We start from the raw sequence: 288358 nt of genomic DNA on the forward strand, positions 1-288358 counted from the left end.
ACAGAAAATAAAAAGACAGCATGATGCATAGAAATCGTAAAGAAACTCATAGCTGGAGCATAAAAGATGAAGTGGGAAAAGAGCAAATAGCACATATTTTGAAATAAAGATGCCAATATGACCTATAAAATGAATTTATATGTGCACTTACTGTTTCCTAAAACATTAATGCAAAATTACATTCTGTAATGACACATATAGCTCAGTACTGCACAATACAATTGTATCTGGCCATAGAATCTTCAACAAACTAATAATAATCAAATCAGTTATTTCAATTATAATAATGATCATATGATGGACATTTCCAAATAATCCTGATGCAGTCCAATTACATTGGTGATTTTAGAGACAGCACTAGGTTAGTTTGCTGGCAAGATAATCTGTTCTTTCATACTTTGTGTGCAAATAGGCAAATGAGCATGACATACAATATAAGCCTGTATTTCAACTGAATCAGTTATTGTGATAATTTTTTGGTACAACATTGAAGAGTCTAGCTTCTAAGTCTCTAGTTATTGAAATTAACAAGATAGTCACATCTACAAAACAGATTCCCTCCAATATAAATAAATGTAAACTCATCGTTTGGCAAATATTTAAGTGATACTGGTCACCTATGCTGAAACCTGAAATACTCACCAAACTGAACATATTAAATGGAATGTGTTGTTTCAGAAAAAAAGCATGCTTTCCAGTGATTACCTCATTCCCTAGTATAAATCGAGTGAAGAGTTTTTAGAGAACATAGAGCATAGCATGTCACTATGAAAACATAAATCAGGTAAGATAACCTTTGTGGTAAGAACACAGTATGAGGAAGTGATTGAGATAAAGATATTTTCAAAGACATGTTGATTGACAGCTACTAAATATAGATCTTATCTATCAAAATATGGATAACAGAGAGAGGTACAATGAAAAGAAATTATATCGCATGTGTCTGAAGCCAACAAAATTTTAATAATGACTGTTAGATAATCACTAACAAATTCTGATCCTTTGTCCACAGACTCTAATAAGAAATATGTTTATTGGCATGTTTCTTTCATAACATCATGAAATCTGTCATTTAAAAATCCTTTCTTCCTAGAATGAGTCATAGAAATCCATTTAAGTATTGCTTTATCCATTTTTTAAAATTAGCAGTAAGCAAAATATCAGCCAATAAAGAACTAAACAAAGGTGAAGACCCATCCTTAATTATGCACAAGAATTCTTTACACTAGAGGAGTGGGATCAAATATAATGGGAGAGTAAATCCATCCCATCTTTGGAAGGAAAAATTAGGTCCAAGGCATAAATTAATCGTGGTATTAAAATAACTGTTTTAATAAGATAGTATTTTCTTTTTAATAGGTGAAGAAAATAATCATTTTTATTTCACCAGCAAAATAACCTGTATAAAAGAGCATATCATAAAAGGGGTATGAGGCATAGGCTACATCTCTCTTATTCTTAGTATCATTTATTAATTTGTGCAGGACCTTTTTTTTTTTTATCCTTTAGACATTTACTCAACAGAGCTGCTGTGCTCAGAATTGATTTTGCTTCCTCAGCCAAATTAGGCTGAGATGCTTTTTGGCTTTCATCTGAATGAACAATTTCCTAGTTAGACACACTGGGTTTGGACTTGGGTCAATAAAAGCTTTACTGTGTCTTTTCTCTTTCCTCTTTTCACTTGCCACAGTGGAATCTTTAGCAATGCAATTATGGCTTGAATGAAGAAACATGGCAAGAAACTGGCAGAGAAACAAACAGGAATTCTCTGTGTCCCATACTTGTACCCCTGAAGATCAGTTACCTCTGGGTATGCATGTAAATTTGTCTAACTTTAACTGTTTGTCTTTGCTATCTATACTTTGGGAGCATAAATCCTTATCAAAGGTTTAATGTAATCCTACTGAATCTCATGTGGCTAACTCTTAAGTTATTTGCAGTAAAGCCAATTTGATTGGATCCTGGTGTTTAAATTTAAAAGATTTTGAATGGATTGAGTCAAGGAGTTCTTCTTGCAGCTTTCAATGGTGTCATTAATAGTATTAAAAAGTTTTAAAGTATGACCAAGTATTAAAAAGGTCAGATTTTTAAAATATTCATATGCATTTATAAAAATTATTTTTGAGATGTCTACCCTATTTTATAGACTTTGATATAAGAACCATGAAATACTGCATCATTTTATCTGGCACATTTGAACTGAAAGTTACCAGTCCTAAACTATCAACAGTGAATAAAATGCATGTTGTGAACCAAATATAACTACAGAAAGAATGCTACATAGTTCCTAAGGAGAAAGCATGGGCATTGTGTTAATAGGTCCAGTGGTGGTTCCATAGCTTGAATACCAACTGATGCTCTACTCCATTCTATTCCACTTAACTCTGAGGTTAGACCGTCTCAGTTCTGAGATGGGCAACACTTTTTGGCTCACATATTTATTGAATCTTATCAGATGCTTTCTCTGCACAAGACATGAATAAAATATTGACTTCTCTGTTCCAAGTTCCTTTTAAAATGCCTTTCTAGTGACATGAATATTCCATAGCTTTTTTATTATTTAATAGAGAAAGAGGAAAGAACCAACTAGAAGGAAGCAGGGAAGTATGCAAGCAGGTATAAAAAAATTGATGCATCCATGGGGAAAATACTACATTTAATGATTGATACAAGGCATGTTCAGGAATAAATAGAAATAACAAAAAACTAAATGAATTCATTTATTCAACGCATGTCTATTGTAGAACTATTCTCCATCAAGTTTTGTTCTAGGTTCTAGAATATAATAATTTAACAATCAATGAACAAACCAGTCTCATGTTTCTGCCTACATGCTACAACGGCCCTTACGTTCCAGTAAGGGAAGACAGACAATAAAAAAAAAATAAGCAAACTATTTAGTATGCCAGATATTGATGTGTACCATAGGGGAAAAAAAAAACCCAGAAAAAGAGGAATATGAAGGGGATGGGCTGGTATAGATTAGTATTGAACTGGCTGCCTTGGTCTTTATTGAGGAAGACATGTTGAGGAAGACATCTGACAGATATTTATTCCTAAATTTTATTAGACATTGAAAAAATACACCCCAGTGTAAAATTCACCATACCTATAAGCATAATTTCCTAGAATGAGATTATATCTGTGAAAAAGTTTGAAAAATGTAAAGATGAAAATATGGAACTATTGCCTGAGAAATGAAATTTATTATTCCATTTCTACCTCATTTTAGAACTGTTGGGTTACTCGTGTGAATCAAATCCAAATAAAAGATCATAAATAGTAGGTTGAGAATTATAGACCAATGAGTATCAATTTCTTACTTGACAAACATGTGGAGGTTATATTAATGTATGGGCCAATGAAAGAAACATTATAGGTTAAAAAAAAAAAAGACAAAAGGTTTCTGTAAGAAAAGAGAAATCATGCTTAAGCATGTGGATTCTTTCAGAAATAACTAAACATATGACTGGCAAGAAATCAGTGAAGATGACTCATTTAAACTTTCAGAAGACATGTAATACGATTCCACATGAAAGATCATTTTAAAACGAGAATATGTAAAAGGGAAATGTTTTCATAGATTCAGAATTGACATAGGATACTGAGGTGAGAGAAAATAACTTTTCGTAAGATATAAACAACTGAACAGTGAGAGTCCCTAGAGCTTATGCAAATAATAAGGAAAGTGTGCAACACAATCTCCCATGCAATCAGTGGCATGTAGCTGATCTAGGTAGTGAGATGTCAAGCTGATGGAAATAAAGCAATCAATTCTTATTCAGTAACAGTTACTGAGCACCTGCCATGTGCAGGGCAATATACTACGTGTTATATTACAAAGATATTTTTAAAATATGGTTCCTGCATTGATATAATCACCAGCCAGGTAGGACTGTGAAAGACTTATAATGTCAAGTGCTAAGCACATGATATATTTATGCATAGGCTGTCTTGAAAGCATGTAACTCAGGCTGGGATTGAAGTGGTGGTGGTCCTCAAACCAAAGACTGCTTCAATTCAAAGCCACGCATACTCTCACTACTAACAGCTGAAAGCACATCTGGAGGGGGAGTCAAGGAACATTCTAGGAGAGCAGTTGGCTTCAAAAATGGTACAAAGATGAAGAAACACACTTCAAGAAATAAGAAATATTCATGCAGTCAACATTAACTTCTGAGAACCTACTGTGCCAGGAACTCTGCTTAGACCTTGAGATTTACAAAGATGAACAGAAGAGTATGTTAGCCCTCAATTAGCTCTCCTGTCTAGGAAGGGAAAAAGAGAAGAGTGAACCAATTATCCTCACATACTGCCGTAAGTATGTTTTTAAAGAAATGCACTGAATATAAGGATGGCCAATAGGATGAAATGATCATCTCTGCTTGTAGTATGGATAGGCTTCTCAGGGTGTTCTTGATTTAGGTTTTGAGAGATGACTAGGAATTCAAACATACAAGGGAAAGGGGACATTTTGAGGGAGCAACAGTTTTCAAAAGCACAAACACATGAATTATCTGGAAGCATTAGAGAGAGATTAGATGTTTTTTTATGGTTGAAATAGAAGATACATGTGATACGACTGGACAGATGGGCTTGTGAAGGGCTTTTGCTGCCATGTTAAATATTCCAGTTTGCCTGGAACATGAATTTTATGTGAAGGAAGTATAGAAGATACCATTGGAAAATTGATGGGTAAAAAATTTGGAAGAACCTTGAATACTAAAATAAATACTTTGTACATTATTTGGAAATCAAGGAGAATTCATCAAAGGATTTTCAGCCAGAAAGTTTAGAGAGTGTTGCTTTAACAAAATTTAGTTGATGACAATGTCCAGAATTGTTTGGAGGAGGAAAAATGGTTGCACCTGTGAGAATAGAATCAAAGGAAACTTGCAAGGGCGATAAAGAATCAAAATTAAAATGCTAGAAGAAAGTGTCAAAGATGAGTCCAAGATTTTGATCAATGTGTAAGCTGTAGAGAAAAGTAAATAACTGCAAAACCTTATAAATACTCAGGATAAAATCCTCTTTATAGAGTATTTGGTAAACACTTAGAAAAGTAGAAGTGGAATAATGTTACCTTTTATCTTTATTACAATGTAGTTTTTACTTCTATTAGATTTCATAATTTTTTTTCTACTTCGATGATTCTTCCAAAGAAAACTTCGGAAATTCAAATCTCCATACAGCTCTTACATGCCCAATATCCTACATTTGATAATAAAAATCTTGAAAAGAGGCTCCTAGCAGCTGGCGCTGGTACCTTCCCAGCTGTTCTTTCTCAGCACCTCAGGATGTGGTATTGGGCAACAGACTAGTCTAGGAAATAGCCTTTACTTCCCATGATATTAGCTCTTCTGATTCTAAGACTAGAACAGATGTTCATCCAGGAAAAAAAAATTTAAGGCATGGAGGTGTATTTCCTCACGTGCTTCCACTTGCACTGACCTTCATCATAGACAGATTTTGCCTGCTCCAGACAGAATCACTGGCTCCAAGCCTTTAAGAGAATAAGCTGATGAGTCAAGAACTGAGACCTTGGACAAGGACTCCTTCACTGAAGGGCATATTCCAGCAAACATTGTAGCTTTTCCTCCCACTGCTTTCCTCTTTGCCTTGCCCTTCAGCGCCGTACAGACTGTTTGTTCTCAGTAGAAAATTCACTCTTGCTCCAAATTCATACAAAACAGACTTTACAATGGGTGTTACTGGTGGAAGATATGTTTTCATTTCTATTATTTCTATTTACCCTTCTTGTCTGCCCAAGGGTAGGTTTTATACAATTTATCATCCATTCTAATGATATTTTGATAGTAAAAGAAATGCTATTAATAATTATCTTGGACCGTCATGTGTAGAGGAGGACTTGGGACACAGGATTACACAGCTGAATGAGATTTTCTACCAATTACTTCTCTGGGCTCTCTCAAGAGTGGTTATAGGATGTGAGATCAGGGAAAATGCTATGTAGATTTTAAAAACACTGAATTTGGTATGATTCAAGGACTTTGCTGGATTAAGTAGAGCCTTATGTTTCCCCAACAAAAATATTGTGTTCCCTTTCTCTTCTATTTCTTATTGTTACTTGAAATAATTTTCATGTGTGCTGTCTACTTTACTATTCTCTTTCTTTTGGTCATCCAGAAACTTGGAGACCTCATTTTAGTTTTTATTACCACACTATAAGTGTTCACAAACCTTGACCCCACTAAAAATTTTATTTTATCATTTTAGCAGTATGTATCATTTAGGAAGTTATTTTAAGAGTTCTGTTTACTTAATCACCATGCAATATGCTCTAGTTCTTTCTGTAACATTCAGGGTAAGGAAAAACCTAACAATACCATTTAATCACCACCGTGCCCAACTTGGCAGGTAATTATTAGTCATTCTTTGTATACCTTGGAGGCAATGAAGTGTCATCAGAAAATATTCACTAAACTGAAATTTTAAACGCATTCGATCAAAAATACAAAATGAATGTCACTGTACACAAAATACTATACTAAAGCTGTAAGTAGTAAGAAGGAAATAAAGGCATAATCCCTGCCAAAAAGAACTTACAACTTACGTCTAAATTTAAAAATACAAGCCTAAAAATTACTTAAGAATTCCCATCAATAAATCTGAACCACTATCTTACACGATATACAAAAATAAACTAAAAATGCATTAAGACTTGAATGTAAGACCTGAAACCATAAAACTCCTAGAAGAAAGCACTGGCAGCCAGCAGTTTTACATAAGTCTTAGCAATATTTTTTGGATCTGTCTCCTCAGGCAAGGGCAACAAAAACAAAAATTAACAAATGCGACTACATCAAACTAAACAGCTTTTGCACAGCAAAGGAAGTCAGCAACAAAACAAAAGGGCAACCTACTGAAAAAGAGAAAATATTTGCAAATCATATATAAAGAGGCACAGACTTCCAGTTATATAATAAATAAGTCATGGGGATGTAATATACAGACTAGGGAATATAGTCAATAATATTGTAGTAACTTTAAATAGTGACACATGGTAACTAGACTAATAGTGGTGATCATCTCATCATGTATATAAATGTCGAATCACTATGTTGTTCACCTGGAACTAATACAACATTGCAAGTCTATTATACTTCAATAAAAATAAAGAATATACATCAATTTAGGAGGAAATATATAAAATCTAAATAATGGTTTTTAGCACTAGGGGTTATATAGGAAATGTCTTAAATGTTCTGTTTGTTGTTTCCTGCATTAAGAGATGAGAAAAGGAGAACAAGCATCCAGTCAGTTTACAAAAAGGAAGTACTTTAATCAGAAAACAGGTAATACTTTTAAGCTGGTCGGCAAAGTATGACCACAAATATTTTAAGGTAATGGAAAGCTATGACACTCAGCAAGGTGAAGCTTCTGGGCCAACAGGAAGTAAGACACTTGCCCTTAGGAGAAGCCCTTAGAGGTGAGAAGTTAACAGGCAGTCAAGTTCCTGCTTCAGTGTAACCACTTGAGGGAGAAGAACGTGGAGATACAGGTGCTTCCTTCTGACAACAGTGTGGTGATGTGAGACCACAGTGCGCATTCTGCCTTCTCCCGTGACGCACTTGGCCTCCTTTTTAATTCTTGGCTGATTCCCTTTGGGGTAGTGGTACAACTATAAAGGGAGCCTCATTGAAATCAAACTCTGGCCCCAAAAACACCACTAATGTTACTCCGTCACCAGCCACATCTAACCTGTGAGATTATCTTGCCCCATGTACAGAAGAGAGACATTGGGGGGGGATGAGGAATTGGAGTCACTGCTGCTGACCAGCTCTGTGTGTACTATTAAGGGCTTCATTTAATTGCTGTGTGTGGTTGGCTTAAAGGGAATTATGATACATTTATTTTTGCTACTCAAACTGTGTCCCATAGACTAATACCATCATGACCTGGCTGCTTGTTAGAAATCAGATTATCAGGCTATATCCCAAATGTACAAATCAGAATCAGCATTTTAAAAGGATACAGAGATACTCAGTGCATGTCCTTGTGCCCTGGTCCAGGCTGTAGTTTTCTTCATCTCTTGTTGCTAAACTTGTGGAGATCGTTCTGCTTTTCATGCCTGTCTTGCTTGGGCTCACTGGTGAAACCCCAAACAGACAATTGTCAGAACAGTTCTTTTGAGAGGTGTTTTCCCAACCTTATAGTTTGTCAAGGTTGGAGGGAAAAAGGAGGGAGGGTGTAGTTGGGGGAATAGTGGGAAGAAGAGAAAACATAAAAAAAGAAAAAGAGGGAGATTGGGACTGACATACACACTACCGTATATAGAATAGATAACTAATAAGGACCTACTGTATGGCACAGGGAACTCTACTCAGTACTCTGTAGTGGCCTATATGGGAAAACAGTCTAAAAAAGAGTGGATATATGTATATGTATAACTGATTCACTTTGCTATACACCTGAAACTAACACAACATTGTAAATCAACCATACTCCAATAAAAATTTAAAATAAAAATGAAAACAAAATAGATAACCAACAAGGACCTACTGTATAGCACAGGGAACTCTGCTCAATACTCTATAATAACCTAACTGGGAAAAGAATTTGAAAAATAATAGATACATATATACGTATAACTGAATCACTTTGCCATACAACTGAAACTACCACAACATTGTTCATCAACTATACTCCAATATAAAATTAAAAATTTTAAAAAAAAGAAAAAGAAAAAAGCAAAAGGAGGCAAGAGTTAAAGCAAGGGACATTTGCATCTTTTTAAATTATTTTAAATACAACATATCATAAAGAGATTTTAAAATATAATCTATGAATTGTGCGATTGGGATTGACATGTATACACTGATGTGTATAAAATTGATGACTGATTAAAAATATATGTATATATATAATCTATGAGGTCATCTAGACAAATGCTGGAAACATATTACATGCATAAAATTTAACACCAATTCGTTACCTTGTTAAAATACATCTACCAGAAAACTACAGAATTTATCACGTATCGTACTTCCTAGATGAACATTTTTTAATTCAATCCCATTAAAGGTACTAACAAGATTAGGAAGCCCACTGTCCTGGACATCTTTTGTTTGTCTGCTTAGCACTATTCCTGTGCTCTGGGAAAGATAACCCCCTTCCCTGGGGAACTGCTCCCCACAGCAAGATAACTATATGATGGGGAAGAAGGCTCACCAACTCCCAGTCCATTGTTGAAGGTTAAACATATGAGCCGAGCCAAGCCAATCATCATTCTTTCCCACGTGTTCTTATGTTTCCACGTGTTCTTATGTTTCCACGTGTTCTTATGTTTTTGTTTTTGTTTTTCAAACTGAAGCTGAAGAAAGGGATTCAATTCCAACTAGTGGCAGAAGTTTTGAGATAGGAAACATGAAACTCTGTATCTATGGTTCTGTCAATAAGAGGGTGATCAGTAACTGTAGAACATGAGACCCAAATGGAGAGAAAATTAAAAATGAGCTAACAAGGGAATGAGCCCTGGCTGCATGTCAGTGAGTGGTCTAGAGTGTCCTCAGGTCAAGCTGCAAGCTGTGTAAATCTCCTAATGACTTCCTCTTTTTACCTAAGTTTATTCAAGTTAAATGTATCTTATCTGCAACCAAAAAAATCTTAATGGAAATACCATTGCTACTTCTCAGCCTTATTCTCAGGACTCAAGAAGTGCAATGAGAGAAAGAAAATGAATAGAAAGAATAAACATTGAAAATAAAGAAAATGTAGTTAGGTGTCGATGGCATAACTATCTAGAACATAGAAAGACTCAGTTTAGAAATATTGGAAAAATATGAACAGATGGTAATGTTGCTAAAAGTTAAAATATAAAAATCAAAAATAACTTTTCTATGAATTAGCAACAAGAAATCAGAAAACATAATAGAAAAAGATTTAAACGCAGCCCAAACCCCCTCTTCCTGGATAGGAAAACACACATTGAGATGTTTATTCTTTTAAATAAATCTTGCAAATGATACATCTTAAACAGTTAATAGTTTCTGCCTTTGGGCAAGGACCTTGGAAAGAGAGGGAAGGAAAATGAGAGGCAAGCTCTTTCGTCCTTTAGTCTGTATATTTTTGTATTATTTGAATTATTTATAATCATGTATTCATGCAGAACATTTGTAATTCAAGGAAGCAATGGCACAAAAATAGTTTTGGGCTCTAACATTACAAATAATTCTTTTACAATTTGAGGGGTCAGAAGTGGTCTGGCATGAATCCTCAAAGAATATTAATTGGTTTTTATAATATAATTTGCTATGTGCTTTTTCTCCTTCCCCAAACTGGAGGTCAACCAGATGGTAAGTTCCTTGAGAGCAAAAAAATTTTCAGCTTTGTACCCAAGTACTTATTAACACAATGCTGATATTTGGTGGTGTTCAATAAGTGCTACTATATTTTGTTAAGTGAATGTGTGATAAAGAATATAGCCATTCTGGGGACAATCATAAGGCCATCTACAAAGAATTACCTAAATGTACATGGAAAACTCTTTTCTAAGTAAAAACTTAAAGTCTTTAAGGATTTCCTGTTGTCACTTCTCAGATGACTTTTGCTGCCCTAGAAATATAGTGATTGGGAGAAAGATAATGATTTTGGCAGATGATACAATTGATTTGACAGGTAGGGCTGTGGGCTAAATGTAGGAGGATACATTCAACGTACCAAAAATAAGAAGAACACAGCCCATTCAACAGATTCCAAAAATATATCTGTAGTTTTACAAATCCAGTAGATAAACTGATTATTAAAGAAAAAAGTTCTTCCCACATTAAACAGAATCTGCCACAATGTTCCTAAGAAAAGAATGTATTTCTGGGTAATTAGACATGCCAAGCCAAGGCAATTCTCATACACTGCATGTCATGATGGTGAATGCAGTACAAGCTCAGATGTAGAAAAGATACAAATATTTCATCAGTTCCTTACTGTTGAATTAAAAATAATATTATCTTTTCAGCAATATGTACATTTTGTTATATGTACATAACTGTTGAAAAAATGTTAATAATAGTTCATTCATTTTCTTTTGTTTATCTAAATCTGAGGCTCAATTTTTTGTGAAAATTTGTAACAATTTTTTTCCTAGCAAACACATTTTTAAATCACATTAAATGCTTTACACTTAAACTGAAAATGATTTACAAAGATTATTTTTTCTTTTAGATACATTCATTAATTTTTATAAGAGGGACAATAGTGAAAGAGGATAAAAGAGTGTAATCCCAAGATTTTCTGGGAGCAGAGAACCTGATCTCTTTGAAATGAATGAGCTGTCCCTAACATCAATATTGTAAATGACATCTTCCCCTTTCTTCCCTTTCCAACAGAAAGATTCTAACTATGAAATGCTAGGTTAGGTCTTGGTGATCCTGATGCTGGTGATTTATGTACAACCAAAGCTGCTCTATTTCGGTCTACTTTTGGTAGAGCCAGTCCAAAAACAGTGTTATGAGTTTGTGGAAAATACAAAGAGACCTCTATCAAGACTCTATTATTTAGATGGTTAAAGGGAATATTTCCTTTTTCCAGAAAGTTTGTCTTCTTAATTATGAGTCAGATAAGAATAATGATAACACAGTAATAATAATAAATGCTGATATTGCTTAATTAAGCACTTGGTACCAAGCACTATTTTAAGTACTCTATATGTGAGACTTAGTTCTCACTACTACCATATACAGTATTTGCAATATTACCTCCATTTTACTGACTGTTAGCTTGGCCATTTTCATCAGTCAGGAACTGGCAGAGCTGGGGTTGAAACTGAAGCATGACAAACACTGGAATCCCCCTTCACATCTTTTTTTTTCCTTTTTTTCTATTTCCCTCATAGACCTACCATTCATTGATTCATTTTTGTTCCTCATACTTTCTTGGACTCCATTTTTTCCTGGCTGTGTCTTAAGAGAACCTCAGACACAGAGAGCATAATAATCCTAAATTTACAATACTAGCTCATAGACTGTTACATTACATTTTACTTTTTAACAACTAAAATCTTTTGAAAGCAAGTTTTCCCTTGAGGTTCATGCCACCTCAAAGATTTGGCATCTACCTTATCATTTTCCTCCCTGCCATAATTTGGAGAGACTCCTAAGTCAGCAGATGGCTCTTCTAAGACCTAATGGCCTTACAGTTTGTTGATTACCTCAACAGGGATGACTTGACTTTCACTTAACTTCTGCAACGACACCATCATCAACAAACAGAAGTACTGACATCCTTTTCCTACAACAATAATTTTCTATTGTCACTAAGATTTTTAACCCTCTTAGTTTGCCAAATAAATCTTCTGATATCACCCATTTCTCTCTATTTTTAGTCCATTTTCATCCTGTATGTGATGAGCCATTGCCCTGCATCCTTCTATCCTGCTCTTCTTCCAAAGTGTCCCTCTGCAAAACAACTACTGCTGCAATCTAGGCACAGCTCAAAATAGAGAACAAATGGTTCATGTACAACTATGTAGACTATCAGATCTTTCCAACAAAACTATATTATATGTTTTCATCTGTGCTTTCAAAACTATTTAGCCATTCAGTTGTATGTTCTGAATAAGCTCCCTCTCCGAGTCCCTTCAGTGGTCAATCATTCCCAACTTTCACCCTTACCCTCAGGGCCCCTGTCTCAACATGCTCTCACCTCACAGCAGATTACTACACTTTCATCATCACAGAAAAAGTCAGAGATTGTGAACACAGTCCCGCATTTCTGCTTCCTTACCCATAGCTGCGCCTCCCCTTATCTTGTTTACTCGGTGGCAGAGGAAACAGTTTCCAGGCCATTCATGTATCTGCACCTGAAACTCCTCCCCTCCAAATCTTGATCCATGGATTATCCGTCATTCCTGTGCACTTAATCTTGTTTACTAATGACTCTTCTCCATCAGCATATAAATATTCTCTAGTTACTCCCATTAAATAAAAACCCTTCCAGGCTTTACATGCCTCTCTAGATTTTGCCTCAGAACTTTCTTTCCTTTCATAACCAAGTATCTTAAAAAGCAGCTTTCTTCATTGTTTCTAACTCAGTTCCCTAAAATCCAGTGTCTGACTCCACTTCTTAACAATGACATTTAAGTGACTAAATTTGATGCCTTCTCACCCTTGGCCTTCCCTGATGCCCGTGAATTTGATTAAGGTTCCCTATCCTGAACTGCCATAATGCCCTGTGTTTATTTGTATCATTGCATTTAATACACCCCCTCATAGTTATCCTTTCATATATTTATCTCACTCCCTTTACTCCTTGCTTCCAGCCCATCATTAATATCTGCTGTTATTTTCTTCTAAATATTATCTCTGTCCATTGCCTCATGTTCATCCTGGTCCAATTCAGGACTTCAGAATTCCTTTTCAAAAGAATCTGACATATCAAAATAGATTGTTTATCCTTCTACCCTTACAGAACTTCCAGAAAAAACTTGCTACCAAGTCAACTAATCACACTGAGTGATGGTACATATTCATTTGAATTTACTCCAAGTTCCCCAATTTTCTCAGGAAACCAATGAAAAGAATGAAAGGTAAACTAGGACATAATGGGTAGGTCCCAGAAACTAGAGCAAGGAGGATTCAATGAAGGAATAGAGAAACATCCCAGGGAAAGTGACAGGAAACTTGCTGTCCCATCACCCAGGGAGGGTACTGACAGGCTCCCAGCTCCTTTCTCAGTGAGCCAGGGCAGTCTGACAGCACAAGATCCAGCACAAAGAGAGAAGGTGCCATCATCCAAAGTTTCCTAGACTTGTCAGGGATGTAAGAAAATGGCTAAAAAAAAAAAAAAATCCCTGATATAAAAACAAGAAAGTCCTAAAAAATATTTTGATGCTTTTTTGTTGTTCTTCTGCAAGAAGAAGAATTAGAAGGGGCGGGGGGGAGGAGGAATTAAAAAGCAACCACAATATAGCATTGTTTGGTGAATCCTGAGTGTAGCAAGCATATGCCAAGTGAATTAGTTTGTGGTGAAAGGTATGACCATCTCCCCTCCAACAAACAGCTGCACCAAGTCTTAGGAAGCCAATTCCTTTAGCCCTTCACTTTACTTGTGCTCAGAATTAGGACATAAAGACTGTATTACAGCAGTTATAATATCCTTGTGTAATGCATTACTTCTTAGATTCAATTTATTTTTAAATTTGTGAGCTTAGATTAAGAAGAAATGGTCTTACAAGATTGATTTTTAAATGAGATTTTATTGTGTAAAAGATTAAATATAATAAATGCCCCAAATTATAAAGATGATGATTTTTATTTTAGATTCCACAAATGTTTTTTCAAAGTCTGTATTTTGAGCCTGAAACCTCAGTACAGAAAAGTCTGTATTTTGAGATTATTTTAAAGTGATTACCACATAAAATGGCAGAATTTTTCTTTAAGGGGGAAAAATACTTAATTGTGGCAGAGGAAATTGTGTTGTTGTTGGACCAACCATTTGACTATGAGAAGGAAACTCCCATTGTGCAACTCAAATTTTCAACCACACGTGCAGGGAATAGGGAATTTTCTGCACAAACAGAATATTTACAGCACAGAATTAAGAGGTAGAAGAATCATAGTTGGCTCTAGCACTGACTGCTGAGATGGCTAAAATGCAGCTCCACTAACTATAGGGACCACCTTCACTGCATGACACTCTCATGACAAAATCACAGCTGGCCGGGACCTTAGGGACACGGAGGCCAGGCTGTGACCCCGTGTAAGAATGTCTTACCCTGTGTCCCTGACAGATGGCCTGCTCAGCTCCAGCTGGAACTCAGCACCTCAGAAAAATAGCCCTGCTCACTTCTGGATGTTTCGAGAGGTTAAAAGGTTTCACTTAACATTGTATCAAAATTTCTGTCATTGGGTCTTTATCTGTTTGTCACATATCAGAGACCTGAAAAATCTATTCCTTTGATAGGATAACATTTCACGTATTTTGTTACATCTATTATCAAGCCTTTCTGTCTTGAGGGCTGAAACATCCCCAATTTTTTTAAACTATTTTATGCTTGGCATGATTTCCAGAATCTTCACCATCTTTATCTTCCTCTGCTGGGCAAGTTCACCTTTCCAAAACTTGTCTTAAAGTGTAGCATCTGTAGCTAGACATAGTATTCGGATGTAGTTTGACCATTAAAAATGTGATGAAACTACTAATTCCTATATTTTTAAAGTGTATCGCTAAAAATAGAGCAAATGGGCCTTTTATGTTTTTAGTCATAGTTGGTTCATATTAACTTATTTTGAAAAAGCAGAATCTTTTGCACAGAAAATGATTCCAAATACAATTGATTTTTAAAACATACATTTTCTCTATAAGCTTAAATCTCATGCATTCCATTCATATTGCAATACAAATATTAATAGCTAGACTGAAGTGTGGATGAGTCCATGAAGAAAAGAACAAATTTTTATTAAGATAGATTAACAAAGCAAACATAAAAGTATCTTTCTGGTTGGAAAGTAAATACTGTAAATACATTGAATTACCTAAAAATATTTATTAAATGAAGGCATCTCATATAATATTCCCTATGGAGCTTTTTAAGGATCTTAACAAAGTGTTTCTGAAGTTCATCAAAAGAACATAGCAAGAAACCAACAAGCATTTGAGAAAAAGAAATATGTGAGAGTTCATAATACCAAATATTAAGACATATGATAAAACTAAAAATTTAAACAGCATCTAGAGTACACAGAAATCAGAATTCATAGCCCTGAAGCAGACAATGTATTAAATACACACACACACACACACACACACACACACAAGATTTTTCATCATGAATCAGTGGAAAGAGAAAATATTAGTCTAGGAAATTTTGACTCATTCATTTCTGGTGAGATTACAAAATTGGCACAATATTTCTAGGGAGAATTTTGGAACTATTTATCAAATCTTTACAAATATTCTACATTTTTATACAGAAAATTCCTGTCTAGAAACCCTAAGAAAATAATCAGATATTTGGACCAAGAACAGTACATGTTATTTATATAGGAAAGAAAAGGAAAAATGTATGATTCTAATAATAGTGGAAGAAATGAAAAAGTGTGTTCCATCTATTGATAAGCAAACACTAGTTTCTGTAAGAAGCAACCTCCAGATATAATGCTTCAAATATAAAAGAATGTACTTTATATAAGTATAGACCACGTTTCTGATTAGTGATGGCTCTTCTCTAATCCATGATTCAGGGACCCAGGTTCCTTTCAGCTTATGGCTTTGCCTTTTTCGATCCATAGCTTCCAGTGAAGCCAGTCTCATTCTGACAAAAGGCAAAAGCTCTTGAAGTAACACATGTATGAGATGTTGCTTTCTGTTCACAGTCTGTTTGCAGGAACTCAGTTCACAAGCCGCATCCAGCTTCCAGGGAGGCTGGGAAAGATAGCTGAGCCATAGGCACTGGATGAAAGGAAGCTATATTTAGTGAGCAACTAAGCTGTAGCACCATAGCCTCCCCTCGGGTCTTCAAATTGTACCTTTCTTTCCAGAGTATACCCACCCCTCCTCCAGGGAAACAATCAAGTTACCCATCTTAAAGGCCAGGGATCGCTAAATGAGGGGCGTTCTCTCCATCAGATCTGCAATAAAGTTTCTTTTGGGTCCAGGACCAATTATTTCTTGCTCCACAGATAAAATAACTTCAGGGGGAAAAAAAAAGAAACACTATTTGGAAAAACCTTAGGAGAGAAATAGATCGATTCTTAGTCCATAGCAATTATGAAATCTGAGCAGACATTTGGGGGACCCAAAGATGACTTTAAGGTTTAAGCAGTGAAAGATTATTTTTGTTTTGTCCAGGTTTGTGTTCTTCCATCAAATGATTTCTAGGCTCCTGTTCTTTTGCTTTCCTACCTCCTGTTCTTTTGTTTTGTTACATTAAATTCTCAGAACGTGTTCATCTTTTAGTGCTTTTTAAATTTTGTTTTTCTTATTCTTTTTTTTAATCTCCTATCACCAGTGCTTAATTAATTTAATTCCATTTTTTTTGTAATTCAGTGTTGATTGCTTACTGCTGTGAATTTTATCTCTGTAGAGCTGAATCTGTGTCACATATTTTTGACATGTAGCGTATTATCATTTTTCTTGTTGTTCTGAAATTTGTTTTGATTTTTTTGGAGCCAAAAGGAAATCAAAGATAGAAAACATTTCAGTATGTCCAAGTGGCTAGATATTTGTGTTTGTTTCTAATGTTGCTTATTTTCTAGCTTTATCAGAGTGTACTCAACTTATTTTTATTATTTCAATTTTTAAATGTATTTGTGCTTTTATATTTGGTCTGTTATAAGTTCATTATTTTTGCAAATGTTACAAGAGCTTGCAGAGAAGCTCCATTCTCTGTTGGATACAATGCTTATTACCTGTCTTTATATAAAGATGTTTCATTCACAAGTTTTTTTTACCCCCCTTTGGATTAATATTTCAGTTGATTGGATTCTGTCTCAAAGTAATTTTTTTCAGAAAAATCTGTAAATACTATAATTATAAGCTATTGCATAAGTGTATTTCCATTTCCTTTACATGTATATGATTTGTGCTTGGTTAAAAATTTTATGGTCATACAATTTCCCCTTGATAGACTATAGATATTACTTCATTTAATTCTGCATATGATATGAGAAGTGCTGGCATTAGTGACCAGCTTCTTCTGATTGGATATTTATGCAATTATTTCTTCACTATAGATATCAAGAGACGTCATCATGATTAACCCATTGTTTGCCTTCTTCTATATCTATCATTTTCTATCCAATTGTATTTATCTTATTTTTATTATATAAAGTTACAGTTTTTCTCTCTCAGAACTTCTGTATCTCTGAACATGATTTCAAAAGTACTTTTTCTACATCCATCTGCTTTTAATATGGATTGTCATTTCCGTAATAGTTTTCTTATTTTCTATTATTCCCTTCTTTATTTTAGCTTATTTGTTGTTGTTGTTGTTGTTTTTAATTCCCCAAAACAGCAATCGTACGATCATGGGATGCCTTCATTTAATAATCTGGTACAGGCATCTGAACATCAATGAACGTATATGCTAACTTCTTGAAAAACAGGCTTTCCCATAAGACATCAAGAGGAGTCTAGTGTCATTTACTGGTTTACCTAGGAAAACTTTTCTCCTCCACTAGGCTAGTCACTTCGTGGCTGGGTATTTGATCTCTTTTTCTTTTTCTTTTTTTTTCTTAACATCTTTATTGGAGTATAATTGCCTCACAATGTTGTGTTAGTTTCTGCTTTATAACACAGTGAGTCAGCTATACGTATACATATATCCCCATATCCCCTCCCTCTTGTGTCTCCCTCCCACCCTCCCTCTCCCACCCTCCCTCTCCCACCCCTCTAGGTGGTCACAAAGCACCAAGCTGATCTCCCTGTGCTATGCAGCTGCTTCCCACTAGCTGTCTGTTTTGTTTTTTGTTTTTTTGTTTTTTTTAACAACTTTATTGGAGTATAATTGCTTTACATGGTGTGTTAGTTTCTGCTTTATAACAAAGTGAATCAGTTATACATATACATATGTTCCCATATCTCTTCCTTCTTGCGTCTACCTCCCTCCCACCCTCCCTATCCCACCCCTCTAGGTGGTCACAAACCACCGAGCTGATCTCCCTGTGCTATGTGGCTGCTTCCCACTAGCTATCTATTTTACGTTTGGTAGTGTATATATGTCCTTGCCACTCTCTCACTTTGTCACAGCTCACCCTTCCCCGTCCCCATATCCTCAAGTCCATTCTCTAGTAGGTCTGAGTCTTTATTCCCGTCTTGCCCCTAGGTTCTTCATGACCTTTTTTTTTTTTCCTTAGATTCCATATATATGTGTTAGCATATGGTATTTGTTTTCCTCCTTCTGACTTACTTCACTCTGTATGACAGACTCTAGGTCCATCCACCTCACTACAAATAACTCAATTTCATTCCTTTTTATGGCTGAGTAATATTCCATTGTATATATGTGTCACATCTTCTTTATCCATTCATCTGTCGATGGACACTTAGGTTGCTTCCATGTCCTGGCTATTGTAAATAGAGCTGCAATGAACATGTGGTACCTGTCTCTTTTTGAATTATAGCTTTCTCAGGGTATATGCCCAGTAGTGGGATTGCTGGATCATATGGTAGTTCTATTTTTAGGTTTTTAAGGAACCTCCATACTGTTCTCCATAGTGGCTGTATAAATTTACATTCCAACCAACAGTGCAAGAGAGTTACCTTTTCTCCACACCCTATTCAGCATTTATTGTTTGTACATATTTTGATGATGGCCATTCTGACTGGTGTGAGGTGATACCTCACTGTGGTTTTGATTTGCATTTCTCTGATGATTAGTTGAGCATCCTTTCATGTGTTTGTTGGTAATCTGTGTATCTTCTTTGGAGAAATGTCTATTTAGATCTTCTGCCCATTTTTGGATTGGGTTGTTTGGTTTTTTGATATTGAGCTGCATGAGCTGCTTGTATATTTTGGAGATTAATCCTTTGTCAGTTGCTTCATTTGCAAATATTTTCTCCCATTCTGAGGGTTGTCTTTTCATCTTGTTTATGGTTCCTTTGCTGTGAAAAAACTTTTAAGTTTCATTAGGTCCCATTTGTTTATTTTTGTTTTTATTTCCATTTCTCTAGGAGGTGGGTCAAAAAGGATCTTGCTGTGATTTATATCATAGAGTGTTCTGCCTATGTTTTCCTGTAAGAGTTTTATAGTGTCTGGCCTTACATTTAGGTCTTTAATCCATTTTGAGTTTATTTTTGTGTATGGTGTTAGGAAGTGTTCTAGTTTCATCCTTTTACATGTAGCTGTCCAGTTTTCCCAGCACCACTTATTGAAGAGGCTGTCTTTTCTCCATTGTATATTCTTGCCTCCTTTATTAAAGTAAGGTGGCCATATGTGTATGGGTTTATCTCTGGGCTTTCTATCCTGTTCCGTTGAGCTATATTTCTGTTTTTGTGCCAGTACCATACTGTCTTGATTACTGTAGCTTTGTAGTATAGTCGGAAGTCAGGGAGCCTGATTCCTCCAGCTCCATTTTTCTTTCTCAAGATTGCTTTGGCTATTCGGGGTCTTTTGTGTTTCCATACAAATTGTAAAATTTTTTGTTCTAGTTCTGTGAAAAATGCCATTGGTAGTTTGATAGGGATTGCACCGAATCTGTAGATTGCTTTGGGTAGTAGAGTCATTTTCACATTGTTGATTCTTCCAATCCAAGAACATGGTATATCTCTCCATCTGTTTGTATTGTCTTTAATTTCTTTCATCAGTGTCTTATAGTTTTCTGCATACAGGTCTTTTGTCTCCTTAGGTAAGTTTATTCCTACGTATTTTATTCTTTTTGTTGCAATGGTAAATGGGAGTGTTTCCTTAATTTCTCTTTCAGATTTTTCATTGTTAGTGTATAGGAATGCAAGATATTTCTGTGTATTAATTTTTAATTAATTAACTTTACCAGATTCATTGATTAGCTCTAGTAGTTTTCTGGTAACATCTTTAGGATTCTCTATGTATAGTATCATGTCATATTCAAACAGTGACAGATTTACTTCTTCTTTTCCGATTTGGATTCCTTTTATTTCTTTTTCTTCTCTGATTGCCATGGCTAAAACTTCCAGAACTATGTTCAGTAATAGTGGTGAGAGTGGGCAACCTTGTCTTATCCCCGATCTTAGAGGAAATGTAGCTTATTTGTTTTAAAAAAAATTTAATTCTATTTTATCCCATTATCATTTTATATTTATTCTTTAATAATTTTATTTAAATAACTCAGTTATTTAATTTTTTAATCATGTTTTTAGAAGTGTCTTATCCAAAACACTTATCTAAAAGTGTTTCCTGGGCTTCCCTGGTGGCGCAGTGGTTAAGAATCCGCCTGCCAGTGCAGGGGACACGGGTTTGAGCCCTGGTCTGGGAAGATCACACATACTGTGGCGCCACTAGGCCCGTGTGCCACAGCTACTGAGCCTGCGCTCTAGAGCCCGTGAGCCACAACTACTGAGCCCATGTGCTACATCTACCAAATCCTGCACACCTAGAGCCCGTGCTCCGCAACAAGAGAAGCCACCACAATGAGAAGCCCGCGCACCTCAACAAAGAGTAGACTCTGCTCACCGCAACTAGAGAAAGCCCACACGCAGCAAAGAGGACCCAACGCAACCAAAAATACATAAATAAAATAGAAGTGTTTCCTGGTATCACCCCACTTGTTTTGAACTGTCTCTCCTTTTTACTTTCTGTTTTTTGCTTTTTTAGTTTCAAGTATCTGTGCACAGATCTCTTGTTGTATTTATTCTATCTATAGTTCATCATCAAATGGCCACAGATCTTACTAAACTTACTTCTTGCGTCAGAGTAGTAGGGTAGACTCTCTTTGTCTCAGCTCTTATTTTTTCATTTATAAACTGGTTTAATTATTTCCTTCTAACTTAATTTGGAGGCTAGACTACTGATACTTTGAAACATCTTTTCAGTTTTTAGCTCCTTGGAGACAGGTGGGGCCAGTGGGCTACAGAAGAGCTGAGGAGCCTCCATTCAATTTTTCTATGTAAGAAAATATGTTCTGTCAAATTTGATAAATTCAACCTCAGATTGCAGCCATTGCCCCCTACCAAGTAGCCCTTGCTGATAGAAAGCCATGTCTCTGTCCAGACCCAGGACTCGTGGTGAAGACATGGAGCACACTCATTTCTGCTTTTGTTTGATACTTGAATGTTAACTTATCTCTTCTTAGGAACATCATTCGAAATCTATAAAGCTGAATTCCAGGTGGTTGCTTCCCCTAAAACTTTGCATCACCACAGGCCTTGTTATTTTTTTCCCAGCTCAAAGCAACTACAAACGGCACTTCCTTCATTGAGCTTTCTTTTCTCTGTTTTCCTTTGATGAGGAAGTGGACCCGATACAATGCCCATTTCCCAGTCTTCATTTTCCCAAATAAAGAATTCTTGATTAGGACCCTTCAGGATCCCCTTACTTATGTTTAAAGAAATTTGCCATCTTTGTTGTTTCCGGAGAGAGATGTATTAGTTCTTGACGTCCTATTTCATTTAGGCTAAGGTTGTCACTGTTTCTAAAAGATATTACATAGATTGATAATGTGGCTGTTCCTTAGCTTATTATAGTTAAGGCTAAATTTCATTGCTTTTGATCATTTCAGTAATTTTAAGCAGAAATTTCTGCAAAAACAACTTCATTCTCTTCTTCTACCAGAATCACATGATGTGCTACCCAAGACTTTGTCTATCTAAAAATATCTTTTTTGTTGCTTTCAGGCATGAAGGATTACTTAGATTAATACATATTCTCAAATCACAATATTTTTCTTTTGTACTTTTTATTGCTCATTGCCCTCTGGTACCTAATTTTGCAAAATCCGAAGGGAGTCTTACTTTTGCTTTCTTTATAAGTAACACATTACTTTTTTGTGCTTGAGTACTTGAACTTCAAGACTTTCTTCAGGATAATAGAGGGAAATATATCAGCGTCACTCGTCATATTTCTGCAAGTTTCTGTAAAAGAGGAACATAACCATCACTGTTATCATCACAGTGAAGCATTTTTAAATAGTTTCTGACGTTCTGTCTCCCACTTCTTACTCCTCCTCATTGAAAGGGAAGCTTCAAAGACCAGTGAGAGCCAGGCATCCTTTGTTTCCTCTACAGAGTGGCTGGAATATATGGAAGGTCACTGCTCACCTGTGGTCATATATCTTGCTGCTTTCCTTCTCTTGTAGGTATCTGCCCATAAAAGTGAAATTTGTTCTATTTCCAATGCTTGGTAATGTCTCCAAGCCCAGCCCTGCCCCTTCGGGGGAAGGTCTGCTGTCCCCAGCTATTTATTCATAACTGAGTAGGTGAATTCATTTTGAGAAGAAGCTGTAAAACACCCCATGTAAAATGAAGCTGCTTCCTCCAATCAAGAAATAGCTTGATGTTATATTTCAGTGTCCAGTTGGCCCTTGCATCTACTTCATTTAGCTAAGAAATCAAGGGTAGGCAGAGAGATGATTAATAAGCCCCAACAAAACCCCTACAATGTAATTCTATGATTTTAACTACTTTATTAGTTTTGTTTTCCTGATTCCTGATAGACTCTTTTTATAATGTAGATGTGAACCTTTAATTGATATTTTTATATAATTTTTTGAGAGAAAAGAAGATGTAAATATGGAGAATTGCATTCATGGCCTCGTTTCTCTTTAGTTTTTATGTGTGCATTTGTTTGTTGAATTTGTGAAATATAATGCCAGATTCCAGACTCTGCATTGATAGTTCCCTTTCCTGGTATAGAAATAGCACTGACCTCTAAGATCAAATTTATCCTGTGAGAGAAGTTCACTGGAGCCGCTCTCTTGACAGTTTTCTCTAATATCTACGCCATCTCTTGTAATAGCTCCTTAAACTCTCAGCCCAATTTATTGGGCCACCACTTGCCAGTTTGGTAAACCGTCCCTCCTGACATATGAACATGACTGCTGGATGATTCCACTTGTTACTATCACTAGAGATATATCTAACTAGCATGTTGGTCTCAAGTACTTTTCCTTAGCCTGACCTTACATATTCTGTGTCTGTCTGAAATTCTCAACGGGACTGGCAATTTAGTGACTTCTGTGGTTTTCCTCATAAATGCAAGTTCTCTCTTCTATATTTCAGAGGCAAGGAAGAGATGATAAACCACACGTGTGTCCTTATGCCCCTATTTTCCCTCACAATTCTTGAATTACAAACCTTGAAAGTAGTAAATATTTGAATCTCTGGAACTTTAGAAAGAGAAAAAAATAAATAAGAAAAAAGCAAGCAAGGTCTTTCACATAGCAAACACATGCATGGATTTCTCTGTCCATATTCAAATATGGAAGAATGATTATAAAGCTACAGGAAGCTAAACTGTGCTTTCCCACCCAATGTTCAACTGAATCTATTTGTGTTTCTATAACACATAGTTCAATTAAATGTGAATTCATCTACATATCAAATACTTGGGAGGAAAGAAAGCAAGAACAAATAGATTGTTTTATTATCAGTAAATATTATATTTGACCAGTTTGCTTTCACAAAGAGAAGGGAGATAAGATCATTTAGGCCTGGATGATATTCTGACTTTCAAAAAGACATGGCAAACTTCTGTGAATTTCCCTATTTCATGTATTATGCTTTTGTCAAGTTGAATGTCAACTAACATTTATTTTACTAATTTACAAATTTTACTAATTTGCAAAGAACTAAGTTCAATTCTTTGCACTTGAACAGCATCCACATTGCCAGTCACTGTTACGGTTATATAGTTTTTATTCTAAGAGAGCCCATTGGTTCTGAAGAACAGAGACGTAATGAGTCATTTAATTCAAAGATACTGGACACTATATTGAGGGAATAAGTAGTTCCAAAAACACTGACAGTATCTGAAATAGGCTTTGGATTAGTGATTTGTGCTAAGCAGTCCTAAGTACTCACAAATGGAGTGTGAATACACAGCAGAAGAGGAAGAAAAGCTAAACAAACGTCACTTTTTTCAGGAACCCATAGTACATGGCTAAGAATGCATTTTTCATATTTACAGATGAAAGTAAATCAGCTATAATAAGCTTCTGTGTTTTATCTGAAGGTTGGAAGTGGTGTTAATATTTGGAAATGCAAAGGTATTTAAGTGGATACTACTAAATCTACCACAGCAGCTCACAGCCCGAAAGCAATTTGTATTTTGTTGTTGTACATGTTGATATAAAAGAAAAGAACATAATGAACTGAAGTTTTTCCCCCAAAGGATCTTGACCTCGTTAGTGGGAAAAGAAGAATCAAAGTAAAATTAAAAACAGCTGTTTGGCCTAAAGGAAGAAAAGGATTCCCCAGTGACAAATTTACAATCAAGAGAAAATTGGGTCCAAAGAAATGAAATGAAGACAGCCAACGTGATTGTCTCTAAATTTATATAAAATAGTTTAAGTATCAAAGGACAGGAAGGAGAAATGTCTCCAAAGAACCAAACTTTACAGTTACTCTCCAAAAGGAACAAGGAGGAAAGAAGAAACAAACTGCAGTATTTGTATATATTACACGTTTCAGAATTTTCTTTAAAGCTGCCACAAAGTTTCAAGATATCTTTAGCATATACTTAACACAGCTACATCAAAGATGAGCTGAGGGAGGGTGGGAGGGAGGCGCAAGAGGGAGGGGATATGGGGCTATATGTATATGTATAGCTGATTCACTTGGTTATACAGCAGAAACTAACACAACGTTGTAAAGCAATTATACTCCAATAAAGATGTTAAAAAAAAAAATAAAATGAGCGGATGCTAAGCCCTAACTCTAACCACATCACAGCCTGCATCTTGGATGCAGAGACATCACATATGTCCTATAACAACAAATAAACACTTCTGAAATGATGGTTGCATGGGATAAAAAATATAAATTCAAAATACACATCTTATTTCTTTAGCAATTAAATTAAAACCAAGCATGCAAAGGAATTAGAATCAGAAGTGGTAGTGAACTCTGGGCCTGCATTGATCAACTCAATCCATCCAGAAACTGCAAACTGACTTTCATTCTTCATATGAAAAAAAATTCATTATTACATATAAATGCACAGATATTTTCAATGGGCTACTCTTTGCTCTCACAAGGAACAGCCTAAAATCCTTAACATGTGCCAGGTGCCTGCTCTATGCTTGCAACCTATGTTATTACATCGATAGGCATAAATACCAAATGCCTCACAAACTTGTTGATTTGAAGATGACTTAAGAGTCTCAAAATATAATCCCAAGGCCTTTTTTAATAAATGTGTTTCATTTTAGTCTGCTTTAGTGTCATATCCCAAAAGATATGGTTCATTTTTCAATCAGTTGATTTAGTTCAGTTCTTTCTGTTTGGTGGGAGGGCAGAGATTAAATCTTCATCGTGTTAAGATCTCATGGAATCCTAAGGACTCGAACTTCAGTTATCACTTTGTGTGCCGGCGCTCAATTCCTGTCATTTACTTTTCCCTTCACCTGTCACAACATGAAATGGTTATGAGCTTTATGCTTCCTTCTGAACCAAAATGAAATTTTGCCCAACTATCCTGTCAGAGGAGTAGCTTGAAGGCATACAAAAGTCATAGGATAAAAACTTTTGAGCTTATTTTCTCTAATAAACATATTCAATTTTTTTTTTAGTTAGAAAAGAACTCCAACTTGTTAAGATAAGATTTCCTTTAGTTACCTCTTGATGCTTTAAATAGTATACCCATTGCTTGGTGCTCCATAAAGATATTCACAAATATAAATAAAAAGTCCATTTATAGGATCTTTTGAATTGACATAATATTAAAAATGGGGATGCAGGTAATTAATGATACCAGAAAAAATACTTTCAAATGTCCATGCTGTTCCTAATGGCAACAAATGATTTCTGTGTGACTACAATGTACACAAAATGAATAATAGTTGGGCCATTTTTTTCAGCATATCATGCTAATATCAAAAGGAAAAGAATAATGATAACTGACGACATCCCAATTCAATAGAAAAACAGAATTACAGATGTTGTGGCTTTTAACCAGAAGAGGCTAGACCCCTAACAAGAAAACTCTCTGGTGGCCAGAACTACTGAGCACACATCTGGAAACGAAGAGACACTAAAACTTGATGAGAGCTCTGGAGTGCCCAGAGACGCAAAGCAAGCTTCCAAGTTGAAAACTCACAGAATTTTCTCCAGTTGCTTTGCCTGAAATTTAAATTATATGTTACAGAATTTGGGGGTCTTCCTAACTAGATGGGGGGGAAATAGATAATTTTTGAGACAACTGAAAGAAAATTGCTTTCCTTTCGAAGTATTGACTACAGTATTTGTGCATAAATGTGAAAATCCCACTGAAAGAGCTTCCTGCGAGCTGTTACAGATGGTGCTTACAGAAGAGGCGTTATCTCTGTGAGGATCTCAAAGGCAAACTTGACCACACTCATAACAAAAGAGCCACAAAAAGAATAAATGTATAGATGGTTCTTCCAGCCCAGATTCTGTCAGCCACAGTGGATGAGGAACACCTTTTGAAATGTAAGGACCAGGGTTGTAATCTACAACTAGGAGCTAGGAACTAAATGTTCTTAAATGTATTCAGATTTTCTGCCTTTTGAAGACACTGGTTCCAAAATGTTTCCAAGTGAATTTATGCAGCAGATATGTTGCATTTTTCAAGAATAATTCATTTATTTTCCTGTGTCTGTTAAACAAATATATGTTGCAGATATATACTTATATGTGTGTGTGTATATAGACACATACAACCTCAGAATTGCATAAAATGAGCAGCGTTTTAAAGGAGTCCAGCTAAAAGTGAAAACGCTTGATTTGACATTTTAGTTTTTCCCTTCCTTATTATCCATAGGCACTAAGTGCTCCTTATGTATTTTTCAATCCTGAAAATAGCTTGCAAGGCTGCCCTCTCCCTGATTGTTTCCTTTCACATCACCTCAAACTCTGGGAATGCACGTTTGGATATAATTATAACAAATTTTTAGCAGATTCAAAAGGATTTCATTACATTTTGCACTGAACTGATTTTAAGAGGAATCCAATTTGTTTCCCATCCCCGAGGTAATGAAAGTAGATCTTATAAAGGCTTTAGTATTTTGTTTTAACAAAGTCAAATAGTGGTTTCTGAAGAAGCTAATATAATCTTGAGCTTTATCAATCTAGTATGACATCTGAAATGAGGAAGCTGAGAATCCCTCTCTCTGCTCTGCTTAGATCATTGTTGAAATATATGTCCATTCTGGGGACTTTGCTTTCAGAGAAACATTGTTGAATTTGAATTTTTCCAGAAAAGGGTGATATATTTGATAAGGGAATTCAAAACCATACTCAAGGGGAACCACTGGATGAACCACCCCAAAGAACGTGGTAGGCCCCTCTATTTTATATTTCTATCAAGAAATTCAAGTTAGATTATATATAATATTCTTATAGGATGTATGTTAAGTACATTGAAGAGAGAACTTTATTACTTCTCGTTCAAGTTTATAAGTCAAAATCCATTGACTTAGTAAATCAAGTTTGAATTTGTGATCTAATTATATCACACATAAATAAAATGCACATTTTATATCACAAATATATAAAGTGCACATGCCTCACTTATTTTGGGTAGGAATTATGATTTTTTCTTTTATCTATATAAAATTGAATTTTGGCACTCATAGAAAATTGAATTTTTTATAGGAGCTAGACTTTCTTTATTCTATGGGTGCCTAAATTTTACAAAGCAAATATATTTTTAGAATATAATTAGAATAAAGGAATTTGATTACTTTTTACAGGTGCTCAGATTTTCTATAGTCTATGGGCGCCTAGATTTTACAAACCAAAATTTATGTTTATAATATAATTAAAATGAAGGAGTTTATCATAAATGATAAAAATATTTAAACATTTCAAATAAGGAGTATGACAGTTAGAGTTAGAGTAATGATGGAGTTGAGGGATCTTATCCAGAAAAAAGCAGACAGGGCTCAGATATGTATGTTTGAGGAAAACGAAGGATGTCGATGAAGACACTCTCTTCTATTTTTTTAAACTAAGGTGAATGAACTGATGTTCTCAGAATTACAGCATTCCTAGAACCACTTAATACGTAAGAGCTGAAAACGTCCCCTAAAGTTTCTCAGGGAGGACTTGCCATTCCCAGAAAACACATTTTTTTTCTCTATGCCGCAACACTTCCCATGCTTTTTTCCAAGCAGAACATCTAGCCTCTTTCCTCAAAAATTGACCCTTTCCTCCCAGATGGAGTTCTACCGTCTCCAGAAAGACACAGCCTGGCCATCTAGGGAAGGACATATTGTCATGTTAATCCACTTCAAATTCTTGTAACACAGACCCACTGCCTTCTCCTCATCCTGCTATGGCTGCCGTCACTTAAGAGGTCTTCATTGATCTGCCCTTTCCTTTGTCCCATGTTTCTATCACGATGCTCAATTATCTTCATTTCATTTAGTTACCTGAGCTTTAGGCACTTTTTTCACATCCGTTTAATTAGATATTTTTGTTTTCACTTTATTTTCCTATTATTCTTTTCCTTTAATTCTTTATTTTCCTATTATTCTTAGTTATTCACCACAATAAGTGAATAATAGAATGAATATTGTCTCAGAAAATGTTTTAATGCCTGTTGAAAAATAAACCGTAGTCTATAAGGATACATCCTGAGTTTTTACCTAAAACAGTCCACATCCCTGTGCAAATATAAAACCAGTAGTGGGTAACTTTCTGTACTCATTAGATTCCTCATGGGTTGTATTTAATTTTTTCTGTAATGCCTAAATTTATTCCACAGCAATTCCAAACAAAAACAAATATTTCATATATAACATACAGCAGTGTGAATTATATTTATCATGTTGCACCTTTCATCCTGGTACTTATTTATCTTATAACTGGAAGTTTGTACCTATTGAAAGTTGATAAGAGAGTAAATCCTGAGTTCTCATCATAAGGAAAACTTTTTTTTTATTTCTTTAATGTTGTATCTTATGAGATGCTGGGTGCTCACCAAACTTCTTGTAATAATCATATCATGATGTATAAAAATTTTGTAAACAAATATTTCAAAACAACCTAATAGAATATATAGCATAAAACAAATGAAACAAAACAACTTTCTTCAAAAGTAAAGAAGAGCAAAACGAATCAGGAATGTTTTAGGGATACATCTGTATTCATTTCTTTAGAAATTTCTCTCACTTACACCTGAATGCTCACATTGATTGACAGAGTTTTTTTTGTTTTTAATTTCTCATTCGAATCTCTGTGATGGGAGTTTGGGAGTTTACCAGTTGTCCTGCATGACAAACTGAGTGAGGAGTTAGCACGAGTAGGCTTTTGGAGGTCAAGTGACCTCTGCTGAGTCATGGGCCAAGGAATGGCATATCAACTGACTTGTCAAAGCAATTTTTTTTTGTCCCTAAACAAAAGAAAGAAGAAAGACACAATATGATTACCCATTCTGTGCTTTACCATTTCCCTCCAGTTTTATCTTTACCTGTCCCAGAACTGATGAGAAGCTTATTTTTTCTTCTAAAAGAAAAAGTAGAAAAAGAGAAAGGGACTACTCCATTGAGAGATCAGAAATGTTATATTACAAAAACAAAAAGAACAAAAAGATTATAAAAGAGGATTATAAGGGAGGCTTTCAAAAGACCTGCACTTCAATATAGGCCAAACCCTGTTGGCTGTCCTCATCCTGGCTTGATTGGCAGAATACATCTTCCCTGTTGGTAAAACAATTCACTCAGAACTGATTGCCTAAGGTCTTGAGTGCAGCAAAAATCTTTCTCTGGTAACATTTGCTGATGTCTACATGGAAGCTATTTCTGTTACTTCTTTAAAGTAAAATATATAAATTACACTCTCTTAATGCATTCACTATAAAGGCAGAACTCAGTGATCATTTGTATGAAATATGCTCTATTGTCATTGCAAACATTAATTGAGTGTTTATAGATTTATTTCCTAAAAATGAGAGGCCTACAGGCTTCTCAAAAACCACAGGGTAATCGGTTTTCTATAAACTGGCAAGCTCTTGCAAAAGGAGAAAGAATGTTCTGAAATTGAAAAACAATGCAAGTATTTGTAAATATTTCAATCTATAATGAAACATGCCAAATTATCTTTAAAATGGTAGAAAAAAATGAATGAATGAATGAGTGAATACTTTAGGAAATGAATCCTTCAGGAAATTCTACAGATGACTTAGACTGCCTAGAAGTTATAAATGAAACTGTAGCAAACCCTAAAACATTGTCTTTAGGACAGAGGCCAATTACCAGTTCCAGAACACTTCTAATTGTGTCTCTGGCAGAGACATAGAATTAATTATTCCTTCATACGTATACCACTATTTAAAGGAACAGGATGCTGATCAAGTCCTCATTAGAAAAATTATCTCAAATCATTCCATTGTTAGGTATGTAGACCAGGTCCTTGTCTTCTGATATAACTTCACAACAGTATTCTCTGTTTTCTTCTAAGTAACTTAAAGCATTATATGTTTGTTGTTTTGTGAATCTTCCCATCATCCACAGAGGAGAGGAGTACGATAAAAGAGTAAGGTGAGTCGCTAAGAGAGGAAACTGATGTCCCTGCCCTAAACTGTCACTTCTTCTCACTCCATATGATCTGCCCTCCAGACCCTCCCAACACTCCTATGGCTTTGATAATCATCTATGTGCTGATAACATAAATCTACATCTACAGCCCCAATTTTTTTCCTACGCTTCAAACCCTATCTTTAACTGCACACACCCATCTATTCCACAGGCATCTCAAAATCTAATATGTACCTATAATCTTCTCCCATTAGTCTATTCCCCTACGGTAATCCCTAAACCAGAAAATAGCACCAGCTTCAACCCCATTAGGCAATCTGGTGACCTGTGTACATTATTAACCAACCCCCGTTCCCGTATGTACACACATCCACTTATCTTCACCTCTACCATCACTTCCCTAATCCAGACTACTATCATCATTTGCCTAAACCCACATTTTCTCCCAGTTTCCTAAATATGCACCCTGTTTCCTTCCAGTCTGTCATCCACATTACAGTTAAATCTTTCTATAGCTACTTTCTCAATAGTTTACAGTGCTTCAAAAGCATCATTTGGCCATTTGAAAATTTTCAAACTCCTTGACCTGGTTTAGCAGTGGGTATATGATCAGAGCCCAGCTTTCCTTTGTCACCTGATCTCTATAACATTCTCCCTACTAATTCTCCCCCCAACCACATAGATCTTTCTCTAGTTGCTTGGAATTACCACACACCCTCCAGGTCTCTTCGTTCACATTGTCCCTGATGAAATATTCATCCTCCATGTTCAGGCGACTAATTCCGATTCATCCTTCAGGTTTCACCTTAGAGGTTTTCCTGCCAGAAGCCTTGCCTGATCCCTTAACTTGGACTTTCATATCACCATACGAAAAACACAATGTTAGAGTTGGTTTTATTTATCCAAATGTGGCCTATACCCTCAGAAAAACACAATGTTAGAATGGGTTTTATTTATCCAAATGTGGCCTATACCCTCAGGAAGGACAGAGAATGTGTCTGCCTTGGGGATCACGGCAGCCCCTGCACCCAGCTGCCAGAGTTCTCAGCACTTACTAGTTACTCAATACATTTGGGTCAAACAGATGAAATTTTTAGGGCAGATGAAGTCCAGAACTTGAGTTTTAGTCATGACTGTTACTAGGTTAGTCAATTAGGTCAAGGATAAAATAAAGCAGATATCAAAATCAGAGGCTGTTTTTAAAGATTTGGGAAACAGATTTTCAAAATGGGCTTATACGGTTTTCAACTGTCCTCCCTCTGCGACTTAAAAAGGCCAGATACTAGTTGGTAGAAGGCTTTTCCACATCAGAATTGAGTAAAAGCCAAACTATCTACAAAAAAAGTCCTCCGTCTCCTTATTTGTCATTATCCCCAATCTTAAGTGATATTAAATTAAATTTTTATTAAATTCTCATTTCTTTCTGTTAATTAACAGATTGGTTTGCTATTGTTATTCCTGCTCAGACTCTTTGCCTAATAAAGACTGATTGATTCAGCCTCCCACCTCTGGAGATCTGGAAGCAGTTTACTGGCAGTTTACTGGAACAGAGCCTGAGTTATCCTTATTCACATGACATGAATAGCAGTAACTCTGTGATTTACAGCTGTGGTAGTGCTAATTTACTAATGGGATCAGATGGGTAGATTTAACTTTCCCAAGAAAATATTGAGTCTGGTCTAAGAGTCAAGCCCACTGTAATCTCATATCACCAAGCTGTATTTCAAATCCCTCCTTTCACTAACATCACAGTTTGGATAAATGCTCTTGAAAGCAACGCATTAAAGTGAATGACTAGGAAAAAAGATTTTTAGTTAAAAAAAAAAAGTCTATATATCTCGTAAAATAAATAAATAAAGTAAATGACTTAACATTGGCTCTGTGGTGATAAGGGGACTTTATTTTTTCTATCTAGTTATTTCATATTCATTTCCAGGGTGTTTATAACTGATGATACACTGATTTTCATGGCTTCTTTCTTTTTAGACAGATAGATATGGATATAAAGATACTGGTGTGGAGATAGAGAGATGGATATAGATGTAGATGTAAATATAGATACAGATACAGAGAGAAATAGATATAGATAAGATATAGATATAATGTTGGTTTTTTTTTTCTTTTCATCAATTTCTCTAAACTGTCATAGTGTTTAATGGTATGCTTTCCTTATATTTACAGATATACTTAAACTTTGTAAAGTTAATATCAATATTTTAAAACATTACTCCTTTGGGAATTCATTTCTTTAATTCATCATATTGATAAAAATAAGAAGATGGTTTAGAAAAATCTCAGTGGAAAACCTTATGTAAAATTCTTGCTTTTGAGGTAATTGTTTCTAAAAATAATATTTTTTAATGTGGCTTACACCTGAAATGTGTAGTACTAAGGTTGCTTGGCTTTTCCTTCAGAAAGAGTAAGGAGAACTACAGTTCCTTTTTGTAATGTTCGCTTACACAGAAAGAGAAGTAAATATATATTCTAGTGACCTGGACGTTGAGCACAGCTCATTAGCACCAGTTAGCATGTAATAGATATTTTGGCTAAAGAGGTTTATGGGTTTTACAAATAATTTCTTCTTCCCACACACCAAATTTAACAGTTTTATAGTCCTTTACAAATTGCACCCCCATTCAGGCACCTCGTCATTATACCAAGAGCCAAATTTTAATGATTTTTGTTGCCTCCAGCGCTGTATACATGTTCAGAAATGATGCACCCCAGACTCTGATTAAATGCCAAACTTTACTGATGAAAAACAGGTCCACTGAGTAAGTAATAATGATGAGTGAGATTTCATGCTGTTTTACTGCCAACAGACCATCAGAAACAGAATGCAGTTCATATAGAAACAGTCCTAGAGGGGTGGGATAGGGAGGGTGGGAGGGAGGGAGACGCAAGAGGGAAGAGATATGGGGATATATGTATATGTATAACTGATTCACTTTGTTATAAAGCAGAAACTAACACACCATTGTAAAGCAATTATACTCCAATAAAGATGTTAAAAAAAAAAAAAACAGTCCTCTCAACAGTCAGGATGGCTGGCAGCCTCGGTAAACATGTAAATGAACTTGATAACCCTCTCTGTTTGGAGAATTCATGTAGAATACTCTCCTACTTGCTTTATTTCATTTGGTTTAAAATGTCAAGGGGTTTGCAACGAGGCCATTAGCTTCTAAACTCCTAAATTAACTAAATGTGTACTACGATGGCTGACAAGTACCTGAAGTATGATGTGTAATGACTCTTGAGAAAACTGAGAAACATACAAGAGAATCTAATATTTTACCAAGAATAATGTGTAAGGTAGCTAAAAGGAAGTATTATTAGGTTTCTACAACTACTGGGTGCTACCATCCTAAAAGCAAAGAATTGGCACCAGGAAGAATTATTTTATCTTGTTATAATTAACAAGGTATAATAATGTGATATTAATAATAAACAATATTTACTGACCACCTAATATTTGCTAGACCCAGTACCATATGCTTTACATATATGAATTCATATAACCTTTACGGTATTTTAGTGTAAAGAATATTACTCACATTTTACAGATATGAACACTGAAGATCAGGGAGATTAAATACCTTGGTCAAGGTCACATATAAACTTTGGATATAGAGCCAGAGTTCACACCCTGGTATATTAGATCCAAACTCTCCTCACTACATAATATATAAGACACATGCACGTGCACACACACACACACACACACAATTTATATTTCACTCATTCATTTTTAAACCGTTACTTATATTATGCACTCCATTGTAAATGAAATAAGAAGGGGCAAAACTAAGTGATCTATAAGCCAATTAATGAAAAATGACCATGCCATACACATTTAGTTGTCCCCTTCAAGGCTGAGTTGGTTCTAGACAAAATGAGAAGTTTTGAATTTGAGCCCTTCTAAACTTTATTTTGTACCTAGATTCCCACTACTTATCCTCCAGAAGCTGTTTGTCCTTCTTTAGTCTTCTGAGTGTCAAGACGTCCCTCATGGCCACCCAACTCCACTGGGTTGGACAATAGCCCAAACTTGCCGATGGGAGAGAACTAGATAGACACTATATGTGCACAAAGGGGGGTTCTTATACCACAGACAAGGAAGCCCGAAACTATGAATCTGGAAGCTTGTATAGGCCACCTACTGCCCCCTCTCCCTCCTAAGAGAGGGAAAGAAACCTTTGCTCCCTAACATTTCACAACTGTTGGAATCTGAGCAGGTGACTCCATAACTCCAGATTTTATCCCGCTTTGGAAAACAAACACATGTAGAAATAAATCCCTACCTTTCTCTGAAGTTGTCTCATTACCTCTTCAGTCATCTTTTACTTCCTTTAACCCAAGCTTGTCCTTTACCCCGGTTCAGTTTTCTTTGCTCAGAAATCCCTAGACATGCAGAAATGGGAAAATACGTCCTTCCTATCATCAGGCAGGCCTGAGTTTGAATCACAGATCCATGATTTACCAACTGATTGCTTTTGCACAGTGTTTTAATATCTTTAAGGTTCAGTTTCCTCAATTATAAAATTAAAAAAAATTAAAGGATGTAACTTAAAAGTTGTTTTGCAGTATAAGTTGGATGATGCATGTAAAGAACTGAAAACATTGCCTGGCTCCGTAGTAGAGACTTAATTCATGTTAGCTACAATGACTTATATTTTGAAATCCAGGAAGAAGCCTCTAAATTTTCTGTAACTAAAATATGAGGGTATTTTTAAATTGTTAAGCCTGAGGTTGAAAATGGTGTTTAAGCACAGTCACTAAGAGCAAAGTCTCTGAAATGAGCCGTTCCTGGGTTTGGGTTTGAATCCTGGCTCTACCATTTATGGGCCATGTAACTTGGACATATGACTTAGAGGCATCTCTCAACCTTCAAAACCTTCTTTTCCTCATGTTTGAAAGGTTGATAATGAAACTTAACCCATTGGATTGTTACAAGAATTAAATGAGATAGTGTACACAAAACATAAAACTAGGTATACAATAAGCTCTCAGTATATGTTAATCATCTCATTGTCGTCGTTTTAATTGTTATTGTTATTGCCATAGGAATTCTAGGGAGGTGGATTCAGAAGTAAAATATTGTCAAGGGAACAGCTAGTGCACTCTTGGAGTGGAGTAAGGGTTCCTGAACTTCCATGGAAGCAGAGGACACTAAGCCTGTCCAGAGCTGTGAGGGAACGTTCGTATGTCTCTACTTGCATTTACTCCAGGAAAGAGCCTCAGGCTTTGTAAAGAACATGCTCAATTGTGTTTTCCCAAATGGGAGTGGTCTGCACTTAGACATGGTAGAGGGTTGACTAGTATTCTACTGTATTTCTAACGTAATGGAAGAGATGGCAGAGAAGAGGATAGCATGTTTACCTTGAGTGGACCAGACTAATCAAAGAAAGAGCTGTGATCATATATTTCGCTATTTTTTGAACACAAAGAAATGAATCAAGCATCTTGAATGTTGACAAAATATGAATAACCTGTAAATGCTTTATAATAATGCAGACAGTAAACAGAGCACATGACTTTTAAAAAGAACAATGGATATCATAAGTTCAACTGTTTATTTATGAATATGAGTCTCAAAATCCACACAAGTGAAGGATTAAAGATATTTATATTTATATTATATTTAAAGATAATGAAAATGCAAAGAACAGAAAAAAAATCCTCAAAGCTGTGGGAGGGAAGCAAGAGAGAATTTCAAGGTAGCAATGGAAAGACAGTATGTCTTATAATGATTACTTTCATGTATTATCAAAGATATCACTTCAAAAACCTTTTTTTCTAGTTGAGCATACTTTATCTGGGTTAAGTACAGGCTTTGGTAAACACAGGAACACACAAATGGATGATTTAAAATGGTACTCTCCTGCAAGTCTCCTGGAGAATTGTTTTCTAACAAATAGAGTACTTCTTTTGTCTTAGAGCCTTTTATTTTAAATTAAATTAAGAACAAATTGCACATTACCTCTTCATAGTATTACTGCACTTAAGGCAGCAGGAAATCCTATAATATGATTCCTTTTCAAGGAAGTCAAATAGATCCCTTATTTCAACAATCATATCATTTTCTGCACCATTTGGAAAATTGATTCTGACTTTATCAGCCTTAATCATCTTCTTCAGATTTGGATCAGAAAATTCAATTCTTAATGCTGTTGAAGAGTTTAAATCAAACTTCCATAAACCCAGCCATTCACTTGCCTTGTGTTCTTGTTAACCTATCTGGATTTTCAACCCCAGACTGTTCTATGAATTTCTGTTTCTACAAATTCCTACTTTGAGGTCGTTATACATTTGGGGTTCTATTTGTTACCACAGCCCAGTCTAGCATACCTATCAAATATGACTATCAAAACATGTCCTGATTCTGACCAAGCCTCACTTTCTCCATCTCTACTGTTTTAGTCCAATACACTATCATCTCTTGCCTGGACTTCTACAATAGCTTTCTAGATGATGTCTTTCTTCTATTTCTTCCATTGCCCTAGTGTATTCTTCTGATATTTTAAATCAGTAAATCATATCGTGTCACACATATCCCTTGCCCATTAAAACCCTCTGCTGGCTTTTCATAACACATAGAGGCTTAAATCCTCACTGTCAGGGATGACATTGAAAACATTCAATAAGTAATGCAGTAGCACTGACCACTCCACCCCTTACTGATGAATCAATCCTGAGGGAAGGATCAGGGCACCTGCCAAGGCAAGGAGATAATAAAGGGCTCTGAGTAGCAGCTATTTTCTCAGTAGTATTCTTAGAAGTATTTCGATATTCAAATAATGAGTTTGGTTGTACCAGTGCAAATAGGCTGCACTTACCATGGCTTACTAGGTCCTGTATGTTTTGGTCCCAGATTTCCTCTTCGACCTCATATGCTACCTACCCCTTCTCTTTCTCTCCCTATGCTTAACTATACTGGTCTTCTCAGGAGACATGTAAAGCACACAAACCTTAGGGCTTTTGCACTCGCTGTTTCCTCTTCTGGGAAGCTTACATTGTACACTGTCTCATTTCATAAGTTTTATATTCAAAGGTCACCTCAGAGAAAATGCCTTTGACCATCCAGTCTACAGGGGCATCTCCTTCACTTTCCATCCCCTTATCCTGCTTTATTTTTCTTCATAGCCCTTACCACTTCCTGATATTATTTAATGCTCTTATTTGATTTTTGCTACCTCTCCCACTAAATTGTCAAGTCGGAGACTTCGTGTGTCTTGCTTACCACGGAATCCCTAGTATCTATAATAGTTCCAACAGGTGATCAGAAGTACTTGTGTACAATGGATATAAACACTAGAAATGGTTCAAGAATGATTTTATGGCTAACATGTTACACTGGCAATAGGCATAATGCTTTATCAATGCAGGAGAGGGAGATTCCTTAGAGACAAAGTTTTGTCCAAGGCGTAGTGAAAAAATTCAGAGCCACAAAGACTAGTTGAAACATCAGCAACCAAGACCAAAGCCAAGGCAGTTATGCAGAAACTGGGTCCACAAACATACTAAATTTTTAAAAAATTCAATAGGAAGCATTTGGAAACTCCTAGGTACTCTTCTGAAATAATCTTTTAAAAATTTGTGTTGAGGTTGACAGCATAAAAGATATTTATAACTGGTGGAGAACATATAGTGTATAGGGTGGCAAAACAATAGATTTAGAATGAAATTTCATAGCCTATATCCAACTTAAACATTTTCTTATGTGCCTTTTTAAAATTTCTTACTCTGGTATTAATTTTAGGAAAAGGTAAAACTGGGGCTCAGTATATAAAGTAGGAGGCATCTAAACATAATATGGTGTAGCCTTGTAAATTTGCTAAACAATTTCCCCAGCCTGCTAATATATACTCCCACTTCCCCAAGAAAACATTATACAAGTTTAAAATGAAATGACCTTTTTACAACTCATTGAGCATGAACTAGTATTAAAAATTAACAAATGTATGCCCAGTTTAGATACATCTTATTGAAGGCTGCTAGTAAAACAACATAGATATCATGTGGGCAGTATCAATTATCAAAATACAATTTTTCAGTTCTTATCCATTATATATCTGCATGCTTAAATCAGTTTAAGAAGATTAATCATTAAGATTAATAGTAAAGTTGATTCACTTAAAAGTGTAGATTTTTCTGTTATCACTACTTAAATTTATGATCAATTCACCCGAAGCTATATACAATTTTTTTTAAAAATCCAAGTTACTAGAGTGTTAAGGAGTATGTTTTTCCTGTTACAGTTTCAAAAATAATGTTAAATTTTGTACTTTCAATTCTGTGATTATTTGAGAAAATATGATAGGAAAAATACAGTATGAATAGAGCAAACTGCTAAAATTTATGGAAAAGTATTTCCCCATTTCAGAAACATCTCCTAATATTGAAATTTTGGCAGAAACAAAGAACAAAGAGCGTCTGCAATTTAGCTCAGGCCATGGAGAAAACAGGTGTGAAATTTTGGTTTGGGAATGCAATGGCCAAGGAAGATTATCCTAGTCTTCATGTTGAGTAAAAGATGGAGTACAAGGTTCTTTTAAGGACTAGATCCCCCCGCAAAGAATGCCAGTTCGATAAGAGACATCCCACAACTACTAGTATTCAGAAAACTATTTCTCAGAGAAAAATGGAGGATCTTACCCACACAAATATCTCATTTTTTATGCATAAACATTTATGAAAAGGAAAAGTGAAATGACTAGAAAGATATACAACAAAATCATTGAGATTACTTCTGCTTTATCTGTGTGTATATACTTCGTTATACTTTTCTAATATTTTCCAAATACTTTATAGTAAAATGAATGTTATTTCAAGCAAGTGTTATATTGAAGACCCACGATACTAAGACAAATCTAATGCTTTTGAAAAGACTGGCTACTCGCTTAAATAATTTTAAGTCAGAGGAATCTTTCATTCTCCTCTGACTTGAACTTTGGGGGAAGTAGCTTGGAAACTTGGGAAAAAATATATTATTTTATGTATATTTTCAAATATAAATATATTTTCTAAGAAACTCTCTTTACTTTTCCCTCATGGCCCTCTGTTTTGTTTTCTTTAAATCTTCTGAGTCATACTGCTTTGCTTAGTGAAGAACACTGTGCAGGTTCCTGGAAATAACTGACATATTTGTCCCATAAAACATGGTGTTTTCCTTCGTGCAGCATTGTGCTTGCACCAGGCATCCCTGGGTGGCCACCTTGCCTATTTAAATGTAAATTATGTGTGATTGTAGGAGAATAGAACTCCAGACACTATTATAACAACTCACATTAAATAATGCACTGATATCTAGAAACTGAGTACAGAAATTTGGGGATTAAAGTAAGCATTAGCACAGGCAGAAACTCATTAATGGGGGGCCATTAACCGGCCTGCCATCCAGGCAAAGCATATCAACATACTGAGGATAAATTCAGGTGGTTGGCGTGATTACAGCCAGAGCTCCAAAGCACCAGTGGAGAAATTAACCGATCCACCGTGGATAGTGGTCTCCTGTTGTGCCTTTCCTTCTCCAGTTCATATCCTATAATGTGTCAATGAAATAACTTCACTTTTGCTTCAGTTGGGTTAAAGCTCTATAGTGTTTTGATTTTTTAAAAAGTTTACCAAACCACTATTGCCATTCTCCTGCTCAATTTTATTGCCTCTCCTGTCCTTGACCTTACAATTTCCTGGAGGAGCCTGAAGCCATTTGAGCTGCAAGTGGGATCTCCTCTTGAATAAACCAAAAAGTTTTGTTACTTCCTCAGACTTCTTTTGGTTCTTTTCCTGAGCATCACTAAATCCCTGCTCACTAGCCTTCTCCTTGACTTACTGTATATCTGCTTGTTCAATTTAGTGGTCAGTATATTTCCCACCGGGTAATAGTAAAACCAAAAGGTTATATGGAAGCTAAGATTTCATTTATTTTTATAATAATATCCTTTTGAGAGAGCAGAAAGAAAACATGGAGAGACATTGAAGGAATGATAAATATACATGTCTTTATACACTGCATGTTGGGAATTAAATCCCAAATGCAATTTGTTAAACGTTAATGATAAATTAGATGAAGATGGAGATTAAAATAAAGTTATTTTAAATACATTGTTAAATAGAAAGAAATATCTTTTTATTATAAAATCTATTTTGCTACAGAGAACTAGATTTACTTGATCCAGTTTTGTAGCTTTCATGAACGCCTGTGAACTACTGACATTAATGGTAAAACAGCCGATGATTTTTCTCCTGAGAAAGTGGTGTTACGAACTGATTAGCTTTTACACTGTGTCTGTGCTTTCTTTCCTTACAATTTTTTTTTTTTTGCATTGTTTCTAAAAGATTCGTAGTTTCTAAATGTGAAACTTAACATGGACCAGGTATTGCGATTTCGTGGTGTGTAAAAATTTCCACCTTCTTCTCATATTTCAATGATCTAGTCAAAGTGTACGTAGCTCCTTTAACAAAATAATAGGATGGTTTTTGGACATGAAAGCTAACTGGATAAATAGAAGATAGCACAAAATTATGAGAAATCTAAATCTCAAATCACTTAAACTTCAGTGGCAATGGTACCACCAAAAAAAAAAGTATGAAGACAAGTAGTTAAAACTGATGTTTTATATGTAGAACACTTTTTCTCAGTTGGAAGACTCTGAAACAATCATGCTGATTCTTGTATGCTATATTATGACACATAGGGTTTAGGGAAAATTATTTAATCACTTTTGTCTCAATGCCATAGAAATCCTCACACTTTGATCTTAGTTATGAACTAAATGCATGTGCTTCATACTCTAGTTACACACTATACTAACAATGATTTTAAAGATTTTTCTAACTTTCTGTAGGCTTCATAAGAATCTTTATCTAAAAACCTACTGCTAATGCTTCATTTAATTTGAACTTTGGAAAACAGACAATGGTTTTATCCAAAACAGTTTCCCCAGACTAAGAAGGTTAATCTTCTTTTTTTTAAACCAACCTCTTCCACCCTATAAACTAAAGATAAATGTGTAAGTGCTAAGAATGTCTGGTTGCTGGGTTTTTTGGTTTTGTTTTTTTTTTTTTTACATATACAGTATATACAGAGAACATTTGAAAGTTTGAAACATCAGTTATACATATGACCGATCACTCCATTCAGAAAACAGATTAAACCAATTTTGTATGTGTACTTTAGGCAATCAGGGTAGTTACATAGAATTAAATGAAAACCTCTGGGATTCATGTAAATGAAATATAATGAACATCTGCATTTAGGTGTTTTGTGGAATAGTCACTGCAAATGCACCATCATGCCCAGATGGTTGGCATCTCTAACCATGTTACTTACAAGCAGTTTCTGATTCCTGGACCTGATTTGTACCAACATGATAATGTATATGCCCCTTGAGCCTCACTCTCTGAAATCTGCCCCCTAGACACCAATTCCCCCACCCCACCTATTTCAATTTCAACATCTAGCACATTTCCCTGAAGGCAGCATGAACCGTGGTCATGACTAGTTGCTAAAGCTATTATGTGGTGGCAACAAAAAGTCACTAAGCTGGTGCAGATTCGCCTGGGGATCAGCAGTGTTGCTTATAATCCACATACTGATTATGACTTGGATTCTGTTAAGAATAAGAGGAGCCAAAAATCATCAACTGGAGTGGCTCATCCCATCAGCAAAAGGTACGTAGATGTGACTGATGCAAAGCACCCTTCCCATCCTAACCTCATACCTATTTAGAAAGCCCATTGTTCAATCTGGAGTGCCCAAGGCTACAGGCAGTAGGTCAAGTTTAATACGGAGCCCACTTCCAATTTGCAGTGCCCTCTTTATATAGCAAAATAGTGCCATGGCAAGAGCTCTAGGCAGAAGGTCAGAAGACGTAGAACCAATCCCGGGCATTTCAAGCCCACACTTTTTTATTGAGCACTGACTGCATAAAGATACACATGTTCAGGAAGGCAGGCTAAAATAAAACATAACCTTTGACCTGAAGGAGCTTCCAACCTGTCACTTGGAACTGACGTAGCTTTCCTCAACCACTCAGTGCCTCAGTTTCCAACTTGAAAATGGAAATAATTATATCTACTTCAACGTACTTCACATATGTATTGTAATGCTCATCAGACTTACAAATGAAAATTTTTAAATCTAATCTAGAGAGATCACATACCACAACAATAAAACTCAAGCTGATGTCAATATAAAATTGAGTCCACACATTTTTTTTTTTTTTTTTGGTCCTCAAATGTTGCTGGAGTGACAACAGCTAAGATAAATGGGTTACTGACTGAGGCTTAGTGCATATTATTTTTCTGTAAATGATTTCTTGGCCACTTATATTTGTTTCCAATAATTTTGTTCCCATAAAAATATATTAGAATATTAGACACTTACTATTTATAAGAATAGTAAGGAGAAATGGAAGGATTATATGAAAGCTAAAATGAAGAATCCTTTACTGAGAAGTCAAGGTCACTTTAGGATACACATAAGTAGTAATCAAGGCATATTATTTAGGAAATTAATGTTATAAAATGAAAACAAAATTTCAGGAAAATTAGGAATAATGAAGAAAATGAGACAAAAATTTTTAAAAAAAAAGAAATGTATTAAGATGACAATTGTTTCTGTTACTTCCCTCCTTCAGTCCCTTTCCCCAAAACTTCTCAGGAAAGAGATAAACTGTGGGCAAAATAAGCAGCTGCCTCCATGGTGTGATTTAAGACATTAAAAAAAAAATACCACAACCAAAAATCTCTCTCTGCTATGGTCTACCGTAGGGTCTTTATGTCGGCATCAAATAATAATAATTATTATGATTAGAATAATAATAATGTTGGGATAAAGGCACTTTTAGGGACTTTATTAAAATAATTACTGTACTCTGTGAGGCATAGTACATAAGCCTTTATCAAACACTGGTATCAGCCTGTATAAGGTTGGGGAGGTAGCCTTTTAAAGTGGCTAAAAGGGAGACTTCCCTGGTGGTCCAGTGGGTAGGACTCCACACTCCCAATGCAGGGGGCCCGGGTTCAATCCCTGGTCGGGAGCTAGATCCCGCATGCATGCCATAACTAAGAAGCCCGCATGCTGCAACTAAGATGCAGCGCAGCCAAAATAAATAAATAAATAAATATTTTTAAAAAATAAAGTGGCTAAAAGGAAGTAGACAGCAGACTTTGATAGTGTAGGGGGACTTGGGGAGGTGGCATCTGAATAGGAAAAACCTTCATAGAGTTACTCAATAAGGGAATTAGACCATCAAGGAGCACCAGGAGGGAACTGAGCCCATGGGCTATAAGATGCCAGAATGAAAGAGGAATTAGGAGCAAATGGATGAGAAAACTTGTCAATACGTTACTAATTCACAAATTTCTCAAAGCCAACCCTCCTGTTAATGTCTACTTTGAGGAAAATAGCTGCAAAAATAGTCCATCTTGGAGACGGTAAATAGACAGGAGGTGAAACAGTTAAAGGAAGCTACTTATGCAAGAATTGAGGGAGTAAAAGAAAATGAAAAAATGAGTGAGATTAATGGGCTTCAAGTGGTAGGTGTGTGTGTTACAAACAATAGGAAAAAGTCAACATTTCTAGGCTGAAAATAAGACTCCAGAATCATGATCAGGAGAAAAGAGAGGGGAGACTCTTGAATAGGACAAAGAAAATCCCTTCCTCTAAGATTTGTCAAAAATAATGTCGGATTGGTGAGGATACAGGTTATGATGGAAAGGAGGGACTGGGTGATGGGACTGTGCACTTTCATGACTTCTATTTTTTCTAGGAAGTAAAAGACAAAGTCACCAATTAAAAGTAAAAGGTCTGGGGCTTCCCTGGTGGCACAGTGGTTGAGAATCTGCCTGCCGGTGCAGGGCACATGGGTTCGAGCCCTGGTCCAGGAAGATCCCACATGCCTCAGAGCAACTGGGCCCATGCGCCACAATTACTGAAGCCTGAGTGCCTAGAGCCTGTGCTCAACGAGAGAAGCCACCGCAATGAGAGGCCTGCGCACCGCAACGAAGAGTAGCCCCTGCTCGCCGCAACTAGAGAAAGCCCACGCCCAGCAACGAAGACCCAATGCAGCCCAAAATAAATAAGTTAATTAGTTTTTAAAAATCAATTAAAAAAAAAAAAGAGGCCTAGAGTGAAGCAGTTTGAGAAAAGTGGTAGGATTTTCAGTATCACTTTGGAAAAACAACGTTGACTGGAGTAGAGAAGAAAGGTATGGCCAAGGAGAACTGTGCGTTCAGTTAGGCTTGGAAACCATTGTCTAACTCTGGATCCTCTGAGGAAAGAACAAATTCTAAAAACACCTACCTTTCGGAGGCTATCCATGGGGAAAGTTCATAAAACATAGTCCTGGGACCAAGCCAGGGTGTTCAGAATATTGGATAATCAGTTTGAACATGGCAGCCCATGGAGATGAGATTGAGGCCAGCAGATGCAGCAGGGAAGGATGAGGCTAGATGTCAATATGGAAATGGGGCAAATACAAAATGGAATGAGGAGGCGAAAGGTGAGCGCCTGAGCGGTGTGGAAGAGAGCAAAGCCTGAGAGCAGTAGAGGCTTGGGTCAGGAGAATGCATTTTGCAAACACAGTTATTTGGCTGCTCTGTTCATTTTGTCTGTGGTTAGGTGAGCTCCGACTGGGTCCAGACAGTACAATTACAAGTGTGCATGGATACAGGAGACATGACTTTCTCCAGCAACCTCCACAGCCCTGGAGGAGGAACAAAGAAAACAGAGTTGGAATAACTGAGGGTTTGATATTAGCTGGACAAGAATGCTGGGAAACCAATAAACACAATGATTCAGGCAAGATTATTTTTAAAAAGTAGCATTGCCAGAAATCTGCTGATAGGACTTCCCTGGTGGCGCAGTGGTTAAGAATCCGCCTGCCAATGCAGGGGACACGGGTTCGAGCCCTGGTCCGGGAAGATCCCACATGCCGCGGAGCAACTAAGCCCGTGAGCCACAGCTACTGAGCCCGCGTGCCACAACTACTGAAGCCCGTGCACCTAGCGCCCGTGCTCCGCAACAAGAGAAGCCACCGCAGTGAGAAGCCCGCGCACCGCAACGAAGAGTAGCCCCTGCTCGCCGCAACTAGAGAAAGCCCGCGTGCAGCAACAAAGACCCGACGCGGCCAATAAATAAATAAATAAATAAATGTTCCTTTTTTAAAAACAAAACAAAACAGAAATCTGCTGATAGATGAGAGGATAGGGGACTGGATGGCTATGGGACCGGTGAGTAGAAGAAAGGGAGTGAAAAAGATGGTTATATCTACTGAAAGGGCAACCCCGTATCCAAACTCAGTTTTTCAAATCAGCTCTGGAAATAGATAACATGTGACCCACAGTGGAAGTGTCTGCTGTACCTGAAGAGTTAGAATAAGGAAGAGGACAGAAAAAGAAAGGATGATGCTATTTCCCATATTTTCCAATTCATTGAAAAGGAAAAGAATGTCAGGCTATGAGAAAGATCAAATTTTGTGTGCTTTCAGGGAGCATCAGGAAGAGTATGTCTAGGGAAGAAACAGAGAATTTCACAACTAAAACAGAGACGTCTCATTTTAGGTCCTTTTACATGAATGATAGTCCTTTTCCACTAGCCCCTGAGGTACTACAGACCTGAGATACCAAGCAGAAATTGACTGTTATTTTCATAGTCCCTTACTGTTTACAACTCACTTTTCTTTCTGCTGCGTTCAGTGATTCTCAGGGTAACACTGAGAGAGGGGAGTAATGACGCCCCCTCCCTCGTTATACAGAATCAGAAACTAGTACAAAGCAAATCCTTTAAGCAGATGTTTCTCTGGCTCTAAAGTCCAATCTTCTTCCATAATACCGCACGGTGTAAGACAAGCTTTATGCCTCCATAGCAAGATGGAGAAAAACATGGAGACCCCCTGCAAAGCAGAAATATCAGCTGCTAAATTCAGATCCCATAAGAATAAGTGGTGAGAATAATACCTTTGGTATCTGGGTGTCATACATGAATAAATTCTAGTATTTAATAAGTTATGAAACTACATTGCTATTATAAGAAAATGTTATCTTTCATCACTCGGTAATTTATGTAAGCATAAATCTATAGACTTGGCAGAATTTATAATGACTGCATATGCCCACAACTAAGGCGCAACTGCTGTTTATCAAAAGGGAGAGATTCCTTGCTGCTTTTCTATTACATCATTTAAAATATTGATCTTAAGTTATTACCTACACGATCACGAATCAAGTCCTGTGTGTTTAGATGCTGCAGCTGAAGACAACAGTATCATGATAAGGAATTTAAAGTATTGCAACTCCCTAAGGAAATTTGCTGAAACCAGTTGTACATACTTTGAATTATTTGTTTGGTTAATTATCAATGGCTCCAAAGTGGGCTCCTGTAAAAGCTCTCTCAGTAAATTGCTTTCAAAGCCTCGGGCAGTCTGTAAGCATTACGCTTTTTGTACACACCACACAAAGTTCTCTTTGTTTATTGCCCTGTGTTACATGTATCCTTGCACTTTTCACTAATGGTTTGTAGGCAGCCCTGGTTCACTAATGGGCTGCCTGACAACTTCAATAGTCTTCCAATCCTCTCAGTTTGAATTTGAACATAAGATCTTTACCATCACGCTAAAGACATCCATCAGGTCACTGTGGATGAAGTTCAACGTGCAAGTCTCCAAATCCTTATTACCCAATATCTTTCTTACAGCTTTCAGGTCCCAGACTGACAATTACCACATCTAATGGCGGTTGCTTCCCTTATTATCTTATTATCTTCTCTTAATATGCTTGGCAATTAAGATGATATCCAGTGTGTCTGGAGGAAAGGTGACCTGAATGAGACTTCCTAAGATGTTATCTGATGCAGGCACTGAAGCTATGATGAGAATCCTGATGAAAACATAACATTGACCAAAAAGATAGTAAGTCTTTGTTCCAGGGAGAAAATGAGATTGTTTGCATTTTTATTTCATTTTTGTTTTTAACTTGTACAAGGTGATTCGCTAGCATGCAAGGTGTGTTAGCTCATCCTTGGAGCTGTGATTCTCAGAATTCCTTTCCCTGCATAGTTTCAAGTTCCTGTGGGCCACAAAAGATATTTGGGGTGACATCTAAAAGGTGGAAAGAGGGAGTAGCCATATGTTTTTACACTGGGAAGTTCCATGCGAGGCATCATTACCACTGACCTGATGGCTCCCCTGTCTAAGTGGATCTCAGCCAGCCCTCATCAACGCCACCGCTCTCCTCCTGCGGGATCCCCTGAACCCCGGGCTAGTGTGTGCAGCTCCCACGGCAGCAAGAGCATTTGCTCTTCCAACTCACGTCAGGTCTCCTCCTTCAGTTTCTCTGACTCTTGGACCAGCTCCATGAGTTTGGCTCCAGGGTGATGAACATCAGCCTCACGCTCAAGTCACCAGCAATAATGATGCTGAGCCTCGGTGGTGGGTCCCAGCTTGCCCTGCCCCTCACCAGCTTTACCATCTTTCCTTCCCAATGGCCTGCCCTACTGACTTCAGGCCCAGCATCCAATGTAGATAAACAGGTTTGTATCAACTATTTCTCCAGCTTTTACAAATGTGTAAAGTCAAATCCCTTTGATTAAATCCCCAGTTTTTATCACTCCTAGTGGCTCTGTTTTTCTGATCCAAACTTGGCTAATAAAATATGCATATCTGTTATACTCAGAGGGATAATGTCTAGTAAAATATGCTTCAACAACCTATTAAAATTTGAAGCGGTAAAGGAGAAAATTCCACATTTATTGTTTTGGGCTGATATTTTGAAGCTTCTACTCTTTCAAATCATTTTATTTTTAATTAGTTTTCCATAGGTAAGATATAATAATATAAAATTATTGAAAACATAATATGACCTCCAAGAGACCGTTCTGAATGCTGCATTCATGCAGAAATTAATTCAGTCAGATGAAAACAATGTTCTTAATTAGGACATGGATGGTTGTTGCAATCCAAACTACTGAAACAATTTCCTAATTTTGACCTCATGCAGAATTAAGTCTTCTCACACTTGGGAAAATAAGAGAATTCATTAAATTCATTTCAAGGCATGGAAAATATCTTGTAGTGAAGACACTTACTCTAGGTAAGTGGAACCAGGAACCAAGCCTATAAAATTATTTATGAATATGAATGTTCTCTCCTAATATATTTCTCCATACAAGCTATTAATCTAATTTATATCACATACATAGTTCCCTTCTACTTCTCCCTACCCCACAGAGGAAGGAATGTGCTGGTATAAATTCACAGAGGGGGATGTTTATAATTGCTAGAACCCTTACAAGTTTAAAAGGCAGAACTAAAAGTTTGATATGCGTTCCATAATTCTCTAGTTTTGTTTCTGTCTCTGTATTACTTACATGTGTCGAAGCAATGAGACACTAAACATGAGTCACTCAATGCCACTTAGCAATTCAAGAGAGCATGAGGCATGGTTGTGGGTACTGCAGAAGATACAAGGATGACAAAGACCCAGCCCCTGCCTGCAATTCAGTAAAACGTATAAGAAGGGTGTGGCCTGTACCATGCCTTCAGAGGAGGAAGTTTAAAGAAGAAAATGGGAGGGGTGTAGGATGTTGCTGTTTTACTCCTGTAGAACAGCCAAAGGAGTGCAAGAGAAATGGACGTTAAAGGAAAGAGTCCACAAGATGGAGAAAGGGTGCTATAGTGAGAACATACTACAGTACCTATGTGTGCATTTTTATGTAAACCCCTCAATTAAAGCCCATATGCAAACGCAGCAAAGTCTATCTTCGAAGCAAATATTGTGTGCCAGTGAATTCTACTAGAGACAATTTGCAAAGGTATTTATTTCTCATGGGATTACAAAGTCTATGCAAGTCTATTCCAAATAAGCCTAATATTTTAAGGCAAAGAAGGTTCTATATAATATCTGGGTTAAAAATTTAGATTAATATACAGACTAGTACAAGTACCCCAGTGACCATAATATAAGACAGAGTACAAAATACATAAACTTTGTAAAAAATGAGATTATTTTGGTAGAGAGATGAAGAAGAGCATTTCAAAAGAGGTGGTTTACTTGTGAGTCTTGAAAGGTGGATGAAATTTCAAAACATAAAAACAGAATTATTTTATGCAATAAAAGGATAAGGGCACTGAAGTGGGAAAACTCAGTCTGTTTAAGAAATCAATGAAAGCATCTGAAGTATAATACATACATATAGGGAATAAAACATAAACCTGAGGAAGTAGGTTGTAGCATACTGTGGACTAGAGACTAAAAAGCCCTGAATGCCAAACTAAATAGGTTTTTTACTTTATTTTGTTGAAATAAGGATCTCTAGAATGTACCTTCATAAGAAAGCATTATGGAGAGAACTACTGATTCAGGAGTTTTATCTGGCAATAGTTGTGTAGGTTGAACCAGAGAATGTAAAGGCAAGAGTTGTAGGAACAGTTCAAAGACAATATAAATGACCATAAATAATGAGGACCTAGAAATTCACCATAAGTATGAGGTGCAACTATTTTATTATAAAAATGGGGGGTCTGGACTTCCCTGGTGGCGCAGTGGTTAAGAACCCGCCTGCCAATGCAGGGGACACGGGTTCGAGACCTGGTCCGGGAAGATCCCACATGCTGTGGAGCAACTAAGCCCTTGGGCCACAGCTCCGGAAGCCCACGCGCCTAGAGCCCCTGCTCCACAACAGGAGAAGCCACCACAATGAGAAGCCCACACACCGCAACGAAGAGTAGCACCGCTCGCTGCAACTAGAGAAAGCCCGCGCACAGCAACGAAGACCCAACACAGCAAAAAATATATAAATAAAATAAAGATTTATTTTAAAAAAGGTGGGGGGGAGAGATAGAAGAAACAACAAGTGAAGTTTTAGGTACATGTTCACATTATTTTCATGAAATAGAAAGAAAGGTCATTTTTGAGAAGAATGGAAGGATGGTGAGGTTACAATTTAAGGAAAGAAGAAAAGGTTAATAAATCAATTATCTATGGTGGTATTTGCTCAACCCTACTCATGGTTCCAATAACTGTCCTGTCCACTCTGCTTCATCCATGTTGTTCGCACTGGAACTGCCCAACTATTCAGTTATAAATACTCCTTGACCACAGTTGATTAGCCCAGAACTGGGCACCAGACTCTAGTGTAACCATTCAGAGTGTTCTCCTAGAATTTCTGGAACTTAAATGTAGAAGTCACTGTCTTTCTAGTAATCTGGGTTTTACCATGGAAACCTGAATACCATATCCTATTGTCCTCTCATTGTGTTTCCCACATGTTTCCTACTATTGGGAACACAGAACAGATGTGACCTGCACAGAAAAAATAAAATAAAATAAAATAGATAATAAACAAAGAAGATAATAAACACAAGATGGAGAGAGATGGAATTTAATCTCCTGGTTCCAGTTGTTACTAAGAACCAGTCCTATTCCCATTCTTTGATTCTGTAAGACATCCCAGAAAGATTTTGGTAAATATCCCCAATTGCTTAAGCTAGTTTAAATTGGTTTTCTAATACTTTCAATAAGAAGGTTGTACTGAATAAAAATCATTTTTCTCTGTAGAGAATTAGCAATAGAGCTGAGTAGGGAGACATCTAAGCATCACTGGACACTGTTATGGGGTCCAAATGAAGTTGGAAACAGTAAACGGTAATGGTACTCATCTGCTTGGTGTGTGACTTTCTGCAGAAACATTCTGTAGCCCAGGGATAGATAAAGAGAAAACAGGCTAGTAAACTGATCAAAAAATGTGGTTTTAATTGTAAAGAAACTCAATGGAAGGACAATAGGATATGAGGGTTGGTGATATTGACAAATGTGTGATTGAAGTTCAGGGTGAAATGTCTCTCAAAGGGAATGATGTAACCCATTAGTGATATCTGCCCTGACCAGAGGAATAAGAGGCACAAGTATGATTTCTAATATGTTCCCTTTCTTTCTCCCTTTCAGGATCTAAATTTACACCCCATTATTCTTTTAGCAAAACCAAATTAAAGTAACTGTCCAAATCAAGATTATGGTAAAGGAACTGATATAAAAGTCACTGATATAAAAAGGAACTGATAAAGAAAAGTTTCGACAAAACGGAAACTTTTTTTTTTTGACAGAAAACCAGATGTCCAGGAGATCAAACCATACGGTATATCTTAGGGATAAGAAATAGTCTTATCTTACTAGAAATAGTCTTACTAGAAGAAATAGTCACACAGAAGAAATGAAAATTCTGGTTTTGATGTTATGGGAGTAAAAAATTAGGTTAAAAAGAGAATTATGGATCAAGATGGTGGAAGAGTAAGACGCGGAGATCACCTTCCTCCCCACAAATACATCAGAAATACATCTACATGTGGAACAACTCCTACAGAACACCTACTGAACGCTGGCATAAGACCTCAGACCTCCCAAAAGGCGACCTACACGCAAAGGCGGGTCCAAATCGAAGGCTGAACCCCAGGAGCTGTGCGAAGAAAGAAGAGAAAGGGAAATTTCTCCCAGCAGCATCAGGAGCAGCAGATTAAATCTCCACAATCAACTTGATGTACCCTGCATCTGTGGAATTCCTGAATAGACAACAAATCATCCCAAACTGAGGAGGTGGACTTTGGGAGCAATGATATACATATATATTTTTCCCTTTTTCTCTTTTTGTGAGTGTGTATGTGTATGCTTCTGTGTGTGATTTTGTCTGTATAGCTTTGCTTTAACCATTTGTGTCCTAGGGTTCTGTCTGTCCGTTTTTTGTTGTTTTTATTACTTAAAAAAAATTTTTTTCTTAATAATTATTTTTTATTTTAATAACTTTATATTATTTTATTTTATTTTATCTTCTTCTTTCTTTCTTTCTTTCTTTTCTGCCTTTTATTCTGAGACGTGTGGAGGACAGGCTCTTGGTGCTCCACCCAGGCGTCAGGGCTGTGCCACTGAGGTGGGAGAGCCAAGTTCAGGACACTGGTCCACAAGAGACCTCCCAGCTCCACATAATATCAAACGGCGAAAATCTCCCAGAGATCTCCATCTCAATGCCAAGACCCAGCTCCACTCAACGACCAGCAAGCTACAGTGCAGGACACCCTATGCCAAACAACTAGCAAGACAGGAACACAGCCCCATCCATTAGCACAGAGGCTGCCTAAAATCATAATAAGGCCACAGACACCCCAAAACACACCACCAGACGTGGACCTGCCCACCAGAAAGACAAGATCCAGCCTCATCCACCAGAACACAGGCAGTAGTCCCCTCCACCAGGAAGCCTACACAACCCACTGAACCAACCTTAGACACTGGGGACAGATACCAAAAACAACGGGAACTACGAACCTGCAGCCTGCGAAAAGGAGACCCCAAACACAGTAAGTTAAGCAAAATGAGAAGACTTAGAAACACAGCAGATGAAGGAGCAAAGCAAAAACGCACCAGACCTAACAAATGAAGAGGAAATAGGCAGTCTACCTGAAAAAGAATTCAGAATAATGATAGTAAAGATGATCCAAAATCCTGGAAATAGAATGGAGAAAATAAAAGAAACGTTTAACAAGGACGTAGAAGAACTAAAGAGCAAACAAACAGTGATAAACAACACAATAAATGAAATTAAAAATTCTCTAGAAGGGACCAATAGCAGAATAACTGAGGCAGAAAAACGGATAAGTGACCTGGAAGATAAAATAGTGGAAATAAATACTGCAGAGCAGAATAAAGAAAAAAGAATGAAAAGAATTGAGGACAGTCTTAGAGACCTCTGGGACAACATTAAACGCACCAACATTCAAATTATAGGGGTCCCAGAAGAAGAGAAAAAGAAAGGGACTGAGAACATATTTGAAGAGATTATAGTTGAAAACTTCCCTAATATGGGAAAAAAAATAGTTAATCAAGTCCAGGAAGCACAGAGAGTCCCATACAGGATAAATCCAAGGAGAAACACGCCAAGACACATATTAATCAAACTATCAAAAATTAAATATAAAGAAAACATATTAAAAGCAGCAAGGGAAAAACAACAAATAACACACAAGAGCATCCCCATAAGGTTAACAGCTGATCTTTCAGCAGAAACTCTGCAAGCCAGAAGGGAGTGGCAGGATATACTTAAAGTGATGAAGGAGAAAAACCTACAACCAAGATTACTCTACCCAGCAAGGATCTCATTCAGATTTGATGGAGAAATTAAAACCTTTACAGACAAGCAAAAGCTGAGAGAGTTCAGCACCACCAAACCAGCTTTACAACAAATGCTAAAGGAACTTCTCTAGGCAAGAAACACAAGAGAAGGAAAACACCTACAATAACAAACCTAAAACATTTAAGAAAATGGGAATAGGAACATACATATCGATAATTACCTTAAATGTAAATGGATTAAATGCTCCCACCAAAAAACACAGACTGGCTGAATGGATACAAAAACAAGACCCATATATATGCTGTCTACAAGAGACCCACTTCAGACCTAGAGACACATACAGACTGAAAGTGAGGGGATGGAAAAAGATATTCCATGCAAATGGAAATCAAAAGAAAGCTGGAGTAGCAATTCTCATATCAGACAAAATAGACTTTAAAATAAAGACTATTCCAAGAGACAAAGACGGACACTATATAATGATCAAGGGATCGATCCAAGAGGAAGGTATAACAATTGTAAATATTTATGCACCCAACATAGGAGCACCTCAATACATAAGGCAAATACTAACAGCCATAAAAGGGGAAATCGACAGTAACACAATCATAGTAGGGGACTTTAACACCCCACTTTCACCAATGGACAGATCATCCAAAATGAAAATAAATAAGGAAACACAAGCTTTAAATGATACATTAAACAAGATGGACTTAATTGATATTTATAGGACATTCCACCCAAAAACAACAGAATACACATTTTTCTCAAGTGCTCATGGAACATTCTCCAGGATAGATCATACCTTGGGTCACAAATCAAGCCTTGGTAAATTTTAAAAAATTGAAATCGTATCAAGTATCTTTTCTGATCACAACGCTATGAGACTAGATATCAATTACAGGAAAAGATCTGTAAAAAATACAAACACATGGAGGCTACACAATACACTACTTAATAACGAAGTGATCACTGAAGAAATCAAAGGGGAAATCAAAAAATACCTAGAAACAAATGACAATGGAGACACGACGACCCAAAACCTATGGGATGCAGCAAAAGCAGTTCTAAGAGGGAAGTTTATAGCAATACAAGCCTACATCAAGAAACAGGAAACAGCTCGAATAAACAACCTAACCTTGCACCTAAAGCAATTAGAGAAAGAAGAACAAAAAAACCCCAAAGCTAGCAGAAGGAAAGAAATCATAAAGATCAGATCAGAAATAAATGAAAAAGAAATGAAGGAAACAATAGCAAAAATCAATGAAACTAAAAGCTGGTTCTTTGAGAAGATAAACAAAATTGATAAACCATTAGCCAGACTCATCAAGAGAAAAAGGGAGAAGACTCAAATCAATAGAATTAGAAATGAAAAAGGAGAAGTAACCACTGACACTGCAGAAATACAAACAATCATGAGAGATTACTACATGCAACTCTATGCCAATAAAATGGACAACCTGGAAGAAATGGACAGATTCTTAGAAATGCACAACCTGCCGAGACTGAACCAGGAAGAAATAGAAAATATAAACAGACCAATCACAAGCACTGAAATTGAAACTGTGATTAAAAATCTTCCAACACACAAAAGCCCAGGACCAGATGGCTTCACAGGCGAATTCTATCAAACATTTAGAGAAGAGCTAACGCCTTTCCTTCCCAAACTCTTCCAAAATATTGCAGAGGGAGGAACACTCCCCAACTCATTCTATGAGGCCACCATCACCCTGATACCAAAACCAGACAAAGATGTCACAAAGAAAGAAAACTACAGGCCAATATCACTGATGAACATAGATGCAAAAATCCTCAACAAAATACTAGCAAACAGAATCCAGCAGCACATTAAAAAGATTATACACCATGATCAAGTGGGGTTTATTCCAGAAATGCAAGGATTCTTCAATATACGCAAATCAATCAACGTGATACATCATATTAACAAATTGAAGGAGAAAAACCATATGATCATCTCAATAGATGCAGAGAAAGCTTTCGACAAAATTCAACACCCATTTATGATAAAAGCCCTGCAGAAAGTAGGCATAGAGGGAACTTTCCTCAACATAATAAAGGCCATATATGACAAACCCACAGCCAACATTGTCCTCAATGGTGAAAAACTGAAACCATTTCCACTAAGATCAGGAACAAGACAAGGTTGCCCACTCTCACCACTATTATTCAACATACTTTTGGAAGTGTTAGCCACAGCAATCAGAGAAGAAAAAGAAATAAAAGGAATCCAAATCGGAAAAGAAGTAAAGTTGTCACTGTTTGCAGATGACATGATACTATACATAGAGAATCCTAAAGATGCTACTAGAAAACTACTAGAGCTAATCAATGAATTTGGTAAAGTAGCAGGATACAAAATTAATGCACAGAAATCTCTTGCATTCCTATATACTAATGATGAAAAATCTGAAAGTGAAATTAAGAAAACACTCCCATTTACCATTGCAACAAAAAGAATAAAATATCTAGGAATAAACCTACCTAAGGAGACAAAAGACCTGTATGCAGAAAATTATAGGACACTGATGAAAGAAATTAAAGATGATACAAATAGATGGAGAGATATACCATGTTCTTGGATTGGAAGAATCAACATTGTGAAAATGACTCTGCTATCCAAAGCAATCTACAGATTCAATGCAATCCCTATCAAACTACCACTGGCATTTTTCACAGAACTAGAACAAAAAATTTCACAATTTGTATGGAAACACAAAAGACCCCGAATAGCCAAAGCAATCTTGAGAACGAAAAATGGAGCTGGAGGAATCAGGCTCCCTGACTTCAGACTATATTACAAAGCTACAGTAATCAAGACAGTTTGGTACTGGCACAAAAACAGAAATATAGATCAATGGAACAGGATAGAAAGCCCAGAGATAAGCCCACGCACATATGGTCACCTTATCTTTGATAAAGGAGGCAAGCATATACAGTGGAGAAAAGACAGCCTTTTCAATAAGTGGTGCTGGGAAAATTGGACAGGTACATCTAAAAGTATGAAATTAGAACACTCCCTGACACCATACACAAAAATAAACTCAAAATGGATTAAAGACCTAAGTGTAAGGCCAGACACTATCAAACTCTTAGAGGAAAACATAGGCAGAACACTCTATGACAGAAATCACAGCATTTCCTTTTTGACCCAGGTCCTAGAGAAATGGAAATAAAAACAAAAATAAACAAATGGGACCTAATGAGACTTAAAAGCTTTTGCACAGCAAAGGAAACCACAAACAAGTTGAAAAGACAACCCTCAGAATGGGAGAAAATATTTGAAAATGAAGCAACTGACAAAGGATTAATCTCCACAACATACAAGCAACTCATGCAGCACAATATCAAAAACCAAACAACCCAATCCAAAAATGGGCAGAAGTCCTAAATAGACATTTCTCCAAAGAAGATATACAGATTGCCAACAAACACATGAAAGGATGCTCAACATCACTAATCATTAGAGAAATGCAAATCAAAACTACAATGAGGTATCACCTCACACCGGTCAGAATGGCCATCATCAAAAAATCTACAAACAATAAATGCTGGAGAGGGTGTGGAGAAAAGGGAACCCTCTTGCACTGTTGGTGGGAATGTAAATTGATACAGCCACTATGGAGAACAGTATGGAGGTTCCTTAAACTAAAAATAGAACTACCATATGACCCAGAAATCCCACTACTGGGGATATACCCTGAGAAAACCATAATTCAAAAAGAGTCATGTACCAAAATGTTCATTGCAGCTCTATTTACAATAGCCAGGGCATGGAAGCAACCTAAGTGTCCATCGACAGATGAATGGATAAAGAAGATGTGGCACATATATACAATGGAATATTATTCAGCCATAAAAAGGAACGAAACTGAGTTATTTGTAGTGAGGTGGATGGACCTAGAGTCTGTCGTACAGAGTGAATTAAGTCAGAAAAAGAAAAACAAATACCGTATGCTAACACATATATATGGAATCTAACAAAAAAGAAAAAAAAATGGTTGGAAGAACCTAGGGGCAAGATGGGAGTAAAGATGCAGACCTATTAGAGAATGGACTTGAGGATATGGGGAGGGGGAAGGGTAAGCTGGGATAAAGTGAGAGAGTGGCATGGACATATATACACTGCCAAATGTAAAATAGCTAGTGGGAAGCAGCCGCATAGCAGAGGGAGATCAGCTCGGTGCTTTTTGACCACCTAGAGGGGTGGGATAGGGAGGGTGGGAGGGAGGGAGATGCAGGAGGGAAGAGATATGAGGACATATGTATATGTATAACTGATTCACTTTGTTATAAAGCGGAAACTAACACACCATTGTAAAGCAATTATACTCTAATAAAGATGTTAAAAAAAAGAGAATTATGTACATATCGTTGTAAAATAAACAGGTGATTGCAAATGCCAAAATTTCATAGTTTCCATTTCTATGCTTCCTGTTCTGTAAGATTTTGAAGTGGGAAACGATCACTCTTGTTGCCCCCCTCAAACCCCCTCACACTTATCATTCTAATACCTACTGTTCATATTGCCAGCTGTCTACACCTATGTTTCATTGCCTGTGAATTTTATCTGGCCAAAGCCACCATGGCCTAAGAATTAACACCCCCTACGAACATCCCTTCACCAATAATGGAAGGGATTTTGGTGCATAAATATTTCAGCTTGCCCTCCCCACTTGGCGCTAATTGTGAAACGCACCCAGATTTTCTCAGTGAGGGCAAAACCTGGTTATGCCCAGTAATAATAACCTGCTTGCTAATGCATTTGTTACTGGCTGTCTTTCCTTCCCTGTTTTACTTTCTTGCTCTCTACTGACATTTCCTGCAGTGATCTCTCAAATAACTTAAACTGGAATACGTGCTTCAGGATTTGCTTCTGGGGACGTGAGAACTACCAAAAAGATCTGGGGTAGAGTCAGGAGAATAGTGTTGAATCATCATTCTGGGACCTCTTTTCTGAGAGTTCAAGATGTAGAGAGTTTTCTTTTTTCCCCTGAACTAAACGAAGTGTCAGTTCTTTAATTTTAGGTAATACAGAGGTGTGTGAGATCTTTGAGGTATTAATTAATGGTTATATAAAATTAAATAGGATGTGAGAAAAGGGGCTACAAGTTAAAATTTTTATTAAGAATTTTTTTGGTCTATAAATACAGGTTCCTGATAATTAAAGTGAGACTACCTATATGTTAAATTAAAGGCTATTATGGTATGTTGAGGCTAAAACACTGCATAAGAGCTTTAAACAGTATAATATCATAACTTTAGGCTGTATTTGTAAAAATTCAGGAAGCAGCTGAGAAAATGTACTAATGTAAGGTGCTGCAATAATTCCCGCAATTGAATGGTTTCACACAATTAGAATGTAATTTTACACTCTTAATATTCAGCATAGGTGTTCCAAGTCCAGGATGGCAGGAGAGACTCTCCCACTCAGTCAACCAGGAAACCAGCTTCTGAGGCTTCTGAGGTCACCCCTGGGGTCTTCTCCAATCCAGCCAGCCAGAAACAGAAAAGGGCAGGAGGAGTGAATCATGAGAGAGCTTTAAGGGGAAGGCCTGGAGGAGGAGTTCATTTTTCTCTCACTCCATTGGCTACAATGCAATCACGTGACTACGCTGAACTGCAAGGGAGGGGCTGGGAGGCATTCTCATTGGGAAACTGGGCAGGCTTCTCCCAGTGACACCTCTCCTTTGGAAGAGAGGATACCCATTTTTGGCAAATAAATAGCCATCTCTCCCACCACCACATCTCTTTTCCTTATGTAAAATGAATATGCTAAATGAATTAATAATATAAACAAATTAGAATTGAATGGTAAGTAAGTCAAACCATTTTCAAGAATTGGAGAAAGATGTATGATTATGTCAGCAATTCATATACATATTAAAATAATCCTTACTTAGTCATTAAAACTTGTCTCCTTAATACTTCTGCCAATAGCATATTTAAAAGTTCAGTTCTCTGAAATGGAAAGCACTAATATTTCAATCACTTAAAAAAATCCATTATTGAAACATTTCATTTAGTCATATTAATCTTCTCCCATGCCACTTAACTAAAACTCATTACCTTATGTACAAATGAAATCTGAGGAATTCTTACCTCATCTTTGCCACATATTTGTATATTCTTCAAGGGAAATATTAAGACCATTTCACAGTTACCTTTTTTTTTCTCCATAAAACTGGATCGATTTTCTCTGACTTGAGGAGATAAATGCAAGGAGGCAGGGATTATAGAAAATTTTTAAATCAAAATTTAGGGACTTCTCTGGTGGTCCAGTGGGTAAGACTCTGCGCTCCCAGTGCAGGGGGCCCAGGTTCGATTTCTGGTCAGGGAACTAGATCCCACATGCATACCACAACTAAGAGTCTGCATGCTGCAACTAAAGATCCCGCGTGCTGCAACTAAGATCTGGTGCAACCTAAATAAATAAACAAACAAACAAATAAATATTAAAAGAAAAAAAAGGCATCCTTCCTGGAACCCTCTGTCCAAAAAAAAAAAGATCAAAATTTAGAGTCAGATAAGTATTTGGTCACAGTGCTACAGGCTGGAATATATGAATTACAAATTGAGATTTCTGTTATGAATTCACTGCTCTTTCCAGTACAGCAGGCTGCCCTCTTAATTATTGATTTAGCAACAATCATTTGCATTAGGATGGTATCTTCATTACAACTATCTACCTGTGGTCTGTTAAAAGGGAAAAATAAATACAAAATATATTAATATTTTCATTTATTTAAACAAAACCTAACATTTATACTTTGAACTAATTCAGGAAATATACTAATTTTATTTTGTAAAGTGGGATTATGCTGCATACATAAGTGATTCTAGGACATTATGTTGTATGGATTTTAAAGGAAAGAAAATAGCTGCAACAATAGTGTTCCTGACTGCTGTTGTGATGTTTCTTAATGGAACTGTTAACTTGTAGCAGTCAGGGTGATGGCGGTTTTTGTGATCACTAACATTGATTGAATACTTATAAACTATATGTCAATTGCTGTGCTAAGTGCTTTATATGCTGTCTCATACTATTATTATTTCAAATTTACAGAAAAGGGAGCTGAGATTTAAAGAAGTTAAGCATCTTGTCCAAGATCACACCAGTAGGAAGCAGGAGAGCCGAGATATAACACAAATCTGTTTGACTATATTCTGTGCTCTTAACCATTATGCTGTGTGACCTTCACCAAAGGTACATCACTTCCTGCTACTCCATGGTAAGTACAGGTTTAAAAACAAAGAACTAATTTAATGAAAATGAGCACAGACGAACTACAGTGGTCCCCTCTTATCCACAAGGGATATGTTCCAAGACCCCCAGTGGATGCCTGAAACTGCAGATAGTACCAAACCTTACACATACAAGTTTTTTTTCCTGTAACTACATGCCTATGATAAAGTTTAATTTATAAATTAGGCACAGTAAGAGATTAACAACAAAAACTAATAATAAAATAGAACAATTACAACAATATACTGTAATAATGGCTATGTAAATGTGGTCTCTCTCTTTCTCTCTCAAAATATCTTATTGTACAAATATAATACCTTTTCCATCTTAACTAAGCACTTACCACGTACTGTGGCCGTAACTTTTGCAGCTTGAGGTGCAGCAGCAAAACTGGCATGAATTTCTTTGCCCTTCTTGACAACTTTCTAGATAGGAGATTGGTTCTTACTGTAGATCTTAGCAACTGCAGCATATTTTTTTTTTCTTACCCTATTAAGTTGAGAACTGTCACCCTTTCACTTAAAGAAGGCACCTTGTGGCTTCTCTTTGGCATACCCAAATTGCCAGCATCACTACTCTTGCCCTTCCTAGCAAAGACTGAAGATGCTCATCAAAATCCAAGTCTGTGTCTTTGGGGTGATGGCTTTTATTAACAAGATCCCAAAAAAGGGAGGGTGAAGGAGGCCTGTACAACCCTGAAGGTTCATTTCTACCACTCTGACATATGATAGAAATTGTCATCTTGTTTTTCGAAGAGAATATGAAAAATGAAACTTTAAACGGGAAACAAACACAATGATTGCAAACCAGTAACAAGGTCAGAGTTATGTAATTGGGATTAAAGCAGTTATATGCACAAGTGCTTCAAGAAAATTGTGCACTCAAACTGTAATCTGGGGTGCATTGCAAAGAAACCAAACAGTCCAATAATGTGAAAGTCTGAGGAAAGAGTGGGATGTAGTATGAATTGCCCAATAGTAACAAGAATAATATCAAGAAGTATAATATTTAGGATGGGAGAAGTGATGGAGGAGAATCTCGCTTTGAGAAGAATTTTCAGAGGAGGTAGAACCCCAAATGACAGAAAACAGTAGCAGAATGAAAAACCTTCTTCACCTAATTGAAGAGAGAGCTTAAAAGCTGAGAATAAACATGATCACTGCAAGGAAATTTGCAAGAGAACTAACAAGAAAAAAAAAATAGATTCAATTTTTATAAGAATGATGAAAAATCTCAATACAGGAAATAATAACCCATAAAAAAAGTAAATGAGATGGAAGGGCAGTTTTAGAAACTTTAATTTTTATTCTGATATTCTAATTTAAAATTAGACATCTAAGAAAAACGATTTAATATAGAAGTATTGTTAAAAAAGAAACTGTATAATACAAACACATTTTTATCTTCTCAGTTACATCACTGTTTAGCGTGATAACCAAATATAGAACCAGTAATGGACTCACACTGTGGCAAAAGAGAGAAAAATCAGATAACAAGAGTGATGCTACAGAAGACTACCTTTTGAAGGCTGCATATAACATTTTCTAGCAATGTACAAACATAAAGCTTGTAAAAATGTATCTCTAGTAATACCTCCTTTGTTGTTCTTCCAGACAACTGGGCAACAGAAATGTCATTTGATCCAAGCTTAAGTTCTTGAGAGAACCAGAAACATAATGGGCTCCAAAACACCTTAAACCACTGGCATCATGAACACTTCCTGCCTAATTCTGTTGGACAACAGAGACAAAGTAAGCCCTGTAATTACATCCCAGCCTGATCTATGCTTGCAGTCATGTAATTAATACTTCCTCTGTAAAGCAATGGAATAATTTAAAGAGCAGATATTTTTCAACCATGATCTGAAAAAAAAACTCTAAGAGAATACATGTGCATTTTAGCTATGTGCAGACACTTCTGGGATTCCATTTGCTAAAAGAAATTGTAACTAGATTCTCAGAGCTTTCATTGTACCAAGAGATGAAAATGATACTTCCTTCCTGCTAAGGGCTATAGTAGGGGGTAGAATAAAGGGTGACTGGAGCCTATATTTATTCCATGAGGTTTTATGAAAATGGTAAACATAATCTCAGTTCCTGGCTACCTGAGCCACCCTAGCATGGTGCCAACCACATTTGCAGAGCCTCAGCCAGGAAATCGGTGCAGAAATCTGGCTCCAGAGGTTAGACCTTAACATACACGATAGAAATAAAACACTGCACTCCAGCAAATCTGTAGTAACTTCCCAAGTCCCTGCACAGTTTCTAGTGTCCATTTGTAGAGAGGCATTCACAAACATGAATGTAAATCCTATAGAACTCAGAGACACATAAATCTGGGTTGTAACACAACAGTAGAGGACAGAGTAAGAGTGAGAATGTAAGCTAACAATGTAGGTTTTACCAAGAAAGCCGCATTTTCAACAATTGTTCAAATTTTAAATACTTTTACATTATTTTCTTTTAAATAGATCATACACATGCCCAGAAAAATTCTATATTTTCAAAGTCCCTCTCCATCCCCAACCAAATCCAAAACAATTTTCATCTTTGTCATCTTGTCAACTGTCCTTATTTAATATCTAGAATCACAAAGAGTGGTGCTAGGGTACACACAGGGCCAATGACATGGCTATTACCTCTTCCTGAAACTCTCTCCCCACTTACTCTTGACAATGCCAAACAACCTTATTTTCAACAACAATGAAGTCTTCCCTGATCACTTTTCTACTGCTCTGTCACATCGCCCTGTTTATATCCTATGCAGTACCTCACAATCGCTGAACATTTTATTGATTTGTCCATATTTGAAATATGAAAGATGAAATAAAATTCTGAAAATGAGGAAACAAGGAAACAGCTAAGGGAATATCATAGTTATCTTGGTCTGCTTGGGCTTCCATAACAAAATACCATAGACTGGGTGACTTAAATAACAGAAATTCCTTTCCTCACAATTCTCAAGGCTGGGAAGTGCAAGTGCAGGGTGCAGGCCAATTCCATTTCTTGTGGGCATTCTCTACCTGGCTTGACACATTCTGACTGTATTCTCACTTTCTCTTCTTGTAAGATCACTAATTCCATGATGAGGGCCCTACCCTCATGACCTAATCTAACCCTAATTACCTCCAAAGGCCCCATCTCCAAAAACCATCATATTGGAGTTAGGGTTTCAACCTCCAACAAATTTTGGTGGAGACACAAATATTCAGTTCATAAGTATGCCAGATTTGGGTCCCCTCAACAGAATAGAAAAAAACAGTAAAAAAAATTTGCTTGATTATTTTACTGAATTACCTTATATCCATCATAGAAATAATCCGTTTTGTTCTGGCAGGAGAATATAGTTCTCAATTATTAGTAACTAATATTCATTCTCAGAGCAACTTGACTTAGGCATCTCTACTCTGGTGGCTTGATGGGTTCCATTTTATATTCATAAACTCATTTGGCTCATAAACTTTTGAAGGTCTTAATTTTAATATAAGAATTATGCCAAGAAAAACATAAAAATTTTAAGGTAATATATGGCTCTGCATGAATATTTAAAGGTAATAAGCCAGATTTATACTCTGTGAAACACAAAATAAAAATCTTAACAAAAGAACAAAATGATTGGTAGGACACATCAAAACAACCATCTTTTTGGCACAATGATTCTGAGCTCACATATAAGTAGTCGCCTGTTCTTCAGACAAGCCCACAGAAGAGGGAGTCCCTCTCCACTGGAGATCACTTCATTTTTTTACATTAGAAAAGAGCAATTGGTGATGTTTAATATATTTTTGTCTGAGGAACTCTGAAATTTAATATATATTCCAATTTGCAAAAACTGGAAATACGAAATAGGCCAATGGCCCAAGTCCAAGCAGACTCAGTTTTTCAGAGTCAAACACTAAAGCAAAGAAACAATAAGAAAACGCTCACAAAAATTACCTAGAGCAAGGGATGTCTGAATTGAACATTTTATTCATTGAACTCAATATTTTTTACTTCCTTTAATTATTAGTCTTATCCCACAGAGTGAATTCACTTTGAAATGATTAAAAATGGTTTTTGGAAAATGTGTTAGATTGACTGTGATTGTGCCCACATGCATATTGTAAAAAAATATTCATTGTCATTAGCCTCATGTGGGCCATGTTAACAGATTAATAAACATATGAGTCAATAGCTACATCATTCACTTGCTTGACATTTTCTGGATGGATACAAGCTATGTTCAAACACTGTACTACAAACTATATTCAAATACTATTTTGGAAACAAATAATTGCGTGTTAAAGTGGGAATGTTTGCCCAGAGATTATTTTAAGGACTCAGAAATTCTTCAGTCTTCTCAAGTGTACAAGCAAATGTTCTCCAATTAGAGAAAGGAAGTGTGAAAGCTTCATCCACATCACAGAAGAAGACAGATGCACGCACTGCAGTTGCACAGAAAGAAGAAAGCTATTAACACAGCCTGCCCTGTGCAGTCTTCAGTAAACTCTGCGGCCAACCCTGCAGAGGCATATTTGGCTTGCAGGGCAGTCCCAGGGTGGTAGGATTCTCTACCAATGCTTTTATAAATCATCTTGTTCCTCATCTGCCATTGAATAGGTTCTGCAACTCCCATAGGGCTACTGCATGAAATATACTTATGCAATCTCATAACATTCAATATTTTTTCTTCTCCAAATTTCCATGGCATTGGTCTTGTGTTTACCTTTCTAGTTCTAGGATAGATTTTTTTCTGTTTCCTCTATAGCATATTCTTGCAGTTCACTTTGTAAATACTGAGGTTCCCCTCTCAAAGAATCACATAATCTAGCCCGGATCTCCAGCCTCTATCTCTCCTCTGAGTTCCAGGTCCAAATATCTAACTCCTTACTGGATAGCTCCTTTGAGATGTCCAAAGGGTACCAAAAATTAAAGGTAAGAAAAACCAAAGTCAAAATCTTTACCTTCAGAAGCTGCTAGCTCCTCTATTTTTCCTGCTTTGTCAATACCATCAACCACTCAGAAAAACACTAACCTGAAATCTGAGAGAGTCTGGATTTCTCCCTTCATTCTTCTTCCAAAGAGAGGTCAGGTATTGTTGATTATAACTTCTCCTGCATCCTTCAGAGGCCTTGGTTTAAACTCTCACTATTATTTTTCATTTATATATTGAAACAATATTTATGTGCTATCAATTACTTGTCAGATGTTTCGCAAATTGAAAAATAAAAAACTCAATAGTGTCTATACTGGGAGAAACAGACAAGCAAATGTGGAATCATATAACCTTACTTTTAAGTGACATTTCTTTCTTAAACTCTCCCTAGCCTTCTGTTCTATCCTTGACATTGTCAGTTTTCTCATCAGGACCTTCTCCAGTCTACTCAAAATCTTCCAATCATTTCTAATAATCTATAAATCAGCAACAGAGTTCTTAAAGGGATTTAAGTAAATTTAAATGAAATGAATTTAAATTCTAGGAAATGAATTTGAATTTTTCTAAGAACACTAAGGGACATGTGAATTGCAGTCCCTATGAGACTTAAGGTCTGAAAACAGAAGAGCCGGGATACCAAAGCTGTGTGTGAACCAATGTCAGAAAATGGGGAGAATGAGTGTGTCATCACCTGGAAACCATGAACATAAGTCAAAAGAAGGAAAGTGTAAGCAAGCAAAGCAGCAAAGCAGCAAAACAGAGCCCTGGGGGCAATTAGAGACTCAAAAGCTGTAGCGTTTGATAAAGAAATAAGTCAAGGAAACTGGGAAATGATTATGAGGGTAATCTGCCCAATATACATGACCCTCAGGCTGCCTTCAAGAGGCAGAGCTCTGCCCTGACTCACACTCCTTAGGAAATATTCTGCACAGCCATTATCCTAAAAAAAAAGAAGTCTTGAACCGTAGAATTATAAACAGAGGTTGCTGGGCTATCTGATAGGTTGTATTTCCCAGTTTTCTGGACGGTGGCTATAGCCAAGAGAATAGTGATGATCTCCAAGAAGGCAGACACAGATCCCTGACATTCGAAGTATCCTTAAATCCTTATAGTATCTGTATCTTCTATATGTTATTCAGTATTATGGCGACATATGTTATTTACCTCCTTTATTAAAAAAAAAAGTTGCAGTATGTCTGAGACTATGTCTTCATATCAGCACAGAACTGAGAACACTGCTTTTAATAATGAAGGCCCCGGGCTTCCCTGGTGGCGCAGTGGTTGAGAATCTGCCTGCCAATGCAGGGGACACAGGTTCGAGCCCTGGTCTGGGAAGATCCCACATGCCGCGGAGCGACTTGTCCCGTGAGCCACAATTGCTGAGCCTGCACGTCTGGAGCCTGTGCTCCGCAACAAGCGAGGCCGCGATAGTGAGAGGCCCGCGCACCGCAATGAAGAGTGGCCCCCACTTGCCGCAACTAGAGAGAGCCCTCACACAGAAACGAAGACCCAACACAGCCATAAATAAATAAATAAATAAAAATAGTGAAGGCCCTTAAAAAATGTGTTAAAATGACAGGAAGTTTGGATTATAAGAGCTTATTTTACAGATAATAGTGAACTGGATTTATTTAGGGAAATGGACAAAATTCATTTGACAACTTGGTGATTCTATTAAGACATTCAAAATCATTGGGATTGCTTAGGTCTGCATGAGGTAAAGTAGGTGAACTTGTTTCATCCTAGATGAACTTGTTTCATCAACTGCCTTTCTAACTCATTAAAGAAAACCTAAGTCTCAAAGCCTGGAAGGCTTCTAAGTACCACTTAACAGATTGAACAGTTTTACTTCAACTGTTTGCTTTCTTTAAAAGTTAACCAAATTGATTTTAAATATCGTTATGAGGATCTTTGCATTTGGACATAGACCATATTTACAAGTTTGCCTTTCTTCAAACTTACATCTCTCTAAATGAAACCTGTAGAATAAGATATAATTTGCATTTATCAGAAAGTTTGGTGGCAATGACAGATACTCAGTAAGAACAGATTTTAAAGGGGCATGTTATTGGAAAAATACTGGAGTATCTTGCAAAACAACCAGACTACAGGCGAAGCAGAGAACCAAGAATTCAAATAATTCAAAATAATTCAAATGACATCGGGAGCATCCATCTCTCTTCTAAGTTGACTTTCTAGGTCAATTTAATCTCTCTCTCTCTCTCCCCACCACCCACTGCCCTCTCTCCCTCTCATTCTTCTGCTCTCATTCTCTCTCTCATTCTTTCTACTGTCCCTCTCCTACCCTCCCCCCTCCCCACCAAAGAATCCACCTTTGCTCTTCTAGCCAATAAGGCATGACAACTGTTGATCTTTTTACACATTAAAACTTTAGCCACAGTAAGTGCACATAGTAACAAGAAAATACTAGAGAAGGAATGCACTAGCAAACTATGACCATGTACCTATAACTAGACCAGTCAATCTGAGGCCAAGAGAATGGGGTACCATAACTTTTCCAGTATGAAATTAATCAACTGTTGTGTAGTAAAATGACATCTCTAGGACTATGAAGTGTGGTAAGGCACAGTTTCCAGCTGAAAAGACAGGGCTTCTGGGCACACAAATAAAAGTCCTATATTTTCAGGAAGAAAATATTTATCAGGTATTTACTCAATTAGTGTTTTTTTAAAAGCAGATTTTTTAAAAGAATTAAATGTGACACCCACATATTCAGATGTCGTATACATTGGTACATAGTAACTTGAGCATAAATTTCAACAGTCTTTCACGTGAATGAAGTCCAGGCTGCTAACAGACCTTCTCTTCTGTTTTATTTCCATTGTTATTTATTTAATGTCCCCAGTACTGTACTAAAACATCAAACAGTATTTGACTTCTTTGTGTGAAGTAATTTTTTTGTCTAAATGTTTTCAATAAGTAGTGGTTTTCCTTAAAGTAGATGGGATGGTCACACTATTAAAATTTAAATTGATGTTTATGAATGAGAATGATTTTCTCCATTCACTGTCTAGAACAGTGCTTCGAAAAAGTGATAATATAGTAGCTATGCACTTAATAGTGGTAAGGGCCTCATTTAAGAATAATTTTAAAAATACAGTCATGTTAAAATCCCATCCAAATTCTGTAGAATTTGTACTAGCCATTTCATAAGAATTTTAAATAAAAGTTTATACTGGAATAAGATTTTTTAACCCATACAAAGGAATATTACATTTCTCTATCATATTAACATGAGTTTTAGTATAATTATTATGATCCCCAAATAGTCAAAAATTAAATAAATCATCACAATAAATACAAAGACTACAAACAAATTAAATTTGGAGTCCAAAGTAATACAGTTAACCCTTGAACAACACGGGTTTGAACTGCATAGGTCCACTTATACGCTGATTTTTTCAATAGTACATACTTTGGTACTACGGAATCTAAGGTTGGTTGAATCCAAGAATGCAAAACCTGGGATACGGAGGGCCAACGTAGTTACACTCTTATTTTCAACTGCTCAGAGGTTCAGCTCCCCTGGTCCCTGTGTTGTTCAAGGATCAACTGTATTATCTATTGTGTTCATAAGGCTCATATTCAAAGAATATAGTGCTTTCAATCATTTTCCTTAACTACCCTGAATAAGGGAGAAGAGGCTATTTGGTTCCACTCCATAGGCCCCTATGTGGACGTCCACTCTACCCCAGATTCCAACCCAAGCTGGTCTACCTAAGAAAAAAGGGGACTCCGAATGGGGCAGAAATTTCCTGGCTAAGTCTGTCTGACTATCTTTTAGACAGAGTCCAGTTCCAGGGCTATTGACTGATGATACCTGATAGAATACAGCAAGTAAAGACCTCCTTGCAAGCTGTGCACCACGCCCTCTGCAGGCTGTGGGGCGCCTTTGCTTAACAGACTTGTACCTCCCAATCTTGTTTCTCAAACTTTATAAGGAATAGGAGGTAGGAGGAAATGGAAAAAAATGTGCAAAAGAAAACCTCATCTCCACCATCAAAACTATGTCAGAGGATTTTGTTGAAATACTTGAGATAGAGGCAGAAAAGAAAGATAGATAGATAATAGATAGATAGATAATAGATAGATGATAGCTAGATGATAGATAGATAATTGAAAGCAAAAAAAAAAATAGCAGGGGCAGACAAAACAGGGAAGAAAAGGAGTGAAAGTGATAAAGCCCTTTCATCAAGGGGAATGTGCAAATAAAGGAGGAGGCCGAGTGTAGATTAAGGCAAAGTGATATTTACTCACAAGCCTGTGCACGGCATACCCATCCAGGTCATACATGCCGTGAGGAAAGAACAGGAGTAAATGGTGCGTAAGTTAGCTTGTTATTGGTTAAGCATTAAGAGTATTGGCTTTTTAAAATAAATCATATCGTCTATCTGTTGTGGGGTGTTTTTGACATTTCTCTATTTTTAAAAAATTTGCTTTCAGTTTAATTTTTAGTATCTAATGAGCCCTCTTTAGCTAGATCAACTCTTAAAGTTTAATCCATTATCTTGTCAGTTATAGTCTCTGTCATTGTAATGCACACAGAACTATGGAATAAAAAGAAAGACTAAAAGGAATTAAGTTTAAAGTGTGAACAGGAATTATCATTTTCTTTTTCAAGTAAAATCTTGATGAGTAACTCTCTGTCAAAACAATGCATTGAAACATGAGGAAAACTGTCAAATTAAAAGCAAATTAGTATAATAAATGGAGAAAAATAGACTATGGCATGAATAATTCTGGGGAGAATAAAAAGCAATGAGGATAAGTTTCAATACGGCATCCACTTAATTTTAACAGCAGAAAGAAAAACAGATCAGGAAATGTATATGAGCATAAGGAAATTCCTTTTAAAGCTTCCATAATAGCTCTCCTGAAAAATGGTTTTAAATTCATATATACAATTTTCTAAAAAGGGTATTGACCAAAATTCTCATCCACAAAGACAAGTTATTTTTACTAGTCAATTAAATCTTGCCTTTATCACAAAAGACTATTTTCTAAATCCTTGTACTTGTGTTAATCAATTCACCATATATAATTGCAGATTTGAACCTAAGAGAGTATATTTTATTGGCAAATGTATCTTAAGGGTGAGGTAAAGTGTCCATTAGTTTTCAATTTTAAAATATTTCTCCCTTTTGATATTCATTTTGCCCCCTTTGATTAAAAAAAAGTGAAATAATAATGGAATAGAAAGGAATAGGATAGTTTGTTTTTTAATTGTTTTATAACTTAATATATGGTCTTGAGATTTATAAATTGTTATTGTTAAAAAGTAACAGAAATAATTTAATTTGATGATGGTTCTCCACTTACTAGGTCCCTGGATGTGCCTGACAATAAACATCTCCAGTGAAGAAACAGTTGGTGGTGAGTTTTAAAGGCGAGTTTGGACTGAGATAGCAGTGAAAAATTCTGGGTAAGCACAATTATCTAAATTAAGCCTAACAAAAGTATTGATTTCATTCAGAGTGTCAGCTTGAGCAATGTCAAATCCCTCCAGATGAGAGAAAATATACTTAAATGAATAAACATATAGCCATGTACAAAAATAAAATGAGAAATCTCCGTAGATCAGAAACCCCATAGAATTCCTAAGTGATGACAGAATGATAAGAATAAAAGAAAGAGGGGGAAATGTAACACAGGAAATACAAGGTAGAACACAGACTAAAGACTAGGTGCTCCAGGCCTGAGAGCAGGGGGGACTGAGCATGGGAGGACATGCCAGGGACAGCAGAGAGGTTCACCTTTGTGCAGCTGCCCTCTCTCCGGGGAGCAAGGGATCAACCTCAAAGATAGAAGACAAGTGTGGGAGCGGGGCTTGTGTTAGAGAGGCAACAGCCCTAGGTGGTCAATGCTTAAGGGCAACAGAACAAGAAGACCAGACCCTAAGGAAATGTATGTGTCTCTTTAAATTTAATTGAAAACACAATAGAATACAAGTCTTAGCGGAAGCTCAGGACACTCCCACCAAGCACTTTGCACAAATGGATGCAGACGAATAAAAACACACAAGAATCACATAACCAAAGAATTAAATAAAGCCACACAGTGAAAGAGATACAAAACTCAACCAACAGAATAATTTACACCTGAGGAAACAGAGTTGCTAAAACGGTCAGAACAAGACTCTAAAATCAGTATATTCCTAGAAAGATAAATTATTTTACTTATAAAATGAGAATAAGCTGTTATAAAAATAAAACAAGAAAGGAATCAATCAACCTCCCTTTCCAGAGGGAACCAATTCAAGAGCTGACTCCAAATCAACTACTGATGGATTCCTTAAAAGTTACCCCTTATTTCTACTGCAGAAAGTTTCCCAAGTTTTCATGAGCTTAAGGCCTTCCACATTGTTTTGTTTTGTTTTCATTCAGCAGCCTTCCTCCCCCCGCCAAAAACGGGGTAGAACCAAAAAAGCAGACCACAGACTTTCCCACCATCATCCCCAATAATATCAGGCTTATATCCCTGGGGTGGTACCCACTTCTTTATTACCAGAGGACAAACGCTTAAAAATTCACCTTTACATATTATGTTTGATCAAATGAGTCACTTATTTGTGAAAGTCAAAAGCATGTACGTATAATGCTATGTCTTGAGTGCCCATCCTAGGCTGAATTTTATTTCATTTTTATAGATGAGAGACTCACAAAATCCCTTTCAATAATTATTTCCTGAGAAAACCAGCCTTGCATATCCATGATTTAAATGCTTCATCAAATCATTTCCTCTAACTAATACGAAGAACTGCTGAAGGCAATGCAATTCAGCTCAGCAATTCTGCCTTTCAGAGGAGTCAACGTTCTGAATGCATTTGTGACATTAAGAAAAGAAATAGAGACTATCAATCAGACTTTCAGGTCCTGTTTTAATCAGAACACATTCAGGAAACAGTCTGAAAAGCCAGAACTTTGAATGCCCCTGTTCAAGAAGGTTTTTTTCTTAACTGATTTGCAGCCCACAGAGGAAGAACAAATACTGGCGATGCTTTCTATTTAATTTGGTATAAGTTCATAAAACAAATTGCCTGGATAATTGGATATGTCTTCAATTCTGCACTACATTTTCCATAGATGTAAACCAGATTTATAACTTAGAAGTGCAGCAATAAATGAGCATAGCTTGTAATAGACTCGTGCCAAGTCTTATATCAAAGTGAAATAAAAAATGAGACTGACCACTTTGAGTAATCAAATCTGTCAGCTCAGTTAACTCCTTCTAAAGTATGGATGGGAACACTAAGATCTGCAAAAAAAAAAAAAAAGTTTAATGATTTCTACTAGTACAAATATACACAAGCAAGAAATAGCTGTTTAAGTAGATTCCCTAAAAATAAACTTAGCATCCTAAATCCTGTAAATGATTTTTTTCTGTTATTCCTTTTCTTCCCCCCTTTGGAGAATTTAAAACCCACTCACACATGGAAGCTACTATCCTGAAGCTAAGTTCCCATTTTCCTCTGAGGAGTTTTTCCACTCCCGCTTAAATCAGAGTTGGCAATTATGCTTTTCTAGACTGAACCGTCTGGTCACCATTTGTCTAGTCTCTCGTCCAAAACAAACAAACAAACAAACAAACAAAAGAGATCAACAATATTATGTTGGAAAATACAAGGTGGTTTTTAGGCCCATCTGTTGGTCCTGCAATAACTAAATAAATCTAGTTATTACAAGGCAAAGCTCAAACCTAAAGGTGTTCTCTAATTGAATTCTTCCTCTTCCTGGTCAAGAAAAGGGAAGGACATTAATGGTAATAAAACAGGGAAAGCAGAATTCCCATCTGCAAAGACTTTCCTAAGTCTATATACTTCTTTGGGCTATTTGCCAAAGGCAATGTTCCAGAGAAAGTAAGTTTAAATACCCTATTCCAGGAATGGAAAAGGATACATGCAGATCAGTTGGTATTAGTAACACATTTCCAGGATTTAAAAAAAGAAAGGCTTACTTATTTTGCAAGAAATAACTATTTTTTCCCCAAAATCCCTGTTTGTATTTGTATTTAAGTAAATTGTTTTACTCTCCATTTTTGAAGTATCCAATTTACTCCAAACAAATTTATTACCTTCCCTCTGCTTCTTCTCTTCCTCTCCTTAGCGAGTAATAGAAACATCATTCACCATTTAGCCAAACTGGAAACCAGGTACTCACTCTTCCATCTGAATCTAATTAATGATAAAGACTTGACAGCTCCAACTATTAAATATCTCCCTGTTCTTTCCTCTCTTATTACATTTGCTACTCACTTTTCTCTCTGCCTAAATTCTCAGTCCTTTCCAGTTCACCCTTTGAGGTGCTACCAGAGATCTTTCCAAAAGCAAGTCCAATCACATTGGTCTCCCTCATAAAATCTTTAAGTGACTCCCCAATCACTATACTAAAATACAAATCCCTTGGCCTAGCATACATAAGACCCTTCAAACACCTTTCTTTTATCTCATCTCCTACCACTTCCTGAAAGTCTGCAATGCTTATGCTGTAGTTTCCAAAACAATCCATGCCCTTTCATGATCTGTGCTGTTGCACATTTTCTTCTAACTGAAATAATTCCTCCACTGATTTATTGCTGAGAACTTAGTCATATTCTTAGATTGAAAGCAAGCATACTTCAGAAACCTTCCTTTACACTCCCCACCACAGCACTTAACGTCCCATCCCTGTGAAAAGTGATCACATGTCAGTGCCGTTGTTATATGTTCTTATATCTCCAACTGTCTGAGCTCCTGAAGAAGCAGGACCATGTATTTTTCCTTTTCAATATCTTGACCCCCAACTGAAAATAAACACTAATTGTCCCTAAGGTGAATAAATAAAGCAATGAATGAATGACAGATATATAACTGACCTAGGTAGTGAAATCTCTTTTCCAACTGAGGTCAACACTATGCAATCTTCACCTTCTTAGGTTAAATGGAATTGAATAACTGGGCCAATTTTGAATTACTACAGTGCATCTCTTGAAGTTGAGTTCATGAGTCCACACAATGAAATAGTCCCACTGATTTTTTAATTAGCATAGTTTATTTTTCCTCAGAATTGATTCTGCATTGCACTGTTTCCTTAGATTATTTTGTGTAATGCTTTTATATTCTATTTTTAATTTGTTTACTTTGCTTTCTCTCTTGGCTTTAAAATGCGAGATTGGATGTAATTGTCAATATATCTTTCAACTTATTTATAATTTATCTAATGCAATTACATGCTATTAAGGAGTTAATAAATATCTTTCTACGCTAATTTGAGAGTGCATATTTGAAAATAGAATCAAAGGAAAAGAAACATAAATATTCTCTTTCTATTCTGATTTACTTAATTTCAGAACATCTCACTAACCGCCTTCTCGTCCCACCAGTCTTTTTGCTGTGCTTTCATTTTTAATTCTATGCAATAGGGACAATATTTTTTCTCTATATGGAGGGCCAAGTGGCATAAAATTACATAAACTTCCTGGGGAAAAAAGAATTCATGTAAAATTTTAAAGGAAATTAATGTAATCTGAAGTGCTCGTTAGGAGGAACACTCTTTAGAAAAGTGGTACTTTTTTTTTTTTCTAACCTCGTATTTTGTTTGTTTGTTTTATAATGACTGACTGAAGCCTTATTTGGGCACATATCCCATTAACTTGAATATGGGTGGTTAGCCCTCAGGCAAACTTTGTTACTTCTTCAATTTCTTTTGCCATATAGAGGTTTCCTATGAGACCCACTCAATGTATAGACAATTTAAACTCATACAGGAAGTACTCAAACCTCCGAATTGCATCCTACAAGAATGGAGGCAGTTCTTCGATCCCAATTTACATGTCATTTATTCTCTTCTACTAGCATATTGGCTGAAGCCATACTGACATCACTAGATACAGATATTTTCATCTTCTTTGCCTTGGTTTCAACATTTACTGTTACGTCTACTTCTTTGACACAACAGTTGTTTATTCTTTGAAATTATTAAATATTTAACCAAGTTCTTGAAAATCAGGGGCAGTCATATTTTTCCAAAGATTTTTACTTTAATTTACTTTTATTATTTTTAAATATATGTTTAGCGTGTCTGCTCTAGAATGAGAAACTCCAACTAATTCTCCTCACAGCTAGCACACTGTTTCTAATCTGAATTCACATTAGAACTCTGAATCTACTCTTATCTGTGGCAAGCTTGATTTTTTCACTCCCTCACCTCACATATGAAGGTCGTTACAAAGTTGATGAGGATAATCAAGTCATACTGGAAAGAATGTTTTGGACCGTGAATATGCAGCTGCACTGAGGAGATATTTTGGCACTTCCAGCATTATAAAAGTTAGAATGATTAATAAGAAGAAGTATGGAATCGATCTACTGAGAATACTGTAATCCCTTCATGGTTATTAAGAGATGTGTGAAGCACATAAAAATAGATATAGATTATTTATTACTAAAGGGATTCATGATTCAATTTTATCACCTTTAGAAACCTATGTAGCTTTTTTTGCACTTTATAAAACATTTAGAAGTTGTGACTTCCATGCTTAGATCAGTGTTTTTAAATAATGCTATATCTTAAGAGGTTGTCTCAAAAAACTACATATTCCAAGTTGTCTAAATTATACAACAAAACCAACACATGCTTACCTGTGTTTCCTTATGACACCCTACTAACATAACAGTGGATTCTTAAGGCAGTAAGTGACAAATACAAATGTCTTGCAAAAAAAGGCAACAGCTGCACATTTTTGGAAGCTAGAAAGCAAATAGACAATAACTGCCTTAGCCTGGAGAAAGATGAATTAATTCCAAGACATTCATAGAGAAAGTCCAGAAGCAAAATGATGTGTACTGCAAAACTCATAAATCCTCCACAACTGACAGTCCCAGCTATACCCGAACCTGAAGATAAAGGTGGATTAAATCCAGGAGAATGTTTGTTGAATGCAATAGAGAAACAGTTCCCTAACTACATTACAGGCGGCTAGGCCACTTTCTCTTCTCCTGTAGAAGGATGACGCTTAACTTTCTACAGAAGAGGAGTCAGAGGGATGCTGGAGTAGAGAACACGGGCCCAGCTAGGACACTTCAATTGTAATGGTTCATGTACACCCTGAACCACGAGATCTCCCTGATCTCTCCCCTTACCTGACTCTAAGAATGCTAGCAGCCAGTATTAGACCCTCCTGATAGGAGGGTGGATAATTCTTCTCCAGGGAATCCAACCAGACTAAGAGAAAAGACCTGAAAATCGCTAATAGTCAGGAGTTCACTGACCAAACGGCAGGGCCAGATCACCCACCAAGAAGGCACACCAGTTGACAAGCCCATAAGTTTCTAATCAGGTATTTCGTGACTCATTTCTAAATATTTATGGGCAGCCAAGTATCCCCAGATATTTGAAGAAAGCCTCTAACATGAAAGACAGAGACCAAACAAACTGAAGTAACAAATTTGGAGAAAGCAGAGTGATGGAAGCAGAAGAAAACTCTGTGTCTGTGTGTCCACATTTAACATCTAGCCTCTCAGAGATAGGAAATCTTACTTCCATGAAAAAAAACAGCATGATGCTAAAAAAAATAATAAACATCCATACAAAGAAAGGAAGACTTGTAGAAATTAGAACTGTGATAGCAGAAATGAAGAAAAACTCAGCTAGAAAATGTTGAATTTAACTTAAGGAAATCTCTAAGAAATTAGAATAAAAAGACTACATGTAGAAAATTAAACAGAAAGGAAAAAAAAGTAGAGCACCCACCTCAAAGGTTCATTATATGAATAAAAGGAAAATGAGAAAGAGAACAGAAGAAACTATGGTAAGGAGATTATCAAGGAACTAATTCAACATAATGTTTCAAAACTGAAATTCAGAGTGAAAAGTCTATGGAATGCCTAACACAAGTGGGGGGAAAAAAAAATCACATCAGTGCATATCACTTTAAAAAGTAGAACATGGGAGCAAAACTTCCAGAGAGAAAAAAATCAGAATGGCATCAAACTTGTCAGCAGCAACACAAGACAAACAAACACATAAATAAATAAAACAATAACTTCAAACTTATGAATGAATATTATTGCTATCCTATACTTTTACAGTGGCCAAACTGGGAAAAAACCATGAGAGTGGAATAAAGATATTCCATATTTACAAGGTATCTCAAACTTGATCTCCCATGAGCTCTTCCTCAGGAAATTAGTAGAAAACATGTCACCAAAATGAGGGTGTAAACCAAGAAAAAGGAAGACATAAACCTACACACAGGGGATCCAATGGAGGTGAAATACTATGAGAATTCCTAGGATGATGGTAAAGGGAGATCCCAAAACAACAATAGCTATGCAAAACACCAGGAGAGCAGTAAGCCCAAAGGAGACCAAGAGGAGAAAGCTCTCCTGGAAAGATATCTCCAAGAAGATAAAATGAATAGAAACACTTAAATGTTTAAAATATTAAGACATTTCCACTTTGGCAGAGTTTGGGGATGAATCAGTAATAGGTATGTAGCAAATAAAGCAACCAAAACAAATACATACACACACACACACAAACACACACACACACACACAATTTTTAACTCAAAGGCAAAACCCCCCAAAAAAAAGTATCCAAGGAAGAAAATATAAGCATAATAACTTATAAGGGTTACCTGTGAAAAATATTTATACTCACAATAATGTAAGAACTGATTATTGATCAGATAAACAAAATTAAACATATTGGAAAATGGGGGAAGAAAGTGAAGGAGATTGAGAATATAAAAGAATTAAATATTCATCTTTCACTGTAGTATGTGAAATACATAATGTCTAAGCTGGAAAAACATAACTATATTATTAAAGTAGTTTAAGATTTTTTTTAAGAAATATACAGGTAAATACCAAAGAAATAGATAAAAGATTTGAAATTGATTGGGAGAGGTAGAAAAGAGGAGAGGATAATAGATATTGTTTTCATTCAAAACAAACAAAGAAACAAAAAACTGTAGAAATACTGGAATGTAAGTTTTTATAAAAAGTATGCATTCACTTATTTTATTTTCTCACTTATTACTATATTTATTTATAAAGTAATTTTAGGAAATAATTTTATTGGTCTTTAAGCATTGAGTTGTTTTAAGAAATGGAGTGCCATATTAGAACAAGCTTGGAACAAGTTTTGAGCTTAGAGAAAGAAGCTCCAACTTAAAATTAACCAGCTCTGTGGCTGTTGAGTGTGGAGGTTGCTGAAGTAATGGGCAATGGTAGTAACTGAAACCAGAATCCATACTGATGTTTTTTTCAGAGGAAGTTTTTCTAGTGCCAGTAAAAATTGGGGGGTAAATCACAGATACAAGTATTGAAAACAGAAAATTGTGATGTTTGGAGCAAATAGATAAAGTCAGCGATAATCACATGATGTGTGTCGAGCACTCTTGCACGTATCTTATGAAATGTTCTCAGAAACTGCTACCTGAAAGAGATTCAGTTTGCATTGATCATCTAACCTGTCTTAAGTATTATAGGATGTTGCCCTTTTTTCCTCCTCAAAGCTAATTTTACCCCTGGTATGAACTTGGTCCTACAGTTATATCCTCTTTCTGTATAATTGTTCTCTCCCTCCTTTGCCTCTCAATTTATAGGCTTTAAACATGCTCAGAATGGCTCTCCTATTTTATAGATTAAATAATCCAAAAAGTCAGACCCTCCCTTATCAGCTCCAGTAATTCTTTCTGCACATGTTATACTAGCTCTCCCCTTGACAACCAAGTCTTTGAAAGAATGATCTGAAATTGCTGTCTCCTCTCTCTCATATTTATTCTTCAAATGATTTAAAACAATGTTCTATCCTCCCCACAGCCCAGGAAATGTTCCAGTAGATGTCACTATTTTCTACTGGGTTGTTTCAGTCCTTGTTCCATTTGACCTATTTTACTCCTTGTCATTGCTAACCTGTATGCTACTATCTCCTGGTTCTCTACCCCACCTCTCTAAATATCCCTCAGTCTCTTCTGCTCACCCACTTCTTAACGCTTGGAAGCCCTACAGCTTAGTCTTTGGTCATCTCCTCTTCTCTCTAGACATTCCCTGACATTCTCATCCATAACTTTAGCTAAAATAGGTGCCCAAACACCTACCACACCTCCTTGATTGGAGCTCTTGGAATGACAGGAATTGTACACAGAATTTTCCCCAAATCTCTTTGTCCTTCTGGGTTCCCTTTTTTTTTCTTGAAAACCACCAGGATTCACGTGGATATAGAGGACCAAACCTGGGAATAATCTTAGTCTCCTGCTTCAACCTTAGCCCCATGTCAGTCACTTATAATTATATATTGCTAATCCTTATCCTTTTACTTCTTTGAACCCTTCTTCCATTCGTTGCTGCCTTTTTTCAAAGCCTCATCTCACCAGCGCTTTCATGGACAGTGGCAATACCCCCCTCCCAGTATCACTCCTCAGGTCACCCCCTTTTTTAATTCCTCCCCTACACTGCTATCAGGGTTATCTAACTTAAAATACCAATCTTGTTATTTTAGTCAGTGGCTTGAAACCTTTCAGTAGCTTCCCATTACTTGTAGAACAAAGTCCAAACCCATTAGCACATGGCCTTCCATAATCTGGACACTAGCTACTTATCCCATCTTCTCTCTTGTTGCGCCACCCTTGCAGTCTACGCTTTAACCCTAATACATTTCATCCAGCTTCTGGATTACACATCTGTACTTCCATTCAGATTGTGTCATGTCTGAAATTGCATTCCCTTTTCCTTCCCTATCTCCACACCCTACTGAGAACATCTACAATTAAGATGCTTCTTCAAAATCAGCTTTTCTATGAAGCCTTCTTATTCTCTCCAACTAAAGTTAATCACTTCTTCATCACACCTCTGCTTATCTCTCTGCATAACTATATTTTTAGCAAAAAAAAAAAAAAGTTTGCATTTCTGCGTTGGACTGTGAGCTCCTTTCAGACAGAATCTATGTCTTATTTGTTTATAACACAAGTGTTTAAAAAGTTCCTAGAGGATAGTAGGTGCTTACCGTAGAAACTCATAAAACTGTAAAGTATCCTCTACATAACCAAAAATGTATTGGGAAAAGCTGCTTCAGACAGTTCTTTGCATGGAAATTACTATGCTTTGAGTTATGTGACATTGAAACCTCTACCACGGTTGAAGGGACCAATGATAAGCCATCTCTAGTTTAGACATAAATGAACCTGTCTCCCAACGTGGCAGTCTGGAGAACACCAAGTAGGAAAATTGCTTTATATTGGATACGAAATATATAATCTGATTATCTTTGGATGTTAAATATAAAACAAAAGCAGCAGAAGCAGACATAGTTAAAGTAGTTAACAGTGGAATCAGTAGAGAGCAATGAATCACAGGTGTCATGGAGTGGCTAGAAGAGGAAAGACCTTCTAAGGAATGACAAGATGATGCGATGCTCTTGGATGACAAGTAATGTTGGTTGATCCTGAAAGGGCTGCTATGCACTATATACTGATCAGGATAAATGATGTTCAGATTCTTCATGGAGCCTGGCTGTGCTGCAGTGGAGTTGGCATGGGATGGCATATTTTGAATATATTCCATGATCACAGATGGCTATAGAAATTTCACAGGCTGGACTTATGTAATAAATTACAAAATTCAAACCTTATAGCATTTAAACTACTTTATTATCAGAGTTCCATAATTTGTACCTTAGAGGTACAACATTTATTTGATGGGAAAAAAAATACATCAAATGCCTAACTCACATATTTCTGTAGTAGCTCTACCTTCTACGCTATAAGGTCATCTAAATCAGGCCAACATTTACTGCTCACCTTCAAACTGATTTTAAATTTCAGTCTTGAACTTGGGACTTTAATTCCCCAATTTCTAGTTCATATTCCCTTTCATATACACATTCAGGGCTTCTCTTGTTTTTCTACCTCCCTAAATATGTAGTCAAAGTTAGAGATGATGATAAATCCAACAAACTTAAACAAACACTAGAGAGAGACAATGTGAAGAATGGATAACACCTACAAATATTCTGGGCTTCCCTGGTGGCGCAGTGGTTGAGAATCTGCCTGCCAATGCAGGGGACACGGGTTCGAGCCCTGGTCTGGGAGGATCCCACATGCTGCGGAGCAACTGGGCCCGTGAGCCACAACTACTGAGCCTGCGCGTCTGGAGCCTGTGCTCCGCAACAAGAGAGGCCGCGATAGTGAGAGGCCCGCGCACCGCGATGAAGAGTGGCCCCCGCTCGCCGCAACTAGAGAAAGCCCTCGCACAGAAACAAAGACCCAACACAGCTAAAAATAAATTAAAAAAAAAAAAAAATTCTGGAGAGTTGATTGGGGTCTAGATGCAGGTGATACATGATGAAGGAAGAACTGATGGAATACATTAGATCAAAGAGAGAGTCTTTGCTTAGAATATTCAGTGTGTATAGAAATAGCCCCTATAATGGGGAAACTGGACATTGAGGGAAACAGCCACTTTCGTAATGTTGAGCCTGAGTTAATATAAAGAACCCTAGAATCATGTTATAGTAAATGTACAGGGGACCTTTGAAATCATCTAGTTAACACTCCCTTGTTTTACAAATTTTAAAACCAAGGCTTAAAGGCTTTGATTTACAAAATGTCAAATAGGAAGCTAAGAGAAATAAATTGTGATGGACACTAGAAATAAATGGAGCAAATGTGTGAATTATCTGCACACAGAGAGTTGCTGGGTTCCTGAGTGAATACTGGATAGCTGGCACATCAAGAGGTAATAAAGAAGTAAGGAAGATTCATAAAAATAGCTCATGAAAACTCCCACAGGGAGGGGAAGGCACCTTATGTGTCTCCCCCAAAGTAGACATAGAAAAAATCACCCGAAAAACCAAAAAGTTGAAGACATGGTCCTAGAAGCTAACATCAGGAAAAGAAATGTGGAGAACTGAATAAAGAAAACAGGCTGTGCCATCTGGTATAGGAACCACTAGACACATGTAGTTATTGAGCACTTGAAAGGTGACTAGTCTAAATTGGGATATACTTTATGTAAAATCTGTACATAATGGTTTTGAAGACTCTGTTCTGAAAAAAAGAATATAAAATATCTCATTAATAATATATATTTATTACATCCTGAAATGGTATTATTTGGATATATTGGGTTAAATAAAATATATTATTAAAACTAATTTGCCAGATTCTCTTTTTTAATGCACCTACTAGAAAATTTAAAATTACATTGATAAATTAGGAGTATGGAAAAAATAAAATAAGAATAAAATTACACAGGTGTTCTCATATTTGTGGTTCACATTATACTTTTTGTTGATTCAATCAATCATGTTATTTTATTTTACTGAATGAAAGATTCTTTAAATTCTATAGTGCTTTACAATTTTCAAAAGTTTCACACACATGATTTCATATAATTCCATAATAACCCTTTTTTTTCTCCTCTACCCCTATCTTGCCCCTCCCCTCTTCCCTCTCCCCACTGGTAACCACTAGTTTGTTCTCTGTATCTCACATTATATTTTTATATATTTTATGTATATTTATTATATATTATATTTTATATACATTATGTTTTATATATTATATTTTATATATTATACTTTATATTTTTTTTATATATTAGATATGTATTTTTTAATTTGGAGTATAAGCTTTATAATGTTGTGTTAGTTTCTGCTGTACAACAAAGTGAATCAGCTATATGTATGCATATATCCCCTCCCTCTTGGACCTCGCTCCCACCCCCCCATCCCACCCATCTGGGTCATCACAGAGCACTGAGTTGAGCTCCCTGTGCTATAGAGCAGGTTCCCACTAGCTATCGATTTTACACATGGTAATGTATATATGTCAATTCTAACCTCCCAATTCATCCCACCCTCCCCTCTCCCTGCTCCGTGTCCACCCACCTGTTCTCTATGTCGGCATCTCTATTCCTGCCCTGCAAAATAGGCTCATCTGTACCATTTTTCTAGATTCCACATATATGCGTTAATATACGATATTTGTTTTTCTCTTTCTGACTTCATTCTGTATGACAGTTTCTAGGTCCATCCACATCTCTACAAATGACCCAATTTTGTTCCTTTTTATGGCTGAGTAATATTCCACTGTATATATGTACCACATCTTCTTTATCCATTCATCTGTTGATGGACATTTAGGTTGTTTCCATAATCTGACTATTGTAAATAATGCTGCAGTGAACATTGGGGTGCATGTGTCTTTTGAATTATGGTTTTCTCTGGGTATATGCCCAGTAGTGGATTGCTGGGTCATATGGTCCTGGTACAGAGGATATGCGGGAAAAGGTAGACAACAAATATGAATTGAATAGCCTGTGTGGGCTGGGCATTTTTTATTTATGTTGTTTTATCTTAGATTCACAACAAGTAAAGATAATTTCAATAGCTATTATTCTTTTGTCTGCTTGTCCAAGGAACCTCCATGTTTTCTTTCTCTTAAACAAAATTCTAAAGGCCAGGATAAAGTAAGTTAAATAGAAATTTTTTTTCCAGTATTATAACTCTTATTCTGAGAATTTATAGTCTAAGACAGGGAAACAATATTTAAGACCTTTTAAGTGATAAATATTGTGCTATCAGTTGCTCTGGTATAGAAAATATGTCCAAGAAAAACCTATCTTAAAAGTTGAATTATTTAAGTCGTAAAGGAGAACACTGGTATTGTTACCCTGCTCTGCTAATTTACATTGAAATAACATGTGGACAGACTGTGTCCCGCCCTTTCTAGAGAGTTTTAATTGGTATGCCCTCTGCCTTTCACTAATGTATCTTATTTCTTCCATTATCTATAAAAGAAGCAAGTGTTCTTTCACCTTGAAAACTGAAATACCTCTTCCCGATATAATCAGATGCTTTCCAACCCCTTTTAAAGGAACGGAAATTGCTTCTCTGGCTGCCAGCCATCATGAAGCTGAGAACATGTCTGTTGGTAAAGGTAAGGCCCCCTAAGGAATGACTTTCTTTTCAAAGAAGCAGAGACAATCCCTGCAGTAATTCAGTACAAGCTGCAGTTATTTAGATGCTAATGGAAGAAATAAAAATAGATAAATAAAGACACAACTTCCCATGTGTCAGAAGTGACAGCAAGAGAGCAGGTCATTTCCAACCAAGCAAAATGTGGAATTTAGTTACTTAAAGAAACATGACCAAAACTCTATTTTGATACTTTGAATTCTTTTCTTTTATATGTGATTAGCTCATCCACTAGAAGGACGAAGAAAGGAAGGAGGGTAAGAAGGAAGGGAGGGAGGGAGGAATCAAAACAGTAAAACCTTTAACAATGCACACGTCTGCTTTGAAATACTATATTTTACTCAGAGGTTAACTTTTATTTTGTCTTTATGATAAGACCATGGATTTTGCGTAATATTGATATATTGGTGTCACATTTTGCTATAACTGTCATTTAATAGTTGTTTCCTCAATTTGTGGTATTTTTCTTAGTTACAGAAAATATGGAGTTGTGTGGGAGACACGTTGTCCCTCCTATACTATTCAGTTTTGCTTTATTTGACATTATTTATTTTACTCTAAAATAGAAGGCCAAAATACACAACTCAGAACAAATAAATTAAACTGCCTTAAAATTTGGCATGGTTAAATTTACATTCTCTTCTTCTCTCCATTGCTTTATACCTACATATTTTTATTCTCTATTTTATCAGTGGTTCTAGCTGGAGCTGGTCACAGGATTGCGGTTTCACAAAATTTCAGGGTGGTGGTACTCGGAGACCTTGATTAATAGCACCAAGGCCTCATGCAATCCACTGACTTATACAAGGTCATGCTTTACAATAGCAAATTATAACAAAGCTGCTTTTCCAAAAGACAGGCACATTCAATGAAATTCATCAACTTAATCCTGAGAAATTTTCTCCAGACATTTGAAGTGGAATTAACACTCAGTTACAGCGATTGTGCAATCAGTACATTGCTTTGTGGAGAGACATCAAAAAAATGCATTGGACATGGTTCCTGTCCTGAAAAACAATGTAATGACAAGAGGAAGAAAAGACAGTTCCAGTAATCCTTTGCTGCATCACAATCCACTCCAAAACTTAGTAGCTGAAATCAGCAACCATTTTGTTGCTCACCATTCTGTGGGTCAGGAACTTGAGTAAGAGTCACAGGAGACAGCTTGCTTCTTGCTCCATACCGTGCTGGCTGGGGTGGCTTGACTGGGGCTGGAGGATCCAAGATGGCACACACATATTTGGGGCTCTCATGCTGAAAGCAGTCCTCCATGTAACCTTTATCTGCACTTGGTTATCTTGGTCTGCTCGTATCAGTTGGTAGTCTAGGTTGAACATCTTTCCAAGGGTGAAAATGGAAACCTCAAGACCTCTTAAAACTTAGAGCCAGAAGTCACACAATGTCACATCTGTTGCACGCCGTTGGTCACAGCAGATCTCAGGACCAGCACAGACCAAGGGGAGGGGAAAGAGACTTCATCTCTTAATAATAAGAGTGATAAAGTCATATCACTATGGGGCTGGTGGGATGGGAGAAATTGTAGCTATCTTTGAAAACAATGTGCCAAGTACTTGTGAAGCAAATGAGAATAAAAAACAAAGGAATGGTTACAAAAGGTTCACATGTATATAGACAATTATGGCATAGAAGAATTTTTATTTATTTATTTATTTATTTTTGGCTGCGTGGGGTCTTCGTTGTGGTGCGCGGGCTTCTCATTGCGGTGGCTTCTCTTGTTGCAGAGCACGGGCTCTAGGCGCGCGGGCTTCAGTAATTGTAGCACGTGAGCTCAGTAGTTGTGGCTCGCGGGCTCTAGAGCGCAGGCTCAGTAGTTGTGGCGCACGGGCTTAGTTGCTCCACTGCATGTGGGATCTTCCCGGACCAGGGCTCGAACCTGTGTACCCTGCAATGGCAGGCGGATTCTTAACCACTGTGCCACCAGGGAAGCACTATGGCATAGACGAATTTTAAGAAGCTGCTGCAGTAATTAGAATGACCTAAGATGAGCTACTTAATTTTTTTTTTAAAGAGAATATTATCCATTTCCTTACAGACTTGAAATCATCAGGATATGTTACTGTTGATAAAAAAGTCCCCAAAAAACTAACTTGGAGGTGAAGTAAGTAGGTATGTGTGTGCTATGAGCAAAAAGATTTATCACATCCAGCCAAAAGTGAGGAGGCACTTTAACAACTTTCTCCACCGTTGTACCGCTGTTGCCTAAAAAGAAAACTTAAGGTCACTAAATTCATTAAAATCAGAACTTTACAACAAAAGTCTAATTTTTAAAAAAATATTTGTTCACTCACAAAATAAATTTTTTTTAATTAAAAACTCCCAATAACTCCAAATCAAAGAAAAAATAAATTCTGAATACTGCAACTAAGCTGGGACAAAGTGGTAGAGTGGCATGGACTAATATATACTACCAAATGTAAAATAGATAGTTAGTGGGAAGCAGCCGCATAGCACAGGGAGATCAGCTCGGTGCTTTGTGACCACCTCGAGGGGTGGGATAGGGAGGGTGGGAGGGAGACGCAAGAGGGAGGAGATATGGGGATATATGTATATGTATAACTGATTCACTTTGTTTTACAGCAGAAACTAACACACCAGTGTAAAGCAATTATACTCTAATAAAGATGTTTAAAAAAAAAAAAAGCATCACTACTCAAAAAAATAAATAAAGTATGAAAGCTACCTGCCTATCAGAATTTTTTACAAATGTAATCCTGGATTAGATACTGGGCTATATTGTGTTTATGATTTCTTTAGAGAAAACTTCTGTTTTCCTCCCAAAGAAATAACTCAAATGCTTTTGGAAATGAAATGACGTGTAACTGGGAATCTACATAATTTGTTACTCTATTTTCTGAGTGTTAACTCTATGCAAATAATTTAGTTATATGAACTTTGTGGACTTTGTGAGGTTTAAATAAGTTCGTATAACTAAATTATTTGCATAGAGTTAACACTCAGAAAATAGAGTAGGTTTGGCAGAAAACTAAATGACCTTATGAGCCATTCTTCTCACTTCCCCAGCCTTGAAGCTGGGCACGTGGTTTCTCACCCAAAGAACATATTTTGCAACATCCCTGAAAACTAAGGGTGACCTTTCAGCAACAAGTAAGGAAGTAATGTATGTTCAATTCCCAGGTATTCCTGTAAAACAGCTGTCATAGGATCCTTTCATCCTTTTCACCTTTCTGCTAACTGGAGATAATGAAAATTATAGTAGCCACCTTGAACCCACAAGGAGTAGCTATATATGAGAATTATAGGGCCACTTTCCTGCTCTAAATGTTCCCCTGCCTTTGGACTATTGTGTGAGTTGGAAATAAATTCCTATATTTACAAATCCACTGTAGTTGGAGGTTTTGTTATTATAGTAGATTACCCTACACCCTAGCAATTACACATAGGCACTATCATTGTCACCATTTTAAATATGCAGATCAGAGAAATTAAGGCACTTAACCAAAGCAACAACTAATAAGTTGTAAAGACTAAGGTCAAACCAAATATGACGCCAGATGCATGGTGCTGGCCACCGCACAATACTACTTCAGTAGCTAGAGTTTGTAAAGGTCATTGTGCTATTGTAACTGCATGATTCCAAGAAACTCCTAAAAGATTTTCCACAGTGTTTTTCAAAGGGATTAGCATTTCCAAAGGGGGCAGGTAGTCAGCATTTGAATGAAGCAACTGTCCCAATTCCATTAAAAACTCAAATTTATCTTTTCCTCTAAAAGGAAAAATTGAAGAGCTTTAAATATTTAATTGAACCATGGTGCTTTTGAATGGGTCACACAGAATTGGTGGGCTACACTGACTATAGCTACCAATGCCTAGTGGTATAGTGGGTACAGATCACTACTAGCTTGACCGTAAGATGCAAAGGCCATCTAGGAAGAGGGATGGCATACACAAAGCCAATAATTTAATAAAAAGCTACAAAAATAACAAGAAAATTCCCATGTTATTGTAGCTCATACATAATGACTATAAAGTGGTTTAACAGAAATAATTCTGACCTGCTACTCCCAAAGAGGAGAATTATTGATGTTACATAGGAAGTGTTATAATATCTGCTTTAATCAGGAAACTGTGGCTTCACAAATCATAGGAAAAACATGACAGGATATAATATTTGAAGGATATATAAAGATCCCATAAATTTGAGAGAGGTAGTACTATACAGCTAGCCTCACAGGAACTAGACCAGGAAAGCCAGCAGAAACCAAACCTGTTTCCCCCTCAGAGATCACATTTTCATGCATTTCTGCTTTTTTCTGCAAGACCGCTTCATTCATCTGCCTCTCTTTCAGGGGTCCTTTCCTGCTTCAGCTTGTACATGTCTCCAAGTGAGTATTTCAGCCCCCCGTATACACTAGCAACTCTTCATCCATCATTTTGATGTATGTCCCTAAGGTTAACTGCTTTAGGCAGGTCTGTTTCTGCTGTAGCTGTAGCTGTAGCTGTTTCCCTGTAACTGCTTTAGGCAGGTCTGTTTCCTAATTCTAAATTCTTAAGAGATGGATCTGCTTGGCTTTCTTCACATTTTTTTGAGCCAGAGTATGCAAGTCATAAGTTTCTGCCTTGCTGAAACATGGACTTGCTGCCTTGGGGTACATGCACATCCATGGCCCAGTAAGTATCAGCCAGATGGTGTGGTCACATGATACATGAGTGTAACACACGCATTCATTAGTGAACAAGGACCTCAGCAGGTTGCTTTGGAAGGGCTGAGGAAATAGCAGGCCATTAAAACAAGTCTAGTACAGCTCTGGTAATTTTGCTCAACTGAGAAACCATTTTCAACTCAGATACTAATCAAGAAATGATTCTTTCTACCAAATGCAGTAGAATGAAATATGCTTGCAATGGCTGCAGTGGGAAAGAACACAGTAGCAGCTGGCTGGAGTACACAGAATACAACAGAGCAAAACACTGGGGTGGGCACAGAACACGTGGGTGGAAAGCAGGGTTGCGGCACTAACACAGAGAGAAGGAATCTGTATCAGAGAGGAGAGTCATCAGCTTTGTGTAAAAGAAATTTACTCTGGCCAGCTTAAGTATATAAAAAGATAATGTATCAGATGGATGTAGGGGGCACTCTCAGGACTAACAGAAAAACTTGGGTAGCAATCAGATATCTTTTAGAGAGTCTAAGTTAGAAGGAGTTACTTGAGAAGTTCATCCAGGTGCGCTACAGCTGGAGTGAATAGGTTCAACCATTTTTAGTTCATTTGTCACTCTGCCCACTACTTAAATTCTCAGAATTCCAGGAGTGCCCAATTAGGTTTGAGGGGCAGAAGTAAGCACCTTCAAGACTGACAAACTACCTAAAGGTGGTGAGAGAATTCCCCAAAAGGAAACCAGATGCCATTTAAAAGTTAAGAGGGAAGAGTTGTTGAACAGAAAATAATAATAAAACAACAACAATAATGTCCATTATACAAACTGTTTCTTGAGCAATAAACAATTAGTACAGGCAGTTGGCAGAATATAATGCTAAAAACAGCCTCTTCAAGAATACTGTCGAGAACTTCCCTGGTGGTGTAGTGGTTAAGAATCTGCCTGCCAATGCAGGGGACACAGGTTCAAGCCCTGGTCCAGGAAGACCCCATATGCTGTGGAGCAACTAAGCCCGTGCGCCACAACTACTGAAGCCCGTGCACCTAGAGCCCGTGCTCCACAACAAGAGAAGCCACCGCAATGAGAGGGCTGCGCACCACAACAAAGAGTAGCCCCTGTTCACCGCACCTAGAGAAAGCCCCCGCACAGCAACGAAGACCCAACGCAGCCAAAAATTAATTAATTAATTAAATTTAAAAAAGAATACTGTTGACCCAGAGAAAACCATAATTCAAAAAGACACATGCACCCCAATGTTCATAGCAGCACTATTCACAATAGCCAGGACATGGAAGCAACCTAAATGTCCATCAACAGAAGAATGCAAAAAGAAGATGTGGAATATTACTCAGCCATAAAAAGGAATGAAATTGGGTCATTTGCAGAGACGTGTTTGGACCTAGAGAGTGTCATACAGAGTGAAGTAAGTCAGAAAGAGAAAAACAAATTTCATATATTAATGCATATATGTGGAATCTAGAAAAATGGTATAGATGACCTTAACTGCCAAGCAGAAATAGAGACACAGACGTAGAGAACAAATATATGGATACCAAGGGGAAAAGGGGTGGGGTAGGAGGAATTGAGAGATTGGGATTCACACATATACACTACTGATACTATGTATAAAATAGACAACTGATGGGAACATACTGTATAGCACAGGGAACACTACTTAATGCACTGTAGTGTCCTACATGAAGGGGATATATGTATATGTATGGCTGATTCATTTTGCTGTGCAGTAGAAGCTAACACACATTGTAAAGCAACTGTACTCCAATAAAAATTAATAAAAAAAGAATACTGTTGAAATCAAACTAGTGAATATAACAAAAAAGAAGCAGACCCACTGGGGAGGGGGAGAGGGGCAACATAGGGGTGGGGGAGTGGGAGATACAAACTACTGGGTGTGAGATAGGCTCAAGGATGTATTGTACAACATGGGGAATATGGCCAACATTTTGTAATAACTGTAAATGAAAAGTAACCCTTAAAAATTGTATTAAAATGAAAAAAAATTTTTTTAATTAAAATAAATAAAATTTTTTAAAAACAATGTGGAAGTTATTGATGACCTTGACAAGGATAATTACAGTGTAATGGAGGGAGTGAAAGCTTAACGAGAGTGCTGCAGATGCTGGCTGATATCTCCGGAAAGACAGATGTTACCATTGGAGCAATGTTCACAATTAGGCAACGAAGAGGGGATCCAGAGTTCAAGTGGAGATAGTGGTCGTAGGCGGAAGATCAGACATTTTATCCATTGCAGTTGGAGGAAGGGCACAAGGGTCCATTTTAAGTAGGTTGGCGGATGTAGCCAGAGGTGTGGAAGCTCATTTTTCATTGAAATAGAAAGCAAGGTCATTGTCAGCTGAGAAATGGAGAGTGGAGAGGTACTGCAGGTTAAAGGAGAGAGAAGAAGATACAAAATAGTTACCTAGGAGAGCAGGAAGGTGAATTACCTAGGAAATTATAGTAGGATTGCATGGCAGGACAAAGGTGCACTTGAAGTTTGAGGTCCTAAAGTGAGATCAGTCAGCTTATGTGTGTGCTTTTTTCTCCATCATGTTTCATTGCACAGGGGCAGATGAAGAGTCAGTGGCGATTTATATTGGACCAGGTTTGAGATTTTGCCAGGCAAGTTTGATGGAGAGGTGCAAGGGGGCTGAAGGTGTGGCAGTGTGGTGATTATACAGTGATGGGTCATCTCAGCAAATGCACTCTGTCATCACTTGGTTGCTCCACTCAAAGACCTAGGAATCAACTTTGATTCTTCCCTTTTTTCATTCCCCACATCCATTCCATCAGCAGATCCTATTGTTACTTCCAAAGTATATCTGGCATCTATCACTTTTTCTCAATCCCCATGGCCACCACTTGGCTTAGCCACTTGCCTTTTCTTGTGCCAGCGTCTTGCCTGTCTAACTGGCCTCCCTGCCTCAATTCTTACTACCCAGCAATCCATCCTCCACACAGCAGCCAGTCACCTTCTAACATCTTCATCAGATTACATAGTCCCTTATTTCATCCTTTAGTGGCTTCCCACTGGACTTCTGTTTTAATCCAAATGGTGGCCACCAAGGTCCTTGCTCCTCTGCCCAGTTCTCCGACCTTTAGCCCTGCTTTCTCTGATGACCACTCCACTCCAGTCCCACTGGCCCCATTCATCTCTGGCTCTCAAACATGCACACCTTTTTTGTCTCAGATTAATGTAATTCTTTCTCCTTCTACCTGAAATGCTCTTCCTCTGGCTCTTTAGTTGGTCACTTTTACTCATTCTTTAAGTCTCAGGCCAAATGATAACTTTCTCAGAGAAGACTTCCCTGAGCTTAGTATTGAAAGCACTTTTACCGATGATGTATCACATCACCTCATTTGTTTTAGAGCCTTGTCCAATCTGAAGTCACGTTTATCCATTTGTTCACCAGCATACTCCAACTAGCATGAGGGCAAGGACTCTTCTCTTTCATTCTCCTGACTAGTCTTAGAGCAGTGGTTCTCAAACTTATTCATCTCAGGGACTTTACACTCTTAAAAAGTATTCAGGACCCTGAGGAGCTTTGGTATATGTGAGTTATATCTATTATTATCTACTACATATCAGAAATTAAAACTGATAAATTTAGAAAATATTTATGTATTTCTTTGTATAAAAAGAATAATAAATCTATTGCCTGTTAACACAAATAACATTTTTATGAAAAATAATTCTGTTTTCTAAAACAGAAAAATAGTGAGAAAAGTGATATTATTCTTCATTTTTGCAAATGTCTTTAATGTCTGATTTAATAAAAGACATCTGTATCCTCAAAAAAAAAAAAGAATGCCATTGAAAAAACTTGTTAAAGAAACTGAAATCTGAACAAATGCAGATGAAACTAAACCAAATCTTCCACTAGAAATAAAGATAACAGCTAAACTATACATCAACCCCATGAAATTGCCAGATAAGTCTCATTTAGAAGGAGAAAAGCAAGGCACTGTGAGGTTACATGACTTATATGAAAATCCACACAGGAAGCAGCATGGCTGGGATCAGATCCTGTGCATCTGGCTCCACTCCAGACTCTACCTAAGAACCCATGGCAAGGTGCTTATGAAAGGAAAGGAAAGGAAATGTGCCACTGAAAGGCCGAGGCACCCAGAGAAGGGAATCAGCAGAGCTTAGACAAAGCAAGAGGAGAAATCTAAAATTAGATAAAAGCAGCAAATCCCCTGATGATAGGTCAAGCTAAGGATTTCACTGACTCTTTAGTTAAGAGAAAAATAAGAATTAACAGGAGAATCTACTGCATGTTGCTTATGGTTTCTCGAATCTGGAGGTGCTATAGTTCATTATATAGTAGATTTCTTTTTCCGAATTGTAAGGTCAAACATTCCCAGCTAATCTTGTCCTTATAACTTCCCAGATTAAAGGGTTGTTCCTGACAGCTGAAGTGGGTTGTTCCTGACAGCTGAAGTGGGAACTGAGACTTGGATATTTTCAGTTTATGCCTTTACCCAAGGAAAACATTTTGTATCGTTCCCCATCCTTGTTTGAAATAATCTTTAAACAAGAGAAATTCCTGCTAACCAGATCAGTGTCATTCTGGTTTAATTCCAAGAAAATAAGAGAATGAAAGGGTGAGAGGGCCGGGGAGAACCTGGCTAGAATAGTCTGTGTCCCTTCATGGGTCAATTGTTTATATTGCCGAGTCTTAAGAATTTCACTTCTTCCCCTTCCTGTTTGTCTTCATGAGCAAATTAAGTGGGACTCCAAATTGCAATTGTTTGTAAACAACAGAGGACTATTTGGCTGGTAGGAAAGGCTTGTCTATAATTTCAGATAAACTTAAATCCTGTGTACTAGAAATAGGCAAACATTAGTCCTGAACTAACAAACTGACCATCTTTTTGTCTCCATCGCAGGTTTGCTGCTTATAATATGGCTAATTGCCCACTGAGGGTAGACTAAACTGTGTAGAGTTAGTGAATTCCACTAACAGTACACATTTAACCATGTGGTTAATAAAAGAGGGAATTTTAGTGTGTTCTCTTTCCTGATCCTCCTCCTATATTCATACTTGAATTGCTTCAAAAAAGTGCAAGAGATATAGAGCAAGCACTATAGAACTTAAAGACTCTTTCATCAATTTTTTTAAAAAGTGCAGGAGAGGAGGTAGATCCATCCACGGGCAAGGGGAGATGGGTTTCCAATGTATCAATAGTTTATCTTTGCCTTCCTACCCTATCACATTTCTTAAATTAAAAAAAAAAAGAAAACAACAACCACAATAAAACCAGCTCTTTTTTTTTTTTTTTCCTCCCTAGGAAGAAACACCCAGTTAGAACAGTAAAGAAAAAAATGAGAGGTCTCAAATATCACTTAGGAGTTGACACCAAATTTTAGCTGTCATTTTCTTCCCAGGTTTATAGAGATATAATTGACATATAACATTGTTTAAGTTTAAGGTCTACAATGTGTTGACTTCATACACTTCTGTATTGTGAAATGACTACCACAGTAGGGTTAGTTAATACTTCCATTACCTCACATAATGACCATTGCTTTTCTGTGGTGAAAACATTTAAGATCTACTCTCTTAGCAACTTTCAAGTATATAATACATTATTGTTAACTATTTTCACCATGGAATACATTAGATCTCCAAAACATATTCTTCATATAACTGGAAGTTTATACCCTTTGACCACTATCTCCCCATTTCCTCCACTGCCAGCCCCTGGCAATCACTATTCTACCCTCAGTTTCTATGAGTTTAGTTTTTTTTAGATTCCACAAATAAGTGATACCATGCAGTATTTGTCTTCCTCTGTCTCACTTATTTCACTTAGCATAGTGGCCTCAAGGTCCATCCATGTTGTCACAAATGGTTGAATAATATTCCATTGTGTATATATACCACTTCTTCTTTATTCATTCATCTACAGGCATATACTTAGGTTATTTCCATATCTTGGCTGTTGTGAATAATATTGCAATGAACCTGGAGTACAGATATCTCTTCAGTTTCTTATAACCTTTCCTTGGAAAATATACCCAGAAGTAAGATTGCTGAATAATATGGTAATTCTATTTTTAATTTTTTGAAAAACCTCCGTACTTTTTTCCATAATGGCTGTACCAATTTATATTCCCACCAAAAGTGAACAAGGGCTCTTGCTTTTCCACAGTCTCACCTACACTTGTTATCGCTTGTATTTTTGATGATAGCCATTGTAACAGGTGTTATCTCATTGTGGTTTTAATTTGCATTTCCCTGATGATTAGTAAATTTGAGCATTTTTTCATGTAGCTCTTGGCCATTTGGAGGTCTTCTTTGGAAAAATGTCTGTTTAGTCCCTCTATCCATTTTTTAATAAGACTATTTGTTTGTGGTTTGCTATTGAGTTGTATTAGTTCCTTATATATTTTGGATATTAACTCATCAGATATATGATTTGTCATTATTTTCTTCCATTTTGTAGGTTGCCTTTTCATTTTGTTGATTGCTTCTTTTGCTGTGCAGAAGCTTTTTAGTTTGATTTAGTCCCACTTATTTATTTTTGCTTTTGTCACTTGTGCTTTTCGTGTTATATCCAGGAAGTTGTTCCTAAGACCAAAGTCAAGGATTTTTTTCTCTGTGCTTTCTTCTAGGAGTGTTATGGTTTCAGGTCTCTTATTTAATTCATTTGAGTTTATTTTTGTGATTGGTGTTAAGATAGGAGTTCATTTTTATTCTTCTACATATAATAATCCAGTTTTTCCTACACCATTTATTGAAGAAACTAGACTTTCCCCATTGAGTATTCTTGTTTCCATTGAGTATTCTTGTTTCCCAATATTAGTTAACCTTATATGGGAAGGTTTCTACCTGGGCTCTCAATTCTGTTCCATTGATCTACGTGTCTGTTTTTATGCCAGTACCATACTACTTTGATTAATATAGCTTGAGAGTATAGTTTGAAATCAGGAAGTGTGATGTCTCCAGCTTTGTTCTTCTTTCTCAGGATTCCTTTGGCTATGTGGGGTCTTTTATGGTTCCATTCAAAATTTAAGATTGTTTATTCTATTTCTGTGAAAAATGCCATTGGAATTTTGAAGGGCATTGCACTGAATTTATAGATCGCTTTGGGAAGTATGAACATTTTAATAGTATTAATTCTTCCTATTCATGAACACAGGATATTTTTCCATTTGTTTGTGTCTTTTCAACTTCTTTCATCAAAATCTTATAGTTTTCAGTGTAGAGGTCTTTCACTTCCTTAGTTAAATTTCTTCCTAAGTATTTTACTGTTTTTGATACTATATTTGAATGGGATTATGTTCTTTATTTCTTTATCAGAGATTTTGTTGTTAGTGCATAGAAATGCAACTGATTCTGCATGTTGATTTTGTATCCTGAATCTTTACTGAGTTTGTTGATGAGTTCTAACAGTTTTTTGGTGGAGTTTTTAGGATTTTCTATGTGTATGATCATATCTGGAAAGACAGTTATACTTCTTCCTTTCAAATTTGGATGGCTTTTATTTCTTTTTCCTGCCTAGCTAGGACTTCTAGTAACATGTTGAATAGTAGTGGTGGGAGTGGGCACCCTTATCTTTTCCTGATCTTAGAGGAAAAGATTTCAAACATTCACTGTTGAGTGAGATGTTAGCTGTGGGCTTACTGTAATGGTCTTTATTATGTTGAGGTACATTCCTTCTATACCCAATTTGTTCAGAGCTTTTGTCATAGAAAGATGTTGTGTTTTGTCAGATGCTTTTTCTGCATCTATTGAGATGATCATATGACTTTTATCTTTCATTCTATTAATGTGGTGAATCACATTTATTGATTTGCATATGTTGAACCATCCTTATGTTCCAGGGATAAATCCCACTTGATCATAGTGTGTGATGCTTTTAATGTACTGTTGAATTCTGTTTGCTGATATTTTATTGAGAATTTTTCTATCTATATTCATCAGAGATATTGGTCTGTAGTTTTCTTTCCTCATAGTGTCCTTATCTGGCTTTGTCTTGGAGTAATGCTGGCCTCATAAAATGAGTTTGGAAGTGTTCCCTCCTCTTCAATTTTTGGAAGAGTCTGAGAAGTTATTGGCATTAATTTTTCTTTAAATATTTCATAGAATTTACCAGGAAAGCCATCTGGTCCCGAAGCTTTTATTTGCTGGGATATTTTTGATTACTGATTCAACTTTCTTACTAGTAATTAATCTGTTCAGATTTTCTATTTCTTTATGATTCAGTCTTGGTGGTCGTATATTTCTAGGAAATTATCCATTTCTTCTAGGTTATCCCATTTGTTTGTGTATAATTGCTCCTAGTATCCTCTTACAATGCTTTGTATTTCTGTGATTATCAATTGTAATAGTTTCTCTTTCATTCCTGACTTTATTTATTAGGGCCAAAACGATTTCTCTTTGCCCTAAGCCATGCCACCTCGAGACAGAAATGACATGGATAAAGCCAAACTGTTCCTCTTACCCTCTCCACTTCACCTAAACTCCTATATTTTGCTCCAGTATTGTGCTGGAAATTCTCTGCTTTAAAGCTGGACTTCCACGAAGGCTTTCTCATCCGTGAGTGATTGGCTACGACAGTGTTCTCCAGGGGCTTCAAGACCACAGCCAAGAAGGGCTGGAGCCAGTTCACAGGCCACTGCAGTGTCCACAGCTGGGACTGAGGTCTATATGCCTATCATCTGACACATGGGTGGCTGAGACTCCTGCCAGGTCGCTTTGTGTTTGGTGCTGAATCCCACAGCTCTCACCAAGGCACTTTTTTTTTTCCATGGATAGATGCCAAATTGTTGCTGGGGTTGGGAGCGGGGCACAAAAGAGGGACATATTTTTCAGCCACGATGCTAACGTCACTCCCCTTTTAAAAAAAAAAAAAAAAAGAATTAAATACCTCATTTTATTTTATTTTTTTTAACATCTTTATTGGAGTATAATTGCTTTACAGTGGTGTGTTAGTTTCTGCTTTATAACAAAGTGAATCAGTTATACATATACCTATGTCCCCCGTCACTCCCCTTTTAATGACCACTGAGCACATACTATATGCCAGGTACAAGGCCGGTCACTTTGCTCGCATTATCCCAGTTAATAGTCTGACGACAACTTGACGAAGCAGATTCTATTATCATCATAAGTATTGTAAACGTGAGAATACTCAAAAGAAGTTAAGTAACTTACTCGTTACCCACAACTATAAATAGAACTTGCACCTCCATCGTGGTACGAATCATGACGTGACAGGACTTTCTTTGCTTTCTAGTCCTCATTGCTCAACAATCAGTTATTATGTGTCAAGTGCCATTGTAGGTGCAGGAGATATAAATAGATGAACAAGCCAAAGACCCTGCCCTCATGAAGCTTATATTCTAGTACAGAAAGTACATAACAATCACGGTTTGTTTTGTCTGTCTCCATTATAAAATTCTGAGTAGTAGTAAGTGCTGTGAATACTCAAACGGAATAGTTAGCTCGAGAGTACCTAGCAGGAGACAAAATGACCAGAATAGCCTCTGAGAAAAGACTTCTCTTAGGAAACGGTATTTGAGCCGAGATTTGAATGATGAGGCAGTACTAGCCATGTAAATGTTGGGTGTGGACTCTTCCAGGTAAAGAAAAGTGCTCAGGAACATACTGTAAGGGAGGAACATGCAGGGTATTAACAAGACAGAATGTATTAAAGAGATGGAATGATCCAATGTTCTTGGACCTTGGTAAAGAAATGGGATAGTGTAGGAAATGAGTTAGAGAAGCAAGCAAGGATCAGATCGCGAAGGGCCGTGGAGGCCAGGGTGAGGTACACGGTAAAATAAGGTATGAAGTAAAATAAGAAGCTCCTGGAGAGTTTTAAGCAAAAGAGTAATTTGATTTAGGTCATGATATATTTTTATGATAAATTTAACCTATGTATTAGCATATATATATGTATGAAATGAATTTTAAAGTTTAACAAACACACATATCGAACATTTAGTCATGGTCACTGTTGGGAAAGGGAATGGGATTAGGAGATTGACATGGGGTTACCAAGAGGGACTTTTACTTTATCTGTATTGTTTACATCTTGTGCAATGAGAACATATTTATGTATGACTTGAAGAATTAAATTAAAAATAAATAACTGAAGGAAAATGTTTTAGGTGTAAGCCAGAGAAATAAGTCATTATAGGACTTCGCCCAAAGATCACCTTTTTTCAAGAAGAGGCACAAAATCTATGCCCAAGCACAGTTTTCAACATTCATAGGTTTAGAGGCTGAAAATTAAATGAAATCTAGAATAAAAAAATCATAAGATGTGTTTATCTTTATATCATTCTAAATTAGGACATATATGCTAATACATAAAGAAATTATTCTCATTATTAACCTTTGTTAATTTGAAACCTCTGAAAGATGATAAGAAGAAAAGAGAAGCAAAACATATTCCTGAATTTCTGCTGTATCATACAGTCCAGAAAGAAACACAGGAGCAATTCAGTTAGCAGTAACTGTTTATAAAAATCCAGTCTGGTATGTGGGTCCAAACATGAGTATCTTGCTATCAGTATAATCACATACAGGTAGTAAATATTACTTAAATCAGGTGTAAGAGCAGATGTGATTCCTGTGGTTTTTCTTTCATCATAAACAGATGCCCTTTCAGACTATATGACACCGTTTTAAAAATTACATATATTCCAAACCCAAAGAGAGGTTATAAAAATATTGCCATTTAGTAAGTAGGTAAAACTTTCACCCTAGATAAGAAAGAACTACAAACATCGTTTTCCATCTGTGTATATTTTTTATCACTCATATTTAATTTGGATAACATCAATATTATACTCATTAAAGACAATCCAATTCTGAATTTTAATTGCATGGGACCTAGTGAGCTCTGTGGCAGGAAGAATGACTAGGTACTTTGGGTCTGAAAGGCAGCTTTTGACTTGATGAGCATGGTCACCAATACCCTTCTAGACAATGTAGCAGCTTGAGAAGTAAATCACCCTATAGACGAGGATAAATGGTCAAGAGGGAAAGGGGAATAGTTGTGAGTAGAACATGGTGATGTGTCATTTAAAGTATCCTCCAGTCCAGATCTTTAGGACACTTGTACCAGGTTCCTAGAATTCAGAGGTTAATATTAAACCAAGAGAACAACCAAACTAAAAATAGCTAAATCACTAGAGATGCTAAAGAAGACAAAGAATTAGGGCAGTGGAAAGCCTTCTTAAGCATTTATTAAGAATTCACCAAACATTCATCTACATATTGTACAGGCATCACATGAGATTAAAAGAAAAAGACATAATTTCCCAGGGACAAGCTATTAACATGAGCAGTTTTGTCCAAACCAAAAAATAAGAGAAAAATTGGATTTTTTATATGCTCCGAAGTCTTAATAGTATAATCAGAAACTGGGGCTTCCCTGGTGGTGCAGTGGTTGAGAATCCGCCTGCCAATGCAGGGGACACGGGTTCAAGCCCTGGTCTGGGAAGATGCCACATGCCGCGGAGCAACTGGGCCCGTGAGCCACAACTACTGAGCCTGCGCATCTGGAGCCTGTGCTCCGCAACAAGAGAGGCCGCGACAGTGAGAGGCCTGTGCACCACGATGAAGAGTGGCCCCCACTTGCCGCAACTAGAGAAAGCCCTCGCACAGAAATGAAGACCCAACACAGCCATAAATAAATAAAATTAAAAAAAAAAAAAAAGTATAATCAGAAACTATTAGAGTTGTTCAAGTTTACCTTATTGAGCCAAAGGCTATGCATGCACTTCCAGAGACACTTAGCAAGTGACAGATAAATATATATTGAGCACCTACTGGTTGCAATGCTCCAAGCTAGGCGTAGGGAAAACAGTGGTGTAAACATTATAAACAAGAACAAGATACAGTCTATGCTCATTTGGAGCTTAAAGTCTAAAGGAGAAAATAAGCATAAAACAATTAATGTCAGTGACAGTTGGTTAATAAAGTTCACTGTGCTGAGAGTGTATAATTAGTGACCTTACCTATTCAGAAGGTGTGAACCAGAGTCAATGAAGGATTCCCTGAAGAAAGGATATTTAAGTTAAAAAGTGAAGAACTAGTAGGAGTTAGCTGAGTAAAGGAGTGGATGGAGGGTGCAGAAAAGTATTTCCAAAAGAGGGAAGAGCATGTGTAAAGGTCCTGAGGCAGACAGGAGGGAAATCTCGGAAGATGGCCAGAGATCACAGCTCAAGAGAGAGCCTTACAAAAGATGAGGCCTTTGCGGTAGACAGGTCTCAGACCAGATAGGGCCTTAGCCACCACATTAAGGATTCGGATTTATTTTAAGAACAATCAGGAGTCATTGGGAGGGTTTAAACTAGGAAAAGAATATAATAAGGTCTGTACTATTATAAAGTTACCTCGGCTATTGTATGAAGAATGATCAGAAGGGATTAGGGGTACATGTGGGGAAATAAAAGAGATTTTTACAGCAGGTGGCTCAGCTATGGTAAAGGTGCTTGGGATAAAGAGAAGATTCAAGAGATTGCTAAATAGGTGGAATGAACAGGACTGGATATGTGGATAAAAGAGAGAAAGAAGACAAAGTCCATAACCCCTCACAGATTTATGGCAGGGACATATGAAAAATCCATCAGGATTCTTACTACGTATGGGTACCAGAGTTTTGACACTTCCAGTCTGAATAGCTTTGCAGTGCAGTACCTGTGAAGATATTTTAAGGGATCATTTGGATAGTATTCTGCAGTCATCAGGAAAATGTATACCTTCTAGACAGTCTCCAAGGATTCCGAGAAACTTTACTGCAATAAATTAGCCCTTGAAAAAAGCTTGTGATTCTGTACCTAAGAGCATGGATATTAGCTACCCTCTAGAGAGAAGGTAGCCAGAGGAAGTAGGGAAGCATCATTGTCTCTGGGAAATGAGCAAGAATGATGGGAAGATCAGAGAATGCCACTAAGCTCAGGGCAAGAATATTAAATCACAATTTTTGCCAAGTATTTCCGGGGAAGAAGAAGCTGTTCTCTATAAAAGTTCCCTAAAGATGCTGCTGATTATCTACCTAGAGTTGAAATCCCAGAAATCCTGAATCAAGATTTGAGCCTGTGACAAACAATGTCATGTAGTCTCCTAATTATTAGTAACAGAAAATCTCAAGAAAGAAAGTAAGTAAAAGTGGAATACGATGCAGGCGTCTATTTGATTTAGCCCATGTAAATAATTATATGTATACATGGAACACTTACTAGGATGCACATCTATGTAGTATGTCTGAGCCCCTTTGTTATACAGTGTCTACCCCCAACACTGCCTCCTAAATATCTTGTTAGCTGGATGATAATTCTTTTTTCTAGGCTCCTCCTTAAGGATACATTTTTAAAGGGAATTCTTAAGCCTCTAGGAGTTATCTTTTGTCCTATAGTTAATCTCTTAATAAGACCAATTTAGCTGTAGTATAAATGGTAATGCATAGTGTACTATTTACTGCACAATTCTGAACTTGCTCAGAGATTGCTTATAAGCAGGCTGGCATTACCCGTGGGCAGAGTTGGTTAGGAGAAACATGGAATGTTTTCAGAACCATAGAGAAGGTTCAGGTTTTTAACCCTTGTTCTGGGAAGAGTTATTTCAGACCTTGTCAGCCCTTCAGAGAGCCTACTGTATATAAGGACTGCATTGGGCATAGTGTCTGTTCTTAAAATCTGAGGGATACAGACTCAGACTTGGGTTAAATGCGTAACAGTACCTGGGCTGTATTTGCAAAAGGGCCTATCAGCATAGAACAGGACAAACAGTATGACTAACAATCACGCAAGTAAATTAGAACATGACCTGTGAGTGAGGTGTATTACTAGATGTGAAACACAGTAGTAATATTCCATTTGAATTTCTTGGGTTGTATGTCTACTTCCTTTTTTCACAGATTCATACTACCATTATTGGTTTAATTTCATTTGCCACTGTTGAGTTGTCTGCCATTTGGAATGAGCTTGCATTCCATCTGTTGTAAGTGAAGGATTTGCAAGTGGCATTATTCCATATTTTCTTAAGGATTTAACGTGTCACTAGCTTTCAACTGACTCTACTAAAGGGCTTTTTGCCAGAACCCTACCTGATGCCAATTTTCATTCAATCTCCATAAATGTTTATTAATACAATAGTGCACAAAATCTTCTTTAACTACTGAACATGCCAAAAGAGGTATTTGTTTTTCTCCTTCTCTATGCCCATATTTAAACATGTTACATAAATATGTCCACACCTAAATCTGTCCCATCTTGTTGATCCACTTTTAAAATTCACACCCTGCCTTGTATAAACACAACCCAGCCATGAAAGTAATTTGTTCATGAGTCATAACCATACAAACATTGAAGTAATTGTAAAAGCAGCTCTTGTTAGTTTGCAATTAGGGGTATTAAGTTCTATATCATGCTGCATTAGATTTTAGGAAAAAAGTCATAAAGGGTTTTATTTGTTAATACTCAATAACATTTAATCATAGACACCTACAAAGACAAAGCTAAATAGATATCCATTTCAACACCTACAAAAATAACTAGCTGTCCTGGGTGTATCATGGCAGATGGTGCTGTTTTTTTAAAGAGTATATACAGAATTCATAAACTGAACAGGTACTTATAGACATGCCACAATATGCTGGAATGGTCTGTTTATTTAACATCATATTTTCAAGTCCTCATATTCAGCATCAGAAAAAAATACCTGTTGTATAACTATAAATTTGAACCAAATATGCTTTAGAGCTCAACAACACTCTATATGTGACAGTGATTCAGAGAAGGTGCAATTCAAAGGTAATCTACTCTCACTATTAAATAAGATCTGAGTGTATCCCTATACTTCACAAGGTAGGAATGCCATGAATGGATTCCTCCTAGAAATCTTTGTAGTAGCCTAAGTTCTGGCAAGGTGCACATTACCTGCCAAAACTCTCCTGATAAAGCAGGGCCCTCAAGCCAACTGGAGAATCTCTTGGTAGCAGAAGTCACTCCTCCTGTATTAAGTATCTCATTTATCGACTCCTCCCTCTCCCTCACTTACCTACACTGAACGTGCTTAATATCTATCAAAGTTATCCCCTGCTCTCCAACATCACAAACATTTCCTACATTGGACTTCTTGACATTTCTTATCATTTATTAAAATATTTCTTAATTGATCTACTAGTTTCCAGCTGAATTCCCTTCCAATTCATTCATTACGTGTTCAAACACAAATCTCATCATGTCACTCCTGCTTCACATCTTCTAATGATCTCCTCAATAACTCCAGGACTCCCGAGTAACATTTCCACTTCGCTCAGGGACCTCAAATTGTAGTTTTTTTTTTTTAAAGCTCCTGCTCCATTTTCACGTCTGCTTTGCGCCTATACTCGAACACTCTCTGCTCTAACTTTTCTAAACTTGCCGAGCTCTCCCATTCAGGGCCCTTTGTTGAGAATGCCTTTCAAAAGCTAGCTCAAGTAGCTGCTCTTTCCTGAAGATTTCTCAGAAAACACGTGTTAGAGGAATGTGGGATGTGGTGAAAAGCTCGCTCTGCAGAGCAGCTGGTGTTCGAAAGTGCTGGGATCAAATTCTAATTCTCTGGCTGGCCGTGTGATCCAGAAAAAGCTGGTTGGTCCCCACAGATAACCTTCAGCCACATCCATCCTCGTTAAGTGGGTGCTGCCACCACGGGAGAGGGCAAGTCGTCAATGCCTGAGCACCCGTGGTCCTTCCCACTCTGGCTGTAGCGATTTTTTGGTTTTAATTGAGGTATCATTGACATATAACATTGGTATGTTTAAGGTGTACAATGTGTTGAGTTGATACATTTATATTTTGCAGTGATTACCACCATGGCATTAGCTAACACCTCTGTCATGTCACATAAAAGATTTTGTGTGGTGAGAACATTTAAAATCTAGTCTTTTTGCAAGCTTGCCAGCCTGTCATCTTTTAGGACTTTTCCCGTGTTATATACTCCTGTCATTCCTGGACTACAATCCTCTCTGCTTCCTTCTAGACTTTCTGGGTCCCTACAAACCATCTCCAGTACTTCTTCTCTCCTGCTGCCTCTATTTGGCCAGACAGCTTAATCTTTGACCTTGGTTTGGTCTTTAAGTATATATAATATACTTAAAGTATAGTGAATATATAATATTTAATATATATATAATATACGTAAAGTATATATAAAAATATATACTATTTATCTATATATACTACTAATATATATACTACTACTAATATATTACTAATAATACATACTACTATATATACTAATATAGATATAGATTGATATATATTAAAATATATAATATATGCTACTAATATGTATATACTTAGACAATACACATTTTTAACATACAAAAGTAACTTCAACTATAGTTTTTTGCCCACATTAATTTGATAAGGTTGCATTGCCCTCCATCTTTCTGGCCTAATCTCCCCCTCTGTATCCTCACTCTGGAACTCATAACCTATTCTAACTGAGTCACATAATAGCATTGATTACAATTTATGGTATACTTACTGTGTCCTAGGCAGGATACAAGACAGTTTGTATACATTGTGTTATTTAATTTTCCCCCAAATCCCAGGAGTAAGTGTTACTAGCACCACTTTAGAGTCAAAGAAATGAAAGAAGAGGGGTACTTACCCAAACACCACTCGTAAGGGCAATATTGCTGCACATACACACAGAGCAAGGCAAGTCAGAGAAAGGTGGTAGAATAGAAAATAGTGTATGTGTATCTGGAGGGTTAAGGGAGTAGTGGTCAGGGACTGGGAAAAAAGGAAAAGTCAGGGAGAAAAAGAGCTTACCTCAGAAGGATTTGTAGAGGAAACACTACACTGAGTATTTGACGTGACTCATCTGACCCCAAGCCCCCCATCCCAATACCTCTTCCAACTACACTCCTAGACCCTGACTTTAAGCGTGAAAGGCCCACATTCTCACGACATCTTCTTTTGCTGTCCAGGCCTAAGGAATGTGTGTCACCCAGAGGTAAAGCCAGATGCCTCAATCTTAAGTGATAGGGTCAAAAGCAGTTGGAGGCTGGGGAGCCAGAAAATGAGAATCAAAAGTATTACCAATGGGGGCTTCCCTGGTGGCACAGTGGTTAAGAATCCGCCTGCCAATGCAGGGGACACCGGTTCAAGCCCTGGTCTGGGAAGATGCTACATGCTGCAGAGCAACTAAGCCCATGAAACACAACTACTGAGCCTGCGCTCCAGAGCCCGCGAGCCACAACTACTGAGCCCCCTTGCCACAACTACTGAAGTCTGCACACCTAGAGCGCGTGCTCTGCAACAAGAGACGCCACCACAATGAGAAGCCCGCGCACTGCAACTAAAGTAGCCCCTGCTCGCCGCAACTAGAGAAAGCCCATGCACAGCAACGAAGACCCAATGCAGCCAAAAATAATTAATTAATTAATTTTTTTTAAAAAAGAGTATTACCAATGGATCATGGGCTGCTTTGCTGAGTTAAAGAATTTTATAAGAAAAAAATTCAACCAGGAATTTTGAAAGAGATGGCATCAGAACATAAACAGCACTGAGTCAGAAATCAAAAGGAAGTTAACTGCAGGTGGAAGAAAAAGTTAGAAAGAAGAAAAAAATTGGACTAACTATAACTGTATTTTTTAAGATTAGAAAGAATCTGTGCTCTGAAAAATAATCATTATAATAACAACAGTTACTGTTTTATAAACACCTATTTTGTGCAACATGCTTTGCCCTCCTGATCTCATAAACCTTACAACAACCTTGTAAAATGGGTGTTATTATCCCTATTTCACATGTGATGAAATCACTCATTGCAAAAGAATGAGTAACCTGCTATATTAGTCAGAGTTCTCCAGAGAAACAGAGCCAATAGGATATATATATCCTATATAAATTATATATGGAAGGAGATTTATTATAAGGAATTAGCTCACATGATTATGCAGGCTGACGAGTCCCAAGATCTGTAGTCAGTCAGCTGGAGACCCAAGAGAGCCAACAGTATAGTTCTAGTTCAAAGGCTGGCAGGCTGGAGATCCAGGAAGAGCCAATGTTTCTATTCAAGTCTGAAAGCAGAAAAAAAAAAAAAAAGTCTCAGCTCCAAGGTAATCAGGCAGGAGAAATTCCTTCTTATTCAGGGGAAGGTCAGCCTTTTTGTTCTATTCATGCCTTCAACTGATTGGATGAGGCCCACCCACACTAGAGAAGGCAATCTGCTTTACTCAGTCTATTAAATTGAATGTTAAACTCATCCAAAAACACTCTCCCAGAAACATCCAGAATAGTATTTAACCAAATATATGGGTGCCCCATGACCCAGTTAAGTTGACATAAAATTAACCGTCACACTTGCCTAAAGCTACCTAATTTGTAAGTACTGGAAATGGGATTTAAACCCAGATCTGTCCTTTGAAAAAGTCCACTGCTATTCATCTATGCTAGAAACATGGGACCACAAGAATGACCTAGAATGTATGATTCTCTTACTTGAAATTTTTGCCAAGATCATAGAAAAATTAGTTGCTGAGTGATTAGCTAGAACATTTAGCTAGATTAGCTAAAAAGCCCATTTAATTTTTGTACTTGAACCAAACAAGGTACGCTGGTACTGAAACACCTCAGAAAAGGAAAAAGGGGTTAATGGTGCTGAAAGGGCTATGTGACAGGGAGAAGCCAGCCACCTGGATTTCTTTCAGTAATGCAGGAAAGTTTTTTCCAATGTCCACAATTTCACAGCCTCACACAAATTACATGTCAATTTGAGTATAGTCAAATAAAGAGCAAAAATTAATTTGAAAAAGGTCCTCCTTTACACTTGCAATGGTACCTTTCTTGCAATGGCTCAAGGGAAAAGGGAAAATCACATTTTTTTGGTTAAAACAAGAAAGTCAACCCCCAAAATATAGGTGATCAATAATTGTATTCTGTCCAGACAGCTTAACAACTTTTTGGAAATCAAACATCAGGAATACGTTAAAGAATTAGCTGATTGAAATTATAAATCGATTCTGTTTTTTTCCCCCATGGTTTCATGTGACACTATATTCTACAAAAGGGGAAACATACTGCTCAAAATAAGCCTGGTTCAGCATGTATCTGCAGGTACAGAAATTACAACTCCTTGTTAAGTGAAAAAGAGTTATATGTGAATGCTATTCATAGAACCCACTAACTAATATAACCATATGCTCTTTTCCTCGGTTAGTTTTACTAACTAAATATGTACTATTTTTAAACTTGTCTGAGATTTTCTGAACAAATCAGGGGCTTCTAATTCCATCAAAGTCCAATGATAAGCCTTCAAGATTTCTTCAGCATCAGAAGAAATCTTTCCAGAATTTATTTTTTTCCAGAAAAAAAAAAAAGAGAACAGTCTGATCAATGAAAGGATAAAATGCATCAAATTGGAAGCTATTTGATGCCTAGGATGATTGTACGTCTGAGGACTAATAATCGGTTGTGGTATGCTACTTCTTAAAAAAGATACTTTGAGGTTATGCACATCATCTGTCTAATTTGCAGAAATTTGCTGAGTCAAGCAGGTCTGATCCAGTGCACATCACTTTTTTTTTTTTTTTTGGCCTTCAGGTAAGCATCCTGTGGGAAACGCTACTTAAAATGGGAAGCCCTGAAAAAAAAATTTAACATCTTACTAAATATGAGGTTGGAGGTTACCGTTGTGAATTTATATAAAGGTAAAATAAATTAAAATTGGGGCTCAAAATGTCATGTTCACACTCTCCTAAAATGAGAAACAGCAGTCTAGATGGGATAGCCTTGGACTAAGAGTTGAGCCTGAACTCTAACCTCTGAACCTGGGTCTGAACTCTAACCTCTGAACCTGGGTCTGTCATTCATTTTCGGTGACATACTCAGGTCACTGTCCTTCGGTTTCTTTACAAATAATGCCTAATATGAGAATAATAATTACTTTGTATTTCAAATCTATGCTATGATGATTCTGTAGAAAAATACCAAGGAAGGAATGAACGAGAAAGCCCCTACAGTAATGACAGAAGAGTGGGCATAAGTAGGCAAATCAGGAAGAAACGTTGGCGCTAAAGATCTGGATGAAGAAAGGTAAGAGGAGCAAAACATGGAACGGAGTCAAAAAAGAGCAAAAACCAGCGTTCCCAAATTATACCAATTATAGATTTGAAAAGAGGGAGAATTAGAAATTCCTGAAAGTAGAGGATTTAATGCTTAATAGGGAAAGGAGGGAAATGCAGTCATGAAAAAGAGGAAGAAAAAGCTCTATCTGGTGTTATCTGATACCCAACAACTTCCCAGAAGACCCTGAAGAGAAGAAGAAAGATCCTTAGGCAGACAATGATCAAAGTATTCTAGAGTGTATTTACATTTTTACGTGTGAGAGCATGTTTGCTTCTTTCTCTTATTTGATATTAAAAAAAACAGGCCAGAGACCCTTAAAAGCTTTTTTGGTAGAGTTATAATCAGGAAAAGATGCAAAGAAGTCAGAAATTGCCCATATAGGGATTAAGTTATGAAACTTTGACTAAAAAGACATGGAAATATTTCCAAGACACATTGTTGAAACTTTTCAAATGTCAGGGTTGTATGATGTAAGTTTGGGAAATAGCACACTGATTTATTTTCAAAGATTTATTTGGGGAAAAGAATCAGAAATACAAGCTGCAATTTGTAACAGCACTGTTCAAAAAGCCAAAAATGAAGATTGTTTACATATTGTATTAGAAACGAAATATTGGCTAAAGACAACCACTTTTTGTATTCAAAGAGTACTGCAATGTTTGAATTCACCAAAGAACTTAATGAACTGATATGAAGTTAGCATAGAACAGTACCTAAGCTAAGGAAGAACTGAAAAATGGATAGCTAAAATATGCCATCCACAGAGATATGTTCTTGACCATTTATCCACATAAATGTAGTAAGAAAATAGATGACTCAGTGAAAGAAGTAGCAGCTAGCAAATCAGATGAATAATAGCTGGGGGATGGACTTCATTTTTAGATTGCCTTCTTTGCTACATAGATTTATTTACTTGAAATTGAAAGATGCACATGGACTTTTGGGGAAGAGCACCTTCTGGAATGTATAATTATATTTGTTTCAAGTAGCACTTTCTAATCATCACACTGGTCAAAATGCCTTATGCCCTCATTGTATTGGTAAAGGTGACCAACAACAATAATTTTCAAAAGGTTTTTGTGGAAATGTGTATGAGATTTGGTTTAAAATGAGAAGGACTATCTATTATTGTGTTTGAATGCTCTGATTTTAATGAAGATCCTGCAAAAAGATAGAAATAATACATCTGAAAAGGATGTAATATATAAGTGTGTTAACAACACAAAACTTAAAGAAATAGTTACAGGAAAATTGTAGGAAGAAAGATCCAAAAATGGATAAAGCACCAAAATGTTTTAAAGTCTCATTTAAAGGTGGATGTGGCCCATATATACAATGAAATATTACTCAGCCATAAAAAGAAATGAAATTGAGTTATTTGTAGTGAGGTGGATGGACCTAGAGTCTGTCATCCAGAGTGAAGTAAGTCAGAAAGAGAAAAACAAATACCGTATGCTAACACATATATGGAATCTAAAAAAAAATGGTTCTGATGAACTTAGTGGCAGGACAGGAATAAAGATGCAGGCATAGAGAATGGACTTGAGGACATGGAGAATGTGGGAAGGGTAAGCTGGGACGAGGTGAGAGAGTGGCATTGACATATATACACTACCAAATGTAAAATAGATAGCTAGTGGGAAGCAGCTGCATAGCACAGGGAGATCAGCTCAGTGTTTTGTGACCATCTAGAGGGGTGGGATAGGGAGGGTGGGAGGGAGACGCAAGAGGGAGGGGATATGGGGATATATGGATACATACAGCTGATTCACTTTGTTATACAGCAGAAACTAACTCAACATTGTAAAACAGTTATACTTCAATAAAGACGTAAAAAAATAAAATAAAATAAAGGTGGTCTCCTACTTAGGATCTCACCTTATAGAAAAATATCCAAGGGTACTTTAAAGTCAGCTTGGGTATAGTCCCAGCTCCACCACTTTCTAGCTAAGTGATGGCCTAGGAAGACCCACTACACTCTCTAAACCTCAATTTCCACGTGGATGAAATGAGGTTAATAATAGTATCTTCTTTATAGTAATGTTTTAAAGATTAAACCTCTATCACATTGCAGTATAATTATTTATGTTCATGTATCTTTCATTCTTTCTTTCCATCAGCAAATATCACTTGAGAGCCTACTAAAGTGGATATTGACTCTGCCTCTATCTCTCTGACTCTCTTAGTCATGTGGCTTTGAGAAGACTACTTAACATCTTTGTCAATGTTATCATCTATACATTTGAGATAAAAATAGCACACATCTCATAGGGTTATTGTAAGATTAAATGAGCTAATACAAGTAACATATTTAGTACAAAGCCTAATAAAAATTAGAAAATCAATAGATGTCAGCTAGATTTTTATTAATGTTTTCTTCCTCCTTTTCCTCCTCTTTTTCCTGCTCTTTCTTATTCTTTTTCTTATCACCATCATCATCATCATACATTCTGCTAGACCTTGTCCTATTAGGAGGTGATATTCTTTCTTTCATTCTACGGTAATAAATATGATACTGAACGTTAGCTCCCGTGATTGGTCAAGACCTTTTAGTTTGCAGCAAAAGAAAGTCAACTCAAACTGTCTTCACTGAAAAAGGGAGATTCTTTGGCTGGTGTAACCAAACAAAACAAAAGCAAGAGGTGGGGCTGGTCTCAACATCATTTGGATCCAGAAACTCAAAGTTGTCAAGACATTCCTTCCCAGCATTCTCATCTCTGCTTCATTTTGAGCATAGGTTCCATTCTTTCCTTCTGCAGAGGCAGAGATCACACACTGAAAGTTCTGGGTCTGAATCCTAACGGGTCCTGACAAGGTGACAAGGGACCTTACTGTCTAGCTCCAATTGGAAAAAAACATGGAAAAGGCATTAATTGGCCTGTTCTGGGTCACATGCCCTTGAGCTGGATGAGATTATACACTATACATGTTATGATGAGATTATATTCTATATGCTAACAGGGAGACAGTACAGGTTCACAGAAGTGGAGAGGAGTGGAAAACAGCATATCCCACGGAAATAACCAGCATTTTGTTGATTTGTGTCACTGAGAGGTCCCCTCCCTGTCTTCTCACTTTATAAACTCGGTGCCTAGTACTGTTTAGTGCATAAAAGATATCCATAAATACTTTCAAAAAATTAATCTCTCAAAAGACTGACATTACAATCCCAATAAAAACCTTTTGAAAATGATTGATATTGGTCATCTTTACCAATACAACGGAGGACATAAAGCATTTCTGACCAGGGTGGTGATTAGAAAGCACTACTTGAAAGTAATGTAATTATACATTCCAGAAGATCCTCTTCCCCGAAAGTCCAATTTTCAATTTCTTTTCCTTTTAACAAGACCATTTGAAAAGATCAACGTATGTTCATGATGCTCAATTTTAAATACTTTTAATAAATATCTATTACTCTTTCTTAGTTCAAGCTGCTGTAACAAAATACCTTAGACTAGGTCGCTTATAAACAACAAATATTTCTTTTTCATGTTTCTGGGGGCTGGGAAGTCAAAAATAAAAGCACCAGCAGATTCGGAGTCTCGTGAAAGCCACCTTCTTGGTTCATAGAAGCTGGTTCCATCTTTTTGCTGTGTCCTCAAGTGGTGAAAGAAATAAGGAAGCTCTCTGGAGTCTGTTTCATAAGGTCACTAATCCCATTCATGAGAGCTCCACCTTCATGACCTAATCACCTCCCAAAGACCCCACCTGTAAACATGTCAGTCACATTGAGAGTTAGGTTTCAACATATAAATTTGGGGAGGACACAAACATTCAGTTCATAGCATTCTGCCACTGACCTCTCCCCGCCCCACCAAATTCATGCATGCGCAATATAGTCATTCCATCTTAATAGCCCCAAAAGTCTTAAATCATTCCAGCATTAACTTTAAAAATCTATGTCCAAAGTCTTATCTAAACATCATCTAAATCAGATGGGTAAGACTCAAGATATGATTCATCTTGAGGCAAATTGCTCTCGCAGTGAACCTGGGAAATCAAACAAGTTACCTGCTTCCAAAACACAGTGGTAGAACAGGCATAGGACAGGCATTCCCATTCCAAAACGGAGTATTAGGAAATAAGAAAGGAGTGACTGTACCAAGCAAGCCCAAAATCCAGTGGAGCAAGTTCCAGTAGATCTTAAGGCTCAAGAACAATTCTCTTTGGCCTAATAATCTGCCCTCCAGGTCCACTGGGCCAAGGGTCCTGCCCCTGCAGTTCTGCCAGGCAAAGACTGGTCCCCAAGACTCTGGGCAGCGCTGTCCCCACAGCTTGGCTGAAAAGACCCATCCTGGCTCTCTGCTTGGACCCTCCCCCAAAACTAAAGTCTTTGTCCACAATTTTGGGGTGAGATCCAGTGCCCAATGGCTCTGACTTGCATCCTTTGAAATTTTGGTTGAGGCAGCCATGTCCCCACAGCTTGTGCACTCTGTGCTCCTGCAGAGACAGCAGTACAGACACAACCAACGTTTGTCACCTGCACACTCCAGAGATGCCACCTGGCCTGCCAGAGCCTTACCTGGGGCAGTCAGGCGTGTGGCCCCGGAGCTCAAGAGCAGAGCCAGAGATGCGAGGTGGGCAACACACACTGAGGTCCCACAGGTACCCACGACCCTTATTTGCATTCTTTCATTGTCTTGAACAATAGCTCCTGGTTTCTATGGAGATGGCTGACTAATCTCTTCATCACACAGTTTGGCCACACCCTTTAATGTGACGGGCTTTCTCGTTCTTTACAATATGATAAGCTGAGCATTTTCCCAACCATTAAATTCTGCCTACCTTTTGATAAACAATTCCATCTTTTTTTTTTTTTTGGCTGCACTGCACGGATTGCAGGGTCTTAGTTCCCCAACCAGGGATCGAACCGCATCCTCACTGGTGAGGAGTCCTAACCACTGGGCCGCCAGGGAATTCCCAACAATTCCATCTTTAAATCCTTTCTCTTGTGTTTTACTATAAGCAGTCAAGAGGATCTAAACCACTGAGTCAACACTTTGCCTAGCAATGGCTTCAGTTAAATATCCAAATTCATCCCTCACAAGTTCTACCTTCCACAAATCTCTAGAATGTGAACACAATTCAGCCAACTTCTTTGCCAGTTCATAGCAAGAATGCTTTTCCTCCAGTTTCCAATCACATGTTCCCCATTTCGATGTGAAACCTAGTGAGAATGGCCTTTACCATCCTTATTCCACCAACATTCTGTTTGGGATGACTTAGGTATTCTCTAAGAAGATTGAGGCTTTTTCTATAGCTCTCCTCTTTCCTCTCTGAGCTCTCCTCAAAATTGCTCCTAACAGTCTGTTCAAGGCAATTCAGGCTTTTTCCAGTATACAGCTCAAAACTCTTCCAGCCTCTACCCATGACAGGCATACCTTGGAGATACTGTAGTATATTAAGTGTGCAGTAGCACTATGTCTAAAAAAGCAATGTATTAATTAACAAACACGTCATTGCTAAAAAAAAAAAGCTAGGGCTTCCCTGGTGGCGCAGTGGTTGAGAATCTGCCTGCCAGTGCAGGGGATACGGGTTCGTGCCCTGGCCTGGGAGGATCCCACATGCCGCGGAGCAACTAGGCCCGTGAGCCACAACTACTGAGCCTGCGCGTCTGGAGCCTGTGCTCCACAACAAGAGAGGCCGCGATAGTGAGAGGCCCGCACACCGCGATGAAGAGTGGCCCCCGCTTGCCACAACTAGAGAAAGCCCTCGCACAGAAACGAAGACCCAACACAGCCAAAAAATAAATAAATTAATTAATTAATTAATTAATTTAAAAAAAAAAGCTAACCATCATCTGACAATGAAGGGTTGCCACAAATTTTCAATTTGTAAAAAATACAATATCTTTGAAGCGCAATAAAGCAAAGTACAGTAAAACAAGAAATTCCTGTTCTTAATTTCAAAGTTGCTTCCACATTTTTAGGTATTGCAACATTCACTTCATTTTCTCCATACCAATTCTTAGAATGTGGGGAGAAACACAAGCATTCAGTCCATGTCATTCTCATATTCATGATAGTATAAACATAAATCTCTGGTTATTATCTATTACTATTGTAAATCTAAAAGAGGTACCTGTTTATCTACTCTGTACTGAGAATAATGTGCAATCAAATCTCATTTCCTTAGGCCAGTCTGGCCTGGATATCCGAGTTCAGCATCATCTAGATCAACCCATAACTACACAGTAGCTTAGGGATGAAGTATTCAGTCCTTGGAATTCAGCGTTTGGTGGTAGATTTATTGCATTAATGGTCCAATTCTTCACCACTTTGCAACTTCTCCCATCAAGAGAAGTCTATCTCCTTATTCCTTGAATGTGGGCTAGCTTTGTGACCTAAATGTAATATATAGGAGTGAATAGTATGCGAGTTCTGAGCCCTGACCTCAAGGGGCCATGTGCATTTTCTTGTTCTACTCTCACTCCTCTGCCTTTGCCATGAAAACCTGCCCAGGCTAGCCTGTTGGAGTATAACAGACAGGGGTAACCCAGTGGGTAGCCCAGTGGCTCCATCACTCCAGCTGATAGCCAGCCATGTGAAAGAGCCCAGTCAAAACAAGAACTGCCCAGCAGAGCCAAGACTAAATCATTGACTTGCAGGCTTGTAGGCTGAATAAATACTTATTATTTTTATGCTGCATTATCGGGGCTGTGGAAATCTGGTAAAGCATTTCATTCAGGCCCTACTTAAATCATACCTGTATCAGCTTAACGACCTCATTGCTGATCATCCTATACCCAGGCAAGCTTTTATCCTTGTTTTTCACATATAACTAACGATGCTGGTTGAAATATCCGCCAAATACCTTGTGTTCTCCAGCTAGTCCTTCTGGTCCGTTTGAGAATATGATGCTAAATAATGAAGCAAACAGTTTGCCATGAGCAGCCTTATGTGCTCAGTGACTTGACAGGCCCCTCGCAAACAATAAGCCTGGAATGTCGAAGAATTCTCCGAAACTTATCAACTTGACCAAACATGGGCAAAATCAAATTCATAACAATGAGGAACCAACAAAATAAGACCATGTGTAATTTTCTCTTAAATATTTACCATAAATCATCCCAGACCTTGACAAAGAGCTGTATTTTTAAATTGATAATAATTGAAATCCTTGTACTTCAACATCTTGATGCCCATTTTATATTTCCAGATAACACTGATATATCAAAAGTGAATGTTCCAAATATCTTTGGTTAAGAAGTTTCAGAACTCACACATAAATCTCTGCTTGCCCTCTATTCTATCCAAGGAAAGCATATTGGAAATGAGATGCCTCGTTTTCCTAGTGAAAAGCAAGGTCAGTCTATAAATAGAATTCAAGATTATATTCATAATGTACAGTAAAGCCCTCAAGAGACTACACTTTGAAAGTGACTTTTAGACCAGGGAACTGGAAAGAGAATGACTCTCCTTATATAAAGATGACTAAATGAAAGAGAAAATATGGTAATAAAATAAAAACTTTTCTTCATCTTTCTGGCAATTCTCCAAGACCTCCATTTCAGGGAGCACATGTCTGATAGGTTTAATGCTGAACTCAGTCAACTGATTATAATTGTGAAAATAAGAATAGCTGTCCAACAAGGCAATTTTGGGAAAGCAGAGAGGTAATCAGCTGGCTCTGGACAAAACTGAGGCAGTACGGTTGGGGCCAGAACAGTCTTTTATATTTCATTCCCCCACACTAGCATCCCTTCTCATGTCTTCACCCACATGCAATTAGTAGAAGATTGAACTGACATGAAGGTGCTATATCTACCTCTCTTTGTCCCATGCCTTCTCTGCCATACCATCTGATCTTACTCTTTGGGAAAAGTTCTTAGAGAAATCATTCACACTAAGGTGTAAGTGAGAGATATGTCTGAACTGATTACCCTTCTTGCATGCCTCTGTATTTTCTTTTTAAATGCAAGGAACATCTGGTGTTGACATTCCAGACATCTATGAATCATTATAATAGGAAAAACTCACACACGTAGCAGTTTACCAGTTCATACATTATGTTTACCTCTACAAGAAACTGGGTTTGGATGGTTATATTTGAGTGACAAGCCTTGTAAGTTCAGCTGGGATGGAGGTTCCACAGAGTGATGCGTCGTGGAGTGGTGTGCATCTGTCAGGAAGCTGTGAGAAAATGTCACTCTTTATTATCTTTTTATTTTTCTTCTATGTCATCAATTTCTTCCAAATCTGATCCACAATCCTTCACTCCCATAGTTTAAATTGATCTTGGTTTTCGAAGTCTTTCATCTTTGGCCTCAACCAACATTCCAAGTTCCTGGCCTTATTGCCAACTACTTCCTTTATGCTGCCTCTGCTTCAGCCAGCATATTTACTCCCTTCACTGTAGGCATCCCCGGATCTTTTTTGTTACACATGCCCAAAATGCTCTATAGAGATCTTCTTCTCTATAGAGTCAAATCTTCTCTCACATTCTAAACAGCTCATATCTCACCTCTTTCTTTGAATTGATGGCAACTGAAATCCTAGTACTTTTCATATCTGACTGCCTATTTTACATTTCTAGTTAACACTGATATTTAAAAAATGAAGTGTCAAAGCTATGCATATTTTCAGTCAAGAAAGTTTAAAACTTAGCCTGTAACTATCTGCTTGTTTATCCATCCTAGCCCAGAAAAACACATTCAGAACCAGATAGATTTCCCATTGAAAAGTGGCACCACTCCAGACCAAGGCTGTCTGAAGTGATCTGTCCCTTCTCTGAATTCCTATAGCAATCGTTGGATTTTAAAAATTGATTTATATATAGACTCTCTTTGACATCTTCTCTACACTCTCTAAACAACTATTTAAATGTTATTAAACTACATGTTTTTAAATCTCATTTACTCAGTTACCTCAAGAATTTTTTCACAGCATAAAGTATGATTATTTTAATGTTAGCCCCATATGGAGACATTCACCTAGTAGACAAATCACAAATACTGGCTGGTTTCACTGTTTTTTAAAGCACAGCTAAGAAGTTTTTTCTATATGTAACAAAAGTAGTTCTCAAGTATTGTATCATTAAGAAGAAACATAACTCTTCCCATTTCATCTATGGAAAAAGTACAAGAAAAAGGACAATAGGAAGATTGTTCTGGTATATAAGAATTATAAATCATCATCAATCCATTCATATTAAAATTAAGATTTTTCCTAAATTTTTTTCTCATCCCTTTCTCATTAAGTGGTTTTTAATAAATTTAAATAAATTTATTTCAACATTTCTAACAAATATTAATAACAAATAATTTTTAAACTACTATGCAATAATTATTTCTGAAATTTAATTTCTATAAGCTCTTGCTGTTTATTCATTGAAAATGCAGCTACAGAAAAGTTATTCAATATGTGTTTCCAACAGCTGAGAAGCTAGCAAGTTTTCCTCCAACTTTAAAGGGAGAGACACTTTTTTGCAAGGAAATCTGCTAGCCCACATCTCATTGTCAGTAATAAGAGACATTCACTTTGAAGTTATGCATCACTTTTTAAAGATCATAATTATTGACTGAGAAGGTTAAAGAAAAAGAATGGCATTAATAAGTGGACTTTGAGTTCAATGATAATATCAAATTAATTAAAATTAAAAGCAATATGGGTATAATACAGCAAAAAATAGCCAAATGATTTTAAATAAATATAAAATTATTTTCCCCCTCTGGGTAATACAAGTTATAATGTATTATCTCTAAATTTAGGTCATTTTTCTCCTAATTGGTCTCATACCACTCTGAACAGTATTTTCCACACCTTGATGTTTTCTGATTCACTTAGACAAAATCAAGACTGTACCTGGTAGGGAAGAAATTAATGTAATTATGGAATCTCTATTAAATCAAAACTAAGTTTTGAATTCTGGCTTAGCTTAATATTTTCCCAAATTATTTTTCCAGGTATATTTTAGAACACTCTTCAAAACAGTTCATCAACTTGCCAAAGATAGGTTAGTCTCTCCAGAATATGATAACGTATCAGGGACTCAAGTTTTATTGTTGTTTCGACAGGCTGGGCTCCCAGTTGTAGTAGTAATCAGATCCGCTGCAGTTAGAGGAATTCTATAAATTTGTGGCAAGTCCACAGATGACCTCAGTATCTGTTATTATGACCACTTCATTCATGAGCCCATTAAACAAGCACTGACTGGGTGAGGAAAGCTATGATTGAATCCATAGGCTAATCTTATCTAACCAATTATTGAAAGCCTCCTCCACAGAAGGGTCCTTCGGGGGAGTTTTCACCCACAGCATAAACGTTCTCATAATTTGGACCCATTCCAAGAAGCTCATTCACATTTCTTTTCCCCAAACCAATTTGTCACTAGTCCTCCTGTCTTAATCTTTCTAAATCCCAGACTGTTCAGTCTGATCATCAGCCACGATGCATGAATTGGTGTAAGTTGGTAGTTCTTCTCATCAAGAGACTTTTCCTTTCTCTTCAATACTGACCTTAAAAGAATGGATTGTACAGGAAACTAGTCCTCTGCCATCTGGTGCCAGCAATTTAACATCTCTAAAGCAGACCCAAATTTGCCCTCCCCTTAAGTCAACTGTTCATAAGAACACCTGTTCAAGGCCATTCTGGAGGGTCAGAAGCAGAGCCATAGGAGTAAGTGCACTGAGGATTAGTCACTCGTGCAAATTTCTTGTGCTCTCAGGATCTGACAAATCTGCATTTTGTGTTTACCTCTTCAATTTGTTGATGGAGAACCATTCAGCACACCTGACTTTATGTTTGGAAAACAAGATAGAAACAGTTCATTTTAGGAGTTCAGGTTGCAGTCACCTGCTTGCAGTCTCTACCTTAGACCAGTAACAAGTTAAGAACAGTTAACTGAAGAAGACAAGACTTTGCAATAGAACGTCAGTGGCCTCTATCATAGTTCTCTTATTTGGGCTTGTACTTGCTTTACACAGCACGTCAGTCTGCCAAAGACACTGCAAGCCCCATTGAATCTACTGCTTCATGAGAGCCAAGAGGGAGAACAGCTTGTACTGCAGCCTTGATCTGCTGGAATGCCTTTTCTTGCTCTGGCCCCACTATTTGTAAACAGTTTTGTAAGCAATCCACTTGATAAACATGTCAGAGCCACATATCCACATGTGTTATATATTAATCCAAAATCCAAACAAGTCCACAAACGATTGCCTCTTTTCCTTATTAGTATAAGATACAGAGGACTCCTTGTAGACTTCTGTTTTGAAGGAGCTATATCATCAAGCTTCAGATCACCGGACCCCCCCAATTTTAAGTAACAGATCCCTGAATTTTATGTGATATATCTTCCATCCTCTTTCAAAGGTAGGTATTACCAAAACATTTATTTTGCTACTACTACATGGCCCTAGCAGCATGATTGATGTAATATACAAGCCTTATATACCAAAAGATGAAGAGATGATAAAAATCTCTGAGGATTAAATTATGTCTTAGAGTTAGAGGATTGACAAAGATAAAGGCGAAGGTTTATGTTTATCAAGTGAAAGCAAATTTCTTCTGGTGAGATCGACAGCTACAAAGCAAACCAACTTCCAGGTATGTGTTAATTTGCCCCACTAAAAAGAACCGTATAAAATAGTAGCTAAATGGAGTCATGAGATTCTTACAAATTTTACAATTCATTATCATTCCCTAAAAGCTACCCATCTGTCTTCTCCACAAACCAAACAGGTAAGTTTAATGGGGATATCCTAGAAATCATCACTGTTTGGCTGTTCAGTTCTTGACAATGGCTCTCATTTGTGAAAGCCCCTCAGTGATGTGGCATTACTTTTTTTTTTTTTAACATCTTTATTGGAGTATAACTGCTTTACAATGGTGTGTTAGTTTCTGCTTTATAACAAAGTGAATCAGCTATACATATACATATATCCCCATGTCTCCTCCCTCTTGTGTCTTCCTCCCACCCTCCCTATCCCACCCCTCTAGGTGGACACAAAGCACCGAGCTGATCTCCCTGTGCTATGCGGCTGCTTCCCACTAGCTATCTATTTTACCTTTGGTGGCGTATATAAGTCCATGTGTGGCATTACTTTTGACTTATCATTTTTTTAGGGGTGTACTCCACAAGCTTCTTCTTTGCTATCCTCACTGTAGTAGTCTTAACAGACTATGTCAGGGAAAGATTGGGGAATCTGTTAGTTTCTGAATACATCGCTTCAAATTATCCACACAGAAACTACGGAAGTAATCACAACACAGGCTTGGGGACTCAATGGCCCCAAAATGAAATGGTCTTTGAACAAAATTTCATTTACCCTCCGACATCCACCTAACCTGTGATCATAGCGACATTTTGGTTCCCAGGAATTGGTTTTGGGCTCAGTCTACATCCAATAACCCTCCAAAGGCCTGGATATTTTCCTTTCCTAGGTGCATAATAGTCACAAATCTTTCTGTGGAAGGCTAGAAGGAAGATTTAAATACGTGTGCATGATATTGACACAGGATATTTTTCAAGGGTACCCATCTCCTTTATTTAGGGAGCTCTGGCTCCGTGACATGACTCAAGGCTGAAAGTCAGGCTTCTACTCAGCAAACTAGGGCTTATATTGTTTTACTAAAGATTAAGTGGGATTTCAGTGCCCTGACCATCTATTTGATCTCAGGTCGCTTAGCCAACATCAAAGATTACTGTAGGCCTGACCAGCTAATAGAGTACATTCCCCTTGCCTGTGGCATATAGTTAATGCTGTTTGGCCCCCACTCCCATGGAATGTCAACATCTGCAGTAAAATCAGGGAGCCCATTCCAATGACAATATCGGACATGCACATCCCTAGCTACATCCCCAGAGAACATCATCTACGGTGTTTTCAGAGATTGGTGTGCTCTTCTTGCGAATTTATATCTAATCGCTGAATGACGGTAATGCCTTCTGGCTCTCTTGGGACCAGTGAACATAAATTACTCCAACATTCTTATCTCTCTATGAGTTTGGATTCCTTCTCCCATGTTACATAAAAGCATTTCTGTCATCTCAACTTTATTTAGCATAGACTAGCACTAAGTCCATTTCCTAAAAAGAAAATTTTTCCAACCTAAAATTCTTCACCTGTGAAACTATCAACTAGTGTGAGGTTGGAATACAAAATGTATCAGACATTTAAGTATCAACGGTTACCTTCATGAACCCATGCTTAGAAAATTACTGGAAAGTGTGCTCTACCAAAAGAAAATAAAAAAGACATGTGATACAGAAAATGGAAGATCAGCACAGGAAGGGAGCAGAGGAAATATTTAGGACGACAGTGGAAGTGGAGATCAGAGGGATATGTGTGGTCGTGCATCAGGTTCAGAGGACAACTTGCCCCGATTTAAGCAGGTCAGAAAGCGTCAAGAGAGATTTCTTTAAAAATATGAACATGTCACTTGGACATTTTCTGGACATTAAGGCTTGAATTGTAATAAGTATACATAAAGCTAAACCAAAAATGTTAAGACATTCATCAACTCTTTCTTGAAAGGAAAAGCAATTATGGTATATCTTAAGTCTCATCACCTGCGATTAGTGTTTACATAGTCATAATGATGTAAGTCCTCAGTACTGATCTAACTAAAATTATGATACAACTATGAAAACAGAAAGGCATCATAGGAAGAGAGAGAGAGAGAGTATTGAGGATAATGAGGCGACATAAAGGCAAGCTTCATCCTCATCTTCCATACTAATAGTTAATACCTGAAACCATAGGATTAACAGGTTACAAAATGAGAATTTTAAGAGATTGGGAAATAAGAATTGAAAGTGGTTATCTGCAGCAGGAGCATAGGCAAGAGTGGTAGAGCACCAGTGTATGTCACAAACAAACCTTGTATAATAATTTGGATATTACGATCATGGGCATGAGCAAACTCGATACCAATAAATTCCCCTTTGCTTAAGAAAAAAATAATCATATATAGGTATATTAGAGGTATCTAAAGTGTACTGAGTGCCAAGAAAATTGTGTTTCATCTGATCTTTACAAAACTCTGTGAGATAGGCATAACTTCTGTTACGGATGAGAAAATTGGAATTCAGAAAGAGTAAGTAACTCATCCAATGGTTTTCATTTAGTCAGTAGTGAATCCAGGAATCAACCATGGAACCATCTGGCACCAAAGTCCTTGTTCTGTCTATTGTGAATGCACTGCCCTCAGTAAAATGTCTTTATGGAATGACTAAAGCAGTCTTGAATGGACTTGACATGTACTGCAAGGAAAAGAAGTGTATCCCTAGTTGGAGGAACAATGGAATGTATTCTGACAGGTTAACAACAATTGGCCTGATTGTAATAAGGTCGGTCACATTATAAAAAAAGGAGGACTGGTGTTGGTTAGCTTTAATATAGAGATGGCATTCATTCCAGAGGAATTTTCTCATTAATATCAGGGAGTAGAAAGGAGTAAAAAACACTTCGGCCATTATGCTACTTCCTTTATTTATAAAATTAGACTTTTCTGACAGTGACAAACACACATCCATCTGGAAAACTCCCGTGTCATAAGAACAGATGTTTAAATGACCCACAACAAGAAGAAAAGTAAATACAGAATAAGACTTCTTGCCCAAGCAAGTTATTAAAGCAGGAGAAGCAATCTGCTTGCACAGCCCAGAGACTGCTTAACTATAGGATACAGGTGTGGACACAGGCCTCTTGTGCTAAAACGAGCTCATTTCCGTGCAGTAGGTCCATCTTTAAAAACAAAACCACAAATAAAAATCAACACTTCTATCTTCTCCTATGGAAGTACTAATCTAACAGTAACCTAAAATCGTTCAGCAAAGCAATTGATTGAATTTTGATCAAAACATCCTTGTTGGGTTTATCTTGAGATTTATGGAATAATCGAAGTATTTGAGTTCTTTCCGGTAACAACTTACAGTCTAAGAACTCTTTAAAAGGCTACTTCTCAAGTCTCTGACCTTCATGGGACTCTGTGACATCATCTTCATGGAGAGGAATGTTATATAATTGTGAACTCAGGCTATATTGTTTTGGATAATATTCTCTATGGAGGTACATTATGAAAACAGTACTTACATTTGTTCATATAATTACCACATAAAGTATTCAGCGGTTAACATAGTGGTGTCAAAGCAGATTGCACGGATGGCAAAGAATTGCAGATGTCCCGCCAATTATTCTAAGTACTATTATAATAAAAATCTAATGACTTGGATACTTAGGTTAATAACATAGAAGAATAAAACATTTGACTTTTAAAAGGAGTTAGTTTGAAGTTATATTACACTTCCGTGCAATACCGTGATAGTCAAACAAAGACCCTGTCTTGCATTCTCAGATCCTGACTTGGCATGCTGAATGAGAATGTATTAATCAACGTTTTTGCCTATGGCCAGGTTTTAAAGAAGGAAATTATGATTCCAGGTATTTGAGCAGAGGAGAGATTCAGCTGTTTACACACCAGGCACAATAGGTGAACTGTTACCTAGGTTTGAAATAGAAATCTCAACTAGAAAGAAAATATATGCTAGCTAAAAAAAAAATCATAAATCTGTCTTTATCAAGAATCATAGTTTAGCCTAAAATACTTACATGACAGAACCATATTTGTAAATTATCTGTTTCTAATAAAAGCTTCGTAGGTATGGACCTCTGCTCTTCTGCAATCCTGTTGATTCCACAGTTTCTCAAATGTGTTGTAGAGAAATAGATGCTGAATGCCAGGGTCACTCAAAGCTTCAACAGAAGAGGAAATTAAATGTGCCTAAGAGACCTTTTGCAGCCTGGTAGGAAAACTGGGTCAAGAACTCACATCTTCCCTTTCACTATTTCAAGTATCAATAAAAATAACTCAACTCGAAAAGCAGGTGGAGTCTTAGTTCACATCTCCAGGCTGATAAAATCGTCTCTGACTCAGAGAGAGGTTCAGGGCTAAATTTTAAATTTTCCACACCCGGATACATAACTCTCACTGGATTCTCCTGAGATTACATTAGTCAGGCTCTTTGAGATGACAAGGAAAGGGAATATGGCAAGTTTACCCTGAGTGATGGGAGTTTTTGTAAGAAAACACCCAGAGGTAGGTAAACAAGGAAAACCATCCCTGCAGCAGTCAGATGGATTTCTGTTTCTCTGGGTCTCTTCAAGTTTCTAAGCAATCTACTGATAAATATATTTCAGAGTTCTTTGAAAGAAAGTATCCAGTTGGGTCAGTTAGGCAGAACTCAGTGAGACAGTGTCCTTGATCCAAGCCACCTCCTAGATCACTGAGTTTCCCAGTGCCCAGCCTGTAGCTAGCTAATCGTGGCAATCGATAAGAAAGAAATAATCTTGTAGCTGCTTTCTGAAAAGAGGGCTGTGGATGCTCAGATACTTAGAGTGACATTGAGTTCAAAATAGTTTAAAGCTGTGCTCTGTTTCTAGACTGTCTGAATTAAATACTGAATTTACTGCATCCAAGCCCACACAGCTCATGGAGGTTAGTTTGATCTTCCTAAGACTCAGTTTCCTTATCTGTAAGACAAGTATGGTCATGTTACGTATCTCATAGCAGGTTGTGCAGATTAAGTGAGATGCAGATTAATCCATGTAAAGCACCTAGCAGGGAGATCAGATAGTATATTCGCTTAGAAAAAGCCATTAAATCATGCATAGCTATTATGCATGCAAATATTCATTTGCCTACCACTAAAAATCCCAAGGGCCGCGAGTAGTACACAAAGAATATCTGGGTAAGCACTGTACTTGAGAACCTTGAAAGTTGGCCTTGAATCCTTTAGTACGTTGAAAATATTGCCCTGTTGGAGGGTAATTCTATTTTTCAGTTCTATGTGAAATTTCTGTATATTAGATTTGCTGAAAATAGGGGTATATTGTGGTAATCTAGATAGTTCATGCGTTTACAAACAAATGTATTTTTAAAGTAACATAAACATAGCTAAGATATATTCATTCCTTATTCTTGACATATTAAAGTCACATCCACAAGTATCATTATTGTTTAAGGGTACTTTCCTTTGAGGGAGCAGAAGTAAACAACAAGAGGTCTCTTACAGTGAGCCCAGGTGCCCAAGAGAAAGGCTGGTCAACCTCTGCTCTTGCACAGTTTGACAGGCCTAGGAAACAAAATGGATAACCATGGGCCTTGGTATCAGGCTGACCTAGGCATTAATTCCTACCTATTAACTATGTGACCTTGAAGGAAATCATTCAATCCCTCAAAGTTTCAATTTCCTCAGACCAAATAAATCATACTCTCTGGGATGGGGTCCAAGCATCATATTTTTAAACTCCCAGATGATTCTGATGTCAAGTTTGAAACCCCATCCTCTAAAGCTAGTGGTTCTCAAACCATAGCATACATCACAATCAGACTGCTGGGCCCTGCCTCCGGAGTTCCTGATCCTGTAGCTATGAGGTGGGGCATAGTTTGCATTTCTAGCAAGTTCCGGGCGATGTTGATGCCGCTGGTGCAGAGACAAACTCTGCGAATCACTCTTATAAATGCATCGTATTACCTCTTGTTCCCCTGCAGTGGTATCTGTGGATCATATCTCAATGCCCAGCAACTTCCTGCTCCAAGTCATTCAAAATCCCTCCTCCCCTAATTCTTCATTTTCATTCCCAATCCCCGCCAACCTCTGGCACTATTGATGTTCTCTGTCTAGGCCCATTAGATACCATTCATAATTATTTTTATCAAAACTCCAAAACCAGAATGTTCCATATTATTTGTTTATAACTCCATTATTCTTCCCAGTCTCTACATTACCCCAAGGACAAAAAAACCTGCTTAATTCATTTTCATATCCCTGGCTTTGTGCAAAATGCCTGGCACATGATGGGAGCATAATAAATGCTTTGTTGAGTGGAAATAGCCCACAAGCCAAAAATACTTTTCTAACACCTAAGTGTCAGACCTATTTCTCTGAAAAAGATCAATTGGATGAATGATGATGCAAACCTCATCACCACTTATCAGGACCTTTCAGTTCTTTTAAGAAATGTAAGCTGTGTTTTGCTTGGTAAGAAAAGACATGTGTTTTTCTAGCCTTATTTTTAACAACTTTTCACACCTCTGTTCTCCGGTCTGACCATGCTGCTCTCCCTCAGCCTACACACGTTACACCTGATAACCACACACCCCTAGCACTCACTGCAGTGTGACAAAAATATGAATTTTCCAAATGGAGGTTTCTTACTTTTTAAACAATAATAAGAGAGAACACATCAGGTGAAGGTTGGCTCTGTTTAGCTGTGCAGTCCTGGTAAGTAAATAGGATGGAAAACACAACAGGAACATTTGAATTAGCCCCAGTGGGTCCCACTGATGTAATTGGCCCAACGTCTGTCGAAGTGGGTCTGCTTAATAAGGTGGAGGCCAAGACAGTGCCTGTTACCCTTTAACCTCAGGGTCTGTTTATAATTTGTTATTCATTAAACAGCTAACTCTTTACCAGGAGGCTAGAAGCTGGCTATCTTTGCTGTGGTACGGTGTCCTAAATCTTGTTGGGGCTTGTTCTGCCCTTCCTTTAGCAGACATTATAAGTAAGCTCAAGGAACAAAAGCACTCAAAAAAAAAAAAAACAAAAAAAGCAGATTGTGACATTATATGTGTCAAAGCCTAGTGAAGGTTCTGGAAAATGACCTTTGCTAAAACAAGATCTTGGTGCCAAAGGGCTATAGGGGGAAGATTTTTGTTTTGTTTTGTGTGTGTGTGTGTGTGTGTGTGTGTGTGTGTGTGTGTGTGTTTTAATGATGGTGGTGGTTCGGAAGGAGGATAAAAAAACCAGAATTGGCTGGTGGAAAATCCTGGGATCTTTTACTCCACAGTACAAGAAACTCAGAAAAATGTCAGAAAAGAAAAAGTGCCTGAAATAAAATGCTAGGAAAACAAACCAACAAGCAAACCTGTTAGCAGAGTGATCTGGTCTTAAGAAACAGATTAAGGAAAACTCCTGCTTCCTTTTGAATTTAAGGAGAGAATATGAGTTTGCATAATTGATGAAATTGTTTGAAACTCCACCTACAATTTCCTGGAAGAGTTAAACATTTATAATTTTTTACGATATTATCTTCTTAACAAATCGTATCTCTGAATCCCCGGGCATGTTCCCCTAATCCTAATGATGTGGCTTCAGTCACTTGACAAATATTTTCTGTATGCCTACTGTGTTTAAAACTCTATACTGATTAAAGAAGCACACTCATACACAGACACATACACAATGGATTCAGTCTCTGTCCTCACACAGTTTTAAGGCTCCAGAAGGCCTGAGTTTTAAAAATGTGTTTAAAGATTAGACCATCTTCATCATGAAACGTTTAGAATTAAGTTTAAAGTAGACAACATAGGCTAAGCAAGTCTCTAAATTATGGCCTCTGGACACTGAAAGAATAGCAGAGATGCAGAAAGGCAGTTCCTGTGCAGTGAGAAGATACTGTTTCACAAAGGAGCACCCAGGATTCATCATTCTCTCTACCACTGAATCTCCTTTGAAAGAAAGTTACTAATATCAGTGGAGCCAGTAAGGGCGAAAACTTAAATTATTACTTTAGAGTCATAAGGAAGCACCTTTATAGGGAGTATATGCATGTATGTTTATTTTCATAATGTGGCTCAGGATAAGAAATTGGAGAATTAATTGCCAAGAATTTTTTTAAGAATACAGTATCCATATTTCATCACTTTGTAGAAAACAGGAACAATTTTCCACTCTCACATAAAACAATCACTATCCCTTAAGTACAAGTTTAATCCTTGCAAATTAGAGTGTCAAAACTGATTCAGAATCTGTATCACAAAATGCTGCTGTAAAAGCAATCTTTCTGCTCATCAGAAATTATTTGCTGTGCAGCTCTTTGTGGAGTTGTGTTCTTCTCTTAAGTCATTTAATTCACCTTTCATTCACCTCTGAAAATCAGTGCTGAACATTTGTGTTATATTTTCAAGGAATACATGCCGAACCTTGTTTATGGTGCTATATACCTTGAGTCCAGAAAAATAAATAAATAAATAACGTAACCAAAACTTAGTTTACTGTAACCTAGCACACTGCATGTTGAAATATGCCATACTATACATAGCAAGTAGTCAAGGGTGGTTATCAAAACAGAGCAAAAATTTTCCCCGTGTTATTTCAGGATATTTCAAAAACGTGCCTCTGAGCTGTAACACAGGGCTTGATTAATGCATGATTTCCTCTTTAAAATTAGAACCAGGAATCAAGAATGAAGCTTAATAATTTTCATTTGCTCTTCTTTTCCAAGCATTCTAATTAAGGTCTGGTTCCCAGACCTGGTGAGGCAGCTCCTACATCTGACTGCAGTTTGCCGTTATCCCTGCAAGGCAGGAACTCAAACTTTTTTTTGAGTGAATGGGAACAATCTGGGAAGAAACAATAAGGGGGGATATGCTGTGAAAGGGGGTTTATTTGGTTTTGGTTTTGCTCTTGTGATTAGAGTTTGCCATGTCCATTGCAATAACACAATTTAACAACGAATGTCAAAAACATCCTTCTAAGTAAAACACCATTAGTTTATGACTCTTGGAGTCCTCTATTAGGGATATTCTAGTGTCCATTGCTTTACCCTTATAATTCCTTGAGCTAAATGGTACAAGAGAAGTAACTATATTTTATATTTTATATTAAGAAAATGTAAAAGATGTATGTGCTATTACTATCCAATGCTTTTAATCTCTTGGATTGCCTGTAATCATAAAATGAATTTGAAGTCTTTTTTGGTGGCTTTCATGGAGAAAAACATGAAGAAAAAAGCAGTAATTGTCAAACATGAATTTTCTCAAAATTATTTTTCTATTTGAAGACAATGACCCTGAATTATTTCAGGATAATAATTTTTTTAAACATTGAAAAGTTGCACTGTAATGTAGTTGGTGGTCATTAAATGTTTCTGGCTAATATTCAGAAAATAGATATTTAAATTGTCCTTCGTAACAGAAGAATAAAAGTCAAAACTTTTCTTATGCAAATCAGATAATCATATATGGGTAAAGTCAATTTCTTGGACTCTATATAGATGCTCTCCCCACCTTCATTTTTCTAAATATATTTTTTTTAGCTACCATGGCAGTGCCAGGCCCAAGGGGTATCATGTATTTAATTGAGTGAGGTACAAATCTTAGAAACGGAGAGCTAGACTTCGCTCACACATCCTTTCTCCATAGCCACCACTGCACTCTCACGCTCTGCATTCTATCTCCCCGCCTCCTAACTCAAAGAAGACCGACTCGTTTCATCGTCCTAGAGTAATGTGAACTCATCCCAACCAGTCGCTTAAGTAGTTCACTTAAATAAGCTCATTCCGAATGAATGAGTCCCACCCTCACCACCCCGGTTGCCAAAAGCCCATATCAGACCCATAGCCCTTTGCTTCAGGGTTGGGTGATGTTTTCCGAATTGTTTTCGGTGCTTCCACCCTCCCTCTCCATGCCTGCCTGCAAAGCGGACACCCATTGCTTTCTCTTGAACACCACTTAGTTACCTTCTTCTCTAGTTTAAAAATCATAGCCCCATCCAGATCAATCTCCAGGTACCTATAATTCCTGCAAGCCTTGCTGCCTCTGATACTTCCTTCCAGAACGTCCTTCACCATTATTGTTTGCTTATCCAAAGCTTATGGACACTTTGAATCTGGGGCATCTTGTGAAAATGTCAATTCCAGTTCAGTAGATGTGAAGTGGAGCCTGAGATTCTGCTGTGATGTCATTGCTGGTGGTACAGACTACACTTTGAAAAACAAAGGTTTAGATAACTGTTCCTTTTTGTCGGGGAAACACTGGTCTCTGGCAAGGGCCAGCAAGAGAACTATGTATAATAAAATAGCTTCTATCTGATTGAATCAAGTTAAGAACTACCCAAACCTCTACAAAAGTTATGTGGTATGGCATGGATGATTGATAACTGTGTACATATATGCCATAGATTTGTCTATATCCTATGTAAATAAACCCCAAAATAACAATTGAAACTTCTGAAACAATTGTCCAAAGTGTTTATATGCTATATAACACCCAAATACCAGCACAAATAACATGAAAGAACTTTGAACACTGTATTTCTGTCCTCCAGACCTGTGCATCATGCATTTATTTGCTTTTGCTCAGCCGCTGCCCTCCCACCTGCAGTGATCCGTGAGCTGGATTTTCTCCATTGGTTCCTCTACCTGGAGTCCAGCACCCTGTAGCCAATGGTACTTCTTGCCTGTCTTTAATCTCTACACGACTGGAAGAGCTAAAATAATGCACTTCAAAAAATCCTAGTGGGTGGGTCTTATAAAGTTTATATGCTTTTATTTAAAGCACTTTTTTTTAAGAAGACCATGATTTCTACTTTGTTTCCTACGTGAAGTATTGACAGAGATCCCTAACCCAAGAGAACAATCTTCAAAGTGGCTCAGTAACCGCTCTTAATTGCACTGGCTAGAAAAGAGATGGAAAATAAAACCAATCAAATTTTCACATTGTTTCAAATATAAAATTATTAAACATGTAGCTTTAGTATTTTTATTGAGTTCATATTCGTGATAAAATCTTGAATCCTCTGAACTCTGGGGGACCAAAGAAAGCTTTTATCTTGGAGAAGATGGATTCAGCATTTCTGTAGGCCTTCCATAAATATAGTTCAGTTTTTATAAAATGGAAAATTATATACATTTTATGAAATTTGGTAAAATAAACATTTTCAAATAAAGAGTGCTAAATTTGTCCACGTGTATTATTGCTTAGTCCGGGGTGGGCATGTCACTCGCTCAGGCAAGCTAATCAAAGACCTTACCTGGGATTGATGTACAAACCTGGGAAGAGAGGTTCTCTTTCTACCATGTTTGCTAATCTGGGAGAATGTGAATCTGGCCTTTACAGTAGCCCAATAGTTCCTGCCACTTGGGAAGAGCCTACAAACTCATACAAATGTATGTGTGTATGAGGCAGGGCAGGGGGAGAGGAGGGGGAGGGAGAAGAACAGAGGCGGGTGGGGGGAGAAGAGATGAGAGGAGAGGAGAAATTTGCCAGTACTGAGCTTTTATCCCAACCAGTAAGGTCCTAATCTCTGAAACTTTTCTTTTGATCATGTGAACACGCGCCGCCCCCCCCCACCCCCGCAGTATACTCCTCAAACTTGAAAGACAATGAACTCCCTTATTTTTGTTAATCTAGTTTGAATCAAAGAAATATTAATACACCACATCCATATAGGATATGTTGAATCCACTGAGTTGTGTTTTTTTTTAATTTTTTGTTTGCTTGTTTACTGAATTGCTGTTTTTTCACCTGCTCCGTTCGGTTTGGGAATGCAGCACTTGTGTTTCTGTAGCCATTCTCTCCCATCTTGTTCCATTGGGTAACAAGTATCCAGTTTTATGGGTGCATTACCTTCCAGTCGAGCAAAATACAACTAAAATATCTTCAAAGTATATAACAAAGAAATAATATTTTTTCTGATTCTTTCCTTTATATTAGACCCTAAAGCCAAGAGAAGAAAAGATATCTTCCTTTTCCTCTCCCAGATACTCCAAGTGCCAAGAAGATGTTGCCTGGATGGGCCCCATAACAGATGGCGAATCAATACACATGTGTGCCAAGAAACACGCCGGGGTAAAGCCCTACCCAAAGGTACACAGAACCCCCCAAATTTATCCTGAAGACAAACTTGGAAATATGCTTGTCAAGGTCTCTGCATGTTCCTTCTAAAAGCCATGAAGTCAAGATGAATGAGGATTCCCAAAACTGCTACTCCTGAAGAGTCTGCAAAACTTAAGAGTACTTCCTTTTTTGAAGAAGGTGACCTAACAGAGTCTGGGAGCAAAATCAGACTCCCTGAATAAATAGGAGAGAAGCAATAGAGAGGAACAGGATCTTAAATCCAAGAAGTTGACTCCGTCATTTAATTACATCTAAGTATTGAAGCCCTTGTTGAAGAAGAAACCCTACTGTAATGAGAGAAGTTTTTAAAAAGAAAAGCATAGTAGTTGACCCTAAAATGTGTCTCCAAAATATGAATCTTCCTGTCTTACCCTTCCCTGAGAAACGCAGGTTGTTACATTTAAAATAACATCTTCCCATGACACCTCTCTTCCCAGCAACTCCACACGGTTAAGCCTCTGTCAACAGATGGAGCCTTGTCCTTTCTTGATCCTCATTCTCTCAGAGAGAGAGAGTGAATTCACTGAATCAGTCTTAGAGAGGAAAGGGAAAGTTGAGGCAGTGGAATTTTTCCGGCACAGACATCATGATGTCTCTGTTCAATAGCAGAGTCACCAGCAATATAGCCCAGTGATTGCATCTTGTTCTCTAAATATGCCGGGCTCTCTCTTTGCTTCTCTCCACAGTTCCCCATTATGCCACACAGCCACCCTCTCACGTAGACCACACTCCTGCCTTCTAGAGTTCTCCTCCTTTTACTATGGTGAGAGGAACTTTCTAAAACCTTTTGGGGGTTCTTTCCCCTCAAATGAAGACAATAAAAGACTGTTACAATGTTTCCCTAAACACTGTCCATCATGCTACAGATTTATACTTGAGCGACAGATGTAGAAGACAGCATACAAAACCAACATGACCCTTTCGTGTATGGAGCCTTTACCTCTGCCACTGAATCGTTAGTAGCTGTGTGGCCTTCACTCTTTTATGCCTCAGTTTTCTCATTTGTAAAATGGAGAAAGCAACGATACCTCCAAGCATGTAGTTGTGGTGACATTTAGATAAATTCATACGTGTAGAGTTTAAAGCCTGCCTATCATGTGGGAAGGACATATAAGTGCATCCTCATCCTTGCTTCCTGCACTTTCCCCTTTCGTTGCTGCCTCGGCTCTGCATTGCCCATTGGCTCCTTTTACACACACCCACACCAACGGAAGTTAAGATCCTTGGCTTGTCCCTTCAATGGGAATTTACTGCTTAACGGTCTAACGCCACGTTGGGAATTTGTGTTTGTTATAAGAATAAATAAATAAAAGTTCACATATTTAAGAACTTTGTCTTTTCACAGATTTCAGTCCAGGATCTAGAAGCAAACCTATACGAGTTATTTTTCAGTTGGTATGATTAATGTCATGTCAAAGCTAGCTCAACTTTTCTGATTAAAATGGAAAGAAGGAAAGAAAAAGGAGGAAGAGAGGGTTAAAAAAAAGAAGGGGGAGAGAAAGAAGAAAGAAAGAAGGAACAAGGGAGGGAGGGAAGGAAGGAAGGAAGGGAGGAAGGAAGGGAGGAAGGGAGGGAGGGAGGGAAGGAGGAAGGAAGGAAGGGAGGGAGGGAGGGAGGAAGGAAGGAGAACTACTCTTAGGAAAATCATGAAACTACATCAAAATTCACTGTAAAACAATCCTGTCTCATATCCTATTAAACTCCATAGGGAATGACATTTGCTACAGTCAGAAAAACAGATGGTGGAAGGAGAGAGGAAAATAAAACTCTTTGAAAACTGAGAATGAAAATGCCATTGCTACCATTTTGGGTCCCTCTGACGTGTTCGTATATCACGTTCTAGCCTCCAAGACAGTCAGTTTCTTTATTATGTGCATGCCTTCCAGCCTAAAATAGTTCCACGGGGCTTCTAAAGCAAGAAGTGAGAGGCGTTTGGATGTGTGTTTGTGTGAGGTTGCATGTGAGCTTGTGAGTGGGACCGGGATGGGGAACAGTGGGGGTCATTCAAACCCATGAGACAGGCGGCCCTGAGTGGGTGCTTTGCCAGCAACACAGTGATTCATCTTCCTCTCAGGCGCAAGTACATCAAGTCCTCTGTTTTGCTCTTAGTTCACATTTGTCCTCTTTAAACCAGTGAGTCATAAGTTGGAAATATGTATGAAATAAGCAAGAAGAATATGTCACTGAGTTATTTCTAGTCATTCAATATACACATCCTAGGACATCGTGCATTTGAAAGGCAAATTTTTAAATATGAGAGGTTTATCCAAAGCAGATAGAATTGGGGCTACAAGAAAAAGAAAAATCAGGTGCAAGAAGAAATGGAGCCTGGTAAAACGATTAGATTTCGGTGGAAAGAATAAAGTATTTCTTCATGCTCTCAAAAGGATAATTTTCTTCAGAGGAAATTGCATGAATTCTTGGTCACTCGAATTAGCAGAGAACTATCCTTGCCAAAGTTTAGTGCTGGGAAACAAATGACATTTGGACCTTTGCAAAGCTGTCCCATCTCTCGTGGCAAATATGAGCTTCATACCTAATGCAAACTGAATTCTTCTATTAACACCTTCCCAGCCAAAACTAGTCACCTGAGAAATCAGAGGGTTAAATAACTGAGGAGTTTTATCAGGAGAAAATACAAACCTGAAAGCAGCCACATAGAATTTCCGGCCTAAGAATGACCAACACGGTCCATTTTCACATTTCCATTTGTTCAGTGGTTACATGTTGAGCCAGGTTGCAAGTATCCGAGGCACTGAGGACATAGGCCATTTCCTCATGGACCTTGGGTTTTATGGGTCAAGACAGGTATTTAGCAAATAATAGAAATAATATTTGTGACAGTCACTAGTATGAAGAGTAGTTGAGGTAAGGGCCTTGCTTGTCTGGGTTTGGGGGCAAATGTGTGATGCAGACATGAAGATTTGAAATTATGCTGAGACTCAGGGAGGTGAAGGATGAGAAGGCAAGAACAAGCAAAGGGAATGTCATTAGAAGGCCATGAGGCTAGAAGGAGAGTAAGGTTTTTGAGAAACTGAGAGAGAACAGTGTCATTGGAGCACAAAGAGAAAGGGGGAGACAGAAGATGAGACTGGAAAGGCCAGAGGTCATAAGGGGAAAATCTTCTAGGCCATGCTGAGAACTGTGGACTTTCTCCAAAGAATAATTACAAGTCACTGGAAGCAGGGGAGTAACATGATCAGATGTGTATTTTTAAAGATAACCATCTTTTATGGAAAGAATTTAGTGGGGAGAAAGGGAGGGAAAAGAAAAAATGTTCAGGGGCTATTGAAGTACTCCAACATCTTGATCCAAGATGATGGCCATGGAGAAAGGAAATGTACAAAAGGTTGTGATGAATTGAGAAAGTCTTGTTAAGAAGACAGTGATTGTTTTCATGCCCTGGAGGATAGGGCTGGATGCGAGAGAAAAAAGAATGGGAGCAGAGATGGTGTCTGTGAGCCCTCCTCTGTGAATTGTAAAAAAGACTTCCTCTCTGTGTCACGTGTATTCTTGTAACTTAGACACTTCCATTTTCCTATTCTTTTTGTCCCCTTTCCCCTACTAGTTTTTTTAAACATCTTTATTGGAGTATAATTGCTTTACAATGTTGTGTTAGTTGCTGCTGTATAACAAAGTGAATCAGCTATACGAATACATATATCCCCATATCCCCTCCCTCTTGCGTCTCCCTCCCACCCCCCCTGTCCCACCCCTCTAGGTGGTCACAAAGCACCGAGCTGATCTCCCTGTGCTATATGCAGCTGTTTCCCACTAGCTATCTATTTTACATTTGGTAGTGTATATATGTCAATGCTACTCTCTCACTTTGTCCCAGCTTACCCATCCCCCTCCCCGTGTCCTCAAGTCCATTCTCTACGTCTGCGTCTTTATTAGCAGTTCATGTCACAACGCAATCTATAGTTGAAAGACTCTCTGGCTGGGATCCTGGCAGAACAAAGGGAGGATGGGTGTTACCCAGAGAGTGTGGCCTGAGCTGGTTGCAATAACTGCTAGGAGTCAAAAGACAGGGGGTGCCTCCTCAGTTTTATACAGAATAATTTTATTATGTTACATGGAAGCAATTTTCTCTTGTAGAAGTATATGTATAGAAGGAAGTATACGTTTATTTTCAACAGCCAAAGGGTATACACCTTATAGACATTCGTCACTTTTTTGGCTGCCCAGCATCTGACCTTCTTCTGTATCTTTAGGGGATTTCACATCTTACAAATCTTGATGGGTGGCATATCCTACCATAGAGGCAAAAGATGCCAGATACTCACCAACCCAGATTTCCTTGCAGCTGGGGTATGGGCACATTTCCTGGGCTAAGCTAGTCAGATGTACCCACCCTGTATTGTAAATCAGAAATTATGAAAAGAAGGGACAGCTGAAAATGTGCTCTGATGCTGGTGGTAGTGACGACATTGGTATCTGCTTCTCAGAGATGGCAGAACTAGGGTATCTAGTGTAGGTGGGACACACATCAAGGTATAGATCTCAGCAGTAGTCACTGTATTTTCTCCAGAAGAGTTATAGGATGTGTTTTAGGTTGTGGTTCTTGCTACATCAAGTCTCAAACTCTTTGTTCTGCTTTCCCAGTGATTCTGTGAGACTCTCAATATCCTTACAATTAATTTTCTTCCTCCATTTGTATCTGGACTTTAAACTAAAACCCTTTAGTAATGCAATAATATTTCACATCCCACTCATTGGACAGTTTAACAAACTGAAGCACACTCTAGATAGTTAATTTAGATAGCACATGTAGATAGTTAATTTAGCAGTCTGTTATTATATATTTCAGATGATTGGTATCTTCATTCAGAAGTCTCAGTTTTTGTTATTTGTTGTATTTTATTACTTCCTTAACTTTATTAAAACATATCCTTTTCCCTAAATACACAAATACGGGCCTTTGAGAAGATGATGAGTAGAGATGAGACTTCAAACTCTAAAGCAATAAGTGCGACTCTGCTAGCTGGCATCTTCTCGATAGCCATGCCACCAGGTAGGCTCCCGCTGACACTGCTGATGTAGAGACTAGCCCCTTGCACCTCCTGTCAGAACCCAGAAGGCACATGACCTCAGAAGGGATGCTAGCCAAAGGCAATACAGGAGCAGCAACGAAGGGAAAAGATTTAATATTACCACAAGCCAAAATGGAGGAGACCAAAAGTATGTAATTCCAGGCTCCAATTCCCACACATTCCTCAAATGATTCTCTTTGGGTATAACAAAAAAAGATCCACCAGGGAGCTGGATACACTCCTTCATCAGGAGTCTAGCCCAGCCTGATAATCCTGCAAGCATTTTCACAAAGGTGTCAGCGTCCCAGGGAGCCTCCAGCATGACCTTGCATTGTTAACAGCTCTCATCCTCCCACTTCCTTCTTAGCAAGGCAGCCTCTGAAAGGATTTGGCAGTGCTCCATGGACAAAGCTCCAGCTCCATATTTTAAAGGCAGTCTTTTTTTTAATTGAAGTATAGTTGATTTATAATATTGTGTTAGTTTCAGATGTAAGGCAAAGTAATACAGTTGTATCTATTTTTCCAGAATATTTTCCATTATAGGTCATTATAAGATATTGAATACAGTTCTCTGTGCTATACAGTAAATCCCTGTTGCTGATCTATTTCACATATAGTAGTTTGTAAATATTTGTTAATCCCATTCTCCTAATTTATCCCTCCCCTCCTCCCTCTCCTCTTTGGTAACCACAAGTTTGTTTTCTATGTCTGTGAGTCTGTTTCTGCTTTGTATATAGATTCATTTGTATTATTTTTTAGATTCCACATATAAGTTATATCATATAATATTTGTCTTTCTCTGTCTGACTTACTTCACTTAATATGATATTCTCTAGGTCCATCCATGTTGCTGCAAATGGCAATATTTCATTCTATTTTATGGCTGAGTAATATTCCATCATGTACATATACCACATCTCCTTTATCCATTCATCTGTTGATTGTCACTTGGGTTGCGTCCATGTCTTGGCTATTGTAAATAGTGCTGCAATGAACACTGGGGAGAATGTATCTTTTTAAATTAGAGTTTTCATCTTTTCTGGATATATGCCCAAGAGTGGGATTACTGGATCGTATGATAGCCCTCTTTTTATTTTATTTTACTTTATTTTTTTAGAAGAAATGCACAAGATGATTTATAACAATATTATGCATAATAGCTAAAAACAATACAAATTTAAGAACTCATCAGCAGTAGAACAGATAAATACATTGTGGTATATTACTACAATAGAATATCATACAGCATTAAAAATTGTCAAACTCCTGCTATGCACAATAATGTGGATAAACCTCACAAATACAATGTTGAGTGAACGATGTTGGACACCTAAGGTTAAGTTTATATAAAGATTGCATTTACATTGCATTCAAAAATAGGAAAATTAATCTATATAATTAAAAGTCAGGTCAATAGTTACTGTGGTAGAGAAAATAATGCCCTCCCTAAAGACACCTATGTCCTAATCCTTAGAACTGTGAATATTTTTCCTTACCTAGCAGAAGGAACTTTGCACATATGATTAAGTTAAGGACTTTGAGATGGAGAGATTATCCTGGTTTATCTGGGTGGGCCCAATATAATCATGAGGCTTACAAGAGGGAAACAGGAGGAGTCAAAGTTAGAATAAGGAGATGTGATAATAGAACCAGAGATTGGGATAATGAGTTTTGAAGATGGAAGAAGGGGTCACAATCCAAGGAAAGCAGAAGCTAGGCTCCAGAAGCTAGAAGAAGTAAGGTAATGGTTTCTCCCCTAAAGCCTCTAGAAGATAGCCTTATTTTCAGTGTCTTAAGGAAGGAACCTCCATACTGTTTTCCATAGTGACTGCACCAATTTACATTCCCACCAACAGGGTAGGAGGGTCTCCTTTTCTCCACACTCTGTTCAGCATTTATTATTTGTAGACTTTTGGATGATGGCCATTCTGACTGGTGTGAGGTGATACATCATTGTGGTTTTGATTTGCATTTCTCTAACAATTAGCGATGTTGAGCACCTTTCCATGTGTTAAATGCAGTCTTTTACCCTTTGAAGTCAAATCTATTTCTCCTAACTAGAAACCTCCTGATATTCCATTAGCTTTAGCTCCAATGCCTACTCAGTGTCAGAGGCACTTGAGGGCTCCACACTGACATCAGAGTTAATGGCATTGACGTTGCTGAGGCTCAGGAAGCAACAGGAGTGGAATGAGAGCAAAGACTGGGAGCTCAGTAGGGCCACCCCTGCTAGAAGAGACAAAAACAGGGATGGGGGCTCTGACTTTCACATTTTATATCTAACACTCCCTTCCTAGGTGATTCCTGATTCTCCTCTAGTTCCATGACTTCAACTCTCATCTGAAAATAGCCAAATGTATATTTCCAGCATGGATTTCTCCCTTAAACTCCAGAATCATACACCCACCTGCTTACTGGACATATACACTTGGATGTCTAACAAGTAGGACAAACTTAAAATGAGCAAAAACAAATTCTTGATACCCCAATACCCTCCCCTAACCTGCTTATCCTCTAGTCATACCCATCGCAGTTAATGGCAGCTCCATTCCACCAGTTGCTCAGTCCAAAAATTCAAACTTTACACACAAATCATCAAGAACTCTTGTCAACTCTATCATTGAAATATATCCTGAATTTGACCAGTGCTTATCTCTCTCACTACCCACCTTGTGCAAACTGCCATATTTTCATAGGACCAATTTCAGTAACCTCTTAATTGGTTACTCATTCAGTTTTTTCCTCCCCCACTCAACTGTCACTAAGGCCATTCAGTTTCGCTTATCAAAATTAAACCTTAAGACTTAGGCCCTTGCTGATCAAAACTCTCCTGTGTTTTTTTTAAAGCAAAAAAGATCATGTATTTTTTAAAATAAAGGCAGAACTGTCAATTTGATTCCAGCTACATGACGCCTGATTGTTCAAATTAGTAAATACCTTATAAGCAGTAGGGTGAATCAAATAGAACTTTTTAAATTAATTTTTATTGGAGTATAGTTGCTTTACAATGTTGTTAGTTTCTGCTGTACAGCAAAATGAATCAGCTATACATATATATATATCCTCTCTTTTTTTGGATTTCCTTCCCATTTAGGTCACCACAGAGCATTGAGTAGAGTTCCCTGTGCTGTACAGTAGCTTCTCATTAGTTATCTATTTTATACATAGTATCAATAGTATATATATGTCAATCCCAATTTCCCAATTCATCCCACCCCCCCTTCCCCCTTGGTATCCATACATTTGTTCTCTACATCTGTCTCTATTTCTGCTTTGCAAATAAGATCATCTATACCATTTTTCTAGATTCCACATATATGCGTTAATATACAATATTTGTTTTTCCTCTTTCTGACTTACTTCACTCTGTACGACAGTCTCTAGGTCCATCCACGTCTCTGCAAATGACCCAATTTTGTTCCTTTTTATGGCTGAGTAATATTCCATTGTATATATATACTACATCTTCTTTATCCATTCATCTGTCAATGGACATTTAGTTTGCTTCCAAGGCCTGGCTATTGTAAATAGTGCTGCAGTGGACATTGGGGTGCATGTGTCTTTTTGAATTATGGTTTTCTCAAGGCATATGCCCAGTAGTGGGATTGCTGGGTCACATGGTAGTTCTATTTTTAGTTTTTTAAGGAACCTCCATACTGTTCTCTATAGTGGCTATACCAATTTACATTCCCACCAACAGTGTAGGAGGGTTCCCTTTTCTCCACACCCTCTCCAGCATTTGCTGTTTGTAGATTTCCTGATGATACCCATTCTAGCTGGTGTGAGGTAGTCATTGTAGTTTTGATTTGCATTTCTCTAATAATTAGTGATGTTGAGCATCTTTTCACCTGTTTGTTGGCCATCTGTATGTCTTCTTTGGAGAAATGTCTCTTTAGGTCTTCCGCCCATTTTTTTGATTGGGTTGTTTGTTTTTGATATTGAGCTGCATGAGCTGTTCTCCTGTGGTTTTATATCTCAGAGTAAAATCTGAAGTTTTTATTATGAGTCACAAGGCTCCCTTTGATATGGTCCTCTATCTTCTCACCCACTCCTTACCTTACCATTTCTTTCTCTCTCTTTCCACTCTAGATACACTGGCCTCCTTGCTTTTTCTTGTACATACCAGGCACCCTCCTAACTTGAGGTTCTTTGCATATTGTTGCTACATCTTTCTGAAATGCTCATTTCCAAATTATAACCTGTAACTTCCCTCACTTCTTTCAGGACCTTCCCTGGTACCCACATAAAACAGCCTCCTCATCAAGTAACTCTGTACTCTCTCATTATGCTTTATTTTCCATTGTCCCACTTGCCTCCATATTTTTTGCTTATGTGTCTATTTTCTGTTGCTTCCCACCAGATCGTACTTAATGTAAATGAACCCTGCTTATTTGGTTCACTGGCACAACCCAACACTGATGATAATGTCCATCCATGGCAAAAGTATGAATAAGAAGAGATCTCTGAAGGAACCATGATATTTGAGGATTTAAAGAATAATAATAAGAGAAGTTCGTAAAGAAAACTGCGTAGTCTCCAAAGAGGAGGCAAATAAACCAGAAGGGCTGGTGACACTGAAGCCACAGGAAGCAACTATTTTGAGCAGGAGGAAGTGGGTAGCACAGTGAAATGTTACAGATGAGTGGCCCGTGAAGTGTGGGGAGAGCGGGGAGAGTGGTAAAGAATCAGGTTAAGCAAGGAGAGGGTTTCAAAAAATAGATGGTGATCAGCAATGTCAAACATGGCTTATGAATTAAGTAAGATCAAATGGTCTTAGGTTTGTAAAACAGAGATCTCTGTAACTTTAATAAGAGAGGTGAAGATGAGAGTCTAACTGCCATGGTCCAATCAGCAGCAAAGAAAGAAGGAAAGGAAATAATGAGCACAGAAAACTGTGTAGAGTAGGATGTACAGTCACCTGGGGGCATTTTTTTTTTTTCAGACAAAAGAGTTTACTCCATCTTTCTATGCAGATGAAAATAATCTTGTGGACAAAGAAAATCGGTCATATAGTAAAAAGAGAGAATAGCCCAAATAATACTTTGAGTATTGAATTTCATTTCCTCTTGACTACTCAAAGACATTATTCCTGTCCTTGTCCTTGTTTGAAGACCAGGCTTTTGTAATCCATTAAAAATTCAAAATAACCCCACCCAAGCTTGCCATCCTCCTTTTAATCTGCCTTTTCTCCTTTTACCATATGTGAACAATTGTAAATCCTGTATACAATAAGACAGGATTGATGTATAACCCAGTTTATACACTAAGCATATATGAAGCATGCGGATATTTTCAATTTCATTTAAAAGAAATGCTGCTTAAGACAACTGGTCCTGGTTGCAAAACACCAATGCAGGGTCTGACAACAGAAAGTGAGTAGCTGATGTGGAGTTAAGGACAAAATCTTTGGAAATGAGTAGATCAAGGATTTGAGAGACCAGTGTGATGGAAATAAACTCAGGAGAGGTACATTGAAATCACCAAAAGTTTGGCAGGATTAATGTCAACACGAGAGAAGCAGTGGGCCAAGTGCTAAATCTGAAAGAATTGAGGTGATGTGGTCCAAGCATCTCTGGATAGCTGCCAGAGAGAGACCTGTTTGTCAGGCTTCAATGGAGTTGGGCATCTTTACTCTGTGTGCTACCCCTGGGTCATTACAACAGCTCCTACCACTTTAATTGTCAGTTTTATGTTAATGGCTCATAAGAATATATTTCCAGTGTTGCTCTGTCCTCTGAACCCCAGACTCACATAGCTATCTACTTAACATCTTCACTGACTCTCCCACAAGCCCCAAAATTAAATACATCCAAAATTAAAGAAATCTCTCATGCCTTCCTGATTGCCTAAGAAATCTCAATTTCTCTATCTCTCTCACCCACACATCTATAAATCACAAATCCCTGATGATCCAAGCCCCCATATATCTCTCATCTAGCCCACTTCTCCACAGTCTTCTGTCACAACTTTACTTCAGGAGCCCATAATTTCTTGCCTCATTTCTGTAGCAACGTCCTCATGCATACTTCTGTCTCCTTTCTTCCCCCTGGTCTCCAAAGGAAGATGGATTAGAGGGAAAAATGACTAGAAGGAGAGTTCACTTATTGGACCTTTATTTTTGTTATTATTCTTGCTACCCAACTTTTCAATATTTCCTATTTAAGAGAAATGCCCCACAGCAACTGAAGGAGGACAAAGTTTTTTTTCTCCCCATCTTCCAGTGCCTAAGGCATTGGCATGCAGTTTAGGGTAGGCTGATTTGACACTCACACTCAGGGTTTTGAATATGGAGTAAATAATGTGAAGGGACAGCTAGTGGCATTCAACAACAGCAGGGGCCAGGGGCCAGAGTGTTGGCAGGACCAAATGTGAGAATGGTGCTTTTTTACTGCAGGGCCAGTGCTAGTGGTGACTTCCTAAACAGTCTGTTCTGATACTTCACCTTGGCTGTGTCCCCAGCTGACTAGACCCCATTGGTTCCCATGCATTTTCTGAATCATGTTCTCCAACTAGCCTGTTGAGTCTCTAAGTATTCCCAAACCTGTATGGAATATTCTCTTCTGCTTGAGCTAGCCAAATAGTCATTTTCCATTGTTTACAATGAAAATTCTGACTGACACAGACCAGTTAAGAGGTCGTTGTGATAATTTGGGATAAAAGAGGATAGTGGCCTGAATTCGAGCAAGGGTGTCATGATGGAAAGGAGAAGAGAGGGTGGAAAAATAGGAGTTAAAATTCATAGGAATTTATCAAACGGTAGGATAAAGAGAAGAAAGAGTCACAGAGGACAGTCTTTAGCCTGGATAAATGAGGTGTTTTCAGTACTTCCGAACACAATGAAGAAGAGAGAAATAATAATAATAAAGGAGTTGGGCAGATGAGGAAGGGAGTATATTCGTGGTGATGGGAGTAATTACCGTTTTATAAAAGTTGAGTTTGAGTCTTTAAGATGATGTTATGGGAGACATAGAGCAGACAGATGGATGGAAGTATGAATCTGTGGGAAAATGTCAAGGATAAAGATAGAGAATTGAAGTCATCAGGAACTGAAATCATGAGAGGAAATGAGATCACTCTGGAAGAGTTCACAGCATGAGAACAGTGGGTCGAGGATGGACATCTGGAGAATACCATAATTTAAGAGATGAGCTTAGGAAGAAAAGCCTAGAAAATAAATCACATCATTTTGGACCACAGTTGCTTTCTTGATGAGATGGTATGACTTCAATTACTCTTTCTAGTTTTCCTGGACACGTAGAGCCCCTTGAAAATCATTTGCTTGTCTTTGGCAGCTCCTTCTCGATGAGTAACGATTTCAAATAATTATCACCTGCCTCAAGTTTCTAACCCAAGATCCAGGCCCTACATTCTTTGCTGGCAACCTCTACCTGCAAGGTTTGAAAAATAACACACCCCTCTACATTGCAGACAATTCTTTCAGAGGGCAAATCTCTAAAAGCAGCACAAAGAAGGGACTAGCTCTCTGTCACTAACACTCCCATATAGATCTATTCTATATGTGGGCTTTCTCCATTTTCCCCCAAGACCACCCTGAGTGTATGGGTTCTAAAGAAACAGAACCCTATTCCAGCCACCCAATTAGGATCTACTTGACCAACAAGGGACTCTACCAGCTCCTTCCTTGGCTTTTAACCCTATTTTGATCTTTGTTGCCTCAGGTCAAACCAATACCACTGGTTAAAGATGCAGGCTGTGTTGACATAAAAAACTGATTACAGTTATAAAACCACCTTTCCAGCTTTCTCTTAGTTTCCACTGGCCTCCTAGGATTTAACTATTGCCGCAACATAGCTAGCTTTAATTGATGCACAAGAGGTGATAAGAAGGAAAATAAATCTATGTTCAATTCTTCCATCTTTCCCTGTCTTAAGGTGGAGGAAGGATGAAGAAAGGATTGTATTCTATAGATCTCTGATGGTTAATTTTATGCGTCAAATTGACTGGACTATGAAATACCCAGATACCTAGTAAACATTACTTCTGGATGTATCTGTGAGGGTATTTCCAGAAGAGATTAGCATTTGAATCAGTAGACTGAGTGAAGAAGATTGCTTTCACTGATGCAGGTGGGCATCATCCAATCTGTTAAGAGCCTGACTAGAACAAAAAAGCAGAGGAAGGGCAAATGTGCTTCCTGCTTGATCTGGGACATCCATCTCCTCCCATGGGACATCAGCACTCCTGGTTCTTAGGCCTTCAGGTTTGGACTGGAACTGTACCCCTGAGCCTCAAGCTTGTGGATGGCAGATTCTGGGATTTCTTCTTAATAATTGGCTCATTGGAGGGGAGTTCCCTGGTGGCCTAGTGGTTAGGTTCCTGGGCTTTCACTGTCATGGCCTAGGTTCAATCCCTGGTCAGGGAACTAAGATCTCGCAAGCTGCGCAGCACAGCCAAAGAGGAAAAAAAATTGTCTCATTGGCTCATATGAGCCAATCTCTGAAAATCAATCTCTTTCTGTATATATATATGTGTGTGTGTGTGTGTGTGTGTGTATATATATACCCTATTGGTTCTGTTTTTCTGGAGAACCCTGACTAATAAGGACCAAAATCGGACAGGAAATTCCTAACCAATGCAACAGGAAAAAATGAGAAAGAAAATAATAAGCCAAGTATAAATTCATAGGACTATGCTGCAATTTAGATAAAGCAAACACATGTAAGAATATCAAGTTCAAGGTATTCAGAGATTAAAATAAAGGTTCAAGTCACAGAGGTAAGAGTTAGGTTAGAAACAAGACTATTGGGAGAGGAAGGAGTCCTGGGGATTGGCAAAAACTAGGAAAATGTTTATAATTTATATAAAGATGTAGGGTAAGGTTTGACTAGCTTAAAAGCCAAGGGAATGGGAAACAGCATCAGTGAGACTTTGGACAACATAAAAAGAAGAGGAGAAAGCAAAAAGATTGAGCAGAAGCTGTTTGAAAGTTAAATTTGAAAAAGGAATGGGAGGTATTCCCTAGCAGTCCAGTGGTTAGGGCTCTGCGCTCTCATTGCCGACGGCCCAGGTTAAATCCCTGGTCAGGGAACTAAGATCCCACAAGCCGTGAGGTGTGGCCAAAAAAAAAAATAAGTAATGGGAGAGGGGCTTTAAGAAGGTCAAGGAAGAAAGAAAGTATGTTTGTATCAACTGACACCAATGAAGAGAAAGAATAAGTTAGTAACTAGGTCCACTGATTTGACTATTTGCAAGCCATCTATGTCCTTGTCAATAGCTGTGTCTATACAGTGATGAAGGTGGAAAGCAGAAATCAGTGGTTTGTCAAGTAGACAAAAGAAGAGGAATTGCCGAGGAAAAGCAAACATTGTATTTTCAACAACTGTAGTTGTAAAGAGAAAAATAATAAAATGATAGCTAAAAGGAACAAAACTGAGTTATTTGTAGTGAGGTGGATGGACCAAGAGACTGTCATACAGAGTGAAGTAAGTCAGAAAGAGAAAAACAAATACCGTATGCTAACACATATATATGGAATCTAAAACAAACAAAAAAAAGGTCATGAAGAACCTAGGGGCAAGACGGGAATAAAGATGCATACCTACTAGAGAATGAACTTGAGGATACGGGGAGGGGGAAGGGTAAACTGGGACAAAGTGAGAGAGTGGCAGGGACATGTATACACTACCAAACATAAAATAGATAGCTAGTGGGAAGCAGCCACACAGCACAGGGAGATTAGCTCGGTGCTTTGTGACCACCTAGAGGGGTGGGATAGGGAGGGTGGGAGGGAGATGCAAGAGGGAAGAGATATGGGGATATATGTATATGTATAGCTGATTCACTTTTTATAAAGCAGAAACTAACACACCATTGTAAAGCAATTATACTCCAATAAAGACGTTAAAAAAAATAAAAAATAAAATAAAAGGAGATAGAAGCTAACGTTTCATTTTTTTTCTTTTCAGAAAGAGATTTGAGCAGTGAATATGTTTTTCTGTTATGTGACAAATATGAAATCCAACTTGAATTGCTTAAACAACAAAGAGAATTTATTGACTCTTTAAAGTAAAATGATCCAGAAGTAGAGTCAGCTTTAAGAATGGTTTGATAAGTTTCTGCTTCTCTAGTGAAAACTAGTCACTAGAGTCAGCAGTGGGATCAGCTTCCTTGGGACCTCATGGTTTCCCCAATGAGAGACTGCTGGTGAGAGAAGGGAAAAGGAGGACAAAGATGCAGGGAGAAAACCAAAAGGTGATTCCATTACAGTCCACACCTTTGGTTACAACAACCGGCATCCAAATACACCTTTCATCCAAGATGCACACTTTCAAAAATACTGATGCCTGCGTGAAATATACTCCCTGCTTCCCCCAAATGAAGTGAACTCAAAAGCCTTTCCAGTTACTTCATCTAGGACAAGCCCAGGGTCTCTATGTCAGGGGCAATCTTTTCCAAGAGGAAGTATTCAAGTACCTACAGCAACTGAGCAGCTGCCCACAACATAATATCCAGAACCTACTAGTGGAGGGGGGAACAGGATCATTGCAATAAAACCTCCCACTTGGGGAAAAAGGAGAATCGAAGTCAATAGTGGTCTCTACTCATTATTAAACGGAACAGTTCCTAGGACAGCTTTCTGGGGAGTTTCATTCCGTTTCTCTCCATTGTAACATCAGAGATGGACAGTGGAATGGCTGCTTTGTCTGACAGCTGACTGCTTTAGCAGTCAACATTCTCACAGTGTGAATTTGGGGTCTATGAATAGATGAGGGTTGAGCAAATATAGGCTATTTTTAGCCAGGCTTGGTTGGATTTTATTGGTAATACTGCTCTCTAAGGAAACTGAGAAAGATTCTTACCAATTTGTTTCTGCCCCATAACAGGGCTAGTAGTTAAAAGCCATAGATGTTATTTGGTTAGAGTTGTTAAACCCAGACCTGGGCCTAGAAGTTTCTGTTTCCTAGTAGCCCAGGTTTGGTTTCTCCCATAGTCCTAGCCCTCAGTATAATAGTTTCCACCCAAAACCATAGAACTGACAAGGCAAATATAATGGGCCCCTTGCCTCCTGGTGGGGAACCAAGAAGGCTCAACAGAGGACCTGGGAAGAAGATTGGTAAATCAGGCCCTTCCTGTACCCTAAATTTATCTCTTACTAAGTCCTTTCCCTCCCTGCTTCTGCTTATATTAACCTCAGCTTGGGGTCAGGAATTTGGTATTTCCAACCCTACAAGAAACCAGATAATCAGATTTCAAGTCATGTTTGATAACAGTCTGTAGGCAGAAGACATTCCTTAACAAAATATCTTCTCTCGACTTCCAGGAGGCCTAATTTTGAAAGAAGCCACACAGATTCACAAAATCAGAAATTAGCAGCTTTGGAAGTTGCAATAAAACAATAAATTTGGGGAACGATTAAGTAATGCCACTATAATATTCAAAAAAGAAAAATGGAAGACTTAGTAAAGCAGGAATTATTCAAAGGAGAAATATCCTCTCATTGAAAGAAGAGATAAATCTAAAGTAAAGTGGTAGGGATTATCTTCAGGTAGCAGAAAGACATCGCATATTGCAACATATTAATTAATTAATCAATTAATTAATAATCCAGATTGTATTTTACATTAACTATCACCACTGCCTGCATTTCCAAAGTCAACCTCTCTTGCCTGGAAACAGACTTCTCTTGGATTTTATTTCAATTGAAATTTTTTATTCAGATAATTGTAGATTCACATGCAGTTGTTTAAAAAAAAAAAGAGATAAATTGTACATTTTAACCAGTTTCTCCAACAGTGATTTTTTTAAAAAATTATAGTGGAATATAGTGGCCAGGATATTTACATTGATACAATCCATCACCTCTCTTGGATTTGGAAACCAATGGAAAACAATGAAATTGATTCGTAATTTAGAAGGGAAAACATAAAGTTCAATTGAGGAAGTGTTTGTCTGATGGCCTCTATTGCTTTTGAGGGAAATAGTCATCTTCAGATAATGAAGTATGTGGGAAAAATTGGGGAGAAAGAAGTTTGCAGTAAAACATACTGAGAAATACCAGGATTTTTCAAGAAAATACTTGCATACGTAGTAGTCTATGTTCAGACACTAATAATCTTTTATTTGAAGTATGTATATCAGTTGTGCTTTTCTACTAACAACCCTGAGAACATGTGATAAAAGCAATTGTGACAGCATTTCGGAGTGGGCTGGCCTTAAGTCAAGGTGATTAAAACAGATTATTTCTAAGTTTCCATGATTTATAGTTACTTATATTTACATTGACTTGCTTAAAATTTCTTGAACCATGAATTCCAAATTCATTAAAAATAGCATTGTATTTTAGCTTCAAAATAAATGCAAAGGGTAAGAAACAAAAACTCTACCATGAATGAGGTTTGGCAAAACAATCTTGAAAAAAAAAAAAGTAACAACTGACAAGTGACATTTTTCATCCAATGTAGAAGTAGGATACTGTAGAAAGTTTTGTGCTGCTTCATCAAAGGATCTAAATGCATCTATAGAAATGTACATTCTGGGCCTCCAATAGAATTTTTAAATAAGGTATTATCTTTAAATGGCACTTGGAGCAAAAAAAGTCAAAGCTCCTTATCAATTCTATATTCTCCTAATTTCATATCTTTAAAATGTATTTCTAAATTAATTTTATTTAACCAAAGTGTTTATTGAGACTATTGTATGACTGGCACTGCCCTGGATCCTGGGAATTTATTGGAAAGCAAAACAGACATAGTTCCTCCCTTAAGTTGCCCCATGGCATCCTAGTTCCCCGACCAGGAATTGAACCCACATCCCCTGCATTGGAAGGCAGATTCTTAACCACTGGACCACCAGGGAAGTCCCCTGTTCCTCTACTCTTAAGCTTACATTATATATAGGAAAAAAAGGGCAAAGTTTTAGGGAAAAACAAAAGTTTTCTCCCCAAACTTTCTCAAATCTGAAAGAATGTTTGAGCAAAACTCTACACCTTTCTATTAGGATAGACTCTTCTAACTGTTAATATCATTTAATCATTCTTATGAATGGTTAACTAACACACCACCTGGGTTTTACATGGCTCTTTAAGGCAGGCATTGCCTCAAACCTTACTCCACACGATTTCAGTGATTTTCTGGAAGCCTTAGAACGTCGGCTGTCAGCAGCAGTTTCAGTTGAATTTATGGAGTTACTCTACTTTCCCAACATCTATCTGTCATGGTATTGAACCAAGGGCGACAGTAGTTCCCCTCCCCAAATCATTTAGGAAGGTAGCAAATTTAACTGAAGATGGGGGAAGATATATAAGAGGTTTTACATTCAAGCAGGGCATCCATTCAAACTAAATACTACATCCGTATTATTCCAAAGTCCTCTGGCTACCCTAATGGCTGTGATATTTTTTCCCTGTGACCGTTTTACCCGATTTAAGACTCCAACCCAAACCACCTCTCTGGCCTTTCCTCCCTCATGTGGTCCTTTCTCTTCCTTAGCTGTTCTTTCTGTGTAACCCCTGATGTTCCCCACTCTCTTATAGCCTCTTGTCCAAATTTCATTATAGGCCTACCTTTGCATAATCCAAATTTATCAAATCCTGTGTCATCCTGCTCCTCTGGAATGTGATTATGGCTCTAAATAATAAATCTGCCCCTCCATTATTACATTATGAGATATTTTCATTATAGATCTGTAGTTAATATAAAAATAGTTGCTTGGGTGTACTTCTAGGTGAAACAAGTGAAAAATGCAGGTCATGTTACCATAGAGAGGCATTCAGTGACTGAGAGCTGGGCAGAGGACAGCAAAAATTACTCTCTGCGCAAAAGAGTTCAAAATAAACAAATGAAAGAGATCGGGTAGCAGTAAAATAAGTTAGAATTTGCACTCACCATGATCCCTGCCACTCCACTGGTTTTTTTTTTTTTGGACATTCTGTGCCTCAAGTGGGAAGTGGGAATAGAAAAGCATCAGTTGCTCTGGCTGGCAGCCCCTCAGAGTGTAGGACGTGAAGATATGACAGCCCAACACTACCTCAGAAGAAAACAAGTACAGTGCGGAGAGGGGTGATAGTAAGACGTGTGGGTGAGTTAGGGTCGAGCTTGGTTGTGAATAACAAAGAACCAAGCAAACAATGACCAAAGGAAGAGGCGAATGTTTCTCAAAGAACAAGAATCCCACTGCCCTAGGAATCAGGATGCTTTTATTTTTCTGTCCTGCCATTCTTTAGCATATGACTCTCATCCTCATGGTCATAAAAGAGCTGCTAAACCTCTAGCATTGCAGACAAGAAAAAGGAAGTGTGCAAAGAGGAGGGTAAAATCCCTTTCCTTCAAGGTTTGCCTTTCTATTTGGCAAGAAAAGGAGGGAAGGCCTCCCTCAGAACTTCCCTCCCCATCCACTTGCCTAGATGCTACATCATTGCTCTGACTTACAGGAGATGGGATCTTGAGTGCTACTTTTTCCTCTCAATTTTGTAGAAGAAGTCAAGGGAGAAGGAGTTTGGAATGGGTGTTGAGAGAGGCAACCTATTTGCACAACTGGAGTGGAGATGAATAAGAGTCCCTCACTACTTTTAAGATCCAAGGAAAGATTTGCACAGTGAAGAGGTAAGATGGTCATCAGAAAGGCACATTCACCTCAGGGATTCACATGTTTACTCAGGAACAATAATTTTAAAATACAGTGAGATCAAGTGAGATGAAAGGTATTTCCTGCTGAAGTGACTTGATAAGTTCCTGATGTTGATATGGTATCTACTCAGTTATTGACATACATATATATATATATATGTATCGTGTGTGTGTGTGTGTGTATGTGTGTGTGTGTGTGTGCATGCACGCGCAGAAGGAAGAAGGGGACGAGGAAAAGCGGAGGAGAGGGAGAAGGAGTCATCACACAGAGGGAGAAAACCCTTTCACCTTGCTCAGTGACAAGACAATCTGGAACCTCATTTCAAATACCTCCAGAAGTATTAGGCAATAAGAACATGAAACTGGGCTATATTCCATACAACAAATTAATCTGGAGAACATAAAAGTTAATGGATTATGGTTTTACATAAATAATCACATTAGCTCTGACCTACAGCAAACTTGGTCACACATTTGTTGGTCAAGTAACTTCATTAAGTTTTGTTTTTTAAAAAGGACAGGTTCTAAGAATTCTTTCCAGAAAATTTCAGATAAGTGCAGCAGAATACGGATGGACATGGCTAGCTAGACATTTATTAATAGGATTTTAATAATGTACTACCAAGAAGTTTGAAAGTTGTCCCTGTTTCATATATTTAATCTGGGCGCCAAAACAAAATTAACCAAATAGAGATAAGTTGTGTTGCAGTGTTAAGACTCCACACTTCCACTGCAAGGGGTGCGGGTTCAATCCCTGGTCGGGGGAACTAAAGTCCCACATGCCCCATGGTGTGGCCAAAAAATTAAAAAAAAGTCCTCATCACAAGAAAAAACTGTAAGATTTCTAATGTTAGTTTCTGCTTTTGAAAGAACACCAACAATATTCCCACCACTCTAAACATATATTTTTACAGGAGCAATTGTTCCAATTTTTCTTAGGTACCAATATTTCCAAAGTTCTAAATTTGATCTTGAAAACGGGTACTTCCATAATGCTAAGACTCTTTTTAATAAAGACATGCATAAAATAGTGGGTCAGGACATATTAACAGTGAAGTTTCACGTGAATATTCTGGAGATTCATCACTCATAGCAAGAGAACTGGAGAAAAAAATAGTCGTGGAGGGAATTAATTGGTTTTTTGAACCCACTCTATCAGGTAAAGGAAGAGATTGATTTGGGTTATTACCTGAATTATCTAGGTCTTTCAAGAGCAAAGAAAAAACCAAAAAGGACAATTAATTTTCCTTGATTCAGTTGAAAAATAAAAGCATTGCATGGGAATACCTCAACTTTGAGTAGTTTTCAAAAGTGTTCTTAATAATTTATTGATAATTATAAATAATATTCATAAATCTAAAAGTTCCACTCATACGGGGTCTGTCTTAAGGAAATATCCTATATTATGGTAGTTCCTTTTACAGACACATTTACTACAGTGTTTTTTTTATTCATTTATTTATTATTTTTTAAAATTTATTTTTGGCTGCTTTGGGTCTTCACTGCTGCACATGGGCTTTCTCTAGTTGCGGCGAGTGGGATCTACTCTTCGTTGCGGTGCGTGGGCTTCTTATTGTGGTGGCTTCTCTTGTTGCGGACCACGAGCTCTAGGCACGCGGGCTTCAGTAACTGTGGCACACGGGCTCAGTAGTTGTGGCACATGGGCTTAGTTGCTCCGCAGCATGTGGCATCTTCCCGGCCCAGGGACCGAACTCACGTCCCCTGCATTGGCAGGTGGATTCTTAACCACTGCGCCACCAGGGAAGTCCCTTATTCATTTATTAAACACATATTAATTGAAGACTAAAGACCTGGCACTGCTGGTCTATGGATCAGGAATACAGAAGTAAATAAAAATGAAAAGTTTGTCCTTGTGGAATTCCTTCTAGTTGGGGGTAGGAGCAATAGACATAAATACATACATACAAAGATAGATATATAAAATGTGTTGATGGTGACAGATACTATGGAGAAGGAAAAAAGGACATAAATAAATAAAGCTGGGGGGATTATGTGAGTGGGTGGAAGTTTTAGTGTTGACAGAAAAAACATTGAGAAGGTGAAGTTCAAGCAAAGGCCATAAAGCTCTCCGGGGTAAAACATTCCTGGCAGAGGGTGAGCTGGGAAGGCCCGAGGTGCAGGGAGACTGGCAGGTTCAACAACTGGAGAAGACGCCCGGAAGGCCAGAGTCGGATGAGGAGAGACACAGTCCTAGGAGATGAACTCAGAAAGAGGTACCTGGACACCAGGTCATCTGGAGTCTTGTGAGCCATCACTAGAACTTGGATTCAACATTACAAATTTGGCTACAACAAAGTCTTCAAATGAAATGAACAGTATACTAAAGAAGAGTTAATATTTTTTCAGGATGATGGCCTATAATAGAGGTATTACAAACGTGTGCATGAATATTTCCTAAAGACATTGGAAAACCTTGTGATAGAATGTTAGGTGAATGAAGCTGCATGCATTGTAAAAGTTGTCTGATTTTAAATATCTAAAAAAACAAGGCTAGAGAAAATCATGGAAGGCAATGTATTAACATGTAAAACAGCAAGTAGTAAGATTATGGATGTTTTGTTTTCATTAGTTTATTTTTTTCCCCAACTTTTCTTCAACATGCACATAGAACTTTCTTAACCAGAAAATAATTTCAGTTCATTTTTGGAAAATTAGATGAATTTTTAAAAGGTGCGAGGCCCTGAGGTAACTGGCTGTATACAGCCATGTCTCAAGGAGACCTGTAGCTGTGTAGCCCAGCTTTAGCAGCTCTGGCCTCACTATCCTTGTATAATATGAGTTGTCACACTGTTCCTAGTGACTGTCTATGTTACCATTTTAATTACGTGGAGAAATATCTGAGAAAAAAAGTTGGAACCACGTTCTTGGCAAAGACTAGCTATTTAGTGTTGGAAGCAAGCACAGGCTCAATTCTGAGGCTGGATCTGAGGTAACCCTCTTCACAGTTTAGAAGAATGCAAGATTTCTGGCAATTTTTTCTAAATCGAAGGAATTTGTTATGAGAGACAGTATAGAATCTCTCACAGACCCAAGGAGGAGGCTTCCAATGAGATCTGTACCTCCTGATTTGCAAGATGCTCTTGTACAATATAGCCAGCCTCTTTCTGTTTCAGGGCTTGTTGATTTTTGGAATGAGAGGGGAGAGGAAAAGGGCAGTAGGAGAAGGGAAAGCATTAAGCAATCCACCCGCAGATATTGCTCAAATCCAGGTTAGGTTCATATCACCTCAAGTGCTATTTGGTAACAGATCTCGTTAGCAACCCTTCTCAAAGGGTAGGAAGAAGTGGAGTTGAAAAGTCTAAGCGTATTTTCAAAAAAAAGATTTGATTAAGGCTAATGAAAAAAATCATAAACCTAGCACATGGAGACATAGGTCTACATGATATCACATCAGCAATGTATACATTATGATGCACTTGGTGATCTGAAAGGGACTTGGACTGAAAAAGAGCAGAAACAGGGCCAGGGACACAACATGATGGCGGGTCCCCAATTACATTGTCTTTCCAGGGGAACATACACACAAAGAACATATGTTACATTTAATTCTTTACTTCGCCTCGTATAAATAGATGCAACGTTAAAGTCTGTTGATATCCTTCCTTCTAAGCACAATTAAGAGAGTAGCATACAACTATAAAATCCTCAGTATTGTCTCACTTGCCTTTCAAAATGTTCTGATTAATCCATCATTCATTGGGTCCAAAACTATCCTTATTATCACTGAAACGGTGTCATGGCAAAATATTTCTAACAAACCATGAAAATTTTTTGAAAAGAAAACATGAATGTGATACTGAGGCTGACGGGGATGATGATCATCACATTCTACCGTGATCTTCGAAAAATGTGTCTTTGGTCTTGAATTTGAGGTACTGAAATTAAGCATTCATGCTGGATCTTTTCAAGTTGTGTTTTAGAGGACTTAGTGAGAGTTCAGTGAGTAAGCGGACAATGACGTTTCCGTGCCTTTCCAGTTAACAAGGTAGCTTTTCTTTAATAGGAATAGTAAAGGTTTTTAAATTATCACTTCAAATATAAGAAATGAAGTTGTACTGAGGAAAAAAAAGAGTTGTCATTCACTAATTTAAACACACATATCAATATATACATATATATAACTTTATATCATTGCATCTAACACATAAGTCATTGCATATTATTATATCATATACCACGAAAGAAAAAAATGCTTCCAATTAAACTATGACACAGTTCTTTTTTATCCCTTAGAATGTTTTATACTTATTGGAAGAGCTCTTTTAGACTTATTTAGATACAGATTTTTATTGTATATTACTCTTGTGCATATGTGAAAAAATATATATCGGCAAAATATATCAGAAAAGTATTTCCAAGCTTTGCATTCAGAGCCTACTCTTCTAAATCACATTTGGATTCAGCCTCAGTGATATCTATGACTTTCCACACAAGACTCCTTTGTGATGTCAATGCTGTCATGCACATTCCTTAAAAGAGCACTCCATCATTGTCTCAAGAATTTTCTTCCATGATACTGACCCTCATACTGTAAATTTTCATGCTGACTTTCTGGATCTTAACCATTAAGGTTCCAAGAAAGGGGTTCAGACCAATTATATGCAGGTAATTACAACTGTTTCATGATTGTATCAATTTGTAAAGTGTCCTCCATAATTAGAAGAACCCAAACTTCAGAGATGTTAGTTTGCTTTTGTTTGAAGTTACGTTATTATTTTTATTATTATTTTTGGCTGCGTTGGGTCTTCGTTGCTGCGCGACCTTTCTCTAGTTGCGGCGAGCGGGAGCTACTCTTTGTTGTGGTGTGCGGGCTTCTCACTGCGGTGGCTTCTCTTGTTGCGAAGCAGGGGCTATAGGTGCACGAGCTTCAGTAGTTGCAGCACATGGACTCAGTAGTTTCGGCATGCGGGCCCTAGATCATGCGGGCTTCAGTAGTTGTGGTGCATGGGCTCAGAAGTTGAGCCAAGCGGTCTCTAGGGTGCGCAGGCTTCAATAGTTCTGGCTCATGGGCTTAGCTGCTCCGTGACATGTGGGATCTTCCCGGACCAGGGATTGAACCCGTGTCCCCTGCACTGGCAGGCGGATTCTTATCCACTGCATCACCAGGGAAGTCCCCAGAGATGTTAAGATGTTAAAAAAAAAAAAAAAAAACCTGCATCTTACAATTGATGAAATATGGAAAATATATTTCTTTATTTGGTATAATCATCACATTTAGAAAACACATCAAGGGGCTTGATCAAGCCCGCGTGCCACAACTACTGAAGCCACCGCAATGAGAAGCCCACGCACCGCCACGAAGAGTAGCCCCCGCTCGCTGCAACTAGAGAAAGCCCAAGCACAGCAACAAAGACCCAACGCAGCCAGAAATAAAATAAATAAATTTATTTAAAAACACACAAACATGAAGATTAGTCTTGAAGTGATTTTTTATGGCTATCTAATAAATGATTAAAAATAAAGGGATATAATGGAAATATTGAAAGTTATACCATAACTATAATCCTCTACCTGAAGGATTTCCAAATTTTTCAGTTCATAAAAAGTTTCACGTTTCAACTGAGACATATTTCAAATGTCAAGTAATAATTGCATGTTCACATGACTACAAGCATTACAAATAAAGGAACAAATTTGTTCACAACATATGTTGTCAGTAACCATTTTGTCCCACAAGTAAAACAGGTAAAAAGTTATGTATGCCCATATCCTATGAAAAACACAATTGATTCCAAGGGTTTACATCAGATTTGAATCTTAATCAATGCTATATTCTTTTTTTTTAAACATGTTTATTGGAGTATAATTGCTTTACAATGGAGTGTTAGTTTCTGCTGTATAACAAAGTGAATCAGTTATACATATACATATATCCCCATCCCTCCCTCTTGTGCCTCCCTCCCACCCTCCCTATCCCACTCCTCTAGGTGGTCACAAAGCACCAAGCTGATCTACCTGTGCTATGCAGCCGCTTCCCACTAGCTATCTATTTTACTTTTGGTAATGTATATATGTCAGTGTTACTCTCTCACTTCGTCCCAGCTTACCCTTCCCCCTCCCTGTGTCCTCAAGTCCATTCTCTATGTCTGCATTTGTATTCCTGTCCTGCCCCTAGGTTCATCAGAACCATTTTTATTTTTTAGATTCCATATATATGTGTTAGCATACGGTATTTGTTTTTCTCTGACTTACTTCCCTCTGTATGACAGACTCTAGGTTCATCCACCTCACTACAAAAAACTAAATTTCGTTTCTTTTTAGGGTGCAGTAATATTCCATTGTATATATGTGCCACATCTTCTTTATCCATTCATCTGTCGATGGACACTTAGGTTGCTTCCATGTCCTAGCTATTGTAAATAGAGCTGCAATGAACATTGTGGTACATGACTCTTTTTGAATTATCATTTTCTCAGGGTATATACCCAGTAGTGGGATTGCTGGATCATATGGTAGCTCTGTTTTTAATTTTTTAAGGAAACTCCATACTATTCTCCATAGTGACTGTATCAATTTACATTCCCACCAACAGTGCAAGAGGGTTCCCTTTTCTGCACACCCTCTTCAGCATTTATTGTTTCTAGACTTTTTGATGATGGCCATTCTGACCATGAGGTGATACCTCATTGTGGTTTTGATTTACATTTCTCTAATGATTAGTGATGTTGAGCATCCTTTCATGTGTTTGTGGGCAATCTATCTGTATGTCTTCTTTGGAGAAATGTCTATTTAGGCCTTCTGCCCATTTTGGGATTGGGTTGTTTGTTTTTTTGATATTGAGCTGCATGAGCTGCTTGTATATTTTGGAGATTAATCCTTTGTCAGTTGCTTCGTTTGCAAATATTTTCTCCAATTCTGAGGGTTGTCTTTTTGTCTTGTTTATGGTTTCCTTTGCTGTGCAAAAGCTTTTAACTTTCATTAGGTCCCATTTGTTTATTTTTGGTTTTACTTCCCTTTCTCTAGGAGGTGGGTCAAAGAGGATCTTGCTGTGATTTATGTCATAGAGTGTTCTGCCTATGTTTTCCTCTAAGAGTTTTATAGTGTCTGGATTTACATTTAGGTCTTTAATCCACTTTGAGTTTATTTTTGTGTATGGTGTTAGGGAGTGTTCTAATTTCATTCTACTTTCATGTAGCTGTCCAGTTTTCCCAGCACCACTTATTGAAGAGGCTGTCTTTTCTCCATTGTATATTCTTGCCTCCTTTATCAAAAATAAGGTGACCATATGTGCGTGGGTTTATCTCTGGGCTTTCTATCCTGTTCCATTGATCTATATTTCTGTTTTTGTGCCAGTACCACACTGTCTTGATTACTGTAGCTTTGTAGTATAGTCTGAAGTCTGGGAGCCTGATTCCTCCAGCTCTGTTTTCCTTTCTCGAGATTGCTTTGGCTATTTGGGATCTTTTGTGTTTCCATACAAATTGTGAAATTTTTTGTTCTAGTCCTGTGAAAATTTTCATTGGTCGTTTGAAAGGGATTGCATTAAATCTGTAGATTGCTTTGGGTAGTATAGTCATTTTCACAATGTTGATTCTTCCAATTCAAGAACATGGTATATCTCTCCATCTGTTTGTCTCATTAATTTCTTTCATCCGTGTCTTATAGTCTTCTGCATATAGGTTTTTGGCTCCTTAGGTAGGTTTATTCCTAGGTATTTTATTCTTTTTGTTGCAATGGTAAATGGGAGTTTTTCCTTAATTTCTCTTTCAGAGTTTTCATCATTAGTGTATAGGAATGCAAGAGATTTCTGTGCCTTAATTTTGTATCCTGCTACTTTACCATATTCATTGATTAGCTCTAGTAGTTTTCTGGTAGCATCTTTAGGATTCACTATGTATAGTATCATGTCATCTGCAAACAGTGACAGATTTACTTCTTCTTTTCCGATTTGGATTCCTTTTATTTCTTTTTGTTCTCTGATTGCTGTGTCTAAAACTTCCAAAACTATGTTGAATAATAGTGGTGAGAGTGGGCCACCTTGTCTTGTTCCTGATCTTAGTGGAAATGGTTGCAGTTTTTCACCATCGAGAACAATGTTGGCTGTGGGTTTGTCATATATGGCCTTTATTATATTGAGGTAGTTCCCTCTATGCCTACTTTCTGCAGGGTTTTTATCATAAATGCGTGTTGAATTTTGTTGAAAGTTTGTTCTGCATCTATTGAGATGATCATATGTTTTTTCTCCTTCAATTTTTTAATATGGTGTAACACATTGATTGATTTGTGTATATTGAAGAATCCTTGCATTCCTGGGATGAACTCCACTTGATCATGGAGTATGAACCTTTTAATGTGTTGTTGGATTCTGTTAGCTAGTATTTTGTTGAGGATTTTTGCATCTATGTTCGTCAGTGATATTGGCCTGTAGTTTTCTTTCTTTGTGACATCTTTGTCTGGTTTTGGTATCAGGGTGATGGTGGCCTCGTAGAATGAGTTTGGGAGTGTTCCTCCCTCTGCAATATTTTGGAAGAGTTTGAGAAGGATAGGTGTTAACTCTTCTCTAATTGTTTGATAGAATTCGCCTGTGAAGCCATCTGGTCCTGGGCTTTTGTTTGTTGGAAAATTTTTAATCACAGTTTCAATTTCAGTGCTTGTGATTGGTCTGTTTATATTTTCTATTTCTTCCTGGTTCAGTCTCAGAAGGTTGTGCTTTTCTAAGAATTTGTCCATTTCTTCCAGGTTGTCCATTTTATTGGCATATAGTTGCTTGTAGTAATCTCTCATGATCCTTTGTATTTCTGCAGTGTCAGTTGTTACTTCTCCTTTTTCATTTCTAATTCTATTGATTTGAGTCTTCTCCCTTTTTTTCTTGATGAGTCTGGCTAATGGTTTATCAATTTTGTTTATCTTCTCAGAGAACCAGCTTTTAGTTTTATTGATCTTTGCTATTGTTTCCTTCATTTCTTTTTCATTTATTTCTGATCTGATGTTTATGATTTCTTTCCTTCTGCTAACTTTGGGTTTTTTTTTTTGTTCTTCTTTCTCTAATTGCTTTACGTGTAAGGTTAGGTTGTTTATTTGAGATTTTTCTTCTTTCTTGAGGTAGGACTGTATTGCTATAAACTTCCCTCTTAGAACTGCTTTTGCTGCATCCCATAGGTTTTGGGTCGTCGTGTTTTCATTGTCACTTGTTTCTACGTATTTTTTGATTTCCTATTTGATTTCATCAGTGATCTCTTGGTTATTTAGTAGTGTACTGTTTAGCCTCCGTGTGTTTGTATTTTTTACAGATTTTTTCCTGTAATTGATATCTAGTCTCATAGCATTGTGGACAGAAGAGATACTTGATATGATTTCAATTTTCTTAAATTTACCAAGGCTTGATTTGTGACCCAAGATATGATCTATCCTGGAGAATGTTCCATGAGCACTTTAGAAGAAAGTGTATTCTGTTGTTTGTGGATGGAATGTCCTATAAATATCAATTAAGTCCATCTTGTTTAATGTATCATTTAAAGCTTGTGTTTCCTTATTTATTTTCATTTTGAATGATCTGTCCATTGGTGAAAGTGGGGTGTTTAAGTCCTCTACTATTATTGTGTTACTGTCGATTTCCCCTTTTATGGCTGTTAGCATTTGCCTTATGTATTGAGGTTCTCCTATGTTGGGTGCATAAATATTTACAATTGTTATATTTTCTTCTTGGATTGATCCCTTGATCATTGTGTAGCGTCCTTCTTTCTCTCTGGTCATAGTCTTTATTTTAAAGTCTATTTTGTCTGATATGAGAATTGCTACTCCAGCTTTCTTTTGATTTCCATTTGCATGGAATATCTTTTTCCATCCCCTCACTTTCAGTCTGTATGTGTCCTTAGGTGTGAAGTGGGTCTCTTGCAGACAGCATATATACGGGTCTTGCTTTTGTATCCATTCAGCCAGTCTATGTCTTTTGGTTGGAGCATTTAATCCATTTACATTTAAGGTAATTATAGATATGTGTGTTCCTATTCCCATTTTCTTAATTGTTTTGGGTTTGTTATTGTAGGTCTTTTCCTTCTCTTGTGTTTCCTGCCTAGAGAAGTCCCTTTAGCATTTGCTGTAAAGCCGGTTTGGTGGTGCTGAATTCTCTTAGCTTTTGTTTGTCTGTAAAGGTTTTAATTTCTCCATTGAATCTGAATGAGATCCTTGCTCGGTAGAGTAATCTTGGTTGTAAGTTTTTCCCCTTCATCACTTTAAATATGTCCTGCCACTCCCTTGTGGCTTGCAGAGTTTCTGCTGAAAGATCAGCTGTTAACCTTATGGGGATTCCCTTGTATGTTATGTGTTGTTTTTCCCTTGCTGCATTTAATATTTTTTCTTTGTATTTAATTTTTGATAGTTTGATTAATATGTGTCTTGGTGTGTTTCTCCTTGGATTTATCCTGTATGGGACTCTCTGCGCATCCTCGACTTGATTGACTATTTCCTTTCCCACATTAGGGAAGTTTTCAACTATAAGCTCTTCAAATATTTTCTCAGTCCCTTTCTTTTTCTCTTCTTCTTCTGGGACCCCTATAGTTCTAATGCTGGTGCATTTAATGTTGTCCCAGAGGTCTCTGAGACTGTCCTCAATTCTTTTCATTCTTTTTTCTTTTTTCTGCTCTGCGGTAGTTATTTCCACTATTTTATCTTCCAGGTCACTTATCCGTTCTTCTGCCTCAGTTATTCTGCTATTGCTTCCTTCTAGAGAATATTTCATTTCATTTATTGTGTTGTTTATCATTGTTTGTTTGCTCTTTAGTTCTTCTAGGTCCTTGTTAAACATTTCTTGTATTTTCTCCCTTCTATTTCCAAGATTTTGGATCCTCTTTATTATCATTACTCTGAATTCTTTTTCAGGTAGACTGCGTATTTCCTCTTCATTTGTTTGGTCGGGTGGGTTTTTACCTTGCTCCTTCATCTACTGTGTATTTCTCTGTCTTCTCATTTTGCTTAACTTACTGTGTTTGGGGTCTCCTTTTCACAGGCTGCAGGATTGTAGTTCCCATTGTTTTTGGTGTCTGCCCCCAGTGGGTAAGGTTGGTTCAGTGGGTTGTGTAGTCTTCCTTGTGGAGGGGACTGGTGCCTGTGTTCTGGTGGATGAGGCTGGATCTTGTCTTTCTTGTGGGCAGGACCACATCCGGTGGTGTGTTTTGGGGTGTCTATGAACTTATTATGATTTTAGGCAGCCTCTCTGCTAATTGGTGGGATTGTGTTCCTGTCTTGTTAGTTGTTTGGCATGGGGTGTCCAGCACTGGAGCTTGCTGGTCGTTGAGTGGAGCTGGGTCTTAGTGTTGAGATGGAGATCTCTAGGAGAGCTCTCACTGATTGATATTACGTGGAGCCAGGAGGTCTCTGGTGGACCAATGTCCTGAACTCAGCTCTCCCACCTCAGAGACTCAGGCCTGACACCCGGCCAGAGCATCAAGACCCTGTCAGCCACACAGCTTCCTGTTCTCCTTCCTGCACCAGGAGAAAAGCGTGCCCCTGTGCTGATGCTCTTCCACCTGGGCCTTCTCTTTCACATCACTTTCTGGAGGCGGGCAAGTGGTTCAGAGTGGGTGAGCAGCTCTACTCCATGAAATCATCCAGGGGCTCTGATGCCTTCTGCTATATTCATTTTTGAAAAATTGTTTAACATCATAAATTAAACAGTGAATCTGCAAGCACTTTTCAGTAATGTAAGTAGTTTAATTGGGGTTATGTTTTACTTAAGAATTACCATTTTAAACATATTTATTTAATACCAAACTTCTGACCCAGGTACTTCTGTAAATCTACTCTGAGGTTGCTCAAGAACATTCAAAATGCTAGTAACGCATAGGATTTACTTAATATTTCGCTTTACACATCTCTTAGGCCTATATTGTACATGTCAGAGTCAATAAACTACTACAGCCCACATGCTGCATTTGTAAATAAAGTTTTGTTGGAATACAGCCATGCCTGTTCATTTACAGATTGTCTATAGCTGCTTTCCCACTTGCAGAGCATGTGTAGAACTGTGTAGTTGAAGTAAAGACTGGCTACCCTGCAAAGGCAAAAATATTTATTATGTAGCCATCTACAGAAAAAGGTTGCTGCTCCCTATTCTGGAGCAAGGGAACAGTTTTATTCTCCCCTTCACACCCTACACACTACACCCCACCTTCAAGCTGACTTGTTTTCCATTTTAACAATGAGAAAAATTTGACTTTCATTTAACAGTAATGCACTATTTTTCCATGGGTAATACTTAAGAAAACTCTCAAATATTCCTTGGAGTAGAAAGGGAGCTTAACCCCAATGCAATCATAAAATTTTTTTGTGCTCATATGTCAGACAAAGAACCATAAACGTCATTTCCTTTGCAATTCAATTGACCACCACCAGCACCCAACCCATTCTCCCAATGGTACAACTAAGATCTACCTGGTATAGTCACTTTTAGTATATTGTCAGGAGAGAATCTCAACTCATGGCATTCCCAAATACAAATATGCTTTTCAAGTGGACAAACTGAGGAACACAGACAAAATTTCTAGTGGCTCTTATTTTCGTCTGCTCAACCCTTCTTACCTTCTTCTGGATACATGGTCCATGCCCTTAGCCTCAGGATCAAGAATGGGCTTGTGACCTAGACTGGACCAGTTATAAACCTTCATCCCAATGTCCAAAATGATTGTTCCAAGAGGAGGGAAAAGCCTCAAACCAGGCAAATCAAAGTATGTCCCTGGGTAAACCAAAGTTTGAGAAGAGAGTAGTTTTTTTCAACAATTTGATCTAAGAACTGTAATTGAGGCCAAAAATTCCATTGTCCATTGTTAAATTAATTAAACAAGGAAGTCATTAGACTGAGGAGGGCCATATAAATAAACCAAAACCTAAGCCTGTAATGCCACAAGGTTATGAAATTGAAACCTAAAGACAGCAAATCACAAACAGCCAACCAGGCTTTAAGATTTAGCCAACCAATAATTTCCTTACTTTGCTTCTGCCTTTTGTCTATAAAAGTCTTTCCCTGAGCTGCTGTTGGAGGAGTACTTCTAACCACTTCTGGTTTGGTGCTGCCCTATTCCAATTGAGTTTTGCTCACATAAACTCTTAAGATGTTTAATATACTTTAGTTTTTTTATTGAAGTATAGTTGATTTACAATATGGTGTTAGTTTCAGGTATATAGCAAAGTGATTCAGTTATATATTGATATTTTTTTCAGATTATATTCCATTATAGGGTGTTAGAAGATGCTGAATATAGTTCCCTGTGCTATACAGTAAATCTTTGTTGCTTATCTATTTTATATGTAGTAGTGTGTATCTGTTAATTCCGTACTCCTAATTTATCCCTCCCCTTTGGTAACCATAAATTTGTTTCCTGTGTCTGAGTCTGTTTCTGTTTTGTATATAGATTCATTTGTATTATTTTTTAGATTATTATCTTTTAACACATTTCTAGCTGCGGTTCCAGGTGGCCCAGGAAACAAAGAGAGAGAGAGAGATCAAGCCAAAGGAGAAGCAGAGATGAGAAGAAGAAGGAGAAAGAAAATTCCTGATAAGGTTTCAGGTCCCTGATTCCAGTCACCCCTCAAGATACCCCTTTCCTATCCTTCTGTAGTGTAGGCAGAGCAGCCAAAAAAATGTCCCCTTTTCCTTCAAGTAGCTCAGTCTGTATCCCCTGCAACAAAGACTCCTGACCAACAGGGCCAGATAATCTTCAGGGAAGGCAGCCAATGGCACCTTTTTGTGGATGTTGACACCACTACATCTTCAAGCCAATGAGGGCAACAGAACCCGAAATACCATCCCTGTTTTCTCGTAGAAGCTTCTCCTCCCTTCTCTACTTATGGTTTAGGAAATAAACAAACAAACAAAAGTTTGAAAAAAAGAAGCAAAAGTATTAGTACAACAACAATGCTTAGCCCAATTTACCAGGCAGAAATGTAATCTGCTGTGCACACTTCAAAGCGGGTTAATGCTAATCATGCGGCCCTCTTCTCCCTTTCTTTTTCCTATCTTTCTGTCTGCTTCACGTCTCATAAAATTTTTATGTCTGAAAGTTTAAAAAGTGATTTATGTAAGATCTGCTATAAGCATTTAGCTCGAGTATCAAATTCATTTGCGTACTGATAAATAAAAGAAGAGGAAAACCGTCTTCTGTCTCGAGAAAGGCAAAACTGTAAAGCGAGGCAAAAAGCAATATACAGAGGAACCAAACCTTTTTTTTTTTTTAACTTGGCCGATCCTCCCTGCTGTGTGCATCTAATGTTTTGCCTCTGAGAATAGAACTTATTAGCAACCCTAAAATAAAAAAGGACAGGATATTTTTCAACCAGGGCCTCTGCTTTGCCAAACATCCCAGAGTTTGTCTCCAAGGACTTGAAAAGAAAGGAAAGAATGAAGAACGGAAACCATAAAGCATGCAGTAAGGCTATCATCTAATTACGGAATGAATGGCACAGTTGTTTTGTCTGATTGCACTAAGCTAGTTATCCACTGCTAGCTTCATTGACAAAAAGGGAATCGACACAAATTATAAGGAAATTCAAGCACTAAAGGAATGTTTTGGTTCAGAGGTTTGCAATGACTATTGGCTTCGGTTTTTGGCAAAATCTGTCTTTGCCGTAGGAACTCGGCTGTGCTGGGTCAGCCTGCAGCGTTCCCAAAAGCCTAGAAGAGGACGGGCTTCCTTGTCATCTGTATCCCATCAATAAATTAAAGTGATGTTCTCCAGCTCGTGTTTGTTTCTTGGCAGGCTAATCTACAATCAGAAAAAGAAAAGGCTTTCATTTGTGGACTCCAGCTAAAGGAAAGAAGCCTTTGTATGCGGATTCACCGGAGACCAAAATATTAAAAAGTGGAAGAGAAAAACCATATGCTGCATTTCTCCTAAGGAAGCAGCTCAAAGTTCTGGTTAAAGAAATGCTTGAGCTCATTATACAGTGAAGTAAATCTTTTACTACAAGAAGAGGGTATGCTATTGTAATAACAATATTGATACCTCTGGGATGTTACAATCATTGACATTTTAACTAGTGTTCCATTTTCTCCTATTGTTTATATCAGAAAAACCTAAAAATTAGATCAAAGAAACCTGAGCTGATGATACATTTTAGCATAATGCTTTCAGATTTGCACTTCATTCAAGAAGGAAGTGAGGAATCCAGTGGAATCTGTCTAGAGGATAATATTCATAACCTCATGGCTCCCTCTCTAAGCTAGTTGATACTTTATAGTTGCAGCAATCAAATCCAGATTAAAGTAGAAGTGGGAAAAAAATCACTGTACTGATTATCTGAACTCTCTTGCATAGTCTGTGACATAACATAGTGTTAGGAACTCTTTTTATTTCTCTCGGTTTTTCAGGGGTTGACCTTGCCCTAGTATCATCTGTGAACAAGTACACTGATGAGAATAGAGCTGGTGTTGTCCTTCAACTGCCTGTAAGAGAGAAAGCATTGGGATCTTCCAATCCCTTTTAGATTGACCACATTTGTGTCTGGTTTCCTTTTTTATCTTTTTGAAGCAGCCAAGCAAGAAATCCTAATTTAACAACTGTGTCCTTTAAAGAAGGCAAATTTTCAGTACTTCAGGTGCAAATTTTCAGTACATTAGGACTTCATGAACCAATGGTTCAGCTCCTTACAGAGGGGAATTAATTTTGCTTTTCTTTTGTAGTGGAGTCACTTATAAAAACCAGCAACAGATCAAGTGCAAGAGGTATGATTGGTAAGAATGCTTGATGAAAACTTGATAGAGGCGTTTCATTGGACAGAAATGTGGATCTGGCTTTTGTTACTCAATAGATAACTGAATCAATGTGTACGTACCTAGTTTACTGAAAAGAGGACTAAATCACAAGTCAGGAGATTTTGTTCCCAGTTCTGACCTTACTAAGTGGTGAGCAATACACTCTCCAGAGCCAGACTGCCTGGCTTTGTATCCTGGCTCTGTCACCTACTAGCTGTGTTACTTGTGCTAGCCACTTTAACCTCTCTGAGCCCCAGCTTCCTCATCTTAAAATCAGGATAAAAATAATACTTATCTCATAATAGGGTTGTTATTATCTGGCATGTAATAACCACTATATAAATGTTTGTTCAATAAAATAAATTATTCTGCTACTGACAGCAAAGATCAGATCTTAGCCTTTCAAAATTCAGGTTTTTTTGTTGGTAAAGGGAGATAATAACTAGTGCTTCTTACATCACAGTGGTCTCCAACAAGTAAATTATCTTATCTTTTGCCCCATCCTGCTTCCAGATACAGGAAATACAGGCATGGTGCAATGGCACTCTACATGGAATTTAAAGTGGTTGTAAAAAAATTCTATCAGGAACTGCTTCAGACTGTGGACGGTTGAGTACTATTTTCCACTGAAGAGAGGTTTGTACCTGACTAAGAGAAAGAATTCATTAGAGGACCAAAGAAGTTTTACTCTCTAAATGCCCAGAAGATACATCACTAACCAGTTCTCTGTGGCAAATCAAGCAGTCGGGGATAATGATGAGTGTTTCAAAGAGTCTCTTATAAAGACAAACATCAGATCAAATGTGAGGAGTTTGATTTGTGACTTTAGGCAGATTACTTCTTCTTAAAAGAAAATTACTTTCTAATAAAAGAAATCATTAGTTTAGTTTTGTTTTAATTACCTTTCATCACAATCCTCTGTTAGTAATCATTTGGACAGCAATGAAGAGTTTATTCTTCTTAGGAAATCTCCCATAAATAAGAAATAGACACATTTATTTTCCCTTCTAAACTCATCTTTTCTGTGAACCTCAAGTTCGAAAGAGTTCTTAAAACATCTTCCAATTCAATCCATTTGAAACTTGACACCCACAACAGGGTGAGTGCCCAGTATATGGTCCCCGCTCTAGAAATAGCAAACCACTGATTCCTAGACTGCTTTTATTACTATAAAAATCTCTCATAGCATTAACGGTTAAAAATTTCGCAAAACACAAAATGTAGAGATATACCTCACATTATACACAACAATATTTTCTATTGGATCAATGAGTACATTGCCTTTTATAAATCCATTAAATCATAGAAAACTAAAAGAGAAATTTATATTTATCAGATCTTTGGTGAGGTGATGACTTTTTAAGGTTAGAATATAATAGAAACAACAAAAGAAAATAATTAACAAATTTAACTACACAAAAACTAAAACTTTTTAGGGAACAACCAAAACTAAAATGATAAGGCAGACACTTAATTGACCAAAAATATGGATGAGTAATTAACATAAAAGGAAATATGAGTAAATAAATAAAATATTAAAGGTCTCACCGGTAACAAAAATATGCAATATTTTAAAACAATAAGATATTTTATGCCTAATAACAATTATTGCCTTTAAAATTATCTGCTAGCTTTTGCCTAATAATAATCATTAATTATGGCTTTTATTATTTGTTTATTTATTTATTTATTTATTGACCATGCCATGAGGCATGCGGGATCTTAGTTCCAACCAGGGATCAAACCCGCACCCCCTGCATTGGGAGCACAGAGTTAAAACCACTGGACTACCAGGGAAGTACCTAATTATTGCTTTTATTTATTTATTTATTTATTTTTTTTTTTTAATTATTGCTTTTAAAATCAGGTAATGCAAGGTTGACAATATATACCCACACAGTGTTGCTGGCAACATAAATTGTGCAATCTTTAGGAAAACAATTTGCCATTACAAAGTAAAAGAAATTGTATTCATTATTCTACTAAATAAACCCTCCTTATGGGAACTTTATTCTATGTAAAAATCCAAGAGAAAAAAAAGACATCTATATTTATATACTCATAAGAGTATTATTTAAAATGGCAAAATATTAAAAACCACTTAGTGTCCAACCATTTATCCCCTCAAAAGGATACTTAAAAGACATTTTAAAAGATAAGTATGGAACGTATTAAGTTAGTCTTTGTCACTCTTCCAATCATTTTTTAGCACTGCTTCCTAACATTCTGGAAACCCTCTCTGTTGAAACTCAGTGTTTATATGTCTCTTAAATTCCCTTCCCTCCCGCTGAAGACCCACTCAGTTCTGTCCTGTGAAAATTCCTAATTCTTCAGGTCTGAGGTGTTACTGGGAAAGCAATCAGGTCCAATGTGCAGAAGGAATTTATTTCTGGAATCAAAATATTTTCCTCCTGCTGAAATCTCTATATCAGCGATTAGTACCACTCAGTTATTCAAGCCAGGCTTGTAGGAGTTATCTTTACTCTTCCACCTCCCTCATCTCCCTTATTCACTTGGTCAAGATCTGCAGAAATGAACTAATCTCTCTTCTCTATCTGGACTATATTCAAATATCAGCAAAATAACATAAAAGAGAAGTCTGCAGAAAAATCCATTTAGTATGAAAATAACACTATTATAGAACTAAAAATAATTAGAAACAGAAATAGAATATGCATGCTAAAATATAATTTCCAACATTAAGTCCTGAAAAATAACCATGAATGAATACAATAAGACAAACAGATCGAAGCAATTAAGGAAAAGAACATAAATACTGACGATAAAGACATTCCAACATAAGGCTACCAGGGATTTCTGAAATAGAAAACCCAACTGTTGAATTCTCTGAGAGAAACCTGTTTAATCATTCCCATCTGAGAAAATTGAGAAAAAAAAGTAGGTCAGTGATAGAATCAAAATATGACTGTTATTTTGATACAGGCTAAGCGTGTAGCTTAGTTGTGTAGCTAAATAGACCTGCTATCTGAATCGCAGTAGTTGGCATGCTGACCTTATCCATTAGGCAACGCTGAATCGGGGTAGACATCTCACCTGACAGGTAGGAGGACAAGGTGCCTAATGAGGGATAGCCTGACAACACAGAGGTGAATGTCTGCTTCCTAAAGACTGCTCACTCCCATGAGGAAGAGGGGTAGAGCTGACTTAATCATCCCTAATTTATTTTTCCAAAATTATCAGTGATATGCCACTCTAACTTCTCAGGACAGAGAGAGTAAAGAGGTGGACGGAGGCTATGAGATACACTAACTGAGCACACACCATAAGACGGCTAGTGCTCACTCCCAGTGGAAGGGCTCTCAAAATGTCTATCCGGTGGGATTTTTAGAATTATTCTCTTGTGTGTCTCCCAATCATCCCCCTTCTGAGTGGGAATGTTTACAGCAGTTACCCTATCCCGAAACCATCATTGAGTATTGGATGTGTAATGAAGAGAAAATCTACCACTTTAAAGTCTCTGGATCAAAAAGCACCATTTCTAAACCTGCTGTAGAGACTACAGCACATCACTAGATACCCTAGACTTTGCATTTGGTTTCCTTACTCTGTGGGGCTTTTTGGTTGTTTTCCTTGGGGTGAGAATAAATGTATTTTGCACGTAAGAAGAAGACTGAATCAAATACTGTGTTTCATAGAACAACTGTGGAAGATATTAAAGTGTGTTCTGCTTCCTCTCTCCTCCCAGGCAAAACAGACGATGGTATTTCCTTCTCCAGTGTGACTTGCTTAAACCAGTAAGACATGAATGGAAGTGCCATATGTTCCTTCCATGTGGTAGCGCTAAGGCCAGTATGTAATTCACCACATTCCCTTTTTACATTTGGTGATTATGCCTTGGTGATTATGGATGTGTTGAGATGGAGTGCCTATCAGCCTACATCCCTGAAAGACTGCAATAAGCAGAGGCCCTCTAACCCATGTAGAACATCTAGCAAGTGAAAGAAATACTGTAAAGTTGTGTTGTGTTCTGTTGTGTTGTGTTGTTTGAAGAGCCCTGAGATTTGGAGTTGTGTGTTACTGCACCATAATCTAGTGCATCCAGATGTGTATGCTGCTTTCTTGCAACGATTAGGAATTTACAGTGGAGTCAGCCCCAGTCACCTGGCCTCATTCAGGGTGCCTTTTTATCCTTTCGAGTACATTCAAAATCTCTTGACTTTTGTTCACTCAATTTGTTGAACTTAGTATCAATTCTATCTGGTGAGACAGCACCCACAAATTCTTGTGACCAGGCATTTTCAGCCTTATACCTCAATGGGTATTTTCTGTGTTATGAAATGGCTTAGGCATTTTTTTAAAAGCCTCCTAATTAAGTTTTCATCTTATCTCCACATTTAGCTGGAAAAATCATCCTTACCAGATTCCTAATATGAAGCAACTATTTATATTTCTTAAGACTGAGCCCTCAGGGTCCTAATAAAGAACAGTGCCATGCAATGTTCCAGGCCTCAAAAATGTGTTTCTTCCTCCAATGTCTTTTTCTCAATTATGCTTTTTCCCCTCTAATCCTCTAAGGAAGATTCAGCTGAATTTGTGTCAGTCTATCTAGCACTGACTACTTGGGCCTGAAACTAAGAATATAAACCCAAAATCTCAGCTGCCTTGCAATTCAAGAGAACCAATTACAAGGGCAGAGGTATGGCCAAAAATACTTAAAAGGCCCCTAAAGAACCTCTTTTCTCTATCTTTGGAACTTTGCTTCTTGTATCAGTCAGTTATCACTGTGTAACAAATCATCCTAAAATGTAGAGGCTTAAGACAATATTATTTATTATTTATTATGAAACTACATATCAGTTTAACTGTTTTGTTGAGTTGTGTTTAGCTGTTCTCATTTGGATTCCTCCATATGTCTGTGGTCAACTGAAAAAGTAGAGCAGCAGCCAGGTGGTCTAAGCTAGTATTATTGGGGTGACTCATTTCTGCTTCATGTGGTCTCTTATCCTTTAGCAAACTACACAGACTTGTTTTCATGACAATGGCAGGATTTCAAGAGAGGAAGTAGAATCACTCAAATACATTTCCAAACCTCTGCTTGTATTGTGTCTGCTACTATCCCATTGGCTGAAGAAAGTCATGTGAACAACTGCAGACTCAGATAGGGAAAACACTATCAAAGGGCATAGATACAGATGGCACAGAAAATAGGGACCACTAGTGCAGTTAATATATCATACCTCAACCAATATGCTTAGGAAAAGCTAAGTGCATAAAAATCTGTATCAGTCTGCACTCTAAGACCATTTCTGAAACCTGCTCACAGGTTTGGTTCTGGCCCCCTAAGTGGTTGTTATTTGATGATGACAATTCACAGTCTATTTGCTAGGATCTATTCACCTTTGTCCAGGCCCACTTTGCCTGTGTGCTCTTGCCAAGAAACTCTGGTTCCCACAAGCCTACAGTCTCATAGCCCTGCACACACTTGACACCTAAGATGTCTCTGTACACTCTTGATAAGGAAGCAAATAGCCCATGGGTAGTTGTTTGGTTTTTTTGTTTTTAAATCCTGAAGTGCTTCATGAATCTTAGAACTATCACTTACCTGTGCATCAAGCCTCCATAAGTTACAGTTGAAGATTGTCATAGACTGAATGTTTGTGTCCCCCCAAAATTCATATGTTGAATCCCTACCCCTCAATGTGATGATATTAGGAGGAGGGGCTTTTGGGAGGTTATTAGGTTTAGACATGGTCATGAGGGTAGAGTGCTCATGATGGGATTAGTGTCCTTATAAGAAAAGGAAGAGATGCCAGAGCTTCCTCTCTCTGCATGTGAGGATATAGTGACAAGGCAGACATCTACAAGCAAAGAATAAGGTCCATGCCACAAACTGAATCTGACAGCATCTTGATCTTGGACTTCCCACCCTCCAGAACTGTGAGAAATAAACATCTGTTGCTTAAGTCCCCCAGTGTATGGTATTTTGTTATAGCAGCCTGAGCTGACTAATACACAGACCAAAGTCAAGTACCATGTGCCTAAAACAGTAGAAATAGAAAGTTAGTAAAATATAAACTTCTACAAAGTGCCAAGGTCAAAACAATCTACATACACATTAAAATCAAATGTCTAGGGCTTCCCTGGTGGCGCAGTGGTTAAGAATCCACCTGCCAATGCAGGGGACATGGGTTCGAGCCCTGGTCCGGGAAGATCCCACATGCCACGGAGCAACTAAGCCCATGAGCCACAACTACTGGGCCTGCACTCTAGAGCCTGTGAGCCACAACTACTGAACCCATGAGCCACAACTACTGAAGCCCGTGCACCTAGAGCCCGTGCTCTGCAACAAGAGAAGCCACCGCAATGAGAAGCCTGCGCACCGCAACGAAGAGTAGCCCCCGCTCACAACTAGAGAAAGCCCGCGTGCAACAATGAAGACCCAACGCAGCCAAAAATAAAGTAAATAAAATAAATAAATTTTTTAAAAAGATTATAAAAAAAAGTTTAAAAAAAATCGAATGTCTAAAGCTATACCAAAATCTTCTTTGGGTGTAATTTTTATTGGCAAATTCTATTCTCTGTTATATCTAGCAATATTTCTAACCTATACACCAAATGCTAAGAATTTCAGAGGGCCTTGATAAATAGTACCCCTCTCTCCTGCTGAGATTATTACACAATTAAAAAAAAAGACATACCAGCCCTTAGGCAACCAAAATATCACCTTTATGATTGATAGAGGCAAAGCTAGAGGATGCAAGTTAGTGTGACAGCCAAATGTGCCTGCTAACTGAACCCTAGAATTAGGCAGACTAATTAATTCAGATATAGGCAGTACTGATGAGAACTCTACTCTTTGTGATGGGAGGTGGGTGGTCTGATCCAGGAGGAATTACTGCATGGAAAGCAGAAGTTATCCTGCTTCCTGGTTCTTGCTTCCCTCAGACTTTTATTCCCCACAAGGAAAAGAGTGGAAACCAAGCCAATCAGGTTTAATTTATTTCATCCAAAGTGTAGAGCTCCAATGCATCACTGATTGCTCTCTGGGATAGCTTAAGTTAAGGGGTGAAATTACACTAATCGAGTTACCTCTACATTGATGGATATATCAGAAATTGGTGATTTGTATTTCTCCCTAAAATCAATAAATGGAATAAAAAATATGCAAAAGCCTGATAGAAAACAATTCCCTGCATTAAAGGAAAAAATATGCCTATTAAAATGAAACACTATGAATTCCACTTTTACCCATGAAGAAATTCAATGATGGAGATATATATATATATCCATTTCAACTAATGACAGCGGAGCAATTAGATGTCAATAAGTAAAAAAATAAAACTTGACCCAAACTTCACACTTTATACAAAAATTTATTCAAAATGGATAGTGTACTGAAATTATAAAATTACAATTGTTAAAGTGCTATTACCAAAAGACAGGACAATGATTGTTGAGGAACCTTAAAGAAAGTGTCCTCAGCTAGTGACTGATTTGTAAGTATCTTTCCCAGTCAGAAGTATCAATGCTGTCTGGCATTCACTGTTATTTATTCATGTATTCATTCATTCATTTATATCACTCTTCTTGGAGGAGTTCAAAACACCAGAAAATGAAGTGTTTGTTCTTCTCCAGGCACTACATCTGCTGATCTGTCATCACGTTAATCTTGCAGAGGAGGTTAACACAGAACCTCGGATGGGGTACCCTTGCGGTGCAGCAAGCACACTGCATTGGCTGAATTACGGCAAGAAAGTAGGGAGACTGCTATGACTAGCTCCCCAGACACCTCTTCTGCGCTGAGCTTCACAGATAGGATTCCTTTGAATTTTTAAATTTTTTTTCATTAAAATTCATTTTTTCATTTAAATTCATTTTTTTCAGTAAGGTATAGTTGATGTACAATATTATATGTTTCAGGTGTACAACAAAATGATTCACAATTTTTAAAGGTTATATTCCATTTATAGTTATTACAAAATATTGGCTGTATTCCCTATGCTGTACAATATATCCCTGTAGCTTGTTTATTTTATACATAGTAGTTCGTACCTCTTAATCCCGTACTCCTATCTTGCCCCTCCGCCTTTCCCTCTCCCCACTGGTAACTGCTAGTTGGTTCTCTACAGAACTCTGAATCTTTGGGGTTCTTGGTAATTCTGCTCTCACTTTAGTCATTCTTATCAGAAACAGCACAAAAACAGAAAATAGAAAAAAGGCAATAGCAGTGGTATTTTCACAACCATAAAAGGCTATCTGGTTGATGATCTTCTGACTCTGCCTGCTTTCTATCACCCAACAGCACAATATTTATTAAAACATACCAAAAGCCAAGTAGGCTGGTTGCTGGCCACAAAGTTGAAGAGCTGAAGTAGGAAGATTACAGAACAGGAGAGCTATGAGAATTACTTTCTGAGGAAAACTAAACAGCCAGGAAAGCAGTGGAGCATTTGTAACCCTGTTTGAAATCAGTGCAAATGTGGGGAGCTGCTCCACTATATCTGGCACACATTCCTTTCCCATGTTACCATATCAGAAGCAATATTAGCAGTGGTTTACCAATATCAAAAATCAACATCAGATATGAGCAATGATATACTAATAATTAGATTTAGAAACCGCTGTGTTGATTTTTGTCATTAATGACTGCATATTCTATTTCCTGTAAGTCACTTTCATTCAAGTTCTTAAAGTCTGTTTTAGTTTTTAAGAGTAAGTTAAAGATTTTCACTTATATGTTCATTGTTTTCTATGTCATCTCTTGATGAGCCAGACTTGACTCTTTCACACAAAGAAATCCTAGATCCTTCTGCCTGGCTTTCAACAGAAGGTCCCAGTAGCAGCAGCAAAGGGAGTTGGTGACCTTGTAGGAAGTCTCTCTCTCCAGTCCCTTGATAAGCACTACTGGCCTTTGCTCACCATCAGGCAAAGTCCTATGCTGATGATGTTTCAAGCCTGCTTTCACTGCTGGTTCATCTTATAGAAAAATTCAGCCGCTGTCAACAAGTGGATTTAAATTTTCAAGAAGATTTGCAATTTTAAAAAGCTCTTTTTTTTTTTTTAACCGTTTTTACAGCTTAAAAAACACTACAATTTGCATATTACCTCTTACACAAATTCTTTCTTGCTTTATCTGATTGCATTCATGACAATGTAACAATCTTCCATACATGAAGATAACTACTTCGGATTTTATAGCTACTTTATATATTGTATATTTATATATTATATATGTGAAGTAGGTATTTTTACCCCTTTTTTGGAGGTAAGGAAAAAGGTCCACTTACATGCTCAAAGAACTCCTAGCTAGTAAGTGGAAGAAGGAAAACTTGGACTCGGATTTTCTGAGCAAGTCCACCAAGCTTTGCACCTCTACTCAAAAAATAATAATAACCACTTACATTTTCATGACACTTGGAAATATTGAAACACTTTGCACACATGATCTCATCTGATCCCAGAAGTATGCTACGAAGTACGCAGAACCAAGTATTGAGCCTGCATTTTATAGATGTAAAAACCAAGGCCCTGAGGGTGGATATAGGGGGTAAAATGATTTATCTAAGATCAAACAACTTTCAAGTGGCAAACTCAGAGCTAGAAGCCAGGCATTGAGACTACTTACTCAATCATTCTCCAGTTCCACTGGATCAGCTTGTGCGTTAGCCTCTTATTCAAACTCTTCTCAGTTGATCCCATTAAATTTGTGATAAACAGTTTGGCCTCCATGCATGAAGAAAACTGGACTACTTTGGACTTTATGAGGACTGGGGGATATTTTTATAGGGAGAACTTCTTTTGAAGAGTTCTGCTCAATAGGACTTTTTTTAAAAGTGATGAATCCTGATGATGGAGATAAAAATAACTGTCAATTATTGCCAATGTGTTTGTGTGATTCTGTTTAGCTTTCCAATCATGGAAATTTATGCCCAACCTGTTTAAATACTGTTAGTGTGAAGTTTTGTTTTGTTTTGTCTCACAAAATTGATGATTGCATTGTGAGCGTTATGAATTAACATTAAAGAGATGTCTTTAAATAACTCAAGCTTTTATTTGAAAAATTAATTATTTGGAAAAATTATCATAAACTACTTTGTAGGCATAGGAAAACTCTGTTAACTGGTTTAAATGAGCTAAGATTGGGAATTCCCTGGCAGTCCCGGGGGTAGGACTTGGCGCTTTCACTGCTGGGGCCCAGGTTTGATCCCTGGTTGGGGAACTAAGGTCCAGCAAGATGCGTGGTGTGGCCAAAAAAAAAAAAAAAAAAAGAGCTAGGATCATTCCATATATACACTCATCTCTTTTTGACATAGAGAGGTGATATAACAGTTACTTTATGTTTTTTTGAAGTATAGTTGATTTACAATGTTGTGTTAGCTTCTGGTGTACAGCAAAGTGGTTCAGTTTTATATATATATTCTTTTTCATATTGTTTTCCATTATAGTTTATTACAGGATATTGAATATAGTTTCCTGTGCTATGCAGTAGGACCTTGTTGTTTATCTATTTTGTATACAGTAGTTTGTATCTGCTAATCCCAAACTCCTAATTTCTACCCCCTCCCCACTCTCTTTCCTGTTTGGTAACCATAAGTTTGTTTTCTATGTTTGTAAGTCTGTTTCTGTTTTGTAAATAAATTCACTTGTATCATATTTTAGAGTCCATATATAAGTGACATCATATGATACTTGTCATTCTCTGACTTACTTCACTTGGTATGATAATCTCCGGGTCCATCATGTTGCTGCAAATGGCATTATTTCATTTTTTATGGCTGAGTAATATTCCATTGTGTATATATACCACATCTTCTATATTCATTCGTCTGTTGGTGGACACTTGGGTTGCTTCCATATCTTGGCTATTGTAAATAGTGCTGCTATGAACTTTGGGGTGCATGTATCTTTTCAAATTAGTGTTTTCGTATTTTCTGAATAGACACCCAGGAGTGGGAATCCTGGATCATATGGCAATTCTATTCTTAGTTTTTTGAGGAACCTCCATACTGTTCTCCATAATGGCTGCACCAACTTACATTCCCACCAATGGTGTAGGAGAGTTCCTTTTTCTCCACACCCTCTCCAGCATTTATTATTTGTAAGCTTTTTAATGATGGCCATTCTAACCAGTGTGAGATGATACCTCATTGTAGTTTTGATTTGTATGTCTCTAATAATTAGCAATGTTGAGCATCTTTTCATGTGCCTATTGGCCATCTGTATGTCTTCTTTGGAGAAGAAATGTCTATTAAGTCTTCTGACCATTTTTTGATTGTTTGATTGGGTTGTCTTTCTTGTTGCTGTTGAGTTGTATGAGCTATTTGTATATTTTGGAAATTAAGCCCTTGTCAGTCTCATTGCTTGCAAATATTTTCTCCCAGTCCATAGGTTGCTTTTTCATTTTGTTTATGGTTTCTTTTGCTGTGCAAAATCTTATAAGCTTGATTCGGTCCTATTTGTTTATTTTTGTATATAACAGTTATTTTTAAATAGAACTGTTAAAGATGGAGTCAAAACAGTTTCCTCCATTTAATTTTCCACTATAACAAAAAAATTGTGTACTTCAGCTCCATGTAGTATCACATGGAAGTATAGACATCTTTGAAATTTGCTTGACTTAGTAGGAAGAGTTCAGATAGCTTGCCTTTGTTGAATAAAAATACAACTGTGATTCAGAAGGTTTAAAAAATTCTCTCCAGGACTTCCCTGGTGGTCCACTGGTTAAAACCCTACGTTCCCAATGCAGGGGGCATGGGTTCAGTCCCCGGTTAGGAACTAAGATCCCACATGCCACATGGTGTGGCCTAAAAAATAAAAAATAATTAAAAAAATTAAAAATTCTCTCCAAATATTAATATCAGTGAGTATGAGGACATTTACAGAAAGATAATGAGGGGATAACATTCCCCTCTTTTGTTGGAAGATAAGCTTTATTCTTGCCAAAATGAATTCCTATTTCTCCCCAAAATGGTGTGTGTGTGTGTGTGTGTGTGTGTGTGTGTGTGAAAATATTTTGCCAACTACTGGACACTAGTCACATATCGATATAAATTTTTTTATCGTTACCCCATTAAGGAGTTAAAAGTATATGTTTGCTTCCCTTTAGCATTTAGTGTCTGATTACTAGGCAATAGAGCTTCATGGATAATAAAGGTGAAATCACCAATGAAATTTTTTTAAGAAAAAGAAAAAAATCCAGCTATGCCAAAGTTCTGAGAGTTCCAGGTTGTGCAACAAAGCCACTGGCTTTGAAACACTGCCACGGCTCCAGCACCTTGTGCCAGATACTACATTTACTCAGGGTCATTTGGGCAAAAGTAATGAAAAATATTAAAGCAATGTTTACATAGCAGATATGCAATATCAATCATGTTATGTACATTGGTGATAAGAGTAAGGATTGGGTTGTTTGGGAGAAAAGTGACATTTTCTCTTAAGTAGTGGAAAACTACCAGCAGACAGTGTGTTTGAGTTCTCTACTTAACTTTATTTCTTTATTCTTTCTTCATGCAGCTGCACTGTAAAGTATTGTAATAGCAAAAAAAAAGGTATCACCCTTTTTCTAGAAGTGATCTGAGAGTCAAAGAAACATGCTGATAAACTATAAATTATACATTGTCCAGTTTGTTATTTCTATGATGACATAAATGGGCAAAGTGTGGGAGCACTAATTATGCTCAGAAAATGCTTATTAATTGCCCTCAAGAAGAAGACCACAATCCAGCTCCTACCTCTCCCAGTCTCACTCTGATAACAAATTCTAAAGGCTTACAACGCAAGTGAACATCCCGCAGTTCTGCTTAGCAATATAGCGTCAAGTCCTAGATCCACCAATAGGTTTAAGTTGAGAGTTGTCTTGTGGCCGCAAATGTGGTTTTCTTTGAAACCCACTGAGCTGTAGCTGTTCCTCAAACCCAAGCAATGCTTGCTCCATCCTAGTGACTAGCTTTGCTGTTTATTCAGTAATCATATAGTTGGGTCCTTAATTCCATACCCAACTCTTGTATCTGCTAACAGCAAGCAGTAGCCCTCGATACCTTATTTCCTACTCCCAAACTGAATACCATTCCCTAAAATAAAGGGCTCTAAATGCTTATTAATCCCCAGTCCAACCCACAAAAGCCTAAGTAATACATGGCACACCTACAATCAGTATTCCAACTACTTCCAACTACCTACTTTGCCATTTCCTTTCCCTTTGAGAAATGTATTGAATCCCACTAGAGGAGCCAGAGAAGAATGTCTTCCCTTGATAGTAACAGAAGCTTTTACCTATTTTTGAAGGGAGAGAAGTAGAACTAAGCTTATCGCCTACACTGTTGCCCCGGGCACTTCACACAGGTTATCTCATTTAATCCCCAAGCAGATGTTACACAGATTTTACAAATGGGGAAGTAGAGGCCCAGAGAGCCCAAAATGAAAAAGGAGTAAGTGATCAAATCAGGATTCACACTGTTAGAGGTCTAATTTCATAGTCCATGCTCCTTCCAAGAATACCATTCTGCCTTTCAAAAGAAAAGTCCAGGCCTAGGTCAACTACTGCTCAGGTGATCTAAATGAGGAACAAAGAGAAATTATTCCTGTTATGGGCTGAATTCTGTTCCCCCAAATTCATGTGTTGAAGCCCTAAACCCAGTACCTCAGAATGTGGCTGTATTTGGAGACAGGGCCTTTAAAGAGGTCATTAAGTTGAAATAAGGTAATTCCCCATTAGGGTGGGCCCTAACCCAATATGACTAGAGTCCTTATAAGAAGAAATTAGGACACACAGAGAGACACCAGGGACACGCATGCACACAAGTGTACACACACACGTACACACACGGAAGAAAGATCATGTGAAACTACAGCAAGAAGGTGGCCATCTTCAAACCAAAGAGAGAGGCCTCAGAGGAAATCAACCTTGTCAACACCTTGATCTTGGACTTTCAGCCTCCAGAAATGTGAGAAAAAAATTTCTGTTGTATAAGAGAACAGTCTAGCCTATGGTGTTTTGCTATAGCAGAACTAGCAAACTAATTCAATTCCCATGATAGGGAATGCTGGATCTCCTACCCATTCGTGTGGGATGAGTTATCTTGAGGCCATTGTTGAATAATGTGGTTCATCTTTTCTAGGCTTGAGGTCTGATTTCTATAGAGCTTTCTATATAACCAAGTCTAATTTCTATTAGGTCTTCAAATATTTTCTTTAGGCACAGGAAACCACCACAATGCATGGGACTGGAGACAGAGATATAAAGTAAACATGACAGAGATGTGTACAATATACCTGTTGTGATTGGTACCCTCCTGGTCTGGGAGAACTCAGCTTCCCACCCCAAAGGTGGGGGTGTGGTAGGCTGGAGATTAAGCTCTACAAAAACTCAGGAACAAGAAGATTTGATAAGCTTCTAGATCGGTAGACATATGAAGGTGGTAGGAAGGTGACACACCCTAAGAGGGCATGGAAGCTCCACACCCCATGCCCCATACATGGGGCATGTATGTGCATCTATGCATCTCTCCCATCTGGTGGTTCTGAGTTGTATCCTTTTATAATAAATCAGCAAGTGTAAGGAAACACTTCCCTGGGTTCTGTGAACCATTCTAGCAAGTTATCAAACCTGAGGAGGGGGTCATGGAAACCCTGGTTGGTCAGAAGTACAGGTGGCAATCTGGATGTAGCGGTTGACATCTAAGGTGGGGGCAGTCTTGTGGGACTGAGCCCTTGACTTGTGGGATCTGATGCTATCTCCAGGTAGATAGTGTTAGAATTGAGTTAAATTTATAGGAGACTCACTCAGTCAATGTCCACTGAGAATTGGAGAATTACTTGGTGTGGGAAAAATCCACACCTCTGGTGTCAGAGAATTATTGAGAGTAGAGGAGGAAAATTAAGTTTTCTCTTACACTATCCTTAAAAAACCCAAAACTTTGGGTTGGCCTCAGAACCTCATTGGCCTCCCACTGTCCTCTAGAAAGTGGATGACCTACAGCTGGGCAAGGTCCCCGGCATTCTTCCAGGATACACTCATGCTCTCGAAGAGGAGGGTCTATCCAAGGGCAGGGGAAAGTACCAGGGGGCCTGCTACAGGCTGTGTCTTCCACAACGTTGAGCCTCACAACGTCCAGCCTCAGATACTCACATTCTTCTGCTTGATCTGTGTGCTTTGTTTAATAGTTAAGATGTAGGATGAAATATTTAATAAGTACCCCAAGACTCACTGCCTTCTTCTACATTACCTATCTTGATATGCTTGGTGACTTTAAATTAGCACACTGGCTTTTTATTTTCTCTAGTGCACACAGAAGTTGACCTGGAAAACCATTTCCCCTTTATCCTTCCATTCCAATCCACTGGGGTGGTGGAAGAATGATGCTAGAGTTATTATTGTATGTTTAAAATTTGTTTCCAAAAGGTGGATAGGGCAAATTGATATTTAGATATTGAAGAAAGTATAAACCCCGTCCCCTCCCCAGCCATTTGTGACGGGGGCAAGAGTTGACTTGTAAGCACACTTGCCAGGATTTGCAGGGCTTCGCCCTGCCAAGCACAAGTGTGTTGCTTTCTGTCCGCCCCTGGCCTGGGGCACTTATCCTGAGTGTGAGCATGTACTGGAGCCAGTGGGAGAGGCAGAGAGGGCAGGAGGGGGATGAGGAACAGAGGTCAGAGAGGAAAATCAGCCCTCACTGCAATCAGCAGCTTATTCTCCCTAGCTATGGGAAGAGCTTGGTCATGCGCCATTTTCCTGGTCCCCTGGACAAGCTCAATGGAAATGCCAGGGCAGCCAAGAAATGCTTTCATTCATGATCAAGACTGGAAAGATGACTCAGCCTCTAAGAGAAACGTTTTTCACCAGACTCAGAGGGAAACTGCCAGTCTAATGTCCACTTGCCTGATATCACAAATACATGGGCAACAACTTTGCTGCACTAGAACTCAAACCTTTATTACAAATGATCAGTATCATATTTTTCAGAAAAGCATGTTGCTTTATTAAAAATCAGCCCCACCCATCATTCTTATTTTTCCTCCATAACACTAGGGAATGAACTAAATCCTCTTGAGGCCCTCAGCTCAGGAAGGTATCTCTAGGCTAGTGAAGGAGACTCTCCCCACCCTCCTTTCTCTCCTATGGCCCCTGGCCAAGGCTGCTGGCAGGAGCTGTGCAGCTACACCACCTGAGAAGCCATAGGAATATTCCCTTCAGGGCAGCTGAGCTGTGGCCAGTGCTGCAGGGCAGAGCAGCTGTCCCTGACAGGCCCCCCTGAGCAGTCCCAGACATTCCATCTCTCTGGGAAGTGCAGCCAAGAACGTTTGGGGGGCCTGGTAAGGTGATGCAGAGAACAAAGTTAGGTACATAGTTCTCCTCCAGGGAAGTCTGAAGAGGAATCTGAGGAAGAGAGAGAGTACTTCACTGGGTATTTATCCAATAATAGGAGAAAATGTGTTCCTACTGTGATTCTTAAAAAAAACAGAGTTCTTTAGAAAAATCTCATTTGCAAATGTGTATTCTTATTTCCTCTCACACAACAGAGAACAGAAAAAAATGTTGTGACATGACATCTCCCAAGTCATGGAACATCTGAAACTCGGGATTAAAAGAGTTGGGGGGAGTGGGGAGGAGAGATGGTCTTCTACTGTAACCGAGCAGGACCCTATGGGGCCTTCCCAGAACCGACTTCCTGCTGCCCCACCATGTCCTACGCCTGCCTCTTATCTGTTAAAAAACTTTAGCATCCTAGGCCTTCCCCAAGTTCCAAAGAGTAAATTTAATCAGAGAAGTGAGAAAATGCAGAAAGACAGGAAAACAGTTAAACAAGACAAAATAATACTTTAGCCATTAAACAAAGCCAAGGACCTTTAGTTCCTCCTCAAAGGCTTTAGATAATATTCTGAGCCACATCCTTTAAGCTGTTTTGCAGATACTGAAACCCCCACCAGGTGGAAGAAGTTAACTGTATGCTGCCCACAAGCACGTAGACCCCAGACTTGTTGGAACCAGAAGTTTGATGATGTTGATTCCCAATTACCTCACCACCAACCAATCAGAAGAATGTCCATGTGCTGATAACACACCCCCAAAAACCCCCTCCCTCACCCTGTTTTTAAAAACCTTTCTCTGAAAGCCTTCAGGGAGTTGGGGCCTTTTAAGCACTAGCTGCCTGGACTCCTTGCTTGGTGCCCTGCGATACATGCTGTATTTTCCTTCACCACAACCCAGGGTCAGGAGATTGGCTTTACCGCAGGTGGGCAAGTAGACCCAAGTTTGGTTTGGTAACACTACTTTCATTCTAAAATCTACCATTTCTAATCCACTAACAAGAACCAAGTATCTGGAAAAACAATAAATAAACAATAGATAAATAGATTTTATTCTTTTTTATAAAACAAGAGAATAAAATCTGGCACTACCCATTGTTACTTACAGAAAAAAAAATTTTTCATTTAAAAATAGATTTAACTTAAATATGAAATATCTTACTATATACTTCTTATAAATTAGAATCTAGAGCAAAGATAAGCAAATGGAAATAATTTGAACAAACATGCAACTTAGGGTTTTACAATAATGTGTTACCTTTGGTACAGCATAACATCCTTGTATCAGACACACAAGACAATTTAACTGAACATGTGAAAAATGATTACTTCTACCCATTTCTGAAAATAATGAATGGCATTTGTTAACATTTTAATAGCTGAATATTAAATATTTCTTCTATAAAACTGAACAGCAATTTAAAATTGATTATACCACCCACTCTTACTATAATTTACTGTTGGCAATCCTGTGTACATTTGATGGCATCGGGAACTCCCCAAGGGGCCTACAAATGGATAGACAGCCCCCTGCACATGTGTATCAAGTAACAACATTTTCAAGTCATGCTACCCAAATACATGAATTATAAAATGTTGGCTGTAGAATTTAAAAGTTGATTTTCACTTTTTAAAATCGTTTTTATTTTATTTCTTTTTTCTAGGCTTTCTCTTTTAAACCCGTCTGTGTATGTGTATTTTTCTCCTGTTTTAAAAATAACCTAAGTAATAGCATTTCATTACACAAATTTAAACAGTACCAGAGTATACAACAGTAGACAAGGAAAGTCCCCAGCAAGACCACTAATAAGACGAGAGTCTGGTAGTTTCCACATGAACACTGGCTTTAGATTGCCTGCATTCAAGCCCCAACTCAGCTACTTGCTATCAGTGTGATGTTGGCAGAGTTACTTCGATCCATAAAAAGAGGTACCTAAGAAAGGTAAAAATCTTTCCTCAAAATGTTGTGAATGTTAAATAAAATCATCCACATAAAACACACAGTATAGTCCCCAGCTATACTAAGAGCCCAGTAAATATTAGCTTATCATCATCATCTTCATTAGTATCATTATGTTTAATGGGCAACCACCTTCAATGGTTTGATTTAATTTTCAAAGTTACTTCACTACTCTTAGTGACTTGAAGGTCTTCTCAATTCACTTCCCCTTGACAGATCCTTAGACCTATTTCTGTGAATTCACAGGAACCAAATTCTTTGAATTGTAACTAAAGCCCAGAATAAATAGAAGCAGAATATTGAGACAGTATCTGCTCTTTTTTCTCTACTACCTGTTAGAATTTCCCTCTCACCAAGCATTCATCTCCTGTCCCTGGGATAGTTCCTGGGCAATTCTAGCATGGATTAGAAAAGGCTTGTGTAACTAGATCATTCTCAGTTGGTATCGAAAGGGTACCTTCTCTGCATCTCAAATTCAACGTCTTCCACCCCCATGGATCCACACCCATAATGCATTCACTCCCTACACTCCACTCAGCACTCCACAAACTGCTCACCAGGCCCCCCGTCTCATAATCCATTGTGACTCTAACACCCTGAAAAAACCAAATGCTGGCATTTCAGCTTTGCTTCCTAATGCTTGGCGTGCTCTGACACTCCTCCAGTCTGGAGGTTGCAAACGTGGGCTGTGCATGACAATCTATCATGGTGTATGTTTCTACAGTCAGTTCTGCTAGAACGCTTGTTTTGAAAACGTGAATTTCTTCCAACGTGACTGATAAATTAGGGAAAATTTTAGCACAACAGTAATTTTGGATTTGCTTGTGCCAATTTCATCTCCAGGCCAACACAGAAAACTGTACCCAGCTGAACTGAGCTTTGCACAAATCAACAAAATGCACACACCTCTCAAGGACAATGACCTCTACCTACATTTGCTGTTCCGTTTACTGTTCCAACTTTCTGCACGTGCTCTTCCAACTTTCCATCTGATTTCAGGTAACCTCCTTCCAATCACTCATACGCTGCAACCCTGCATTTCGGCCTCATGCCCTCCCTTCTCTTTCATTTTTCCCCCTTTCCTCTCAGCCTATTTTGTGTTTTTCCCCTCTGTTCTCTGTCATTTTTCTCTCTTTATTTCTCTTTCCCTCACTTTTTTTCTACCTTCCTAATGTTCTCTTCCTCTGGCACACAGGGTGGCAGCCACGGGAACAAGGCAGGCTTGGAAGGGGGGCAGTTTCGTAGGAGCTCCCACCCCGACAGACAAATGAGACATTTTCAGGGTCAAGTGCCATATTTATTGTAATACTGACATATTTCTTTACCATTCACCACGGATAAAACTGTGCTACCATTTTTATTATGTTGCTATCTTTTTTATATGTCACTGACAAAATTGTTGAGTGTTTACTCCAATCCCAGCCCTGTAGCTTTCAGTGTATGATTTTGCACAGTACGGTGAGTCTTAGGAACACATATGTTAGGTATAGCAGAACTGACAGTATCTATCTCTCTATGATTTATTGAGCTTTTAACAGATTCTCAAAGGAACACATTATTATTCCAAAAAGTTTAAGAACTATTGGTCTACAGGAGTTTTGTCCAATAGAAATGTGAACCACATATGTAAATTAACATTTTTGAATACTGAAAAGTAAAAAGAAATGGAAGTTAATTAAAAGAAATTAATTTTAATAATGTTTTCTTTAACCCAACTATTGTCATTTCAATGTATAATTAATATAAAAAATATATAAATGAGCTAGTTCACCATCCTTTTTTTTTTCTACTAAGGCTTCGAAATCTAGTGTATATATTACAGCACACTTCAAGTGCCCAATAGCCACATGTGACTAATGGCTACTGTTAACAGGGTAGGTATGTCTACAGGATTCTAGCTCTCTGATCAGAAGAGAATGGAAGGCAAGGAAGAAGGTACCTAATTCACACTTTTTTCTCAGATAATGTAAATAAAGCGAAAAGGTAGCTTTGGTTAAAAAGGGCCTTAAAATAAATCTACTAGCCTTTATATGCTTCCTAACCTGATTTAGATAATTCCTTGCTTAGTGTCAGATTTGATGTGGTCCAAGGGTAGGGAAAATGCACATCCATTTAAATACATCATCTATTTGTTGGGGAACTCCTGGGGAATATATAAGAGTTTTCTCTTTCCAAACCACTTCTCCTGGACTATAAAGTTTATGAACAGATGAGCACTCTTTGACTAATAGTTCTTCTAACAATAAGAAGCATGGCTTTTAAAATCACTTTCATGAACAAAACAAGAAAAAGAAACACATTTAATTTTAAGTTGAGTCATATAGGACCAAAATTCATATAGGACTAACAATGCATAAAGAATATATTCATAAAGAAATCAATTAAAAAAGAATCCATTTTAGAATGTAGGCCTTCTATGAAAAGTTCCCTACATTCAGTTGCTTCTGAGTATCAATTTGATTATCATCAACCAAACACACTCATAGTTTTCTGAAAATTTTTAGGGCAGTTCTTTCTTCAAGGGAAATACTATACAAAAGCCAAATACGTAAAATCAAAGCTCCCTTCCCTCCCCACCTTCATGTAGAAACTCAGGGGATTTGCTCTATAGAGCATATTGGAAAAAACAAACTAACGAACAAACAAAGCCCTAACATCTCTGTCATTTAGAATAATCTGGGTACAAAATTAAGTTAAAGCTCTTAGGGAAATGTAAAAGATCTGAAAAAAACAGTCCTGCATTTAAGAAACTTAAAATATATCATCTGAAGAGACACTACTAAAAACAAAGACATAAAAAATTAGAGAACAATTATGAGGGACTGATGGTAAATATAATATAAAAGTTGTTTGAAGAAGAGTTGTTCTGGTCTCTCTAATCCCTAACCTCTAATGCACAGTGACTTTATAAGTAGGCTAAGAGTGCATTGGCCCATATATCATGGTTTGAGATGCAAGGGGCATGACCTCCCATCCAATAATATATCTCCTAAAATTCCTGCTTTGGACCGTTATCTGTGTGGCTTGTAGGTCTTAACTGAACATGCGCTCGTATACAAACCCTCTCCAGACTCAGGATGAAGGAATTTGCTAGTACACTGGGGTCACTGTCAAATCAGCCTTGACCCTAACTGCTCATATCCCACGATCCAGAACACGGATCCTGCCAGGAATCCTCCTGACCTTAGAGTCCAACCACAGGCACTGCCTGGTCCTCCAGGTCCTCCAGCACTGGAGTCCTACAGTGTGTGCACCTTCAATATACCCAGAACCCCCAACACTCATCACCCTCCCCACTCTTTCTAGAGCCTAGAATTCCCTTGCTTAAACTCCAGGAGTGTGACTGGATCTCTGCTACGTGAAACTGCCTGTCCCTAACATTGTCACTTGCCTAAATCTCTACCTGGTGTTTTCCAGGGTATTAGGCTGATCTGACTATGGTATCTGGCTCATCAGTGATGGGTAAAGTTGATTTATGAGATCTGGCCTTCTACCCTATTATTTCCTTTCTCCTTCGCCATTCCCTGAGCAGCCCTCACAGAGATGACTTTTTAAAAGGAGAGCAGTTCTCTTACCAAGGAAATGCAGCTCCTGTTCTTCCCTGATCAACAGCACCTCCCCCATTCTTTATTGCCCGTTGTTTGGAGCTGTCTTAATTCTCCACTCCTTTCCCAAGGGCCTGTCCATTCTCCAGAGGTGACCCTTCTCCGGTCTACTTTGTCTTACTACAAAAGCTCTCTCCCTGAAACCTACCATTAAAAATGCTCCTTTTGAAAGCTTATAGATTCTCCAGAACTCCCTATTAAATGCATATATCCCTAAGGGAAATAGTTTCATATATTCTAGCAGTTAATAACATAACTGACACCTACCTAAAGGCAAAAGCTAGTGGAAGGAGTTGAATATGTACAGACAGAATCTTCACATTAAACACCTTTAAGACACAGAATACCGTATTATATATAACACAGAATACAATAAAGATTTAGGAATGATTTAACACTAATATTTGATAAATGGATAGTATATATGGCTCAATATACTCTGATCCAAGAAAGTCAGGATTCCCGGGTTGGGGGGGGGGGTGGAATTGATTAATTCAATGAGTTCTAAGAATCTTTAGTTATAGTTTGGATATCAATATTAACTAAACTAAGAAATTTTCAAATATCTTTTATATAAGAATGTACAGATTACAGTAATGATATAACAAGGTTTAATTTTTAAAATGGCCCATGATGATGTCACTCCCCCATCAGTTTTGCTTACTAATGTGAAAATGTTCAAATAGCCAACTACTAGATGCCGTTATTGAGAGTTAGTTATGTACGATTAATCCCCACTCAAAAATTCCCAATAAATTAAGAATAGTTGTGTTTTACACCCTAGCTTATGATATGAAAAAGGAGCAATTCATTTTTAAAAAGGGTTATAATTATCTAGCCTAACTTCAGTATCACTATTAAATGTCAGGAGAGAACCCATTTTCACAAACTGCTTTGACACTTGCTGTCAATCAGGGATAAAATGTGTATGTGGAAAGGGTGTTTAAAGATCAAAGACTCAGCATAATTTTCGTTGTTATCTTTTCATCCTCCCAAGTTGGCCTGTTAATTCTTGTAGGGAAACCAGCAGAGGGAGCGCCAACCATTGCTTTTTTGTATGTGTGCTCTAAAAACAAAAGGCACTGTCCTTTCTTTACGGATTTTTAGACATTTTACCAAGATTGGCAAAAACCTTGTAAAATACAAATTATATCTATGACTACTAAATTTCCTCTTTAAGTGTTTATATTAAATCAGTATTGAAACATTTTCTTTATTAATGTTTTAATTAAGAAAGTAATACATATTTGTTGTACAAAGTGAAACAAATCAGGAAAAAAGTTTAAAAAGTTAATAAGCTCCTGCCTCCCCTTCAGATCCTGTGTATTATAAACAGACTGGTATGTCTCTTTTCATATCCTTCTTATTAAAACAAGTAAAATATACATATTTATAAATTATATTTTAATATATATTATATATTTACGTATATATATTATATACATATATAATATATATATATATCCCCCATGTAGTAGTTTTTTACTTGCTTTTTTTTTTTAATGGGGGGAGACACACTACAAAAGCCTATCAATAGGTAGCAAAATAGCATGAAACATCCATGAATATACAATGGATTCAATAAGAAATATCAAATAAACACAGTGTCAGGCCATATCAAAACCATGTATGTACAAAAGATCAAAAGCATATACCACCAAAATGATACTGCTGCCTTTTGAATGAAAAATCTAAACACATATGAACGGGTTTGTGGATCTGGAAAATCAAATAAGCAAGCCAGAATATACAACACCCTTCTTAAAATGCCACGAGGAATACTATGTGAATTAATATCTGGTTTGTAATTTATATTACCAAGGTCTTCACAAAATAAAACAACAGCAATAAAACTCAATGACGAAAGGTTTTTAAAAAGTGAAATGTATTAAAATGCACTCTTTACAATTCATGATATTTCATACACTCTAATTGAAGTAGGAGATGAAATCCCTTTCCACTCAAAGCTACACTCTATTCAGTTGTATAATTTAGTGAAAAAGGAAAACGATGTAGCCACAGCTGTGGCCAGAAGAGGCCCTCCATCCTATCCCATTGAGAGAATCCCTGAATTTCACTATACGTTCCAACCCTTTTCCAACCCCATCTCTTCACAAAAAGAACCTCTAAATAAGTGGTCCCAGGCCCCAGAGACCCAGCTTGCCAGCTGGTAACTGTCTCTGAAGTCCCATATATTTGCAAAAGCCTCCATAGCCCTTACTGTCACTCCCCACCCAGTCAACTCAGAAGGCCCTCCTTGTGTCCCCAGTGTCTCCGCTCACCCACAGCGGACAAAGCCTTTTAGAGGTATTCTTCAGCTTTGCTAATTTCTACACACCTTGATCTCACAGCATGTTGCTATGAAGGAAACATTGCAGGGGTAGAGGGAAAGGGAGAAAGAGACAGACAAGAAGGGCAGGGGGAGACAGGAAGAGAGAGGGAGGCAGACAGGGAGAGAGGAAAAGAGCAAAAGAAAAGGATGAGGAAAAAACTGACGTGAGTAGGAGGGAAAATGCCCTACCTACAGGATTGGAGAATGAATTATTTCTAGGAGTAATTAACCAGCTGTGGTTTCCTTTCCATCTCTCCCCAAAAAGCAAAAAAAGGTCATTTTATCTGATTTCTTTTTCCTTTTGCTAGCGGCTTCAAGCATTTAGAGAATCTTTCAACAACCATACCTTCCTGATAAAATAAGAGAACACTGCATACCGATTCTCATTCGATAGAAGAGGAAAAAGTGAGGAATGGGGAGGTCCAAAGCCTGGCTCAATGTCACAGGAAAGGCAGTTGCAAAATGAGGATAAGACCCAGGGTTCTTGACTCCAGCCCTTGACTTTATCCACAAAGTCAACACAAACAGTCTAGATGTGTTATCTCGCCCGCTTGTGTCTCAAAAGCTGAGTGACAAAGAGTGCGTAGTGTGATACTGAGTGTAAATGACAGCACAGGAAGTCCATTCTCAGGGCAAGCTGTGAGACCGGCAGCTGAACAGGAGGCCAGAAAGCAAGTCTGTACAGAGCACTTTCAGTCTACACTCACCATCTCACCCGCCCCTACTGTGGCCAGAGTCCGCAGGGCCACGGGGAGGAGTTGTGAGGCTGCGGGAGAGTACCAGAAGGTTCCAAGTCCACTTAACTCATCAATTCCTGAGCATCTTTGAGGGAGACAAAAGGCTGTGCCTTAAGAAGAAACGAGTCATGTACAGAACTGAGTATTTTACCTTATTTTAAGTATAATATTTATATTCTAATTCACTTATGAATGATATTATACAATCATGTATGAACCCTACATATAAATACTGTGCAAATCCTCAAATTTTCTGACATGGTACTAACCTCAGGATTCAACTCTTTGAAACGTGTTAATACAGTTCTCCAGGAATTCCATCCAGTCACGTATCACATGTTCGAAGCTTAAATGCTGAAAGTAAAGAAATGTTACATCAAAACAGGTTCGGTATGAATATCAGCCATATATGGAAGAAACATTTACAGGGAAACCACACCCACTGCTAAATTCACACTCGTATCAGCCAAAGACATCTGTATACATACAAAGTGTGTAAGTTTAATCGTGTAGCACAAAGATGGGTTTATTTGTGCTATTATAGCATTGTCATTTATTGCAAATATCAAGGAAAAGAAATGAAAAAAGAATAGAAAAGAAGCCTACAATGACCTAAGTCTACTACAAATTGAATTTCATTATTATCTTCCTGTAAACATACCTTTCATTACAAGTGTTTTATTACAAATAATCTCTTCAACAAAATAAAGAAAAATAAGTTTATTAAAGGACCAAATCCCAAAGTATAATTTATAATTTCTCATTTAATGCTAAATTATAATTGTCTTTATTTATTAAATAGTAGTAAAAATATCCTATAAAATAGATGTTTTACATAATCTTAATATCTAATCCTAACATTATTGTTTAATTATATTTAAATTGATTGACATAGACCTAGTGCATTGAAATCTCACAGATTCTCAAATACATTTCTTTTTTAATTCTAAGTGTCCACAAGTTGTGAAAAGCTAATCTCTAAGGTACACACTGATAGATCATAAAAACTTTCATTTGGAATGGATTTCTATTTGAAATATCAGGCATCTATAAAATAAAGATAAACAGTAATCATCACAGAAGGGAATTGTTTTATGTTAATCATTTATACTTATATTTATACTTAATTATTGCTAAGGTCAGTCAGAGGTTGGCAGATTTTTCCAAAATCTGAAGGGCAAACATATTCAAGGAGGGAAAGACACACACAAAGAAAACACAAAAACAGGCACAAAGAGAGACACAAAAAGACCAAAAACGCTCAAAATGTACTTTCTTAAAATAGCAGACTACTTCAGTTATGACATATGCACTAGCTTGGGGTTCCTAAATCAGCAGACTGAAGAAAAATTGCCTTGTCATCAGAACTCCAAAATATATGGATCCCACGAGAAACAGATATGTGGAGCTATAGGTCTAAATCCAAACTCTCTCTGTAGAAGAAAACAAATTTTAGCTGTATAATAAGTTGAGCATCTTGACCAACACATTAGAAATTACCAAAGATATTCTAAGGACAAGATACTAAACTCATTTTCCTTTCAAAAGGGAGGAAAGCACAGATAAGGGACACTCACGGCAGCAAACAGAATGCAAAAATGAAAAGCCAAAATAAAAAAAGACCGATGAAAGCATAACATTAAAAAGAGAAGTGTTTAGCTGTTAAATCATCCAAATTGCTTTGCCAAATTTTGACATGCTTGATTTCCTGTAGTAAAAATCTTTTTTTTTTGTCTTTGAAAAAAAAAAAAAAGGGAGGAAAAATAACCAGCTGTTCCTTGTATAGTTCAGGAAACAAGTTTGATTTATTACTTGAAGGTTATTTTTGAATGAGCTGCTTGTGGCAGCCAGAGTGCAAGAAAAGTCACTGAGGCCTGTCCACTTGAAGGGCTCAAACTGTTTCCTGAACAGTCCTTCACTCCGCACCTCCGATGGCTATTATTGACAACCTGTGACTGGGGCCTTCCAGGATTTTAAAACAGCGGGGGTCCCGGCCAAACAATCAGCCTGTCAATTACCTTTTCCCCTGTTGTGCAAAAGGGGCCCAGGACAATGCAACTTCCCAGCGGGGAGTTGTGCAGCTCCCGGTCTGTAACCCACTCCTGCACGGTTCAGCATTCAAAGCCCAGTAAATGGTCAGTGCCTTCACTTTTGTCTGTGCGTGTCAGTTCCAACCAGCATTACTGCAAGGTAGATGTCTCCATGGAAGGATTCTTAAGTTCTTGCAAGGGCAAAATTGACTCTGTACATTGTCATCTCTGGTCTTCTCGGACTTTTTTTTTTCTTTCCCTAAGATCCAAATGGACACAAAGAGCACCCCCCAGCCCCCCCTCTGTAGGCTTGTCCTCCGGGAGCGCCCAACCCTCTCTACCTAGATTGTTGCTTAAAAAACTTCCTGTGGGCATTGATGACTCGCTGTGAGGACTGTCCGTCATCCCACCCCTTTGTCCGGCAGTCACTTCCATTCGAATTTGACTGACTGAGGAAGCCTGAGTTATTTGTAAAGAACAACAAGGCTTTTCATTCATAATTTTAGTAGGGGGACAGGGTGCTAATGACTGAGCTTGAATAACTCGGGAATGTGGTATTCAAGGCAGGAAGAAGCCCAACCGACTGCCAAACGAGGGAAGGAGAGGATGTAGGTGAAAAGTGCCTGGGTAAAAAGCCAAACAATGGCGGGAGGATCACACATGTATACAAGTACAAATCGAGGTTTTCAAAGGTGAGACAATCAAAAAGATGGAAGCAGGAAGGAGGGCAGGGAAAGTCTAACAGGATTTCATTAGCTTTGGGGTCAAGTTACGTGACAGAGTTTACAGAATCCGAAACCCATAGTGTCTACAGAGGACGTGATCTTTTCTTCCACTGCTGGTTCTCCTCCAAAAATTAAAAAAATAGTTATAAAAGAAAAAGTAAAACTGGTTTTCACTCTATTTTAGTACCTTTCATATGTTCAGACAGAGAGTTTGTTTTGCAGGGGTACTCAGCTTGGTAATCCAGTCTGGGTTCCAAAGAGCTTGCCTACTTTCAGGGTCTCTAGTCAATTTTCTGTGCATGCAGCATAAATACAATATATAATAATGTTATACACCTGCTGCTTCCAAGGAGGAGAAATTGTACAACTATCAATTTCTGGTGTAACTTAACTGTATAGCTAAGTATTATGAGTTTCCTTTTTCTTGCTAAAATAATACAATTGTGGTTTGGCTTTTTTAAATTAAGAAATTAAAAGTATCATATTAATTTTCTAAATTTATTTATTTATTTATTTGTGGCTGCGTGGGATCTTCAATGCTGCACACGGGCTTTCTCTAGTTGCGGCGAGCAGTGACTACTCTTCGTTGCGGTGTGCGTGCTTCTCACTGCAGTGGCTTCTCTTGTTGCGGAGCACGGGCTCCAGGCGCGCGGGCTTCAGTAGTTGTGGCGCGTGGACTCAGTAGTTGTGGCTCTCGGGCTCTAGAGCACGGGCTCAGTAGTTGTGGTGCACGGGCTTAGTTGCTCCGCGGCATGTGGGATCTTCCCGGACCAGGGCTCGAACCCATGTCCCCTGCATTGGCAGGCGGATTCTTAACCACTGCGCCACCAGGGAAGTCCCCAAAAGTATCATATTGAATTGTTAATGCATGATTTTATACATTAGATTATAGAAAATAATCCAAAACAACAGTGTTGCACATTTTAATCTAATGCAAAACCAAAGTAATTCTGTAAGTGAAGAATGTTTCAGTCGTTATCAGAAAATGTTTACTATGTCTCTTTTGTTAAAGCAAGTCAAATAAAGGTTAAAGTGAAGAATAACAAATGCTGATTTACTTAGAGATCAGCAAAAATAAATTGTCAAGTAGTAGGACTCTAGCTCGGCCTCCATTGAGTCTATTAGGACAGGGGTCCCCAACCCGGGGCCGCGACCCATACCGGTCCTCAGCCTGTTAGGAACCGTGCTGCACAGCAGGAGGTGAGCAGTGGGCAAGTGAGCGAAGCTTCATCTGCTGCTTCCTATCGCTCCCCATCGCTTGCATTACTGCCTGAACCATCCGCTGCCCCCCGCCCCTCATCCGTGGAAAAATTGTCTTCCACGAAACTGGTCTCTGGTGCCAAAAATGTTGGGGACTACTGTATTAGGACTAGCAGTCTGAGGGAGTTCTAGGGCTACTGAGGTCCAAGGTCAAAGTTCAGACTCTGGGCTGGATGCTTACTTAGCTCTAAGTTCCTAAGTCATAAACTGACCTAGCAAACGTTCTTGAAAACTGAGGCACTAACTACGATCCCTATGTGGTTGAAATCCATTATCTCATATCAGTCTGACAACCATCCTGCTCTGACCAATGAGGAAACTGAGGTGTGGAGACCCTCCAGTACTTTCCATCTGTTTCCACCTGAGTACGCAACAAAGGCAAAGGATGCTGAACACACTCCTGGAACATTCCAAAACTAACCTAAAGTAGACTTCAGGGGGATTTCATCATCATCATAATTTTGGGCTTGGGTTTTAAGAATGTACATGAATCTAAATAAAGTTAGGTGGACCAGGTTTATCTTGTGGCTTCCTATGCCCCTGCTATATCCCCACAAATCCCTAGTTGCTTTTTCTTTTCCAGCTTTATTGAGGTACAGTTGACAACTAAAAACGTAATATATTTAAAAGTGTACAGCATAATAATTTGATACATGTATATACCATGAAATGATTTCCACAACCAAGTTAATTAGCAATCTATCACCTCACATAGTTACTTTGTGTGTGTGCATGTGAGAATGCTTTAGGTCTACTCTCTTAGCAAATTGCAAGTATACAATACAGTATTATTAACTATAGCCACCATGCTGGACATTAAATCCTCAGAATCCTTATTCATTCTATAACTGAAAGTTTATACCCTTTGACCAACCTCTCCCCATTTCCACCAGCCTCTGGCAACCACCATTCTACTCTCTGTTTCTATGAGTTCAAATCCTTAAGATTTTGAGAGCAGGATTAAATAATTTGCCCCAACAGTTAGAACTAATGATTGAGTGAGAGTTCAATCACACTCTGGTGATTCTTGATTCAAAACTTAGGCCCCAGGTCCATGAATGACAGATGGCCATGACTGGCCTGGTCCAAGCCCAGGCCATTTAAATCATGAAGTAAGTGTATGATGTTTTTCACCCCAGACCTCCCTGCCAGCTGTCTCAATCCTCTCTTGCGGTGATATTGTTAATAACTGGATCTCTGGGATACAAAAAAAAAAAAACAAAGAAAAAATAAAACAAAACAAAACCCCTTGATTTCAGCATTTGGTGATTTCTGTGTTGTAAATAAACTCACCATGACTGATTTTCAAACCTAATGTCACTAAATGTGGAGATGAGAAGAGATACCCATAATCAGCTCTTGCATGCAAGCGTGAGCCTGTTCTAGCATTTTCGTCTACTAAACATGCTCTGTTTAGTGTCTACTGCATTTTCTATTCTTATTCTCAGTGAGCTATGAATCTCTATTATGGTTTCATTATAATAATATAATGACTTTCATTTATAGAAGAGTTATTACAAGTCAGACTTCTTCTAAAACTCCACATGCATTATTCATTTAACCCTCATGATGATGCTTGGACATAGAAAATAATTTTATCCCCACTTTATGGGTGAAGAAACTAAGGCAGTGGGTGACTGAGAAGTTTATATAAGGCCCCCTCTCAGACCAAGCTAAAATGGACTCTATGTGAAGGATCTTGTCATCTAATTTTTAAAAAATCTCCCAAGTAATGCTAATGTATGGCCAGGGTTGAGAACCATTGATCTAGAAAATAAAGCAAGAACCCTTGCTATTTGAAAAAAAAATACAACTTTCCAATTGAATGAGGTTAACTGTATGTTAGATCTTGGATAAGGCTCAAATCATAATTCTACTCAGCTGTGTAGACACGCATCGTACATTAAAAAACCTTTGTGGAGGGACTTCCCTGGTGGCGCAGTGGTTAAGAATCCGCCTGCCAATGCAGGGGACACAGGTTTGAGCCCTGGTCTGGGAAGATCCCACATGCCACGGAGCAACTAAGCCCGTGCACCACAACTACTGAGCCTGCGCTCTAGAGCCCGCGAGCCACAACTGCTGAGCCGCGCTCCACAACTGCTGAAGCCTGCGCGCCTAGAGCCCGTGCTCCACAACAAGAGAAGCCACCGTAATGAGAAGCCTGCTCACCGCAACTAGAGAAAGCCCACATGCAGCAACAAAGACCCAATGCAGCCAAAAATAAAAATAAGTTAATTAATTAATTAATTTAAAAAAAAAACCTTTGTGGAGATCAAATTAGAATGTGGGTCATCTTTAGGATGTGATAGAGTTTTTCTAAAAAATATATTCTGAATAACCTAAATATCTCAATAAGTAGGGTAACAGTACCTTTGGTAAAATCTCTACTGTCTTACTGAAAGCATGTTAAATCCCTCCCAATCCAGGATGATTTGATTTATAATGCCTGCTGAACTGTAATGCTAATGACTGCCACATGGAAGATGCCCTTTGCCTCTTAGGCACCATGGGCCCAGGACATTTGGTATTATCTTAGGTTTCAGAAGTATCATGATCCACTAATAACTTGAAAAGTAGTTTAAAAGGTAAGGAATAAAAGCAAATTATTTCAACAGTTGTGTAAAGTTCATGAGAAAAGGATGCCAAATAATGGGAAGAACATCATTTGTCTCTTGCCACAGACCCTGGCCCTGCCTGAGGTTGAAATTGTTCCTATGATGTCTTGAATATACTTATAGAATTCTTTAGGGAAATTCAAGTATTTCAGCTTCTGTCTAGAGCTATCTTATCTGAATTCCATTATAAAGTTACAGTACTAGAGACATAAAGGTCTTTTGTACCCACACTCTAGGTATATATTCAGAGAGTTTTAGCTTCTTAATAAACCACTCAAAATGTACTGCCAAAATGGGAGAACGATAGACCTGTACACTGAGGCCCAAAGACAGCTAACAACTGGCCCACTGCCCTGCTCAGAGGCTGCCTCCTTTGGGATCCTCCCTAACTCTGCTGAGCCAACAAACCCTCAAGCACCAATAGCAGCCAGTTGAAAACCGACTTAGTAGATGCCCTTGAATGGCTTTCCAGTATTTTCATGGCTATTTGTCTCACCTGCCATTTAGACTGTCAGCTCCTTGCAGTCAGAAACTAGCTAGTTCTCATTTCAAACCCTTGAGCAAAGTGATAGAACCAGTGGCTCCCAGGCCAAGGCCATGAAGAGAGGAATTCTGCCCCCAGAAGGCCATGCTATGTTGATATTCAATAAGAAAGAGTGGTTGACATGTGTTTCCCCAGAATGCTGGAGAATAGGATTTGTTATATAGTTCAAGACTCTAAATATTATTATTCTGAGTCATCGCACATTCACCTTCACAGGATCATAATAACCTGAAGAATTTAGAACAATGGAACATCATAGCCTTCCAGTGTACAGCAAATACCTCTGCCACACACCATTTAATGTAAGTGAATGTGCATCTTCTTCCTAACGGGGGATAGAGCTTTAACACCATTTCAGACACAGGGCTCCATCCCCAAAATATACACTTAAAAATTCAGTGTTGGTAAGAGCCCAAATGTCAAAGCCATTCTCAAATAAGAAGGAACTCACATTTCTCAAGCCTCTAGATTTCCTGAATAAGTAATTCAATGAGGAGACATTCCAGTCAGAAACAACAACATCAGCTAAATAAGTCCCATCTTCCCTAACGTTCTCTACCTACTTGGAGAAGGTCACATGAAAACAAAAATCAGTGTAAGGTTAAGGTTTCTTTGAAATACTATTATTAGTTGAATATAGCTAATAACAATCAAAACGTGTTCTAAATCTCTATTTTTATCCCTACATAAGCACAAACAAATAAGATACATAAATCAAATTGTGCTTACTATGTAATTTTAAAACTTTTTGAAAATATGGAGGCAAAACCATATTTAAATATTCATTTACCATATTCATTTACCAAATAAACTACCAAGCCCAATTTAACTGAAATTATCACTGCTACTTATTGAGAGCTTCCCATATGCTAGCCTTCATAGATACTTCATATCATCCAATCCTAACAGCAACTCTTTTACAGTTGGGCACTAAGGTTAATTGCCTGACTCATTCATTCATTCATTCATCTTACTTTAAAATGTTTGAGTTACTTATATGTGCCAGACCCTTCAGTGCTGGGGGTAAAATGGCAGGCAACACCCGACTCGGATTCCAGCCCTCATGGAGCTTAGAATACAGCGAAGGAGACAGTTAATAAATGATCACTCAATTATATGTATGTTTGCAGCAGAGAAGGTCAGGAGAGGAACAAGGAAGGTTTGACCTAGTCAAAGGGTCAGAAAAAGGTTTCCTGAGAAAAAGACAACAGAGGTTTGAAAGATAAGTAGGAGTTAACACAGCAAAAGGCCAGAAAAGTGAAAGGGGAGGTTGCATATACAGAGGTAATAGTCACAGCAGCAAGGCAGAAAGCAGGGGGTGTGCAGTAACAGGAGGCTGGGAAGGAAAAGGGGCTGGACTGTAGCACCAGGAAGTTGGGTTAAGGACTTGGATCTTTAACCCAGGAATAATGAAAAGCCGGGAGAGGGGGTTTGAGCATCAGGGCATCCCGATCAGATTGGCCCCAAATGACCTAGCCTGAACCTAACTCCAGATTTCTTAAACCCCCAACGTCTCTGGAAACTATTATGACATGTAACAGTTTAACCTTCAGTATCATTTTGTTTTAGGAATGATGGCTAAAAAAAAAAAATTGTTAGATCTAATTTTGCCCACGCATGGTTTTAACATCTTTTAGGGTATAACGCAAGTATGTTGCTGTACTGTAAACAGGGTGTGAAGAATATTTCTCAAAATTGCAAGGGGACTTTCACATAGAACATGAAAGGCAAAAATGGTTCACCCTTTGGTGGCTTTCTTGAAGCTATTTTAAAAATGCATTGTTGAAGGTTAGCAAAGTGTTAACTTCTTAATTTGAAACTACAGATTAGTACTTAATTTTAATTATTAATATACTTAGGCTTTTGCCAAATGCACTTTAAGTAAAAAATTCATGAGTTTTCTTTTACCTATTCTTTAGCCCCCCATGACCAGCCTGTTTGTTAATTTCTTTATTATATAGTTTGAGAGTAGATATTCCCTACAGATTTTCTTCCAAGCACATAAAATTTCCATAAAGATTTCTTTTTAAACTTTATGATATTTACTATTTCAGGGGTTAAAAATCATGGTCTGAACAAACTTATTTCAGTCACTTCCTAATAATTACACAAAACACAGTAGTAATTTCCAGGTTAACGGAATGACTCAAGTTCTGCCATTAAAAAATCCAAAAACTCTTTATTTACTTTAAGAAAATTAAGGCAAGGGACTTCCCTGGTGGCGCAGTGGTTAAGAATCCGCCTGCCAATGCAGGGAACACAGGTTCGAGCCCTGGTCCAGGAAGATGCCACATGCCACGGAGCAACTAAGCCCATGCACCACAACTACTGAGCCTGCTTTCTAGAGCCCATGAGCCACAACTACTGAGCCCGGTGACACAACTACTGAAGCCCACATGCCTAGTCTGTGCTCCGCAACAAGAGAAGCCACCGCAGTGAGAAGCCCATGCACCAAAACGAAGAATAGCCCCCGCTCGCTGCAACTAGAGAAAGCCCACATGCAACAACGAAGACCCAACACAGTCGAAAATAAATAAATAAATATATAAAAAAAAGGATGAAAGAAAATTAAGGCAAAAAATATTTACTTATTTTAATTACATTCATTAATTTCATTCATTTATTGGAAAGCACTTATTGAGTGGATAACGTTTAGAGTGATTTTTTTTTAAGAATAAAATGGTGAAGAACCTTTCTATTTCAGTTCCAGCCCACTAAGTCCAAGGCAGTCCTGGCATAGACTCCCTCAGATCCTTGGAGCAGTTTAGCCTTTCGAAGAGTTACACCCAATACACAGTTTGTACAGAAAAGCTGGTTTATATAACACCACAATATTCTCAAATGATTCACAATTCACTGAAACTTCAAAATACTTCCTGTCCAAAGGAACAAGACAGGAAGAACAAATTGAATCTGCATGCACCCATATTCCATTTACCATATTGAACATTTTTAGACCTGACCTGTTAACTGAGATTATTAATTCAGGGCTGGCTGGCAGCCTGGATTTTATGGCATCTGGATTATCAGAATGGCTGTCGTGGAATCTGTTTGACTACATCTTCCTTAGAGAACAGGATGAACTTCCTATGCCCTTTTGATCACGTGTCCACATAATGGGAAGTATAAAACCCAAACTTCCTATTTATTCAGAGGCTAAAATCTTCCTACTGCTACTAAGCTTGGCCAGTAATATCCAAATACTCATTTCAATTTATGATTTTCACTTTAGCATCTGGGTTAAAAAGATTCCAAAATAAAGGGATCAAATGTTAAAAACAAACAGAATAAAACTAATAAACCTAGGGCTATTTGGGGACAGGCAAAGCAACAATGCTGTGGTCTCACTGATTAGACTTTCTCTGCACACATCAGTCCTACAAAGAAAGAAGCTTGACTGTAAGGTCAAGGGATAAATATATTGGAAATATAATGAGAAAAATCAAGTTGGACTGCAGAGAAATTTTGCCTTGTTACAGAAATTCAGTCCACTTCTGACTTTGCATAAATTGTAGTAATAAAGTGCATGGAGCCAGCAGGAAGACTGATTAACCAGTAGAAACCACCAGGTGGATTCAGGTTGAATATAAGATCTCTGAAAAAAGACCCGACCAACCAGAGCCTCCAGTTTAAGATCAACTCATCAAACCACTTCTCTTACCCAGGGATAACTGCAGATCTTTTCCCCAGTTTAGTTAAGGATAAAAGGACATCACCAAAGAAGGTCAGATGCAGAGATAAGCTGTCCCCAGTCCTCCTAGGGATGTAGATAAGAACTCAAGTGTTCTATTTTGAATTCCTATTGCAGCCACTCCCAGCTCCCTCCAAAAGGTAGCAGCTATAGAATTTGGAGATTCAAAGCAATTCAAAAAAGTAAAATGACTACAGTCCTGGCTGTCAAATCAAAAGGTCATTATTGCAAAGCCCTTTCTTTAACTTAGGAAGGTCCCTCCCAGAAGAGTCCATGCATAAATTGTTTACTAAGGCAATTGGGATACTAAATTGTTACTCATGGAAGCAGTATACGCTGTTGTATTCTGGGCCATCTTTAAAAACGAATACATATATAAGTCACCTTGGTTATAAAACTAAAAAAAAATAAAATAAAATAACCAAATAATCAATATTCTTCTTTGTCTCAAAAACGCATCATATCACTGCAAGATATCTCTCTGCTTATCAAACCTGGGTCTGAACCCAGTAAGCCCAAGTGGTTTGGTCAATCTCACAAAGAAACTGGAACTAGAGTTGTTTAAAACTACATTCTCGGGGCTTCCCTGGTGGCGCAGCGGTTGAGAGTCTGCCTGCCAATGCAGGGGACACGGGTTCGAGCCCTGGTCTGGGAGGACCCACATGCCGCGGAGCGACTAGGCCCGTGAGCCACAACTACTGAGCCTGCGCGTCTGGAGCCTGTGCTCCGCAACGAGAGAGGCCGCGATAGTAAGAGGCCCGCGCACCGCGATGAAGAGTGGCCCCCGCTTGCCACAACTAGAGAAAGCCCTAACACAGAAACGAAGACCCAACACAGCCAAAAATAAATACATAAATAAATAAAACAAAAAAAAACAAAAAACTACATTCTCCCATTACTAAGACATAAATCAGAAGCTTAGATGACTACGTGCAACCTTGAAAATATCTGACTTAACTTGGCCAACAGACCTACTGGTAAAGAAGCATGTCTACAGTGTCTACCAAAGACTGGGGGAGGCAAAATTCACGTCAGTTTATACACTGCCTCATTTGAAAAAAACAAATTGAGGGTAATTATAGTTATAAAATGAAGTAAATCCAAAGAAATGAATACAGAAAATTAAATGAAGGCAGAGATGAGATCGCAAAAGTATGACAACACACAGTCCTGTTCAATGGCTCAGACTAAGCGGGCATGTTACCTGGTCCCTCCAGAGAACTTAGAGGTGAGTACTGGTGTAGCAGGCGTATCCAAGGATTGGGCATTTTTCAACATCAGGGACAGGAACACGTGTTCAAACATCAGGGGTGCCTCTCTAGAACCCTCCACAGCACGTTTGAAAATGGGCTTCATTGTGAAGTTTTACATAACATCCTTTCAAAATTTTTAAGTATCTTCCAAAATGAACCCCAGTTATAATTTTGGCATGTAACATGAGAATCAATTTTGGGACACATGACAATAGCTGCACCAAACACTTCATTGTGTGTACATGCACACGCATACCTAGAAGCATAATTCTTCTTTGGGGTGACAACTAAGTAAACTTTGGAGGCACAATATAGTGCTTTATACACCACTTCTGAAAAGTAGTAATAATAAATAATAAATTAAATAGTAAGGAGTAAATTAGAAAGACTCCAACAGATTCTCGTTTTTACCTTGTGCTTAAGTTATAGGTTAAATGTTTTCCCAGCTTGCAAACAGGAGGCTGCTGGGGAAGAAGGAAGAGCTAGATTACATGGGATTCCTTCTAGCTCATGAAAGATAAGTATAAATTCCTAGATTCTTCTCTATTGATTCAGTAAAAATGGAAGGTGCTCTCAGCAGCCGGAGGCTTCTAATTTAAATTCCATTTTATACTTTGAACCAGAACAACGTGTTTTCACAGAGTTCCTGCAGCGCTGGGAGCACAGCCTGGGCACAAGTGTCTCCTAAGAAGCAGCCATAGGGTGCAGGGGTTTGAGGAAGCGAAGAGAAGGCGTTTCTTTCACCTGTTCTGCCGGAGACTTGGCCATATTCAGGCAGCGCGTTCCCACCAGCCTTGCACACCCTGGCTTTGGCCCCAAAGTCCGTCCCCTCGGTAAAAGCCGGGGTTCCTCTGCACCTGGTACCTCATCTCCGAGAAGAGGGTAGGGAAAGCCACCTGCTGTTGCACTTACATAATAAATGTCTTTTTATTCATTGTGAACCAGTCGGCCCAAGGTACATTTTGGAAGGCACCTCCGCCTGCCTTCCTTGAGTCCCGGGAAAGAAAGCAGCCTCAGCCCCGCGCCGGGCGGACGGGCGCCCCCTGGTGGCCCGACGGGCCGTGAGCGCAGCGGCGCTTGAGTTCACCCGGAGGCTCAAAGGACTCGGGCGTCGGGCGAGCGGCCAGAGCTGGGGGGGCCCAGTTGCCCCGTGTCCTCAGGCCCGGGGACGCCGTGGAGCAGGCGGACGTAGCCCGGTCCACCCTCACCCGAGGGGTGGGGGGACGTAGGCCAGCGCCCGGAAATAACGCATGCCACTTCCCCTGCCACCTCTGGGTCCAAACCTCGGGCGAGGAGAGAGAGCCCTAGAGAAACATGGAGAAGGCAGGGCGAGAGCGCGGCGCGGCCGGGAACGGTCCGGGGACGTTCCAGGACGAGAGCTCGGGAGAAGGCAACGAGTGCCAGGGTAGCTGTGAACGGATGTGGGCTGGAGCCGGACCCGGGATATCTAGCACCACGTTTTCCTAGCACTGTTTCAAGAACTCTAACCCCAGCACGGCGAGATCGCAGGTGCTCTTCGGGAGTTTTGACCGTACTTCTCTGTAAAGTAAAACCATTCTGTAAATCATTAAAATCCAATATTAGGAGTGTGTTGGGAGGGGTGTTAATTTCCCACCGGTGCTCCCACGTGCAAGCACGTTTCTTAGTAAATGAACGGCAGTTAGAGCAGTGCATATGTATGCATTTTCTATCTTTATATACGTATACATATTTTTTTAAAGTGGGAAAACACAGACCACCTTCAAAATGGACAATAGGATCTTCTTGGGAAATGTTCTACGTGACAAGGAGAGTCGGAAATGAAGGGTGACTCTTTTGGTTAAGTGGAGGAGGACATCTGCAGTGAAACAGCGTGCCCCCTCCCATTTCAGAAGCCCGTGATGTCGCCCTTAGTAATCGTTTATGTGTGTATGACTGAATTAACTAATTTTAAAAAGGCCTGTATTGTAGAGTTTCCTTCCGCTGTTGCGTCAAACAAAACAGTAAGAAAGATCTTCAGACAGCCTCCATCTGTAGCTGACTGCCCCTTTAAAAATAAAATCTAATATTAAACCGAAAAACTACACATCGACACAATCAAAAGCAAATCCCGGCAAGAGCGGAAGGCACTTGAAACTCGAATCTGCATTCCGTTCCTCTCGTACGCAGCTCGGAGGTGGGAGAGGCGGTTTGTGCTGGTGCCTGGTGTATAATCGGGTTAATCCAGTAGACAAAGAATAAACCAATAGCCCTCCCACCTCACTTCCCGCTCCCCTTCCCCTCCCCCTTCTTCTCTCCCCGTCGCCCCCTCGAGGGGGAACAGAAAAGGGGAGAGGTTGGCTTGCAGTGGATTCCGAATAAAGTCTCAAAACCTGCAACTTGTTTTTAATGCTAACACTGCCGGGCCCGGATTAGTTTGAAATATTCATTCCCTTTTCCTAGTGGCGGGGAGAAAGTTCCCTAAGCCAGCCGAGCTAAGGCTCTTCCTCATGGCCCCTGGGGAAAACTTAAGGTCAGTGTTTCCTTGAAACTAGATAAACTGACCCCACCGTGCCCAGCCCGGCCCCGCGGGCACCCCGCGTGACGGCGCCCGGGCGGCAGGACCAGCCTAGGGACGCGCGGGGCGGCGCAGTTGCCCTTTTGAATGCCTCCTGCGGCTTGGAGTGCTGGCGGGCGCTGGAGTGTGAGTGAATGTAGCCCCGCGGAGCCAATGAGCTGGGACCGGATGCGATATATCCTCTGGGACAACAACTGCTCTGTTCCGCCTCGGATCCACATGACGCCATTTACTGCTGCCGCGGCCGCCGCAGAGCTCCCTGCCTCCTCCGGAAAGGCGAGGGCGCAAGCCAACGGCGAGCCCCCCCGTCCGGGCCCCAGACCCTCCTCCTCCTCCTCCTCCTCCTCCTCCTCCTCCTCCTTCTCCTCCTCTTTCGCACCCACCGCCCCCGCCTCGGCCTCGCCGCCGCGCCTCCACAACGCCCAGTCTGCACCGCCGAGAGCTGCGCGCCGCAGCGCGAGCGGAGGAGAGGGGCCGGCGGAGCGCGCAGCGCCCAGGCCCCCGCGCCCGCCCGGCCCGCAGCCCTGCCGCCCCGCGCCCCCGCGCCGCCTCCGCTCGGACGCGGCCGCGGCCGCGCGACTTGGCCATCTGGCTTTAGGTTCTCTGTAAGGCCGTTTTCTTTTCTCATTCGCTCATCTGCCAAGAAAGGAGACTCGCCGTTGGCGCTTTGGCCTCCAGTTCATTGAGAAAAAAGAGGAAATACTCCGCGTGCGCTTTTAGAAAGGGGGTCGCCTCCAGCCCCGAACTCCAGAGTGTTCATCGCCTGGGGACTTGGCTCCGGATTTTCCTCTCCTTTTCTCGTCCAGCCAATTGCTCGGAAGTTAGACTGAAGCAGAGTTTAGAAGCAAGAGGGGAAAAAGTTTGCATCGGGGCTGGATTTATTTGCACATCGCAGGAAGAAGAGAATCCAACGGAGAGGTGTTGGTGCAAAGCCGCGATCACGGTGAGGCGCGTTTGGCTGGCTCTTCCCCTCCTGGCTCCGTGGCCGGCGCGTTGTGGGCAACATGGAGTAGGTGCAGCCGGACCGGGAGTGGGGTCCGTCTCTCCTCCGGCCTCCCTTTCTCTAACCCCGCAGGTTTTCCGTGGGGAACCCGGGAGCTGCCCGCGGGTCTGCCTCGCCTCGGGCTCGGTCTGCCTCGGCGGGGGCTGCAGTGCGCGCCGGGTGCAGTGTCCCCGACCCCACGCGCCCGCGCTCTGGGGGGTTGGGGTGGCGGACGGCTCGCGGCGAGTCGGGTCCCGGCGGTGCACCGGCCGCGAATTGGGCGCTGAGAGCGGGAGAGGGAGGGAAAACACTTTGTGTTTTCCAGGTCGCCGTTGCAGGCGCTCGCATTGCTAACCTGTTCCTCTCCGGGGAAGGCACGTCCTGAGAGAGGCTGTCCCGAGGCAGGGGCGCCGGGGTTAGCGAGGGAGCGTGGGTCGCTCGCCTCGCGGGGGCAGCTAGACCTCGCGGGTGAAAAAAGGACAGGGTGCTGGGTGGAGGGAGCCCCCGCCTCTGCTCGGTGTGAACACAGGCGAGCACGGAGCCGGGTGGGAGCGTCGCCCTGCCTGGCGCCGCGTCTCTGCGGTTCGGAAGTGCAGCTTTCTCTTTTTTCCGTTCGCCGTGGTCGGCTTGGGTCATGCTTTTTTTTATTTTTGGAAGATTGGGCCGACCCAGCACAGGAAGAAGGTCATCAAGCGGTCGCGATCGTTTTCCATTACCTGAAAATAGGTGGCACAAGAGGCTTGGGTTTGTTTTTTTTTCCTCCCTTTTCCTTTGATGGGCTGATCCACTTTTTTGTTGCTGCTTCTGTTTCTTAATTCGGAATCTTGTGCGTTTTTACAAAGCGGTTTCTGTGTCGGTTTGCCCCACCCTTGCTTGTGCTGAAGTCCTTTCCCCCTAATCCTTAGTCTGATCACACACTGTTCTTAATGGGGGTTTCAAAGCGCTTTCAAAGCGGGGGGCGGGGGGGGGGCGGGGGGGGCGGGGGGGGGCGGGGGCGAGGGAGCGGGGGAAGGAGGGGTGCTGCGAAGGAGGCCAGGGATAAGCAGAAATCATTCTAGTAAACCTCCTTCCCCGCAAAGATGCTACTTTGCACTGCAAGCAAATCTGCGCGGAAAGTTTCCAGCTTAGGGATCTGGGTCTTGCACGCCCGGCGTGGGACCCTGGAAAATGTTCTTTGTTTTAAAAGCATTTTTTAAATTTGATTTTAATAAATATATACATGTATATAGATAGATATATTTTTTTAATATATAGGCGTTTGCAGATTGCAGGCAATGCCCCTTCGGTCAGCGCAGGGTGGAGTCGCCCGGTGTGCATGGGTTAGACCTCGAAGTCCCGGCTCTATGTCTAAGGCAGGACTTTCTTCCTCGCGGCGTCGGGGCTGGAAACCAGTGCCCCGTGTTCGAGGGCCTTGGCCGGAACGTACTGCGATGGGCGGTGTGACCTCCGCCTAAGGGTGGAGTGGCTCCCTCTTGGAGCTGGGAGGCAGTTCTCTGGGGTGGGGGAGATTCTATCTGGGAAGGAAGAGAGGGGGAAGCGCGCTCTAGCGTTTCAGGGCACGTCCCCTTCCGAGGCGCCCGCGCCCCCCGCCTGTCTGTCCGTCTCGGAATTGTGCGCAGGGGGGCCAGCTTGGCTTCTGGGCTGCGTCAGTCCTCCCGGAAAAAGGTCCCTCGGGGCTCGGACTGTGTGTCCCACCTGCTGGGGACGGTGTCGGTGCGCAGATAGAGCCGATAAACGGAGTGAAAGCAAAGAAAGAGCAGCGCGATCTCGTCTGCCTCTCTGTTGGAACTGAGATCCGGTCTCCAGCTCTGCCTTTTTCCGAATTGGAAGGCGTGTGTCACCTGCCTGTGTCTCTTTTCTAAAAAGCCAGACGGGATGAAAGTCCACTTTTGCGCGTTTTTAGTCATTGTAGACTTGGTTGGCAAAGGGGGTGGTAGTTTTGAAATTTTACAGAGGTGGCAATTTAAGTGGTTACTTGTCAGGATGGTAGATTTGAGATGTGACACTTGAATTTTTAAAACACTTCCTGTTACCGCCAGTTTATGTTCTCAGTTACTAGGTTTTTGGAAATGGGCAAAGTAGTTAAGATTTTGGCAGAATTTAAAATGTTCTCCTAGGCTCTTGGGTTGTACAATATGTGATTCTCAAGTTGTTGGGAAGTTGAAAATAAGTTCCTGTCTTTTTGTTGCTCCTGGTGTAAGTTTGCTTTATTGTAGTCCTGGCACCTGACAGGATTTGAGTTGGTGTGTTTTTAATTCTATAACTTTGTGCTACTGTGTAGTTAATGATAATGCATGATTGTTGTATAAAATGTATAACTATTCCTGGGGGGGGGGGATATTTACTTTTTTGCATGTCAGATTCATCCTATGGGGTTTTATAAAGTTACAGAATAGTTCAAGGTATTTGATGTAAAGGCAGACTTAAAGTAAGAACCAAAAATTTCTAGGCTGTATTTATTGATGTTTAAGGCAAAAGTGACCATGATAAGTTTAAACCTGTTTCAGAATCTGAAAAGGTATTCAACTTTTGAAAATGTCAGTATCAATGTTATATTCCAACACTACTTTCCCACAGTGTTTTACATGGAACCTGAACCTTGCAGATTTTATGCTTATTTGAGTAAGGAATTGTTACTTACGCGATTGAAACAAAGATCAGCTTGGTGTCACCACACATCACAGGATTAAAGAATTGTTGATACACAGCCGTAATTTTTATTTTTTGGTACAGGCGTGGATCCGATGGCTGTCCGAATACCCTCCACAGCAACTCCGCTTCAAAGCCTGTTTCTCTAGGGGAAGTGGGGAGTGAAGAGTTAACTCAAGGGGGTGGAGAGTGGGAAGTATCCTGGAGTGTAAACCGTCTCCTTCCTCTTGGTTTCTGCAGGAATTCAGATGTGTTCTAAGCCTGCTGGGGTGAGCACACTTCCAAGACCTGATGGAGGCCAGAGCTCAGAGTGGCAGCGGATCGCAGCCCTTGCTGCAGGCACCCCGTGACGGTGGCAGGCAGCGTGGGGAGCCCGACCCCAGAGACGCCCTCGCCCAGCAGGTACACGTGCTGTCTCTGGATCAGATCAGAGCCATCCGAAACACCAATGAGTACACAGAGGGACCTACTGTGGTCCCCAGACCTGGGCTCAAGCCTGCACCTCGCCCCTCCGCTCAGCACAAACACGAGAGGCTCCACGGTCTGCCTGAGCACCGCCAGCCCCCCAGGCCCCAGCACTCACAGGCCCACGCTTCTGCGAGGGCCACTCTGTCCAGGTCCATCAGCACAGTCAGCTCGGGGTCTCGCAGCAGTACTAGGACAAGTACCAGCAGCATTTCCTCTGAACAGAGGCTCTTGGGATCATCCTTCTCCTCGGGGCCTGTTGCTGATGGGATAATCCGGGTGCAGCCCAAATCAGAGCTCCAGCCAGGTGAGCTTAAGCCGCTGAGCAAGGAGGATTTGGGGCTGCACGCCTACAGGTGTGAGGACTGCGGCAAGTGCAAATGTAAGGAGTGCACCTACCCAAGGCCTCTGCCATCGGACTGGATCTGCCACGAGCAGTGCCTTTGCTCGGCCCAAAACGTGATCGACTACGGGACCTGCGTGTGCTGTGTGAAAGGCCTCTTCTATCACTGTTCTAATGATGACGAGGACAACTGTGCTGACAACCCGTGTTCCTGCAGCCAGTCTCACTGTTGTACACGGTGGTCGGCCATGGGCGTCATGTCCCTCTTTTTGCCTTGTTTATGGTGTTACCTTCCAGCCAAGGGTTGCCTTAAATTGTGCCAGGGGTGTTATGACCGGGTGAACAGGCCTGGATGCCGTTGTAAAAATTCAAACACAGTCTGCTGCAAAGTTCCCACTATCCCACCCAGGAACTTTGAAAAACCAACGTAGCATCATTAATCAGGAATATTGCTGTGATAAGGATTGTTCCCTTTTTTTTTTTTTTTTTTTAACACACACATATGCAACCAACTAAACAGTTAGAAATCTTGGCACTGTTGATAGAGGGTTGGGATATCCTTTGCTGTTTGCAGTGAAATGCTTTTTGTCCATGTGCCATTTTAACTGATGCGCGTGTTAGAATTCAGCTAATGGAGCTCAGAGTATGTGATGCAGATCTTGGCAACCTACATGTTGCATAAGCTAAAGCAACAGACACTCCTAGGCAAAGTTTTTGTTTGTGAATAGTACTTGCAAAATTTGTAAATTAGCAAATGACTTTTTTTTTCCCCATTGTTTTCTCCAGAGATAATGTGCTATATTTTTGTATATACAATAATATTTGCAACTGTGAAAAACAAGTTGTGCCATACTATGTGGCACAGTCACAAAATATTATACTAATATGTTGTACATTCAGAAGAATGTGAATCAATCAGTATGTTTTTAGATTGTATTTTGCCTTACAGAAAGCCTTTATTGTAAGACTCTGATTTCCCTTTGGACTTCATGTATATTGTACAGTTACAGTAAAATTCTACCTTTATTTTCTAATTTTTTCAACATATTGTTTAGTGTAAAGAATATTTATTTGAAGTTTTATTATTTTATAAAGAAGAATATTTATTTTAAGAGGCATCTTACAAATTTTGCCCCTTTTATGAGGATGGGATAGTTGCTGCAAATGAGGGGTTACAGATGCATATGTTCAATATAAAATAGAAAATATATTAACGTTTGAAATTAAACTGAGCTGGATTGTCTTATTTTACCTTTTCTTTTGTTTTTTGAAGTGAAAAAGAAACCATTTTATGTCAAGGATAGCATTTCAGTGGAATTGTTTCACTTATCTATGAGATTATCTTATGGTTGCTGCTTTAAAGTAGAGTGGCGATTTGGTGATTTTCAGAGATAACTAGCCATCAGGAGAGAAATAGCTGAGCACCTGACTCACTTAATAGTATTAATCATATGAGGGCTCATTTTTGGCTCCTGTTGTTTTACTGATTTGACTAACCTTTGTTTTGCAGGTTTAAAAAAAAAAGTCTTAACTTATTCATTCAGGAGACTTCCCTAAAAGATGAACCATTAGACTTTTTCTTTATATACAATATTAAGAATGAATGTCATAAGGCTAATTCAAGACCAGAGAAATGAGTTCATGTCAACAAATACTTATTGACTGTCCTCTGTGTGTCAGGCATGCAGTATACACAGATCAGTGCTTATAATTGAGGCAAAAATGTTTTCTTGGCTTAGCAGATCATGGCTCTGTTTTTTCTAGTCTCTTTGGTTTCAGACTCTTAAGTTTATCACCATGATACCAAGTTCCTTATGTTAGAAAAGACATGGAAAACATAACTTGTTTTGGTTCAGGCACTGGGTATCATGAAATTTCATCCTGTATTGGCCTAATAATTCAAGCACAAGCAGGCCAACTTGAGAGGCCCTGTTGTATTTATTTAATCAAATTATCCAGAAAATTGTTAAATTTTACACTGAGAAAAGATGCAGTATGGCAAAAAAGTCAGTGTTTGCAGTTATCTTTTGGACACAAGCACACAGCAAGCTGCTAAAAGCCCATCTTGACAAATATTGGGTTTTCTTACTTGTAATAAGTCACTTGATTAATTAGTCACTTTATGGCTGATTTTTTTTTTTTCCAAAAGCACAACCTTTTGCTGCCAAGAATCACCGGAAGTCTAGGAAATGATTTACCTGACATTATTGTTTAATCTCTCGTTTCCTGTTCTAAGGCTCCTTTTCTTAGGTTAAGAGGTCTTAGTACAGGCTGTCTTCTGTTTTGTTTTTTGAAATTGGCTTTCAAGAAACTATATAGCCTCCTAAACCAAGACATTGCTATAAGGACCTTCAGTTTGCTCTAAGCTTTCTCCAAAAAAAAAAAAAACAGAAGGGTAAATTAATTTAGAAATTATTTACTCTTAAGTTTCAACTCTGGGATACTGAATGTTGCAATTCTAATACTCATATTTAACCATTATGGTCTAAGAGGAATTAGAATATTGAAAAAACAATAGGACAGGGTTTCTTATTCATCATATAGTTTTCAGGATTTGTAAAGCACAAACATTTTGACTACCAGTTTCTGACTGTGTATCAGAAACTGCCATATGCACTGAGAACTTTCTTGGTATAGAAATTGTGAGAGTCGTTTTTTTTTTTTTTTTAAACCACATGAGCAGCTTTCAAAGTGTTACATAGACAAATTGAATCAGATGCAATTGGGTGTTTATTGAAGATGTAGAATAAAGACCTCTTTCCATGGTTACGGAATCAATCTCTGATCGTGTGGCCTAGGGATTTGCATTTTTAATCATTCCACTAGTGATTATGTACAGTTTGAGAACTACTGACCTAGATATTGCTTTCTAATTTGGCTTTTTTTTTTTAATGGAGTCCATTGTAAAGCATAATTCACGAGTTTGAATGTAGAACATAGTGATAAACCAGCTGAAGTTAGAAGAGGACTTGGTGTAAGTATATATGAAGTCCCGATCAAAATTATTTAAAGATAAATAAGGAAAATTGGATTCCTCAAGAAGCTTCTAACTAACCTATTAAATGTTGAGTTTGTCTATAAGCCAGTATAGAATTCATGTTCAGAATATAAAAAATGTTTATATCTAAACAGATTGAAAACAGATGGTGCTCACTCTTCAGTGTGTTAAAGAGATTTTAAATGTTCCAGGTCATCTCACTGAGGTAAAGGAATAATCACCTCAAGTTCGTGAAAATTCTTATTATAAATACCAGTTGATAATGCAATGACCATTATTTGGATATTGCGATAGATTAAAAGTATAATGATACAGTCAACATTAGTTGACCCCTTAGCATTTAGGGATCTCTTAACTATATATTTTTCTGGTTTCTTGCCTTTTTATTTTTTTAGAAACCTGTGCATTCTGTATATTGAGATTCATTTGAGGATGACAACTTGATTGCTGTTACTGAAAACAGTCATTTATGTGTGTTGAGAAGGAGACTTTAAGGCCCTGCCAGGTTTCTCCATGTTGGAGCATGCTCTGGGCATTGTCTGTGAAAGAAGAAAGCCAAAACCAAATACAGGTACTCTCAACTAAACTTTGCATGACTTCTTTCTCCAATACACCTTTGTCTCAAGGACTGCTTGCCTCCAGGATATATAAGATAGTGATGATGTCAGGTAAATGAGTTTGCTCTTTGCACAGTGCAGTGAGGTATTGGATAGACAGTTGATGGGTTTAATGCTTTTGAATGTATATGTCAGAACCTTCAAGGGCTTAATGGGTTTCGAGTTTCACTTGTAGTTATATCCAAATCTGGCCATTTGCCTTCCTCTCTTAAATGTGCAGAAGGACCAGGATGTACGTGCAAAAGTCTCAACTTTGAAAATGGGTTAAACTGTGTAGATCAAAAACATTGTTTGTCATCTTGTGCACAATCTTTTACACTACTTTAGTAAAGAACAATAAAAATAGGCATTAACTAGTTACATCAATACTGTATCAGTATCCATTCTTTGGTTTTCAATATTCATTAAGACACAAGTTATATTAATTTCTACTTTAATTAGGCCAGTTGCCTCATTTCTCTGCAAGATACCAAGGGTGGGTCTCCACTGATTGAAGACTAGAGCAGAATTTTAAAATCAGACCTGTCTGATTTGGCTGAACTGATCATCAGAGTGAAGCTTTACATCTGGAATATTTACCCACTGGTTTGGCCATTCATGGGAGGATAAAGCTGTCAGACTGTATCCTATAGTTGCATTTTATTTGGATATCATACCACCACCTTCCTTACATCATGAGAGACAACTGTTTGAATAATGAGAGACAAAATGTGAATTCCACTAATGATAGTGCACCTCTGGTCAAAATTAAATTTAAGATATTCATTTAACTTGTAGTCGAAAAAAGAGAGAAATATATCTAGACTATATGTTATATAGAATATAATACACATTATATTCTATATAGAGAGAGAAAGTAAAAATATATAGAAATAGAGCAAATAAGAAAAAAAGATTAGCACTTAAACCTTTACCAAATGTTTCACATTTTTATTTAAAACTGAATTTTGATTGACCTAAAGAATTTTTAAAAGCCAGTCTTACTTGGCAACTAATATTTTTTAAATAAACTATTAAAGGAGATTAGAACGAAGCCTGTTTGTTGTCTTGGCCTCTGGCTTGGCTAGATGGGGCATGTAAGGCTTCAGCATACCTTGAAGGAGTTAATTTCTCAAAAAAGTTCTAATGCACAGAGAAGACATTAAAAATTTGGCTTAATACAAGGACCACACTCCCCACCCCCGGAATGGAATTTGGGTCCCAAAAATTAGGCATTTCAATTGAACACATTTTTTTTGAATGCCTACTCCTTACCCATCACAGGGCTAGTGGCTGAAGTACAAAAGGAAAGGGTTAGTGACTCTTAATGCAAGCCAGGACTTTCCACAGCAAAGGCACAAGCAAGGTGCTATGAGAGACAGAAAATGGGTAAAGCACTGATGCGTTCACGGTGGGTTTGATCTCCAAGGCTTTGCAATGGTTACAGATATTTAAATAGGCACAGAGTTTTTTGCTGAGGCAGGGGCAACAGAATTCCCACTACTCATTAAATAAAACTGTGTTCACCATGCTTATATCTTAAGTTCTAAATGAACTGTAGAGGGGAATCCCTGGTGGTCCAGTGGTTAGGACTCCAAGCTCTCACTGCAGAGGGCTGGGGTTCAATCCCTGGTTGGGGAACTAAGATCCCAGAAGCGTGAGGTGTGGCAAAAAAATATATTTTAAATAAATAAATAAATAAATGAAATGTAGAGATGTTTAATATTTGAACACCTATAATTTGCTGTATTCTTAATTTTATGATTCATGATTAGTTAAAACTTTTCCCTAAAAAATGTGGATTAAAAAATACATTTTTAAGGTATATAACTAAGACATAAGTTGGAAAGATCTGTTTATTCTTGTTTTTCCAGTTTTTACTAGAGTTTCCCTCTTGTCACTAACCCATAATTTTAGCTTGCTTCTGTACCTAGAAAAATGAATACTTGTGAAGAACAAATTGAGGATAATGAAACAGAAAAAAATGCATTCATGATAGTATGAAAGAAAGTAGTTGAGCTTTGGAGCAATTCCGCCCTTGCCAAAAAACAATGCCTGAGACCAGACTTCCCAGGTCCACACATCTCGCAAAGCCCAGATGACCACCTCTGGCAACTACGTTAACACAACTTCCATTTTTGAAATGGTTTTGTGCTCCAAATAACATCTGGTTTATTGACTTGCATCAATAGGGCTCACGGTCAAGCAGGTTCTGGTAAATATCATATTTGTATCGCCTCTCATTTCTCCAAGTTCTTAATAGTCTCAAGTGCATCCTTCCTAGACCCAGCTTTCCTGCTCCAAAGTAGACACAAAGTAGCCCTAATATCTGCTGCTAGTCGTAGCAGAAGTTGTTCCTGAGATTCCTGTTACAAGGTCATCTTTATAAGTTCGGAACTGCGTTCGAGGATGCATATCTGAGGGTCACTGTGAACATTATAAAGCCTAGTGACCAAGCAGCCCAGCATGCATCAAGCAGCAGCACAAACGGAGCCTTGGGATCAACATTTAGTAGCTGTTATGTTGGCAAACTAATGGCTAGGATGTGTCGAGAGATGTTTGTCTTTGACCCGTCCCTCTGCTAATGAGGAACTGACTCCAGGACCAGTGATCACACGACCAACATTCGCATTCAGGTCTTGATGTCACACAATTAGGATACAGCCTAATTTGGTTTCATTCCAAGCATTCATTAACACTATACTGTAACTTTGAGCTTAAACTTTGGAAGTGGTTCTTTTACAGACTATTGATCTGATTCTAATCATCATTGATCTGATTCTAATCATCTGATTCTAATCATCATATCACAAGATACGAACCCAACAGTGTGTCTTCTGAGCCTTTGCCCTGCCACGGGGACAATAAAATTGCTCAGAGTGCAATTTCTTGTCACTGATGTCATATTTATGGTGTATCTTCAGTGTAAGAGATGTTACAGTAAGTGGGGGAAAAAGCATTAGATCTGTGATTGTGGACTCGCAAAATAAGAATGATGCCCACAGCCCTTTGGAAGCTAATGATCTAGGACTTAGGTTTTTAGTCATAGGAAATGATTGGTAGCATTACCCACTTCCTGCCCTGGGCAATTTGATCCCTCAAGGGGACATTTGCCAAGGTCTGGAGACATTTCTGTGTTTCACTACTTGGGGTGGAAAGGAGGAGTTATTGGCATTTGCAGGTAGAGACAAATTGCTAAACATCCTCCACTGGCCAGCATTCCCAACAACAAAGAATTATTCAGCCCCAAATGCCAACAATGCTGAGTTTGAGAAACCCTGCTAAGAGGAAGCTAGGAGAGTAGTGGGGAGAAGGTAATATATCCTTCTGAGACAGGGCAAGGACAGCCATCCGCTGTGTGAGGGAGGGAGAGGTCAAAGGACCTGGGGGGATTGCTGTGACCATAATTTTGGAATTTCAAATCTGAGTGCTAAACCTCTGAAGTGCTTCTAATGGAAAACACCCTACATTTGTAAGTATCTATATATGTCCACACACCTACTTTTCTGTAGTACTTGAAGTTCATGTGCTCTGGAGACAAACGCTGTGCAGATTCCCTTGTCTGTTACCTGTTAGCTGTGTAGCCACATGCAAGTTACTTAACGTCCCTAAGCCTGATGTCTTCATCTGAGAGATAATAATTCTTGACCCAAAAGTTGTGAAGATTGAAGAGGTATGTGTGAAATATTAACCCTTGTGATGGGTACAAAATAAGTATTAAAAAAAAATATTTACTATTATTTTGTATTCGGGTGATTTTTCTTCTTCTCCTTCTCTTTCTCCTTCTCCTTCTTTTTCTCCTTCTCCCTCTCCCTCTCCTTCTCCTTCTTCTTCTTCCCTCAGGCACAGTGTTAAATGCTGAAGACTTAAGACAGTGTCTCCCGCCCTCTTAGAACTTGTTTGTTGGAAAACCAAATATTTACTATAGAGTATAATACATGTGATTACAGACTTAAAATACACATAAAGAGGAAATGATTAACTCTATCTTGGGTGTAGTATGTGGGATTAGGAAAGTTTCCCAGAGAGGATGATGTCTGCAAACCAACTTAAATGATTCTCTTAAACTGAGGTGGTGGGTAGGAGCCCACAGACAGCCAGGTGTAAAAGAGAAAGAATTCCATTCTTGACTGTGAAAGAATAAAACAATTGACATGATGCCAAAGGACTGATAAATTTCAAATAAGTGTTTCTTTATAAGAGATTTATGAGATTTTAGTTTCTGAAAATTGGGTTCTAATAAATCTGTGTGTGTGTGCGTGTGTGTGTATGTATATATATATGCACTCAAGAGACGTGCATCTTTAGAATTTATTGATGTAAGTGTTTCTGACATTTCTTAATGGACATAAATTTGTTTCAAGTAGCAAAACTTAGTCAACTGTGCCATAAAATTCACAAAATCCCTTTGCCGGCTGAAAAAAACCATACCAAATGAAACCCCTACTCCAGGATGATTCTGTACGTGAAATTATCAGCTTTACTCTAGTTTTAATCAATTTGTGGTATGTATACTATCTTTCATATTAAGCTATTTTAAAGTTCTTGGAGAAAAGGTAAGAGTACAAATCATTGTAAATAATACTCTAGTTAAAAAATTTGGGTTGTTAAAATTGAAGATCTGTTCAGAAACCCCTTTTTTTCTTTCTAGACTGATTTTTGCTTGTTGATAGGTGCTATTTTCTTCCCACTCACCTAAGTAGTTGACACATTGAAGGATACTTTAAAAACAAACTTCTCTTGAAAAAAAGACACAGGTAAATCCCTTTGTAAAGCAATGAAAATTTTCATATGACAAATAACTCCAAATCAGACTATCCATAATTAAGATAGAAGTCTGAAAAGGAAGTATGTAAAACTCATATTGCTAGATATTAACTATTTCTAAGATATTAAAGGTGTCAAATTTATGTGGCTTAATATGAGGAACATTGGCTATAGAATCATAGGACATGCATCTTTGTGGGCAAGTTACATACCTCTCTGTGGTTAACCTCTTAGTTTCTTCCTTCAAATAAGGGGTAATAATACATACTTCAAAACTAGTCTGACAATTAAATGAGATACTACCCTTTAAATAAACTATCTGTTAACAGACACTGTTAAATGGACATTGTTAATAATATAGTTACGTGTTCATTTTACTACAATTTCTCCAGAGAGACTGCGTGCATCTATATATGCATGTGTCTGTGTGTTTGTGTGCACATATAGATTTTTGCAGTATTTCTACTAAAACAAATAGCTGTATTCATTTCATCCGATGTTAATGTACTTTGAGAACACTACCTGAAAGAGGAAATTTAGGAACTCATGCATACTCCCAAGTACTACAGCTTTACATTGATAACTTCCCAGTTGGATTTGTGACAGTGTTACCAATTTAGGTTTGTTTTTGTTTTTGCTTTTTTGGTGAGGGGAGGTGGAGGTTAATGGTGGTTGTCCATTTGGGCAGAGCCCAGTACTGGCATGTAGGGGATACTCAATGAGAATTTGATGAATGAATGAATAGATGAATGAATTCAATCGAAAGTAAAGGTATACTGAAGGAGTCTAAGAAAGAAAAGATATGAATAATAATACATGGCAAAATCTAAAATTAATTGATTGGTATAGATATAGTTCTTCAATTCTAAGATGAACATTTTTATTCTTGTTTATGCATCTCTGAAATTAAGAGCATCTTACAATCAAACGTGTTTTACAATTGCCATTGGCTAGGCAGCAGTCATGACATACCTGTCATTGTTTGCAGTGGTTGAACTTGACTGTAGCTATTCATCCAATTCTACTGAGTTAATATGCATTGTTAGTTCTACAGTTTTTTTTATAGCTTCCATTCCTTTTTTTTTTTTTTTAAATTTATTTATTTATTTTATTTTTGCCTGTGTTGGGTCTTCGTTTCTGTGCTAGGGCTTTCTCTAGTTGCGGCGAGCGGGGGCCACTCTTCATCGCGGTGCGCGGGCCTCTCACTGTCGCGGCCTCTCTTGTTGCGGAGCACAGGCTCCAGACGCGCAGGCTCAGTAGTTGTGGCTCACGGGCCTAGTTGCTCCGCGGCATGTGGGATCTTCCCAGACCAGGGCTCCAACCCGTGTCCCCTGCATTTGCAGGCAGATTCTCAACCACTGCGCCACCACGGAAGCCCAGTTCTACACATTTTAAGTTTAATTGTGTTTAAAATGTCTTCATGAAACAGCATGGAAATGAAAAGTCATCATGTGCCCCAAAAACAAAGCTATTAAATATTGTGTTATTGGGCTTAAATTTAATACTAAGGAAAAATATGCTATTTGAGAAATGATTCCAATCTGATTTTTCTTGCAAAAAACAAATAAATGCCTATAGGACATAAGAAACTGAGAGACCCAGAAGTCGATGAATAGATGAGATAAATTTCAAAGCCATGCTAAGCTGGTATGACCAATTTATGTAACTCAACAGGCTGACGTTAAGATTTTGTTATGAATTTATCAACAGTACTTTCATTTTCTTCATGGTTCAAAAATACTGGTGTCTCTTACAATCTATGGTGTCTAAATTTTCAGAAACAGGGTAGTCATTTGGGACATTTAGAGAAATTGGCAATGTTCAACCAGGGTATGGAGGACAGATAAAATTTTGCCTGACTGTTGAAAAATAGGTAGTTGAGAAGGTGTTCTGGAAAGCCAAAAATCAGGATGGAGCAAAGTTTCATTCAGGGCAGAGTGAATAGACCAGTCTGGCTGAAATGCATGTTTATGTAAGGGAGAAGTGAAAACGAAGACTGGAAAGACAGATTTGGCCTCAACTCTGAGGACTCTGAATGTTAACTAAAGAACCTGGATTTATTCCGAACATGTCCCCAAATCCATTTTTGGCCATTCAATAACATTTTCCAGTTAACAGTAAGCATAATCCTTCAAAAGTGTATTATAAACATTTTGATCCCTTTTTAAACAGATTTGATGACTTCCTTTTGCTCTTGGAACAGAATTCCAGTTCTTTCAGGATCCTGAATGATCTGGTTCCTCCCCACTCCAATACCTATGCTTCTGTCCCTTTCCACTCTAACCCCAAGGGTCCGCCTTCTCTCTTTTTCTGACATCAGTTTCTTTCCTTCCCTCCACACATCCTTCACAAATACTATTGCCTCTACATGGAATCGTCTTCCTTAGCCCTCATCCCACATCCGTTCATCTGAGAAATTCTTACTCTTCCTTTAAGATTCAGTGAAAATGTCACCTCCCAGGGAAGCAAGCTCCTTCTCACCCCTAGTCTAGATAATGTCCCCTGGTGATTCTCTCTCATATTATTCAGTTTTTTTCTTTCATAGTCTGTATTATCAATGTAGCTACATAATCATCTGTGTGATTATTTAATTTTTCTCTCTGTTAGACCTTTTTTATTTGGTTTACAGCTGGATTTCCAGGGCCAAGTCCCGTACCTGGTGCATAGGAGATGCTCAATAAATATTTGAGGAATAAATGAATGGATGAATTTAATAGACTTCAGATATACTGATGGTGTCGAAGAAAGAGAAGATATGAAAAAGTAGCCATTTTGGGAAATTCGGCTGATCATTTCATATGGAATGAATAAGAAGAGAAAGAATTTAGTTAAAGAAAAACTTGCCTCTTCTGCCTCGCATAGCCATTTGTCCGAGGGCAGCTGTAACTTGCTACTGCTCTAACTTACTTACGTACCTATCCTTCTGAACTGACTGTAAGGTTTTTAAAGACTGGAATGAAATCTTTCTGTCTCCAGCACTTATCACAATGCCTGGCACAAAATAGATGCTCTCTGAATGTCATTCAGATGAATGGGTTTTTACTAACCACAATCCAACCATTACTGAGATGAGTCTATTACGATTTTATATGTATGTATCTCTTATCTTAGATACACATGACCCTTTGAGATTTTTTTTCGGAGCCTCTGCATTTACTCCATCAGTCCAAACAGAAATATGGACTAGCTTTCTTAGTGGCAGTGAATTAGATCACAGAACTGGAGAGAGTTTTATCAAATTTTTTGAACTTTCGCAGTAGTCGACTAGAACCAGCAAAAATTTCCCTCACTTATCCCCCACTGCCCCAGAGCCTGCAACTAGCCTGACCCTCAAATGGCCCGAAGACAGACACCAATCTAGCAGAAATACACTTACAAACATAAAAGGAAAAGGAAAAAGAGAAAAAGACATCTTGAATTTCTGATCATCCTGGGTAGGACTTCTTTAACTTAACTGTGTGCATGAAACACCTGGGGATCCTGTTAAGATGTAGATTCTGAACAATAGCTTAAGGGAGGGTCTGAGATTCTGCATTTCTAACAAATTCGCAACAGGTCTGCTGATCACTCTCCAGCAGTGTATTGGTCAGGGTTCTCCAGAGAAATAGAACCAGTAGGGTATGTGAGTGCACATGTGCGCTTGCACGCAGAAAAGGAGACTTATTTTAAGGAATTTACTCAGGTGGTTATGGAGGCTGACACGTCCAAAATCTGCAGGATGGACTGCTGGCTGGAGACCTAGGTAAGAGCCAGTGTTGCAGTTCAAGTCCAATGGCATCTGCTGGTAGAATTCCTTTCTTGGAGGAGGTCAGTCTTGGTTCTATTAAAGCCTTCAACTGATTGGATGAGGCTCACCCACGTTATGGAGGGCAATCTACTTTACTCAAAATCCACCAATTTAAATGTTAATCTCATCCAAAAAACACCCTTACAGAAATACCCAGAATAATGTTTGACCAAATATCCGGGTACCATGGCCCAGCCAAGTTGACACATAAAATTATCACAAGCAACAAGGATCTAGGGAAACACTTGATTCTTAATCAGAATAGTTATGTCTGACTTGCTTTGCCTATAGGCCTTCATCAGTACATCAAAAATTCACTACATGGTGACAAAAGAATGGGACTTTTAAAAATGGGACACTAAGCCTCTAGTATTAAATAATATAAAATATATTTCTCTTCTGAAAAAGGATATATTTAAAATATCACTGTGTGTGTAAATAACTTTATAAGAGAACAATTTAATGTCTAAACTACCTATTAGAGAGCTTCAGTGGGTCTCTAAGAAAGCACCAAAAAATTTATTTTGATGCCATACAAACATAAGCAGTCCAAATCACTTACTTTAGAAATTGATAGAAGGCATCTCATGTTGGTGCCATCACTTGCTGGCTGACTGGCCTTAGGGTGGTTACTTAACATCTCTGAGCATCAGTTTACTCACATATAAAAGAGATATTTTAAACTATTCTTTTTCTGAACTGTTTTGTGATTAAAACTATGACGTATCTTTCCAGTCTTCTTTAAGTTGGTTTGTATACTCCTTGACGGGGCAAAGGATATTTTATCCCCAGTATCCGGCATGTCCTTTGGATTTGCAATATTTGTGGCATGATTACATGGCAATAAACAAAGTACTTAATAAATGGCAGCTTTGGTTGTTAGGCAGCCACTTCACTTTCTTTATAGGGTGAAGCAGAATAGAAATTAGACCATTTTAGACTAAATATCATTATGTACCAAATATCATTTGGTACATAAATATCATTATGTACCAAATAGAAATTACACCATTTTAGACTAAATATCATTATGTACCAAATATCATTTGGTACTAAATATCATTATGTACCAAATTATGTACCCAAATTATGTAATTATTACCAAATTATGTACCCTGTCTCTGTTTTTACCCCCTAGTTTTTAATATGCAAATTGGGGCCACATCTGTGCAAATCATAGTAATTTATTACAGTACCCTACTGTTGACTTGTTGCTTTCACATACAGAATCTCATTTTGACTTTTGATGGTGGCCCTGAGATGCTTGTAAGGACAGAAATTAATATTTCTATTTTACATAACAGGACATTGGAGTTTCTGTAGATGAGAGGATTGCTCCAAATCATATAGGAAGCAAGTAAGAATATCTTCAAGCCCAGACTTTTGATTCCAAGTCCCATGTTTTGATCATATCATAGTTGAATCTTTCTATTAATGCTTGCAGAGAAACAGCTCTTAAATGCATTCTGCATTGATGACATTTTTCATTCTGGCGTCTTCATACATGGGCAGCAAATTATTATTTAAAATGAGGCTATTCCAGACTATCTTCTTACATGAGGTCTAACACAATTTTTATTGTTGTAATTATCATTGCCATTGTTACTGTTCCTTCAAATCAGGGATTAGTAATAGATCTCATCCAGTACTTCTCAGCAATTCTAATCCTATAAGATAATGAAAGAATACACAGACCTTCATATTTTTAATATGAAAAGTACTTAATTTGAAAACATATCTAAAGAGAAAGCCATGAAAATATATTTTCTATCCTCTACTGTGCTGCATTTTAATGAACCAGAATTGAGAAAGTAGTTGAATAGCAAGAATTCCCTCATGGACCTTGAATTTAAGAACAATTTATGTAATAGTTTACTCAAAGTTTGCCATTCAATTCTCTGGTCAGTTATTATTAGGAAACATACCATTTTATTTTAATTGATTTTCCTAATAACTATAAAATGCAATTATTTTATAATTATTCTAATCATACTAATCTAAAAATGGAAAGAGTTATGAATTTAAAAACTGAAACACTAAATTTCATATTCTATTTGAATTTGATTGAACTGATAAATAAAGGTTGCCCAAGGACTGTACTGGAGTCATAATTGTGAACCTTCCAAATTCTGGGTTGGTTACTATTGTAGCCTTCTTTTCTTCCCTATAGAAAATGAAATGATGCTGACTTATTGAATGTGGCAGATCCATTTTTATTTATTGTTTTAATTTATTGTTAATTTATTTAATTTATTTAATTGTTTTAAATTCATTTAATTTATTATTGTTGTATTTATTATTTATTGTTTTAATCTGTTGTGTCTCATATATCATTAAACTCTAGGATTCACATCTGCAAATGCACTTACCAAAGGGGGAAAAAAAAAAGAATTTACTTAAACTTTTCCCAAGTTCAATAGATTTGCAGGTGCATTCAGATACATATAATTATCTGCTATCCCATCATCCCTCTTCCCCCTCCCCTCCCAAAAGAGCCTCCTTTCCTAAGACTCTGAGTTTATTTTTTTACAAGCAGAGGTCTTATACATACAGTGAAGGGAGAGATGAGGCAGGGATTTGACTTAAAAGGCCAAACCCTCTCAGTTACCTGCCTAAATCCTTGGAACCAAGCCTAAACTTTAAGTAGCAATTTAAACAGTAAATAAATTCTGCTAATGGCTATTAGATTGCTAGCTGGGGAGATTAGTATAGGGAGTAATTCTAATTAAATAGAGAACACTGAAGAGAGTTGAAACGTTGCAAGAGCAGATTTTGTCTCCCATGCCTCATTAGGAATATAAAATCAGCTTCCGCTGTAAGAAAGACAACCTTTCAAAAGACTGCTCTTGGGCCATAACGAGGTTGTATAAGCTTCATTTTCAAATTTTGCATTCCTTTTTCGGTAGTGAAGGGTATTTTTTTTTTTGCCGAAATCCAATAGAAACTATGCTAAATCACCATGTCTGTTCACAACAATGTATCTCCCATTTAGACACGTAGAAAGGCTGACTTCAGCCTCTGTAGCAGAAGGTAAGACTTCACAGATTCTGGCCTCCCAGTGGTTCTTAGATAGGCCTTGGAGGAGTGGGTGTCAGCTCACTTAACCTTCTCCACCTCGCCTGCCTTCTGGACCCAGACCTCACACATCTTGCAGCCCCCTAGGTATAATTCATAAACAGAAGTGGAGAAGAAAATGAGGGTAGATCAGTAAGTAATTGATTGGGTCTGCCTGATAATCTTATCAATTCAAAGTTTAATTGCACAATTGAATAAAAAAAGGTGATTGAGTTTTGTGGTAAGCGAAACTATGAGCATTTATAAAAGAAAATCGTGTATTTGTTTCGTTCCTTTCTCTATGAACGTAAGTGAGTTAGCACTAGTTCTTACAGCCTTTGCCTTGAATCTTTGACTCGTGTTTGTTCTGCAGGTGTTAAAAACATGAGCGCATTTCATACAGGAGAGACTGTAGTTTATTCATTTTTTTATTGTTGTATAATCATGATAGTTTAAAAAAAAGCTTAGACATTGAAATAGACAAAAAAATCACTTTCGAATTTTGGAAGTAAACTTCTAGGGCATCTCTCTGAGAATAGAAAATATAGGAACCGCCCCCCCCACTCCCCTCCCTAACAAATGGCACTTACTGCTCTAAGCATGAGGTAATGAACCTACCAGGTATCTTAGCCAGAAGGAAGGGCCAGGTGCCTAGTTCCGTCCCCTCTCTCCTTCACTCAGTTACTCCCCACTCCAGTCTCTCCCTGTGGAACCAGAACAAATTATGCTGAGGTGTTGTCATAGATTATGTCAACATCATCAAGGTAGGTTGATCCTTTGCTTGGAATATACGTGCTGGTAGGGAGCACACCTATCACTAAGACTCTTATGAGTCATTTTATTTATTAGTTTATTTGCTTATTTTACTAAGGGAGTGATTTCCTGCAAAAAATAAGTAGGCTAATTTATTTATTTGTTTTACTGATTCATTGTGCAGTGTCCCAGAAAGAACATGAGACGAAGTCTGCAATATCCTAATTTGGTCCCTGCTCTGCCAGAAGAAACAATGTGACCTTGGGTGAGTGTCTTAACCTCTCTGAGTTTCTTCATCCTTATTGAAAGGAAAAGTAATGCTTATTTCTCAAATTTTATAAGAATTCATGATAAGATATGGTATGTGCATTTTCAAGCACAGCATCTGGCTCATGGAGGGTGGTTCACAAGTATTAGTTCCTTTTTATCTCCAATTCGCTTTACATCTCCCAATCATATCAATCCCTGATGTGACAGTCTAGTCTCTCCTGATACCCATGGTTTTGATGTTTTAGCTTTAGATTTGTAATTAAGACACACTGAATAAGTATCTTTTAATTCTCTTTCTACTATAGTGCCCCTCTCATCCTGCTCTTGAGGAAGGATTGCAATGAAAGTCAATATCCCTTTTAAGGAATTATACTTTTTCTCTCAGGGTGACCAGCATTTCCCTGAACTGCTCAGTGTCAGGGAGCCAGCCCTGGTTTTGAGACGCTAGGATGTTGGCATTATCTGAGGCAGAATCAGGTGGTAAATGCTCTCCAAGTTCAAGCAACCCTAATGTCCTGCATAGTCTCTGCAAAATCGAATGATGGGAGCCCTTCCCTTTCTGTGATGTAATTACACCGTTATGTCCTTAGAGTACAAATTCAGCCTTTCTGATAGCATGTCCTCCTACACCAGGGGACAGGACCTTGCTTTGGACTGTCAAGAGGATGCTGGGGATCTAGCACAATCAGACCTGCCATGCATGCAAAGCAATGGCATCGTGGGGTCCTTAACCACAGGTGGGCATATATTTATGCCACAATCAACCTAAAATGAAGCTACAATAACTGCACCAGCTTTCACTGTTTCTTTACACCCTCCCACATACTTTGTTCCTGCTGCCATTAGCGCCATCTATGGAAATAACATGGGCAAAGGGAGTAACTAGATAACACTTTCTAGAGTGTGTCCTATCCCAAGGTCATTACTTTGCTTATGTTATCCCAGATTTGCTTCTCTCTCTCTCTCTCTCACCTTTAAGAGTCTGATTTCTCTTCTCATTCATTCCACATGAAATGATCGGCCGAATTTTCCAAAATGTCTACTTCTTCATACTTTTTCTTTCTTAGACACCATCAGTATATCTTTGCTCTATTAAATTCATTCATTCATTTATTCCTCAAATACTTATTGAGCGCCTCCTATGTCCCAGGTGCTAGGTTTCGCCCTGGAAATCTAGTGGCTGCCAGTTTCTTGCAACTGCCTCCCTGAGAGCCCCAGTCCAAGCTGAGCAAATTTTCCTGCCCTGCTCACTTCACATTGCAACATGGCACTGCATCTGGGGTGGCCATGACCAGGGAAAAGACATGGGACACAAAGGCGACCTAGTCCTGGGGAGGAGCCTGTGTGGGGCAGTGATAGCCATTGGTGGTGCTTACTCAAGCAGTGCCTGGTTCTGAATATTTTTCTGAAGAGGGCATACAGATACATGACAGGCACATGAAAAGATGCTCAACATCGCTAATTATTAGAGAAATGCAAATCAAAACAACAATGAGGTACCACCTCACACCAGTCAGAATGGCCATCTTTAAAAAGTCTACAAATAATAAATGTTGGCAAGGATGTGGAGAAAAGGGAACTCTTGTACACTGTTGGTGGGAATGTAAATTGGTGCAGCCTCTATGGAAACAGTACAAGTTTCATCAAGAAACTAAAAATAGAACTACCATATGATACAGCAAATTCCACTCCTGGGTATATATCAAGAAAATATGAAAACCTTATTAGAAAATATATATGCACCCCAATTTTCATAGAAGCACTATTTACAGTAGCCAAGATATGGAAGCTACCCAAGTGTCCATCAACAATCAGATGGATAAAGAAGATTGATACACACACACAATGGAATATTACTCAGCCATAAAAAAGAATGAAATTCTGCCATTCACAGCAACGTGGATGGACCTAGAGAATATTATGTTTAGTGAAATAAGTTAGACAAAGAAAAATACTGCATGATATCACTATATGTGGAATCTAAAAAATAATACAAACGAATATATGTAGCAAAACAGAAACAGACTTACAGATATAGAAAACAAACTATACCAGTGAGGAGAGCGAAGAGAGGGACATATTAGGAATATGGGATTAAGAAATACAAACTACTATGTATAAAACAGAGAAGCAACCAAGATATATTTAAAGCACAGGGAATTATGGCCCTTATCTTATAATAATTTTTAATGGAGTATAAACTGTAAAAATACTGAATCACTATGCTGTACACCTGAAACTAATATAATATTGTAAATCAACTACACTTCAAATAAGAAAAAAAGAAAGAAAGACAATGATAAGGATGTTACATGTCAGGGAAACTTGGAGTTTTTTTGAAGTAGTTTGGCAAAAATATATCTTACAGATAAAATTCCGGGACAACAGATGCCACATCAGGAAAGGGTGCCTTATAAAACAGAACTCTTTTTTAATTGCTTGATTGCTCAAAGAAACATCTGCTTAATACGGTAAATTATGGGCAGCAAATAAGCTGCACAAGTGCTTTGCACCTTGGTTGAGAGGTTATTGCTCTACAAAAGGCCCCTCGAGTATGCTTCTAAAGTGAGAAAATACGGAGCAAGTGGAGAAACAATGAGGTGAACTGGGTTCTGATCCTGATTCTCTCACTAACTGTTTAGCAGCAGGCAAGTCACTTAGTCCATTTTTGCCTCCTATAAAGTAGGAGAATTGGATTAATACTAAATGATCACTAAAATCTTTTACAGAAATAATGGGTTCTACTTTTTGGAAAAAGAAAAATAGAACTTGGCAATAGCTAAGCTCTTACATCGTTTTCCTATCTAGTCACCAAGAAGCAATTCTCCTTTGATGTCTTTAACCACCCCTACCATCTCCAAAGTGCACTCTCAACCCTCCATGTTGTCCGTGAACTAAATTTTCAACACAGAATGAACAGATATCCTATGGAGTCCATTACACTGCATTTATATATGCCATAAAAAAAAAAGATGAAGGTAGGCTGATTGACGATTTAAAGAACATTTGCTCAAGGGAATAGCTTTTGCTTAGAGAATAAATTTATTTTGAATCAAATGCTACTCTACTGCTAAAAAGTGTTAATTTTCAAGAGGTAACAAAATTGTTTTTTCTAACCAGTAGGAGGTTTTTTTGTTTTTGTTTTTTGCTTTTATTGAAACTAATATAATATTTCTGACCAGATTTCATCTTTTAGCTTGAACAGTTTAGAGGAGTAGTCTCCAAAGTGGGATGGGGGCTCCCCAGAGACATGTATAATGAACTACTGGAGTGTAGAAAGATTATATATATTTTTTTACTTTAGAAATAATAAAAGTTAATGTTTCTTAATTTTTAATTTAGGGTTACATACTAATGACTTCAAAGTTCTCATGCAAGTATCCGATGTTCATCCCAGGTGTGGGGAGCAGAACACTGTGGGACGGCGGAGGAATTAACACAGCTCTCACTAGCACCTTGCTTTCAGCACATACTAACATTTGACAGCTATGTGTTCCGGGTTAACTGCATTTGCCCATTATATTATCTAGTTTAACCTAACCTAACACTCAAAGCCTAAACAAATGCTTAAAAACTTAGCTCAAATAGTGCAAGCACAAATAAGCAGTAAGAAAATGAAATAGCTGATATTTCTACTCCAAATCCTAGTTCTTCATTGGTCAAGACACAAGAAAAAAAGAATGATAGTCTGAACGGAAATTGAAAAGAAACAAGAGTCTGTAAAATATGGACATGTTCACTAGCATGAGCAATGAAACATACCTTAAGTGTTTATTTTATATAATAGCACTTTGTGATATGTCTTTGCCAACAGCCAAACGAATTATCAATATTAACTGAGCCTAACCTAGAATCAGATCTTTAAACCACTGTGTCACAAAACATTAATTTTAAAATTAAATATGTTCAGTGATGGTGGTTTTATTATTTGTAGTAAGGGCAAATTTATTTTTGTGCTCTTAATAATAAGATAAAGGATTACTTTAAAGCATTCATTATTCTATTTTTATCATATCCTTTTTAATTTTAATTTTTTGCTATATTTTATTATAGACACAATACATTAATATAGTAACACTTGCATATTTGTAAGTTATGACATAGTACACTGTAAACAGTTACTGATGGGTTCATGAACAAATGTTTGGTTATCACTGAGTTAGAGAAAAATTTAGAAAGTGACTTGGAGGAGGACTTCTTTATTATCTATGTGACTTTGGGGAAGTGTTTTAGGTTTCTCACCTGTACAATGTGAATATTAATAGTACCTAATATATATGATATTGGTGGGGATTAAATGTGTGTATATGTATGAGTATGTGTATTTTTTAAAATGCATGATGTTGATATGTTAGATATTCACCCATTCATTCATGTAACTGCAGAATTTCCCAAACTTTGTTCCAACATACTTTTCTGGAAAAGTGTCTGTATAAATGTGAGCAATGCTGCATACTCATCTTTTCTTGGAGATTTGCAAAACACATTACTATGTTAATAGTTCTGAGACTTCCTAAAGTAAAGGAATCTGTTTAATTTTATTTAATTCTTCATTTCTCAGATGTATTTGAGCCCAGAAGCCATTTTTTTTTTAAGGAACACATAAGAATATCTCTCAAAACATGGTTTGGAAAAACTGCCTTCCTGATTATTTGTGTCTTGTCTTAATATTGTTCTGCTACCTTAAATGTCCTGAATGTTAAAGATCAAGTTGGTTGATACAAACCCTCAGTGTTAGGTCCATGTCCAGAGAAAACTCACCATTACATGAGTTCTAATTCTAATCATAGCACCTCCTTTTATTTCAGTGCTTCCCAGAAATCAAAAAGATACCAGGACAACCCACTCAAATCATAATAACACAGTGGATACCTCAATTTAAAAAAAAAAAAGAAAAGAATAAAGAAAATACTGCTGCTACTATTAATAATAATACTAGCACAGTGGCTCCATTAGGAAGGTGAAGGAGGATTCTAATCTCACTGAAATCCTTAGGCTATGATAAATGAACTTAAACATCCCTTGACCTTCTGATATAGAGCATAAATCAAGTATGAATATTGCTGAACACAAATTTCACAGCAAGTTTTCCGGGGAGAGTTTGCAAAGTCCAGTACACCGCTGTTAACTCTCTCAGAAGAATGAGTTTCCATTTCCGTCTCTGGTGTTTAGGGTTAAAGTCAGACCGGCAGAATCCCTGTTCCCCTTCCCTCCTGGGAAAGTCACATTTCCTTCCAATCTCCTATAAAAACTTTTCTGAACAACTGTCAACATTAGCTAGCAAAACTTCTAACCCTTCCAGCAAATAACAAAGGACAAGGAGAGGCTTTTGAAAATTCTTATTTAAAATGTCATTGGAATCTTTCCTGGTTCTCTTCATTCATTTTTTGTGCTTTTTCAGTAATACTATTCCTATATTCCCCTGGAAATTCACAATCAAAAGTATTTCAATATTAGTGTTTCTGAAAAAAATATGTGTAATATATGAAATGAAAAGCAGGATATAATGGAATAACCTCTTTAAACTGCTTTAAGAAAACTTAATAGCCTTGAATAAACAGAACTATTTCCAGGAATAACAACAATTCTTAGAGCATTTTTTCTCCTTTTTATTTCAAAATAAAATACAGCATAAAAACTAAGCTTCATAAATCACTGAGATATGGAAATAAAGGAAGCTATGTAACTTCCTAAATCAGGGAAAAAAATATTTTTTAATTTAATTTATCTATTTATAAGGATAAATATATCATATCTGAAGTATAAATAATTATAAAGTTACAAGTAATTTATTCTTCAGTGACAAACTTTTGAACAATTTCCAAATTTTCAACACTAAATAATATATAATTTAAGATTCTTTTCTTTAAGTTACAGGATGATGAAAGATATTTTTCTTCTGAAATGCTGTCATAACTAGTTTGTAAATTTGCTCAAGTTAAAAGCCAGATATTTCATAATTAGATGATTAATGAGTTTCTTTCTTTAGTTCATGGGTCAGATAGGGGTCTGAGTTAAAGATTTCTTAGGGTTTATTAAAAAGAAATACATTCATTCACATCCTTTTCTGCTTAAGAAAGCCTAAGATACCCTTCCATGGTTCCCTAACACAGCGGTCATTTGGAGATCTGGCCTGGAAAAGGTCAGAGCCTCTTATTTCCTATGGAGAGTCTTCTACAAGCTTTCTTCCTGAAACTCAGCACTGATCGCATAACTCTCCTGCTCAAAACTCTACCATACCAATTCACATCCTCTACAAGTTGACCCCATCATCTATCCAGCTCTACCAACCACTACCCAGGTTCTCTCCTACCCAACCCAAATTTACCCTTCCCATGTACACTCTTAAGTTCCTGAAATGACTTTCGTTAACTATTATTCAAACTGTTTTCTCAGCCCGGAATTCCCATCTTCCACTACTCTCTCCATCTGCACCTTTAAATTCCACCATGTGTCCCACCTCCTCCAAGATGCCTTTCCTAATGTCCGCAGTCAGAATTAAACTCTGTCATCTTTAAACTCTCACAGCATCTGTGTTGACCACTGATATACCTTGGATTTTTCCAGTATTCTAGCCTGTTTCCTCATCTCATCTTACTACAGATTCTTGCCTTCGTTAAAGTCATCTACCCACATGGGATTAGCTATTATTGAAATGAAACTGATTCCAAAATGTATATTTTCAGTTCCAACCACTCCTCTGAGTGTCCCACCAAAACCTGCTCATTGGCCTGCATGCCCTGTGTTGGATGATATATCATCATCTGCCAAGTCACTCACGCTATATTCCCGAATCGCCTTTGACTCACGTCTCTTCCTTATCCTTCACATCCAGTGGGTGTCCAAGTCTGGTCAATTTAATCTCGCAAATGGTTCCAGCTTTTGTTCTTCATCCCCAAGGTCAGTGCTCGATGCCGGACTTTGTACAAATGTTATAAGCTTTGTATCTAAAGATGTCTAATGCACATGTTTATAATAGCTCCGATCAAGCAACCTAAATTGTTATTGATATAAGATTGTTAAATAAATTGTGACACACTTATGTAATGAAAAGTGTTTCATCGCATGTGCCGGTTAAAAAGGATGCCATATGTCTATATTAATGGTCAGACATGAAAAATATCCAAAAAGCAGATCAGAGAGTAGTCTGTATTTAAAATCTCATTCTTGGAAATATGTGTGTGTTGGTACTTGTGTGTGTGTGTGTGTGTGTGTGTGTTTCTGTTTATTTAGGGTAGGCCATATACCAAATTGTTAACGGTGGTGATTTTGTCTGGGGATACAGGACTTACATTTTATACATTGCTGAATCATTAACTGGAACACGTTCAAGTTTTTCTCTTAGTTTTATAATTTTAAAATGCAGACATTTAATAAAATGGAAAACTTAAGAATAAATAATGAATGGGGCTATGTTCTTGATTTCATCTTTTAGATCAGCAGTGCCCAACCTTTTTGGCACCAGGGACCGGTTTCATGGAAGACAATTTTTCCACAGACAAGGTGGGAGAATGGTTCAGGCAGTAATGATGTGTGCGATGCCGGCTTGCTCACAGCTCACCTCCTGCTGTGCAGCCTGGTTCCTAACAGGCTGTGGACCACCTCTGGCCCGGGGGTTGGGGACCCCTGTTTTAGATGGACACTACTGGATCGGAGTGGGAGCAAACATCCACTGAAGGGGTTGAGAAAAACTGGATAGAGGGGGCAGTGCAGTTGTTTCTTGAAATAGGAGTAGTTATTCCTGAGGTGGAGAGGGGAGGGCAACAGCATTTCAAGTGAGGAGAATTGGGTGTATTGAGGCTAAGGGGTGGATCAAAGCCTGGGTTTAAGAAAAATCAGTAGTGATAAAGATCAAGAAGAAATGACATTGGTTAAAAGTTCCTACAGAACCTGGTGACTAATTGAATGTCCTTGACATAGATAAAGTTAATGATGTAATCCAGTTTTCCAGGCTGGATAATAACACCAATCATAAAGCTAGAGAACACAAGATGCAGAGCCGATTGAATGGAGAAGTTCAAGCATTTGGTTTTGACATGAGAGGTTTGAGATGTACGTGGAGCATCCAGGTAGAGTCCAGGAGCTCTTCTGTATACAGGTTCAGGCTCCAGGCCTGAGATGGAGCCCTCTGAGATGGAGCTCGTTACCTACTGAAAAGGAGGGATTGGCAAAAGGGATGGGGTGACAGCAGAGAGCCTCTAATTCAAACCAATCTACTCTGCACTTTCCTGAGTTTTACCCCTTGTTGTTCATCTTCCATCAGATCCCTTCTCAGAACCCAGCTGAGCTTCACATTGATATTAAACTAAGCTCCTCAACCCATTCTTCCTAAAGCCATCTTCTGGGTGAATAACCCAGCTACAAAATCAGCAAGTTCTTATTCTCTGAAGAGAGTAGTTCAGCATGGGTTGAGTAGCTCCCAGATACAGGCACCTAGGGGAGGCTTCTTACAAACAGGATTCCATTTAATCCCCACAACCTGCTGTGAGGTAGATATCATCCTACGCTTGTAGATAAGATACTAAAGCCTGCAGATGTCAAACTGATATAAATGGCTGAGAGCCTCCATTCAAACTTTTATCTCATTCTAAAGTTTGCATCTTTATCAACTAACTTCCACCCTATTGCCTCTGTATTCACTGTGATTTACAGCGTTTCTTTTAAAATGTACAAAACTAACCAAACAAACAAGAAATAAAACAAGACAGTGGGAGGAAGTATCTACTCTCCAATCCCAATGTCAACCTAAAGAGAAGGACAGTTCCTTGGAGCTTTCGAGGAAAATTCCTTGACAAAATGAAAATTTTCAGAGAATGCCTTTCTTAGAACTGTTTATCTGATACTAATGATTGTCTCCTGGATTTTATATGTGGATTTTACCGTTGGTAAATTTCAGAGCAGAAACTTACCAGCGTTACCTGGGCATGAAATAAAAAATGATGAATAAATACCTCTGTGTTATCTATGGGGAATTCAGGTGTCTGGTGTGGTACTCTTAAACTGCTAAATTTTTAAAGCACTAATATTATAAACAGTACTATTCAAGACACTGAGAAAGAAAGACCATATTTGTTCTCAAAAAAATTGTATGTATCTGGAGAAATAAGAGGAATAGGATTAGTTAAGAATGTCATTGTAAAATAAAACAAAATAAAAACCAAAGCTTTCTGTGGCCCTGCTTCCCCTCCTTTGCAATGGAAACATTGTGACTATGACATAATAGACTGTAAAAACCCATTACAGGCATGCCCAACGTGTGGTCTGTCTCCCAGCCCTCTCCCCTTCAATATTATCATATAAATGACTATTTTGGATATCTTAGGATTTATTTTTTACAAACTCTCTCTGCTTCAATGACATATATCTTCTTCAGCAATTACAGCATGTTTGTCCAAATTAGTCTTACCATAAACTTAAGGCTCAGAGATAAACATGAATCTGAAGTGAACACAGATGGTATTTAATAAATAATTATAGTAATGATTTCTGATCTCTATCATTAGGACAAGAACTGGTCTCTCCACATTATGCACTCTTTTTTTTAATAACCATTTTTTTATTGAAGTATAGTTAATTCACATGCTGTGCCAGTCTTAGGTGTACAGCATAGTGATTCAGTTATATATATACATATAATATATTATATATGTAATATATTATATATGTATATATTTATTTTCAGATTCTTTTCCATTATAAGTTATTACAAGACATTGAATACAGTTTCCTGTGCTATACAGTAGGTCCTTGTTGCTTATCCATTTTATATATAGCAGTGTGTATGTGTTAATCCCAAACTCCTAATTTATCCCCCCCAGCCCATCCCTTTTCCTGTTTGGTAACCGTAAGTTTGTTTTCTATGTCTGTGAGTCTGTTTCTGTTTTGTAAATAAGTTCATTTGTATCATTAGATTCCATATATAAGTGATATGATATTTGTCTTTCTCTTTCTGACTTGCTTCATTTAGTATGATAATCTCTAGGTCCATCCATGTTGCTGCAAATGGCGTTATTTCATTCTTTTTTATGGCTGGGTAATATTCCATCATATATATATAGAGATATATATATGGTCAACAACAAATTGGCACTTGCCAAATAACTCTACAAGGATTAAATCATGTTTTGCTGCAGCTGCTGATTTTCAACACCCCCTGAAAGGAGTTCAGGGTGGAGAGCAGAAATGAGGCACTCTATGCTCTGGGAAAAACTGGCAGAACCGGTCTTCAGATAGTTAGATATTTTCAGGAGCCGATTTTATGAGCCCAGTTCTTGTATCTCCTCATATCTAGAAAAGCACTAAAATCCTTCATGGTGACGACTGCTCCTTGTGACTAGCAGAAACCTTCTGCAAAAAAATATGTGCTTGATTTTATGTACTCCCCCTTCACCAAAATCACATATGTACTGATATTCCCCCTACCTCTCTGGAACAGTTTCTCAGAGCTATCTGAAATGCCGTCTCCTGGGCTGCAGTCCTCATTTTGCCCCAAATAAAACTTAACTCGCAACTCTCACGTTGTACATTTTTTAAAGTCGACAATATCTCCTTTATCCATTCATCTGTTGAAGGACATTTAGGTTGCTTCCATGTCTTGGCTAGTGTAAATGGTGCTACAGTGAACACTGGGGTGCATGTATCTTTTTGAATTATGGTTTTCTCAGGGTATATGCCCAGGAGTGGGATTGCTGGGTCATATGGTAGTTCTATTTTTAGTTTTTTAAGGAACCTCCATACTGTTCTCCATAGTGGCTATACCAATTTGCATTCCCACCAACAGTGCAAGAGGGTTCCTTTTTCTCCACACCCTCTCCAGCATTTATTATTTGTAGACTTTTTAATGATGGCCATTCTGACTGGTGTTTTAGGTAATTCTTCATTGTGGTTTTGATTTGCATTTCTCTAATAATTAGCAATGTCGAGCATCTTCTCATGCACCTGTTGGCTGGAAATAAACTCTTAACTAAAATAAAAACTTTTAGTTCTAAGTCAAATATACTGTTGTAGTAGAAGCCCTGAGTTTTAATTAAGCTGTATACTTACTTCTGTGTCCCTTGGTTGCCTTAAAAAAAGACTAAGGCATCTAGCTAGTCTGTAGTTCTGTTTCTAATCACTGAAGTAGCATCATGCTTAAACATTTAGATTTGAGTTTGAGAATGTGTATGCACATTGCTGGTTGCTTTGCCTCCAGTATTTCTTTTGGGACATCCAAGTCTCAGGATATCCAAAGCTTCGGCAAACTAGGAAAAAACTTAGTCACTGATCTCATAATTGTTGCAGAAAGCTGTGGCAAGGCTCTGCCATTGATTACTAGATAAGGTAGAGCTAATTAAAAAATAAGATTCAAGCTTCCAGCCAGACTCATCTCCCAAATCAAAATTCAGCCAAATGCAGTAAGACACGATTTGCATTGAGCTAAAAGCAGTGACCAAAAGGAAAAAGGGAAACTCACTAGTCAGCTAATGTGGACCTCTTTTTTTTTCTTTTTAATAAAAAGTCTACTAGGAAATTATTCAGTGTCCCAGACTATCTACGGTATTTTTGTCAGGCATAGGCCCCAGTGAATATCTAATTTTATCATTATACCTTATAAAAGGAAACACGATACCTTTTTTTTACCCTGGAACTCTTGATTGCAAAGCTCTATTATTTGATGAGGGGTAGTCTCTAGAAGGCAAAGAGTTAAAGACGTCACTTTAAATGACAAAAGCTAAACACTTTACCCCACTTTCAGTCTCTCATCTATTCACCCTTCTCATTGTGACCGATTTCAGCTTTCTAAGCTCTTCAACTACCTGCCCCTAATTTGTATTCCTAGGGAGAGGCTTGGCTGGTGATTTTGCATTTGTGTGCTAATGTTGATGAGCTTCCTTCTCTGGGGGAGGGGAGAGGAGGAAACCACAGGGCTGGACTGGGGGTGGGAGTGAAGGTGCTGGGTTTGCTCAGAGAGTCAAGCTGAATTTTAACCTTGAATTGCCTCTTAACAGAGCTTCTAACAAAGCCTTCCTGGTTTGGAGAAACCCTGTTCAAACTCCCATGTATACATATTTGAACCAAATAGTTTAGCCAAAAGTGAAATGTGGATTTAGGGAAATTATTTTGTTATTATAATAATAACTAAAGAATAATAATGTGCAAAATCTTCAAGGCATATGAATGTCTCAGGAGAGCTCTTATAAATCAAGAAAGAGATGGATTTACTGCTTTCGGGGAGGCAAAAAGGGAAAGAAAAAAAGTCAAATATTTTACTAAAAGAAAGAATATTTTTTTCTCCATTATTAATAGAATATGGGAAACAAAATGTTTGCAGAAAATCATTTTAATTAAAATAATCATTTCAGATATTTTCATAGTTTACAAATATTAATGCCCTGATTTAGTTAGACCGGTGTTTCATTCTACTTCTGAGGGCACAATTCAGTCAGACTAAATGAATGAAATACTTCTTTTTATTTTATTTTATTTATTTTTCATACAGCAGGTTCTTATTAGTTATCTATTTAATACATATTAGTGTATATATGTCATGAATATATCTGCTATTTGTAAAACAAAATAATAGTGTACTCATATCTTTTAATTAACTTATAAGGGGTGCCAAAACACCCACCAGAAGGAACAGCTTTGACCCACTATGGAGGTGTATTAATTCACCAGCTAACAAGGGGAAAATTTCATTTCTCTACCAGCTAATATCCAAATTCAAAATTCTAATGAAGGTGTAGAATATCACTGGCTTTGCCTGATCAGTAATTATTAGAAGTTGTTGTGTGGTCATTTTTGAAAGTAAGAGTAAATCATATTATTCAACAACAACAAAAAACATGTGAGATGTAATCCTAACATTTTCTGAGGGAGATTGCAAAAGGATCTTGAGGGAAAAAAGGCATTCATTCAGGATATCACAAACTAGTGAACAGAGTTCTGAAGTAAATGAGCAGAAATCAGAGATCAATCAACATGCAAACTTTGCATCGAGTACAAGCCCCTCAGACAAACTGTATGACTTGGCGTGTCCTTGACTTCTCTATACCTCTGTTCTTTTATTTCTAAACTTAGGCTAATTCTAAAAGGGAGAATAACAAAAATGCTAAAAAAAAAAAAGATTTAAATAGTCCTAAAAATATCAAAAAGGGGATTATAGTCTTCCTACTAATAGTGCAAATATTTATTGGCTGATTTACTCCCTTTTCCTCTGCAGTTTTACCCAGTTACACAGTACAGTAATCCCTGCCCTCCCATGCTGTGTTTATTTTCATCCTATGAACACACTTAATGCACTCATCTTGAGATGCCAATGAACTGTACATGACAAATATAGGAATTCACAACAAGTGAAAATAATGCTGAGGTCTAAAGTCTCTGGTTAACTTGACAAACATAGTCTTCAAGAAAACCAGAAAGAAATGTGCTTCTTATCTCATCATCCTAGTCTGTTTTGGGATTGGAGTCTAGGTAATACTCTGAAATGGATTTTCCCTGTCAGATCAAGGCAAGGGTCTGGCATTTGACCTTTCCTCCATTGAAAGACCTGAAAACTGGCCATTCTATTCATTTATTATTTATTCCAATATTCATTGAATAAATACTTGTTAACACATTTTGTGCTAGGTACTATGTAAGGAAGATCTATACGTCTGTGGCACTGTGACCAAGGAGAGAAGGCACGCACGCAACATTGTTAGAGTAAGTAGTAAGCCAAACCGTCGGTGTGTGCACAAAAAACTGAGGGAGGTTAGAGAATATGTAAGGAAAGAGCAAAAATAAAACAAAACCAAATAAAACTCTGGAGAGGACAGAGAAAGTTTCACAGGGAACACTGAAGCTAACAGCCCAGACATTTTAGTATGCAAATTATGATTCCTGGAAACATGCAATCTCACCCCAAGAATAAAGACATTAGAAAAGCTAGCAAGGATAGGGAATAGCTGTTTCGTTAAAATGTGTTAGATTTAATGTGTCAATGACCCTCAGTTTTACATTATTTGAAGTGCTTTCATGAAAATGAGCTATTTCACTTTCCTAACACATCTCTTGGTCAGGGTTGGACCACCACAACCAAGGTTGTTTCCATGCACCTCCAGGGCTTGATCCTCAAGAAAATACAGCTCTCAGAGAGTGCTTACGGTAAATGGTGTGGTCCAACTACATGTTGAAGTTACTGTCTTTTAACAAGGAGAATAACACTTAGGTGAGTACTTTTGAATTTTATTTATTTATTTATTTCAGTACTTTATTTTATTTATATTTTTATGTGAATATTTTTAATTATAATTGTAATTATATATTATAATTATTTAATTAAATATATAATTAATTATATATAATTATTTAATTATAATTATAATTTCAGGGAGTTTAATAAACAGAACAACCATGTCCAATGCTTTCCTTCCCCTTAGCAAGGTTCAGTTTCACATTAACTTTTGTTTACACAAATTATAATAGCCTTTCAAATACACTCTCACTTCCTTTCTCTTTCCCACTGAAGTCCACCCTTCTCAAAGCTGCCTGCCTTAACCTTAAAAACAACAAATACAGCAATGCTCCCCTCTTCACAAATGTCATGGCATCTCTGCTGCTTATAAAGTCAATTCCCAATCTTTTTGCACTGATGAGGACTTCCCAGCCTCGACTCACCCATCCCTCAGCCTCATCTCCAGAGCCTCACTACCTCCTTGAAGTTTAAGGTCTGTCCTCACTTATAACGCCTTTTCTTTCAGGATCCATGACTCTGAACAGGTGCTTTTCCTCACTGAAAATGCAGCTCCCCATATTTTTCCCTCCATTGCATCATCACTTCTATGAGACTTTCTCCAACCCTCTCAGCATAGTTGGTTGTGGTTTCCTCATGTCCCCGCATACTTTGAACACAATCCTATCAAAAAATTAAAGTGTTCCAACTACTTGCTTACATATGCGTAGGGGAGGAAAATTTTTCCTCTACCCTTCTAGGTTCTTTCATCTTGTTAAGGGAGTCTCTAAGGCTCTCTGTTACATTCCTTTGTGTATAATTTTTTTTTTTTCTTGCCATGTGGCATGTGGTATCTTAGTTTCCCGACCAGGGATTGAACCTGTGCCCCCTGCATTGGAAGCGCAGAGTCTTAACCACTGGACCACCAGGGAAGTGGTTTTTGTGTCTAATTCTTAACTTGATCTTTCCATAGGTACCAACAAGACAGTTGTTTAGGATGAGAGCTCTCTAATTTTTTCTTTTTTCTTTCAAATATAACCAATTCAAAGTATCCATTATCTGGCCATTGATGAGGAGGATCTTATATAGATCTCAATAGCTACTCAAACCGATAAGCCTTCTTATGGCTTAACCATGGACATAAGAGGTGTCCCAAAAGAGGGCTGAAAAAATGCAGCCCTTAAAAGAACCACAGAGTTTATTGCTAAGTATAATCTAAGAAAGTAAAGCCCTTTGTTGTCATAGGAGGTAAGAAAGGTGTAGTGACAATGCTGTCTCTGGTTTCCCATTAGAATGTGAGATACCTCCAGTCACAAACTCGCTAATCTGTGACACCCGGCAGGTCCCTAATGGGACTTTTCCAGCACTAACAAAACAACAAAAGTTGAGACAACAAAAGCCCCTTATGGATTGAGATCCCTTATGACAAACTCTCCTGAGAGCTGGTGGAGTCAGACAGAGTGCCACTTGTGACTTTGTGCTGGTTTTTGTTTTTTCTTTCTTTTTTTGTATTAATTTACAACATTATATTAGTTTCAGATATAGAACATAGTGATTAAGTATCTTTACATATTACAAAATAATCACCATGATAAGTCTACTACAGTCTATCTGTCACCATACAAAGTTATTACAATATTTTTTTCTTTTTTTTTAACATCTTTATTGGAGTATAATTGCTTTACAATGGTGTGTTAGTTTCTGCTATATCACAAAGTGAATCAGCTATACGTATACATATATCCCCATAGCCCCTCCCTCTTGCATCTCCCTCACACCCTCCCTATTCCACCCCTCTAGGTGGTCACAAATCACCAAGCTGATCTCCCTGTGTTATGCGGCTGCTTCCCACTAGCTATCTATTTTACATTTGGTAGTGTATATATGTCCATGCCACTCTCTCACTTTGTCCCAGTTTACCCTTCCCCCTCCCCGTGTCCTCAGGTCCATTCTCTATGTCTGCATCTTTATTCCTGTCCTGCCCCTAGGTTCTTCAGAACCTTTTTTTCCCTTTTTTTTAGATTCCATATATATGTGCTAGCATACGGTATTTGTTTTTCTCTTTCTGACTTACTTCACTCTGGATGACAGACTCTAGGTCTATCCACCTCACCACAAATAACTCAATTTCGTTTCTTTTTATGGCTGAGTAATATTCCATTGTATATATATGCCGCTTCTTCTTTATCCATTCATATGTCTGTGTACACTTAGGTTGCTTCCATGTCCTGGCTATTGTAAATAGTGCTGCAGTGAAGATTGTGGTACATGACTCTTTTTGAATTATGGTTTTCTCAGGGTATATGCCCAGTAGTGGGATTGCTGGGTCACACGGTAGTTCTAATTTATTTTTTTAAGGAACCTCCATGCTGTTCTCCATAGTGACTGTATCAATTTACATTCCCACCAACAGTGCAAGAGGGTTCCCTTTTCTCCACACCCTCTCCAGCATTTATTGTTTGTAGACTTTTTGTTGATGGCCATGCTGACTGGTGTGAGGTGATACCTCATTGATTAATGATTAATGAAGTTGAGCATTCTTTCATGTGTTAGTTGGCAATCTGTATATCTTCTTTGGACAAATGTCTATTCAGGTCTTCTGCCCGTTTTTGGTTTGGGTTGTTTGTTTTTTTGATATTGAGCTGCATGAGCTGTTTGTATATTTTGGAGATTAATCCTTTGTCAGTTGCTTCATTTGCAAATATTTTCTTCCATTCTGAGGGTTGTCTTTTCGTCTTCTTTATGCTTTCCTTTGCTGTACAAAACCTTTTAAGTTTCATTAGGTCCCATTTGTTTATTTTTGTTTTTACTTCCCTTTCTCTAGGAGGTGGGTCAAAAAAGATCTTGCTGTGATTTATGTCATAGAGTGTTCTGCCTATGTTTTCCTCTAAGAGTTTTATAGTGTCTGGCCTTACATGTAGGTCTTTAATCCATTTTGAGTTTATTTTTGTGTATGGTGTTAGGAAGTGTTCTAATTTCATTCTTTTACATGTAGCTGTCCAGTTTTCTCAGCACCACTTATTGAAGAGACTGTCTTTTCTCCATTGTATATTCTTGCCTACTATATCAAAGATAAGGTGACCATATGTGCGTGGGTTTATATCTGGGCTTTCTGTCCTGTTCCATTGATTTATATTTCTGTTTTTGTGCTAGCACCATACTGTCTTGACTACTGTAGCTTTGAAGTATAGTCTGAAGTCCAGGAGCCTGATTCCTCCAGCTCCGTTTTTCTTTCTCAAGATTGCTTTGGCTATTCGGGGTCTTTTGTGTTTCCATACAAATTGTGAAATCTTTTGTTCTAGTTCTGTGAAAAATGCCACTGGTAGTTTGATAGGGATTGCATTGAAGCTGTAGATTGCTTTGGGTAGCATAGTGATTTTCACAATGTTGATTCTTCCAATCCAAGAACATGGTATCTCTCTCCATCTGTTTGTATCATCTTTAATTTCTTTCATCTGTGTCTTATAGTTTTCTGAATATATGTCTTTTGTCTCCTTAGGTAGGTTTATTCCTAGGGTATTTATTCTTTTTTTGCAATGGTAAATGGGAGTGTTTCCTTAATTTCTGTTTCAGATTTTTCATCATTAGTGTATAGGAATGCAAGAGATTTCTGTGCATTAATTTTGTATCCTGCTACTTTACCAAATTCATTGATTAGCTCTAGTAGTTTTCTGGTAGCATCTTTAGGATTCTCTATGTATAGTATCATGTCATCTGCAAACAGAGACAGTTTTACTTCTTCTTTTCCAATTTGGATTCCTTTTATTTCTTTTTGTTCTCTGATTGCTGTGTCTAAAACTTCCAAAACTATGTTGAATAATAGTGGTGAGAGTGGGCCACCTTGTCTTTTTCCTGATCTTAGTGGAAATGGTTGCAGTTTTTCACCATTGAGAATGATCTTGGCTGTGGGTTTGTCATATATGGTCTTTATTATATTGAGGTAAGTTCCCTGTATGCCTATTTTCTGGAGAGTTCTTATCATATATGGGTGTTGAATTTTGTCGAAAGATTTTTCTGCATCTATTGAGATGATCATATGGTTTTTCTCCTTCAATTTGTTAATATGGTGTATCACACTGATTGATTTGGATATATTGAAGAATCCTTGCATTCCTGGGATAAATCCCACTTGGTCATGGTGTATGATCCTTTTAATGTGCTGTTGGATTCTGTTTGCTAGTATTTTGTTGAGGATTTTTGCATCTATATTCATCAGTGATATTGGCCTGTAGTTTTCTTTTTTTGTGACATCTTTGTCTGGTTTTGGTGTCAGGGTGATGGTGGCCTCATAGAATGAGTTTGGGAGTGTTCCTCCCTCTGCTATATTTTGGAAGAGTTTGAGAAGGAAAGGCGTTAGCTCTTCTCTAAATGTTTGATAGAATTCCCTTGTGAAGCCATAAGGTCCTGGGCTTTTGTTTGTTGGAAAATTTTTAATCACAGTTTCAATTTCAGTGCTTGTGATTTGTCTGTTTATATTTTCTATTTCTTCCTGGTTCAGTCTCAGAAGGTTGTGCTTTTCTAAGAATTTGTCCATTTCTTCCAGGTTGTCCATTTTATTGGCTTATAGTTTCTAGTAGTAATCTCTCATGATCCTTTGTATTTCTGCAGTGTCAGTTGTTACTTCTCCTTTTTCGTTTCTAATTATATTGATTTGATTCTTCTCCCCTTTTTTCTTGATGATTCTGGCTAATGGTTTATCAATTTTGTTTATCTTCTCAAAGAACCAGCTTTTAGTTTTATTGATCTCTGCTATCGTTTCCTTCATTTCTTTTTCATTTATTTCTGATCTGATCTTTATGATTTCTTTCCTTCTGCTAACTTTGGGGTTTTTTTGCTCTTTTTTCTCTAATTGATGTAGTTGCAAGGTTACATTGCTTATTTGAGATGCTTCTTGTTTCTTGAGGTAGGATTGTATTGCTATAAACTTCCCTCTTAGAACTGCTCTTGCTGCATCCCATAAGTTTTGGGTCATTGTGTTTTCACTGTCATTTGTTTCTAGGTATTTTTTGATTTCCTCTTTGATTCCTTCAGTGATCTCTTGGTTATTTAGTAGTGTATTGTTTAGCCTCCATGTGTTTGTATTTTTTACAGTTTTTTTTCCTGTAATTAATGTGTAGTCTTATAGCGTTGTGGTCAGAAAAGATACTTGATACGATTTCAATTTTCTTAAATTTACCTAGGCTTGATTTGTGACGCAAGATATGATCTATCCTGGAGAATGTTCGATGAGCACTTGAGAAGAAAATGTATTCTGTTGTTTTTGGATGGAATGTCCTATAAATATCAATTAAGTCCATGTTATTTAATGTGTCATTTAAAGGTTGTGTTTACTTATTTGTTTTCATTTGGATGATCTGTTCATTGGTGAAAGTGGGGTGTTAAAATCCCCTATTATTATTGTGTTACTGTCGATTTCCCCTTTTATGGCTATTAGCATTTGCCTTATGTATTGAGGTTCTCCTATGTTAGGTGCATAAATATTTACAATTGTTATATCTTCTTCTTGGATTGATCCCTTGATCATTATGTAGTGTCCTTCTTTGTCTCTTGTCATAGTCTTTATCTTAAAGTCTATTTTGTTTGATATGAGAATTGCTACTCCAGCTTTCTTTTGATTTCCATTTGCATGGAATATCTTTTTCCGTCCCCTCACTTTCAGTCTGTATGTGTCCATAGGTCTGAAGTGGGTCTCTTGTAGACAGCATATATACAGGTCTTTTTTTGTATCCATTCAGCCAGTCTATGTCTTTTGGTTGGAACATTTAATCCATTTACATTTAAGGTAATTATTGATATGTATGTTCCTATGACCATTTTCTTATTTGTTTTGGGTTTGTTATTGTAGGTCTTTTCCTTCTCTTGTGTTTCCTGCCTAGAGAAGTTCCTTTAGAATTTGTTGTAAAGCCGATTTGGTGGTGCTGAATTCTCTTAGCTTTTGTTTGTCTCTAAAGATTTTAATTTCTCCATCGAATCTGAATGAGATCCATGCTGGGTAGAGTAATCTTGGTTGTAGGTTTTTTCCTTTCATCACTTTAAATATGTCCTGCCACTCCCTTCTGGCTTGCAGAGTTTCTGCTGAAAGATAATCTGTTAACCTTATGGGGATTCCTTTGGATGTTATTTGTTGCTTTTCCCTTGCTGCTTGTAATATTTGTATTTACTTTTTGATAGTTTGGTTAATATGTGTCTTGGTGTGTTTCTCCTTGGATTTATCCTGTATGGGTTTCTCTGTGTTTCCTAGACTTGATTGACTATTTCTTTTCCCATATTAGGGAAGTTTTCAACTATAATCTCTTCAAATATTTTCTCAGTCCCTTTCTTTTTCTCTTCTTCTCGGACTTGTATAATTCGAATGTTGATTCATTTAATATTGTCCCAGAGGTCTCTGAGACTGTCCTCAATTCTTTACATTCTTTCTTCTTTATTCTGCTCTGTGGTAGTTATTTCCACTATTTTATCTTCCAGGTCACTTATCCTTTCTTCTGCCTCAGTTATTCTGCCATTGATTCCTTTTAGAGAATTTTTAATTTTATTTATTGTGTTGTTCATCATTGTTTGTTTGCTCTTTAGGTCTTCTAGGTCCTTGTTAAAGGTTTCGTTTATTTTTTCCATTCTATTTGGAAGATTTTGGATCCTCTTTACTATCATTACTCTGAATTCTTTTTCAGGTAGACTGCCTATTTCCTCTTCATATGTTTGGTCTGGTGAGTTTTTACCTTGCTGCTTCATCTGCTCTGTATTTCTCTTTCTTCTCATTTTGTTTAACTTACTGTGTTTGGGGTCTCCTTTTTGCAGGCTGCAGGTTCGTGGTTCCCATTGTTTTTGGTGTCTGCCCCCAGTGGGTAAGGTTGGTTCAGTGGGTTGTATAGGCTTCCTGGTGGAGGGGACTAGTGCCTGTGTTCTGTTGGATGAGGCTGGATCTTGTCTTTCTGGTGGTCAGGATTGCATCTGACAGTGTGTTTTGGGGTGTCTGTGAACTTATTATGATTTTAGGCAGCCTGTCTACTAATGAATGGGGTTGTGTTCCTGTCTTGCAAGTTGTTTCGCATTGGGTTTCCATCACTGGGGCTTGCTTGTCATTGAGAGGAGCTGGGTCTTAGCATTGAGATGGAGATCTTTGGGCGAGCTCTCGCTGATTGATATTATGAGAGGCCGGGAGGTCTCTGGTGCAGCAATGTCCTGAACTCTGCTCTCCGACCTCAGAGGCTCTGGCCTGACGCCTGGCCAGTGCACTAAGACCCTGTCAACCACACGGCTGGGTCATCCTGGAGAAGGTGGACTGAAGCCAGGAGAAAGAATGATTTTTAGTTCTTTTCCAAAGATCTTTATTTTGAATTCCTTTTATTCTTTATTTATTTTGATTCTTCTTTTCTTCTAAGAGATTTTCTTTTTTATTGATTACATTAATCAATTTTTTTATTCCAGTATATTTCATAAATATTGTTTAATTTTGTTCACTGATACCTGTGTGGTGAGATTTCTTTTTTTCTTGCTTTTTGATTGTATTCCCTATGCTGTATATTACATCCCCATGACTTATTTATTTTGTAACTGGAAGTTTGTACCTCTTCATCCCCTTCAACTAGTCACACGTCCCCCAACTCTTCTCCACTCTGGCAATCACCAGTTTGTTCTCTGTATCTAATGGTCTGTTTCTGTTTTGTCTTGTTTGTTCATTTGTTTTGTTTTTTAGATTTCACTAAGTGAAATCATATAGTATTTGTCGATCTACGTCTGATTCATTTTACTGAGCATAATATCCTCTAGGTCAATTTATGTTGATGCAAATGGCAAGATTTCCTTCTTTTTTATGGCTGAGTAATATTCTTCTCTCTCTGTGTGCGTGTGTGTGTGTGTGTGTGTGTGTGTGTGTCTCATCTTCTTTATCCATTTGTTTATCGACGGACTCCTAAGTTACTTCCATATCTTGGCTATTGTAAACATAACAACTTGTTTTCAATAATACCAACTTAATTTCAATAGTATGCAACACCTTGACCTTACATGTTTCTGCCTCCTCCTTTTATTTGTATATATATATATATGTTTTTTAATTTTTAATTAATTAATTAATTTTATATATTTATATTTTTATTTTTGGCTGTGTTGGGTCTTGGTTGCTGTGCGCGGGCTTTCCCTAGTTGCGGCGAGCAGGGGCTACTCTTCGTTGTGGTGCGCGGGCTTCTCATTACAGCAGCTTCTCTTGTTGCGGGGCATGGGCTCTACATGCGCGGGCTTCAGTAGTTGTGGCTTGCAGACTCAGTAGTTGTGGCTCGCAGGTTCTAGAGCGCAGGCTCAGTAGTTGGGGTGCATGGGCTTCGTTGCTCCGTGGCATGTGGAATCTTCCTGGACCAGGGCTCGAACCTGTGCCCCCTGCATTGGCAGGCATATTCTTAACCACTGTGCCACCAGGGAAGTCCCCTTTATGTTGTTATTTTCACAGATTGCATGTTAATATGTTGTATGACTATAAACATAGATTTATAATTATTGTTTTATTCATACATTTTGTCACAAAGGAAAAAAAGAGAAGTTACAAACCAAAAGTAAAATAATATAGGCTTATATATTTACCCGTGTATCAAGAGATACCTTTACCAGTGTTCCATATGTTTTCATATGACAAGTTATTTTCTCGTGTTCCTTCATATCAGCCTAAAGGACTGCCTTTAGAATTTCTTGTAAAGCAGATCTACTATTACCAAGCTCCCTTAATTTGTTTATCTAAGAACATCTTAATTTTTCCTTTATTCTTGAAGGATAGTGTTGCCAGAGATAGAATTCTTGGTTTACATTTTATTCTCTTTCAGCACTTTAGTATGGTATTTTCTTGTCTTTTGGCCTCCATGATTTCTGATGAAAAATCAGCTGTTAATTTTATTGAGGAGGGCTTATACTTCACTCTTGCTTCTTTCAAAATTCTTTCTTTGTCTTTTTAACAATTTGACTGTAATTGATGTCGATGTACATATTTTTGATTTTATCCTGCTTGAAGTTTGTTCAGTTTCTTTGATGTGTAGGTTAATGTCTATCATCACCTTTAGGGAGTTCCAGACTTTCTTATTTCTTCAAATTGTTTTTGGCTTTTTCTCCCTTCCTTCCTTCTGTTCTTTCTTTCTTTCTTTCTTTCTTTCTTTCTTCCTTCCTTCCTTCCTTCCTTCCTTCCTTCCTTCCTTCCTTTCTTTCTTTCTTTCTTTCTTTCTTTCTTTCTTTCTTTCTTTCTTTCTTTCTTTCTTTCTTTCTTTCTTTCTTTCTTTCTTTCTTTCTTTCTTTCTTTCTTTCTTTCTTTCTTTCTTTCTTTCTTTCTTTCTTTCCTTTCTTTCCCCTTCTTCTTCTTCTCCTTCTCCTTCTTCTTATTCTTCTTCTAGGACTTCCATGATATATATGTTGCTACATTTGATTGTGCCCTAGAGGTCCTTCAGATTTTGTTCATTTTGCTTTATTCTTTTTGCTTTTCAGACTGGGTAATTTCAATTTCCTTATTTTCAAGTTTGCTGATTCTTCTGCTTGATCAAATCAACTGTTAAATCCCTACAGTGGATTTTAAATTTTCAGTTGTTGTACTTTCCTGCTCCAGAATATCCATTTGGTGCCTTATAATTTCTGTCTCTTTATTGAAATTCTCCATTTGTTTTATATTGTCTTCCTGATTTTCTTTAGTTCTTTTTCCATGGTTTCTTTTAAATAAATTAAATATATTTAAGAGAGTTGACTATTCTTTGACTAGTAATTTCAACATCTGGGATTTTTTTAGGGATTTTATGTCAAATTATTTTTTTCTTGTGATTGAGCCATATTTTCTTGTTTCTTTGTATGCATTGTAATTTCTTGTTGAGAACGGCACAGTTTGAGTGCTATAATGTGTTAAATCTGGAAATCAGATTCTCTTCCTCTTCGGAGATCTCTTTTGTTCCTTGTTGAGGGCTATGATTGTCTACTTGGACAGTGACTTTTCCTAACTGTTTTTGCAAGGTCTCTATTCCTTATTATATGTGTTCACAAAACATTCAGTTCCATTATCTCTTCAGTCAGCCTGTGAGCTATTTCCTTAAATATCTGAATTTTTAAAAACTATGTATGTCTTTAAATCTTTCAGTAGAAGCTGTTGCTGGGGACTCCACTGCAGTCTGAGGGGGCCAAAACAAAGGCAAGAGTCTGCACCTGTTTCTCAGGGAAGAGCCAAACCATCCAAAACATACAACCTTAAATTTGTGGAGAACAAGGTCCTTCCGGTTTACCCTGGCACTTGCCATTTGCTCTAGGAGTATGCACTGCCATCTCCAAGGCCAAAGTGGGCTGAGGAATAAGGGTTCATAGCTGGTTCATGCAGGTCACATTCTTACCAAAGTTCAGCAGCCTCTTCCTTTACCAAGTGCTTCTCTGGTTGTTGTAAATGTCTGACCATGTTCCCAAGTTCCAAATTAGATGATTCTGATAGTTTTTTTCCCTCGACTTTTAATTATTCTTTTGGTGAAGAGACTGATCCCTGGAGCTTCCTGCTCTGCCATTTTCCATGGCATCACTTGATGCATAGTATCTTAATTGTTTACATTGTATGTGTGTATTTCCCCAAATAACTGACCTTCTAAATTTCTAACACTTTTCATAGACTAATTCATCTGAGAATCTTCAATTTTGCTAAGTTTTAATAAAATTTAAAGTAAATTCTTCTTGTAAACCTTAAGTGTCATTAATTTTCCTAACCATTATTGAAAGTGGTATTTTAACTGAATAATATAAATATATTTCCTTTATAAATCTTTCTTCATAAATAGAAACAATGAGCTTTGTCATCATTTTTGTTTCGTTATACTGTGGTTTGAATCAGTCAAAATGTTAATGAGGTTAAACTACATTTCAATATTCCTGGGTCTGCAGGTTAAAAGATTTCCAGTTTAGCACTCACGAACTATGCAAATCATGTCAGATATCAGTGGAAATTTGGTAGTGAGTACTAGGTTTACTAAATTATAGACAGCTATTAATAGATATTTTGGTTTAGAACTGTATATGGGTATTGAAAGCATATGACAGATTTTGATAGATTAGGGACCAGAGTTAACAGATCTATATTCAGTAGTGTTTATGTATGTCTGTTAAAGCAAAAATATGACAATGTTCAACTTATTTGTACCCTCATACTTTGAGGATGATCTTATATGCTCAGATGTGTGATGTGGAAGGAACAGAGGCAGATATGACGGGAAACTATCTTATAACCACAGGTAGGATTGGTCTCAGGTGTTTCAGTGAATGAGAAGAAAGTGACTTTGAAATTATAATGATCCACGTCACCCCTGGTTTCTTCATAAGGAATATGAGAACTCTTGTCCCCCATAGCAGCATGTGTTGGAGGACAAAAATAGGATATAAATACATACATACATACATAGATATATATATTTACATGTAAACCAATAGTTTGGTAATGAAAACTTTACTATTTGTTTTGTGTTATGAGAAGGATCAAAAGAAATTTCACTTTATAGCTCCTGAAGTTCTCTCATTTACTCAATCATTCAATCATTCATTAAAAATTTTTTAGGAGCCTATTGTGCTTCAGGCACTAGGGATACAAAGATAAATACAATGTGGGCCTTGAAACTTCTAAATTAGTTGGCAACACAAAGTGGTGTTAAGTGAAACAATTAGCTAATATGATAGTACTGAAGGCTGACTTAGAAGTGGTGCCTTTCTATATGTGGAGCTGAGCTAACACCGAGGGAATTTATCCTTTATGTAGGCAGAGCCTAGGCTATTTATAAGAGACTAAAGTGGTGAATGCTTCACCATTTCCTGTAAAGAATAAAATAGAATTTGTCCTGCTCATTAAGCATGAATCTCCTAATGCCTTGTAGAAGCTACTCAAAAAGAAGGGGCTCATGTCCTGGAAAAGAGAGATGACTGGGCAGGATGGAATCACTGGGAACAGAATTATCCCATTTGGTTTATTTTGATTAGGGTATCTCAGAAATCAGGGGCAAATGAATTGCCTAATTCTCTCTCTCTTTTCCTGAGCAGGCAGGTCCAGCAGCAGCTGTTACCCATCAGGCCAGGTACAAATACTTATAAATGAAATCATTATGTGGTAAAGGTGTAATAGGTTCATTCTTCTCCTTGCCCATGTCAGTGCATAAGAACGAGGTTCTAGTGTGTGGACAGCTTCCTGCAAGAGAAAGGCCTAATGAGGCTATGGGAGCTCAAGCATGGTGACAGTTTCACATGTGGGGTGACCAGTTGGGTGTCAGTGACCAGGAAGGGTATTCATGCAGGGCTGGCCAGCTTGGTGTAATGCAGAGTCTAAGCAAGGTAATAAAATTGTCCATGTGGACAAACTGATGGAGTTTTTGGAGCTGAAGCATATGAGGAGGGCTTCTACATGTGGCGATGGCCCAGAGAGAGGTGTTATATCCCGATAATAGTGAGAGGGGGGTTGTAGTGGTGATGGGAGTTTGGATCAATCTACTGTGAGATTGATCAAATGTATAAATATATGGATAATGTGAGATAGGCTCTTACTTCTGACAAGGAACTTACAGATAAGGAAAGGGAGAAAATTACAGTGAATTCTGATGTTGGATTGGAATACAGGATATTGGTGTGAACTCATGGATTTCAATGTAGAGAGATATAAATAGAAATAAAAATAGATGTTAATGTGTATGAACACACACACATATATTCCCTAGTGCTGTGAAAGGGCCTGGGAACAGCACCCTAATAGCAATGAGAACACCTAACACCCAAAACTGGGCTTCTAAATATCATTCTTTATACAAAGGAACCAGAAATGGCTGGTTCATGAAGAAATGGCTGATTTTAGGGCTTTTGTTAATGTGTCAAATGGACACACCAACCAACTTAAGTGGCTCCCACTGGCCAAAATAAAAATACAAATAAATAATGATATGAATGGATTATAAATCACTGAATAAAGTAGAAATCTATGAGATGATACTGATATAAATTAATAAATGAATAAACTGAAAGTTTATTGAGGAATAGGATATTTCTTATCTCCAAAAAACCTCCCCCACAATGTACTTTTAATTATAAACGAACAAAAATAGCTTCACAGCAGGAAAATCTGTCAGGCATCACCTTAATTAATCAAGAGGTTAAAGTGAACATCACTACGTGCTCTCGATACGGTGCAATGAGGAGAGCACAGAATTACTTTTGTGATATGCCTGTCAAAGACGCATAACTAATCAAGAGGAAACAATAGAAAAACAGAAATTGAGGGATATTTTACAACGTAAGTGGCCTATAATTTTCAAAAGTCTTGAAAATTAAGCAAAGACTGTGGAACTGTTCCAGAATGAATAAGATTAAAGAGACGTGGCATCAAAATGAAATGTGTGATTCTGAACTGGATCCATTTCTCATAAAGAATATTATTGGATGAACTGGCAAATGTTGAAGAGGGTCTGAGGATTAGATGGTAATGTATCAAGGTTAACTCCTAATGTTGATGATCATATTGTGCTTATACAAATGTCCTTATTTGTATGAAATATACACCTACGTATTTGGTGGTGATGGGGCTTCAGATCAGCTACTCAGTCTCAAATGGTTCAGGAAAAATGTTCTTTGTTCTGTACTTGCAGCTCTTATCTATGTTTGAAATTCTCTCAAAATAAAATCATATTTTACACTGCTAAAAATAAAAAGAACTAGGGCTCTGTTGTCAAGTTGCCTTAGCTCAAATTCCAGCTCCAACTGTGTGAGCTTGGGTAAATCCTGTAATCTCTCTGAGCTGCTGTTACTTCCTCTATGAAAGAACTATAATAATAGTAACTTCTTAAAGGGGTCGTTTTAAAGTTTAAATGAAAAAAAGACTTCACATAGTCTCTGGCTTATAGAATATTTATTATTCTTCATTAGAGGTTATTTTTCTTACTCATTTTTATGGAATAAAATAAAGGGCTTAATTAGCTCAGTGTAAATGACTACAAATTAGCTAACATTCATGTAGAGTTTGATTTTTTCATACTGGAAGATGAAGCATTATATGTTTTAGTCATTTAAAAAAGAATCTTATCTTTCATCTTAAGTTTTGAATACAAGATAGGTTTCGGTTCAAGTCCATTACTTGAATAATATAATTTGGTTTAACCATATTATGGTTTCATGTACTCTAAATTCCTCTGTAATAACAATGTTAGATGCCACCAAGTTCCAGCTGTGAAAACATCCATGTATAAATACACAGACACTTTTACTGCCAGAAATATTCAAATATTATAGACATCACAGTGGCAGAAACTATTTCCAAATCAACAACAAAAGATGACAAAATAAATTTTCATATTCAAAAGATTACAGTTGCAATTGAGAAAATTCAGTATAGTGAAGAAGACGAAAGATGTATTAGTTTTTTTTAAAAAATTATTGAAGTATAGTTGACATACAATATTATGTTAGTTTCAGGTGTACAACATAGTGATTTGACATTTAAATACATTATAAAAGTATTACTATGATAAGTCTAGTGACCATCTGTCACCATACAAAGTTATTAGAGTATTACGGATTATATTCCTTATACTGTATATTACATCCCAGTGACTTCTTTATTTTATAACTGGAAGTTTGTACCTCTTAAGTCTTTTCACCTATTTCTCCCAACCATGCACCCAAAGATACGCACCCCTATGTTCACTGCAGCATCATTTACGATGGCCAAGATAAGGAAGCAACCTAAGTGTCCATCGACAGACGAATGGATAAAGAATATGTGGTGTATACATACAGTGGAATATTACTCAGCCATAAAAAAGAATGAAATCTGCCATTTGTGACAACATGGGTGGATCTACAAGGTATTTTACTGATATATTAGTTTTTTATTGTTACCCTGACAAATAATCATAAACTTGGCTTAAAACAGAATCCATTTATTATCTCACAGTTATGTAGATACAGATCTGGGTGGGCTCGGCTTGGTCTTTGACTGGGGTCTTACAAGGCAAAGTCAAGGTTATCTCCTGGGCTGGACCCTTTTTTGGAGGCTCTGGGGGAGAATCATCTTGTAAGCTCATTCAGGTTGTTGGCAGAATCTAGTTCTTAGCACATATAGCACCAAAAGAGTATGAATAGAATCATCCTCAATGTTATTTCCCTTGTGTATAAATGCAACATAGGTAATTTTAAAGACATTTGAAATTATACACTCTACATATATATACACATGCTTCTACAGAGAATACGAAATTATTTCAATGTTAACTTAGAAATTTAGGTTTAGTTAAAACAGAACTATATAGTATTAAACATTCAATGTGTTCCACACCTTCTCTGGTTCCCATTCTTAACTGCCAAATTGGCCAAATTATCATCTACATAGGTGTTTTCACACTTTGAATCTCTGTTGGCGGGGGGGAGGTGGGGGGTGAGAAGGATGGCTTACTGGAGGAGCATTTAAGGTGATTCTAGAGTTGCCATCACCACACTTGTCCATACCAATTTTGTTTTTGTTGCCACAATGAAGAAAGTTTTGAAACATTTCAGAGAACGGTAGATTAGAAAGTATAACATGACAACAACTACACTGGGCAATTACAGATGCATGGAGTAGCATAAACGGTGGCCCTTAATATAAACAATAACCTGCATTTACGTGCTTTCATGCACACAGCCCCAGGAGGGCCTGAATCTGGCCGCCCCCTCCCCCATGGTTCTATAGCTCAGAGGCTTGGCTTAGGTGGGGTTGGAAATGCCCTAGAATGGCTCTTTGTTGATTTTCCCTCGTGCTAGAGCCTAGTGTTGCTGTGAAGCAAAGTGCTATTGAATTTGCCCACTCAGGCAGAACACTCAACAGGAAGGAAGGAAGCGGCCATTCTTTCTGGTCCTATTGTCTGGCCACCCAGCTTAAGCAACCAAACAGCTCTGTGGCCATAGCTGGGTGCTTACAAGCCTGTCTAGTAGTTGTTTTTTTTTTTTTTGCCCAGTGGTGGTCACTGGGGAAGGGGGCAGGGATGGCTGAAAACTGGCTCTTTATGGTTTTCGCTTATTTTTGATTCAGTCTGATGGCATGTTTACACGCTCACTCTCAAGTACCCATTTTCTTACAGCAAAGTGAAAGGAGAGTCAGAGTGAGGAGAATGTATAGATTTTGGAAGTGGACTAGCTATATATTGGGCTTTCTCTATGGATGTGTTGTGCAAACAGGAAGAAGTAAACATTTTATATCACTAATAAATTTTGAGATGTGTCACTCTTTCTGAATTATAGTGTTTAATGTGTCTCTAACCTTGTCTTTGGACAAGTCATTTATCTTCTTTGCACATTCTTCTCTGTCATAAACTTCTCTGCAGTTTTCTTTTCTTTTTTAATTAATAGAATAAGGATAATGACCTTACTTTGCTTATGTCACAAGGTTAGTATAATAATAGAATGTGTGAAGAACTACTTAGAAAAATATTGCATCATCCTAATATGCAATATTATACAATATACAATATTAAGATTCTCCTGAGGAAAAAATGCCACCAAGTAAAATAAATAACCAGGTGAGAAAGAAAACTTAATGAAAGCTAAGAATTACTGAATTAAAATAATAAATTTTGTCTTTGACATATCTGTTTATAAATTATTTAAAAAAGAAATTATGGACAGCTTCCTTCAAAGTTTGAAGTTTCTCCAAAACACTATAGCTTTGGGATTGCCACAAGAAGGCAGTTAGTAGAAATCTATACCTGGCAGCAAATACTATTAGGGAGGGACAATTTTTTTTTCCCCAAGCATAATTCTCAATTTTTAAGTGCAGTTTTAAAACACATTTATTAAAAGACTAAAACTTCATATGATTATTATTCTTTTACATATAAATTTTAGAGGAAATGAAAATTCTTAAATCAAATAAAATGTTGAGTAATTATAGTTAAATTTTGTGGGGGAAATATTGCCTTCATTAAAATGAGCTTTAAGTTTAAACTTTTTTTGACAAGAGTCCTGAGTAATTATACTGATTACAGTTATATCTTGTAAAATTCAGAAGTTGTGAGGAGTTTAAATTACTCTGGGTTATTTGGGACTTTCTGATAATAGTTTCCCCATAGTCTGGGGAAACTATGCCATAATCGTTAATAAGTAATAACCTTTAACATTAAAGTGTGAAGAATCGCAGTAGCTTTTAAGGCGTGAGACAGTCATCAAGGCTAAATTATATCCTTTAAGGAATATAGTCAAGGAAATATTTTCCTTTTCTTGGAAAGGATTTGAATGGATTTTTCTTTCCTAGGGACCCAATGTCAGGAGAAATCTGTGGCTAGCTTGTTAAGGATCTAGAACAGAGCTCAGATGGGCATATTGAGATATTACCTGCTGATCTAGGAGCCGTCCCTCTTTGATTTGTCACTTTTAGAAGTCGGGTCATGATGCCACACTTTTCTTCTTGCCTATGCCCACTACCCTTCCATTAGCAATTCAGTATTTGGTACTGTCAGCATAATTTTCCCAAGTAGAAGTCAAAAGCAGTTCTTTAGGAAAAGATTGAGGACACTTGAGTAGAGAATCTATTTCATCCTGCTACTTATGGATATCCGGGTTACAAAGCCAGGGCTATCAGAACAGTGATGGGAGCTCTCAAAAGCTGAGAACATTATAGGGATTACAAGAGACCAGTAATTCCTCAACTGTAGACTAGGTTTAAACCGTCTCTTGTGTTATAATTTATAGGCGGGCTTGGAGAGCGTCCAACCCTCGAAAAACTACTCAGTTAACCCAGTGTCAAACTTCATTGTTTTAAATTTATTCCTTTGGGTTCTTATACCTTTGGGTTGAGGTCCCCTCTTATTTAGAGTGAATGTGTTCTCCAGGCTCTCTTCCTAGGGGTGAGTCATTGTGAAAATACCAGAGCCTGCAGAGTAGTAAGGGAAAGTTGTGCTGAAAAGGGAGAAAAGTTACTCAACAGAGAAGAGAGACACTGAAAAAGAGAGATTTTTCCTTTACATTTTTGTCTATTGCCCCTCATGTAAAGCTTCAATCCTTGAAGTTTTAGGTAGAAAAAATAGAGAGGGAAGGTGATTAGACTGAAAGCCTAGAGAGCTCAGATAAAGCTCTTGCATTTCCACCGAAGGCATGTAATTTAAATTTCCATTGCAATTTCCTCCTTTGTTAAATGAGAGTCTTGGACCAAATGCTTTTTCATATTGCTGCAAGATCTAAACTTCTCAGGTTCCTTGAGTATGACTGGGGGACCTAGTTTCATATATTTGTTCAAAGCCTAGGCCAACTTATGCAGTTCTTTCTGTGACAGAGAAGAAAAAAAAATGACTTACTTTATTGATGCACACAATCCTTATTGAAAGAGCTACAGGATCTGGAAGAGCTGGAACCTCTTCTCTATGTAGTACCATGTCTTTGTTATTGTAAACACACCGGTTAGATACAGATTTAATTCAGTAATTTACTCCAGATAAATCTACACTGTACCTGTAATCCTCAGGTCTGAAGGAAGACAAAATAAAATCTAAATCAACTTACCAAATTTCTTCGCCAAAGATTCAGACCAAGGCTGAAGAGGGGCATCTCCTACAATCTCTAGATCCGCAAAATTTCTTATCCATTCCATGGAACTAAGCTTTCACTGAAATGTGCCAGGCCAGGCATATACTTGTTATAAAGCAAAATTGAGAAAAAGATAGGTAAAATAATAGTAATAATGGTAGCTAACATTTACATAGTGATTATTACAAGGTAGATATATTCTAAGTGTTTTACATTCAAAGTACGTTTAATTCTCACAACTATGCTGTGAGGAATATATCATGATTATTTTCATTTAACAGATTAGAAAATTGAAGCATGAAAAGTTTGTTTGCTCAACACTACCTGCAAGTAATAGGTAGACCCATGATGTGAATGGAAACAATCTAGGCTGTCTCCAGAGTCCTTACTCTTAACTATGACACAATTCCATTTTTCTAGTTAGAGTGACATGCTTATTAAAAATATGCTGCCATTTAATTCCTAGAGTAAAGGCTATTCTAGATCTACACTGCTAATGCATTAAAATGTACCTAGAGGGCTTCCCTGGTGGCCCAGGGGTTAAGAATCTGCCTACCAATGCAGGGGACACGGGTTCGAGCCCTGGTCCGGGAAGATCCCACATGCCGCAGAGCAACTAAGCCTGTGCGCCACAACTACTGAGCTGCGCTCCCGAGCCCACGAACCACAACTACTGAGCATGCGTGCTGCAACTACTGAAGCCCACACGCCTAGAGCCTGTGCTCTGCAACAAGAGAAGCCACTGCAATGAGAAACCTGCGCACCGCAACAAAGAGTAGCCCTCGCTCGCCGCAGCTAGAGAAAGCCCGCGCACAGCAACGAAGACCCAATGCAGCCAAAAATAAATAAATAAAATAAATAAATTAAAAAAAAATGTACCTAGAAAGGAGCAAACTGAATCTAAGTAACTTAGCTGTCTACCAGATGTACAATATTCTTTAAAGGGAAAAAAAGAAAATTTAGCACTCAACAATGTAAAATTCACAATGTCCAGCATGTGACAAAAAAAAAAAATACCATGCATGCAAAGAAGTAGAAAAATGTGACCTACAGCCAGGAAAAAAATTGGTCAACAGAGAACTAAAGTGTCAGAGATACTAGAATGATCAAACAAGGAGGTTAAAACAGCTCAAGGATTAAAAAGGAAAGCACAAGCATGATGAGGAGAACAATGGAAGATACAAACGAGAAGCAGATGAAAATTTAGAGCTAAAAATGCAGTATCTTAAATAAAACATCTCTGCAGATTATAAGCTGCAGGAGAAAAATCATCAAACTTGAAGCATAGCATTAGAACTTTAGAAAATGAAACCCAAGGACTTCTGGTTTCCAGTTTCTCACGTAGGAGCTTAGAAGTTGCCATTCCATCCTAACAAGTAAAAGTCTGAACAAACTGAAAAATCAACAGCTCTTCTTAGATCCATCAGAGAAGTGAGGTCAAAGGACAAACCGCTGACCCCTAAATTGGAGAGACAGGCAGGCAGATACAGAGAATCAATTTACCAGAGCAGGAACAAATGCCCAAGCAGAAATCTAACCAGGCTCAGATAAAGGAGGGAGACTGACTTTATTAGGTACTACTTTACATTGTTTGACATTTTTTTAGTACATATTATTAAAATAGGGACGTAGTATGATTTTTAAAGTCACATGAAATAGCCAGCATCCTCTCCTGCAGCACTGAGTAAAATCTCTTTCTCCCATGTGAGGGTTGATTGAAAAATTTCAAGAAATGTTCTGTTTAAGCTGCAAACCTCTAGTTTTCTCATCTGTACCACCCATTAGTGCCCTCTGGATGCATAACATGTCAATATTTCATTAAAAGAATGCACTGAATGCAGTGTTTTGGTGAGGACTATTCCATTGTGCCAAGGACAGGACATATCCTCCTCCTTGGTTGTGGAAACCACAGATCAATTCAGCAGCCCAATGGAGAGCAATTTGTGAATTTTTTATGACTTGGCAATTCCATTTCTACTGAATTGATTTCTTTGCAACTACTCTGCACATGAGTCACAGGAAGCCTGTTTTCAACTTATAAAACTCAATATGAATTGCTTTTATCTTCCATTTCTGTTTCAAAATAGAAAAAAATAATGAATACTTTTAGCTGTTTCTTCTCATCAGTTAGCTTTACATCATTTCCCCCAAGCAACACTCCTGCCTGGGGGCAAAAATAAATTAAATTAAAATACTGGATGGCTGATTTAACAGAGATAAAAAAAAAAACTAAAACTAAACAAAACAAAAACAACAACAACAACAAAAATCCAAACCAGTTGCCTCTATCAAGTAGAATCTCAAGATACCTTATAATTCAGGGCACTAGAGTGCTCTGATCCATGAAGTTGTATAGGCATCCTCTCACCTCCAGTAGTGACTTCAATCATCTCTTCCTTGGCATCCCAACGTCTCTCATCTCCTTGACTTTTTACTATGCTCCTTTCCTCTCTTCCCATCTCTAACAACTTTCTACAGCCAATTTCTGTTCCCAGGCTACCTTGCTTCAGATCAGTGCTAGAAAGTGAAGAGAAAGAGTTGACTGAATTGTCAAAATTCCTCTTTTCCTTCTAAAAATGTTTCATTTATAGCATTCATAAGCTGTGATTATTTTCTACCTCCCCTGTAACCTTTTAGTTTCTAATCCTGTTCTTCACTCTGTTGGCTGTCACTGAACTTGCATAATTTGTACCTGTTTCCAATATTCCAGGAATCTTCAGATTTTGTTCCTCCTTATCTCTTCCCTTTCCTACTTCTAATCTGCCAATCTATTGAATATTGTTACTAATTAATGATATAATCATATTTTCTACCCTTCTCCCCACAACTTAACACACATATACATACACTACAATACTCAGTATATATTCATATACATGATATTTCACAGTCTATTTGCTTTTACTGTGTGTGCTCAACTTGATTTTCTCCCCGCTTTCAGAACAACAGCGCTATGAGATATTTTAAAAGAATGCTACATGGGACACACAAGCCGTAGAACACGATGTGTGAACTTTTCTATACATTTTAATTTTTCAGCCTAAGATACTTTTCATGTTTGGTACTTCTTACCCAATATTTATCCTTTCACTTATTAACAAATATTTAAAAAATTTTTTATTTATTATTATTTTTTAACATCTTTATTGGAGTATACTTACTTTATATTGTTGTGTTAGTTTCTGCTGTATAACAAAGTGAATCAGCTATATGCATACGTATATCCCTATATCCCCTCCCTTTTGCGTCTCCCTCCCACCCTCCCTAAATCACCCCTCTAGATGGTCACAAAGCACCAAGCTGATCTCCCTGTGCTATGTGGCTGCTTCCCACTAGCTAGCTATTTTACCTTTGGTAGTGTATTTATGTCAGTGCTACTCTCTTACTTTGTCCCAGCTTACCCTTCTCCCTCCCCATGTCCTCAAGCCCATTCTCTATGTCTGTGTCTTTATTCCTGTCCTGCCCCTAGGTTCATCAGAACCATTTTTTTTTTTAGATTCCATATATATGTGTTAGTGTACAGTATTGGTTTTTCTTTTTCTGACTTACTTTACTCTGTATGACAGACTCTAGGTCCATCCACCTCACTACAAATAACTCAATTTCGTTTCTTTTTATGGCTAATATTCCATTGTATATATGTGCCACATCTTCTTTATCCATTCATCTGTTGATGGACACTTAGGTTGCTTCCATGTCCTAGCTATTGTAAATAGTGCTGCAATGAAGATTGTGGTACATGACTCTTTTTGAATTATGGTTTTCTCAGGGTATATGCCCAGTAGTGGAATTGCTGGGTCATATGGTAGTTCTATATTTAGTTTTTTAAGGAACCTCCATATTGTTCTCCATAGTGGCTGTACCAATTTACATTCCCACCAACAGTGCAAGAGGGTTCCCTTTTCTCCACACCCTCTCCAGCTAACAAATATTTATTAAGTGCCTTCTAGGTCCAAGGAATTGCAATAATCATTAAAGGGAGACTAACATGTCTAAGATATAATTATTTTTCTGTAGAACATAAAACCAGGCATCATTAGAAATGAGCACAAATAATTTCAATTTAAAGGATGACAAATTCACTCATCTCTTCCAAATAACCAAATAACCCATATTACCTATGTTAAGAGATTATTGCAGACATCCAGGTGATAGATAATGTGGCTCAAAGTGGTAGAGGTGGAAAGGAATGGTATTGAGGGAAATGGTGGGATGCTGGATTTATTTCAAAAATGTAACTGAGGAGATTCCCTGATGCCTTGGATATAAGGTACGGAAGAAAACAAGTCAAAGCTCATTCCAAAGTTTTTGCCTTGAGACAACTAGAGGAATGGGGAAGCCTGTAGGAGGAGCAAGTTTTGTCAGGAAATCAGAAATATGATTTCTGACATCTTAATCTTGAGATATTTATTAAGCAGGCAAACGATGAAGATGAGTTGGTGATTGGATACATGAGTCTGAAGTTCAGGGGAGTGGTTGAGATTGCAGCTGAAATTTATGAGTCTATATATAGTATTTAATGCCATGAGAATGGAGATCAGTTAGAGAATCAGTGCAGATAGAAATAAAAAGAGATTCTAGGACTGAGCCTTGGGACCATCCAACATTTAGGGATTAGAAAGATGAAGATAAACTAACAAAGGAAACTGAGAAGATGAGGAAAACCAAGATAGTTTGTGTCCAGCAAAACAGTGAAGAAAGTGAAATCAACAAGACAACAATGAAATTAACAAATACCACATCATCAGGTTCAGATCTAGGATGCCTCCATAAATTTAAATTTAATTTGGAGCATTTTAAGTTGAAATTTTGAGCCATGGAGCTGTTTCAGAGAGAGTTTAGAAATGAGGGACAGAACTGACATAGTATCTAAGTAGCTATATATTTTGTAATGAATTAGTCAAATCACTGAAACTAAACCTTAGTAATTAATTGGTTTGAGTTCTTTTTTTCTTCTTAAAGAGACTGTTTACATTAATGTTATTTTGGCATCATGCATAACTCAAAAATAAAACATATGTGTCTCATCAGGAAATATCTAGCCTTTTATTATTGGGTATCACATGGTGAGTTAGTACTGGTGACCTCGGATCTCTTTTGTGTGATCTTCATCTCATCACCTGCCTCAGTTTCCTCATTAATAATAGGAGAAATTAATTCCTATCCTACCTAGGTCACAAAGTTGTGACAATGAAATGAAATAACAGGCCTCTATGGAGACATCAATATTATAGAAACAGAAATATTTCTGGACATAACAGTATTAAAAGGATCTCCTTGAGTCAGCTTCTCAGTCTATGTGATTCATAAGTGTATCTTATGAAATTAGCATTCTTTCCACCATTATATGAAAGGCTCGGAGGTCACTATCTTGAAGGTATTTTACCTTTACGAAAGCATTTTGACCCATATAAATGATAATTTCACACGGTTCCAGCTAATTCTTCAGAGTTGATAGTAAAAAAGAGAAGATAGTTGATATTCTAAAGTCAGCGGGTTTTTTTCTATCATATTCCCAATATAGCAAGAATGGATATTTCTATCGAGTCCTAAATGGAAAGCTTCCATGTTTACCTTCTGTATCCGTAAACACCTCCCTCCACTTCTGCCCCAGAGTCTATAAAATTCCATTTTAGGGCTCAAGATTTACCATAGGAAGAAGAGAAATGAAAGAAGTAAAGGTGAGAAAAAGCAGCAGCAGCATAAAGGCATTTCTTCTCCCTTTTTATTCCTTCCAAAGAAATTAGCTTTATGTGTTCCAGACTAACAATAGTAAGTTGCAAGAAGCAATTGGTTATCATTCAGGAAGAGCTAGGTTATGCTGCAGCAACAAACAAGTCCAAAATCTTAGTAAGTCAACAAGAAAAAATTTTTTTACAATTATTCTACATATTCAAGTTGTTCTTCTGGGCTAGGGGGTGGGCTTTACTTATGGTAGTCACTCTGGGACTCAGGTTGATGAAAACATCATCTTGATAAGACTTTCCATGATCATCAAGGCAATGGGAAAGGGACATTGAGAATCACACATGAGCAATTACATTTTTTTCATGGAAATGACAGAGACTACTTTTGCACACATTTCTTTGACCAAACGAGTCATTCATCTGTTCCCAACTTACCATGTGCCCAGAAGGAGGAGCATTAGAATATTTGTGGGCATCCCTAGTGACTACCACTACCGTATTTGATGAAGGAGTGGGTGATAATAATAGCTCTTATCTCACAGATTATTGTGAGGATTTATATCACACTTAAGCATAGAGTAAGCTCTATTATATGAATTACATTTTTAAAAATATTTAACTTATACAATAAATATTTTTACAATTTGTATGGGGACCATGATTGGCTAATATAGTCTCTGGGAGACTTATGTGGAATTCTTATGTTTCATTTATGTCATTCTATTTCCAGCTCATTTCCATGTTTACAAAATCATTGATATATCTAGACAATTTTCATGTTTAAATAATTATTGACTTCCTTTCATTGATGAAAATAGAGGCTGGAGGAGAAACATCAATTTTATCACTCCAAAAACACACACACACGAATTCAGAATATATTCTTATCAAATATTGTTTCCATGGAATGTTAAATCCTCTCACAAAGAACTGTACATGATCTTTACATAATATAAATAAAATAACTGATCTTTGTTATGGTCAACCAAGCTTTCAAAAACCATTCCATCAAATACTTCACAAAGAGTTATGCAGATAACAGAAAAGCCATCTCTGTTGCGTGTTAACATAAACATGCCTCTGAAAAACTTTGGTAGGAGGCAACAAAACTCAGAGCTGCTCAGGATTAGATAGCAAGCTGAAGTCAGGTCTTGTCTACACAAAGGGAGTGTCTGTGGATGCAAAATACAACAATTACGCAATGAGTTTCATCCATGTAGACAATACCAATTTTTAAAAATTTTATTTATTTTTGGCTGCGTTAGGTCTTCGTTGCTGTGCGCGGGCTTTCTCTAGTTGCGGTGAGCGGGTGCTACTCTTTGTTGCGGGGCATGGGCTTCTCCTTGCAGTGGCTTCTCTTGTTGTGGAGCACGGGTTCTAAGCGCGCGGGCTCAGTAGTTGTGGCGCATGGGCTTAGTTGCTCTGCGGCATGTGGGATCTTCCTGGACCAGTGCTCGAACCCGTGTCCCCTGCATTGGCAGGCAGATTCTTAGCCCCTGCACCACCAGGGAAGTCCGAGGATACCAATCTTGATAAAGTCAAAAAAGGCAGATTTTTCTCAATGCATTTCTTTTGGACTGAATTATCTCAATAATTGTCTTAGCTCTCCACTTCACTTAAGGAGCTCTTTCTAAAGCAAAGTTGTGGTTTGGCAGGTAGCCAATGATTTGGACAGTAAAGTAGACAATTCAAGCCAGTGCAGTACTTGGGATAGGGATGGAAATTTGTAGGCCTGGCTGAAATGATGACAAGGGAGAATTGTAAAACCCTTCCCCCCCTGCAACTGATGGGTTCAATGGCTCCGTCTGGACCCTCTTCTGCAATCTCCTTCTACTCAGATCTTTTTTTCCCAGGTTATGCTAACCTGAGGCACATGAGAAATAGTGTGGTCACAAAATATTCAAATCCTAGAAAAGCTTATTGTTTTTTCTAAACCATATGAAATATGGAAGGGGATTCAGATATATTATAAACATAGTGATTTGTAAAACCAAATTAGAAAATAATAATTTTACTAGATGTAAAACCAAAGATAAATATAACCAGATGTAGAAAACTAATAAGAATCTGAGAGTAATGGAATTTGGCTGCATCAAGAGGGGCAAAGCCATATTCTCAGGAAGTAAACATTATATTAGATATTTTTTCCCAGAACCTAAAGAATTTTATAGTAATGTATTTCATTCCCAGAAATTAATAAAAATAAGTCACACAATTCCCAGAAAATACAGTTTAAAAGTTGCTTTTATAGAAAAGGAAATACTCTATTAGCAGTTGTTACCAAAAGAAGAATTTATTGCCTTGAGTGAAAAATAAAACTGGAAGTTCAAAAAACTTTGGAATCCAGATTTTTCTTTATCAGCTAAAAAAGATTAAGTATTCGTAACAACATTTGGAAAGCCTATCAAATTTAAAAAATTAAAGATTTGCAAAAGAGATCTTTCTTTTTATTGTGCAAAGTTCTTAAACTGTGGTAGGATTGGAAAAGAAGATCAAATATAGAACAAACGTCTTTTTATAGATACAGACAATTTTTTATTACCATAAATGAATGGATTGGCTGATTTAAATTTTTTCAGAAGAGTGCCTTTCAGAAGTTGTACATACAGCTGCCACTGGTCTGTTAGAAACTCCCCTTTTGAATCAGAAAAAACTTTATTGTCTTCGAGATGGTGGTTTTTTTTTTTCTTTTTTAGCCTTTTTATTTCTTTCTTGCAATTGAAGATGCAAGTCAACATGTTCCTTTATTATGAGTTAATACACTTAGATTTTTATAAAAAGCAGATGTTCTGAGTTTTAAATTCAAATCATATTGTTAAGAAGCATCCTTTTACTTACTTTTTTCTTCCTCGTCCTCCCCCCACCCTTTATTCTATTTTCAATTCCTTTATTATTCACAGATCTTTCCATAGATTTCCGCCCTTCAGAAGATTATGGTCTTCCAAAGTTAAACCACTTAAATCTGTCCTTCTAATGGAAATGCTTTTTTTCAGTAGTTAAGGAGGACATTGCTCTTGACATGACTGAGTCTAAATTTCCTCCCTCATTCTTTTATGTAGCTTTTATTTTCTCACTGTCCACATTTTTCCCCAAATGCCATTTTATGGTTCGCTTTCGTAATAACATTGCCAGTGTTATAATATCTGTTATTTATATGGTGTTTTACAGCTTTATAAAGCACTTTTATTTCTTTGGTTTATTTATTACATTTTGCTTCTTCCAAATGTATTTGTCAAAACTTTTTTCATGTGGAAAATGAGTCATAAATGAGGCATATATTGTTTTAGACCATCTATTGCCAGAAATAATTTTCTTTTCACTACTTTCAGAATTATATTAATCCTGGAGTTTATATCGTTTCTGAAATATATCAATCCTGAATTTAAAGCTACAAAGCACTAACTGCCATCATCATAATTTCTCATCCTAAAGTTACTTTAGATAATGGTATGATTTCTTTATTATTATTATTATTTTCTACAGACTAACTATTAGAGATATTACCAGCTTCAGTTTGGAAGAACCATGACAAGATGTTAGTGTCTTAAAAGATAAGTATTTCTTGGGGACTATTTCTGGCTATGCATATGTCATGGTCACACATTGGATCTATTTTAAAGTGAGTGCTGAAATTATGATGTAATTTTGATGTTTTTTTAATCCTAGCAGGATTATTATCGTCTTAGTGCTAAAGAGCAATAACTCTTTAGTGAGGAATAGTAAACATTTCTTTTTTTTATTTCTTAAGAAAACAAATGACTATAGTTCAATTTTCATTGTGAAAGCAGGACAAAGTGAATTATGGATTGTCCATAGTGGTGAACACAGCTTGTGATACTTCAGATATCTTTTATTTTACTGAGATTTGAGGATTTCATAGCTGAATTTGTTATGCTGAAATTTCTCTTTAGACACTTGAGGCATTCTGTCTGTTATTAGAGTTATTGGGAGATGGAATTACCCATGATGATATGTTGGTCTTTGGATAGTACTTTTATTATGGTTTTTTGGAGCATTTTCTTTTATTTTACCCTTGTAACAGTTTTCCGAAGTAGGTGCTATGTAAGAAATTATATTCAACCTTAACAGCTTAAACCATTTATTAGCTCACAATTTCTGAGGGTCTAGAATCTGGAAGCAGCTTACCTGGTTGGTTCTGGCTCTAGGGTCTCTCTAGAGGTTACAGTCAAGATATCAGCTAGGGTTGTAGTCACCTCAAGACTTGACTGGTTGAAGGATGTAGTTTCAAGTTCACTCACATGGTTATCAGGAGGCTTCAATTCCTTACTACGTGTTGGCCAGAGACTTCAGTTTCTTGCCATGTGTGCCTCCCCATAGGCAGAATCAATGTTAATGGCAACTGCCTTATTCCAGGAGAAAGAAAGAGAATGAGAGAGAGAGAGAGGAAGATGCAAGGAGAAGAAGAAGGAGAAGAAGGAGGACGAGGGGAAGAAAAAGTCATGCAAGACAGAAGCCCGGAAGCCACAGTCTTTTATATAACCTAATCTCAGAAGTGATATTCCATTACTTCTGCTGTATGCTGTTGTTCACAGACCTCCCCTGGTACAGTACGAGGGGACTACACATGAATATGAACACAAATAGGTAAAGATCACTGGGGGGTCATCTGGGAGGCTGGCTACCACAATAGGCAATCAGACATTACAAAGCTAAGTCAACTGAGGCTTTGGGAAACAACTGACTTGCTGTAGATCATATACATGATTTTGTGGCTTTGAATATGGCAGTAAATTTTCCACATGAGAATCTCATGCTTGTCACAAGTTTTTTTTCCCCATAATCATGGTTTCCTACCTTATGATAAAAATTTACAAGTTAAAAAAGTTGTTACTGGATTCTATGAAATATTTTTCAATCCACGACTAGCTAGTTTTTCAAGCACAGAAAATGAGGCCTGCTGTACGTGTACCATTCCCATCATTTGTGCATTGAACTAGGGCACCACTCAAGTAGAGAATGTAATACCTCCTGTATGATTTTTTTTTTAATTAATTAATTTATTTATTGGCTGTGTTGGGTCTTCGTTTCTGTGCGAGGGCTTTCTCCAGTTGCAGCAAGCGGGGGCCACTCCTCATCGCGGTGCGCGGGCCTCTCACCATCGCGGCCTCTCCTGTTGCGGAGCACAGGCTCCAGATGCGGAGGCTCAGCAGCTGTGGCACACGGGCTTAGTTGCTCTGCGGCATGTGGGATCCTCCCAGACCAGGGCTCGAACCCGTGTCCCCTGCACTGGCAGGCAGATTCTCAACCACTGCGCCACCAGGGAAGCCCCCATCCTGTATGATTTTTGATCACACTCTCTTCCCTAGTTTCATCAGCCAAACCAGGAACTGTAAGAATGGAGAGCTGTGACTACAAAGGCCCTTTACGCCCTGAGTGCAGAGATTTGGAAAAGCTGTATGAGAAAGCAATGTGAATGGTGGCTCAGAACTTAAGCATAGTTAAGGTTTTTATCTACAAAGCAGTAAGTGACAAAATATGTGGTAATTACCAGGAGAATTTTCTACATTGTTCAGTCACACTATTGAAAAAAAGCTCATATAACTAGAAATTTACAGTAATCAAATTGATGATCTACTATTTTCCATCACAAGACTGTTACGCCCAACACACTATGTTAGTCATCGTACTTTCTGCTAATTATTGTTTATAACTTCTCAGCATGGCACCCGTGGTCCTCTGGAATTGGATTTTTACCTCTCTCAACAGCTTCCATTCCTCAGTCCCTGTGATTTGTATTTGATGACTCCTGACATTGAAAGTATTTTCCCGTATCTGTATTTCTTGCCACTTTTGTGCAGGCATTCATTTACCTGATAAATGCAAAAGCACATGACTGTGCCAGGCACAGGGTTAGATGACAGGAGAGGATGTGAAGAAGGCAGGCCACTTCCCTCCTCTTAATCTCTCTGTGGGAGATATTCCTGAATAAATGATTATAGATAAACTTATCAAATTATAATTGTAAAAATGGTATAAGTAGGGAGGACCAAGTGTTGCAGTACTGCGCAGGAGGGGGTCTAACCTAATGTGTATGGTGGGGGAAGGAAGTTGACAAAGTTCTCCCTGAGGGAGTTTTTAATAGTCGGAGACTTACATGAGGCTCGACACAGGCAGAGGCTTAGGTAGGTTCAAGACTGTTCTTTAATATCCAATTAATTTAGTGGGAATTTCTGAATTGCCAAGTGCAAAGTTACAGATGTTATACTGCTATCCTCTGAATGTTATTGTAAATGCTTAAGTATTGGCCAACTGTTTTACGCAAAATAGGTGAAAATAAAGCATACATTTAAGCATAGAATTAATGATAACTTTACATAATTTGTCGTTATAATTGAAGTGTTTATTCATACATTTAATAAACTTCTATTAAATAGTGTCTCATGGTGGCAAGAGAATGAGCCTGAGAATCAGAGATTTGGGGTCAGTCTTCACTTTAACATTACTGGTTTGGGGAATAAGCTGAACCTCATTGAGATTTAGTCTATTCATCTGTAAAATGGGAACAGTGATGTATACTTTGAGAGCTGTTGAGATAACGAGATGAAGTATCTACCAGCAGTTGGAGCATTGTTGGTCTTCAATACATGGTAACTACCATCATCATCATTATTATTGTTAATTATTATTTGCCAGGGTTGAAAATAAATCAGATTTAGCTTGAACCATAAGAATTTTTCTGTAATTCAGTTGTGGAAATGTTATCAAAGTTTAAATATCTTAATACAGAGCCCGAGAATTACATTTGTAATTATCATTATCCAAGAATACTTGACTACTGTGTGAGCTTTAGAGAATGTTGTAATATATTCTAATTCAATAATTAGAGGTATTGAAGAACCACAGGTTGTGCATAAAAGACCGGGAAATGACTAAATAGCCTTGATTTTGGTAACTTGTATTTATGGTTATGCTAATGTATGTAATTAGGAACTACTTAGTGAAACCAGGCGTGGTGGGAGTTGGTGGGAAGGAGGAGGTGGAGTCTTAGAGGACACTGTCAGCCCTGCTAAAGCTCTACGTGGTGTGGGTGACAGAGAGACAGTGAAATGTAAGCAGAAGTGTTACGTGCCAGATCTGTTTTCGATGGCTTGCTTGGGGGAAGGAGTGGAAGATGGATTGAGTGAGAAGAGGAGCCAGCTATGAGTCCCTCAGTAGACCGGGTGAAAATTGCTGAGGAACTGAACTGGTCAGGAGATTACAAAGCAATAAAATAATCAGACTGAGAAATGGCGATGGCCTGAGCCAGATGAAATTAAGATGAATCTTTAGGAGATTTCATTGGCAGGGGTTTTTTGATGAGTTGAATGGAGCAAAGGTAGTCGTGTTTAAGGAAATGGATTACTGGGAGGTAGTGACAATATTGACAGAAAGGCAAGGACAGATTTGGAAAAAAAAAAAAATTTCAAAGGTAAAAATCAACTGGACTTGGTGATTAAGTGGATGGGTGGAAGTGAGTGAAAGGACTCACACATGATCCCTGGGAGGGGCCACCTTTTGAGCAACAGAACATAGCTAAGAAATGCATTTAGAGGAGTTTACAATTTCTACTTTAATCCAACCTGTTGACTCTGAAGTGCTTATGGCACATCCAGGTGGTTATACAGGTAGATGCTGGATAACGTTCGTCTGTCCTGTGTATGTAAGTCTGGGAGACACAAACACGTACGTGACAGCTGACCCCCTGATTGGGGGATATCTCTTAGAAGCATGGGTTGAGTGAGAGCTGTGCCACCCTTAACTTCTTCCTTGCCCTTGTTCATCAAAAGAAGCATCTTTCAAATGGGTCCCCTTTATTACATTATTCCATGCCAGGATCCTGATTCAGGCCCTTACTATCTGTTTCTCAGAGAGCCTCCAGAAAACTCTCCCTTTTCCCAGTTTTCTCCTCTAGTGCCACCAGAATTTTCTTTCTGTAATAAAAATCGAATCTGGGGCTTCCCTGGTGGCGCAGTGGTTAGGAATCCGCCTGCCAATGCAGGGGACACGGGTTCGAGCCCTGGTCCGGGAAGATCCCACATGCTGCGGAGCAAATAAGCCCGTGAGCCACAACTACTGAGCCTGTGCTCTAGAGCCCGTGAGCCACAGCTACTGAAGCCCGCGAGCCTAGAGTCCGTGCTCCGCAGCAAGAGAAGCCACCTCAATGAGAAGCCCGCGCACCGCTATGAAGAGTAGCCCCCGCTCGCCTCAACTAGAGAAAGCCCGTGCGCAGCAGAAGATCCAATGCAGCCAAAAAAAAAAAAAAAAAAAAAAAAAAAATCGAATCTGTAATCTGATTTGGTGATTAAAGACTGGTAATGGGTCTTCACTGCTCACAGTGTATAAATCCCACTTTGTAACGTGAAAATACAAGGGGTGCTTACCTCATATGACACCTTCCCATGTGCCCAAGATCTCACCAAAGGCACCACCATCTCCCGCACGCACCATGTATTTTTATGCGTCTAACATCTTCGCTCACGCTCTTGGTACTGACTGAAATATCCCTCTGTACCTTGTTTGCACGATGGCACGATGAGCTACTATTCAGGCTTCAAGAATCACTTGGATGCCATGCTACGTTCTGAACTTTTCCCTGATTCCTGAATTCTCATCCTATTCCCAATTCAACTGTCTGTATGTGCACTACTACATATGTGTTCACGTTTACATGCGTGTGAGCTTTTTAAAGATGATGCATTGTCTTTTTCATCTTGTTATCCCATTGCTGGTACATAAAAGGCATCTAATAATTGCTTACTGAATTGAATATGGCAGAAATGAATTCAATAAATTCTGTGGATAAACATATGAAAACAATGACTAAATTAGGTATTTGATTGCTGTGAAGAGACCAATTTAGACCAGGGCTTGATTATTAGAAGTATATGTAGAGATGTTCATCCTTTCCCAAGAATCTAAATCTTGAGAGAAACAGCTCCTGCAGTGGTTTAAAGGAAGAAGTATGGTAAACTTGGAAGAGGGCTGGGAAAACAACAACTAATAGAGACAATCTTTATCACTGATTGAACATGGGCCAAGGGAAATTAACTGATGTGAGACTGTGAAAGTAGACTTTACCTGTTATCCACAGTTAACCACACTTTATCCTGCATAGTAAAGATGAGCTATTGCACCTATGTGAACTTTAGACATAACTGAAGTTAAGTTGTAACTGGTGATTTTAAATAATATTAACTATTTCCTGAAATAAATGCCTCTTTGAAAAAAATTAGGCACTTTTTACCCTTCATAAACTGAATAGAAAAACATTTCTTCCTAATTATCTCAGGGACATCGTTATAAGGATCAAATATAGTTTAGAATAAGTTTGTATATGTGTACATATGCACACATATAATTTATAGAAAATTAACATAGAATTTCAATAAAAAGAAACAATCTTTACAAAGGAACATTTATTACTTTCTCTGTTTATAAAAATTGTACATATTCACTGTAGAAAAATTAGAAGTTATATGCACATTTGAAGAAAATGAAAATCACTCAAAATTTTTCCATCCAAAGTAAACAATCATTTTTAACATATCACGGAATTTCTTTTATATGAAAATGTTTTTTGTTAATTGGGGTCACATCACATATGTCATTTTTATTCTAGTTTTTCACTTTGGTATTACAAAGTAAGTCTGTGAGTCAGTAAATATCCTTCAAAAAATCTAAATTTAACAGTTTTGCCATATTTCATCACACTGTCATTTCTTACTTTAATAATTCCCCTATTCCAAGCATTTGTGATGTTTCCATTTGCTAGTTATTAAAATTAGCCACAATCTTCATTTCTTCACTGCCTGCGCTATTTTTTTTTTTTTAACACATTATACCCTATACTTCTGTTTGTAAGTCACCAAAGAAGACATTATGGCAAAGGTCACCCAAACCTTCCAATAGCCCAAATCATAGGATTCTTTGCAGCAACAGAGGCACAATGACTACAGACTCTAGAATTAGGTGCAACTGGGTCTAAATTCTGTCTTCACCACTTAGAAGCTATGTGATTGTGGGAAAGTGATTTAATTATCTGTGGATCAGTTTTCTTATCTGTAGAATGGAGCCCATTTTTACAAATGTGATTTTCCCAGGATTGCTGGAGAATTCATTGAGCTATCCATCTCAAGTGCTTGAGGAAACGTCTGCCGTGCGGTAAGCACAAAATAAGTGCTAGGTAAGATGTTTTAAAACTCTTTACCCGTTAATTCTTGTCTAAATTCTCTCCTCTCTCAGCTTCTGTAACTGTCTAATAGTACTTCCTCCACTTCTTTCTGTCCATAGTCCTCAAGGTTCTTCTGTTAACTTCCTAACTCCATTCTACTTACTGCCCTTGGATGACTCTCCTCGTATTTCTCATACCTCTCTAGCTGCTCCTTTACTGACCTTTAACAAACTCACCCTCTTCTACTCACCATGAATTAAACATTGTAGTTCCTCAGTGTCGACACCTTTCTCGCCTCACACTCCTCTCTCTCCCCGGCTACTTTCTCCATGCATTAAGAATTCAACTACCAGCTATGCAAAATTGATTCACAAACATGTGTTTCTAGCCCAGACCTCTCCTCTGAGTTTCAGATTTTCATCCCATACGGGTGTATTTGCCATCATTTGACTGTCTATTTGATATCTCCTCTTTAGTTCCCAAAGGCACCAAAAATTCAACACGGCCCCAAAACAAAATTTTGATCTTCCCAATCCTGTTCCTCTTTCAATATCACCTGGGCATCATTCTTAACCCCTTCTCCCCCATCCTCATCCAATCAGTCATCAATGCATTGATTTTACCTCCTGAGTATTGTTTAAATCCACATACTTCTCCCCACCAGCACCCTGGTCCAGACCACCACCAGTGCTTACTTGAAATTTTAGTAGCTCCCTGTTCTCTCCATCCCCTAAGAGTAGTCACAAAACTCCATCATCCATCCATAGTGAATTTTTCTGTATACAAATATGATTGGGTCACATTCCTGCTTTAAAAATTCCCCTGGCTTCCTGGTGCTTTAAGGATAAAAAGGGGTGGTAGTGGATGACAATCTCTTTAACAAAACATCTAAGACATCTTCCCTCAGTGTGTCCTTCCAGTTACCCCTTTTACAACCCTTGCCCCCCTCTTCCTTCCTCTTCCCCCAAGTTTAGTACTCAGTCACACTAAGATCCCTTTTGATTTCACATCTTTATTTTTTTTTCATGTAACATCCTCTGCTTGGAATGATTTTTTTCCATACCCCCAAATGCCCAGCAAATTCCTAATCTTCATTCAAGACCCAAATCAAAGGTTACCCCCTGTATAAACCTCTGGTCTAAACCAATTGACTACTTTTCCCTCTGACCCATCTGTGCATGGCCAAAATTTAACTATACCATTGCAACATTTTATTGTGCTTATTTATTTATAGGCCTTATGTCCCTCTACTAGAAAGTAAGTTCCATGATGATAAGATTTAAAATAACACACAGGGCTTCCCTGGTGGCGCAGTGGTTGAGAATCTGCCTGCTAATGCAGGGGACACGGGTTCAAGCCCTGGTCTGGGAAGATCCCACATGCCGCGGAGCAACTAGGCCCGTGAGCCACAACTACTGAGCCTGCGCGTCTGGAGCCTGTGCTCCGCAACAAGAGGCCGCGATAGTGAGAGGCCCGCGCACCGCGATGAAGAGTGGCCCCCACTTGCCGCAGCTAGAGAAAGCCCTCGCACAGAAACGAAGACCCAACACAGCCAAAAATAAAAAATAAATAAATAAAATAACACACAGCACATTGCCCAATACGAGGTAATAAGAAAAGCTAACATCTATTCTACTCTTAGTAAATATCAGGCAGTTTGAAGTGCTTTACGTGTTTTAGCTCATCTAACTCACAAACAGTCCTAACAGAAAGGTAGCATTAACAGATGGAGAAAGGGTTTCCCTGGTGGCGCAGTGGTTAAGAATCCACCTGCCAGTGCAGGGGACATGGGTTCGAGCCCTGGTCTGGGAAGATGCCACATGCCGCGGAGCAACTAAGCAAGTGTGCCACAACTACTGAGCCTGCACTCTGGAGCCTGTGAGCCACAATTACTGAGACCACGAGCCTAGAGCCCGTGCTCCGCAACAAAGAGAAACCACCGCAATGAGAAGCCCATGCACCACAACGAACAGTAGCCCCTGCTCACCACAACTAGAGAAAGCCCCCGTGCAGCAACAAAGACCCAACACAGTCAAAAATAAATAAATAAAATAAATAAATTTATTAAAAAAAAAAAAACATGAAGAAAAAGAGACACAGTTAATAAATGGTGCCTTCAGACTTTGAAATCAGAGAAACTGACCCCAAATTCTAGCTTTTAAGTACCCCCCATATTGCCTTTCACAGTCAGTACTTAAAAATATTTGCTGACTGAATTAATGCATTTCTTTCTAGCAGAGCATCTTTGATTGACTTCTCTTCCCCCTTGATAGAAACTAAGCTGAACCAAAACTAGGCTTAAGATAATTAGGCTACCTGGTGACTGCCCTCACGTCACATGTGATGGGCACAGAGCTGAGGGTGTCCCCAGTCATACTGCAAGGAGAAGTTTTATTTCACGGTTGAGGAAGCACTTTCCTCTATCTCTTCTGCTTGACTTGAGCAAAGAAGATGGTTATCCCAGTTGTGCTGGCAGCTATTTTGCACCCATGAAGGGAGCCAGTGTGAAGATAAAGCTAACCCAGAGAAGAGGGCCAAGAGCATTGCCAAGATAAAACTGAAGACTTGATGTTACCGAACCTGGAAGCTGGCTTATTTCTAGATTCCTGTTCCTATAAGGTGATTCCTATTTTATATGCCCACTTGAGGAGATTCCTGATTCTCGCAGCATTTCATTTCCAAGCTGCTATGATTTTGCAATAGCTAACATTTCTTGAGCGCTTACTATTTGACATTTACGGCACTGAGTGCCATAAAGCACAAGGTAGATGCTATTATTAGCCTCATTGTACATGAGGAAGCTAAGGCTTCGAAAGCTTCATTAATCAGTCTTGTTCACATCACTAGTAAGTACTTTGATTGTAGTCCAAACCTAGGTTCGCCTGATTCCACCCTCATCCTCTAGCAGCATGGCGCTCAGTTTGACATGAACTCACTTTTTAGACAACTACTGCATGACTGTACCTCAGTAACTCACTTCCAAGCAACTGAGGCACTGCCAGAAGCTTTCCCTCTAGATCACCTCACATTCTGATAACAGAGATGAGGTCCATTTTTAATGGCCAATAGCATGTTTGGATATGGAGTTCAGTGTTAGGTAAAGAGTAACAGTAAAGAAATGCGTGGTCAAAACACAAGCAAGAAGAAAATTTTGAAAGTGAGATTACTGTTCACCTAGGTGATGACGATGGCAATTTATATAAATCATGCAAACTCACTGGGAAAACAGTCAGGAATGTTAATGAAGTTCTAGGGTTGGTGCCTAGGGAAATAATTTGTAGATGATCTTACTTGGGGAGAATATGCCAGTGTCATATTTTCAATATAAGTTTTAAATAAAGTTCGAGATTATAAAATGCAAGCAGGACACAGAGATTAAAATCAGACTAAATCAAGTCAAAGTCTTGTATTTGGGTTTTCTGACTCTGTGCCCTTTGTTTTAGCATGGATATATCTTACGTGTGCTGAGTCGCATTTCCACACATCATCTCTGAATTACACTTTCAAAAATCCAATCCAGGACTTGTTTTATGAGTCTTCCTTCCTCCAGCAACAACTTGTATTTGTTCATAAGTATAGATCTCTTGGTTCTGATTGAAATGAGTTTGTTTTAGAGTGTTGAAAGGAGAAAAATTCTGGCCTGGACCAAGTGTTTGTCTTCATGGGGCCGCTCCTTAACTGGTGTGACTAAATCAGATGAAGCAGCCTCATGCAGACACTTTGACACAAAGAATTTCGGAGCCACGTCTAATGACAGCATTTACTCTTAATATGGATGGTGTGAGAACAGAAACATAATGTTTATTAGCAGCCCTTACTAAAACAGTAGCTCAAAGAAAGAGCAAAGAAGATGAAAACGGGAAGTCTTCAGCAAAGAGCTCCCATTTTCTTGTGAAATTAATTCACATTATTGGGTGTGCTGCCTTGAATGAATGTCCTTCCTTTTACACTCCCACTTAGCTTTCCTTTAAGTGTCAAATGAAGCGGGTGGTGGAAAATGCGGTGCACCAGTCATTTTGACATTCCTTTGCAAATTAGTCAGGCTTTGATAGTACAGGTCGGCTCTACCAAGCAGGGGGGCTTTCAGCCTTGGGAGTCTGGCAGGAGTTCAAGAGCAACGCGTTGCTTTGAACTCACTTGTTAGCCGTGCAAAATAAACACCATCCACCTTGCAGTAAAAAAGCATCAGCAGGAGAAAAAAAGAGAACATTCTAAACCCCTCCCTTGAGACTTCAAAACCCTCGCTGGGGCTGCTAAATTAGGACAGGAAAAAGAAGGCTTGCTTGTGAAAAGAAAGGAGTGGGGAAAGAACTATCCTATAACAAACACACACAAAAATTACAATCACTGAGAACTAATTATGTTTTCATGATCACAAATGCTTTGAGAGTTTGAAAGCTCACAGACGCATCCTGATGCTGCTATAAAATGTTTCCTGGCTAATTATTTGCCAGTACAACTGTTCACTTCCTGTGGTGGATTTATGCTAAATCCTGTTATTAGTCTTGCTCTGCAATTGCCATTGTCTATGACTAGAAGCAAGCCTGAAAGGCTACAGTCGGCCTTTTATTACACAACCTGTGAATGGAGATTTGACCCAATGTCCGACCACTTCCCCCCTCCGGTTTTTATGTGAGCTCGCTCGGTCCTTCCCTATAAATCACCAGGTTGCAATGAACTTTTACTCTTTTTTCTCTCCTTTCAACTCCTCTACTGTGTGTGTATGTGTGTGTGTGCGCGCCCGTGCATGTGCACACTTTAAAAATAAACCACGCAATTTCTTTTTTCTCATTAACAGTCGTTAAAATCTTTTCATCATACACAGCTTCTACAGTTCTTGCTTTAAAAACAATGAAACCAATTTTTGATGACTTGATTTAGTTCAGTGGTTGAAATTGGAAGTGGTAAAAAAAATTTAAGAAAATAATAAGAAAATAATTTACATTTCAGCAAGGATATAATTTTAAATAAATATAATGTGCAAAATATCACAGTAGCTACAGTAAAAACTAGATACTTTCTGTAGACCTCCAACTAAATATTTTCTAGAATACTTGATATTTTACTCATTTTAAGCAGATTTGGTAACAACTTCAATATAATGTTTTTCTTTGGATAAAATTAATATAAATATTGTGAATCATCTCAAAGAAATCTTTTCGAATATAGTTTGTACTATTCTAAATCTCCAAAATACAAATATAGTATTTTTGATTTGTGGTACTACTATATTCAAGAATATATTCTGTATTTAAAAGCTATTCTCACATTTAGAAATCAAATCTTAAAGATTCATGAAAGCTATAGGTTTTTAAGAGCAAAGTAGATTATGAGAATGAAAAAAATTGGAATGGTAACAAGGACTTGATTTTTAAGTTATTTACTCCATTTTTTCAGTTTTTAATGGTTGCATACATATCTTTATTAAGCACTCTTTCTTTAAAATTTTTTAATCAAAATTGTATCCCCAAATATTCACAGGAATAATCCTTGTGGACTTTAAATTGTTCTCACAGATCTTTTTCTAATGTTCATATAGACAGTTGATATTAACAACTTCGAAAATCTTATCTTAATTGCAAATACTCTTTGTTTTTAGGAATCAATCTTGTTAGAAAATTTCATCTACAGGTACTTGGTTATATCCTCGAATATTTTTTGTCCAGACTTTTAAAAAATTATAAAGTACTGTAGGCAACCAAAATGGATAATCAGTAGGGAGAGTTAAATAAATTATACCATATCCAAACTATGGGATACTACATACCCATTTTAAAAAAAAAAAAGGAAGAGAGAGAAAGAAAGGGGTTGATCCTGCATGGGAGATGGATGCATGGAAAGATGTCCATGATCATTTTTGAATGAAAAGAGTAAGTAGCAAATTCTATGTATAGAATAATATCATTAAAAAAATACAACTGTATAAGCATATGTAAACACAGAAGAGTCCCAGAGGGTTATGCATCAGCATATGAACAGGTCGTTCCTGGGGACACAGGAAAGAAGGAGGTGGGGAGACCTTTTTCACTATTTGCCTTGTATAACTTGGTAGAATTTGCTCTTTTTCAAAAAGCACTGCTCATTTAGAAATTTTTAAAAATAATAATAATTATTATTATTAAATGTGATCTAGGCCTTTGCATCTTTGATGTGTGTCTGTGGCTTGTGTCAGCAAATCTTTTATATCTTCAATAATATTTTAATTCTGCTTTATGAGAAATCTGTAAGGGGGTGCTTTCTGGGGGCACATCCTCTCTCTGAGGCAGTCTGTAGAAACCTGCCAACAATGGCCTAAGTCTTCCTTCACTCCATCTTCCCCTCTAATAAAAAGTGGAAAAGGACACTGAGAGTACTGGCTGCATTCCACAGCAGCAAATAACCCTGAACTTCTGAGAGCACGTGAGTGTCTCCTCCATACTCAGAATGGGGATCTGGAAGAAGTTTGGATAAAAAAAATCTCATCACCTCACTGCCCTCAATCACACTCCATTACTTCAGAGCTTCTTTATTGTGTCCTCAACCCTCCATCTCTACACACACACACACACACACACACACACACAAGCACACAAGCACACAAGCACAAATGAAATTCCCCCTCCTTCCTCTTCCAAAGATGCAAAATCCCTGATCTGATCCCTGGGTCAAGTATGTCTGGAGAGGATGGGGCATCATTTTCTAAGAAGTCTAGGACCCTATAGCATGAGTTGTGGAAAGGACTCAGGCATTGACTCTGAATCTTCGCATTTTCTTCTTTATACAAATTTTACACATTTTAAAACGGAAACTTGCCTATACCAGGGTTCAAAGTAATTTGTGTAGTAGTACCTCTCATATAGGTTTGTGTGAAAAATAAACGCCCACCACATTACCTAGCACATGGAGCTCAATAAACAAAGAATGAAATAAATATTATTCATTTATTTTTACAAAATTTATATAAATGGCAGCTATCATTACTTTTTTTGCTCTAATATAGTTATACAAGTTTCCCTGGGTTCTTAGCAAACAGGTCTGAGGATGAGGAATTTTCTTTATTCTGTTTCAGGGGCCAGCTGTATCGATTATATATCAGTACTATGCCCGAGGTTTGCATATTACAGTAGTGCCCCCTCGTCCACAGAGGATATCTTCCAAGACCCTCAGTGGATGCCTGAAACTGTGGATAGTACCAAATTCTATGTATACTGTGTTTTTCCCTATACATACATACTTACGATAAAACAATTTATAAAATAGGCACAGTAAAAGATTAACGATAATAGCTAATAATAAAACAGAACAATTATAACAATAAACTGTTATAAAAGTCATATAAATATAGTCTTTCCTTCTCTCTCAAAATATCTTACTGTACAAAGTTAATGCCTTTTCCATCTTAATTAAGCACTCATCATGCACTGTGGCTGTAACTTATGCAGTTTGAGAAGCAAACTGCAAAACGAGCACAGATTTCTTTTTCCTTCCTCATAATTCATGAATAGATTTGTTCTTACCATAGATCTTAGCAACCTCAGCATACAATTTTTTTTCTTTCCTTAATAAGTCAAGAACCTTCACCTTTTCACTTAAAGGAAGCACGTTATGGCTTCCCTTTGGCATATCCAAATTGCCACTGTCACTACTCTTGCCCTTTGGGGCCATTATTAAGTAAAAGAATGGTTACTTGAACACAAGACAGTTGACAGTCGATCCGATAACTGAGCTAGATACTAAGTGACTAAAGGGGCAAGGGGATATTGGGGGGGTGGGGCATGAGACAAAGAGGTGAGTCCCGGTGGGACAGAGCAGAACAGCGCACGATTCATCACTCTACTCAGAATGGCGCATAATTAAAACATACAAATTATTTACTTCTGGAATTTTTTATTTAATATTTTCAGACTGTGGTTGACCTAGGGTAACAAACTGTGGGAAGCAAAACCGCAGATAAGGGGAGTACTACTGTACCTCTATTACTATTTATAAGTAACAATGTCAATATATGCTCCTAGGGTGAATTTTTGTGTAAAGTCACACACCTGAATCCCACCAACTAAACCAGGTAGCTTCATTCCTAATGCCTTAAACCTTGGAAAGATCATAATAATCCCCGAATATGTTTGGTGGGAAATATCTTCCCTAGAATACTTCCTTGTTGACAAAATATTTTCTCTGGGGAGTGAGAATGAGTGGCAGCATGTGAGCCCATTAACATCATGGTAGGAGTTAGTTCATGAGATTAGCTAGATTTAGGAAGTTGGAAACCAGGGAAAAAAGTAACAGGTTCTGGTGGAAGTCCATTGCTTAGTAGGTGGATTTGTAGAGCACAGAGGTGTAACTGACAGACCTAGCTTAGAAGCTAGCTGTAACATTTCCTTGCAATATGACCTTGAGTCCCTAATTTAATCTCAGTTCCTTCTCTTGTGAAAAAAGAGCAATGATACCTACCTAATAGTGTTACTGTGAGAATAAAATGTGAAAGGCTTTTTTTTTTTTTAAACCACAGAAAGCATTTGATAAATATTAATTACTTTTGTTGTTCCATTGAGCTCAGTGCCTTGCTACCTACAATGGCCTAGCTTTGATTGAGAAGATAGGTACCAGAGAACCAATTATATTCCAGACATTATAATAAGTATGAGAACACAATACTTATAAATGGATGTGTGAAGGAGTGATACATATTCCTCCTGGATATATTCTAGGAGCTTATGATCTGGTAGGGGAACCAGATGAATAAACACGTATTTATGCATCAGTGTGATAAGACTATGGGCAAGCACATAATTTTGAGGCAGAAAGCATAGACTAAGGAAAAGATATCTAGAGGACAAGATCTTTGAAGATAAAGTACTACCTAGAAACTGAAAGGGAAAAGAGAGGGTCAGAATAGTAAATATTTTAGACGTTGTGAGCAGTGGCAAAATCAAGGATATTATGTAAGAGAGTAAAAATTTCTACAAATTTTGCATCGATAAAATTTAAGATAGTAATAATAATAAAGTAAATTTTTTGTAATACAAGTCTACAAACAAGGAGAACACAATTCTTTTTAGGAGGGGTTGATAACATTCACATAATTAGGGTTCAAAATTAGTTCAAAATTAGTTATCTATCATCAAAATTGATTGTAAATGTTTATCTGATTTACAAATGCTGATTTGTAAAATGTGTATGAGATTTTATATATTTCATCTTTGAAAATGTCCTTTCAGACAGATAGGTATCCATTAGCATCTGACCTCAATTGAGCGTATTCATCATTTAGAAGGCATTTATGGAATTCTATTAGATTCATCTCTTGATATTGCATTTTAGCATGTGATTACATTACAGATTATTAACTTCCAGGAGAATGTTACATAGAAGCTCCTCAGTTACACATTTAAATGAATTTTGAAATGTGGAAATTTCCTTCACACTTACATCATATTTGGAAAATGTTACTGGAGGTCAGAAGATATATCCATGACACATCTGTGTGGAAATGGAGATCTCACTCCTTACTTTTAACCTGCGGCGGAATGGGAAGTGTATAAAGCAGCTTGACATTACTTGTGATTCAAACAATGTTAGTTTTTGTCAAAATGTCTTTATTGCAGTACAAGTTTCTCCTATAGTGTTGTTTGACCTTGTAAGTTTAGCTTGAGTTCATAAAGAAACAACATCAATTCTTCAGCAAAAGCTAATTTCCAAGACCATTCAGTACTTGAAAATAGTGGTTGAGGGTAATTCTCATTCAGAAAAATTTTAATCTTCGCCCTGAGCTAAAAAATAAAATCACAATAAAACTTTATCACTGCTGAACCATCAAACTACTGTGCAGTAGGGCAAATAAGAATATTCAGCTTCTATTTCTGACAAAAACTCATGGAACTGATGTTGGTTAGCCCACAAAAGTAAATGGAGTTTTCTGTCAACACTACTGGTTCAAAACCACACAGTAGATTAATACATTATCTGCAAAGCCCTGCTGATGAAAAATCATGGGCTTTAAACACTTTGCTTTGTCACAAACTTTCTAAATTTTTCCAACTAAGCCTTTTTCTGCTCTGTTCATATTTTCACTACTATTAGTTATAACACATCTTAGCAGATTCCACTTCAGGTTGTACAGAATTAGTATTTTGTTAACACCTTTGAGAACATTCTTGCCTATAGTTTTTAAATGCAAACTATTCATAGTGGCTAATTCTTCAGTCACTTCAAACTGGGCATTGCCTGCTCAAGTAAACAACAGCTGAGCATCATCTTTAACATCTGTCAGTTCATCAAGAGCTGGATAAAACTATTCAAAGTCATTTGCCTTGTATTTTAATTGGCTATTGGTGCTCCTCTCAATGTCCTCAATTCTTTACCCAAGAATTCTCACCAATAGGCTACTAATCTTAAGAAAATTTATTTTCTCTGGACATGTTTCTTTGGTTAGTGTGTCAAACATGATTTAATTATATCACCATCAGTAAACAGATTTCTTGGAATGGCTAACAAATGCAACGTTTTTGGTTGCAGCTTATTTTATTTTTTATTTTT

The 288358-nt window shown here is 37.9% G+C and overlaps 1 protein-coding gene and 1 long non-coding RNA gene across 2 annotated transcripts; one reads left to right on the forward strand and one right to left on the reverse strand.

Annotated features, from left to right (window-relative positions):
• Nucleotides 1-98655: 98655 nt before the first annotated feature.
• On the reverse strand, nucleotides 98656-206924 carry LOC133076572 (uncharacterized). The gene is made up of 4 exons (XR_009697556.1): nucleotides 206823-206924; nucleotides 194230-194314; nucleotides 107934-108065; nucleotides 98656-98870 (listed from the first exon to the last, which is right to left on the reverse strand). It is a non-coding gene; the product is annotated as an uncharacterized LOC133076572 (long non-coding RNA).
• Nucleotides 206925-209139: 2215 nt separating this feature from the next.
• On the forward strand, nucleotides 209140-213567 carry SPRY2 (sprouty RTK signaling antagonist 2). Its single transcript, XM_061171025.1, has 2 exons — nucleotides 209140-209557; nucleotides 212486-213567. The coding sequence occupies exon 2, from the start codon at nucleotides 212537-212539 to the stop codon at nucleotides 213482-213484; it is 948 nt and encodes a 315-aa protein (XP_061027008.1). The 5' UTR covers nucleotides 209140-209557; nucleotides 212486-212536; the 3' UTR covers nucleotides 213485-213567.
• The last annotated feature ends 74791 nt before the right edge of the window (nucleotides 213568-288358 follow it).

The sequence above is a fragment of the Eubalaena glacialis genome, chromosome 16 (assembly GCF_028564815.1).
Source record: "Eubalaena glacialis isolate mEubGla1 chromosome 16, mEubGla1.1.hap2.+ XY, whole genome shotgun sequence".
Classification (NCBI taxonomy): Eukaryota; Metazoa; Chordata; class Mammalia; order Artiodactyla; family Balaenidae; genus Eubalaena; species Eubalaena glacialis.

Coding starts and splice junctions, on each gene's coding strand:
- SPRY2 (XM_061171025.1), top strand. CDS start 212,537: ATGGAGGCCAGAGCTCAGAGTGGCAGCGGATCGCAGCCCTTGCTGCAG.